This window comes from Zootoca vivipara, chromosome 7, assembly GCF_963506605.1.
Source record: "Zootoca vivipara chromosome 7, rZooViv1.1, whole genome shotgun sequence".
Taxonomy (NCBI): domain Eukaryota; kingdom Metazoa; phylum Chordata; class Lepidosauria; order Squamata; family Lacertidae; genus Zootoca; species Zootoca vivipara.
The window spans coordinates 15,221,030-15,487,014 of record NC_083282.1 but is presented as its reverse complement, the minus strand read 5'-3'; the positions used below and the strand labels follow the sequence as shown (position 1 = coordinate 15,487,014).

At 42.4% G+C, this 265,985-nt stretch overlaps 2 protein-coding genes across 4 annotated transcripts; one reads left to right on the top strand and one right to left on the bottom strand.

Moving 5' to 3' along the window:
- Window positions 1–18,333: 18,333 nt before the first annotated feature.
- Window positions 18,334–25,124, bottom strand: C7H1orf53 (chromosome 7 C1orf53 homolog). Its single transcript, XM_035123556.2, has 3 exons — window positions 24,815–25,124; window positions 21,913–22,014; window positions 18,334–18,952 (listed from the first exon to the last, which is right to left on the bottom strand). Exons 1-3 carry the CDS (start codon window positions 25,055–25,057, stop codon window positions 18,881–18,883), a joined length of 417 nt encoding a protein of 138 aa, XP_034979447.2. The 5' UTR covers window positions 25,058–25,124; the 3' UTR covers window positions 18,334–18,880.
- A 31,511-nt stretch (window positions 25,125–56,635) lies between these two features.
- On the top strand, window positions 56,636–247,361 carry DENND1B (DENN domain containing 1B). 3 transcript variants are annotated; one of them, XM_035123795.2, is made up of 23 exons: window positions 56,636–57,342; window positions 62,945–63,009; window positions 103,738–103,781; window positions 124,083–124,132; window positions 134,675–134,788; window positions 146,536–146,605; window positions 148,631–148,711; window positions 151,369–151,428; window positions 154,246–154,299; window positions 154,876–154,986; window positions 190,061–190,161; window positions 195,266–195,311; window positions 197,519–197,620; window positions 205,661–205,786; window positions 212,366–212,467; window positions 218,786–218,876; window positions 220,540–220,580; window positions 221,063–221,131; window positions 226,482–226,538; window positions 227,495–227,605; window positions 241,260–241,348; window positions 243,106–243,322; window positions 243,847–247,361. In XM_035123795.2, the coding sequence occupies exons 1-23, from the start codon at window positions 57,326–57,328 to the stop codon at window positions 244,387–244,389; spliced, it is 2,361 nt and encodes a 786-aa protein (XP_034979686.1). In that variant the 5' UTR covers window positions 56,636–57,325; the 3' UTR covers window positions 244,390–247,361. The 3 variants fall into 3 exon arrangements, with proteins under 3 accessions (XP_034979686.1, XP_034979688.1, XP_034979687.1); XM_035123796.2 differs by lacking the exon at window positions 151,369–151,428 and having other exon boundaries at window positions 56,638–57,342; XM_035123797.2 differs by lacking the exons at window positions 151,369–151,428; window positions 154,246–154,299; window positions 154,876–154,986.
- The last annotated feature ends 18,624 nt before the right edge of the window (window positions 247,362–265,985 follow it).

The following is a 265,985-nucleotide window of genomic DNA, read 5'->3' as shown; positions in this document are numbered from 1 at the left end:
CCCACTGTTTGTTAGTGGTTCTTTAGTCTGGGGTGCGAGGGTGGGATGGAAAGGGGCGCCCTTTGCGCCTGGATAGGTCTCTCCCTCTGCATTAGCCGGTCGAAAGGCAGAAAGCAACTCAGAAAACACATTGGAACCGAAAAGAGAAAGCCAATCAAGTGAAATAAGCTTGGATTATAATTTTTTGAAACACACACACAAAGAATTCCTCTCTTTCTGTTGGCACGCCATAACCTAGAACAGCAGGGCTGTCTATTTACTGTAAGTAATGCAATTAGGAGAGAAATCTCCCATTGAAAGGGAAATCTAAGACAGACGCAGAAACCGGTGGAAGAGAGAGAGAGAGAGAGAGAGAGAGAGAGAGAGAGAGAGAGAGAGAGAGAGAGAGAGAGAGAAAGAGAAAGAGAGATTGGATGGCCGGAAAAGGTTACTTTCCTTTGGGCGCAATGCCGCGCCCCTCTGGAATCCTAGAGGAGAATTGCGATGGCTTTGGATGGAGCAGAACCTGCAGCCCTATGAGCTCGTTCCGGTGGATCCCTCGGAAGTCCCACTGTGGGAAGACCCACAGTAGGAAGTCCCACAAGTGTGGCTGCGGCCTCCGCTCTCAGTGGTAGTCAGGCAGGTCTCTTCAGAAACATGTCCACTTGAACGCCATGACCAGGCTCTTCCGTGGGCGTAGGATTGCAGCCTAAACGCGCAACCTCAAGTGCGTTTTTTGAAAAAGCCCCACTGCATTCGATGGGGCTGGCTTCCAGGGAAGCGTGTATAGGATTGCAGCCTACGACTGGAAGCATGGGACTTCGTAGAGCTGTCTTCTGAGCAGACACGGATAGGGTTAAGCTGATCTACAGGAATGTGAGGCTAGGAGTGAAAGGGGGGCAGTTTACGATTTGCTCGTTGACAGGACGGATCAGATTTTGTTGGCAGGAAAAGTGTGGGTCGCTCTGTCGTTTGGGTGTTACCTGTACCGCCAGGTCTAAAACCGTTTAGTAGGTGATAAAAACCACACTTGTTCTCGTTGTTTTAAACACCTTTACAGATCCAGGGTCAAAAGAGGGTACAGTACAGTATATGGATATTTAAGAGATCGGAGCTGTGGAGTCAAGAGGAGCTTCGATCTAAAGCTCCATAAGGTTTTACTGTCAACCGCCTTTGGCACTCCAGCTGAAAGGCGATATGCACTAAAAACAACAGCAACCGTGAAATTCATTTCCATATGATGTAATGGAAGAGCGGAATAATACTGGCAACTGACAAGCAAGAAGGCAAGTTTGACTCTCCCTAGGAAAGCCACTTTCACAGAGTCAGGATGCCGAATGCTTCAGAGTCACATGATGCCCATTGGTGGGATAAATGGTTTTTACATATACTGTATATATTATCTTCACCGTCATTTGTTTGTTTGTTGGTTGGTTGTTATTTGCTAAAATTAAAGCCGGCTAGGCGCAACAGCAAAATGGGAGCAGGCTGCCGTCTCCCTCGCGCTTGTTGAGCGCGCAGAGACACTTGGCCGAGCGCAGTTGGAGACGGAATGCTGGGCTCCAATAATGGGCCGGGACCTAAAGCCATTCTTCGGTTCCTCTCTGGGGCGCTGGGCTAGGCCTCGTCCTCGCCGCCCTCTCCAGCCACCCTCCTCTTGTGACACGAACCATACTTTGCATTCTCTCCAGAGAGAGAGACTCCTAGGCTGCTTCTGCGCATAAGGGTCGGTGACTCGAAACCCTGCTGCAACTAGGCAACCCCCTGGCCCTCCGGTGAAGTCAGGGCGCCGAGGGCTCAACCAGGTCTTGCTTGCCGGCTTCCCAGAAGCATCTAGATAGCCATTGTGAGAACAGGCTGCTGGCTTTGGGTGGTCGCAGTAGAACTCTCTTCTTAGGTCTCCAAGCACACTTACAGGGTTGCTTTTAAGTAAACATGTTTAGGGTGCAACACTAAGCCCAGGTTGCAGCCCGGGACGGTACCTGCAATTTAAACCATAAACGCGCAGTTGATCTCCTGGTTCCCAAATGATGACGGTCTATGCTGCCTGTCTGCCTATCTTTGCTTTCGCCTTTTCATCTTTCTGACTTGGAACTGGAAATTCCGATGGAAAAAGTGATCTCTGGAAAGGTGATCTCTCCAGGTGAGCGCTCTGGAAAGGATTTGAAGGCTCCCTCTTCTCTCCTGGAAGCGGGTCAGAAGAACCCCAGAAAAACCATTTCCGGACTGAAGCTCTTTTCCTTCCTGGGTCTGGAATCGAAAGCGAGAGCATTGCTCTCTTCTTGGGAAGTTGCTTGCTTCCCTTCCCTTCCCCCTCCAGACTCCTTTGCTTGTTCTCGGCGAGGAAGGCAAAGCCGGAACGGCGGCAGGAGCAGAACAAAAAATGCGGGGTCCTTCCTAGACGCTGCAGCCGCTAGGAGCTTACAGTCTTACCGCGCAAAACTGAAAAGCCCAGGGAGAGTTCTCCCCTTGAAACCAATTAGGATTTTGACAGAGCTTCACTTTGCCTGGATCGTGTCCTAAATTTAGACGGGAGGGGAAGCGAAATAATAATGTAACCAAAACCCCGCCTCCTTTTCTCTAGTGTTGGGCACGCACGCTTCTTTCATGAAAACCAACCCTAAAGTTGTTCTGGGTCAAGTTTTGATAGTTTTGAGACGACTCCCTTCGGTGCCTGATCCTTCACACAAAACCTACCTCGCAGTGTTGTTACCGGGGGGGGGGGAATAAACACCTACAGAAATGACAACAATGTGTTTCCTTTTCTGCAAGAACTCAGCCAAGGAGACCCGAGTGTCCCCACCTTATCTAAACACACTCATCCAAAACCCACCGTTCTCGGAAGCAACCCCAAACAATGCTGCTGCTCTTGCGCAAGGGCGCAACCCGATCCTATGCTTCTCTACCCAAAAACGAACCCCATGCCGACTTTAATGGGGGTTTCCTCACAGGTCAAGGGTGCAAAGGACTGTCCCCATAAGGCGTGTTGTGTTGGACAGCAGCACCTTCCGGGTCTTCCCCCGGAGAAGGGATGTTGAGGAGTTTCCTGCGAAGAACCGGCGAGTTTCCGAATGCCTTTCTTTCAGCCCGTCAAGGTCAATCTCCTTCAATTTCTTCTTACCAGATCTCCCTTTTTTTCCTCGGGAAGCTGGAAAGGGCTGCCGCTTGCAGGAAGGCTGGAGGGGGCGAAGGAGGCGTCTCGGAGGAAGAGCTGGCAAAATACCCCCCCGGGTATGTGAGCAATTGAGGGCAGGAGGAGACAAGTTGCTGGTGGGAGAGACGGAGAAATACAACCCGCGCTCGGGAAATCCTAGAGGACGCGCAAGGTGAAAGCCAGCGGCTAAACGAGGTTTGCCCTGTTTGTTGGCATATACTTTGGGTTTGGAAGAGAAGGCCCTTTCCCTGTTTGGGGCCTGCAGGGAAACAGAGCTTGTAGACGCCCCAAATTAGGGAAAAAGTTTTTTGGGGGGTGTCAAGCATTGTGGAACCACTGGGCGCAGAAGCTCTCGGACGCTCTGTATAAACGCAGATTTATTTATTATAATTATTGCCACCATCATAATGAATAACAAATAGAGTCGATTGCTATCGTTGTTGCTTTTGTTATCATAATCATCATTTCGTATAGATGAAGCGCCAAAGGGGAGGGAAACAAGCCTGTTCTTACAACAGAATCTGAATATAACAGATAATCGGAGCTCCTTGTCGGAGCGTTAAATGGTAGATAGTGACAAGCGTCGTTTACACACGGCCATCATGTTTGTCCATTGTCGTAGGAGGAGAAAGGGGTTTTTTTTGGGGGGGGAGCGGAATACGGGGGTGTAGTGAAACACAAAGCTCCAGATTTTGCACTCCGCGCTTCAAGGCGCGTGGAGGATGGATGGGGGCGATTTGTTCGGCTCGGGCTAATCCCCCGGTAAACGGCTCCCCCAGCCTCGTCAACAAAACCGTTGGCGGCGAGCCTGCGAAGCGCCGGGCTTTGGCTCAGACAAGGAACATGCTCCGGCGAGGGGGTTTAAAGAAATAAAATAGAAATCCAAGCGATTATGAAGAGAAGAGAGGAGATGGGGAGGGGAGCCACTGGAACCCTCTGTCCGGCCCCTGTTCCGCCACAGGCGAGGGTCTAAAGCCTATTACAGCGTGAAGGGGGCTTGTATTTGGCTCTAGGACAAAGTATCCACGTGCGGATTAATAACTGACCAACAAATAATTAGACAGAGGAAGGATAAGGAAACCCGAAAGCGGAGACGGCTAATCATTTTGCTATACGCACTGGCTCCCTCTGAACGGAAAGTGGCCTGGCTCCGTTTTAATGGAGCAGTAGGGACCTGAAAGTGTGTCTGTGTCTGTGTGTGTGTGTGTGTGTGTGTGTGTGAGAGAGAGAGAGAGAGAGAGAGAGAGAGAGAGAGAGAGAGACTCAGAAGGGTGACCGATTCTATCCACATCATCGCGTAAAGGGACAAGGCGAGTCATTCTTCATCGTGTGAGTGACTGTGGACCAAAAGTCACCAACAGATTCCTCCTTTCAGGGGAATCTTGGATCTTAGACGTCCCCCAGCCCTTCAAAAGACACCGCTTCCTGATCTTCTCTTCTGCCAGAGGGAGCTAACGATAGATCTAACTATGTTTGGAGCGTTATAATCCCTGTTCGGGGCCTCCAGAGCTGGCTGGCGATGAAACATAACTGTCTCCAGGTTGGCTCCAGAGTGTGATGATGGCATTGAGAAAGCAAAAGGTCCCAGGGTGTCTTCAGTGGGGCTTACTCTCATCTGAGTTGGCAAAGGATTGCACTCTTAATCATAGATGTATAGGCTGAAGGGACCATTAATATTATGATTAAGGGTGCAAGCCTACGCACACTTCCTTGGGAGTAAGCTCCACTGAAGATGCATCTCACAGGCACCAAGTGAGCACAAGGCTGCCAAAAGTTCAGGGCTTCCTTGGATTCAACGAAGCACGTGCTCAGATCCTTTCCTTGACATCAGTGGGACTTGCTTAAGTGAGTCTGGTTCAAGCCCATTGTATTGAAGAGCGCAGCACATCTATATTTTAGAAAAACAAAGGAAGCGCCCAGAAGGAGCAGAATTATTTTGGTAATCGCCTCCTGAATCTCACACGCACATCAAGCGCCGGAACGGAATAAAAATGGCAAACAAGGCAAAAGTCCCTCCAAGATAAGTCTCCCCTTCTTATAAGTCTTTATTGAGGACTCCGTTTCAGGGATGTTTTTTTTCCCCAATTTCAGGTTCCAGAGGTACCAAGCGTCGGCTTCCCTTCCTTCCCCTGTCTGTTTCCTCCGGCTGTCTCAAGAACCACTTTTATTCTGTTTACTGAGGTTCCATCATCTTTTTCTTTCTTTTTAAACTATTACTCATTTGTGACGGGGCCAACAGGCAAGAAGCAAAAGAAACCTTCCAAGGATGCCCGTATTCAGATGAGAAAGAGAAATAAAAGTTTTCTCCTACCAGATTAAACTGAAAGAAATAAAAAAGATGATTTGGAGTAAAGCAACGAGGAGCTTTTAAGAAGCGGACAGAAAAGCCCCTGGCGCCGGATTGCAGGTCTCCAGCCCCCAGCCAGAGAAAGAGAACCGTAAAAAGGGGGGAGGTGGCAGCTGGGTCTGTAACGCGAAGGGGGTTTTAAGAGAAGGGCTTCTGGAGCTAATAATGGAAGCTCTCCATTACTTGTATACCTCGCCCGCCTGCGACTCAAGCCAGTTTGCCGGCGAGGCGAGGCGAGCGTGTAAAAATTCACATTGCAAAAAGAGGGCTGGTTTTATTTCTGGCGAGCCCAGATGCAAAAACCCCGCGCTCAAAAGAAACCCCTTCTTCCCTTGAAGCAGCCCCCAAACCTGCCAACATGACTTCCAAGCTCCACAATCGACCGGATCCTGTCCAGATAAGGCACCCACACACCCACACAAAGCACTCAAAACACGTCTCCATGCCTCAAATGAGAACACACCTGAGGAAATGCAGGTTGCTGTTGTAAAAGTTATTGTTCTTATTTTTATCGCCATCATCATCACCATCATCAGCATTATTAGCAGCAACAACCCTGAGATCTGTAGCAAACGTTCAAGGCAGCGTCTTACCTGAAGAGGTCTAGAAAGGGGTGTTTATTTGGGGCCCCCCCAAAGTGGTTCCTCCTTAAGGAGTAAGAAAGGGGGGTGGGTTTGGGGATGGAGGAACGGAAGGGAGAGACGCGGTGATGTAACCAAGAGTAGGAGGTTGGTCCTTCTCGCAAAGGATTCCTGCGTTAATTAAAATAAACAAGCTAATTGGGGGTGGGGGTGGGGAATGAGAGTTCCGCTCTTTCTCTTTCCTTTCTCTCTCTTCCCGCCCCCTCCCCCCCAATCTCCACCGCACCTCTATGGAGAACTGGCGCAAATGTCTAACCTCTGGCATCTTACCACAGCGCCTTGCTTTTGAGGGAATCTATAATCCCATGTAGAAATGCGGCTAGTAGTAATACTAATAGATAGACATTCCCCTTCCCAGCAAATGAAAAGCGATAATAAATAAATAAATAAATAAATAAATAAATAATAATAATAATAATAATGAAATCGGACCCTACCTGCCAGTATTCGCAAAGCTGCGAGGTCTGCCTGCTTAGCACTCCATCAATGATCAGGTGAGGGAGACCTTGCGGTAAAGAAAAACGAGGGAGCCAAGAGCGTGATTGGAAACGAGGGATGAAGGGAGCTGCCAAGCGTCTCCTCCCCACCCCACCCCCACCCCCCGCTCCCCAATAGACGCATCAAGGAGGGGGGGGGAGACGCTGTTTGGCGCACAATGCAGCCTCCCTTCGCTTTGCCAGGATTGAGGTCTAGGTGGATTGATTTACAAGAGCGCCTCAGCCTCGATTCCTGCGCGCTTCTCTTCTTGTCTGAAAGTGTGCGCTCACTGTGTGTTTGTGTATATTGAAACACACACACACACATATTTTAAAAGAAAAAAAGACCACTGTTGCTAGCCTACGGGATGTCTGATGCCTTCCCATTAAAGATAGCTCTCTCTCTCTCTCTATCGTTAACTTGATGTGATCTGATCTGATCCGCGGATGCGGAGAGAAGACCTGGCTTGGCCAGCTAAAAAGGAACTTGAAACACACAGGATTATTCTAAGGAAAGCAGGGAGGATTGCAGAAGCACGGGCCCATCTTAACTCAATTAAATAAAGAATCAGGTGCTTGTAGGAACGGGATTCACTCTTGCTGCTCTTTCCTTCCTTCCTCAGGATGACAGCAATGCCCCTGAAAGAGCGATCCACCGAGGCCAAAGAAACAGGGGAGACAAGGAGAGGGTTGGAAATCACCTTGTAAAGATTTGGGGAGAATCACTGCACAGACTTTATTCCCAGAGTTGAAACGGACAAGGACGCAATCGACGCGGGGGAAAGTCTCCTGCGCAAGCCCCCGCCCTTGCGCCAAGAAATGAATGAGGTTAGTGGTTTTGCTCGGTTGATGGCGCACATTTCAACCGAGCTGCCTCCGCAGGTGAAGTTCCCAGTCTATTGTCTTGCTAAGAACATCTTCCTCTTCCACAGGAATGCCAACGTGAATAAAATATTTGAATGGCAAAGCCCATCAACTTGGGGGGGGGTGTTAAATATTTTATGGGGAGGCGAAGGGACCTCGGCCCTTAGGAATGGGCTCCTTTGCTCCTGCAGCTGGTTATTTGCAGCCCGACCCTAAGAACGCCTTACTTGGAATTTCGATGCTATTCAGTCAAAAACAGGAACTAGAAGTGGAATAAAAATTATTCCCCAAAGTTACATGTTTACGACCAACCACAAAAAAAATCGCGGTTTCTGCCCACAATCGGGGGGGGGGGGTCGGAACTGATCGCTGGTCAATAATGAGAAACCGTGGTCGCTCTCCTCTCGTCTGCTTTTAGCTCTTGTGCAACCTTTCTCAGTTCAGTTCCACCTCATAATTCTCTGTGATCAGCTCCTTCATCGACTGATCTGGGAGGAATGGCTTTTAAGCATCAACACAAAACGTGAATATATTTAATCAGAGTTGGGTGGGAAAGAAATCTGTCTCACGCGAGTGGGTGAGACAGCGCATAAACTTCTTCACAGCACGTAAAATTCTTGTTTATTTTTCTCTTTTTCAAAAAACAAAAACAAAATATCCTGTATTTTAGACACTAAATAAATCGTGCCACGGAGCCACCGTAACTTTCCAGTTGTCAAAAATACTGGGCAAGATCCCGCCCTTCTAAGACCCATCGATTTCAGTGAGTGGAGAGTATATGGGTTTGTGTGAGAGAGGGGAAAGTATTTGTGCCGAGGCACAGAAGAGAGTGGCATATGGCCACCTTTCCAAAGGGTGGGGGGTAAGGTGGGATGTGGCGAGACGAGCGTGGTCCCTCTTTAGTTGGGGGAACTAAGTTGGTTTGGCTTTAAAATCACCCCACAAAAGTGTTTTACCTACTGCTGAATAAGAGCTTCAAGTAGCCCTCGAGGTCTCAATTTACGCTCCAAAGACAAGTAGCAAACCTCCAAGCAGAGATCTCCTCCGCCCTACTAAGCGCCGTCCTATATGCCTCAGAGCAGCAAAAGAGTAGGGTACCCCCCTCGGCTCCATCTCTTTACGCACGATAAATTCGACGCATTAGGCAGAACGAGGTGCTTGGATTGTGGACTGTACCACTTCAGGTGTGTGTATCGGGAGCGGTATTGTGGACATAGCCTCCGATGTTTACACAACCCCCCTAAAAAAAAACTTCCTTAACCTCTTCTCCATTGTGTACTAATGTGCTCCGCGCAGAGTCCTTTGTAAGGGGGAGGGGCGGATTTCTTCTCAAATCCGATTCCGCCCCCCTCACCAGCAATCTGAAGTGGTCCTTCCCCAGAAGGAACCACCTTAAGTCTGCCACTTCATCTTGCCTAATGGCAGGATGGATGCAGTGTGTTACTCACGTGGCCTTTTTAATAATAATAATAATAATAATAATAATAATAATAATAATAAATTTAGTAGTGGGGAGGAGCCTTGCAGCGGATCTGTGGAGGTTATAGCGCTTGGAGTCTCTCTCTCTCTTTCCCCACCCCACCCGGCCTTCTGTTTGTGGGATGACCAGATGCTCCTGGTTTTCTTCTGGCGTCAGAGGTTCCTGAAAGTTAAATCGGGGCGGGGAGGTAGAGAATAGGAAGAACCGGGAGAGAAAGAGTGCAGAACCTTATGAGCCGAATCCTCATTGCTCTGTTTTGTTTTTGAAGAGAGCAGGGAGGCTTTTCAGCATGCAGAAAAATACAAAAGGCAAAAGCGCCTGACGTTAAACAAATCCTACACAATCTAAAGGTTAACAAGATAAGACCAGTTCTCGGATTACTCGTTCTTACTTGTTGTAGTGCCCCCTTTCACCCCACCCCATCCTTCGCTACTGTTTGGGGAAGGCAATGATTTGGCTAAAATTGAAGACAGCCACGGAGGAGCGGGGCTTGTGGATTTCATTAGGGGCTCCTCGACCTTTCCCACTCGCCCTTCCCGCTACGCGCCCCCGATAATTGAAGCATTGGGAAGAACCGTAAAACAAGCTATTTAGAGGGGGGGGCAGCGGCACCATCACGAGATGTCCTGTCTCAGTGAAAAGCAGGACAGTCTCTACAAGCTGCGGAATAGCCAACATTCAAATCTTGCTCTCAAAGAGGCTTCAGCAGCTGTCTAAAAAAGTAAACGTGTGGAATTTCCGCAGCAAGGGCTTCCAAAGATTGAGCAGCGGCGGCGCTACCACCACCAAAGAGGCCCAGTTTTGTGTTGGGGCGTCTGTTTCTCAGTCCTACTTAGCATGGGAGCCAATTTCAGAGGGCTGTGGGTGCTTGGGCAGCCACAATAATATAATTGTGGGGGCCAGGCACCCACAAAGTCAATGAAAAAAGCCAGCAGGGAGAGAAGCAGTTCAGCTCTGTCCTTCGCAGCCAGCCAGCGAGGCATTTTTTTCTGGGTGGTGGGGCTGGGGAGGGGAAGCAGAGTCTTTCTGCCTCCAAGTCCGAGTCCCTCACCGCATACAAGGGTGCCTCGTTGGCTGTTGGCTGCATGACATCACAGCACTAGGTGCATGACATCACACGCACTAGGTGTGTCCGTGTGATGTTGCACATCCATGTGCGGCAGCGGGCACCCACAATCCTGAGGGCAAGATGGCGCCCCTGCTACTTGGAGATGCCGGGAATTGAACATGGGACCTTCTTAATACAAAGCAGACGCTCTGCCACTGACCTAGAGCCCTTCCCCGCTTGCATTCTCCAGGCAATGTGGGGGTTAGGGAGGGAGAGGAGGACCTCCGTGCGCCGGCTCTCTCACTGTTCCAAACCCTTGCAAATTGTTGCGTTCATTTCACTCGCCCGGGGGCGCAGTCTATGCAAAGCTACGACAGAGGCCGCAGCTGCCCACCTGCAAGGCAAGGAAGCGAGCAGGTGACCAGGGCAGCAGACGCTGATCGAAGCCCTGCGTCTAGCTTAAAGCATCTCTTTGAGGAAAGGCTGGCAGATGGTTTTGCGCAAGGAGAATATAATGGGAAACGAAGAGAGCTGCTCTCCCGACTGTGGACGGCGTCAGAAATTGGGTGCCACGGGCTGCAAACCTGATGCCAAGCTAAATCTGCTGATGTTTAGGGTGTCTGGAGACTCATTGCTGCAGCAGGTTGGAGGGGCTCCGTGTCTGGGAAGGCCATGCACACCGTTTCCTAGGATCGAGTCCCACACGGGCATCGGTGGGGCTTGCTTGCGCGGGATTGGGCAACCTTGCGTTCCCTCCCTAAAAGTTCCCTTTGAACTCATTTTGACACGAAGGGGAAATGTGTGTGTAGCAGCCACCCAGCTACAAGACAGCTCCTTCTGTGCTTACTTTACTGGGGAAGTGGGTCTTACTTTTTGAATAAACAGCAACAGGACTACGCTGCATCCGTGCGATGTGCAGATCCACGGGAGCGACTGCCTCCTGCGGGGCTTACAGAAAAGGAACCTCGGAGCCAGAGAGAACGCGGCCCTTCAATGCATTACCGTAGATGTGGCCCTCAACCTGCTTCCCAGGCTAAGCGCCCTTCTTATGCCACGCACCCTCACGGACCCTGCTCTTGATCCTCCTGGGGCGCTTCTGCCTGGCGCTAAAGTCTCCTTGAACTGTCATCATGCATTTTGCGTGGAGGGCAGGTGATGGAGAAATGTTTTTCCGTGTTGACGGAGCTAACTCCGACTTCTGGCCGGTTGCAATGGGGAATGATCCCTTCCCTTCCCTTCCTTGCCCCGCCCATCGCCCACTTGTTGCTTCTGGCCCCAGCCACCATTGATTGCCATGTGGCCCCCTGGACTAAGAAAAGCCGGGGGACCCTCTGCTTTCTAAGCAAACCATCTACCAACCACATAGCCAAATTGAAGCGGGGTTCGCTCCGAAGTTAGTCTCACGGTGTCATTTTCTATGTGAAGATGGCAGTCCAGGTCAGGCAGGAAACGGAACCCTTTGCAGTGATCTGGCGGAGCTGAACTTGCTGGATCCTTTGCTTGCGCAAAGCAAGTCCGAACCCTCCCTCCGCACAGAAACGTCTTTCCTTTGACCTAAAGGTGGATAGAACGATCATTAAACTTACCGCAGTGCCCACACAGCCAAAGGTGCATACATTCATACGTGCAAGGGATGCTTGCAGCACCAGTCCCGAACTCTACAGAAAAGCTTCCTGATTATTACGCTCAATCTAAAACGCCGTCCTTTCCCATAGAGAGCGTTTACACGCTTGTTTAGCGAACAGTCTCCAAACGTTGAGACCTGTATGTGTGGATCGGGGCTCTTTAACGTCCTGCCAGACGGTAGGAAGAATGGTTTAAACCAGTGGATACAGATCCATTAGGTATGGCGAAATGCTCGTTGTTATCGAACCACCCATAAAAGTGCTTAGGGAAACACAGTCAGGTCACTTTAACTCTTCGGAGTTGCTTCTTGCAATACACGCGCGGCGCATTTCCTTCTTTAAAAATGGCACCGATTTCCAAGGCAGCCTTGGGCAAGCCACTTCTTTTCCTAGATGTCAAACGCCGCTCATAGCGCCCTGGGCTTGCGGAGAGGCCGAGCAAGAGAAGTTGTTCTCCATGGGAACAGATGCAGCGCGAGCAAGGCTCCGATCCAAAGCTCATCTTTTCCCTTCATCTGAAGGCACCCAGTTCAGGGAAGTTTTTAGTGCGTTGTGTTGTATTGTGCTTTTACTATTTTTTGTTGGGAGCCGCCCAGAATGGCTGGGACAATCCAGTCAGATGACGGCATCGCCATCATCATCGGAAGAATTTAGCACAGGCTGGGATTTCCTATTAAAATAAAGGTAACTGAAGTCTGCTGCAATCCTATACAGTATACACACTTCACTTACTTCTGAGTAAACACTCTTAAAAGGCTTTCTCTGTATACGGTATTTCTTCTTCTTTTCCTTAAAAAGAGCTTCCCCGTTTTAATTAATTGCCCAGAAGGGAGACAGGAAACGCGGCCTGCCGCCAAAGCCACCTGCTGCGACAGGGCTCAATAATGGACTGCTCCTCCTTGTTTGTCCCTGGAAGCTGAGGAAGTGATCTCAGTAAGACTCGTGCAGGGGATCCATCCTTCAGCTGTGAAGATAACCAAGGAAGGGAGATTTCCTGGGCTGGAATCCGGGAGGGAGAGACGTTGCTGCTGTTATACGTAGAGAGAGAGCCAGTGTGGTGTAGTGGTTGAGTGGTGGACTCGTAATCTGGTGAACTGGGTTCGCATCTCCGCTCCTCCACATGCAGCTGCTGGGTGACCTTGGGCTAGTCACATTTCTCTGAAGACTCTCAGCCCCACTCACCTCACAGAGTGTTTGTTGTGGAGGAGGAAGGGAAAGGAGAATGGTAGCCCCTTTGAGACTCCTTCCGGTAGTGATAAAGCGGGATATCAAATCCAAACTCTTCTTCTTCTTATACTAAGCTGGATCATGAATAAGCAGTGCATTTTAAGTATCTATTAACCCATCAAAAATCTTCACTGAATGCAGTGACTTGCTTCTGGTGGTGTTGCTCAAAGAGAGCCAGTGTTGCGCAGTGGTTAGAGCGCTGGACTAGAGCGCGGAGTTCAAATCCGCAAGTGGCCGTGAAGTTCAGGGGATGACCTTGAGCCAGTCACCAGCTCTTAGCCTGACCTACCCAACCGAGTGATGGTGAGGGTCATGCGGAAGTAGAGTGTGAGCTATGTAACCACCTTGAGCTCCCTGGAGGAAAGGGGCGGGTAGGGATGCAATAAGAACGAAAGTTTTCTCTGGAGAGAAAAGTGCTGAGGATGACACCGCCTTACCGAGAGGTAGCTCCCGCAGGCTGCAATGGCGCACGCTTCTCGGATGCACCTCCAACCTAAACACGACTAAAAATGAAAATAAATTTGAAAACCTCGGAAGCGCGCCCCCTGGCGTTCAGTTCCATGGGGAACTGGGCAAGGTATGTTACAGACCCCATGTAGTCCAGCATCCCGTTCTCACAGTGGCCAGCCAAATGTCGGTGGGAAACACGCAAGCAGGACCTGAGCACAACAGCACTCTTCCCCCCACGCCACCTGTGAATCACAGTGACTGGTATTCATAGGATCATAGAGCTGGAAGGGACCATGAGGGTCATCTAGTCCATCCCCCTGCAATGCAGGAATCTTTTGCTCAACATGGGGCTTGAACCCGCAAGCCTGAGATTAAGCGTCCCATCCTCTACCTACGAAGATTCTAAACCAGAGGAGGAGAATCTGTGGCCTGCCAGTTGTTCCTATCATCCCTGACAATCTCTGATTGCTGCAAGGGCAGCTGGGAGTTGTAGTTCATCTGAGACCCTGTGTGCTGCTGTGGGAAGAGTGCTGGACTAGAACCTGGGAAATCAGGGATCACATCCCCTGTAGCCAGTGAAGCTCACTGGGTGGCCTTATTTTCCCCAAAGCCTCCCTCTGCATTTTCAATGGGATACATATGTAGAGAGATGGCAGAATAGACTTATTTAATAATGGGAATGTCACATTTTTTGAATGTTGCAGCAAGTTAACTATTTCCTACTTGCAGGAAGGGAAGTAGATATGCTCTGTAATTAGGAAGGGCATGATGTTAGCTGTAGGGAGGTTGCTGTGTAAGTGGGGGAGCGTGCAAGTGGGACACCGCTGCCCGCCCTATCCTGAAGTGCCACTGTCCATTCTACCACTGCAGGGTTTCACCTGATTCTGCTATGTTTGTTGATCAAACAAATAAGCACAACAAAAGCTAAAATGCATCAAAGGTCACACACACCCTTCCCAGCCTCTTCCCTCTTGAGTTGTGGAGGCAAGAAGTTTGATATTGCAAAATGTGCCCTGCTTTGTATGGCATGTGTGAGTTTGATTGCAGCCATAATCAAATAAAAAATAAGTCAGAAAGATGGACATTTTTTCAGGAAGGTGGAAGCAGTAACCATCCCTTCCATTTTGGGTGCAACAGCAGCTCACGATGAACTATTGTCTCACTTTTCCTTGAATAAGGAGGGAAGGTGTGTACAACTGTTGGAGTTTATTTTTATTTTTATGTGTGTTAGAAATTATAGGTCTCAACTTTTTAAAAAATAAAATCCTGGTTTGTATATTCATCATCCATGGTCTTTTCCAAGGTCTATAAGAGATACTGGCAATTGGATCCATAATTTATTGAAGCCACATTTCACAGTGGCAGCACTAGGGGAAAAAAATTGGGGGTACACAGAAAGGGGGGAAAGTATATTTGTAGATGTGTGTTGTGTTCTGCCCAGAGTGGCTGGGGCAACTGAGACAGATGGGTGGGATATGATGATGATGATGATGTTAAGCTCTCTGAAATAAAAAAAAGTATTTGTTAATGACCAAAGTCTAGCAAACTAATAATAATACCGTAATAATAATAATAACAATAATAATAATAATAAGTGGATGGGTGGAAATGAACTCCTAGTTTGTAGTGGAGGTGCTTGCACCCTGCTCCCTCTCTGACACCACCCATGTTGCAACATACATCCTGCTCATGAGAAGAGTGATTTGGAAGACAGCCTTACTGACTTCCATGAAGCGTCCAAGCCACACAAGTGTGTGTTGAACATTTCCAGCCAGGCATCCCAATCCTGAGGCGGTTGAGCTGATTGACTGAAGCATTAAGACAGGTCTCAACAGTGGAACGGCTTGGGCTTAAATCCAAGAACGTCAACTGAAGACTGGCTTGTGTGTGTGTGTTCATCACTGCAGCATCAAAAGCGCAGGGATGGGGTGTCTGTGGCCTAAATCTGGCCAGCCATGTCTGTCACTCTGCTCCCCACCCCCACACTGCATGGGCCACACACTTTCTTCCTCTGCATCGGTTCCACTTGCCCTCACCAACTAACTGTTACATGCCTTTTGTGGTAATTGTGAAAATCAAATGAAAAAATTCCAAGAGCTCTGGCCAGGTAGTGGATTAATTTTTAGAAAGTTTTAAGTTGAGAATAATACAAATTCCAGTAGCAATCCAGTTTTTAGAAATCCAGGTCAAGGCCCTGTTTCGATTTATTCTTAATCAGCTGGAATGACAAAGAGTCTTACATTAAAAATGTGTCTTAGGGTATTGTATTACATTCTGTCTTCTTTATATATACACAATTATATACAGAAAATTCCAACAGAGAGAGACAGCACATCTTTTGTCATCTTTACATAGGAGATATATAGAAAATTATATATAGACTTATAACAAACAAAGAATGCTTACCTCTAGTTTCATAGTTTCAAGGTCAAAGCGTACCTTTCATGTTTTTCTAACTTACTCAATCTGTTTGCAGTATTTAAATAGAAAACTAGGTGTGGTCTACTATCTAATTAAAGGAACAGTACTACATTTGCAGATGCTGACTATGGCTGCAACAATTTAAAGTTGCAGTGGCATGATTTAAATACAGGCTGTATAAGAACACAATATTGATTATAAGAATGCTGTAAAATCAAAACTGTTATTCAACCCCCATGGATGTAACGTGTTAAAAAGATTTATGAACTTGAATTCTTGTTGAAGGAGAAGTCTGTCGTTGTTCTTCTGGTGAAAGTGGGCTCAGGCCCGGCTCTAGGGGTAGTCTCGGTGGCGCAGGGCGCCGGGCCGGCAGGAGGGCGCTGTGCGACGAAGCCGTGCTGCGCACTGCACCCGTCCACCAGGGCGGGGGCGCTGGAGCAATCTCTGCGCCACGGCGCCCGACTGGCTCGAGACGGCCCTGAGCTGGAGGTAGTTTCCATATTATGAAGAATAAAAAATCATCCTCTGTGTGTTTGTGTTGGGTGTAGTGTTCAACCAATGGTGCCTCCATGATCTGATTTTGAATCCTGGAGCGGTGTTCGCTAATTCTAAGTTTTATGGGTCTGGAACATTAGCCAATGTACATTTTTTGGCATGGACAAATCCATGCATATATGCAATTTTTAGTGTTACACTTACTGAAATGTCTTAAAGTAAACTTGAACTTAGATAAGGCATCGGAAAACTCCCTCACCTGTAGAGAATATTTGCATACATTGCATTCTCCGCATCTGAAGTGGCCCGAAGGAAAATCCTCTCTAGGTAATGTTTTGGGCAACATATCAGATTTCACCAGAAGGTCTTTAAAGGACTGTGTTCTTCTAAGTCCAAAAAGAGGTGGTTTTTCACATCCAGGGATGTTAGCAAGTAAATGCCAGTGTTTATAAACAATGGCTTTAATTGAAGCTGTGCGAGGTGTAATCTGTAGAGTGGATGTGATGCGGTTCGTATTTTCTTTATTCGTGCGTAATTTGAATAGATCCTGTCTATTTATCTTATCCACTCTTTGTAATGCTTCAGATAATGTTTTCTGTGAATATCCACGTCGAATTAGGGAGGTGGTCCTTGTCCTCCCAGAATTGTTATAATCTTGGTAGGATGAAGAGTTTCTCTTAAGTCATAGAAATTGTCCGTATGGGAGGTTTTTGAGTAGGTGAGGTGGATGGAATGAGAGTGCATGAAGCAGGGAGTTGCGATCTGTGGGTTTGTGGAAGCAGCGTACTTTAAGTTGTTGATGGTTGTGGTAATTGTGGCAGTCGCTGCCACTTGCAGGTGAGAGGAAGTGCCGCTGCTGAGAGGGCTGGCTAGACTGGCAAAGGTCACTCTCTTTCTGCAGTACCAGTTCACCTGGCATCCTCCCTGTGCACTGAGAAAGGAGAAACCTTTTCTCAGCATGCAGAGAGGAAACCTGCAGAGTCTTCCTGTTTTTCAAGCTTGCTGTGGTTCCTCTCAACATAGCTGAGAAGGGGGAGGGGGGAATCTTTTTTTCTTAGCAAAGTTTGCAAGTGGAGGTAAATGCCAAACCCACTCCTTTACAGTCTTCCTGTCCGTTTTGCAAATTAAACCTTCTCTCTTTCCCTTGGTACACAAATTCGTTTACCCTAACATGTGTGTGTGTGTTGTGTCCAGTGTGTGTCAGTATGTTTAGCCTCTGCTTGCTGGCCCCAGGACTGCTTTCCCCTGAGGGAACTTGCCCCTCAAGGAGCAAAATAGTTCCCTGCCCTGCCCATGCATGTGCAAATGATCAGGCAGTGATCCAACTTGACAGGCAGAACTTTCCTATCACTTCAGACAAGATGCTTTTCAGTAGAGTTCATACATTCAGTGGCCAGCCAGGAATGGTTGGGTCACCTAGGTGTGCTCTCTCTTTCTCTCTTGGAAGATGCAAGATCTGCTGATGACTTTCATATGGGAGAAGGCACCACCTCTTTCTCACCTTGTCGGCAATTTTTCCCAACTGCGTCACATCCAGCTGCCGCTCATCAAGTGTAGAATAATCTGGTGTAACAAAATCAGGTGATACATACATGCAGGGGAGGTGGTCTACCGTGTTTCTCATATTATAAGACATGTCTTATATTTATTTTTTCCTCAAAAAAACACACTATGGCTTATTTTCAAGGGATGTCTTATTTTTTTCCTCCTCCTCCTGCTGCGGCCAGCATTGCTGCTGCGCCTATCACTATGTCTTATTTTCAGGGTATGGCTTATATTCCTTGAATGCTTAAAAATCCTGCTATGTCTTATTTTATGGGTATGTCTTAAAATATGAGAAACAGGGTATTAGTGCAAGCGCAGTGTCTCACCAAGCTCTGTCTGCCCTCAGCCTGCCTCCACCTGCTTACTACTTTGCTTACAACCAGTCTATGGGGTGACACTGACTGTTAGCTCCTCCTCCTTAGTCTCAGTCTCCCCCTCTTAACACAGCAGGGAGAAGAATGAGAACAAAACCAGAATGACTCTGCCTATCATTGGCTCTGGCTCCCCCTGCTGGTGGCCTCCCCCCTGCTTCTGCCCTACAAGTCCTAATGGGCACCAGCTTCCACCGCTTACACGTCCGAACAAGCCAAGTCTGCAGTTGCTTAAGAATATCTTGTTGAGCTTGCAGCCAAACGAACACACATTTGCAGAGCAAATATAGTAAAAACATTCAGGACAAAGATGTCAATCCAATGATTGTGTTATGGATCAGTTTGGAGACTTCCTTTCAGCCTTGTGCCAGAAGAGAATCTGTCTTTTAAAGTCACCTTTAAATGTTTCTCAAAGAGTAGCTCAGCACCACCAAGCTAAACAAAGCTAGCCTGAGAGTGGCTGGTTTCTCCTCTCCAGCCTGATAACTCTGGAAGGCAAAGCAACCATCTCTTCCCAGCCAGCCACTTATAACACCAGAGAAAGGGAAAGCCTTGTCAATGGCTCAGCGCCACTGGAGCACACATGGGGTTTTTATTTTATTGCAATTGGAAAATATTCAGGATGCAGAACAGCAGAGGTCAAAGGAATGGCATTATGCAAAATATGGAAGCTGTAGGGGGCAGAAAAGAAGGAAGAAGTGGGAGTGATGGCTGACTCCCGCTCAACTTCATGGTATGATGCAAAAGGCTTCGATCGTCAAGCGTAGAAAAAGGAATTGAACCGCTTCTTTTTGGAAGGATCTTTAACATTCATCTGACCATATGGACACTGGAGAAAGAGAGAGAGAGATGGAATAAGTCATTCTTGATGAGGCCTAAACATTGCCCATACTTAAAGACAAAATTAATGATGTCCTATAAATCATTTGTGGCCTCGGGACTTGAAAAGAGAGCGAGCAAGAGGAGAGGAGGAGGAACTGAGCCATGCACCCCCCCTTTCCTTGCCCTCTCCCCAAACAAATGGTCCTAATTATTATCCAAGAAACCTCCTTGCTAGATATGTCCCTACTCATTGTACAGTTTCTGAGACAACCACTACTCCCCCCCACTCTTCATGCAATCCTGTATATTTACCACAGTGGAAGAAAAGAGATCTCATTGAAGTCACTTCCTGAAACCTCACATAAGATGGGGAGACGGGAATAGATTTCTCTAGTCACCAAACACAAAGTGAAAGCCAGAATCTTTTGTAGCCAGATCCTACTTGAAATTTGGCAATAAATCCAACTGTGTTCAATGAGGCTTACTCCCAGGGAAACGTGCACAGGACTGCAGCATTAAAACTCACAATTCAGAGTGTTTTGGAGAGCAATGTGAAGAGGGTGATTCAAGTCCTATATACTACAGATGCAGCGAGGTATTTAATCACTTTCAGATGACTAAATAAGACAGGAAAAAGGCTGCTTGTGAAGAGTCAGGAGGCTCTTCACTTTCTCTCTTCTGAACAGTTAACAACAACAACAACAACAACGTTATACCTCACCCTTCCTCTTCTGAGAGTCCAGGGTTGCTAACAATAAAATTACAGCACAAAAACAAAATTAAAACCACAATACAAAATACCATATAAACAGTCAACGTTAAATTATGGTAGATGCACTGAACTGTTTTTTTGTCAATGAACTGTGCACTATAATTGCTCGGGCCAATGTTGGTTGCTTTGCAGTACTGATCTATGGTTGGACAGGATGCCAGTTGCTTTTTATTCCTCTGCAATCCACCAGGTGTAGAGCTGCAATGCTTAGAGGGTTCACCAGTCACATTAATTCATTGCAACCCTTTTCAGGGATTAAAAAGATGCTTCTGGTGAATTCTGCAGGAGCCTGAATGGTGAAAGTTAAAATATTGAAAATTATTTAATATTAAAAGTTAAAATATTTTGTAGACAAGTGCTTAAACCTGGGGTGGGAAACCTGTGACTCTGCAGATGTTGGACCCCAACTTCTATCCAGCCAATCGTCAGGATACAAGTTGGCTATCCCCGACTTAAACAAACCTCAGTGGTCTGCATCATTTTATAACATAGCTTTCTCCTTTCCTCACACAGAAGAGAATGCCTCTTCCACAATGGGGCCTATCACAATTCTTCCATTCTATACTCTGCTGGAAGGTAGCCCTTTTTCTGCAGAAATATTGATTTATTAATGTGTAAGCTTAACTGATTAATTATTAGCAGTAACCTATAGAACATCCCATCTGCCATCTCTCAAATTATGGAAGCGGAAAATTTGGAATAAGATGGTGATGAATAAAATGAGAGGGAAGAAGTAACTCAGAAGACACATTTCAAAGGAATTGGACACTATTTATCCAATATTGGAACAGATATAGAACTGAGAAGCAAGCGTCAATGGACATTTTGACAATGTGCTAAAATTGATTAGTTGACATTGAAACTGGAAGATGCGCTTCCCCCTCCTTTTCACTCAATATGGTCTTTTTCAATATGATTTTTTTAATATGAAGAAAATAAATGTACTGTATATCAAATAATTTATTTTAAAATAAATAACTCATATGGAGGTAATTAAGATTTCCTTAACGAGATGACAGCCCAGTGTGGATAAATGAATGGATTTAAATGTTTTAATATTTTTTGTATTTTATTTTTTGAACTCTGTTCAAGAGGATTTGTATTGACTGTGCAGGCAACAAAAAAATAATTTATGAAAAACCGGTGTGCTGAGGATTCTGAAATTTGGGTGCAGGGAGAGTGGAGCCATTGACTTATGACATCCCATAAGCTACTCTGTTGTTACCCCTCCTTTCCAGAACAACATTGACATTTGCTATAATGAAATTCACATGGAAAAGTTAAAGCAGTAATAAACAGTTTGAGAAGGACCGTCGGGATGATAAATGCCCCCTCTGAAAATGTTTTACATATCCCAGTGCTGAATGTTTTACTTGGGGTGGGGCCTATTGATTTTAGTGGGCATTACACCCAGGTGGTGGGTTCAAGGTTATAGCGGCAGGATTCAAACCAAGTTATTATGATCTGTTACTGTCAAATGTGGAAGCAATAAACTTGCTAGTGTGTTAAGGAATATTTTTTTAAAAAAATAATGGTTGAAAAAGGGAATTGATGCTACTTAGTAAGGTATTCAAGGCAGTAGCTGGCACTTAAACTGATTAGATCTCTTATTTTATTTGTCTTCTGTAAAAAAAAACACACCACATTTTTAACAGCAACTCAAAAACCAAGGTCATAAAGATCAGAGGCTATACAAAGAGCATGGCTACATCTTAAATCTACATTATGCCCGATCGGTTCACCCTAGCTATTTCTGTTCACCCAAGCACATCTCCCCAGAAGCATCTGTAGGAATTTGGAGGTCGTCTTCAAGGTTAGCTGTGTTTGCAAACCTAATCGCTGGCTGCCTAGAACGTGTTCAGGTTTGTTTCTTGACACCAGCAGAAACAGATAAAACACCCTTCTTAGCCACACTGGTTTATGAGGAAGTTAATTCCACCGAATTAACTGAGCGAACGTGTGCAGGATCATATATACAAACAATATGTACATTTTTTTGAGGGGACAAAAACAACTGCAACTTCTTTCCATCCCTGGCAATTCAACTGCCTTCCCCAGAGAGGCTTTCATATGTATCCTTTTAAGAGAACAGGTGTGTCATTTACCACTTAAATTCATTTTAAAACTGACTGATTTGTTGTTGGAGCACCTTCCTCATGGGAAACTGATAGGAGGCAACAAGGTTTAATACTCACGTGTCTGCAGGAAGTACCACAGCAGTGTCCTCTCTGCAAATGGGCCACTTTGGTGAACACTAGGTATCCAGTGACTGGATCTATGTAGTTATGCTTCCCAGCCTATTTAAAACACACACAGAGAGAGAACAGCAGACCTTACTTCTTGTTCCCCTGTGATTCCCACTTGACAAATGCACATGGAACACCCATTGTTATTGGAGTAGGGGTTGTGGGGGAAGCCAAGCAAGCCAGGAGAACAATGGGATGCCGCCTTTAGTGCAGTTAGATGTTTCTTTGTTTATTTATGCCACACTTCACCCTACCCATTCTTCCAGCTTTATTCTTTTTCTGAGTCTGCATGGCCAGCCCGACAGGCAACTTTTAGGGCGCTTCCAGACTGTCACCATTTTGCGGTGGGGTTCTAGTCACATACGGGCAAATTCAGGTTGTGCAATTATAGCCGAATGGGGAGGTCTTGTGTAACAAACTTGCTTCTGCCAAAAGTTCAGACCTTTTGTGATAAAGAGAGGAATGGTGAAGTGCACTGGCATCTATTCTCCCTGCAAACAAATCAGGATGAGTGCTCAATAGGCAGGTTGTCTGGAAGAGCCCTATAAAAAACAACAGCAGGTGTAGCCCATGGCATCACTCCAGAGACTCCCAGTATACTCCAAGATAGTGACGGAGAGGAGGAGGGATGTGAGGAGAGGTAGAGACAAAGGAAACATTGCAGGGTGTGCGTGAGCGAGTTTGTGTAGAGCCAGGACATTCCGCTTCACTTTTGGAAGATGGCTTCGCACATGTTTGTAAGACGGTTGGCAACATTCATCTGCCCTCTGCAAAATTCTGAAATCCCTTCGTTTCACGATGATTTGCATACAGCAGTGTTTTAGTGTAAGATGGGACGGCAAACAGGAATCTCGCTTGGAGCAACTAACCGTCTTGAGCCAGCCCTGCGCATTTTCCTGCTTTTCAAGGCAATTCAGAACGGTAAAAGGAAAGCCAGCTACCATAATTTTTGTCCAAGTGGCAGATGCCTTTCTAGCTTGGACGCAGCATTGCCAATTGTAAATGGATGCGAAGGAATTTGTGCCTCAGCGGAGAGGTGTTAAGCAAAGTCACAGCTCTCTGGGCTCAGAGAATAGTAATGTTCTGCAGATGAGTTGTTTTCCACCTCTGCAGTGGGGGACTCTGGGGTACCCCAGTGAGAAGGTCTGTGATGGTAGACAAACTTGGTGCAGTTTGTGCACCATTTTTATTTTTTATTTACTCTGCAATGTGTCGACACAGGGAAGTGTTGGGTGTATTTCAGGTAGTGATGAAGAATGAGCTCAGAATGTGAATTTCCCCAGCTCATATTCCAAGGAGAGCATCCTTGCCCTAAAATTATTCCTCTGTTCATAACTGAGACTATAGTCATTTGCTATGTAACCCAAATTTTGCACACGAAGCTGAATGGTGTGACCTGCATAAATTATGCAGATCAAGTATATTTGTGCATGGCTGTTTATTTCATATGATTTATTCTGCCTCTGCTCATTGTGAAAAGTGGTATGGAATGATTGCAGGCTCACCCACCCATGGCCCTCCAAACCTTAGTTAGTCACATTTCTGGCTTCTGCGACTACACACATGCAGCTAGCCCATCTTCTGTTATAACCATAAGTTCTAGAATCTTATGTTAAAGAAAGCAGAGTTCCTCTTAAACAAGCCAAATTCTGCAACCATTACACATCCCTACCACCCACCCTAGTTAAAAACATACAGGTTTCCTTGGTGAATCAGACCCAGGGCTGACAAGCCTAGCATTCTCTTTCAAACAGAAGTCAGCCAGGTGTCTCAGCATTTGCAAGCAGGGTGTGAAAAGCAACAGGCCTCTTGTGTTCTTTGTTTTCCGGAGTGTGGCATGGTATACTGCCTCTCTCCATGCAGGTTCTATCTATCTATATATATATAAATGTAAACTGGGTATGTTCCTTCGCCTCCTATGTTCTACAAAACCGCTTGACCGATTGCGTTCAAATTTTGACACAAAGTCAAATGTGACTGCACGAGTGTCCCCAGACCGTTTTCAAAGACAGATGTCACACCCATGCAATGTAAAAACCCCAAAACCCCGTGTTCAAAATCTCCCCACTCAGATGAAAGTGCATGCTGGGAAATAGACCAGAGAAGCAGCGTCTCCATTGGCTGCAATCAGTGAATCACAAAATTCCATGCCAAACAACTGAAAACAGGCCTTTTGCAGCAACAAGGCCCAGCATTGCCCAGCCGACTGAATAGGCCGCAGCAGAGGTTTGCAGACTAGTCCGAATAGAGGTGGGGGCTCCCCTGGGTGGGGTGGGGTGGGGGAGGAGAGGGTGGGAAAGGTCATGGATGGGACAGCGGGAGGCCAATCACAGGGATGAGCCACAGGGGGGGTTGGGGGAGGAGTCTGAAGGAGGACTCTGAGGGCCCATTTAACAGACTAAGCAACGCATGGCAGGGCCAGCTAGTTTATCTATAACAACTAATTACAACATATAGCTGTCAAGTTTTCCCTTTTCTCGCGAGGAAGTCTATTCAGCATAAGGGAATTTCTCTTTTAAAAAGGGATAACTTGACAACTAAGTAACATCAGTGTTGGTGGGTGGAAATGAGAGGGCATGTGTTTAGGATTATACTGGCCATTACAAACAGTAGTGGCCAAACAGTAGCTAAAGTCACAAAGCATGCAGCAAGCGTGGCAATCTGGTCTTGCTAAACGGATGCCCTTGCGAGTTCCGAAGCTTCCTTAGTGCAGAAAAAGACCACACCTTTGCTAACAGAAAAAGACAAGTCTCAAGTCTGGCACTTGCCCTGGTTTGCAGAGCAGCAGCAGCAAAAACCCGGAGCGCCAAGGCGGCTGCGCCAAGACAAGGCAAAAGCGAAGCGGACTCACCGCGCATGCCTCCTCGTGGAGAGCCACCACCCTCTTCTCCGCTTCGGTTAACCCTTCCCTGCCCTCGCAGGTGCCCGCCTCCCCGGAGCGCTGGGCCGCGGAGCAGCCGCTGCCGCCGCCGTCAGGGAGACTTCCTTCCCCGTCCGCCTGGCCGTGACTCAGCGGCCTTCTGCCCCGCTGCCCCGGGGGCTTGCAGGGGATTGCCCTGCTGCTGCAGCAGCGCGCAAGCGATGTTGCTGCCATGAGCGGGACGGATCCAGCCCCGGTTCTCCCCCTGGGCAGGAGCCGCGGTCACTTCCTTGCCCAAGAAGCCGCGTCGGGCTCCACCCCCCCTCTCTCTCTGTGTGTGTCGCTTTAGGAAACGCTCCGGAAGCCACCCAGGATCGGGGCCCTTTCCTTTAACGCGGCAGGAGAGGGTGCGGCAGGAGAGGATGGCAAGTGTGGCGGGAAGATTCAAGGACAATCAAAGGAGCATTTAAACATTTCAGTTTAGTGCAGTATATAGCATGAAAATAACTCTTTTTTTTTTTTTTGCAGAAGGTGTCTTTTCAATAAGAGAGCAAGGGCACCAAGTGTTTGGTTTGCACACATACTTGAGGTACACACATATGTAAGAGGCTCATTTGGAATTATATTTTGGGGAAGATTTTTAGGAAAGATGCTTTGTTTTATACCTTCTGGATGTCCCGTGAGCTTTTTATAAAGTACTTGTGTTCTACGTTATAAATCCAGCCCTGCTAGTTGTTTACTCTTGTTTCTAATGTATTTCTCATCAATTAAAAAAATGGCATGGCACCAGCAAATTTTTATTCCAAAAGTGTGGCCCAGAGAAAAAAGGTGTAAGAACCACTGCCTTTAACAGATGCCCTGTTCAGCTGCAGTTGGATGCAGGAGAACCTGCACAAGGAATAGATTGTAGAATCATAGATTTGTAGGGTTGGAAGGGGTTCCAAGGGTCATTTAGCCCAACCCTGAGATTCCTGCATTGCAGGGGGTTGGACTAGATGACCCTTGTGGTTGGGGCAGCCATACGTCTGGGATTTCCTGGACATATCCGGGATTCATCCATCGGAAATAGTGTCCAGGCGGAATTTCTGAAAATCGGTATAAATGTCCTGGAGAATCTGGGCGTATGGCAACCCATGTCGGAAATGGGTGGTGGTTTTTTTTTGGGGGGGGGGTTGAATTTCCTTAAAATTAGCTGAACCACTTTGGCCCAAAAAAGCAATATGGCAACCCTACTTGCGGTATTTTCCATCTCTATGATTCTATGTTATTTTAAAATTTACACGTTTGTAAGCTTTTACAAGCAGTATCCATAAGAAATAATACCATCCATTATCAAATAATAAAAGTGCACCTAGCTGGATTACAAGTTTTGATAGGCTTGCAAAAAGAAGCAGCAGCTTTTTAATGGGCATCTGAAACAGTGCAATGAGGGTGCTTGCCTAATACAAATCAGCAGGGAGTAAATTCCCACCATGACACACACAAGCAGCATGAACAGAGCTGGAGGCACACGTTAAACACACCCAACTGAAAAACCAAAGTCCTCTGCTCCCACTTCGGATCTCTAGTGACATAAGATGTCCACAGAGCCCACAGCTTTGCTCCCTGCACCTGTGCATAGTCTGCCTCAAGCTGCAAGATTCGCAAGCAGGAACATTGTATCTCCCTCTGGCCCAGAGGGAAGGGACTGGGAGATCTGGATGAGTCATCTCCATCAGCCATCACCTAGCTTTCTTGGGGAATCTTCATTCCCATGGCACCACACCACCGGGTTATTAACACTCCTTTGTCAAGTCCAGGTATTGCCACATGGAGAACTATACTCAGAAAGCTAATTGGAAACCTCCCCACTCTCATATGTATATATGCATATAGTTTACATACACACACAAACACATATACATGCATAAAGGTAAAGGGACCCCTGACCATTAGGTCCAGTCGTGACCGACTCTGGGGTTGCGGCGCTCATCTCGCATTATTGGCTGAGGGAGCCGGTGTAAGGCTTCCAGGTCATGTGGCCAGCATGACAAAGCCGCTTCTGGCGAACCAGAGCAACACATGGAAACACCGTTTACCTTCCCGCTGTATTTACTTGCACTTTGACATGCTTTCGAACTGCTAGGTTGGCAGGAGCTGGGACTGAGGAACGGGAGCTCACCCCGTTGCGGGGATTCGAACCGCCGACCTTCTGATCGGCAAGCCCTAGGCTCAGTGGTTCAGACCACAGCGCCACCTGCGTCCCGTTCATACATACCTGCAATAAGCTGTGGAATGCCCTCTCCACAGAGTTGTAGCCTTCCTTGGATGCCAAAGACACACCTCTTCTCTTAAGGGCAATTCCTTTCAAGCTGATTTTAATATGTCCCCCCCCCCATTTTTGTAACCTGCCCTGGGACCACATGGTGAAGGACAGGTAACAAATCTTAACAACAACAACAACAACAACAACACATACACATACACACACATTTGCAACCTGTCTTTAAAACACATTATTTTCCCTCAAAGAATTCTGGGCAGTATAGTTTTTATGCCTCACAGAGTTACACTTCCCTTAATGAACTTCAGTGCCCAGAATTCTTTGAGGGGGGAATGTGCTTGAGAAGATACAGTGGTACCTTGGTTCTCGAACTTAATCCATTCTGGGAGTCTGTTCGACTCCCAAAACCGTTCGAAAACCAAGGCGCAGATTCCAATTGGCTGCAGGAGCTTGCTGCACTCAAGTGGAAGCCACGTCAGACGTGTGCCTTCCGAAAAACATTTGCAAACCGGGACACTTCTGGGTTTGCGGCATTCGAGGGTTGATTTGTTTGGGAGCCAAGCCGTTTGAGTACCAAGGTACCACTGTATAGTGGGCAGGGTACACAGCCTAAAGTCATCCACCCAGAGCGATTGTGTCTATTCGCAACAGTTCTCCAGAGTCTCAGGATGTTTCCCAGCAGCTTCTACCACCTGATACTTTTAACTGAAGGTGCCCCTGGGGGGGAATTTGCATGTAACATATATTTTTCCAAAGAAAATAGGGACATTCTACTCCTTAATAAGCTTGCTATTTATACCCTGCTCATCTGACTGGGCTGCCGCAGCAGCTCTAACCATATATAAAAACATAATAAAACATTAAACATTTTAAAACTCCCCTACACATATGTCTTCTAAAGGTTGTAAAGTTATTTCCTTGGCCAGGGGGTCGGATAGCTCCATCCTCTCCAACATTTCTCCAATAAAAATAGGAATGTCCTAAGGAAAAGAGGGGCATTCCAGGATTGAATCAGAAACCGAGATGACTACTATAAATCTGGGATTTTCCTTGGAAATTGTTTTTGTTTAGTCGTTTAGTCGTGTCCGACTCTTCGTGACCCCATGGACCATAGCACGCCAGGCACTCCTGTCTTCCACTGCCTCCTGCAGTTTGGTCAAACTCATGTTCGTAGCTTTGAGAACACTGTCCAACCATCTTGCCCTCTGTCGTCCTTGGAAATTAGGGACACTTGAAGGGTTTGATATATGCACCATCAAATTGTAGCCCTTAAGGAAGGCCTTGCAAAGTGAATCCTTTAGTGCTGTCTATGGTCTTCTCTTCAGAGAATGCCAACTGGGCCCTTTACCCAGTTGTTTTTCCTTAGAAACTAGCCCTGCCTGGTGCTTATGTATCTCTAAGGCTACTACTATATTCCTTTCTGTAAGAGCAACACTGTAAGGTTTTGAGAATAAAACCCAGGCTTCCATAGTCGGAATGCTTCAGAAGTGAAGGGTATAGAAAATTTAAATACGGTACCTCCCTTTCCCCACTCCAGCAACAGATGGGGACATATAGCTTCTCGCCACAAACATTTAAAAGCTGGAAATCTTGGCACCCATTTGAATTCACACAGAAAGGAGGCTAAGAAATGGGAGCAGTTTGAAAACCTAATCAGGTTGTACAGTAGATGATGATCCCCAGGGGAGATTCTATGCATATAAGAGCCTCATTAAGAGCCTCCATTGTGCTAATCACATAGGGAAACTTTGAGTAGGGTGTATTGGCTAGCGTTGGATATGTGTTATTAACAGAGACGGACTACCAGCAAAGTTTGAAGTAAATATGTATGTGATTCTTTTTCTTTTTTTGATAACCAAGTAAGCTTATCTCTGGGTATTTCTCTCTTTTCTTCCATTTATACACGTATCTGTCTAGGTAATCTTAGATTCTAGCTCACAGGTTTGCAATAGGTGTGCACCCCCATTATACATTCTGTGGTCAGAAAAGTCTGTTTCGCTGTAGAAGTTTTATTTGTGGAATAATAAGTTGGTTTGGATTAGAAGGGAGATGAGGGGAGGGATAGTTAAATATTACTTTTAAAGAATAGAAGCGCAGAGTATGCCGCTAGATGTACGATTTAACATACTAAGAACGTCACCTTTGTTTTTGTTTGCTTGTTAAAAGCTGCTGCCTAGCCATTTTTTTCCTGTAAAATGGAAATTGACAATGGGTGGGCAATGCCTGCTGCAATCTCAGAAGCTAGGGCTAGCCAGATAAGAATTGCAATAGTTTAGGGAAGTTTTTAATGTTGGATGTTTTATCGTGTTTTTAATATTCTGTTGGGAGCTGCCCAGAGTGGCTAGGGAAACCCAGCCAGATGGGCAGGGTATAAACAAACAAACAAACAAACAAACAAACCTTATTATTATTATTGACTGGGGTTCCATTGTCGGCATAACTTATTGCCATTTTATGTGCCTAGCAAAACCAGAATAAATTATGCAAAATAGCAATAGAATAAATCAAACAACATAAGATAACATTAGCAAACTTCCCCGTTTTGTATTTGGGCTGCGTGTGCACATTTAAATCACTTCCTCCCCCCAAAATAATCCTGGGAATTGTAGTTTACTCTTCATGAAGCTACTATTCTCAGCACTCTTAACAAACTACAGCTCCCAATATTCTTTTGGAGGGGAACACTCTTTAAATACGCTGTAAGCATATGGTGTGTATATGTGGCCAAGGTAGGCTGATCACCAAAGTCAGCTTTTATTATTGCAGAACTGAAGGAGGTGTCCGTACCTCCTTGGAAAGACAACCCACACATATTCTGGCTTTAAAGCGTTCTTCATCATTACTAATCTTAAAAATTCTGTCAGCTAAAAATAGGCAGGGGGAAGAAAATATATAATACCAAGGAGGTGAAGAAATGCATTAGACAGTCCTGAAAGCAACCCCATAAAGAGGCTATTTTACTACAATAGTCACAGATTGAGAAGATAAATACTATTGAAGTACAACTAGATTTGCACACAGGATGCATGCAGCTACAGGCAGAGCAGAGTGTAAGAAAAAGGGAAACGTACACCCAGGACTGGTTCTCCAAAAGGCAAAACGATCACATCAGAACAGATGGATTCCTGCTGGTGTTGTAACATGATCAACTGTAGTCAAGGAAAAAGAGATGTTATAATACAAGCACAGAGCCATTCTATTGCACCAGTATCCAATATAAAAACGCATCTGTTCAGCTGTAAATTCTTAGTGAAAGAGGCTGGAGGGCTGGAACGATGGATAATTCAAGGTTTAACTTCTCTTCCTGAGCATGTGTAAATCAACCCTTGATTTGTTTGGGAAAGCCATCATAGGGACTTCAGTTCCTCTTAAGGAACTAGGGTCATGGTGAAGAATCTCAGTTGTTTCACTGCAGATCTAGGTCTTCGTTGCATGACTTGTGAACATGCAGAAACTCCAGGGACGTGGTGGTTGCTCTGAATGGAGCTTCTCAGCTTGTGACGAGCTAATGGGAGAGTTAAGAAGTTTCTCCAGAACTTAGACCCGTTCTGAAGATGCATGGCTTCATTCTGACCATGCCCAAGAGCATCACTGGGCTTGCCCATTCCTCTCACTACAATTTAGTTTGTTCTCTGTGAGCAGTTGTGCAGGACTCGCTCTAGAAATGGCATTTTACATAGCAGTAAGGTTGGGTTTGCGTCAGGGCCGGCCCAATGCATTTGGGCACCTGAGGTGTACCACAAAATGGTGTGCCCCTTGCCAGGGAAGAAGGGGTGAGTGAAGATCTACAATGTGAACAAAGTGGGGAGTCAAATAGCTTCCCCGGTGGTTGAAGTGGGAACCAGAGGCCACCATGGAGGGTGAAGGGGCTTGCTCTGAATCGCTCGTACAGCCCAGGAGACCACTGAGAGCAGCCCCGGCCATTTCCTCCCTAGGGGTGGAAAGAGACCACCAGCATCTCCTATTTGCCAAGAGGCTGCTTCAGGGGAGGCACTAGGGTGGCTGCTGAAGAGGCGGCAGATCTTCCTTGGATGTCAAATATGCTGCCCCCATTAATCCTGCTCCTGAAGGCGGTTGCCTAACCTTGTCTCATGGGTGGGCTGGCCCTGGTTTGTGTATTCCCCACCACCACTCTGTCTAAAATTAGCTGGAGGAGGAAGAGGAGAATGCCCGAAACTTGCATACCACAGGGATGGAAAACATAGGTGTTACAGGCAGCAGGAATGCTGCTGGATCTCTTACTGAAAGCAATAGGAAGCAAAAATGATTGCAAAGAAGGAAAACAAATGAATAATGAAACAAATGTGTATTTTAACAAATTACTAAGGCAATGAATGAGGTTTTTTAGTAATGAAAGCTAATGAAATGATGGACCATTTTTTTAATGCATAGCACCCCTAGTTGGTACAAAGTGGCAGTTGTACAAGAGAACTTGTGTCTAGTGCAGGCTTCCTAAAACTCGGCCCTTCAGATGTTTTGAGACTATAATTCCCATCATCCCTGACCACTGGTCCTGCTAGCTAGGGATCATGGGAGTTGTAGGCCAAAAACACCTGGAGGGCCGAGTTTGAGGAAGCCTGCACTAGTGTGTGCCACCCCCAGCCTGAATTTATGCAAGCAGGTCAATTCTGCATGTGGCAATGCTTCCTGTGACTAGTTCAGTGTGAGCTGGGAAGTCCTGCCTGTCTGGGCAGTGTCCATGTATGCAAACTTGTCATGAGGAGTCTTTAGAGGAAGAGATTATGTCCCTAACAGATGCGAGTAAGGTTGACAGCTGCCAAGGTGACTAGTTGTGTTGCTTCAGGCAAGTTGCTGAAATAGCAAGAGGCGCTCATCCATTTTTAAAGCCAAATATCATTGGTTTGATTCTCAGAGCATCCAAAAAACTATTGGACTTGTGCTTCAACCAGGTGCTCAGTTGATCGTCACATGATACAATCAGACCACCTAGAAGAACATCATATGCATACAGTAGAGCTTGGGCATGGTGAGGGGGCTAGGATGGATAAGGGATATAAAAAGTTGGGAGTTCTTGTGAGCTAGGGAATCCTTTGACATCCAGCTGCTGGGATTAAGGCTTCCTGAGGGAAAGCCTCCACAGAAAGGTGAGCTCACAGTTGCATAGGATGGTAGGGAAGACAAAGCGATCTCCAAAGTGTATGTGTCAGTGCTTGCAAAAGGAGTAGTGACTGAAATATGGCGCTTGCTTTGATTAGGGGTAGCATAGAAAGGACAGATTTAGATTCCTTGGGGTGATGACCATGTATACTCCTTGGACAAAGGACAGGATGAATTGTGTAATGGCTTTCAAAAATAATAATTTGAACCTGCTGTTGAAGTTTGCATAGAGCAGGCATTCCCAAACTGCGGCCCTCCAGATGTTTTGGCCTACAACTCCCATGATCCCTAGCTAACAGGACCAGTGGTCAGGGATGATGGGAATTGTAGTCCCAAAACATCTGGAGGCCTGAAGTTTGGGGATGTCTGGCATAGAGTGATGCTGGAAATGCAATAAGGATATAATTAGAAAACTCTGCAAGCATATATGTCACTCCTGGTAATGAAGCAGGGAAACTATGTACTGGGAGATCAGCTGCTACTCTCTAAAGTACACCCTGGTAGAGGAAAGGGTCTTCATAGGATAGGTACCTACCGGTATTACTATAGCCCCCCTGATTGCCCTGTTTTGCAAGTTATCCACTATGAATTCATCCTTCTTGAATATGAACCTGAACCTTGAATATGAACCTTGAACATGAACCTACCTAGACCCTGAGATTGTCTTCTGAGGCTCTTCTTCATGTGCCGCCTCAGTGAGAGGTCTAGAGGGTGGTAACATGAGAATGGGCCTTTTCTGCACTGACTCCCCGTTTGTGGAATGCTCTCCCCAGGGCGGTTCGCCTGGTGCCCTCATTATACACCTTAGGCGTCAGGCGAAAACATTCCTCTTCAACCAGACCTTGGGCTGATTGATATCTGATGCCCTTTTAAATGTGTTGTGGGGGTATTGGTTTGTTTTTGTTTTTATTATGTATTTTGCGTGTTTTTATCTCATATTTCTGTGTTGTGAAATGAAGGTCGGTATTCAAATCTAAATGATAATAATAAAGGAAGATTTTTTGTTTAATTACTATGTAGCCCTCCCTTCCTCCTGAAGGAGCCCAGGGCAGCAAACACACAATTAAAACATCTAAAAACAATTCCAATACGAATACGAATACGAATGCAGACTGGGAAAGATCTCTACAGCAATACCTGGCAGGGAATTCCAAAGGGTAGCTGTAAACAAGACTAAAGACCCAAATCCTACATTGTGTGGAATGGACAACTAGATGAGATTGTATCTGCAGGAGCCCCTGTAGACACACAGTTCTAGACCTGATCTGACCAGTATCTTGTGTAAAAGGTACCATTAATTTATTATCCCGCATTGCAGAAGGGTTGACCCTTTTGTTCCTTTCCAACTTTACAATTCTGTGATTCTATGATTCCAAGCCACTGTGTACTTAAGAAACAATTGAAAATATACTCCACAGTAAGCCCAAGAGTGGGGATGCCACTCTGCAATGTTCTATTTTATTTTATTGCATAATTTATTTCGCACCCGCCACTTTTGGAGAGAGGCACCAAAACCCCCACCCTCTGGTCACTGAAACTCATATTCAACAACTCCTCTGGCTTTTGAGATTTCGCCAAATATTGCCCCTAGACTTTCAAACATATCTTTACAATTTAAGGGTTAGAAAAGTTTGTTGTGGGTTGGGTTTTTTTTAAATGAAAGGTAAGGTCAATTCTTGAAGTCACATCTCCCCCAAGCATTTGCAGTGCCTCCTAGCTTGATGTCATGAGCAGACCTCATCAATACACTTCTATTTCCTTCCCCCTGGTAATGAATGAAATATTGAACAAAGCAGGCCGATGGCTGATCCCGGGGGGGGGAGTTCCACTGGCTACTCCTCTCCAATTTGAAAATGTTGCCTTTTAGCAAGATAGTTCTTACTCAGTTACGTGGCTGAATAACCCCTCCTGTCCAAGTCAATGGGATTTAAGCAGTCTTAACTGTTCATAGGTTGGCAGCGCCTGTCTCTGCTCTTTAACCAGTTCCTTACCTCTCTGACAATACGCAGTGTTGATTCCAAATAGACCAGTTTGAATACTAGCTCTATACTCTATCAACACTGTTACTAAAATACAAATGGTCTAGATTTGCTGCATAGTTGCCTTGAGTTTTCCTTTCCCTTTTTTATAATAAAATGAAAATGTGGTGCATTCGGTTTCTTAAGCAGATATTTTCTCATCTTCCTAATACAGTTGTTTTCTTCACAAGAATGGACACCAGCAGGCCAGCATTATAGAGTTGTAGTGCTCTTACACGCACCCAATCTGCACTACTTCTTCCATGTTACAAATTGTACATTCTTTTAGCCTTCATTTTTAACAGAAGTATTTTTATTGAAAGTTTTCAATGCAAAATACAATGAAAATCAAACTAATCCAAATAACAGAAATAATAAGAAAACAAGAAAACAAGAAATGAAAAGAAAGGAGGGAAAAGAAAAGAAAGAAAGAAAGAGAAAGGAGGGAAAAAATAACTATAAGGTCCCTTTATCACATCTATATCAGATATCAGATATCATATCATTTAGCCACACACAGGAAAATAAACCCTCCCAGCTCCAACCTGGGAACTTACTTTTCCCACTCTCTACCTTTCTGCAGGGACCACCTTTCTCCAACTATCCCCTTCCTATGTGTGTCCTCAATCCAAAATAAAGGGCTTCTAATAGTGAAAACAAAACAAAACAAAACAAAACAAAACAGCAGTTCTTCCCCCTCTCTGTCACTTACATTCTTTTAGCCTTCAGATGATGTTGACATTAAGCAAAGCGTTGTTTTTTTAATGGCCTAGTTTGTATGCAAGAGTAGCTATTTTCCAGTCACAATACTCTCCCTCCTCCTTTCTCCAATGAGTTGATGGATTGAAATTTTTGCTAGTGGGACTACCACGTTCATTTGCCAATGAACTTTAACATAGATTAACACCCTGGATTTAAAGAAGGTTGACTTGGGGGTGTTTCAGATATTACACAATGCCGGGGATACAAGAAGCACAAGCGACTTGTACTTTGTATTCTTCATAACGTCTTAATTGGAAAACGTGCATTATAGAATCATAGAATTGTAGTGTTGGAAGGTACTCTGATGCTCATACCTGAATTCAGCCTGGAATCCATCCACAAAATTCAGCCTGGACACTGAGATCTAGCACCCAGGGGCCTTCTAGCACCCAGGACGGGCGCCACTACCGAGAAGGCCCTCTGCCTGGTTGCCTGTAACCTCACTTCTCGCAGTGAGGGAACCAGCAGAGGACCCTTGGAGGAGAACCTCAATGTCTGGGCTGAACGATGGGGGTGGAGACGCTCCTTCAGGTATACTGGGCCGAGGCCGTTTAGTGCTTTAAAGGTCAGCACCAACACTTTGAATTGTGCTCGGAAACGTACTGGGAGCCAATGTAGGTCTTTCAGGACCGGGGTTATATGGTCTCGGGGGCCGCTCCCAGTCACCAGTCTATCTGCCACATTCTGGATTAGTTGTAGTTTCCGGGTCACCTTCAACAGTAGCCCCATGTAGAATGCATTGCAGTAGTCCAAGCAAGAGGTAACTAAGGGCATGCACCACTCTGGCGAGACAGTCTGAGGACAGGTAAGGTCTCAGCCTGCGTACCAGCTGGAGCTGGTAGGCACCTTCCCTGGACACAGAATTGACGTGCACCTCCATGGACAGCTGTGAGTCCAAAATTATTCCCAGGCTGCACACCTGGTCCTTCAGGGGCACAGTACCCCATTCAGGACCAGGGAGTCCCCCACACCTGCCTGTCCCCACCCAAAGTACTTCTACTTCTTAAACCTCAATCTGTTAGCCACCACCCATCCTCCAACTGCCTCCAGACACCCACACAGGACATTCATTGCCTTCAGTGGTTCTGATTTAAAAGAGAGGTAGAGCTGGGTATCATCCGCTTACTGATGAACACCCAGCCCAAAACAGTTGATGCTTTCTTGTGTTTTTAATATTTTGTCGGGAGCTGCCCAGAGTGGCTGGGGCAACCCTGTCAAATGGGCAGAATATAAATAATAAAATTATTATTATTATTATTATCTAGTCCAACCCCCTGCAATGTAGGGATCCTGCTCACAGCTGACCCTGGTTGGGCTCAAACCACCAACCTTCTGATGAACAGCTAGACGCACTGACCCATTGCTCCGCAGTTATTATGCAATCTTCTTAACTGTACATGCCTGTTAAAATGTGCTGCAAGAACCACACAATCAGATGCTGAGCAGCTGGGTACCAGCCAGTCTTTGTCTGGCTCTCCTCTCTGGGTCTTGATCTCCTGCTGCTTCCCCAGACCTCGTGCTTCCCTGGTGACAGTTCACCTTTCTTGGCTCTTCGTTTGGCTCTTGTTTCTGGCTCGTCATTTGGCATGTCACCTTAGTTTCAAATTCGGGGCTCCGATGTCAGATTCCAGTTAACTTGACGGTTGGCCAGGACATTGTATGTGACTGGAAAGCTCCAGAAATATACTTTGCAGAGTGGCTTCATGCAGTAACAGAGGAATCAAATACATTGGTGCCTTGGTTTAAGAACAGCTTAGTTTATGAACAACTTGGATTAAGAACGCTGCAAACCCAGAAGTAGGTGTTCTGGTTTGTGAATTTTGCCTTGGAAGCACAACATGTTCCGCTTCCTGTTGAGTGCAAATTGAGTCTCCCATTGCTATGGGAAAGCATGCCTTGGTTTAAGAACATTTTGGATTAAGAACGGACTTCTGGAATGGATTAAGTTTGCAAACCAAGGTACCACTGTATTTACATGTATGTGACTATGGCTCTATAGAGTGCTTAGATTTGTGCTAAGCACAAAAATAAAGACACAATCGAAAATATTTGATACAAAAAGAGGGGGGAATTAGAGAGACTCTCAACAAAGGATGGGGGATAAAATCAGTTCAGTTTGCACTTAAAGGTTGACTTGCTGAATTACACTTTCCATAGCAGTTTTCAAACTGAAATGCAGAAAAGGTGGTGAGGGCACTGGATTAGTGTCTATGGGGCTGCTGCTGCACTGATCAAGGAGGCTGGAACATAGGCCACCGGATCCCATATTACACCCTGTTTCTGGACAGATGAGGACGCCTCCCTTTCATAGAAGGGAGAAACTCTGCACATGAACAGAAACCCTTGGACCAAATGTTCCACATTTTTGAAAAAAAAGAAACCAAATAAAGAGAGGGAAAATGGCAGTTGTATTGTGAGCATGGTCTATTATTCAAATATGGGCTGTTACATTTTTAATATCCTACATGGTAGGATAATATATGCTCTTAGTTGAACTAAAGGCTGCAATGTAATCAGATTCAACTAATAGGAGTAGGAGAACGACTAGTCCAAGCGCTAATAATCTGCTTTGGAATCTGCACAGGCACCAGGTTTTGATGCTACATCTGCTGTTTTAATGTAATCAGAGAGGGATGATTAAATGTAAGGGAGCCTTAGTTAAGTGATTAATATAGGTGGCTTTCAGATAGAAAAGACTCCCCCCCCCTTTGCTTATGCCAGTACTTTTAGGTATAAATAAATACAGCCTCCAGACACATATTTCTATATGAATCTTGCCAGATCATAGGGCAGCAAACTAGAATTCTGATAGCCAAAACAGAATTTTATTCACTTGGAAAAGCACAATGTTCAAGCCATACATATTCTAGATTTCAGTCCTGTTTCTGGGACTGGATTTACACACAGTTCGGAACATGAAGTCTCATTCTGAGAAAGAGGGACTGAATTCCTTCAGCCTCTGTGATAATGCCCTGTATCCATACAGCTACCTTGTATAAAAGCTGTGCTACTGTCTTTGCTTAGAACACCATTAATCAAGGGTGGCAACTTGGATAAAATATGGGGGTGGGGTGGGCCAGGTAAGCCCACCCCGCATAATCAATCACATGATGTGTTGCACACACACCATTTGAATGGCAATGCCAATAAACCTGGGGGGTCCAGACCCCTCAAATATTTTATTGGGGGCCCCAAAGACCCTTCGGCCCCTAGGAGTTGGCTCCTATGACCTATGCCATTAATGCTATATGCTCTGAATGCTTTGGTCCTTGCGGAGCAACCAACCAGTTACAAGCTAATTGAAAGCAATATCTGAAAGCTCCACTTTAAACAGCCAACAAGATACTTGTAGCAGCATCCTTGTTCAATAGGACGCCCCTTAAAAACAATCTATATACTTTCTAGATTAAGAAAAGACTAAGATGGATTTTTATTTTTATTTTTTAAAAATATTGTTAATATTACAAAAATGGCCAAAGCACTTTTAATTACAGTACTAGCTTCATCTTTGCAGCTTCTGCCCCTTATTGCTTCCTGTTCAGTGTGGCAACAGCATCCCTCCTTAATAGCTGCTTAATTGTCCTTTAATTAGTTCCTGTTTCCCACAGGGAGTGAGGGGGAGGGGCCTGTTATAACTGTTTCCCTCTCATGTTTTGTTGCAAAATAGTAATATTAAATAATTAAGGGTGCTGTAATTGTGGATTTTTTTTTAAGTAGCCGTGGATCTAGTCTGAAAAAAATGAAGGACAACAGAGAAACACTCAGGAGGGGCTGCTTTGCGGGCGGGAATCCGGGTCCTCGCAGCGACCCTGGAGGGGGTGGAGGAACGGTGCCCACGTCATCAGGATCCCTGGCCGTGTCATGCTCCGGCCAGCCAATCGGGTTTGCCTGGGGGCATGGCTACGCTTGTTTAAATCGTGGCACGGCTGGGAAAGCCGCTTCCTTGTTTGCCTCCATTTTGCAACAAATTGGCAAAAGTGGGATCTAGATCTGAAGGCATCCCTATACAATATTAGGAAGTTATCAATAGGTGATGTTTCATTGTACATATTTACATTCTGTTGGAAGCTGCTCAAATGGTGTGTGTGTGCCTTGTTATGCAATTGATTATGTCGAGTGGGGCTTACGTGAGCCCCCCAATGTTTTATTCAAGTTGGCACCCCTGGATGAATGCCAATCAACCAAACCCAAGTATGAGTAGCCTTCTGCCTGCACAAGCATTTTAGCTTGTCAGAGAGAACAATACAGCCCTCCCCCCCCCTGCACACTGTTCTGGGGATTCTCTTGACTCCTTCCCCACCTGAGGGTGGGTGTAGCATCTGATGTCCCCAATCTTTGTAAAGCTAGGTCTGCCCTGACCCCCTTCTCACTGCCAGCCGTGCCTCTGCTTGTTAGTGCAACCCCGCCCCCTGCCACCTGTCTGCTACTTGCCATGTCTGGGTGGGAGGTCTGCGGGGTGCTTAGGAGGTAGGCACATCTCTGCTGCTATGCTCTCCTCCTCTGCCTGTTTGGGGCTGGGGACTCATTTCTGTCACTCAAACGAATAACTTTCCAAGCACTGTTTTCTCTGGTTCCATGTGGCTCTGCGGTTTGCTGCTGTGTGCATGAAGGGGGCGGCTCAGCCGGCACTGAGGGGTGTGGCCTCCGTGAACATGCAATGCTGTTCCCACCACCGCCATCACATGTGTTTGTTTATGGTGGGTGGAATACATTTGGGTGCCTGGCTGACCATGTGTAGGTGGGCGGATGATATGGCTGTGCATGATGGGAGCTGGGTCCAGATGGGCTGCCCTGTGCAGAACGGCTGTGGACACCACATGCAGATCAGCGCTTCTTTCTCTGCACTCCCCCTTCCCTTTCCCCAGCACTAATGAATCCAGTATTAGACCCGCAAAACAAAAAAGAGCCACATTTTTCTAGATGACACTACGTCAAGATGTTCTTCGATTAAACATCAAGTTTAGGATGTGCAACTTCTCTGCAAGACAGGTGGCTCATCCACCAAGGAGCATGAAGCTGAAAATGCACCTTTATAGACATTTTGTATGAACACCACCACATTTTGTAACTGGGTCATCTGCCCATTAATTCATGCTCTTTGCTGCTGAGTGATATTAATCTACATAGTTTTATATAGGCTTAAGCCTTCATAATGCTTTGTAATTTAACTTAAGGGGAATAAGATCCATTAAATGCTCACTATTTCATATAGTAATACCATAGAAGCTGGTAATGTGATGAAATAAGTTTTAATCTGATAATGGTGCACAATGGATGCTTTTGCTGGGCGCTGCTATTTTGATATACGGGGAAGGTGGTACTATTATTTTATCCTCCAGTCTTCCCTTTTGCAGAACTCCCAAATTCTTGGCACCATTTTTGGCAGCAGATTAGCTGAATCTGTGAGATAGTTTGCATATGCAAATTATACTTGCAATTATTTTTCTGTAGCAGTCACAGCAGACGTAGGTGACAATACAACTGCCTTCAAGTTTTTGCCAAAATGTAAATCCATCCCACTGCATTTGGTGAGGGAATGCATATGTCTTTCGCAACTTGTGCCCAGAAGGAGCTAGTAAAATTAGAATGGCAAAGCAATATGGGACACTGATTGCTGTCTCTTAAGTTCTGACGTATAAATGGGATGCATCAAACCCCCAACCCCCAACTTTAAAAATCAAGCTGGTGATCTTCACTTACCTACCTTCAGCTGTTTACTACTAACATACAGAACTGATGCTGTCACTTAGGCAATATTTCTGGGCAAGAGGTGTGAAAGAGAAGCACAATATAATATCCAATGTCTCTGTTGAAAATAGTTAAAAATAGAAAGTGTAAGAATGACCTTGGCATTTCTAGTGCACTATGCACCTTCCTTAACAAATAGGTGATTTTATTGCCATAGAACTTTTCAGGTTACACTAGAAAACAAGGGCTGTGACGGCCTTGTACATAAATTCACGGACATCCTTTACAAATGCCAGTTTGTAAGCCAGGGAAAAGGCGTTCTGGCCCAGCCACACGCAGGCTCCATTCCAAAAAGATCAGCCGTAAGTAGTGATGTAGCATGCATTGCCAGAGGCTGGGGCAAGGCAAGGATTGCTCCCCGTAACCTCAGTTACGTAGGAAGCAACAGGCGGACTTAGCTCGCTGTGCCCCTGCGGAGGTCACTTGCCAGTCACTGTGTTCACCCTCTCAGGTCAGCAACCTCCTGGAGGGAGTGCTGGCTGGCACTCCTTGGTCAGCTTGGTGATGTCCCAGCAGCCTCTCCTCCTCCTCACCTGCTCTCCATCAGTTGCTGCCCAAGGGAGGAGGCTGGCAGCAGAGGCCATGGAGAGGCCATGTTATATCCTACTGCGTATCATACCGAAGTACAACTTCCACTCCCTGGTATTTTGTGGGCCCTAGAAGTAAGGTTGTAAGTAGCACCTGCAAAGAATACTTAGCACATGCAGTGTGCATGCAGAGAGTTCAAGGTGCTTCACAGATCTTGTGCTGGCAATCCTTGCAAGGAAGGTCCAGATCGGCTAGGGCAATGCAGTCAAATGGGCAGCGTACAAATAATAAAATCGTTGTTGTTTTCATCATACTGCAGATCGGCACGGAGGCTGAGAGGTGGCTGGCTTGCCTAAGGCCACCCAGCAAGTTGGTGGCCAAGGTCACATTTCAGCCAGGATCAGTCATCATTATTTTACACTTATCTGAAATCTTCCCTTCATACTGGTAGTGGAAATGAGTAGCCTTCTCCTTCAATCTGAATGTATTTTCTGCACTCCTATGTTGAAATCCATGCTCGGAACAAAGCTTCCAGTCTTCCAACGTGGTATAATGAGGAGTTGAGAATGAGTGTGCTACATTTGGTACTCATATGCAGGGATTAAATAAAAGATGAATGTCAACTTGCTGCCTATTACCCGTCCGTTTCTACTAATTTTCTTTGCAATCCAGGCATAGCTGAGTTCTAATACTCCAGTATCCCCATTTTCTTTTTCTTAATTAAAAGCGGACTTCTGAATGTCAACTGTACTAGAAATGTTAGGCAAGTTGGGGTTTGCTTACAGTTGTAAAATCTAGTTTTCCAAAGTTGATGGAAATTCAAGGGAAAATGTTTGTGAGTCTCTCTGGGCTGTGGTTTATGATTGCATTATCATTCTCATGCCCCTGGCATGCTTTAAGGGACAGTTGCTTGAATCCCATAAGAACATGAACATTTTAAATGGCCAAAAGACATGTCAAGAAATATATATTCTCTGCTTTTTAATGAAATAATTTGTCCAGGTTTGGGGCATAGTTAGAATAGAGAGTGGGATTGGTGTTGTTTTGTTTTGCCATGAATTAATTTAACAATTGTTCTTAAAACAAAATCTACAGCATTTCAATTGACCTAAGAAGATTTAATTGCATTTGCTAGTGATTTGGTTGCTTATTCTTCTGTATTCCCAGCTCAAACAATGGGTGCTTGGTGAACCTGATTGCTGCCCTTGTCTTTCTCTGTCTTACACAACCCCTTGACACATTAATCATGATGGCAAACATGATCGAGAAGTGCCATTGCTCAGTGCTGGAGGCACATGGTTTGCATGCAAAAGGACTCAGGTTTAAACTTTGCCATCTGGGAATCTGGGTTTTGCAAAGGATTTAAATGTAAGAGTGTTGTTCTCTCTCTCTCTCTCTCTCTCTCTCTCTCTCTCTCTCTCTCTCTCTCTCTCTGTGTGTGTGTGTGTGTGTGTGGTCTGTAGAACATTAACCAAACAAAGGCGGAAAGTTTGGCAGATTTCTTTATTTCTTTCTGTCATATTTCTTTTCTTTCTTGAAAAATAAAATAAAATCAGTTATGGATGCAAAATAATAACCAGTGAAATACAGCTAAACAAGTACATAAGAATCAAACAAAAATCCCACCAGCAAACATCAGGTGTGGAGACCGAAATACAAAATGTGTGACATGAAGACACCTGAGTACAAGCACAAAAGAGAGCCCATGCAATAAAAAATAGATGTTGCAATATCATCAATCTGGAGACAGTACCAACACATTCCATACATGCAGGGAAGCAGAGGGCAGCATTTTATGTAACTGCTTAGTGTTCATTTCACATGATACAAAATTCCACCATATAACTTAAAACTTCTTGACTGTCTTTACTGATCCTTGAATAGCTCTACCTTACCAAGTTAGTTTTTGCACGATTGCTGTGTTCCACACATTATTCCACCAGGATGCAAGTTTAGCAATAGGTAGACCTGCTGCTACCAGCAGGAATATCACAAGGTCTTCAGATTTCACAGTCTTGTTGTTGTCATCAAACATGTTGAACAATGCAGTATTTTATAATTTTGGTAAACTCATTTGTCACATCAGGCCAAAAGGATTTAGCAAATGGGCAGCCCCACCACAGGTGGAAACAGCTGCCATGTGAACCACATCTTCTCCAACAGTCTGGAGTCATTCTAGATGTAATAGGGGAGAGTGGGATGTGAGTTCAATACCATTTGTGGTTGAGTGTGAGAGAGGACAGGCAAAGACAAAGCGCTTTACATGGTAAACTGGGAGCCTCAACAGGGTGTGTGTTGTGATTTCTCAGTCCGGAATGCCTTGTAGTTGGTGCAATTGTAGTTATTATTATTAGGATGGACAGATGCAAAAGAGGACAGGGCTCCTGGACTTCTTATCATTCATTTCATTTCAATTATTATATTTTTATGCCACCTTTCCAAAGTTAAAACCATGCTCACAGTTTACTATCCCACCACTATCTCCAATACATAGGGTTTTAAATATCCTATCACTGTGGCCTCCGCTATGTGGCAACTTGGTTACTTAATTTATTTCTCTCTAGGTCAGGGGTTCCCAACAAAATTTTCTCGAGGACCCCTCATCAAGCCGCTATTGTGACAAGGACCCCCATTAATTCCTAATCCTAAAATTAAAAAGTGAGAGCCAAATTAAGAGTCTTTTTATATTTTATATTTATACGTTTTTTACAGTTACAACAGAGTACTCCATCAGTATACAGTTAGTTTTAGTTTTCAGTTCTTAATGAGATGAGTTAAATCTGTCCTTTGAGTCCATTATTTCTGAAATATTAGGTTCCAAACTTGAAACTTTCACTCTGAAATCTGACCGCATGTCGAGCCGATTCCTATATTTGTTTTTCATGAAACACATGGAAGAAAATGCTTGCTCACACCGATATGTGGTTGCAAATGGAAGGATCTTTTTCATTTCCTTATCTCCAAGTTTCTCGTAGTCCTTGCGGCATACAGCAGAACTACTGCCTCTATCTAATTTTGCGCTAGACTCTGCTCATGCAGGAAGCGGCCAAAACAAAAAATCTGTTATCATACGAAATATATTTAATATATTTTTTATTCTAATAGGATCTTGAGGACCCCTCTGGCATAGCTCACGGACCCCTGGGGGTCCCCGGACCACCTGTTGGGAACCACTGCTCTAGGTGGAAGTTTTCACCCTCTAAGGGCACTTCCAGCAGCTTACAACATATAAAAAATTACAAAATTATAAACATAACAAAAATAGTCGCAAACAATAAATAAAACATCAAAAAGTAGACAACCAAACGGAAACATTTCCAAATAAATCATAATAAGATAAAAAAAAGGAAAATACCAAAAATGAAGACCGATAACAGCAAAAACCCACACAAACAAAACCCCCTAAATAACACCCCAGCCCAAGAGTCTGTTTAGCAGCCTCATCTTTTGTAGCTGGAGTCATTCAGGGCCCAGACCTCCAAGGCCAAGTGGAAAAACACCTACAAGGCTGGGAGCAGGTCTTCCAGGACTCATAGTTGTGTACAAGAGAGAATTTCAGCAGGTGTAGCCTGCATTAAAGGTACAGGATCCCTAGCCTCTATTTGCCTCTGTTCCACCCCCACCCCTAATTATTTTGTTACTTGTTTTGGCTTTGGCTGGGAATTTGGAAGTTAAGCAAGCCAATTCATATTGGGTTTTTTTTGCTGCTGAGCTAAGGAGGGTGAGCTTACCTAGAGACATTAGAGGAGACAAAGAGCTGCTGCTCCCCTGTGCTGCTTTTCCTGTCCCAGCAATGTCTAGTTGTACACAACATGTGTCATGATGTGATCACTCTGTGCATTTTCCCTCCCCCTCCCACCTCAGATCACTTACTGTCAGGGGCAGAAAAACATACAGATAGATGACAGGGCATCATGCAACGCCTTAACAATAGATGTTACTAGAAGGAGAGGGAAAGAGGGAGTGTTTGCAGTTCTGTGCTCTTTTCGTGGCTAATTTGCACCTCTCTGTGTATTGTTGGCGAGCTAATTATTATAGTAGCTTGAGAAGTGGAATGGAATTACAGTACATGGCAATAGGAGAATAGGGTGGGAAGTCAGGAACTTATAAAGCCATTCTTGAGATACTGATGAAGATTTGCTGTGGGAAGCAGAATTTAAGAGGCAGTCCGGTTCCAGGTCTAGCATTGGGTAGCAAATATTTCAAGAGCTGTTTGCCAGAGCAGACCTCAGGCTTATCACAGATTTTGTGGAGCACAAGAACCCCACAGACCCAGCCACATGGACTGTTTTCCAGAGTTGCGAATCATCCTACCTGTCTTTCTGATGGCTCCCCATCTATAAAAGAAAATGCAGCTGCCACAGTTCCCCGCCCTGCTCCCATTTTCCTGCCCCCCCCCTGCCCATTTTACAAAGGGGGAGAATGTGGGTTCTTTATCTAGCAGCCAACAAGATGCAAAGGCATTACATTTCTGTTTCCCCTGGAAGCATCCTTGGAGTTGCCTCTCTCTCTGCTGTAATAGTGAGAGCCTCTGCCATCATCGTAAGACTTGGATCATTGATCGGTTCAAGAGTGAACTCCCTGCTGAATGGGTATGCGGCCGGAATAATGCAGAGCTCAGCTGTAGTACATTAAAACCTTTTGGCAAATTGACTGCATAGCAATATATTACTTCTGATTGTTTAGATAATTGATTTTGGACCATTTCTTGCCAAAAGGAAAACTGACAGCAACAGATGATGCAACTTCCCCCACCCCCAAAGCAATTGAGGGGGGGGGATCATCTTCTGTCCTGGTTCTGCTTAGGTGAAGAGTTGTGGCCAGTGTACACTGAGAGAATAATGGGGAGAAGGAGGGTGAGAGCAGCCAAGGTCCAGCAAGAGGACCAAACAGGACCAAGTCTTAAGTAGAGTTCTTGGAAGGTAGCCAACAAGAAGTTGTTAAGAGTCCAGAGATCTGGAAGGCAAAGGATGAAGTTGAGCAGGTTACAAGGACTGACATGGAAGGCAGAAGCTGAGCAAATGTAAGAAATTGTGCTAGTGATTGTTTCCTTTCTAGAAGCTGTGGCTCTGCCCATTGGCAAGTGAAGCCTCTCATCCTGCACCTGTACTTCAGCCTATACACCAAGGGTGGTTAGCTCATGATCCTTCTCCAGATGTTGCTGAACTACACTTCCCATCATCTCCCGACTGTTGGCCATGTTGGCTGATGCTCAATGGAGCAATATCTGGAAGGAGATGTGAGGGAAGGAGTGTGTGAAATGAAAAAAGAGAATTTTAAAATAACAGTAATAGCAATAACTTTTGTTTTGTTTTGTAAAAACCACATGGGGATTCCACGGCCATTAAGAGGCACATGTGTTTTGTTAAACAAAACAAAACACCTGCAAATAATGAACACGCCCACACCTAAGCAGCTTTTTCTTCTGGTGAGCTGCCATGCCGGCAAGGGGGGTTAAAATGCTTAAAGCGGCAATCCTAATACACTTGCTCAGAAGTAAGCTCATTGAGTTAACTCAATGGGACCTGCTTCTGTGTAGGGCTGTGCACAGGGTGGTTAACATCCACAGTGTTGCAGGCGCATTTGGCCAGTTTCCAGTACAAAACAGAATTGAGTACAAGGCAGAGACACCATCTTTCTAAATTATAAAATAACATTATATCTCCCCCCCCATAACAACAGCTACTCATCACACTATACACTTTGCTTTTGCATTCTATAAATGTGGAATTAAATATATATATATCAGAGGACTTCTGATGCAACCTCAAATTAGTCATAATGGCCAGCGTTTAATTTACAACATGCTGCTGAATCAGAAGGCAGTATGAAAAAGCATTTTCTTAAAGCTTATGGTGACAGTGATTTAAAACCTGGATTGTGGCCATGGATATGGGCTGAAGCAGAAACTTTTTATTACTGAATTCAACATGCTCTTCCTTTCCTTCCTGCCCTGAGGGGGGGGGGATATTCTGTCCCGCAGAAAGGATATTTAGAAGCTAATTCATCAGCCTTGAAAACTTTTTTATAGCTCTACATGTAGCTGTTTAAAGCAGAGATGTCTTTCAATGACACCTCCCGAAACCAGCACTGGATGGAGAAGTCAATGAGCTGGAACTCCAACTTGGAATAGAAGAACATGAAATCAATAGACTAACTGGGATGCCAAGTCCAAGAAATATATAAATTGCTTGGAAAATGACTAAGCCTTTTGGCAATGACTCCTATGCAGTGGAATAGTGGCTGAAATCTAAACATGGGTAAAATCACTGAAAGGTTTCTCTCCTTCTTGTACAGAATTCCCCAGGTGATGATTCCCATGCAGGTACTGGCCTCAGTATTAATAGTAAACTTTCTTTGCTTTTTGGCTTGAGTAAATTTGTGAGGTTTTTTTTTTAAAGAAAAGAATAGCAGGAGTGTAGTTTTAACTAACCTTAGACATCAGTTAATATTGGAAGGGAAAGGGAGCGATATTAGCTGACAGGCTTGAGTGAATGAATTGGAGGCTTGCGAAAGGACTTCTTCCTTGTCTTGACAGTTCCACCCCACCTTTTGTTAAAAGAACTCAGGATGGGATGAACCCTGTGAAGTGGGCCAGGCTGGGAAAGAGCGATTCACTGCCACTCACTGAGGTCTAAACCCCGTGTTACTGGAAGATACAAGGGTGGCACCACACCCCCCCCATCTCTTCCCTCGTGTCAAGCTTGGTAATAGGAAGTTGAAAATAAAGTGTGACTGGACATCATCATATTGGCAGTTCTGTAAGGGGATGGTGTCTCTTTGAAATGTATGTTCCTAGAGTGCCGTATACTCACTAGGTTTTGGGAGAAAGTGCTGAACTATATAAACATGATCACACGGAAAAACCTTAAAAAGTACAGAGGAAAATACACTTTAAAAATTTGTTTTTATTAAATATTTTATTGGGTACATATCGCGCCTCTACTTTCAGTTCATAGAGTCCTTTTTATTGATCAGTTACATTCAATGTGAGACACTAATGTTATAGACAGTGTAGATGGGGGGGAGAAAAGTGGGGAATGGAGCGGGGAAGAGAGAAGGGGGTGGGGAGAGGACACTTTCATTCTTTTACATAGTATATGTGCAAGGTTTTTGCGGCAGCATCACGTGGGTAGGTTCTTTTTCCATTCATTTATTAGAGGAAAATAGACTTTAGAACTATATTCCTATCGTATGGAAGCTGACAACTGGACAACAAAAATGGATTCTGCATGCCCTAACTGTGGCTAAGAGACTGGAATTGATGACTTGGAAGAGTAAAGATATGATCCCCTTTAATCAATGAATTGATGATATGACAACACCTGCAACATATGAACGGATTGCTTACAGATGTAGACTTTGGATAAATATATCGACATTTGGAATGAGTTCATACAAAATATAGTAGGTTATTAATAATCATATATTTGTTTTGACAATAATATTTTATATCTATCTATAAAATGTAACTGGTTATATTTACAGTGTTATACTATATGTTTTTTACCATGGTACTTTCCCACACTTTTTCTTTCTCCCTATTTTTTCTTTGTTCTTTCGTCATTTTTGTAACTGAAACTGTTTCAATAAAATATTAATTTAATAAATAAATAAGGGGCACCCAATGAAGTGGTATCGGGGTGGAGGACCACAAGTGCAATCGCCTATCAGTCCTAGACAGTACTATAGCCAATAATCAGTGATGTTACGCTTGGCCTCTTTCCTGCATTGCAAGGGTGAAACTGTATGCATTCACATGTATACCATCATAACCTTGTGCTCCATAGCTGCCAAGTTCTCCCTTTTTTTAAGGGAAATTCCCTCATGCTGAATTGGCTTCCTCGTGAGAAATGGGAAAACTTGGCAGCTATGTTGTGCTCTGAGTTAATGTATCCAGGATAACTGTAACTCGGAAGTTGACGCATCAGAAGGAACCACTTCATTGGCTCTGTCCACATATTTCCTGTATCCAAACATGACTTAAAACAATGTGGGAAGAAGAAGACAAACACTTCTCACAGTGCCGTGGTAAAGAATGGCTTAGCTCTTAATGTTCCTACAAATGAATAAGAGTACTCTTAGAATGACAGTAGGGGCCGTGTTCAGCGGACAGTGCCTCTCTATTCATGAATATGCATTTTGAAGATCGCAGTTGCAGCCTACTTTTGTCACATCAGAGGCAGAAAAAAGTACTGTAAACACACACAAAAAGGGAACTACGGTTCCATTGATATTTCTGAAGAGTTTCCCATCTGCCCTCCATTGTTTGATTCCTATGTGTGGAAGTAAAACAGACTCACATCTTGAATTTTTTGAAAGGAGAAAGACTCAGTAATGTCAAGCCATGTAATACAAGAATGGATGCATTTATTTAACCTCAGTCGGTGCTTGTGAAATACGCACATTTAAGATGATCTTAGTTAGGCTTTCCATAGGCATCTGGTTGGCCACTATGAGAACAAGCTAGCTTTTGTGGCACACATGGTACATGCACCAGTTGTGTTCAAATTCTGGGCTAAGTTTAGACTACGAACAGAAAAGTAGGCTACAGAAAGGCAGAATAACATATCCTAACTGGAAATGGATACAATAGCTAATCCTGCAAGCATATGATTATTATTATTATTATTTATTAAATGTGAATACAGCCCTTCATCAGTTCACAACATAAAAATACAATATATATATTTAAAAACTTAATAAAAATAATAACAAAAAACCCAATAATCCCCCCTCTCACAACACATTTTAAAAGTTATTGATTAATCAACCAAAGGCCTCGTTGAAGAGGAACATTTTCATCTGGCACCTAAAGGTGTTTAATGAAGGCATCAGCTGAACCTCCCTGGGGAGAGCATTCCACAAACGGGATCCAGTGAAGAAAAGGTCCGTTCTTGTGTGGCCAAATCCAGATCTTGTGGAGGAGGCACATGAAGAAAGGACTGACATCATTGATACTGATTCTCGTTGGTTTTCAAGGTTGACCCTTCCCTGTCAATTTGGTTTATTGGTGGTGGATGGTGAACTGGTCCTTTGGGTGACTCACCATTATAAATCCTTGTGCTTTGCGAGTCCAGTGTAGGGTATGTGACAAGGCTGAAGCTATTTCTAGTTTGCAGTTCCTTATTCCCACAAAAGTTTGAAACAAGGCTGGAGATATTTGCTGATTATATAGTATAGACATATACTATTTAGTTTCATATTGAGGTGGTTCATTTAACCTTGTTTTGCACTTTTTCAGAAATAACTAGTACAGTAATCAACTTCAGCATTGTGGTTTGCTGGCAGTTTGAGATCATATGACCAAAGCATTACATACAAATTCAAGTCAGACTTGGGGTGCTGGTGAAGTGAGATCTTAGAATACTACTCATGGCTTTTTTTGAAAATCCAAAGAAATCCTTCAGATGTGAATTCAGAACCAAACCTTAAACTCCATAATCAGTCTCATTATTTTTTTTGTGGAAGGTAAAAAAAGGTAAAGGATCCCTGACAGTTAAGTCCAGTCGCGAATGACTCTGTGGTTGTGGGCTGCTCTCATCTCGCTTTACTGGCCAAGGGAGCCAACGTTTGTCCGCAGACAGTTTTTCAGGGTCATGTAGCCAGCATGACTAAGCTGCTTCTGGCGAAACCAGAGCAGCACATGGAAACGCCGTTTACCTTCCCGCTGTATTTATCTACTTGGACTTTGACATGCTTTCAAACTGCTAGGTTGGCAGGAGCTGGGACTGAGCAACGGGAGCTCACCCCGTTGCGGGGATTCGAACCGCTGACCTTCTGATCGGCAAGCCCTAGGCTCAGTGGTTTAGACCACAGCGCCACCTGCGTCCCCTCTTTTGTGGAAGAGTGGCATACAAATACAATGAATGAATGAATGTGATATCATTAGGATTCTGTTATAAGTCTCATAAGAAAGGGAGCAAGGTTTTGTTAGCATTGCTAATTTTGAAAAAAAAGTGGACTAATGAACAACCATTAAAAGAATAGGCTTGGCTTTGAATAATTTAATCAAAAGGCATCTCAAATATATTTTCAAGCCTTGGCCTTGTTGCTTAAAGTCAGCACTATGCATTTTTTTAATTTCCTGGAAATCCACTTGGCACTGAGAATACTATGCATTGTATAGTTGATTGACACTAGAGGGCTAGGTCTGGCAATTGTTGGGGAGTTCTGTGGCTGTGACAAAACACAGGCAGAAACAAGTTCATAGAGGTGGCTGATAGGTTTCTGGGAGTATCAGGCAGCAAATCACAGCACGAAACCTAGAATCATGATCAGGTGTTAAGTCAGATAAGAGGGCACTAATAAGTCAAAGTCTCTCTCTGTGTGTGTGTGTGTGTGTGTGTTGGTTCGTGTTCATACAAGCATAGTGCAAATATTCATTGCCTCTACTGAAAGGATATGTAAAGCAGGAACTAATGGTAATAAGGGTGGATAAACAGTTAGCAAAGACGTGGAGAACAGGTTGGCTATCAATTCTGCTGTAAAATAGAACTGTTGACAGGCCTGTATAAGCAACTTGTACCTTTACTTGTATAGTGTATAATATAATAGTGGTTTTTACAGAGAAACCTCACAAAAGAGAACTATAAAATGTGTTTATTTAACACAGTTTGAATGCTAGGACTCCAGAAACTATGAAAATAACACACACACACACACACACACACACACACACACACACACACACACACACAGAAAGAACAATGACTGTGTTAAAGTTAAGGTATCAGGACTCTTGTATAACACACTTCTCTGGCAACTCTCCTCATTGACCATAGTGAGATTCACTTCAGAGCAAGCATGCGTAAGATTGCACTGATAAAACTTTTTAGCCAAGATTTCTATTTACTTTTTGCTATGATTCACAGCCATGCATAAGGCGGGGCGGGAGGAGCTGTTGCAGTCAAGAGCCACATACCAAAAGATTAAACTTTATTAGCAATTAAGTGGAATTGTACAGAAAGATCCTTGCAGTGAGGTGAGAATCCTCACTTCTTGTTGTACATCACTTTCCATGTGTCTAACAATAAATAAGTGCTGAAACATTTGGATCAGATTACAAATGGCTATGATTAGACTGTTTTAGATCTCTCTCCTGCTAAGCATGGTACAAAATTAACTACAGGCTGGATAGGCTGTGTCATGGAAAGGGTTAGAGCAGGGGTTCCCAACAAAATTTTCTCGAGGACCCCTCATCGAGCCGCTATTGTGACAAGGACCCCCATTAATTCCTAATCCTAAAATTAAAAAGTGAGAGCCAAATTAAGAGTCTTTTTATATTTTATATTTATACGTTTTTTACAGTTACAACAGAGTACTCCATCAGTATACAGTTAGTTTTAATTTTCAGTTCTTAATGAGATGAACCACTTTTTAACCAACAGTCCATTTTTAACTACGCGAACTGTAGCTTCCGCGAAAAACAATGCTTTGTTTACAAACACTACTGTTTTGCAAAGAGGCAGCGCGCGCCAGGGAGGAGGGAGGGGAATGGAGAAGACAGGGTACCTGCGCAGTAGCGCACAAATGAAGCCGACGCGCGCAAAGCATCTTGGGGAGGTGAGCGTTAGTAGAATGTGCGCGCTGCCTCTTTGCAAAACAGTAGTGTTTGTAAAGCGCCACCTAACAGCATACAGCAGAACTACTGCCTCTATCTAATTCTAGTTTTGCGCTAGACTCTGCTCATGCAGGAAGCGGCCAAAACAAAAAATCTGTTATCATACGAAATATATTTAATATATTTTTTATTCTAATAGCATCTTGCGGACCCCTCTGGCATAGCTCGCGGACCCCTGGGGGTCCTCGGACCACCTGTTAGGAACCACTGGGTTAGAGGACAAGGCAATAGAGTGACCAGGTGAAAGAGCAGAAAGCTTAACAGCTACCGTATTTGGAAGAGAGGATTTAATCAGCAGGTATTGCTTGTATTAAATTTCCTCTGCAACTATTAAGATGCATGAGCCTTGTTCTCTTTTTCACCTGGCCACTCTACATACCAAGTCAGGAAACCACACAATAACTTTATGGTCTGTCTGAAACAAGAACAGGGAACAGCAACAGGAAACTTCTGGCTCCATCAAGACACAACTAAGTCCAGTTTCCCTTGCTAGGGACACTGTCCATTGCAGGTTACTATCAGAATGCTACATATAATTTACAGTGGCAAGATGCAACCAAGCAACCAGAAATAAACAGAACAAACAATGTGAAGCAGAAATAAAATGTGTAAATATTTGAGACAGTTTTGTTAGTAACACTGACTACACATTTCTACGCCTCCATCTAGTAAACTCATTTGTGCACACACCGGAGACTGCGTGTCTAACAGGCTTTTTGTAACATTTCTTTCTTTTTTTAAAAAAGAAGCTATCCCAGAAACTGCTTTTGAAATTCCCTACTTAAAAGCCAAAACAAAACCAAAGCTGAATGTATTTGATTAAAAAACAATCAAAACTCAACCACAAAGTTTGTCAAAATGGAAAATCAGAGTGCTTCTCTGAAATACATTGTGATACTTAGGCATTTCAGCTGGCTGACTAAAGCTTCATTCCTCCCTCCCCCATCCCTTTTTAATTTGGTGAGGAGATGGGGAGGGGGCTTTGTGTATGATTCACATTCATTCAGTGCTTGCAGCATTGCTTTGTAACCAATGTTTCAGTGACAAGAAATTGGAATAAAACTGTTCCCTTCTTTCCTCTTTGTAAACTTTTTTTTTTTAAAAGAATATTTTGTCCAAAACAGGGAAGCACTATTTATAATGAAAGGAGAAGTATATAGAGGAAATATAAATGACTGGTTCTTTTAAACAATAACCCACAAGCCAGTGCAAAGCAAGAAAGACAGGACTAAAACCTTAATGTCAATTGTAGGACAATACCACCCCTAGTTCATGAGTGAGTAATCTGTGGCCCACCAGATGCTGCTGGACAACAGCTTCCATCATCCATGACCACTGACTGTTGGCACGGGCTGATGGGACAAGTCTAACACCTGGAAATTTAGGTTTCTCCACCCTTGGCCCAGATAACTCAATCACATCAGTGGTGCCTTAAGCTGCAGGAGTCCCAGAAATTGTAGCAGAATAGACATGCATACGCAGGATTACTTTTGCCCTCTTGCATTGTTTGATCCTAATTAACCACCGCCCACTGGCTCTACTCAAAATCCCAAACACGGGGTAGAATCCTGAAGTTCACCCATAAGCATATACTGTACTGAAAGAGTAAGGAAGAGCTGCTGTTTAATCACCCTAATTAGAAGTATGACAAGGCGGCAAAACAGTAATTAATCTGTGTTAAGTGGCCCTGCGAATGTCCCCAGATTGTTTGTACAGCAGGGTAGTTATAGCTCATTTAAGGAAAGCTAATATGTATCAAGAGATTCTGAGACAGCAGTTATGGAAGTATAGGTGGCAGAAGATCTAATATATACTCTTGCCCAATTTCCAGTTTTCTGTACCCTATAAATGATTTTTTTAAAAGGAGATGGTAGGTGCCCTTTTGGATCTGCTATGGTTGAGGCAAGTTTGTATTGTTTGAAAGGTAGCAAATAGTTAAGTTTTTATTGTTCAAAAGACAATCTCTGGACTCCACTACTGCAACATATGTTATCAACAAGATTGAAAACAACGCACTGCAGAGTCAAACTGACAGAAATGAAGCATTGTTGGGGTAGACGGATAGGCAGACAAACCAGAAAGGAAGGGTTATAAAGTGTCTTCAGGCATGTTAAAACACACATATACAAATACTTTCATATCATGTGAAACAATAGCATTGCAGAATGTGAACCTATGCAGCATGGTGTTCAACAGAGCTGTCTTCTGGGTAAGTGTGCAACAGGAATGAAACCATAGCCAAGTTTATATCTGAAAGGACTGCATTTTAATTATGGTGGAAGTTTTAAAATTGTGAGTAATTGGGCCATGGGAAAAAAGTGGGATGACATTGGGAAAGACAGTGGAATGCAATGGTTTGGAATGAGCAGTATCTGGATTCTCTAGTCTAGGACCAATGGGTGGTTAGTAAACACCAAAAAGATTAGTGTGGAAGCACCATGTTATTATTTCCTGAGAAATTATTACCTCCATGTCCTGCACTTACAAATGGGTTAGAATTGTAAGAGTTGGAAGGGACCTTGAGGATCACTGAGTCCAACGCACTGCGATGCAGCTGTCATTTACAGGGATCAAATCTGCAACCTACCAGTTTCCATTGTAAAGACTGTAGAAGTCCAACTTTCACCCTTGAAAGTGTATGTTGACTCTTAATCTCAGTGTCATGGGTTCAAGCCCCACGTTGGGCAGAAGATTCCTGCATTTGTAGGGGCTGGACTGGATTGGCCCCTGATGTCCCTTCCAACTCCACTATTCTATGATTTTAAGATAGTTGCTCAACTGCTTGGAAATAAACTCCTTTGATTTACTTCTGAACACAAGAGAAGCAACTAATGTGCATTACTGAGAATATGCTTGCGCGTACGTTCATAGGCTGTGGGGGCTGAAAACTGAACGGAAGTTTTCCATCCTGGAAGTGGGGGCCAGGTTGCCATATGTCCTCTTTTTCCAGGACACACCCTCTTTTCCATGAGTCGTCATAGCGATTCATAGTTTAAAAGTAAAGGTTAGGTCCAGTCGCGCAGCAAATGTGTCCTCTTTTTCGCTCCTCAAAATACGGCAACCCCTTCCTCCCCTTGCAGACTGCTTGTATGTTTAACGGCTACAACAAGAGGCAAAATTCAACAGGCAAAATTAGACTCCTCCACATCAGCTGCGCCTGTTAAATGTATTTCATCAAAGTAGCTGTGAAAAGCACAGGAGCCCTGCCAGGGGCAGAAATACAGCAACTTGTCTAAGAAGGAAGGGAGAGGTGGACAGAGTGAAGAGGCTTTCTAACTTGCCGGATATCTAAACAGCAAACAATTTTTTTTTTTGGGAGAATCATTTTTCAAATCATAGAAGTGTTGGAAGGGGCCACCAGGATCATAGTCCAACTCCCTGCCATGCAAGAATCTTTGACCAAGGTGGGGTTCACAACCCTGAGACTGAGTTAGCCAACAAGAAATACTGGGGAGAAGCTGCAACCACGAACAATAGGTTCTTAGCACACACTTCCTATTTATTGTATGTTTGTATATACATTATATTAAAAAACTCACACCCAGCCCTCCCTGCCAGTTTCAGACTGGGTGGCTCCCACGGGGACAGGTGGAGCCTCTCCCACCCTTCCAGAGGGAAATTATCAGGCCCAGGGAAACAAGGCCGGGCGCAAGCAGCGATTCGAACCCAGATCTCGAGCGCCGTGGACGGTGTCCCTTGACGTGGACGGTTGCCAACTTCCCTCCACCTCCCTCCAAAAAAGGGGCTGTTCAGTAGAGTCGGCGGCGAGTCCTCCCGCTCCTGCGCTAAAAAAAGTGCAACTTTCTGGTTCCCGCGGGCCGGGCAGCCGGTGGTCGAAAAAGGCCCGCAGGAGCGCGCCCGCCCCGCGTCAGTTGGCAATCTCCCTCAGTCGCTGCACTACTACTACCGGTACTACCGGTACTACCACAGCAAGAAGCGTCGGCTCCTTCGGCTCCTTCTCCCCTCACGCCAGGCCAGGCCAGGCCAGGCCAGGGCAGCCTCAGCCTCGGCCCTGGGAAGCGTCTCTCGTCCGGCGGCCGCCGCCGGGCTTCCTGCTTCCCGCCAGGTGCCGGCGAAGCCGCGACAGGAACTGGGAGAGAGACTCCTCTGAGGGGAGAGAGAGGGAGGCGCTGCTGCTGCCGCCGCCGCCACCACCACCACCGCCGCTGCTGCTCTGGCTGCCGACGAAGCGAGCGAGAGGCCGCCGGCGGCCACCTTCGGCCCGGACGCCCCCGGGAGCCTCGCCGGGCCTCCGCCCCGGGGCCTAGAGCGAGCGAGAGAGCTCCGAGCAGGGAGGAGGGCCGAGGAGACCCTCGCGCCCTTTTTCCCGCCTCCTCCTCCGCCCAGGCCGGGCCGGCGCCCGCCTCGCGTCTCCTCCGCGCCGGGGGTGGTGGCGGTGGTGGTGCTGCCGCCCTCCTCCGAGGCGCCCCCGAGATGCGACCATGGACTGCCGGATCAAGTGAGTGGACGCGGCGGCGGCGGGGAGGGCGAGGCGCCGAGGCCGGGAGGGAGGAGGAGGAGGGAGGAGGAGGAAGGGGGGTCGCTGCTACTGGAGCCACTGCTGAGGGGGCGCCAGGGGGGCTAGGCCGCGAAGCCTTTCCCCCTCGCTCGCCCCACGCCCCAGCCCCACTGCGAGCAGGAGAGAGAGACGCCCCGGAGGAAAGACCTTCGCCCCCACCCGCTTCCGCGGGTCAGGGTCATTGTCAGCAGGCACCCGCGCAAGCTCCCTTACCTGGATGGCGCAAAGACCACCTGCACGCCCTCCATCTCCCCCCACCCCGTCTTATTTATTCGTATATTTATGTTTGCATCGATATACCTACCATCACCTGGTTCTACCGCCCCTCCCCCCCACCTACAGTTCATCCTCACAACGACCCTGCGAGGGAGGTTAGAGGCAAGTTTAAGAGATGGTGACCGGCCCAAGGTCACCCAAATGAGCTGCTGATTTGGGGGGATTCGAACCCGGATCCCCCCGCCTCCCCCCTGGCCATTTCAGCAGGCTTGGGAGTGTGTCCCACCCTTCAGCTGTAGATCACTGGGTGATTTGCAGCATAAAAATGCAAGGTAAAAATGCAAAGTACGTAATAAAAACGAGAACGAAACAAACAAATACCCCCCCCCCCCAATATTATCCTTCCCTTTATGTATACCCTCTTGATAAACACTTCACAAACATCATAGGTAACTGAAGATTTCCACTGTCCTTTACACATCTGACAGCTTTAACTTAATTAAAATGTCTCCTCCTCCTCCTGGGTCCTTTTAAACAGCGGCTTGAGCTGTGCACAGTTCACCAGGTGACAGTGCTGTGAAAAGCTTCTCCCCTAGTCTTTCAGGAACTAAGCAGTTGCTAAAGGTACAAGAGCAGGCTAGGGTGGAAGCTGTTTTGAAGTTGGCAGCCGGCATGGGGAACCCCTCCCTCAGCATCTTCAGTTCACATTTTCAGCCTCCTTATGAACATCTGGCACTCGGGCTCCTATACCTTACAGAAGGAGTACTCTCTACTACCTCCCTCCCCTACTGTCAGCCATATATTTGACAGCAACTGGGTGCTGCTTTAATTTCTGCGAAGATCACCCTGAAGTCTGCATGTGGTTGGGTGAATATGCATGGCATATCATGGGGACTCTGCAGCCTGTCAAAACACTCATACTAGAGTCTATGAAATAGTGGTTTGGCATGGGCCCCCCTGCAGTGGTATGGGGACCCCTCCTCAATTGCAATAGAGGACATTTTAGGGTTGTGGGCTGTTAGTTTGTTAAAGAAATTCTGGTGACTAGTCCAGATGTGAACAGAAGATACCAAAGAATTCCTAGATTGGTCTTTGTTTACTGTTTTGACATTGAATTGTATGCCAATTTTGACTGCATTAGCCATTCTAAAGCAGATATATTTGCAAAGTGAATGATTGGGTTTCCCCCTCATATTTGTAGTTAAAGCCTTGACCCTGTGAGTCTTGCTGAACTTAAGGTTCCGAGTAGTTTTAAAGTGATAAGAAGTTTAACCTCCACTTTAACAAAGTGACAGTAATCTATTTATGATGAACCATTTGGAATAGACCTGAAAGCCTGTCTGACATTTATTGCTCTGGGTTGAAACTTTAAAATATGGTGTGAAGGACAAATAAACTTGAAAGGCCTTCTTGTGGAAGCAAATTTGTAGATATGCACAGCAGGAAGCACAAAATTTTGCTACTATCATTTCAGAGACCGAATTGATGAGATGCTTATCTAGTTCCTGAGACAAGAAGTTGTGGTTACAGTTAGAGGACCTGTTATCATATAAAGTTTCTTTTTTAGACATTGTGGGTACCTCTGCTGTTAGAAGCAGACTGATCTGCCCAAGTTTTATTGCAACTGTTTTAGGAGGGATCCAAATTGGACACTCAAATAAGGCTACAGTCCTATTCACACTTACCTGGGAGCAAGCTCCACTGAATGCAGAGGATTGTATGGCAAATCTTATTTTGTGTGTGGATAGGCATGATAGTATTAATTCACACACCCCGTCCCCCAGATTGAAGTTAGGTATGTGTGTGTGTGAATTTTCAGGGGATTAAGGACTAAGGAGGTGGGCGCTTTTACCTTTTGTGAATTTTGGTTCAGGATGTACGGTATAATATTGTAGTAAAAAGGAGGTGTGTGAGAGAAATGGCTCACAGTCACAACCATATTGTTCAATTTAGTTTGCATTTTACATCACACAAATTAAAATGATCTCTATGCATCCTTTTGGGTGACTTGTCCCACTCTCTAATTGACCTTGAGTGCAGCATGTACATCTTCAGTTGCTTCTAGTATATCTGCTTTGACTTATGTACTTACTATTCAGTCACATGATCAAGAGAAGATGACTTCTTACTCTGTATTTACCTGTTTTGTTCATCAGGGGCTACAAGGGCATGGTAACATGTTATTTGAGAATCTATTATTACTTTTTTTTAAAAAAATATCTTTTTATTTCTGACAATTTAAATTACAAATACAGAAAGAACATAAACATAAAACAAAATTAGTACATTCTTTAATATGAGCTTCTAGTTTGCACATAGCTCCTCAGGTGTCATTCTGGCATTTTTACCATTATCACTTAAAAGGTAAAGGGACCCCTGACCATTAGGTCCAGTCGTGACCGACTCTGGGGTTGCAGCGCTCATCTCGCATTATTGGCCGAGGGAGCCGGCGTACAGCTTCCAGGTCATGTGGCCAGCATGACAAAGCCGCTTCTGGTGAACCAGAGCAGCACACGGAAACACCGTTTACCTTCCTGCTATACCTATTTATCTACTTGCACTTTGATGTGCTTTCGAACTGCTGGGTTGGCAGGAGCTGGGACTGAGCAACGTGAGCTCACCCCGTCGCAGGGATTCAAACCGCTGACCTTCTGATCGGCAAGCCCTAGGCTCTGTGGTTTAACCCACAGCACCACCCGCATCTAGCACAATTACATCATAATTGGTATGTGTGTTAATATTTCAATTTCAGTTCAAATTTCCTACTGATACCTAATTACCCCAAAAAAATTAATTACAAAAAACAAAACAGAGAAAAGGAAAAAACCCCAAAGGGTTTCAAAGACAAACCTTATTAAAACTATAAAGTTCCAAGGGATACCCTGTTTCTCCGAAAATAAGACGTAGCCATAAAATAAGCCGTAGCAGGATTTTTAAGCATTCAAGGAATAAAAGCCATACTCTGAAAATAAGACATAGTGATAAGCGCAGCAGCAATGTCGGCCGTGGCAGGAGGAGGAGGAGGAAAAAAATAAGACAGTCCCTGAAAATAAGCCATAGTGTTGTTGTTTTTTGAGGAAAAATAAATATAAGATGGTGTCTTATTTTTGGAGAAACATGGTACCTCTGCTCTATATATTGGAGTCCAATAAGGAAGCAGATCAGCACAAGATTACATGACTCAGTTCTTGTTATGATGAATTAAAGAGTTCCTCTGTCTGATCCAAGAGGGCAAACAAATCTTCCATTTCTCTATGGAAACTTGCTTGAGAAGGTTCTTGTTTGAATTTTTTAAAAAAAGTGGTTCAGAAAAGGCAGCGGTGAAATGGACAAAATTCTTCCTACCTGAAGAGTGACTCTCCTTCCTTCAGTCTAACCCTTAGGTTCTGGATTCTGGTCTCTTGGTTTAAACAAACATTTCTTCATTAGTGAAGCTGCAGTGTAACTCTATTTTGTTCTTTTACATTGGTTATTTTGGGTGGTGGTTTTGTGCTAATCTCCCCTCCAATGCACATCCCTCTAGTGACTTTTATTCCTCTTGTAACTTCAGAGGAAACTTCTTTTTCTCTCTTCATCTACATGCTGTTCCTGTACCTGAAATAATTACTGCTTGCCTGAATACTGGTTTCTCTGCTGTTATTAGTCGTGCTGAGCCCAGCATTCTTCAAGAAGAAGGTTACATGCATATGAAGTAAACTGCATTTGATAAGCACTTTTTAGCCAATAATCTCTGAAGTCATCATTTAGAATCCTGGCATTATCCCAACTTTGCAAATAGCACATAGTTTATTCCCGGACGAATAAACTGGTTTGCCTTACTAGGATTGTTAAGTGAACACCAGACTGGCCCAAGGTCATGCAGTGAGATTGGCTTCATGGCTGAGTGAGGATTTAAACCCAGCTTTCTCTAGTCCAGGTCTGTCTGCTTGGTATATTACACCGACTCCCAAAACATTTACATGGCATTAGAAGGAAATACTGGTACTGTCATAAGAACTTGGGACGGAGTTTGCATGGGAAACAATCGCTCCATGCTATTTTTCCAGAGCCATATTCACAACATGAAACCAACTCTGAAGCAGTTTAATCTTGAATGCTTTATTTATTTATACGGTTTCATTTATTTATAGCCCACCCTTCCACAAATGGCCCCAGGGTGGGCTACCTAAAATATCACCATTTCAAAACAATATGCAATTAATGAAAGTTTAAAACCACAAAACTAAACAAAGTTACAAGAGCAGCAAAAATAGCAGTGCAACAATGTAGCAGGAGGAAAACCATCTACTCATCCAAAAAAACTGGCTAAAGATACACTGATGGCTCTTATGTGGGAGAATAGTCCACAATCTGATGGCTTTAAATAGGGAGTGGTTTTCAGCCACTGAGCTCTATCAGTTCTTTTTTCAAAAATGACATTCTTTGACTTTAAAAGTTTGGTTTTTATTTCAGCATTTTAATATGAAATGAACGAAGAGCTGGCTGATGTACAGGACTGTAAGGAAACATGCTAACAAGTTAGATAGATAACACAGTTTTGTATATGTTGCCCCCCTGAAATAAGTAATCTCGTATTTGTAGTTGGTGTTTTTTGCTCGCTATTGGGGAGAAAAGTAATCATTTTTCTCAGAACATAAAAGCAAATAAAAAAATTCCTTCAGTAGCACCTTAAAGACCAACTAAGTTTTTATTTTGGTATGAGCTTTCGTGTGCATGCACACTTCTTCAGATACAGTGAAATGGAAGTTTCCAGGCACTTATGTAGAGAAGTGCCTGGAAACTTCCATTTCACTGTATCTGAAGAAGTGTGCATGCACACGAAAGCTCATACCAAAATAAAAACTTAGTTGGTCTTTAAGGTGCTACTGAAGGAATTTTTTTATTTTACTTCGATCCAGACCAACACGGCTACCTACCTGTAACCATAAAAGCAAATGTTACTTATGATTTGTGTCAGGGTATCTGAGTCATTGCATGTCATTGCCTCCATGTGGATTCACATGACTCCCCCCCCCAACATGAGCCCTCCTCCCATCATCCAGTGGTCAGATCCACGTGGAAACAGATTGTGTATTACGGTACTTGAACACCACCTATCCTGCAAGATTGAAAATTGTTTTTTGGACATGAATCTTGATGCAGTTATGTGTGTATCTCATCATGGATTGATAGAAAAGAATATCTTTGTGATATGAGAAGGATAACAATTTTAAGTCAACATGCAGTTGAATGTTAACCAAAAGCAGCGATAATACCCTTGTAATCAGATAGTTTGCATTCTTGTGATGCATGTATAACTAATTAAATGTTTTGTTTTTACTTCCAGGGAAAATCCAGAGAGTACTTTTGATTTGGTGCTACAGGTAAAATGCCAGGCTTCTGAAAATGAAGGTAATATACTTTAGCCATTTGTATTCATCCATATAAATTAAATGTGCAAAATATATGTTCAGGTTATTTATTTCACATATCTTTTTAAATGTAGGCAATATATCGAAAGACATATGCTTAATTATTGCTTAAATTGGTTTTTTATGACACTAGATTTTTAATAATAGGAAAATTAATTACAGTTTACTATGTTACATGTGTTTTATTTACCCCTATTATTGTTAGTTGCGACAAACATAATATTTAATTGGAGACATGAGCTTACTTTAAGTTCATGCTTTAGCTTTTCTGACCTTTTTCAATTTGCACATTCTAATGAATTTAATAAGTTGTGTTTAGCAGTATGTATAATTATAATGTTTTAAGCAGGTGATTTTCTCTGTAAGTAGCCATGCTATTTCAGGACTGTACAATTTAAGGATATAGGTAGGGAGCCATGTCTTAGTTTCTGGCACGCAGAATCATTTAATTTGCTTGTGGAGAGTTAGCGTGCTAGGGAGAGGCTGCTGGCCAGTGCTAATTTTCTACTTGAATGGAATTTTTCTTGAAAGAAAGTCCTCACATTTGCTGTCTTCCCTGCATCTTGAAATGGTACCATCCTGAGAGTGCTGTGTTCCTAAATGTGTAAATCAGTTCTTTTTATTTGTTTGGCTGTTTCATTAGGCTTGGGGCACTTAATGACACCTCTTCAACTTGGGTTGTGAACAAACCTGTTAGGACTAAATTACTTGAGGCAGCAGATACTAGTCTTTTTAGATAATACAAACATGAGGAAAAATATACACAATATCCTGCATGTCTGTGACAAATAAAATGAGGTGAAATGAAGATGCATGTTTCAAAAAGGAAACAGCATCTCTTCTACTGTTGATTGTTGGTGGCTACGTCTGTGGTGGTCCACTCTGTATGAAAGGTACAGGAAAGCTTAAACAACCTCTTCAGAAATATGCTATGTGGTTTGCCTTCATTTATGCGACCACAGACTTTGAAAGTTTTTCTAGTGTTGTAGGAAGAAAATCAGCATGCCAAAGCAGAAGTGTTTTTGTGCCTTTATGCAGAGCTTTTGAAATGGTATGAACAGCACTGAGGTCTCTAGTCATTGAGCAATAGCAATGATCAGTTGTTGAAAATACTGCCATGTAGGACATTGCCAAGATTTGTCATTTCCAACATTTGTTATTTGCAATATTTGTTATGGGCTGCTTCTATACCGAATCTCAGCTGGTTTGTCTATGCTGGGGATCTGTTTTGCCAGTTTCACCAAGGTATTGTTGCTCTGTGGGTTGTTTGGTCTTTGGACTGCATCATTGTTCAGGTTATCATAGGCTGAACTTATTCATGTTATCGACTTGTCCCACTCCCTGATCTGCTGTGTGCAACACAATTTCATGGTTCCTGTTGGATTGCATGTCTTTCCAACACTGCATGTTGCTTTTGTTCTTTGCTTGTGTTTCTGTTTCCTTACTTAAAGTTCACTCTTTGGTCCTCCATTCAGTTCCTCCTATACTTGACTATTCTCACTCTTGGTTAAAACAAACAATTTTCTGATTATGAGACTTTTTGTGCGCAGTCCAGTACTTTGTACTTCTCATATTAGATCTCTTATAAAGCATCTAGGTATGTCTCAGCTTTTCTTTGTTTTTGTGTAGTCACTTTTTTTTTGACAATTCAGTTCTTCTTTTCTAGGATAATCACACTTGGCACTATGTGTATTCTATTTTTGTCCTCCATGCTTCTTGGATGAATAGGGCTGCTCTTGAAAACAGTCTGGAAACTTCAGTTGATCCAAAATGCTGCAGTAGGATTATTAACAGGCACTTTGCTTGGACTGTATCATGCAAGAGTTGCTATGCTTTTGCTGGTTGGTTGGCCTGTCATCTGTGTGTGTGGTTTTGTGGTGGACTCCATGTGCATATGTGTGTAAAGCTGCTGAACTCTGCTGGATCCAGAATGTATTGTTTGAGTTGGCAACCCTATATTATTCTGCTGGTTGCCAGTTAATTTCCAAGCAAAATTCAAAGGGCCAGAGCTGACCTTTTAGATTCCTCAATGGCTTGGGCCTTGATAAAAGGCCTTCTATATAAACTCCTACCACACTGGGCTGCTTTGACTGCAGTGCTAAGCAATAGTTTAATGGAATGAGTCTGAATGAACTGTGGGTTTGTTTGTTTGCTCCTCTGATATGGCCATGAAGAGCAGATTGAAAGCTTCTGCTTCTGCTTTTAAACTAATCAGAGTTCCCTGTTAGCCTGAACTTGTGAAACTCTGATTACTTCAAACTCTTGTTAGTGAACAAGCCACAATAGATGCTGGCCTGTTTGGGTTAACCACAGTGTAAATTAACCACAGTTCCTTTGGCTTTGGAAGAAATAGTGACATTGTATTTTGTCAAAAATGGAAGCAAAAGCTTTTGTTCTTCTTGTGTCCACACTAGAAGGGGGAGTGTGTAAACCAGAGGCTTCTGCAGACGTAGTCACAGGGGCGTACCCAGGATCAAAACGGGTGTGTGTGTCCAGCCATGGGCAGGGCCATGAAGTGGGAACGTGGGCGGGGCTACAGGGCCAGCGGGCCCGATGACATCGCGGCGGCGGCGGCGGCGGCCACCTTGTGCTTCTGGGGCTGGCAGCGTCGGCGGCTACCCTGCTTGGCTGGAGAGGACGGGAGGGTCGGGCAGGTGAGAGGGGGTGGCAGGGCGGGCGAGGGCGAGGCAAGGCACGGCCGCATTCACGGCGGCTCCGAGGCGTTGCTGCATATCAGCATAATATTTCAACCATGTCGTGGGTTCAAGCCCCACCTTGGGGGAAAATTCCTACACTTCTTCATGAAGACTGGAGGGTGACTTCTATAAAGGTTGTTGGGAAGGACACCCAAGGCCTGCTTTGGCAGGGTAAAATTATTGTTTGGTTTTTATTCAGTCCTGTTGTTTATCGTTTTAGTGACTTTCATTGGGATAGATCCAAAGTTTTCCTTCCTCTGATGGAATAAGGAAATCATTGGATCAAACTCATTCTGGTTTTGGGACTAATAGTTCAGACCTCTTGGTAATTCATTGTTGCAAGCTCTCTTTCAGGGCACTATGACTGGAAAGTGGGCTGTAACTGGGTGGGGAGGGGAGGGTGGAAAGTATTCTTGAGCCAAGCCAAGCGATATCCTTGTCTTTTTTCTTTGAATTGCATACCTGCCTTAGCTTCTGATCTGGTTACTATTTTTTAATTTTTTTTAAGGTTTAACTTCCCTCACATGCTCCTGCAGCTGCCACCTTAGTTATGATTTGGGTCAGAGAGACTGATGCTTTTAGATGTCTCTTTTGTATGTGTTCCTCTGCCTTCCCCTTTTCATTTTGCCCTTTGTGTCTAGGTTGCTCTTTCATATGGTGAGAGTTGGGTAGTTACACTCTGCACTTTGGAAATAATCACTGTATGAGTTAGATTTTCAGACCAGCCTTCCAGGCCACATCCTAGTTATAATACCTCAATGTATTTTTAAATGAGAGGATTTTCTGGCAATAACAAGTAAACACTTTTTGAAAAATCTTAATTATTTTCTTACAGGTGTAAGGTTCCACCCTGTATTACTTATTATCACTTCTGTCTGTGTTATATTTAATTTAGTTTGGTCTCAGGGCAGAGTCCTATCATAGTCTGTCAATTGTTGGTAGCACAGTATAATGAGCACACAGCATTATACTGGGAATACTATGAATTCATCTGACTGTTAAGGCACAGTATGTGTAAATAATATTTTCAGCTTTGCAAGAGATTAGTTTGGTCATTTTTCTATCTTGAATTCACAAATTCAGCACATGCTTATTTCCTAAATAGGACCCTTTCAAGGTCAATATCACAGAATTGTAGGATTTGAAGAAACTTAATGATCATCTGGGGCCATAGAGGCAATTGGCAAATTCACTTCCAAATAATTTTGATCTTCATCTTGTGTCCCAGGTCTTCAGCTGCATCCGTTTTACTACCATTCCCTCCCATCTTTGGATTTAATTCTGAACCAAATAAATTTTTTAAAGGACCTGGTCTTTTTCAAATGACAAAACAGTGCCCTGCCTAGGGCTTTATCCATATGATGGACTAATTTATTAAACTTTATTCCAGGATCACAGGAAACAACTCTTAAAAATGTAGTTCCAGTGCCACATATCAATGGTGGGTAGGGTCAGAGGCAAAAGTGGGCAGAGCACCTAAGGTGAATTCTTCTTTTGTACGGTAGGCTGCTTTCTGCATGCACTCACACATTCTTATCTGTGTTCCACCAAGGCAAGGAAGAAGCATGGTCACAGTTAAAGAACACAGGACTGGTGGGAGATGTGGCCTGGGAAGAGTCTCAAGGGCCAGACAGACAGGCCTGGAGGGTACATTTGGCCTCCAGGACTGGTGTTCCCCATCCCTCCACTAATAGGGTCCTTAATGTTGTATAGGAAGGCATAGCTACTGGTATGTACATTTGGTGAAGGTGGGGGACTTTCTGTCTGAGCTGAATGAGCAGAGTTTGAGGTTGTGTGTTTAAAACCATAACTCTTTTATTCCCCCCCTTTCTAAACATTTTTTCCTACTCTATCTTGATACTGATAACAGTCCTTCCTCCTCTGACTAGCATTTTCAACCTCTAACTGATAAGCACTTTTTGATCTTCAACTTAAATTAATAAATTTAACATAAAATGTAGTGAATTATACAGTTACTTGGTCTGTTGCAGGTCTAGCCTTAAATAGATTTTCATGCTAGGATAATCTTTTGAATATGTCATACTTAGAAATGAGACCCATTCACCCTCTGTGCCTGCACCCTTTTCTTCTTTATGAAAGAGATTTGTATTTTAAATGGGCTTTCTTCTTTGCATCCCATCTGCTCGCTGTGCTTGATCTTGCTGTGAAGTTGGGGTTGAGTTTATGACATCACAGTCATAAATGTTGCTGTAGAAATATCAGAAGCAGAAAATTATGGTCTCCCTGCAAAGACTGAGCAGCAGGAAAGACTGGGCTAGGAGGCAAAAAGACCTTAATATGACCTATATAGTTATTGGATTTTTGTTGAAAAATGTCCATTGGTGGAAATTTTCTAATTCTTTCTGTATTTCTTAAAAACCCTTTTGCCGAAGTATTTTTTTTAAATAGTGTAATGCTGGCTTCTTATCTTATAATCAATATGTGTCTTCTAGGAGTCAGTTTATTCACATTAACACTTCTCTAGTTTGCAGTTGATGGAAAGGTGGTGTCGTGTTACTTCTTATATGTAATATTTGGACATCAATGACAATTTCTCCCCATCATTGCTCAGATTTCCCTCCCACCTCTGATAACTGATGCCTTACCTCATCTAAAACCTTGCTTTGTGACTTCCTTCTCCCCTCCTCATACCTGGCTGTCTGGTATGAGGCAGGTGTTCACATATGATAGGGCCTTTTTAGTAACTGAATCCGGGGTCTGGAACTCTAGTTCCCAGGAAGCCTGTTTAGCTTTGTTGCTCCTTGGTTTTTTGGCATATTGTGATTATGCTGTAATTTTTTTTTGGGGGGGGGGGCTTTGGGGATTAAGCCAAGCTTGCCTTGATGCTGAAAAATAAAATATCTTTTCTGAGCTTCCTAGGAACTTTTGTATCAGCTTTTTAATATTATAAGCTGCCTTGGATCTTGAAGTGAGATAAAATAGACTGGAAGGAAACACGAATTGCAGCTCACCAACTGTGTGTTGTAGGTGGCCAGTTGTTTGGCACGCCGCCCCTCCTTTCAAAGAAATTTTCATTTTCAGTTGGTGGGCTGTTGTATATGGCTGTATATGGCTGCTGAGGTTGGTAGAAACAGGTTGAAAAATATAATTTGAGCAGACAACATTACATTTATATATATATATATATATATATAGTAAAATCAGGTGGAGGCCTCAAGAAAGCAGAAATCCTAGTGTGTTATCACTAATATTATTAAGATTTGTCAGTTTCACATTGACAGCTTCTTCCACTTTTGTTGTGTGATTGAGGAAGAAAGATGCCTTTCTATGTAACAAAATGACACTAGTCTTTGCTGGACCAGAAAGGAACCTGACGCTTACTGTTTAGGCCCACAGTGGGCATCACTTTTGGGTGGAGAGCCACTTCCCTGGTGGTTTGGTTGCTAACCAAAACATTTGTTTCCTTCTCAGTCAGGTTTTCCAGCTCATATTGCAATTCAGTCTAATATTAGGAACATAGGAAGCTGTCTTATACAGAGTCAGACCGTTTGTCAATCTAGCTCAGGATTTGCCAAACATGGATCTCCAGCTGGTTTTGGACTACAACTCCCATCATCCCTAGCTGTCAGGGAATTGTAGTCCAAAAACAGCTGGAGACCCACATTTGGGAAACCCTGATCTAACACATTATTATCTACTCTCCATAGTCTCAGGCTTTTCTACTCTTGGTGTGCAAAAGATCTTGGATCTTTTGCACACCAAGCATATGCTCTGCCACTGAGCTACAACCCTTCCCCAGAACTGGAAATATTGCTGGACCAAACTTACTTTGCAAGGTATACTGCTGGTTACATTTCAATTTGTGTTGAGTCTTCACAGACATTCTGGCCAAAGCATTTCAGGCCACACCTGCAGGATGCTGCTGATAACTGCTTGCAAGTTGACAGCCCTTGGCTTTGTGGCTAGTGCAGGTGAACATACAAAGGCATCAAGCAGATGGTTCTGCCCTATATATCTTGCTGATGTGGTATCTAAGAACAAGTAAAAGGAGACAAGTGCTTGGCAATTACTGCTGAATGACTGCTGGCTTCTTGTTAAGTTCAAGCTTTTGATTCAAACATGCCTGAACCTTCATTTGAACTTTACTATTATTTAGTGGACTGTACTTTGTAAGGGATGAATGGATGTGTTCAAAGCAAAATTCAGTGGAAACCTGGCCATATATGTCTGCTTCAGCACCAGGGACCCGAGCTCCAGGAGTGTGCATTGCCCTGGCACAAGTGCCGTCTTGAGTCTGGCAAGTGGGGAAGACTGTTTGACTCTGTTCCACTTGCTAGGCAGCCTTCTGTCCCAGTCTATATGAGAACAGATGCCATAAAAGAATGACTGACATCCTATATAGCAGCCCTTTCTCTTTGGCGCAGTGCCAATCACCACCCCTGCACTGACATGGTAGGAACGGCTTCCTGACCACCAGCTGTTGAGTGGGGTAGCGCAGCAGCAGAGAGAACTCATACAGTCCTTTTAAAGCATTTTAAGACTTTTCTTCTGGACCTTTACCTTGAACCTTCTTCATTTGGTGGCTATAGAAGGGATTCTACCCAGGGGAGTCCCTCCTCCTCAGAGCACCACAAGGCCAGAGAGGCTGGGAAAAGCCATACAGGGAAGACCTGCTGAAAAGCAGCTTTCCTGCCTCTCACCTCTGAGCACCGTAGCACAGCAGCAGCAGGAGCCCCACCCGCCTTTTTCAAGCCAGCAAGCACTAGGGTCCTGTTCCTTCATAATCTGCAGGGAAAATTCCCTTTGGGCTCCAGGAAGGGTCTCCTCACGAGCCATGAGGACTTTTCAGTATTGTGATGCTGAAGTTTGTAAGCAGATGGGAAAACTAAAAAAGGCTTTATGATGGCTTAAAAAGTATCCAGGATTCAGGAATGGAAGTCACATTTGGGTTTGTGCTGCTAAGTTGCATCAAACAGAGATAGGCAGTGAGCAGTCAATGGGTCACCTTTTGCAATCTGCAGCCCTCTGTTGAAATACTGGGAATTGTGCTCCTGTTTGGAGGCTGTTTTATTAGCAGGAATAACAACTGTGTTAATCAGTTAACCTTCTAACTTCCTAAGATGTAGAGGCCTCTGTAATCAGTTATATATCTGAAAATTAATTCTTAGGCATCCAGGCCTGAAAATGAGGGAGATGTGTGTCAAGTGATTTGCATGTTGTTGTATGTGGCCAGCTAATTTCATATAATAGGCTTGAATTTAGTAACTTTGGTGGGCTTCTTTTGAAAAATCATCTTATGCTCTTAGAATTTTCCATTAAGTCTCAGAACAATAGTGTTAGCATGTTATTCTCCCTAAATAGTAACATTATGTTTCAAGTAGAATTTAGGTTGTTTGCATGCCGATAACTGGATGTACATTGTGGTTGTACGTATGTTAATCTGTTCATTAGATAAACTTTTAATATCCTTGTAGGAGGTAGTCAACTTAAGTTTTACTCAGAGTAGACCTGTTGAAAATAATGGCCGTAACTTGGTCATGTTCATTAATTTCAGTGGGTCTGATTAAAACTTAGTTGAACACCACCCTATATCTGTAGTATAGGCAACTTAATGCTAAATTAGGGATCATGTATATGGATTTGGTTCTCAGAATAGAAATGACAGAGGGATGGTATAAATAATGAAGGAAATTTGATTCTCCCCCTTTGTGTTTTAAATTTAGGTATACATCTTTGTTCTCCTTTGAGCAAACAGGAAGTTGTATGTGATCATCTCAACCACGTTTGCCTTAAATAGACAAATAGTGCTACAGTGTTGTCATAACAGTTGTGTGCTAAAGGCTCACTGAAACCACATTTCAGTTACAGAAGCTGATGTTTTAAATTTGTACATCTGATTCTGGACAATTACACCAGCTGTTGGTACAGTTAATTAAAAGGAGATAACTTTATTTATTTATTTAAAGAATTTATAAACTGCCCACCACTCAAGAATATTGTGGTGGTATACCTAATAGAAACAGAAATAAAATACAAAATTAGACAAATCAAAATATGTTAATTCATTTTTTAAAAACCAGCATAAACATTATCAAATTATGCTACCATGTAAAAGCCTGGTTGAATAAAAAAGCCTGAAGGAGATGCCTAAAATAACAAATTGTTGATTTGATTACAAGTTCCAGGGGGGAGTGCATTGCAAAGTGTGGGTACCACACTAAAAGTTCTGGGTCTAGTACTTGTTAAAATAACGTTTTGGGCATGTAGCAGAAGAGTTCAAGCAGGGTCAAGAGGTGAACTTCTATGCAAACAGCTTAGGGCTTTGTAAATCAACAGTAAAAACCTCAAACTCCTTCCAGTAGGTAATTGGCAGTAAGATTCTGTTACGGTACATACTGGTGGTAGATTGCTCTAACAGCAGCTTAGCCACAGCATTCTGGACCAGCTACAGCTTCTAGACCGGCCTTAATGGCAACCCCACATAGAGCACATTGCAGTACAGTGGTACCTCAGGTTACTAACTTAATTTGTTCCGGAGATCCGTTCTTAACCTGAAACCGTTCTTAACCCAAGGCACACTTTTGCTAATGGGGCCTCCCACTGCCACTGCACCACAACTGCATAATTTCCATTCTCATCCTGGGGCATATTAATTGTAACCCAAAGTGTTTGTAACCCAAAGTGTCTTTAACCCAAGGTTACCAAAACCCTTGAGGTTACCAGTGCATGGATCACCGTGGCCAAGCTGTTCCTATCCAAGAATTATTATAGTTGCCAACACAGGTGCTCCAAGCCACTGAGGCTATTTGGGCTAGTGACAAAGATGAATCCGGGAATATCTCCAACCAACACATGATCGTGTGTGTGTGTCCATCCAACCCTGTTTAGAACAGGCAATCAACTTATCTACCAGATCTAGGAACCACTCACCCACAGGGCCTCCATCTTGCCAGAATTCAGCTTCAATCTACTGGCCCTAATCCAGTCCACCACTGCATATAGGGACTGGTTTAAGACTTACACAGCCTTTATGACTGACACACATACATACAGATGCAGAACACAAGGCAACAGCCTACAAATTTGTTTTCAGACGGCAACCCCCTTTCTTTTTCCAAAGCCGTATAATCAGAAAAAAGTTTTGAAGTATCTATTTTTAACAAGTAAAATACTGTCCATTCCAGTTATTCTGAAATAAGGTAGAAAGAGGGATAAAAGCCAGAAAAAATAGGTGGAAATGAAGGAACAAACTCTGATGGGATGAAAGAATGAGACAGTTTTCAGATGCTTTGGGAGCCACATAAAATGAGGTTGGGGGGTGCATGCAGACTACCTGCGCTCTGTCCAGCCATCACACTCTCTATTTCTGGGTCAAGCATTTATGTCTTCACCTTACTACTTGGCCCTTTGGGAAAACCCACCTCACACTTTAAGAACATTGATTTTAGCCACAGATGCATTTTCTTTGTAAAAAAATGTGTGTTTTAAATGTTGTCTTCTTTTTAAAAGTGTTTGATCACATTACAAACATGATAAATGACAAAAGCCAGCTTTTTATAATGTTACAACACTATAGTATTGTGGTGTAGTTTAACAGAGTCTTTGTTGAAAACTAATTATGGTATATCATATTTAGAGGATGTCTTGAACCAGTGGTTTTCAAGAGACATGCTCTCTTCAAATATTTGGGCAGCGATTATAATGGGACTTAGAAACACAGGAATAGAAAAGATTAGATATTTTATGTTCCTATGGGGGTTTGAAGAGGAGGAGAGTTATTAGGGTCTTCACAGTATAACTTGGAAATTGTGTGCTCAGTGACTATGATTACTACTGTGTAATCTGTCGGTGGGTGGGTGGGTGAAGTAGAGAGATTGCTACTGTCTTGTTCCCTTATCTCCTGTCTGCAAAGAATTTTCTGCAGCACTCTTCACTACTGCTGGCAAGATATTTGGTATGCATATCATGAAAGAGATAGGAGAAGCAGGTCAAGGAAACTTTATTATTGTGACCCTCCCCCATTCCTAACCTTTTAGAAGTAGGGAGGGCTGACCCAGTTCTTAAAGACCTGGGAGATGCAGGGTGGAAGGGAGTGTGGGGAGTTTGGTATCACCTTGCCAGTTCAGACCAAAAAATGTAGAGCAGGCTGTCTGATAGGATGTTGATGAAGATGAATTTAGTGTGGTCTGGTATCTGTTTCTGTAGAATTCCTCATGCTAGTGAAAACAGAAAGAAAAGAGGTCAGCTATAAACAACATACAGAAGGCTCTGTAAACCACGATTCCCAAATGTTACAAGTTTAGATTGTTCTCTTTTGCACACATCATTTCTGCAGAAAAAGAGTCTCTAAAACAAAAGCTATACACAATGGAAGTACCCAGCAATCTGTGCTGGAACGTAAACAGACATGTGACATGTAACAATCTCACACGTCTGCTCCTTAAGATTGAATGGAATATCCCAACAGTGACCACCTCCGATGATTTTGCTTTACATGTTGTTTTTTAAACTACAGTATTCAGAACTAGAACTGGCATACTTCTGGCGTCCTACATTATAATGGCAAAAGTGTGTGGGGTTGGAGTGAAGCCCATGTTTGTGTTAAGCTAGGCAGAGTCATTGATACCAGAGAGCTGAATTGAAGCTAGTGCACTGCATTTCTTCAAATGAAATATGTTGGTCAGGATTCAAAGTGCTCTTCCAGAGAACTTCTCATGACATTCTGTCCTGTGATGCTTATGAATCAGGGATGGCTTGTTGGATCATGGGGTGAGGAGAAGGGCACCCAGGACTCTTCTTGCATGTGAAGTCTGGGCACAGACTTTGGTTCATAGCTATCAACTTTGATGCATATTCTACAACACATTGTTTTCATAAGAGGATATTTTTCCTAATTGCTTTCAAGTTTGCATGCTCTGTATTTTGCTAAAGAGCAATATATGTCTTGCTCTGCCTGTATTGTGACCTCCCACACTTTGAAGAGGATGGAATGCTGTGTTTCCCCTCTGATTCACTGCAACATTAATTTAATTCTATGGTAAGGATCTGGTTTTAAAGGGATGCGGGTGGCGCTGTGGGTTAAACCACAGAGTCTAGGGCTTGCTGATCAGAATGACGGCGGTTTGAATCCCCACGATGGGGTGAGCTCCCGTTGCTCGGACCCTGCTCCTGCCACCCTAGCAGTTCGAAAGCACGTCAAAGTGCAAGTAGATAAATAGGTACCACTCGAATGAATAATTTATTACGGTCAGAGACCAGCTTTTAGAACACATTTGAGGGAACGCTCCCAAAGGACAAAACATACATATAAAACTTTATACAATGGTAAAAAATAATGTTTAAAAATACAGTGAACGTAAAGGTACTAAAACTTTAAAATAAGCTGCCGCAGAGATCTGGCCCTGGGTCACTTGGGGAGCCGGGTTTAAGGACTTCCAAACGAACTAGTTTGGCTCAGGAGAAGGTCTATGTCTGCAGATCTGAACACAGAATCTGGCGACCGTCCGGATTGTCTTCTGATCTTTGCCTAACAGGAGCAGGATGTATATTTGCTTCTCTGTGAGGTCAGCTAGCCTAACCAGCATGGAATCAAGGATCTCCCTACGGGCCTCTTCAAAGAAGGGACATCTAAAAAAATAGATCGGCTGAAAAAGTTTGCTGACCCCTGACATAGGAGAATCAGAAAGATACATACGGTAGCCGCCCCGGCAGCTTACCTCTCCTTTCTCTTAGCCAAAAACGCAAGAAGGGCTTTCACACTCACCAGAAGCTCGGCCCTGCCCTCACCGGTCCTGGAAGGATCCTACAAAAAAGTTCCATACGCCCAAAGATTCTGTGCCTGTTCATTGGGGGAAATAGGAAGCCCAGAGCATCTATTCAGGGGTCAGCAAACTTTTTCAGCAGGGGGCCGGTCCACTGACCCTCAGCCCTTGTGGGGGGCCACACTATATTTTGAAAAATATATATGAATGAATTCCTATGCCCCACAAATAACCCAGAGATGCATTTTAAATAAAAGGACACATTCTACTCATGTAAAAACATGCTGATTCCTGGACCGCCCGCGGGCCTGAGTTAGATGGCGATTGGGCCGCATCCGGCCCTCGGGCCTTAGTTTGGGGACCCTGTCCTATGTTATAGTTGGGGCATCTTGAGCAGTCCTGTTGTCTTTCAATATCTGTGGTTCTTTGTTTGACCATGGCTTTTGCTTGGCCCAACCCCAGTCTTAAGAGGGCTTGGGGAGCAAAACCCATTTTCTGGAGGGTGTTCAGGACTGCTGTCAGCCAGCCTGACTGGAACTGGTCGCAGAGGATCAATGGAGCTAATCCTCTAGGGAACAGATTTAATGTCAGCCATTTGTAAATTGATATTAGGCAGATGTGAGCCTCCACTCTCATCGTCTCCGTTTCTAGTCTGACCCATGTGTTTGGCACGCATCTGGGGACTTGTAGAAGCACTCTAAGAAATTTGGATTGCACACGCTCCAGGGGGGAGAAGGTAGAGGAAGGCGGACCCAGAAAGGTTCCATAAATGAGCTGTGCCAGTGATTTGGCCTTGAATAGTTTAATGGCCGCGGGGACAAAAAAATCCCCCTTGGGTTCTAAAGAATTTGAGAATGCAATTTGCGGTTTTTTCCATGGAGCTCCCCGTAGAATTTGTGTGAAATGTGTTGGATCCCGAGGCCTGTACCACCATTCCAAGATATTTATAGTTTGTGACTTGTTCTAATTTGTGGCCTTGAAGTTCCCAGCTTCTAATCTTTGGTTTTTCCCCAAAGGCTAGTATCTTGGCTTTTTGATAGTTGATTTTGAAACGTTCGGATTCACAGTATGTAGCGAGCTTTCTTAGCGCCCTTTTGAGTCCGATAGGGGTTCTGGATAAAATTACCGGGTCATCGACATATAACAAGACTGAGATGTGCCGGTTTGCGAGCTTCGGTGGATGGAGTTCTAAGTCATTAAGTGCGGCTACTAAGTTATTTAAATAAAAGTTAAATAGTAGAGGGGCCAAAAGGCACCCTTTCCTGACTCCCTTGTAGGTTTTAATGGGTCTGTTAGGTGTCCTATGCGGCTGCACCTGACTCTGAGAGCCGTGTTTGCATGCAGTGCCTAAATTAGTACCAGAAGCCGTCTATCAATTGTGGTGCCCTGTAGTCTTCCCAGAGTCTGGTTCTGGAAACTGTATCGAAGGCTGCTTTTAGGCCTACGAAGGCGGTGAATGGTGAGGCCTATCCTCTTGTTTTGTACTTGTCTATGAGGTGTTGTAACGTTAGGCAGTGGTCTGTCGTGGACCTACCAGGTCTGAAGCCCGTTTGTTCAATTGCCAGAATATCCTCCTTCTCTAGCCATTCTGTGAACTTGTTAAGGAGGTGCTTTGCATAGAGCTTACTTATCACACTTTGTAAGCTAATTGGCCTATAATTCGCTGGGTCCCTTCTGTTGCCTTTTTGTAGAATGGAACTATTATGGCTGTTCCCCAGTCCTTGGGGATGCGGCCAGTGTCAACTATATGAGTGAAGAGGCTGGCTAAGAATGGTGCCCACCAGTCCTCCTGAGCTTTTATTATTTCTGGCGTGATGCCGCCTAGGTCCGGGACTTTGGCCGTTTTCAGTTGGTTGATGTATGTTTTCACTTCTGTTATTGAAACTGGCGGCCATTTTGCCAGTTGTTCTATTTTGTAGATCTGGGGTGTGGATTTGGTGTCCTCATACAGAGATTGAAAAAATGATACCCAGAGGTTTGGTGGAATTTGTAAGGTTAGGGGGGAATTAGTCTTAAGGGTGCTAGAAGCCACCAGTTTCCAGAATAATGTCTGATCTTTTGATTTTGCTGCACTGATTAATTCCGCCCAACATTTTCTGCTATAAGCGTTCTTTTGGTGGATTATTAGATCTTTGTATTCTTTTTTTAGGGCATGGACAGCATGGTAAGCTTGGTGTCCGCATTTTCAGCTGTCAAGGCGGCTTTGTAGGCATTTTGTAGGGCTCTCTTGGCTTCCAAGCAGGTGTGGTCAAACCAGGATTTATTTGATGCTTATGGTTTATTTGGCCTTTTCTTTGAGGTGTTGAAAAGATGGGGTTTTAGTTGCTGGAGCAGGCTCTCGTACACGGAGATTGGGTCCTCGGGCCTGGGATTGTCCCCGGAACCAGCTAAGATTGTACGAAGCTTTTCGGGGGTTAGAATCTCCTTCAGTTTGGAGTCAAGTGCGCAAGTCCATTTGACTTGGCAGCCCGGTCGCTCCAGAGCGATAATCTCTGCAGCGTACATTGTTCTGAGGAAGGGTGACTCGATTTTAGGAGACACCTGCAGGTGCAAAGGGAAGTGGTCCCCCTCGATGTATGGAAGTACTTTTAGGTTCACTATTTTTGTTAGTAGTTCTGTATCTGCCAACATATAGTCGATTGTACTGGTTTTTGCCCCAGACATGAATGTAAATTCCCCGGGGATATCTCCTCTGGTTCAACCATTTAGGATGTGGAAACTTAGCTGCCGAGCGAATTTGAAGAGACAGGCTGCAGCAAAATTTGAATGTTGGTCCTTTGACTGCCTTGCTAGATGGAAAGCTTCCAAGCCAGAGGCGTCAGGTAGGTACCACTCTGGCGGGAAGGTAAACGGCATTTCCGTACACTGCTCTGGTTCGCCAGAAGTGGCTTAGTCATGCTAGCCACATGACCCGTAAGCTGTATGCCGGCTCCCTCGGCCAATAAAGCAGTGTTTCTCAACCAGTGTACCTCCAGATGTTTTGGGACTACAACTCCCATCATCCCTAGCTAGCAAGACCAGTGGTCAGGAATGATGGGAGTTGTAGTCCCAAAACATCTGGAGGCACACTGGTTGAGAAACACTGCAATAAAGTGAGATGAGCGCCGCAACCCCAGTGTCATCCGCAACTGGACCTAACCGTCAGGGGTCACTTTACCTAAGGATCTGGTTGGGACAGGTGTTTTGGTTATGTAAATCCAGTAAACCCAATTGTAATTTATTGTAAAATAAAGGAATTGGACAGGTTTTTTCCTCCATTGTTCCGTTGTCCACTACTAGCACTGTGAATGCCAATAGCATGCCCATAATGCTTTAGAGCACATCCCTCCCACTGAGGAATTCAAATGTAAGGCTTTGTTTTTTGGACAGATACTTCTTATGACTGGATAACCCATCACAAGCCCTGACCTTACTCTGGTGTTGCAGGAATGTCAACAGGAATGCAAGCAGATATGCTGCTGCAGACGTTGTAAGATCAGACTGCAGTAAGACCACAATTTATGCAGGGTGGATTGCACCTAAAGCCAGAATTGTGTATAGTCAAAACCTGTTGGGTTCAATGGCGAGTGTGATTGCCAATGCCATTTTTCCCGGACTCCCACTACCTTTCTAACTTTTCTTTTAAAAATGTCATGCAGTTAAATCTAAATGTGCATAAGTTGCAGACTTCCTTTGTAGTTCATTGAATACAATGAAGTTAATGTTTGCCAGTCTATAGCCATTTTTTATGGGGTGCAACGCAAGTTGACGAAGCATGTATAAGCATGCCCTGCCCCATCACACCCCGCCCCGCCCTCATTCTGTTCCACCCTACCCCATTCCACCCTTTTTATTATGTGTTTTGTGACTTTTTCAGTCACTTCCTAGTTCAGCACATGTGTGTAATTGTCTGTCTTTCGGACACATGTTAATTGGTCGTTGCCTTTATTAGCTGAAATGCTGTGAGCTTAAACCTAAAAAAAGAGTACTGGTAATAATAAAACTAGGTACTGATAGTATGGCAAATATGTAGGGTGGTATTCAAGTAAGTTTTACTCAGAGTAGGCCCATTGAAATTAATGAACATAGCTGAGGTAGGACGACTAATTTCAGTGGGTCTAATATTGAGTAATACGTAGTTGAATTCTACCTGAAATCTGCTGTAGTTCCTGTATTTTTCTCACTTTTTTGCTTTTTAAGTTAGAACACTAAATCCTCTACTAAATAGGTGAGATACTTGTTTTCAAAGGTACTATCTGGAGGCTATTCTGATAGTTACGTGATTATTAATTTGCTAACAGTGTGGATCCAGATTTATTTTTATTGACTTGCTTAATTCCAGTGAACATGTTTGAGTGAAGAGGACCAAAAGTGATGAGCAATGCTCAAAATAATTTATAGAAAAATCCAGCACTGTGTAACATGGTAGCCAGAAAATTTCCCTGTGTAGCAGTGCTAGAATTAATTAAACAACTGTAGGACTTACTCAGAAGAGAAGGGAGGAGGGAATCCAGCAGTTATTTCTGAATGGAACACAAACTACTTCCCACAGTGAATGCAGTTTTTGAGAAACAAGGATATGCTTTGAGCTGTCTTTATTTAGACTACTGATGAGGGCAGTTTTCCTTTCCATAGAATGTTTGTGTCTTGATGGTGTTCAAGGAAATTATTTTTACAAGCTAGGAAATCACTTTGTATCTTGCAGTGTTGTTTGGCGGCAGCATCTTTAAAGGAAATCCAGTGTTTTTCCCTTGACTATAAAAGGTAACATAGGAAGGCTTAAAATGGTAGCTCTTAAGATGTTGTGGCTAGTGCTTGGGGGGCATGGTCAGGATTTCACCAGCTGATTTGCTAGCAGAGGCAGGGGCCCTATCAGAGCTGATCCCTATGCAGTGGCCCAAAATGTGGTAGGAGTTGAGCCAGGAGGCCAAAGTCAGGGAACAAGTCAGGTGTTGGAGCCATGAGCAAAGCAGGAATTGGCACAGACAAGCCATTCAGAAATTGTGTCCAAGGCCAGAAATGAAGACAGAAGAGCAGTTCCAATGACCATCTAAGGTGGATGTGGCTAGTCCAAGGCCTGAGGGCATTTAGCCACATGTGAGAGCTCTTGGTCACACCTACAAGCCTACTTGTGTAATGTTTGTATATGTGTAGTAGGGCTTACTTCAGACTGTAGGCTGAACACATGTATGTTGGGGGAGAGCCAAGGTGTGTCATCCCAACCCATGCATGTGTGCTGAGTATACATACCGTGTCATGTGGAAAGAGCTAAAGTTAAAAACTACCGGCACCCAAATAATGAAAAGTTCTATAGAATTGCAATGAGGAGGAATGCTGGAGATAAAGCAAGAAACCTGTGGAGAGTTTCTGGAGCCTCTTGTGGGGGCCAATCTACTGGCTTTAATTCTAGTGCCTGCGATCCTTGCCTTTTAGGCCCAGAGTAAGGCTTTGCCACATGTTTGTTTCCATGATGACCCGCAGCTCCTCATATTTCTGTTGGATGGTGGCAGCTGCTTCTCTTCTTGTTCTCTACCAACAGTTATTTTACTTCTTTTCTTTAATTGTTCCTCACAATTGCTTGGGCAGGGGAATTATGACCCTCAGCCTAGTTTACATGTGATCTTTTGCTAAAGTCCCACAGAAACCTACTGTACTTTTGTTCTGTGGATAGCAGTACTCTGTAAATGTAGCTTTCAGATAGTTCATGAGAACTTCAGGGATCTTGTTCCCACAAGTGATTTTTCTTAGTATTGTGTGTGCATGTGTTTGTGGTTTTTATTTCTTACTATGTTACATATTTTTGTGTTTTTATATTGTAAACAGATGAAAGACACCTTAGAAAAATGAATGAATGAATGTGTGGTTTGTTCAACATAAGTTTGTCAATACAAATCTTAATATAGATTGAGTTATCTCTACTGACTTTGCCACTCATCATTAGAACTTACTTCCAAAACCAATGAAGTTTCCTAAGCATGTTATAGTTGCTCATTTACTTGCCTTGTAAAGGGGTCAACAAGGAATTTAAGTGTGTTATTGCATTAGAAACTCATTTCAGCAAAGAAGAAGTTACAGAGGATACAGGTGAGTAAGCTTTTAAAAATAGAAACTTAGATCCTTCCGATTTAATAACGCTCTGTGCAATTAAATGCAGAATGTTGTTATTAATGTTTAGGTGCCTTGCCCTCCCATAGAGATGCATGAGCAACACTGTGCTGAAGTGTTAATCTTATATTTCCTTCCTGAGTCATTCATTTCCACGAAAGGGCTGTTCAGCTTGGGGATGAGAAGATAGTAAAAAAAAAAAAAGCCTCTTGCAGGAGGTAATGACTACTTCTTTCAGCCACACATGGTTGGGGGCTGTGGTTTAAGTGTAGGATTGTGTGCTTGGCCAGTGATAAAGCTCAGAGATTCAGCTCAAGAGAAACTTAGGTTGCAATCCTCTGGTGCATTTACCTGGCAGTAAACTCCTCTGAATGTATTAGTAGAACTGACTTGGTAGAGGATTGTGTTGCTTGTCACAGTTCTGATTGTGCCCACTTCGTGAACAGTATACCCAACTCTCAGAGTTGCTGGGGTTTTTTTTTCCTTTCAGGCCAGCTAAAGAAAGGGAGTCCCCTCCCCCCATCTTGTTAAGCTCTTACTTCCTTGCTTCCTGCTTGATGTGCATGGGAATGTGGCTGCTGCCACATGCCCTGCCCTAGTGGGATGGAGACCACTGCCACTGAACACATATGCCAGGAGGGGCACGGAGGGTGAAGAGCATGTCCCCGCCCAAGCACCAGTGGGGCATGGAGGGTCCTCTTTATACTCCATTCCCACACCCACTTAGTGCCTGCCTGCTGACGGGCGAGTGCTTGGGTGCCAGGTGCATTGGGGGGGGGGCTGGTTTGTTCCCCCCCAAGATTCTGCACCCAGGGCCACCTTCCTGTCCTCCCCATGCTATACCCCTGGTCCAAGCAGTCTTCCCCTTGCTCAGCTCCTTTCCCAGGGACAACCTGCTCTTCAGAGCTAAATCAGAGTAAACGTAAATTGCCTTTTGCTCCAATTTAGCACTAAATAGTGCTAAACCTCCTGACAAAATCAGTGCAAACAAACCAGAATGCTCAAGATCACCTGTAAGCAACCAATGTTTTGTCAAACCTGAAAATAGCAAAAACCTGGGAGGAGGAAGTTGAGGTAATAGCAAACAATTTTAGACTAGTAACTAGGACTGGAAATAGGATGTGTGACTTTGGGATAGGTTTCTGTATTTTAATTACTCACCTACCCTGTTTCAAATAATTTGATATGTTTAGCTTTTTAATCTTTGAAATCCTAACCTGGATATTTTTAGTGCTACATGGAAATGCCATTCTATGCTTTTTCTTGGTAGTTTGGTTTGCACTGAAATCTAACATAGCCTTCTGAACTGTTGCCCATATGGGTTGGAAGGTCGCTCTAATGACAAACCCTATCAAGAGTCTTGCTGCTTCTAGCCATGGTGGGGTAGGAGACTTTTAAGGCCACAAGAGAAGTAGTGAGTCATTCATGTGGCCTACATTTGAAATGGCAGCACTGAGCAGGCTATCCATGCATCTTTTCATTAAATGTTAGTCTTGCATCCTCCTTCTGTGGAAATTGTAGTCCCTTCCCACCTGCAATAGATGAGCAGGTAGGTGGGACCACTATTCCTAACTCTTCAGTTCATCTTCTTCATGCTGCAGCTAACAGAATATTCTCTTCTCACTTTATGTTAAACTATTTATGTTCTCTTTTAGCTAGGCTATCTCTCTCGGAGGGGTTGCAGTTGGCGCATCAGCCATACTTGGTATTTGGTGGTTACATAACACTGTGTGTGCCATGGGGCTCCAGTGACAAAGCTAGATTAGTCAGTGTCTCAACACTACAGACTGGATCCTTCATGGGAAGTGCAATCCCATCCCATCCCATCCAGGCTAAACATCACCATCCTGGTTAGACAAATGACCAGCTGTTTGCCTTGCCTGGACTGAGTTTGAATTTGTTTATCCCAATCCAGTTCATTACTGATCCTAAGCATCAAATTTAGCACAGATTTGAAGCATGTGCCTCATGACCAGTGCTCATGAGAAGGAAGTCAGAATACAGCCTAGGTGTGTGTGGTGCTCTCTGCTCAACCAGGAACCCAATGCATGTAAAGTAGTTGTGTATACACAGGCTTTATCTGGCCTTCAGCTAAATATGTGAGGGTTGGGAGCAAGGCCAGTGTGCACAGCTCTGTCCTTTCACTCTCTCTCTCCCTCTCCCGCCCTCTACACACACACACTCACTCACTCAGTGACCAGCTCTCTACAGGTGATCAGTTGAGAACTGTGGCAATAGTGATCTTTTTCTCCCACCATGCTAAGTGAGGAGAGACAGGGGAAAAAAAACCTCAGAGAAGGACAGGTTTCAGTTCCACCTGCAATTGGCATGCAGCCCTGACAGAAAACTCCCAAGATAATGTTACCTTTGACAGAGAAAAGTTTCCTAGCTCCCTCTGGGTAACGTGTTTCTTAAATATTTGTTAAGGTGTTGGGAATGGAATGGTAGATTGAACGGAAAGGGTGCTATGATGTGTTGTGCCTCTTCCAAAAGTGTGGGAGGAGTGTTTAAGGACAATATCAAACATGTTGAAGACTAGGCATGCAGTAAGAATGGCCAAATATTTTTGACACACATTGTATAATGAAGCTGATAACTAGCTCTCATAAAATTATCTTTTGATAGTAGTGTGGTAAATGTGTGAACATAAATCTCAAGTTGATTTAAGGTTTGTAAGATGAGCTAATTCTAGAACATTTAAACACTTGAAACCTGGAAATGCCTGAATCAAATTTCTTTTTAAGTAACTTTCTTACATATTTGCCTTCCTGTTCTCCATCCAAGTTTGCTTGTCTTCCTATCCTGTGTTTGTTTTTGCTATTTACTGCTTCTGCTAGTAAGTCCATAAACTTGCTGGAATGCTAGAATATGGCATGACTGTAGTCCCTGCAGCAGAACAGTTGCCTATAGACAAAGAAGCACCAAGGTGTCTTGATTCAGAGCCCCTGAGCTCTTTAAATTCTAGCAAGCTGGATACTGATTGAATTTCTTTGCTCAGCCTGAGTAATCGTAAACTAGGCAGAAATATAAGCATATTTGTGCACAATGTCATTAGTGTGTCTTGGTGCAAGACCTACAATATATGTGGCTATCAGTTGATGAAATGCTTTCATTTTCTTTTTAAAGCATCAATGATATTAAAATCCCAAGCCTATAAAACTGCATCCTCAGTACCAAGGCACACCATGGCCTGTGCGTTGCTCCATTGCTATATGCCTCACCATAGGAATCTTTTTTTGTTGCCACACAAAAAACTTTTAATGTTTTTTAAATATATATATGGCATGCTTTAGCCTAAATAAAGTAAGGGCAAATATATTTTCCAATAACAAGCAGTTTGAATGTCATCTTGTATTCTGTGCACTTTAAAGGAGCAGAGAGGGCTGGTAGCTGCATCCCAATAAAATGCACGTACTGACCCATAAGGGAATTAGTGCCAATGATTGTTTAAAGCTCAGGCCTCTTAAAGTTTTCTCCTATCTCTCTATTAAACAATGGAAAGTTTTACCGTATGTTCAAATAACATCTTCATCAGGTTCACAACAGGGTACCTTAGTTAATTTTCAGTTGAGTGCTTGATAGGATTTTCTTTTTCTGGCTGGTTGGGTGAAAGTCTAGACATTGAGAGACGAGGCTTTAGTGGGGCCTCACAATACAGTTATTGTGAATGTTAAGTAGGAGCAGCTTCCTCTGATGTACAGACTCCATGCCCAAACCAGCGATACAAAGACGTGGCTTTTGTTCCAAAGGAGAGGGGCTAATCTAAATGCTCACAGTGTGAAAAACTTTTTTTTTATGCAAGAGAGGAGAAAAACTTGCCTTAAAGGTGAGAGGTCAGGAGTTTAACCTCTGACCGTAAAATAAGAGACCAGCAAAGAGTGGGATAAAACAAGTACCCTGCGTATTGTTTACTCAGAATGGGTCAAGCAAATGATTGTCAGGTGTGGTTACATGAATTCTCGTAAGACGGCATGATTTCTGCGGATTTCAGTTTCTTGTAACTTGCGCAGGTTCTCCCCCTCCCTCCCTCCCTCCCTCCCCCTCACTTAGTTTGAAGTATGAGGAGTGCTAAAGTAGGGTTGGTTTTTTTTTTAAGAGGATACATTCAAACACCCCATGGGATTTCATATACGGACACCTCAGTTTGCAACATATGTACAGACAACTAAATTTATTCCCTGGAATCTCCATATATATATATTTTGTTTCTCAGTAAGAAATTTTATCCTTCCTTAGGGCAGTTATAAAGGACAACCTACATCGTGGGTTTTCCTCATGCCCGTTTTGCAGGCAGTGGGAAGAGTGTCCATAGTTAATGCAGAGGTCTTTGGGTGGTCACTGCTATTGTGCAACACCAGGGGAGAGCTGTTCCCAGTTGTATTGCAAAAGAAATCAGGACATTTCTCTCTCTGATCTTGTTTTGGCATTATAAGTGCTGTGGAACTAAGTCACAATCCAATTATAAATGATGGAGGTGGATGCTGATAGTTAATAGACAGATATTCCACTTGCTCAGATTTACTGGTCTAAGCCTAACTGGTTACCCTCCTCCGCCCCCCCCCCCCCCCGTAAGTCAAGCATCAATAATCAAGAGTATGCAATGTAGTGCTGGGATTTTGAGCTTGTTGTCTAGGTCTGCTGTATAGTATAATTTGCAATGGGAAATGAACAGTAACTTGAAGTTTTTGTCTTCATTTATCACCTTAAAAATACTGTAATCCTAATGACTTGGAAATAAAGCCAATATTTATTTGAATAGAAGTGCATGTGTTATAGATTTATATACAGTGGTACCTCGATTTATGAACTTAATCCTTTCTGTATGTCCGTTCTTAAATTGAAACCGTTCTTAAACCGAGGCGCGCTTTCCCTAATGAGGCCATCAGCCGCCGGTGCCGTTTCACTGTTTGGATTCCGTGCTTAGACCGAGGTAAAGTTCGCAAACCGGGACTCTACTTCCGGTTTTGCAGAGTTCGTAAACCGAATAGTTCGTAAACAGGGCTGTTCTTAAACCGAGGTACCAGTGTATAGTATACTCTAGGCTCAGTGGTTTAGACCACAGTACCATCCGCGTCACAAGTTACTAGGTACTAGTCCGATGCAAATGAAATTTGCTTGTTAAATGAAGAAATCTGCGTAAAGCATCCCTTTTGGGCTATCTTCTTATTCATCTCCTCTTGCCATATATTGGTTATTTTAAATCTTTTGCAAGTGGAATAGGGCTCTTCAGATGGAAATACTCCATGTAGTGTTCTTGGAAAGTTACCGGTAGTTGTTGTTTGATGCTTTCTGTCTTGATGCTTTTCTTTGCTTTTGTGAGCAAAGAAAATAGTTTCCTGCCCTAAGGAGCTTACAATCAGTGTGGAGATCATCAAGAGAAAAAGGCAAGGGTAAGAGAAGAAATGTGCAAATGCAGATTTGTTTCCTACAAAAAAAAGGGGGGATATTTTAGGTTCTACAAAAAACAATTCAAAGTGTGTTTGTGTGTGCATCCTATAAAGTTTTGAGGTTTGTAAGAACTTTTATTTGTACATTAATTCAGTTGATTGATACAAATCTAATTTTGTGTGCAAGAATAATTTTTAAAAAGGAAGCATTATGATCCCATTCTGCATGTCAAAATTAAGCAGATGACTTGTAGCAAATTTTACAGTTTTCAAATATGTAATCCTTTGCCACAATTTTTGGCAGGCATTTAAAAGCCAAACACCACAGCCCAGCTTTCTTCAAGCTAAGTAGTGACATTTGCTTTGGTTGATTGTGATCATTTTAGACATAATTTTCTGATCAAAGGTTCTAAGTGGAGAAAGCTTCCTCCCCTTCCTACACTCATATGCCTCTGAAAGTACGGTAATTTTAATCCATGCCCCATAATTTCTTATCCCATACTCCTTTCACACTTAGCTTGTACTCTATTACACAACTCCCAACTGCCAGTTTATTTTTCCTCCTATAACAGCTTTTCATCTCTTAGTTAATTCCTTTATATTCCCAGTTCGTTTACTACTACTACTACTACTACCACTACTACCACTTTCCAGTTTTCTTCAACACCACCTCTTACCCTTCCTCCTCATAGAAGGGAGACCCCCCCCAAACACTTCTCAGTCCCTTTACTCTATGGGAGGAAAAGTGTACGTGAATCCCTGTGGAGCTATGTGTGTCGGTGAACAAAAGGAAATGGCTGAGTGCCTGGATTCAAATTGTAGGGCTTGCACACAAAGAGCCTCAGTAGCAGAGTATTAAACTCACATAAATAAGCAGCTCAGTAAAGCATTAGGAATATACTGTATGTTGTTAGATCTTTCTTATCTTGTTCAATTGCACACAGCAATTGGTCTCTTTCTAAACTTGCAATCAGCAGACCACACACTATTAAGGAAGTTTAAAATGGTTTACTTACAGATTTAAGGTCTAAATCATGCATGGTTCCATGCAGCAGCAAGGGCAATACAGGCAAAATACTCTTGGGTATAAAGTACCGAATATCATTCTAGACATGTGTTCTAAGCTTGGGAAGCAAGTTTACATATGGCCTCCTTGACGGTTTACATCAGGCATGGCCAAACCTAGCCCTCCAGATGTTTTGGGACTACAATTCCCATCATCCCTGACCACTGGTCCTGTTAACTAGAGATGATGGGAGTTGTGGTCCCAAAACACCTGGAGGGCCAAGTTTGGCCATGCCTGGTTTACATGATGCAGAGGGGGGCGGAGTAGAAAGGCTTCACTTTCTCTCTGGAGGAGATGGGGCCTGACCAAGCTGAATCTATGTAGCAATACAACTCTGTGGTCCTTTACATCTTCATGCACTAATTAGCTCATACCACATACTCTGGCGTTGCATTGATTCAATTGAAAGTGATTCTATGCCTAGGGGGCATAGGGGTGGGGCAGGCAAATGATGAGGCACTGGGCAGAATGTAAAACTGAGGCCCACCTGAAAACAGCCCAAGGCCCAGTCGTGGATTCTGGCCTGCTGTTTGAGAAGCACTGAATTAGAGGATTGTGTGGAAGATTTGTTTTATTCAAATAATAATTACAAAGTACCTTGAGAGGGCTGTGCTTTCAATGATGGGTTTGTGTTTTTAATACGTATCATCTAATTGAAAATCCTGTACCTTGCTATGGTAGGAACGAGGTAGAACAAATAATCTTTCAGAGAAACATGGATGATATTTTGGGTCATCTCATCTCCCTGCATCCTCGAGTTTGAAGAATCTGTGTGAGACAAATTACTGTAGTCTTCCTTTGTCACTTCCAGATTAAAGGACACTTTGAAGGTTTCCTAGAACAGATAGCTATTTTAGTTGAGGCTACTTTGAAGTTCAGAAGATTTATCAGGGACTTTCCCCCGACACGCTAAATATTTTCCATACTTTGCTCACAATGCTTTGAAACATTGTGATACTCCTTGGATCACAGAAGTGGGGTACCTGTGCCCCCCCTCCCCAGAAGTTGCTGTGCTACAGCTGATATCATAACTATTGACCCTTCTGCCTGTGGTTTGGAATTGGAGACCAATAAGATCTGGAAGTGCCCAAGTCCCTCACATCTACTGTACAGTAAATAAATACTTTGAAAAGCAGCATTTCCAGTTAACAGGAATAACCAGCCAAGAGGGCCATCCAGCTTAATATTCAGTATGCCTGGTGAGTGATGTGGGCTGAAGCGTGCCAATATTACTGAGAGTTCTTTCAAATATCCATGAGTTTCTAGTGCAGAATTCAGTTTACCTGCCTTCTATAGATATCCAGTGAGACAGTAATTCAGCATTCATGTGGATTATTGAATTTTGTGATTCTCCAGCCACTTAGTGCTGTTTTGACGGCCTTGGGCATTCTGCATCATTGTTCTATCTATGTGTTTTGTTTTGTTTTTGATCTCGCTCAATCCTGTATGTACAAATATCACATAAATATAGGTACAAGTGTAACAATGGATAGAAGCGATGTGTGAACTGAATCTCTGCATAAGGCAGAAGGCCTGTAATTTAGCCTAGTGATATAATTCCATTAAAAGGTTTCTTAGCTGTTGGAGTAACACTGATTTTTCTCTGAGCAGTTCTATTAACCTGCCTTCTTGCTTTGTTCTTATCAGAAGTTTGGTGTTGACTTTAAAGACTGGTATGTGAAGTACGTCAAAACATAGATTTTCAGCTACATGTTGCCTGTCATAGATAAATCAATGCTTGCTTGTATGCAGAGCAGCATTTAATCCCCCCCTTGTGTTCATGTGGAAGGCCCTTGGGACAGATGGCCCCTCACTGTTGATGGTTCGATTTCAGTGATCACCCACAGCTTCAGAGGAGTGCGAATAAAAGAAATTGCTTTCTTTGTCAAGGTGTTTTCAATTCAATTCTCACCCATTAGCCCTGTTTCGTTAAGTTTTGAATTACTCCGTCAGGTGACTGATGAGTGTATTTCCCCCTCTTAGGTTATTGAAACAGGCCTGGTATAAAATGGAAAAGGAAAATAAAAAAGGTTTATAGTTATTGATTAATAAAATGTCTTTAAACCATGACACTGCTTGATATACAGTATTTGAACAGTCAAACAATATTGAGCATGAATAGTACGACAAAAGATGAAGTTTACGGGTAGAGTAGTAAACTTGGCCTTTGAAGTACACTCTTTATATTTACAAGCAGTAATGGTCACAGTTTTAAATTTGATTGTGATTTTCAGTTTAAATCTGGAAGAGCTTTTAAAGACTTCTTTGTGCAAGTAAGAAAGGTTAGGTTCTCAAGTTAAATTCCTAGTGGAATCACCAAGCTGCAAAATATAATCTGATACAGTTGGCAATGTCACAATCAGAGTGGTTTGAATTATGGTATCCTGGATACTCCCCAGAATGGGAATTGATCTATCAGGTCAGGTTTGGCTTCTTAGTGTCAGTGAAGCTCCCTTGTGTGTCCCTGCATTACCTGTGTTAAAAACTGAGGGTTTACATTTCCTTAGTGGGGAAAGGAAAATAAAAAAGAAATGGTTTTTGGGAACTATTTTTTAAAAAAGGATTTCCATTTTGTTTTTTGTTTTAAAAAAACCTGCAGCTCAGTTTGCATTCTAGGTTTTTATTATGGAAACACTACTGAGATAACAACTTACAGTTCTCTGATATTTGAATAAAAAAATTTATTCAAGAAGTGTGCATGCACATGAAAGCTCATACCAATGACAGACTTAGTTGGTCTCCAAGGTGCTACTGGAAGGAATTTTTTTATTTTGTTTCGACTACAGCTGATCAACATGGCTACCTACCTGTAACTAGAACTATGATATTTGAATGTCATTCCAAGGCATTTGTATATGCTTTAATAAGCATGATTAGATTTCCCTTTGTAAAAAGGCTTGACATTTCCAAGTTATGGATATACCAACCAACACAGTATTGTTACAGCCCAGTGTCTGCTGAGACGTAGCAAGATTCCAGGGGGTTCCAGGTTGTGTTTCCATTAGGAAATCAAGGCACGTGGTCTCTTGGTGCAGCTTCCTCCAGCCAGTGCTGCATGGAGTTCTGCCTACTTGCTGCTTCTTCTTCCTGGCAGCCTTTGCAGAAAACAACTCCTTTCCTTCCTCTTCCAGTATCCCCCCTGTCACATTGGGAACCTGCGATTCAAAAGCCTCCTGAAAAATGCACCTCCTTCTGTCGTGACATCATGTTCGCTGTAATCCTAGTAGTCTCCTGCTTTCTTGTCTGATGCTGAACTTCTCACCTATTTTCAGGTTAATGACTCTGTCACCACCTGTCTTTGTTCTTTGATGGCACCTCTCTAAGCTCCTGAGAAAGCTGTCTTGGCTTGACAAAACCCCACATTTACTGTTTTCAGAGGTTATGGGGAGAACCTAGCACCCAGGTTTTGGTCCCCTTGCAAACCCATTAATAGTATTGTGCAAGTTGAAGGGCACGATCCTGTACTGAAGACCTGTCTGCTGGGGCATTCTGGGATTTGGTAGAAGCTCTGCTGTGTTGGCAGAATGCCAGATATGCTGCTGTTAGGATTTATATGCTGGCAAAATAGCTCACATGCCTTCGTGGAACACTCCCTTGCTGGTACTGTTCCACGGGAAGGGATGAGAGTGGAGTCACAGGCACGGGGATGAGCTGTTCACGACCTACCCCGATTGACAGTGCAACTTTACACCAGCCGCAGACATGGTGCAGTGAATTGCAGGGGACTCCCCACCCCCCCCAAAATGGTTGCCACAAAACAGCATAAGTTAGGGTATAACTCAGTACCCAGTCACAGCATATACCACCTTTATCCAAAGCCCACATTCTAGCTCAGATGACAGAGCACGCGTTGGTCTCATGCTGTGCATATTTAAGAACTTTGTTGATTAGAAACTATTGAAAAAGGGCATTTTCCACAGAAAGGGAGCATTTTGCACAAAGCAACCTAGATTAACAATTACACAGGAACATGAACATATTGTTAACACCTCTTTGGAATTAAGTGCATGGATGCTGATTTCCCTCCACTGTTGTATTTCTATGCTCTTGTTTAGCACGCAGTAGATATGCTGACTATCCTAGCATACCAGTATTTTTACTGGATTTTTGCCCTTGTTTTTTATAGTAACTGTCTTGGTTTTGGTCTTGTGTTGAGTTAAAGACGTCAGAGGTGAGAATTACGTGCTTTTTCCTGAAGTTCTGGTCTTGCTGCATTCTGGACTTCATGAGCAACAAACAACCACTATAACTGGATTTCTTATCCACCCTTTACAATCAAGCCTCAGTTCAGGTTACAACAATATAAAAATACAGTGTTGAAATCAGTTAAAGCAAATTTATCTTCTTTGAGTGGTGGAAATAGAATATATGTCCAGCTGTTAGGTGCATATTATTTTATGCTTGCTTTGTCATGTTTATCTTTTGTAAAAGACATGCAACAGCTCCACAGCTTTTTTCTATTACGTGCCAAATGATAAGTGCCATCACCAGCCAATGTGCTGTAGGCTATTAGCAGTGATAATTCTATTTTATTTTATTATTATTATTATTATTATTGTTGCTGTTGTTGTTGTTATTATTATTATTAAAAATATTTCTTGCATCACTGCTGAAGCAATCCCAGAGCAGATTACATTAAAAGCCAGATATACGATGCTTATTAAAACAGGAGCAAGAACTAGATAAAATCCCCATGAAACCAGAAACACAGCAGTTTAGTGGGGTCCACAAAAGTCTGAATGAATAAATGAGTCTTCCACCAGCACTGAAAACTCACCAGAATTGGAGCCAACCATATCTGAGAGGAGATGAAATTCCATTACTGAGAGTACTCTCTCCTGCTTTGCCGCATACCACATTTTAACTATCTGTGTCTTTGTGTGTAATCTATTGTTCTTTAAAATGAACTCCATAGTGGGCTACATCATTAAATATATAATACATATAAATTATATAATAAACTATCTGAGAAATGAAATCACAAAAACAATAAATCAAATGCACATCATCAGAGTGACCAAACATCTCAGCTAACCAAATGCCTGTTTTCATAAAAAGGTCTTTACAGCACATCAGGAGAATCTGTCCGGGAAGGATCTTTCAAGAACTTGCTCTCACCTTGATAGTATTCAGGCAGCCAGTGCAGTTGTGTATATACAGTATATGAGCTACCATTTAACCCAGTGTAGCTGCAGCTTCTGAACCAACTTCAAATGCAGGCTGACATAGTGTGCATTACAGCAGTCTATCTGAGGTTACCAGCCTGTGGCCAGGCAGTCCCTGTCCAGTAATGACTGTAGCTTTTTGCCAAATGTTAGGTGTTATGAGGACAGTTGTACAGTGTTTGCCTGCCTTTTTTAAAAATGTACAATTTTCACTTTAGGTTTTTAAATTCAAGGTTTTAAATTAAAAGTGTTAATTTAATTTAAAATGCAGTTAATTTTACATCTGCTTGTTGAAGTTTTAAAAGGTGGCATGTCTTTCTAGCCTACTCGTTAACCCAGGAGATAAGCTGGGGAATTTGTTTCTTGAAATCCCTTAGTTTGTAGAAAGCCAAGCTAAAAGCTTGGCAGGTTCAATTTCATCTTTGTACTTTCTGTGCAATGAACCTTCACCTGATTAAGGTTTTCATTTTGTAGCATAACTAATGCCATTGTCGCAAAACAGGCTTTCCTTTATGCTCCCAGTGACTTTCCATTCTGTTTTTAAATGGTATAGCACAATATTGGGCAAAGAGGATTGACCTTCCATTAAAGTAGCTCAAAGTTGGATCTGTCTTGTTAGTACCGAAAAAAAGGGGGGGCAGGGGAGAGACACATGCTCACAGTTATTAGGAAGTTGGCTATTAGTGATCAGCTGATTCTGAAGGGGCTTCCCTTATTATGTGACAGATTTCCAACTGGAGTGGGAATGCTGATTGACTAGGATTCCTGTCCTTGAGTTGGAAACCTTCCATGCAATGAAGTGGGTCTCTTCAGACTCTGCCAATCATGTGTCTGCTTGCGCACAGGGCATTATCAAGGTGATAGAGCCAGTCTCACACATTCCTGAAGGCTCCTTCAAATGTCCAACAGTGAATGCCTGGAGACAGCTACCCTATCTAGTCTTTTCTGATATATTTGTAGGAATATTATGGACCTTAGTGTGAGTAAAGTCTCCTTAAATGGATGCTGTTAATTTCAGAATTGGGTTTAAAAAGGTGTAGGCAAGATTTCATATTCCCTTCTTACTCCATGGGTGTGCGGGGGGTGGGGTAGGGAGAGCTATCTTTCCCTAAATCAAGTAAATAAAGAAAAATACTTAACTAAAAGTAGAAATTGTAGAAAGATATTGACAGATTTTTTTGAGCACTTGGGGTCAAAAGAAAGTAATTTAAAACAACTGTTGTTGAGACATTTCATTCTGAATATGCTAGACAGAGCCAGACAGAGGATGATGACAGGCGGGTGCTCTGTCCTCCCAACAGAAATCCTGTCTACCTGCTCCCCCCAACATAAGTCCTGGCTACACCCATGTCTTACTCTGTTCCTACTGGTAAGTCTTAAGCATGCTTAGGTTCATGCTGGCAGTATCTTTAGCAGTGGTTCCTAATTTGCTGACCAGCATCATGCTTCTGATTCATGACTAGAGTCCTGTGGTTAAGAGCAGATCAGTCTGGGATTAAGAGAAGATCATTGCCCAGATAAGGTAAATGCTGAAATACATCTTTAATCTTGGATGAGGGTGGAGAGAGAACATATAATTTGAGAATTTGCTCTCAGGCCCTTAGCTATGCATAAGAGATTGGAAGCATTACATGTGCACCAGCCCTTCATTATTTTTATTATTTCATTATTAGGTCTTTAAGCAGAGGCTTGACAGCCATCTGTCAGGAATGCTTTGATGGTGTTTCCTGCTTGGCAGGGGGTTGGACTGGATGGCCCTTGTGGTCTCTTCCAACTCTATGATTCTATGATTCTATGATTTGTTTCCATAGATGCTAGGCGGGAGGAACCCTTTAAATAGGTGAAATATGTGCACATTACATTGAGGTCTTTGGGTAAAAAATGTCATTAATGAATCTAGATTATTGGTACTGTAAAGTTTGGCAAATAGTTGTATTGGTAAGATTGTCTCACAGACCTCAAGTAATGAGAGGTCAAAGAAAGTCACTCAAGTTTTTGGCAGGTTGGTATTTGTTTATTGATTTTATAAATAGCCAGGAATTTGGTAATTACAACTGTATATAAAATAGCTTGGGAAGATAGGATCAATTGAAGAAAGATTAGATGAATTAAGAAAAATGAAATGTGGATCTAATTAACACCATGATTTGTTTTGATTTTAGTCAATGGAAAACAAGGGTGCTGTATATGAAAAATTAATATTATACATTATAGTAGATCAAATATTATGCTAAATAGAATATTTTTAATATATCTCTCTCTCTCTCTCTCTCTCTCTCTCTCTCTGTGTGTGTGTATATATATATATATACACACACACACAACGGTAAACTGGGCATGTGGGTTATTATCCACTTTTCTCCGAAACTGCTTCACTGATTGTGTTCAAATTTGGACACAATGTCCCAAGCGAATGTCCGAAGGCTCTTATAAAGTTTGCTAAGACAGATGTCACACCTGTGCCAGGTAAAAACTCCCAAACCCCGTGTTTCAAAACACACCACTCAGACGAAAATGTATGCTGGGAAAAGAACCAGGTTGCCTACCAGCGCCCTCTAGCGGCGGCTACACTGGTACTGTACCTATAAAACCTTCCCTTTCAACAGCACCTTGGTTCCCGTTTACATACTAGTCCGAAGCCTTTACAGACTAGGCCGAATGGAGGTACTGACTCATCTGGGTGGGGGTTGGGGGGAGGAGGGGACGGGATAGGTCAGGACCATACCTTCCAACTCCCGGTTAGAAAAATCCGGGATCAGCAGCGCCGGCACCAGAAGTCGCTTCCAGACATACGTAGAAGCAACTTCCGGTGCCGGCGCTGCCCGATTTCTGGTGCCCAGACATGGGCAGAGCGGCACAGGAAGTCGCTTCTATGCATGTCCAGACATGCTCAGAAGCGACTTCCGGTGCCACTCTGCTCGATTTCCGATGCCCAGACACGGGCAGAGCACCCGAAATCGGTTCTGCGCATGTCCAGACATGCACAGAAGGAGCCTCCCTGGCAGGTACTGAAATCCGGGGGATTTACAGGATTTTTTCCAATCTGGGCTGCCAGCGGGAAACGGTTTAAAATACAGGGGTTTCCCACGAAAAACGGGAGACTTGGCAGCTATGGTCAGGACACGGTGGGGCCAGCCACAGGGATGAGCCAAGGGGTGGGAGAAAGAGGGGGCAGGATACGTCATGGATCGGCACAGGGTGAGGGGAATCACATGGATGAGCCACAGCAACGCGTGGCAGGGCCAGCTAGTTATTTATAGAATATCTTGTTTATTAACGAAATGCCCTTTAAAGAATATCAACAACCTCAGATATGCTGATGACACAACCTTGATGGCAGAAAGTGAGGAGGAATTAAAGATACTTATTGTTAAATATAAAGTTCCTTGGTAGATGGGGAAAATAATTAAAAAATATAATATGTATGATGGTTAACTATTCCAATTGCCAGATGTGTTTCAACATCTTGGATGTCTTCAATATCACTGATGTTGCAGATAACAGATTATCCACTGTAGAGTATAATGAGACAGCTCATGCTTGAGTTGATCAAAGGTCATGTTCATGTACTGTATTTCTATATACCGGTATATAAATTTGTTTTGATGGGCAACCCTCCACTTTTCTCTGAATCTGGATCAGGGCTTCTTTCCTACCCTGCTGCAGGCTAAGGACATTGTGACAGACAACTTCAAAATAAATTTCAGTCCCTCATGATCTCCTCTACCATCCCATACTCCTTGGATCAGGTCAGAAGCCACCAGAGAAGGCAGTCATTTCTGCATTTTAGTAACCATAGTAGTGCATTCCACTGACTTGCCGTTATATTGCACCATACAAGAATTACATTTACATTTCAAAGGAAGCATTTTCATTTTAACAACAGCAGCTACAAGAGACTTTCTCGAAAGCAAGCTGAGGACTCAAGGTACATGATGATAGTGTTGTTTTCAGTGTTGCTCTAAACTCTGATAATACTATGAAAAATCAGCTTTTTAAAAGTTGTCCACAAAACTGAATAGAAGTTCCCCCCCAAAAAGTTTGTCTTTCCTAGATTGTCCACACACAACTAATATAACCAGAATAACTTTAGTTCAATCCATTCTTTAAAACTGGAGTAATTGGATTCACACATGCACACACACCTCTTTTGGCCAAATATTCCTTGTAACAGATTGCCTGATTTTTCAAGGTACGGCTGCTATAGTAAAGAGTGGACTGATAACATCAGCAAAATTCTTTTCATGAGCATAAATCCACCAAGTCTATGATTTGCATTAAAGAGTGGTTTCAAGTATGTCTTAAAGTGGCACTGTCATTTGCATATTGCCTTTAATCTAACATATTTTAAGTGCCAGACAAGATAGCAAGTGTTCTTTAAGGTTCTCTGCCCCCCTCTTTTTTTTATTAAGTTCCTCTACTCTGTTTTGTCCTTGTTCTTTCTTTTCATTACTGTTCCTTGGCAAATACTGACTGCTTTCTTCCTTACTTGCCCATGCAGCTTTTCATTCAGCTACTAAAACATCTTCCACTTTTATCCTCCTGAGTTAAGATTCTGAGACCCTCATCCAAACTCTTCTTCTTCTCACCTAAAGTCGGATGTGCCTGACAGTAATATTTCTGGTTTATGATGTGTATCCCTTATATGAAATCTGTTAAAAAAATTAATCTGATATGCTTTCCTAGCCACTAGAAGCCAATTCTTTTTAATGTGTGTATATATAATAACCTAATAACTCCAACTTTAAAAAGTTCAGTGCTGCACACCAGAACTATCCCTTTTGAGGTTGCCGGAAGAGTATAAACACAGTAAATTCTTCCAGTTGTAGAATGTGTGTGTGTGTGTGTGTGTGTGTGTGTGTGTTTTAAATAAAAAAATTAAAAGCCATCTTTTTGTGCTAAAAACTGGTCTGAATACAGACTGCTTACACCAGGGGTCAGCAGACTTTTTCAGTAGGGGGCCGGTCCTTCAGACCTTGTGGGAGGGCCAGACTATATTTTGAAGAAGAAAAAAGAACAAATTCCTAAGCCCCACAAATAACCCACAGATGCATTTTTAATAAAAGGACACTTCCTGTTCATGTAAAAACACGCTGATTCCTGAACCATCCGCAGGCCAGATTTAGAAGGCGATTGGGCCTGATCCAGCCCCCAGGCCTTAGTTTGCCTACCCATGGCTTACACTGTTCCTTCAGTAGGAATCACTGTAACCAATATAATTTGCTGTCCTGAAACCACAAACAAAAGCAGTTATTTCTAACTTTTCTAATTTGCTCATTAGTATTTAGAGTGCTGGAGTACTCTATTTGGTATTTTTGTAACTAATTAACTGCAAATGGTAGTGAATGGATAGATACACTTTGTGAAACTTCTCACTGAAGTCCTTTGGTACACCTATATTCCTCCCATAATCAGTGGGCAAATACTGTGCATTTTGCAACCCTCTTACAGATGCCAACCAGGCACTGAAGCCTCACAGGCCGACAATTTGTTCCAGGTGAAGGACTGTGCATGGTACATTCAGTGGCAGTGATTGCACATTACAGAAAATCAATAGCTAGTGGGTTACTGTGAATGTGCAGAAGGCTTCCATTCCAGTCGTACCTCCTAGGCAGTTGGAAACACAACCCTGATATCCTTTACTTAGCATTATGGCCAGACCAAGAATAGTGATTGGTTTCACTCCAAACCAACCATAGTGTCAAGCCAAGGTTTGTTTGAGTTAAACAAACCATGCTTCCTAGTTTGGATGTACAGCAAAATTAGAAATCTTAATTTGTTGCTCATGCTAGTGGGGGAGGAAAACAGAAGCAATCTCTACATTCATGGTCTACAATTAAGTACATTTTACCTTAATATGTGTGATAGTAATGCGCTAACCACTTAAGCCAGATAATGGTCTTTTAGCCATTTTTGAACAAGTAACTTACAGTGAGAGGATTTGGACCATTGATGAGGAACTAATTGATTGTTTCACTATCAATCAGTTTTTATTGCATATAGCCAAAGGCCTTTACAATGGACGACAGAGAATAAAAGGAATATTTCATCTAAAACCATGCACGTAACCTGTAGCAGTTTACAACATAAAAATAAATTTACAACATTAAGACTTAAGATTGGAGTGCATTTACATAGCTGGAAGAAGCTTCTTGGCTGCCAGTGCAAATTTGGTTACTTGGTGTGATTGTTTAACTAAGTGATGTTTGAGCTTTTCTTCTTCTCCTTTCTTTGTCTCTGAAAGCAACTCCTCTTTTTTAGCCTTTTCTCTTCTACTTTGTTCAAATCACTCCTAAAAACCCACCTTTTCCCATGAAGCCTTTGAGTTAATAGGGATGCGGGTGGCGCTGTGGGTTAAACCACAGAGCCTAGGGCTTGCCGATCAGAAGGTCAGCGGTTTGAATCCCTGCGACGGGGTGAGCTCCCGTTGCTCGGTCCCAGCTCCTACCAACCCAGCAGTTCGAAAGCACGTCAAAGTGCAGCTTAGCCATGCTGGCCACATGACCTGGAAGCTGTATGCCGGCTCCCTCAGCCAATAACGCGAGATGAGCACCCCAACCCCAGAGTCGGTCATGACTGGATCTAATGGTCAGGGGTCCCTTTACCTTTGAGTTAACCCCCAAGCTCCCATGCCCTCTAAGCTCAAGTAAGGTAAAGGAACCCCTGACCATTAGGTACAGTCGTGACCGACTCTGGGGTTGCGGCGTTCATCTTGCGTTATTGACCGAGGGAGCCGGCATACAGCTTCCAGGTCATGTGGCCAGCATGACAAAGCCGCTTCTGGCAAACCAGAGCAGCACACGGAAACACCGTTTACCTTCCCGCTGTAGTGGTACCTATTTATCTACTTGCACTAAGCTCAAGTACATTTAATGTAACCAATTGCATTTTCTTTCCCTGCTTACTTTTGCCTCCACTTCCTTCTCTTTTCTCTTATGTTTCTCGTGGCTCAAATTTTAGAGTGTAAGCTCTTCTGGATGGGAACCTTTCCTCTTGTGCTCAGGAAAGTGCCATATATGCTGATGGTGTGCAATTTATTGTACTGCATTCCTTGAATTTTGTGTTTGTATTAAGCTATGTGAGCCACCTTTCTTGGACAAAGGGTGGTGTATAAATTATACGTCATTTTCCAGCCACCTAACTTTGGAATTGAAGCTGTGCACAGAGGCTTCTGTTACAACCCTGCATCTGCTCCCAGTGCAGATCAGAGATATTTTACCAGTTGGATTTCTGCCAACCTCTCTAAAACTGATGGTCAGTGAGAAGGCAGTTCTCCACCAGTCTCCCAACTCAGTGTCTGCCTCGGGGAGAGTAGTCTGTCTTGGAAAAGCTGGTGGCTAGAAAGTGAGCTGTGTGCCATGCCAGCTGCTCTGAAGCCAAAGCTCAGCTTGAGAGAGTTGTATTGCTTCCCAGCTTGACGGGGAGCCTAGCTGCACAGCATCCCAACTGAGCATCTGCTTTGGGAATGTTGGGGTTTGTGTGTGTGTGTGTGTGTGTGTGTGAGAGAGAGAGAGAGAGAGAGAGAGAGAGAGAGAGAGAGAGAGAGAGAGAGAGAGAACTGTATTAAAAATACTTTTTTTTAAAATAGAAAAATACCTGAGATGCTCGTGCAGATGTTATTAATCTGCATGCATCTTAATAAAATAATGTGTGCACTCCTGTTTCCTAAAACTAATGTGACTAAGTGACCAAGCCTGCACAACATCTTGGTTTTTTTTTTGCTTGCTATGCCACTTTCAGAGCCTTAGGGAAAAGTTGAAGTAAACCTATTTGTTTCCCTCTAACTGGTTTCTAGTTCTAAAACCTATGGAGTTTATCAACTGATCCAATGAAAACAATATGGTGCAAGATTAATTTTTATACAAAATAGTAAAGTTACCAGTAAAAAAATTAACTTGCATTTTTATTAGAATTGTTATATATTGACCTCGTGTTGTTTGTATTTCTCTTTTTGGAAACATTTCACTCGACAATGATATTGGCCCAAAATAAGATATTTTGAATATTAGTTAATTAAAATGCAGAAAACTGATTTCAAAATGGGATCAAAGCTTAACTAACCATTAACTTCAGTTCTTGTAGGGTATATTTTCTAATGCAGAGAAAACTGTTGGGAAAGCTTAGAATGGTAGAGCATGAGGCTCTTGTTTTCAGGGTTATGGGTTTGGGCTCCACCTTGGGCAAGATTCCTGCATAGCAGGGGCTTGGACTAGATGAGCCTTGTGGTCCCTTCCAACTCTACAATTCTGTGATTCTGTGTTTCCTTTAAATATCTAAAATTAATTGACAGTAACAAACTTACCACTATGTCTTAAAATAGGGGAAACAGGGTATATGAAATGTAAATTTTCCTTTGTTTAGATCAGGAATCCCCAAACTGTGGCCCTCCAGATGTTTTGGCCCACAACTCCCATGATCCCTAGCTAACAGGACCAGTGGTCAGGGATGATGGGAATTGTGGTCTAAAACATCTGGAGGGCCGAAGTTTGGGGATGTCTGGTTTAGATAATTGCTGTGGCTTGTTTTAGCAGGTTTCCTTCATAAACTCTTTGTCTTAATATTGATATCCTGCAATTGTTATTGGAGGACATCTGTGACACAATGTTAACTTTACTTCTAGTTTTTATTATGTTTTGATTTTCGCGGTTTGCTTTAATATTGTATTGGTATTTGAATTTTTCAAATGTGCACCACCCTATAATCCATGTTTGGACACAGGTTTAGACATTTACAAAATTAAAAAATAACTTTTAAATACGGAGGAAGGGGTTGGATTTAATTTTTAAGCACCATTTGTCCATCTAAAATTTGCTATAATTAAGATAAGTGTATTGTGGTTTCAATAAATATGAAGTAACTTGTTCATAGTGAAAGTAGGATAGATTATTGAACCATATGATAACCCCAGGGGCTTGGATCCAAACCTCTCTATTTACATGAGTGGAAAGGGATTATTTGCACATAGTGGGGGGGGGAGGTTCATGTGGTGACACTTGCTTGTGTCTTATGGAATGCCTTTCCTGGAGGAGGACCTGAAGCAATATCTTGCACATGTGGAAGCAACTTTGTGCAAATTTGTAACCAATATAATGTTCATAATATCTACATTTGTTGCAAATACTTGGTGAGTCTTACGGTCACTTCAAAATATAAATGAAAAGTGTTTAATCTAGCACTAATATATTTTGAGTTGTTATGAGGCATATGTTGATCTAAGCTGTGTAGTGAGTTACAAGTCATCTGTGGTGACAGTGTTTTCTTCTAGCTATTACTGTTCTCTCATCCATAAAATCAGCATAAAATTGACTTAACGTTGTTGGGTGTCTAGAAATCAGGCTTCCCAGGAAAAGTAAATTTGGTCTCAGTAGTTCTGAAGAGGAAGTACATAACTGCAGAATAGGATTATGCTTGCTCCTTCTTGTCAAGATGTAGCCTCTTGCTCCTTGTCAACACCCTCACATTCAGGATTGTGGTGCTGGGTACACCAAAATACCCATCTCTTTTTTGTGATGAAACCCTCCCCTTCTCCTTACTGTACCTTTAAATGGAAATGATGTGAGCACTTCAGAAAGGAAGTGTGAAAATTAATTGATCCTTTGAATATTTGTTAGTGGCCAGTAAGACCTTTGAAGGGATGCAAAGTTAATATCATAATACCAAGTAACATGACAATATTTACTGGTTTTTATTTTGTGGAATGGATTAGAGCAAATGTGGACAGATTTCAGGCTTGTGGGATCTTTTGTGTTTTAAACATTCATATGGCAATTAACTGCTGCATGTGTGTTTTATTACTACTTAATAACATACCATAATTGCATATAACAAAGACTAAAGTAGTAGCAAATTTCAAAACAACAGTATCAGACAGAATTATTTAAGTGTTGTGCAGACTGAAGCTTTATTTACTTGACAACTTTTTTTATCACACAGAACACCCCTCAGAATGTAGTATTTGGGGGTTCTGCCAGATAAGCGTTCCAGGTACATATCCTACATGGTGTTAGGATTGAAAGAAAACTTTTAAAAATGCCTCCCTTAAGCTAGCAAATTCGTTTCTTTAGCCAGGGCTAGTTTGCATAAAACCAAATGATTTTTGGACGTAGCAGGTCCCAAACCTCAACTGGTGAATGTGTAGTATTCTGTTATATTCTTAACCTGTAATTTTAAATTGTAAGTGTGGAACAAAGCTTGGTGAACTGCTTTAAAAAACAGTGATATAGGCTTAAATTGTGACATTTGAAAAACATTTTGCATTTTTCTACTTTTAATTCCCTTTTGCAAAAATGAATATTGGAACAACATCTTTAAAAGGCATTAAAACAGCCACAGAGTAAAAGGCTATGGAAAAAACACACACACCACAAAATAACCTTCTGTTATTGTGTTAACAAATATGCATGGAGTTTCATAAATATGAATTTTTTTAAAAAATATTTTGAATAATCCCATATCTGAGTTTTGAGACACATTTTTTGTACCTGTCTGTGAGCCTGAAGCTACGTTGACCCTCTTTAATATTAATGTACTCTACTCTAAGACTCTGTTCTTTTGTCTCTGATTAATGCTGTCTGTCAATTATTTACAGATCCTGTGGTTTTGTGGAAGTTCCCGGAGGACTTTGGAGACAAGGTTAGAAACATGAGATTGATCCCTTTAAAATAATGGAATGATAATGATGATAATGATAATAATGATAATAATGATAATAATAATAATAATAATAATAATAATAATAATAATATCAGAATAACCTGCCTTTCTACAGCTTTTTATAGCTTTCCCATTCAACTGTAGGAAGGCAGATGGCTGATGATAACAATAAAAGACTCTTCACCAGCTGATTTGATCATTAGAATGTGTTTGTGGCAGGAAGTATTGCAGCATGATAGTTGCTTTCATGGATTTATCACATTATTATTTTTAATCTGTGTGGATATTATGACCAAATGCCAGTGGTGGTATTTCTTCTTCTTCTGAAGTCATGAATATAGTTCCAGTGGAATAAATTTGGGAAATTATGATTGACACACATCTCTGAAATTGCCACCAGGTGCGCATCACCAATGATAATCTAAGAGGCTGCACAACTGTTAGTATCAGCACTGAAGTTAACACGTTGGTTGTGTATATACTGTTGGTGGTACTTCAGTATTTATGAAAGTCTTCTCTCATTCACCAGAGCTACTTTGACACTTGGGCATGTTAGCAGTTTTCAACAGAAGCTTAATGCTTGCAACAAACAGGTGGTTGTCTAACCGAGTCCTCTAAAAATTATGGGTTTTTTTTTTTGATAGGCTTCTTCATTGAATGTATTTGGCTCTTTTCATTTTGATTTTATTGAATAATATACTTTCTTCTTTCTGTGGCTCAGACCGATTTCTCAGTTTTGCTTTAAATAGTCCCAGATCCTTGGAGAAAAACACCATAAACAACAGTTTGAATTCTATTTTGAATATAGGAACCTATATAAAAAGTATGTTGCCAAAGCAGTTTGCAGTTCAGCGTTTGTCAGAAAAATACTGGCCCTGAAATTCCAAACAAAATTGTCAGTTGTGCATGTGTGAAACTCATTCAGATCAATGATACTTCTTCATGACAACACAGAGAACCCCAGTTTATGTGTGTTGTTACTTGGCAACATGTTGCTCACACATTAATATGAACAGTTGCAATCTATTCCAGTACTCAAGAGTTTTAGGTAGACTGCAAATGCCATTTGCATGAATGAGACTTTTTTTGCCTGGAAGCAGCTGTGTTTTTGATTTCACACTCTCTCTCTTATTCAAATGTTACTATCAAAGGTGCACTTGAGGTTGATTGTATTCAAGGCTTGTGTCCATACAAAAGCAAGTTTTATTAAGTCTGTCAGTTGCAAATGTTTGTATTTTTATATGTGTGTGTTCCGTTAAATCCAGTTACAAATGTACAGAGTTGAACGGAATAGTAAAGGGTCAATGGCAAGGGGAACTGTCCTTGTGACTGGGCTGAATGCCATAGTAGCAGGTGTAAACCTGTGTCCCTTTTCAGCTGTAAATCTTACTGGATAAATTATTAGAAGCTAACCTAGGTAGGTAGCTGTGTTGGTCTGATGTAGTCAAAACAAAACAAAATAAAAAAAATCATCCCAATAGCACTTTAGAGACCAACTAAGTTCCCCCAATAGCACCTGGGGACCCAGGTGGCGCTGTGGTTAAACCACTGAGCCTAGGGCTTGCTGATCAGAAGGTCGGCGGTTCGAATCCCTGTGACGGGGTGAGCTCCCGTTGCTCGGTCCCAGCTCCTGCCAACCTAGCAGTTCGAAAGCACGTCAAAATGCAAGTAGATAAATAGGAACCGCTACAGCGGGAAGGTAAACGGCGTTTCCATGTGCTGCTCAGGTTTGCCAGAAGCGGCTTTGTCATGCTGGCCACATGACCTGGAAGCTATACGCCGGCTCCCTCGGCCAATAATGCGAGATGAGCGTGCAACCCCAGAGTCGGTCACGACTGGACCTAATGGTCAGGGGTCCCTTTACCTTTACCTTAAGTTTGTCATAGGTATGAGCTTTCATGTGCTCATACCTATCACACTGAAGAAGTGTGCATGCACACAAAAGCTCATACCTATGACAAACTTAGTTGGTCTCTAAGGTGCTACTGGAAGGATTTTCTTAATTTTGTAATGAACATTATGGTGCTGTTAAACCAAGGAAAAGGCACATAAGTATTGTGTTCTGTTCCTTTGCGTAGAATAGGTGAGAAATCTAAACAAATGTGAAAAAGCATTACCTTGATAAACTAGAGAAATGGGCTTTATGTAGCTTGCCACATAAAGATGTTCCTGAGAAAAAGATGCAGAATATGATGCTCTGGTTAAGCATTTACCAAGATAACTGTCAATGGCTTAGTTTGTTTGTCACTTTAAACCATGGTTAAACTAACATATGCTTTAAAGGTGAATTTACATCATACTGGTGCCAAAATTTCGAGTGCTTCACTCTTCCCCTGCTGCTGCTACAAGATAAGTTCTGTTCTAGTTTAGAGTTACATCCCAATCTGAGTTTATGGTTTGTTTCTCCCCAAACAAACTGTAAGCTCTTTGACACTAACAAGTATAGTTAAAAAAATGTGTACAATTCATATATTCATTCATAATAACAAATCATGAGCCTAGCTTTGAATGTCACTCTTAAGGTGATTCCTTAGCTTGTGGCAGCATGGCATCAGCAGGAGGTGAGCAGGTTCCCCTTTAAACCAAAGTTTGGCTTGATGATGGTTTGGCATATAAATCAGGCCAAAGTATAAGTGAATATTATGAATGAACTTTATGCAACTTCTTTTAATTATACTTGCTGAAATCAAAGACTTCCAGACCCCTCTGAAGACAAGTGTACCACAATGGCAACTCGTGTTTTAAGATTGCAGGAGGGTAGAATGATGCTACCTTCGGGAAGAGGTAGACTCCACCGTGGGCGCAGGGGGGGGGGGAGTGCTGGAGGTCTGTCTAGTCCAGTTGCATGGGATCAATTCCAATCTGTTATCTCCGAGGATGTGGACAGGCTGCTTGGACGAGTGAAACCAACCACCTGTCTCCTTGATCCTTGTCCATCCTGGCTTATTAAAGTTAACCGGGAAGGGCTGGGCGATGGGCTTTGTGGGTTGGTGAATGCTTTTCTCCATGAGGGAGCCTTCCCAGACCCGATGAAAGAGGCGGTTATTAAACCGCTTCACAAAAAACCATCTTTAGATGCGGCTAATATGGCCAACTATCACCCAGTCTCAAATCTTCCATTCATGGGCAAGGTGATTGAGCGAGTGGTTGCTGAACAACTCCAGATACGCCTGGAAGAAGCGGACCATTTGGATCCCTTCTAGTCGGGATTCAGGCCTCATTATGGGACTGAAACTGCCTTGGTCGCATTGGTTGATGATCTTCAGCAGGCTGGGGACAAAGGTGTGAGTTGTTTCCTAGTTCTGCTGGATCTCTCAGCGGCTTTTGACACCATCGACCATAACATCCTTCTGGACCGTCTAGAGGGGTTGGGAGCTGGGGGCACTGTTATACAGTGGTTCCGCTCCTTCCTCCTGGGCCATGTTCAGAAAGTGGTGGTGGGGGGATGAGTGTTCAGACCCCTGGGCTCTCACTTGTGGGGTGCTTCAGGGTTCTGTACTCTCCCCCATGCTTTTTAACATCTATATGCAGCCGCTGGGAGAGATCATCAGGGGGTTTGGGCTGGGTGTTCATCAGTATGCGGATGACACCCAGCTCTACCTCTCTTTCAAATCAGAACCAGTGAAGGCGGTGAAGGTTCTGTGTGAGTGCCTGGAGGCGGTTGGAGGATGGATGGCGGCTAACAGATTGTGGTTGAATCCTGACCAGACAGAAGTACTGTTTGTGGGGGACAGGAGGCGGGCAGGTGTGGAGGACTCCCTGGTCCTGAATGGGGTAACTGTGCCCCTGAAGGATCAGGTGCGCAGCCTGGGAGTCATTTTGGACTCACAGCTGTCCATGGAGGCGCAGGTCAATTCTGTGTTATGGGCAGCTGTCTCTCAGCTCCATCTGGTACGCAGGCTGAGACCCTACCTGCCTGCCAGAGTGGTGCATGCTCTAGTTATCTCTCGCTTGGACTACTGCAATGCGCTCTACGTGGGGCTAACTTTGAAGGTGACCCGGAAACTACAACTAATCCAGAATGCGGCAGCTAGACTGGTGACTGGGAGTGGCCGCCGTGACCACATAACACCGGTCTTGAAAGATCTACATTGGCTCCCAGTACATTTCCGAGCACAGTTCAAAGTGTTGGTGCTGACCTTTAAAGCCCTAAATGGCCTCGATCCAGTATACCTGAAGGAGCGTTTTCACCTCCATCGTTCTGCCCGGACACTGAGGTCCAGCACCGAGGGCCTTCTGGCAGTTCCCTCATTGCGAGAAGCCAAGTTGCAGGGAACTAGACAGAGGGCCTTCTCGGTAGTGGTGCCCGCCCTGTGGAACGCCCTCCCATCAGATGTCAAAGAGAAAAACAACTACCAGATTTTTAGAAGACATCTGAAGGCAGCCCTGTTTAAGGAGGCTTTTAATGTTTAATATTTTATTTCATTTTTCTGTTGGAAGCAGCCCAGAGTGGCTGGGGAAACCCAGCCAGATGGGCGGGGTATAAATAATAAATTATTATTATTATAATTTATTATTACCTGTTAAACAGAATAAAGAAAGACTGTTACTGTCTCTCATGCCAGCTTTGGTTTTGTGTGTGTTTGTATGTATTTTGGCTTACTATGGAACTTAAAAACCAAATAGAGACAATTAAAAAGTTCAGAATTTTTGAAAGTATTAGCCCGTATAATTATATTTTGAAATAAGGTACATGTTTAGTAATTCTGATGATATAGGTTTTTGTGCTGAATATCTATAACCAAACTGGTGTGGTGACCTTTGGGATATCTGCAACATACACCGAAGAGCACAATTAAACTATTTTTGCTTCATCCTTTGAAAAGAATACATATAGACAATCCTGTATGCACAAAATCTTCAATATAATTACGTGTGTGCACAGACACACTCACTTTTCCTTTCAACATTTGACATGACACTAGAACCATAAAGAGATATGCCTGGACAGCATTAGCACCTTCTTAACCACAGTTTCACTGTTTAGTTCACTACTGAACATACTGGATTCTAAAATTTCTCTTTAAGAGCGGCTTCTTTCTTTCCTCCCCAGCTTGATTTAAAAAAAAAAAAGATTTGCTCTTACAGTCCCGCAGCAGTTGCTTTTTCTGGGTTGGTACTTTAAAGCTTGCCAGAAGACACAGCACAGTCACCACCTCCCTTTCTTCCTCCCTTCTTCCTCTCCTGTGTGAAGGAAGAGAACTATAGGCATTTTGAATCATTGTCTTTCAAGGCTCTGCATATTTTCTTAGTGCTTTCAGGTACCTGTATGTGCAAGGCTGTTCCCTTGTGTATTCTGCATCATTTTGTTTCCACCCCTCTATTTGCTCTTGCTCCTTGTTGCCTGAACTGATGTTGCCCAACAAGTGAAGGCAGAACTTTGGCAATTGAGGAGCCAAGAAGCACCTTTAGTAGGATGGCATTTGGCTCAAGAGTTGTCAGCTCCTATTTCGTAATTGCAGTTTTATGACACAATAGGGTAAATGTAGACAGCAATGTTGCAGGCTGCCCTGGAATCAGTATGAAGGGTGGCTCAGAACAACTAGGAAAAAATAGTACTAGTTACAGGTAGGTAGCCGTGTTGGTCTGACGCAGTCAAAACAAAACAAAATAATCCTTCCAGTAGCACCTTAGAGACCAACTAAGTTTGTCATAGGTATGAGCTTTCGTGTGCATGCACACTTCTTCAGGAAAAAATAGGTTTCATAAATAAGATGGCCATTCAGGGTAAAAGGAGATGAGAACTGGAGTGATTTTATTTTGGGCCTAGGGTCAGGTCCAGAAACAGTGCCAAATTGTCTGCTGCTTCCCTTTGCCTTCCTCCTCAAGTTCTAGACATTCACAGTGTAAGTGAATTGTGTCTCCTTAAATAATGCTTCCAATGTAATGTATGAAAAAGATTGGCCTGAAGTTGTGTGTTCTTTTAGGTGGGCTTATTTTTTTTGAGGCTAACCGGAGTAGACATAAAGACATAAGGAACATAGGTGCCTTATGCTGAGTTTGACCAATGACCCATTTAGGTCAGTATTGTCTATGCTGACTGGCAGTGACTTTCCAGAGTTTCAGAGAGGAAGTTTCTCTCAGTCTTACCTGGAGATGTCAGGGATTGGACCTGGGACCTTCTAATGCAAAGCAAGATGTTCCATCACTCAGCTGCGCACCTTCATTCTACGAATGCGAAAGTCTGCATGTGTTGAGACTGCAGACCATTCAGACACACGAGCACCCTTGAAGGCCCAAGTCAGCTTGTCCCAACCTGATGTCCCAAGCCTCATCGGCCCCAGTCTATGTGATCAGTTGTTAGGGATAATAAGAGTTGTAGCCCAGCAACATCTGAAGGGCACCACTCTGGAGAAGCCTAAACTAAGTGGAAAGGTAGGGTATAAATAAATTTAATAATATATAACTCTGAGACTTTGGAGGGGAAAGTTCAGAGGGGGAGAATCATCAAACCAGTTCATAAACAAACATTTTTATCACAATTACTTTGCTTGCCTGAATAATTTTAGTGCTTTATTAAATAAATAAAGGATGACAAAAATAGATAGCTTTGATTTGGCAGATTGTTTATGATGTCTACACTGGACTTCAGCCTTTGCTGTGGCAGAGCTGCCTCACCCTTAGCTGGAGTGAGGTGACAGCAGATGTTGGTACAGGTAGGTAGCAGTGGCAGATCCCTAGCCAATGCTCTCAAGCCCATTGGGCACTCTCCTAGGTTGGAGGACAGAGCTGTGTATGCCACACGACCTGTCCTGCAGCCCCCAAGCTAGTCTGTTTCTTTCAGGTATAGGCCACTGCCCCATTGCCAGTGTTGAAGTAAGAGTCAATTGCCTGTCCAATTGGCTTCAGTACATGGCATGGGGGGCGGGGGGCGGCATCTTGTCCTTTGCCTCAGGCCCCAAAATTTCTTGGTCCAGCCACATGTGTATAAAGGAATAAAGAAAGAAAGAGGTGGGAGTGAAGGGGAAATGTTGCTTCCTGAAAACTGGGGTAATTGGAAAATGGGTTCTTTTCCTAGGGCATAACTCTAAACAGCACAGCTTTCCTGGCTAAAACAGGACCACTGGAGGCTATAATATGCACATACAACTATGATATGCACACAGAACTACACATTATGTATTGTGGTTTCGTCTGGGGACTGGTATGGATTCCTGTATCTTTTCCATTGCTGGGATATAAGCGGTTTTAGAGGGTGATTTTCAGTGGGAAATGGTGCAAGGGGGAACTGGTTACATGCTGTTCTTTTGCTTCAAGGGCTGCCTGTAAACTGAATGTGGTCCCTCCCCCCCCCCTCCAGAAAAAAAGAATAATGGAACTGCACGTAATGTTTCCCCTCAGCAACTAATACAATTTATTTGATGCTTGCTATAATTTTATAGATGCACATAGAAAAAAATGTTAATTAAAAAGCTTTCATTTAAAAAACAAACAAATGCAAGTAGGAAAAGTTACGTTTAATGATGGGAGTCAACGGCACTGCACATGCTCAACACTGTTGCAAGACTAACAGACTATACACCTTTTAACTGTGAAAATGTTAGGAACATGCACATGCAACTTTAAATGTAAACCATTTCACGTTTTTCACCATGAAATTGCAGCTAATGGATTGGTTGATCCAAACCATTTTATGCACATGGTGAGTTTGGGCTCCTATTTTGGGAAGAAAACAGACATTTTGAAGACACAAGGGAGATCCCCTGACAATTGTGGTCTAAAGACTTGGAAGGACCTATAATCTTCATCTTTCACATAAAAAATGTTCTGAGTAGACATTAATATCACTTGTACATGAAGGCTCTGTGGGCTTGCAAATAAATGTTTGATGATTTAAAAAGTTGACTTTCCTTGCATTTGGAAGGACAAGTGGCAAGCCCAATATATGTATCATGGTTTTGTTTTATAGATTTTTTCCACTAGTTCAAAATTTTGCACTTGATCAGCATATGGTATAGCCAAGCCTCATCTCGACCAACTCTTTTGTTATCTTGTTATTGTTATAGGTCTTAATGACAGTTGTAAGCCACAGCTCTGGATGTAGGGGTTAGTCTACCCTGGGGAGAAGAGGGAGAAACAGCAGTGTGGATTATGGAAATATGAATTGATCTAAGAAGCAGCTCTCTTGTAATAGAATAGGGCTCAAAGAAAGACAGAGGAGAAGCTGGTGAAAAGACGATGGAATATGATGTGAAAATGATCATTTGAATGCTTTCCTTTTCATTCCCAGCTGCTGTGTTCTGGTGAAAAGGCATGCATTTGTATATCTTAAGGCTGGGTGAAAAAGGGCCAGATGAATAGAATTACTTGTTAGATATGTTTTCATTTTGAGCTGGATAAATTATGTGCATTTTAATAGACTGTATGCATATGTTACCCATTTTATCGTACGGCTGTAATATTAGAGATTACTTTGTTAAAAATGTTCTCGTTTTTATCAAGTGTAACATTTAATTTAATATTGGACAGTCTTTCAGATATTGCATATTAACCAACAAAGAGTGAATGCTGAATTTGGCCTCTATCCATTGCCTTAAGCAGCAGTGTAATAAAAGCGCAAACATTTCATTGACGGTTATGTGTTCATCATTCCATGAATTGAACAAAATAATTATTGTTCAGCATTAAAGCAGTATCTTTAGCAGAAACTCTTGCAGTATCTTTGTGAGTGGTGTGTCCAATAATGTTTGCTCTAATAAGCATATGAAGACGGTTTGACTTATTCTCCTATTCCTGTCCAGTGCAGAAGGCAGCTCAATTACTTGCCCGCTACCACACTGCCAGTCTTTAGTGACCATTGTCAAACTCCTGCTCTTCCTTCCTTTCCTTTCTAAAGTTTTGACCATGTGCATTGCCATTTTCTTGCATGCTTCTCTTGGTCAAGTTGCCTTCATTACACAGAGAACGTTTTTCACAAACCTGCACCTTGCTTACATGATTTATGGTGAAGATTCAGTTTTGCCACTGGAATTAGATCCAGTAGAAATTATTGAGGTTATTGCAGAGTTTTCCTGTAACTATTTGCAATTTTAAAGGAAGCGACTACCAGATTAACTTCCCGAAGAATAGGTTTTCTTTGGGGTAAATACAGCGAGAGGCTACCAAATCATGCTGCTAATAACTTGCTCATTTTGGATGTGATGTGAAAGAACCTTGGGCTCATGCACGTTCCCCTGCTCTTTCCTTCTCAGGCAGGGCCAGGATGAGGAGATTGAAAGCTTTCACTTCTATTTTTACTTTACTATGCTTAGCCTTAGCTATAGTTTAGGGCAGGCATCCCCAAACTTCGGCCCTCCAGATGTTTTGGACTACAGTTCCCATCTTCCCCAACCACTGGTCCTGTTAGCTAGGGATCATGGGAGTTGTAGGCCAAAACATCTGGAGGGCCGCAGTTTGGGGATGCCTGGTTTAGGGAAACAAGCTGATTTCAAACCATGGTTTATGATTTTGACTTGTTTCCTTAAACTACGGTATAATTATGATTACAGTGGAACCTCGGTTTATGAACACCTCGGTTTATGAATTTTCGGTTTATGAACGCCGCGGACCCATCTGGAACGGATTAATTCACTTTCCATTACTTTTAATGGGAAAGTTCGCTTCAGTTTATGAACGCTTCAGTTTATGAACAGACTTCCGGAACCAATTACACCCATGTTTCAGTTTATGAACGCTTCAGTTTAAGTACTCCGCAGACCCGTCTGGAACGGATTAATCCACTTTCCATTACTTTCAATGGGAAAGTTCGCTTCAGTTTATGAACGGTTACTCCGCGGACCGTCTGGAACGGATTAATCCACTTTCCATTACTTTCAATGGGAAAGTTCGCTTCAGTTTATGAACGCTTCAGTTTATGAACAGACTTCCGGAACCAATTGTGTTCATAAACCGAGGTACCACTGTACAGTAAGTGCAATTTTGGGTTCAGATGTAACAAAGTGAGTTAAAAATGAAAGTGAACACTTCCATTGTCCTCCTTGTGACCACATTAAAGGAGGAGAGCAGAAAGGAAAGTTCACAAGCACTGGTTCTGAAAAGGGAAAAGGAATGATCATGGTTCACAGCCAAGAAAAGGCAGTTGAGGACACAGAGCAGGTCCATTGATGGATATAGTCTAAGAATAGGGGATGTGGACTGGGAGAATGTGTGGTCTAGGAAGATTTCCAAGAGCCAAATAGAGTGGCTTAGAGGACTGTATTTTGTTCCCAAGGTTCCCCACCCCTGACTTAGCTTGAATACAGAGGCAGTGGACATGATTATGTTTCTTCCTATACCATTTTCAACCAGTATCTGAAAATAGCTCTTGCCTTGGAGAATTTAGGATTCTGTCTTCACATTGCAGTTTTTGTAATTACTGCCACAATCCCTTTGAACAACTCATGGCAACTGCACTTTGGCAATATTCATGCCAAGTGTGGTGTAATGGTTAGAGTGTTGGACTATGACCTGGGAGACCAGGGTACAAATCCCCATTCAGCCATGAAACTCCCTGGGTGACCTTGGGCCAATCACCATCTCTCAGCCTAACCTACCTCACTGGGTTGCTACAAGGACAAAATTGGGAGGAGGAAGACACCATCGTGAGCTCCTTGGGATAAAGAGGTGGTATATAAATGTAATAAACACAGACACAGAGATAAATGTTTGTGGAAGTAATGTGCTAATTATATTATGCATTTCAAATGATCAGACGTCATCCTCATGTTATGTTTCTGATGTGGTTCTCAGAACTTAATACACCAAACCCCGGCGCAGTTCATAGATGATAAAGTAGTGGATGTGCACAGCTAAAATTATCATTTTGGGGGATCTGAACACAGTATTCAAAAGTATTGTTGTTCCACCTTCCTAGCACCTGTCTTGTGATTTCTATTCTATGTTTCACACATTGAACAGATTATGTTTAAAACAAACAGGCCTGATAGCTGTGGTTATTCCTTACGCTGATCATATAAGTTCGGAGTGGATTTGGAATGAAAATTCAGAAGGGCTGGGATTCCAAAGCTGAATCCACTAAAACACTAATTTGTAGTATTCACAACCTCCATATGGTGTTTCTAAAGCCCTGCAAAATGCATGCATTTGTATATCTTAAGGCTGGGTAGAAAAGGGTGTTAGATCCCCTTCTGTCTCCCTTCTCCGATTTTCATTGTAAAGAAATGATGGTGTCATTGGATAAATTATTCATTTTTCTTGCTGTAGCACCCAGAGCCCAACTAATTAGATACTGCACAAATATGACTCACACAAGAGTGGTTTTGAGTCTCGCTATGTTTGCCAACCACAGGGTATAATGGAATCTCTGACTATAACAGCTCTAGAATCAGGTGTGTGCTCACTTTCTAGAGACTCTTTTTGCTCTGGATGTCTGTGGTGTAGCTCAGCAAATATTTCCGTTGAGGCATATTTCCTTGGAAGCAGGTTGAGCTACCATGTCTAGAATTCCGCCTTATTTTCATCTTAATTGTGTGATCAGAAAACTTAGATCTGGCACTGGAGAGCAGCATTAAGCAGATTTGCAAACAGTAGAACTACAGTGCTACATAATTACTCTCTGACATTTGTAAATAAATGGAATAAGAGGCAGCAGATTGTTGGTTACAACTTTTGCTTTCGGTTTATCAGGAATATTTACCTTAAAATGTTTGCTTCTGTCCTGCATGCAGTTATTGTTTTGGTTTCTGAGGAACCTGTGGAATTGTAACTGCACAGCACCATAGCCAATGTGGTATTAGGGGTTGAAGAATGGCTTTCATCTCAATACTTTTTGATTTTAACAATGATAAAATCTTATTTTAATAGATTTCATCCCAATATTCTAATCATACATTGGATAAACATTAGTTGCACATTATTTTGGTACAATTTACCCTAACCCAATGTAGAGATAATATGATTCAATTTCACATTTCTGTCTAGTTCTAAATGCTTGTTATTCAAGGTTATCTAGGTACCTGGGGAAAACAGACTCTGATAAACAGATTCAGACTAATCAGGATTTTATCACTTAGGGCCAAACTACACATTATGATAGGCATGCTCTATTTACTTATTTATTTTAAAAAGCATGGTGAACATTGGCCACTAATAATTTTTATAAAAATCAGTTGCATAGAGCAAGAAGGAGGGAGTTCACTCCTTTTCTCCTGCATTGTTTTCCCACAGGAAACAGCCCCCTCAGCTACTGTTTAGTCCTCAAAGTGCTATTTTTGATAATATAGGTCATAGTTAAGCAAAAAGCTATGAGGTGGGATTGTGTATGTGTGTGTGTGTGAGAGAGAGAGAGAGAGTGAGAAAAAAAATGGTGCTGAGAGGAAAGGCTTCACCCTTCCTGCGCAACATGATTCTGATCTGGATTGTAGGAAAATTTAAGCAGTCAGCATGCTTGTTAATGACTGTGCTTAACATAGCATGCAATTTTACCCTCAGTATCTCCCAGTCCTTGCTTTATAGATTCTTCATTGCTTTAAGCAAAAATATTAAAACAAATCCTTACTTGGGTCTCTGGCTCCAATTACAAAGTTGTTCTGATTATATCTGTATTCCTGCTGGTCTACAGTTCATGTAGGCCACTTCCCGATGGGAATGGATGGATCTATTCAAGTCTGTCCCATTCCTCTTCTGCATGAGGATAGGACTGAGGTCTTCTTGTTCCATGATATGTGGATTTCCAACAGAAAATCCTTTAAAACCCACAGGCACAAAACTTTTTTTATAGTACTTGTGAGGCACTTTGAATGCTGTATCTGTTCCTGTTAAATATTTGTTTGCCTTTGAAACTTTAAAAAATTCATAATACAGCTGCTCATAGCCTGAAGTGATTAGCACGTCCCTAGGAGTGATGGGACTTGATGATATTCTGTGGGACTCCATGGGAACTATATGGAAAAGATATGGCTGCTCACATGTGAACAGTAGTGTTCATTCCGATTGGTTTGCAGAGAGGTTATATGGTATCATATCAAGCAATTGTTATTTCACACACTGAAGTTCATTTTCTTGTCATTTTTCATTAATTGTGCAAGAGCCAAATGCACATTAATATCACAGCCTCTTAAGTTTTCTTAATTTCAGTGGGACTTACTCAAGATAAGTGGGTATAGCATTGCAGCCTAAAGCTTTGGAGTCCCTTTATGAAGCCATTGGGAGAGGTCCTTAGGAAGAAGAAGAGGAGGAGGAGGAGGAGGAGGAGGAGGAGGAGGAAGAAGAAGAAGAAGAAGAAGAAGAAGAAGAAGAAGAAGAAGAAGAAGAAGAAGAAGAAGAAGAACAACAACAACAACAAGAGGAGGAGGAGGAGGAGGAGGAGGAGGAGGAGGAGTTTGAATTTGATATCCTGCTTTATCACTACCCTAAGGAGTCTCAAAGCGGCTAACAATCTCTTTTCCCTTCCTCCCCCACAACAAACACTCTGTGAGGTGAGTGGGGCGGAGAGACTTCAGAGAAGTGTGACTAGCCCAAGGTCACCCAGCAGCTGCATGTGGAGGAGCGGGGAATTGAACCCGGTTCACCAGATTACGAATCCACCGCTCTTAACCACTATACCACACTGGAATGTTGGAGCATGACGCCATCAGTAAGCTGATGAAACATAACTATTTCTCCATATTATCTGAACCAGGAGAGGTTGTGCAAGCACTGGACTGGTGCTATAATGCTGTGGTAGACTGGATGTGGTCAACTGAATTTGAACTCTGGGAAGACTGAGGCTCTGTTGGCAGGTGGTTCTTGTGTCCAGAAATCTAGCCAGTTGCCTATTCTGGACAGGGTTGTACTCCCTCTAAAGAAGAAGTTATGTAGCTTAGTGGCACTCCTGAATACATTTAAGGCTTAAGGGACCTCTGTGACTAGAAGTGCCCTTTACCAGATTTATTTGGTATGCCCGGTATGGACATACCTGAATTGGGATCACTTGGCCACTATAGTCTGTGCACTGGTAATCTTGAGGCTACATTAATGCAATGCACTCTATGTGAAGCTGCCCTTGGGCCTGGTTCAGAGGCTCCAATGGCTAGATTGCTGATTGGGGCAGACAGTTGATAGCATGTGATACCTCTGAGCTGAAACATCTGCAATGGCTATCCATATGCTACCAGGTCAGGTTCAACATTCTTGTATTGCTATACAAAGCCTTGAACAAATTGGACACAGGATAACTCAAGAATCGCCCGAGTCCTTATATCCCAGCTTATTCACTGAGATCATCTGGAGGAGTGCTGCTAGTCTCTCATGTTACAGAGGCCTGGTCCAACTGTAAGTTAAGCATTTAGTGTTGTAGGTTCCATGCTGTGCCACATTCTTTCAGGAGAGATTTGGCAGCCATCTTCCCTTCCGACTTCTTTTGAAGACCTTTTTATGCTGACAGGCCTTTGTAGCTGTTTAATGTTCAATTTTTTGATTAGCCATTTCAGTGATTTATCTGTATTGTTTTTACGGTTGTCTTATATTTTAATGTAGTACACCACCCAGGTATTTTATGATACAGCAGCATAGAAATACTTCTATAAACATACATGCATACATGCATAGAGTTTTCAAGGAACTGAAAAGTGGAATGGTGCAACCACATTTGGAGTACAGGCAACTCTCCATTTGCGTGTGCCTGCATGCACACACTGTGCCGGGAACCCAGAAATGGGGAGCACCCCAGAGAGGACATCTTTGGGCTCTGGGGAGGATCTCCTCACAAACCAGAGGTGCAGTAGGGCCTTTTGAGGCAGATCAGCTTTCCTGCCCCACAGCTGACATGAGAGTTAGTGCAGCAGCCACCACTGCTTCCCCAGGCGTCAGCTGAGCAATCCCTGTTGTCTCCTCCCACTCCCCAGATTCTTCTATTCCGGGCATGCCTTTAAAAAAAAGGGGGGGGAGTGCCATGCTCCATAATATGTCCTGATAATATGGGGATTGGCATAAATTATAAATATTTAGAGTTATTTAAAATATGGTATTAGAGACTCTCAGTTTAATAATGGCAAATAAAATGGTTTCTGATATTTTAATATTTTAATTAAAGTTTTCTTGGTTTACAAAGGTATGCGCAATGTCTCTTTTTTCAAGTTACATTTTCCATAGGTCAGTTTCGTTTGTTGAGACATTAGGGTTACATTAGGAGGAAAAAGGGGGGAAGAGGAGGAGGGGGCCGTGGTAGGTAGGGGTGGGGTCGGAAGGTGATGTTTCTATTTTGCTTAATGTATGTGTGGGGTTTTGTGTCAGCATCGTTTGTGCAGGTTCTCTTTGCTATTCGCTTGTGTTCCTTTGGTGGTGAGAGAAATTGGGGTTGACCTAGGGTGCGGTTGCTTACTTGTGATTGGCTGTGGTGAACTTTGTATTCGTGTGTGAGTGGGGTGGGTGGATATTTTTGAATCAGGTTAGCCATATTGATTCGTATGATGTTGGTGGATTCTTGTCGTTATCTTGTTGGGCTGTGTATGTGATAAAGGGGAGCCATACCGGGGTGAAGGTATCTTCTTCTATTTGTCCCTGTATCAGTTTCAGTCTATTGGTTATTTTTTTCTAGTAGGGCTGTTTCCCATACTATTTGGTACCATTGGTCCATGCTTACTCCTGACAGATCTCTCCAGTGTCTGGCTATGATGTTTCTGGTTGCTGATAGTAGGTGGGTTATGAGTGCTTTGTGATGTGAGTGGGCATTATTGTCTTGGAAGATGCTTAGTAGGGCCAGTTCTGGGGTGATTTCTCTTACTTGCTTAGTTATTTTACATATTTCTTGTATGGCTGTTGTCCAGAATAGTTGGATTTTGGGGCATTCCCACCACATGTGTAGGTATGTGCCTGTGGAGGTGCATCCTCTCCAGCATTTTGGTGAGGTCCTGGGCGTATTAGCACTAATTTCCTAGGTGTTAGGTACCACCTGTAGGTGAGTTTCAGAGTGACTTCTCTCCTTCTCGTTGATGTGGATTTAAAGGGGGGTTTAGACCACATTCTGGTCCACTGAGTGGGGTTAATCTCTTAGCCTATGTCTTCTTCCCATTGTTTTTTTGATTACGTCTAGTGGGTTCGTGGGGTTTTGGAGTAGTATTTAATATATTGCAGATACCATCCCTTTGCCATGAAATAAAATGGTTTCTAATTCTTGACAGAACTGTAATGATAACAAGATTCCTCAATGTTTACTGTGATATTATACAGATACTAAAAGTAAAAAAAAGAGCTATGTTGGTCCATGAGAAAAAATCAAAAACCATGATAGAGCTATACCATTATTAAGCCAACCAAAATAAATCAAAACAGTATGCAAGCTTTTGTATACTCCAGAATTCTTCATCATGAGTCTATATATAGACTCACGCCATGAGTCTATATATAGTGAGAGTCTTGAGACAGAATTTGAGAGGAGGTAGCAGGCATTCAAATGAGCCCTTTAGGTGCTGTGAAGGTATCAGGTTGCTTCAAGGCCTATTGGGAACCAGAAGCATAGCAGTGGTTGACGCCCCATCCCTAGGAACTGAAAAACTGGCTCTTACCCAAGCCAATCTTCATCCTTAGGTGAAACACAAGTTAAAGAGATCTTGTTTCCATCCTCTGGATACTTTTTTGGGGTGTGTGGAAGGTTTAAAGAGGAAGGAATTCTAGTTCTGGTTTTTATTCTTGGCAGATGAAGGTTTAGTGGCATTGTCTCCTTTCCAGCACAACAAATGCTCTTAAATGGGAAACAGCAATTTACCTTTAAATATCTCACCACCCATTAATTAATTAATTAATTAATTAAATTAATAAATTAATACCTGCACTTTATAATTGGCTAAATTTTTATTTCCTGTGGCCTCCACTAAGCCATTGACTGTGTGATTGTTGATGCCAATGCATGTTTTACTACTGAGGAGGGAACGCTAAGAAATGAAATGTTGCCAAACTTGGCACTTCCGTCACTGAGGCCTATGGGCAGGAGGCCTTGTATTGTGCTGACAAAAAGTAGGAGACAGAGGCACTGGCAGGCAACATTGCTGGAAAGCTCAGTGAAAAGGTCCAGGAGATGAAGAACCCGAGGGACAAAGAGAACAAGAAGGAAAGGCTGAAGGAAAAGAGATGAACTAGTAGAGTGCCAAAGTAGCATAGGTCTCTGAGGATTGGAAGTGATGGTCTTCATACAAGATGTCTCCCTTTTTATATCCCTTATCCAGGCCTGCCCCTTGATGACACTCCAAACCTACTTGGCATGATACTTCTAAGTCAACTGTTCAGTCATCCTCTGGTGGCACCTCTCTTGTCTGTGCTAAAGAGAGTTTACTTTAACTTGACATTTCCCAGTTTAGTGGCATGTCAGGTTGAAGTGAATTCAGACTGAGAACAGGAGGAGAACTGGATCCCCCCCCCAGAGTATTTTCAATCAGTATGGTCTTTGGGCTGCTTGAGTACTCTAGAGCATCATATTCTAGATTACTAAAATTATTCCCTTTCCCTTAACAAAGGATGTTGTTTTAGTTTTGTGCCTTGGAGCTTATGCCATTCATCTGAGAACAAACAGAAATTCAATAAAATACATATTATGTTGTTGCAAGGGCATTTGTTTGATAACTAATTAAATTGTGGACCATTTCTAACAACTGTTTCTAAATTTAAACCATTTCTAATGAGCAGAGTGGTAACGGGTTGATCTGATAGCTTTGTTGTTGATGCGTAACAGTAAGATTCCCAGTTGCTTGCACTATATACAGAGAGGCATTTATTTCTCTGATTTACTGAACTGTACATATGACTCCTAGAACATCCAGATGTGTCCAGGACATAGCCAAAAGGCATTATCCAGTAGACATCTTCCTTGTATACAGATATCTATATAATATTTTTTCATTAGCAGAGAATGAACACTTCAGTCCATCTTTGCAGCAAGAGTGGCAGCAATTCTTTACAAATCTGTCAATTTGGTCTGTCTACCAGCCAAGGCACGCCTTAAGTGCAAGTTTAATGGCTTTTTATTCTTCGTAGAACAATGGCCTGTCATAGAAATAGTGTCAGTGCTATGCAAAATCAGCTTTAAGATGCATAGTAATACTTTCTAAATATATCATTATTTTTACATTGTGTAATGAATATTTTAAACCAACTGCACAGTAGACATTTAGAAGGCTTCTGGACAGCATGTTATTTTCATTCATTTAAAAATCTGAATAACACCTGTAATTAAGGGAGAAAACTGAGCCCTGCAAGCTAGGTAGGTTTCCATCTATTGATCTGTGTAAACCTGGCTTACACTGTCAGGGGAGAAACAGTCAACTGCTGAGCTGCTTTGTCACTGACATAAGCTGAGAGGATTTTTTCCTCCCTATACTGTTTATACACCAGTCTATAGACCTGCTGGCTGGTTGAATTTTAAAGAGTGCGGAGGTTTAAAGACTTGTCCCCTGAGGGATGATCCTGCCAGTTGGGAAGCGAGCTGAGGCTGTGCTTTGCAGACGTTTGTGTGTGTGTGTCTTTGTATACGCATGCGCGCCCATTGAGGATAGGGGGAGGGATGGAAAACAGCAGTGGGAAAGTCTTGTAGTTCATCTGCCTCGTACAATGTTGCACAGGAGACTGATCCGTTTATCTATATCTATCTATTTTCCTTCTCTGTGTGCTCATTTTGGATTGAGGAGCAGAAATATCACAGGAATGTAATGAATTTTTGCAAATACAGATCCCCAGCAATGCCATCATCTGTGCTTACTAATCAATGTTGTTAAGAAATGAGGGCTAAGTATAGTTTCAGGTGCTCTGTTAACAGGAAACTATATTTAGCACTGTGAAAGCCCAGCATATAAAAAGCATACCCTACAGAACACAGAAATGCTGATTTCTCTACTGTGATAGTCCAAATAATCTGAGTAATTATTCAACACTGATTGCTGTTGTTTTTAAAGGACCTGGGCATTAATTTGTATATCTGTACAGTATTTAGAGAGGAGCGCACAACCCCAGAGTTGTCCGTGACTGGACCTAATGGTCAGGGGTACCTTTACCTTTTTATTTAGATAGTTTCCTACCCATATTGACCTGGTCCTAGGAGTGTCTTTAAAAGATGTCCTCATTGTATTCCAAGCTTCCATCCACACTTGGACCACATGTTACATGGGAATGCCTATTAACCAAACTGTCTCAAAATACTGCCTTTCATTCATGTCAGAAGTCTCTTGAGCAGGCAGTATGACATTCACTGATTTGTCATGTATGTGAAGTTGATATCTGAAATAAGGTGCATCTGTTCTGATGTGTAATTCTCTGACCTAGCCACTCCTTTCCTTAAAAAAGCATTTTACTCACAAGTTTCTTATCTCCAGATGTACTAAGGCCTAGATAAATTTTATTTAGCACTTGCTCATATTCATCCTTCCTATGTGTACGTCTCCCCTTCTCTCTCTCAAAATTTAGATTGTAAGTTCTTAATGGCAGAATCCAGTTTCATTGTTTTATTACTCTGCACAACACAGTGCACACTGCTGGCATTGCTGGCATTGCTACGGTGTGCTACTAATGTTTGTGTGATTTTCATTTTCTAGACTATTTGGGATAATAGTTTCCATTATTACTCTACTAATTTTTCCAGGCAGCATGTAGTTTTTAAAACTAGCATTATTTCTATATTAACACACATTACTTGCTGCAAAACAACATCTTAAATAGAAAAGCAAAAAAATAAGTTACAATTCTTGTAAGATTATGGAGACATTAGGTTTATTTTCTTTTAAAATTAAGAGTGAATTGCGCTTGTGACCTTGTGCTGCTGCTGCTGCCCTAAAGGGTTAACTGTACAATTTATGCTTTGTACCCAGTGAAGAGTTCCAGCTTTTTAAAGCATTAGCTTATGAAACGCATATAGAGTTGTTTAGCTCTCAGTAAATTCAGTTTGCTGCCAACTTGGTTCCCCTTTCTCTGCTTGCATTTTAATTGAAACAACATTTGTATTTTTGAGCCAGGATCTGTCAGAAGTCCCTGTGGCTAGTCTGTAGTACAAGTAGCAGCAGACGTGGCCTACCCATATGGTACTGTGCTTCTTGTAAAATCCATATGGCCTTGTTGAAGGGAATCCCAGCGGGGATGTGAAGGGTGTTAATACCCTTCAGGCCAGGCCTTTTCCTCCTGGGGTTTCCATGGCATTGTCTTTGCAATCTGCCAAAGCACAAACTTAATTCCTTTTTAATAATCAATTATTTCAGTCCAGGAACGTGTGCTATAGTTATATTCTCCCCCAAGCCAAATATTGTTTATTTATTTATTATCTTAAAAACCCAAACAGTATTACTAGTAATTTTTAAGCACCTAACATTCTTTCTTCTGCATTTACAGGAATTACTCCAGAGTGTACCCAAATTCTGCTTTCCTTTTGACATTGCAAGGTATGTCTGTCTTTGCTTTTTTAAATAAGCAAAATTAATACTACCTGTACACAAATCTGTTTGTTTTGGAAAGTATGGTTCATTTATTTTTGGGAGACTAAAGTGATGTGTAGTAGCAATGTTTCAGAGAAATTAAGAAGCAAAGTGCTTTTCCAACTGCAGTCTTCAGTTTATAATCTTGTCAGTGTCTTAGATTTTCATATATGCCTTTAGGCTTTTAATGGAAAAATGTATACTTTTGCTACTAATATATTGTATATGAGAATAGACTTCTTATAACAACATGTGGTCTTTCAGTTTGCGCCAATTGAACTGGAAATGCATTGTTATAAAAGAGATAACAATATGCTTTCTTGATAAAGGTGGCATTGTAGCCTAGTTCAATACTTGGATATAATATTTTGTTCTGAGTAGGTATTAGAGAATCTTCAGAATAATTTCAGCACCCTTTACCAGAAATCTTTCCTGCTTAAGCACTGTTGAACTGGAGTTGTATAAACATACAAGTCATCTGGGCTGTTGTGCCATGTCTATTCATTTCAGTGGCAGTAGTGTAGAAGAACTTATTGGAATGTGTCTTGAAAGTGTGCAAGCCCAGATGTGCTCTGAGAGTTAGTTTTAAGAATATTGCATGGTTATAAATTTATAATACCCTTACATTTGCTTAAAATATCCACTGTAGGGCTGCAACATTTAATCTCTTGGCTAGAATAATTGATCGCAAAGTGTCCTCACTTTATAGATTTTATAAAAACATGAATTATTTTGAATACAGGTAGTTACAAAAACCAGATGTGGCAGGTGCTATATTAGAAGTGTCATTGCTCCTTTAGTCTCATGCCTCTTCTATAATGGTGCCTGCTGTGATGTGTGCTTACTTATTCAAAAACAAAGCACCCCCCCCCCCCACTTAAAAACACTTGTTTTTTTCACATGGAAATCTGGAAATCTCTGTAATTATAGTTGATTAAATTTCATGTGATTAGCAAGCTATGATTTCTTTAATCAGGTAAGAGCCTTCCTGTATAGTATCATTCAATGGGCAGAATGCTCCACAATTCTTTAATCCAATTGAAAGAAACCGTTATTTCTTTCTAATGGTGAATGCCCCTAACCCACACGTTGAGCTTCAGTGCCAAGCAGAAATTTTAATTAGAATCGTTCATATTTAAACCTAACATGCTCTCAACTGCAGTACACTGTTCTGCCACACATATTGTAGCCCAAATTGAATTTTGGGTCAGTTCACAGGTCTTATCCCCCACCCCTAGTGCAAGCAGCCAGCATAACTTATTTTGGATAGATTTGCATATTTGGTTACCTTGAGAATGATTCCAGATGTGTACAGATAGGAGATTTGGAAGGCTTCCAGACATATATTGTTTTGTGACTTCAACATACTTGACTGATGCAGGCTTAAAATCTACATAGTTTAACTGTGCTTAAACTACATGTCCTGGCTCCCACCCAAAACATGCAAGACAGTGGCTCTTACTTGTAAGAAGAAAGAAAGAAAAATGTTTAATCAGACAAGTAATGGCCCAGGATCGACAGCAGATACAAACAGGTAGTTGAAGCCAGGGTCTGAAGTGGTTTGGAAACTCATAAGCAACAGGGAAATGGTTAGAGATAGCCATGGTTAAGGTTGGTGCAGAAAGGCTGTCATGGGAAGGGCTGGAAAAAGTTGAGTGTGAGAAGAGAGAAGAGTGGCGAGGGCAGGCCCAGTTCTGTGATCCTCTTCTGATCTGTGAAATATGGTTAAGTGTCTGGAAGATACACCTATATTGGCCCATTCATATATAAACTCTGACTGAAGTTGATTGACAGTATCAAACTATGCTTAAAAAACAGGTAAATCAAGATTCAAGAAATGGAAAAACTGGAATGTTCAGAAAAGTAGGGCAGAGTGAGAACACACAAAAAAAGGATCATTGCAATATCTTGCCTAAAATGATAGTGGCACGTTAAAACACTTTTCTGTTTTCTTGAGGCATCCGCTTTCATAGAGTACAGTCCACTTCATTAGATGAGCTACCTGAATTGAGGATGCCATCATTCATCTGATAAAGTATGCTCTGGATCATGAGAGCAGATGCCACAAAGTAAGCCAGTTAGTGTTTGAGGTGTTACAAGAAAGACTCTGGCGCAGCCTGGATGTAATGGGAAACCATGGTTTCCTGTTATTTGACAAAGCTTCAGAGAGCCTCAGGCTCATGTGCTCCCCCTCTCCTTTCCTCCTCTTTCATACATTTGTGGAAGAGATCAGAAGCTCTCACTTCTGATTTAAAACAAACCACAGATCTCCATGATGTCCATATTTGGAGAATTGAGTAACTGTGGCTTTTGAGAATGAGCCAGGATCAAACTGTGATTTCAGATTCTGGCTTGTTGTAAAAGGATAGTTTAAACAAATCACATTAAAAATAATGTAATGTTTGCCTGCATGCCATTGAATCTAAAACTGGTAACGAAGGTAAAACAAATGAAAATTAGGGACATTAAAAGCACATGAGGCTCTCTTGCTGCCATCCAGTGGTTAGGATTTCGGTAAATAGCATGATTATACGAAGTATTAAATTAAAGAAGCTGAGAACAGCTCGATTGTAGGGATTTGTGTGAGAATAAATACATAGCGACATTTTAGAGGCATGTAGCATATGTATTATTATAAGTATAGACAGTATCTTTGTTGATGTGTGATTTCCATTAGAACACATTTTATTTTACACTTTTTTATGCTACCAAACTTCTGCATCATTTTCTATTACAATCCAAGAAGAAATGAATATTCTAAATTGTACATCATGCATATATGGTGTACTGTAGCGTAACATCCATAAAAATGCAATACCTCAACAGGCAATTTACCTAAATTCCTATTTGAACTAAATGGAATTTTTCACTGAATAGTGGAAGATGCATTAACTGCAATATGGAATAGAATTTCAGCTTGTAGAATACAATGTTGTGTTTTCCCCAAAGGCATGGAAAGGTGGTTAAAGATATAAAGAAATCTTGATGTACAAATGGATAAGTGAAATTAGGTGAAGTGTCCTATACCATTGAATTCATATATTTTATTAAGAGTTAATCAGATGGAGTTACACCACATTATTCACCTAACATAGCATTCAAGGACAGAAGACTACAAGGACTATAAGAAGGCTGTTATATAGTGATTTTTTAGGAATATGATTCCACTGTTTCATCTCCAATGAATTACTACTTGCACATGCAGTGAACTGAAGTGGGTTTGAACAACAATTTTAGCTTCTTTGAGAATATGGAATCATCAAGGTTTTCAGAGTCTCCCTGAGAGTTAGGAACTTGGAGCTGAAGGTTTTTTCTTCTAATAAACGAAAGACAAATGGTCATCCTTGATATAAAAGTATTTAAAGGTCTGTTTGTTGCTTTTTCTTAACTTGCAATACATTTTGTTTGCATGCTGATTAGTTAAGCAAATCAATATAACACAGCACTTCTTAAACAGTTTTTTTTGCATGAACCATTTGGAAATTGTGGAAGTTTGGATTACTTAATTTCTTCTTAATTTCAAAGCATGCATATAACATATTTTAATAACCATAGCTTTGCCTTTCTAATGCAATGAATATGTCTAATTAGTGAGGAAAGTTCTTTGAAGTCTATTTCCATCATCAGTAAAAAAATTAATCAAGTTCAGGTCCAAGAATGTATATTCTCCATTGTTTTATCAACTTTTCCATATAGGTTTTATGGTATGTGCTGATTTGATTCTCTTTATGAAGTGGGTGGTGACAATACAGTTTAGCTTCCAAATATTCTGGAGTAGTATTTCCATGTTGGTGGGCTAAAAATAATTGATACTATTAGCTTTTTTCAGACTATGTTCTATTGACAGCTGTAGTTGAGAAGCAATGTTTCGTATGGTTCATATCTCCACCACCACCACCACCACCACCACCATTTATACCCGGTCCACCTGGCTGGGTTTCCCCAGCCACTCTGGGTGACTTCCAACAAAACATCCATCATTAAAAACTTCCCTAAACAGGGCTGCCTTCAGATGTCTTCTAAAAGTCAGATAGTTGTTTATTTCCTTGACATCTGATAGAAAGGCATTCCACAGGGTGGGCGCCACAACCGAGAAGGCTCTCTGCCTGGTTCCCTGTAACCTCACTTCTCGCAATGAGGGAACCGGCAGAAGGCCCTTGGAGCTGGACCTCAGTGTCTGGGCTGAACGATGGGGGTAGAGATGCTCCTTCAGGTATACTGGCCTCAGGCTGTTTAGGGCTTTAAAGGTCAGCACTAACACTTTGAATTATGCCTGGAAACGTACTGGGAGCCAGTGTAGGTCTTTCAAGACTGGTGTTATGTGGTCTCTGCAACCTCTCCCAGTCTCCAGTCTAGCTGCTGCATTCTGGATTATTTGTAGTTTCTGGGTCACCTTCAGAGGTAGCCCCACGTAGAGCACATTGCAGTACGTGTCCATGACCTGTTGCAGCTTTTTTGATAGTATTCTAAGCTTTCAATCTAGGCAGGGCTCTGCTGCATTTTTCTTCTAATCCATTCAAATTTGGAGCCTGACCTATGGAAGATAGATGCCAGAAGTCAACGTTAAAAGTATGCTCAATCCAAGGATGGAGGTGCATTCCCAGTAAATGTTTGAAGTATTAAGAAAGTGAAAAAGTTGTATGGAACTATTTTTGTTCTGTTTGCTCTTCATAACGTGAGTTGGGGGGTCGGGGTCAGTCTTCCAATTCTTGGAGTCTTTTACCCAGTAAAGGTTAAAATCTAGTACCAAAGTAGGCAATTGTAAGGCAGTGGCCTTAGCTGCGACTTAAGCATCATACTTAGCATAACCAAATAAATTGCTCTGTGTCATAGGGCAAATGGGTGGGCCTTTCCTCTTCCCCTGTGGCTGATAGATAGAAGTACAACGGGAGTGTAGTTGTGTGTGAATCGTAAGAATCTGGATACAGAGACATTGCTTGAGTTGTGCTGAATTCAAACTTGTGATGAATGATGGAGCAAGATCTTTTGGGGTGTTAATGCTATGAGTATCTCCATTTTGTGCTCAGGTTGTATATATGTGTAAATAAAACCATATACAGTGGTACCTCTACTTACGAATTTAATGCGTTCCGAACACACATTCGTGAGTAGAAAATATTTGTTAGTCGAATCCCATAGGAATGCATTGGGAGAAAAAATCCGTAAGTAGAAGCAACCCTATCTAAAAATTCGTAAGTAGAAGCAACCCTATCTAAAAAATTGTAAGTAGAAAAAATCCTATCTAAACCGCATCCAAGATGGCGGACGGAGCTCCATTCGTAAGTAGAAACATTCGTAAGTAGAGTTATTCGTAAGTAGAGGTACCACTGTATCTTAAAAGACCCCACAGGCTCCACTAACCTTCATTCCAAGGAAGCCAAATCCTGGTAAGAGCTGAAACCCCTGGATTCTCTCACCACTAGGATATTGGGGTGGCGTGCAATAATAATGTTGCTTTTGTTGACATGCCTTTATTAATTAATTTTTGGAGAAAAATGTTTGCCATGCATAACAAACATTGGAGAGATACGTGGCACCTTACTTGTATTGTAAATCATTTAATTTTAATTTTAATTTAATTTATTATTTATACCCCGCCCATCTGGCTGGGTTTCCCCAGCCACTCTGGGCGGCTTCCAACAGAAAAATAAAATAAAATAATTGATTAAACATTAAAAGCCTCCCTAAACAGGGCTGCCTTCAGATGTCCTCTAAAAGTCTGGTAGTTATTTTTCTTTTTGATATCTGGTGGGAGGGCGTTCCACAGGGCGGGCGCCACTACCGAGAAGGCCCTCTGCCTGGTTCCCTGTAACTTGGCTTCTTGCAGCGAGGGAACTGCCAGAAGGCCCTCGGCACTGGACCGCAGAGCGATGGAGGTGGAGACGCTCCTTCAGGTATAATGGACTGAGGCTGTTTAGGGCTTTAAAGGTCAGCACCAACACTTTCAATTGTGCTCGTAAACGTACTGGGAGCCAGTGCAGGTCTTTCAAGACCGGTGTTATGTGCTGCTCCCAGTCACCAGTCTAGCTGCTACATTCTGGATTAATTGTAGTTTCCGGGTCACCTTCAAAGGTAGCCCCACATAGAGCGCATTGCAGTAGTCCAAGCGAGAGATAAGAAGTATTTTAGGTATGCAAAATACATTTTTCTTTCAGCAGGGAGATCAAAATGTAGCATGAAACCTAAAGCTTCATGTTGTTGCCAGATTGCACAGTGTCACTGTACTTTTCTCATCCCTGCATAATGGAACTGAAGAATAAATATAACAACAGAACTGCCTTTTGTGGATCACATGAAGAATCTTATGTAGTCAGGATTTCTGCTCCCAACATTAGCAGATTCTCCTAGGGAACCTTTCAAGCTTATCCCTATTGTTTCTCATCAGAATCCTGTACTGACATATATGCTGCAGTTTTCATTTAGCACTTATAGCTAATAACCTATTCATAGACCTTCTAACCAGAAGCTTAGAAGCATTAAAAATTGTTTAAAGTTGTCTAAACTTCTGGTTAGTGAGATTCACAATTTAGTTATGAACAATAAGTAGAATTTTATTTTATGTATCCCAGATCCATTGCCAAATACTTTCCTTGGATGATCCCATGTTCAAGTATACCATTATGAAATCTCTTGTTTACTCTCTTCATACAAATCATAATTTTATGAACGTCTGTCCTGTTCATTTACAAATACTAACTGAACCACTGTTTTACTACACAACTTTAATTCTTATTTTAAAGCCAGCTTGTATGACAATTTACTAAATATAACATAATAATTTCCAGAGGAATAGCTTATCTTAGTTGGTTGCAACAAAAGAGCAGTCTTGTGGCACCATAAACTTTAACAATTTTACAATGGCTTAAGCTTTCATGGACCAGAGTCCACTATTCATTAGATAAATGTGTCTATGAGCTATACATAACTTTTGTGCAAAAACATTCTCTCATATGAATGACTCCACATTCCTAAATGATTGCACAGACCCATAAATCTAGAAGAAAATGCATTCTTCCTCCAAGGCCAAACAACTTATATTTGATGCTGATAATGCGAATTTTCATACCTAAAGAGAGGTAATTCTTAATTGGTCCTCAAAGAAAGATTTAAATCATGCCTTGATAATGAACATAACAATATAAATACTCCCTATCAGTTTCGTTCACTGAATAACATGTATATTGGTTTTAAAACTTTATTTATATAGTAGAGACATTGAAAGAATGTAGGTTTGATGTTTATATACATTAAACATTATTTTTGAACAAAGAAGCAAGGAGAGGAACATGTGCTAGAATATACGTTTGTGGGTTGATTTGGGTTTTTGCCTTTGGCTCATTTATTCATGATAGTAAGGCAATTCTGATGAACAATTTTGAGTTTGCAGTATTGTTATAAATAATTTATTTAACCATTTGTATTTGTGCTCCAGTTCAAGGACTGGTGGCAATGCCAACAGCTTCTAAGAAGATTTTTTTTTTAAAAAAAAAAGCAGTTTCCTTTATTAATTTGTTGTCTTTGGAGTGGCCTGCCTCCTGTTTATTACAGGTTGTGTTTTCATCTTTGGTTTGTGGAGTCAGGAATTCTTATCATCCTACAAAGGGTGGAATGGCCAGTGTAAGGCTGGCCTCTGTGTCTCAAGAGTGGGGAAGCTTTTTCAGCCTGTGGGCTACATTCCCATATGTTTAACCTTCTAGGGGCAGCATGCCAGTGGTGGATGTGGCCAGATTCACAAAACGCCTGCCCGCACACTCTTTCTTCCATACTCATACAACCATGGGGTGTATAGGGTGCTAGGAGAGGGGTAGTAACGCTTGTGGGGGAAACGTGCTGTAGAGGGAAGTGAGGGGCAGATGGGGCTCATCAACCTGGGAAGGTAGCCCATCTAGGAGAAGAAATACAGTACTCTGATCCTAGACCTCTACTGTCTTGTGGGATATCTTTGAGAGAAGAAAAGGCTAAGGACAAAATGGTGACATGAGAAAACAATAATATCCCCAAAATAAATAACAATGCTTACCTGAAGGAGCATCTCCACCCCCATCGTTCCGCCTGGACACTGAGGTCCAGAGCCGAGGGCCTTCTCGCAGTTCCCTCGCTGCGAGAAGCCAAGTTACAGGGAACCAGGCAGAGGGCCTTCTCGGTAGTGGCACCCGCCCTGTGGAATGCCCTCCCACCAGATGTCAAAGAGAAAAATATCTGCCAGACTTTTAGAAGACATCTGAAGGCAGCCCTGTTTAGGGAAGCTTTTAATGTTTGATGGACTATTTTATTTTAATATTTTGTTGGAAGCCGCCCAGATTGGCTGGGGAAACCCAGCCAGATGGGAGGGGTATAAATAATAAATTCTTCTTCTTCTTCTTCTTCTTCTTCTTCTTCTTCTTCTTCTTCTTCTTCTTCTTCTTCTTCTTCTTCTTCTTCTTCTTCTTCTTCTTCTTCTCCTCCTCCTCCTCCTCCTCCTCCTCCTCCTCCTCCTCCTCCTCCTCCTCCTCCTCCTCCTCCTCCTCCTCCTCCTCCTCCTCCTCCTCCTCCTCCTCCTCCTCCTCCTCCTCCTCCTCCTCCTCCTCCTCCTTCTTCTTCTTCTTCTTCTTCTTCTTCTTCTTCTTCTTCTTCTTCTTCTTCTTCCTGTCTTTATCATGACACTGGATTAGAACAGAAGATGATGAAGGCACACAAGCAGAAATAAAGCACAAAGAACTCTGTTACATCACTCAGCTCTAGGTCACACTGTTACTTTTTAAGTGTCTCTCCTTCAGATCTTTGCAAGTTGTTCCATCTGGTATTTTAATCATGCTCTTATGAAGCATGGAGAGCTGGTGTGGTGTGTGGTTAGAATGCCAGGCTCTGACTGGGAAGCCCCATTTCAGGTTCCTACTCAGCCAGGAAATTCACTGGCATTGGACCAGTTACTTTCTCTCAACCTAGCCTAGCCTGGCCCCCAGGGTTGTTCAGAGGGATAATGGGAGGTGGGGATGGAGCAGACTTTGTATAGCATTGTGTAGCAACTAGAATATGTGCTGGTATAAGGCAGCTTCCTGGTTGTATGAAGGGCTGTAAAGCAGGTTGCTTTTAAAATTCAAATAGTGATAAATAACGATAAAAACTACTGGGGTCAAGTTGGAAATAGAATTCCGTGCTGAACCTTTCCATTTCCTCATATAGTCTGTGAATCTTAGCTAGAGGGAGCAGCAGGCTATCAGCACTGAGGCAGCCAAGAGCCCTGGGTTCCAGAGGCCAAGCCCTACTGGGATGAGACCAGAATTTCTAAGGAACTGCACTGGCAGAAATTGCAGGAGGTCTGAATAAGTTGGGCAAACCAGACTGAGGTTGAGGACAGGATCTTTCAAAGTTGCCTGGGCAGCCAAATGAACGAAGCCAGAATGAAAGAACATTAATAGCCAAGCCAGGGGGAACTGATGGGGAGCCTGGGCAGGTGGAGCTATGCTAGAGCCGGGGAGTATAATAAACATTATTTCCGTCTGCTTTCTTCAGCCTTGAGTTACTCCTGGTAAAAGACCTTCAAAACTGATCACTTGGCACCTGGTTTTGATCCTGGATGCTCCTGATGGGAGCAATATAATTTGGAAAACTGCTATTGTAATAATATCTGAGCACTTTTTAATAAACCTTGAAATGTGGTCAATTTTAAAAAATTTCAAATAGAATAAAGACTGAAGAATTCTTTCTGCTATTCAGTCTTTAATGTGGCAGGCCCTGGCAGGGGCAAAATGTGTGTGTGTGTGGGGGGGGAAGGCAGGGGGACTGTAGCCCTGGGTGCATAATTTTGAGGGGACACGAACCAGGCGTCCTCATGCAGGGAACTCTGTCCTGCTCTGCCTGCTGCCAGGATCTCTGGGCCCAGGAGCCTGGCCTGGTCTTGCTACGGCATCCCGGGCCCCCCTCACTGAATGGCTGCCCACCCATTGGGGGGGTTTGTCCAAGGGCTGTGTCAGCCAGCTGGGCTCCTCCCTGCATGGTGGCAGGTGGTACAGCACAGCTCCGCTTGGCTCTAGCGGCGAGGCGAGGCTGGGCAGGCAAGGCAAGCTCTGTGAACCCTCCACGCCTCACTCCCACCCGGTGACAAGTTCTGTTCACACTCCACCCCCACCTGGTGTAACGCCACTGAGCCCTGTTTCCCTTGTCATAGTTCAGTGTTAGAGCACATGCTTTGAATGTAAAAGTTCCCAGCTTCGTCCCCTGCTATCACAAGGTGAGGATGGGACAGTCTGAAACCCCGGAGAAATTCTGCTAGTCAGTGCAGATGCTACTTGTGCCATGGAGACATAGGCAAATTACCAAACAATTGCCTTTAGTAGTGAATCTAGGGTGAATCAAGTTGCCAGCCCCTCCCCCCCCGATGACTATTTATAAAGCTTTAACCTGTTTGATTTTATTAGATCTGTGGAGAAAAAAAATAATTTCCCCCCCGGTTAGTGTCAGTGTACATAAATGAATTCTAAGCTCATCTTTCTGGAGGAGAACAGCCTAATATATTTCGTGTTCTTCTAGGGTGACCCAGGTTGGACAGCACTTTACCTTTGTGCTTACTGACATTGAAAGCAAACAAAGATTTGGATTTTGCCGGTTAACATCAGGAGGCAAAGTCTGCCTATGCATTCTAAGGTAAGTAGCTATATACAGCAAATTAGTAATTTCCTTATCCTGTCCAGCCACTCTTTCTTAGATAATTATTAATCATTGGCTGAAAATTGTAGATTCCCTGCATATCTGAAAAACCTTTGTGTCCTAGCCTGCTACCATCACAATAGCACTTCTTGACAGTTATAAATGATTTTATTTCCTTATTTTTTTCCATAAGGTAAGATGCTTTAATGAGGTGTTTTGAAAATGTACCATAGCTGACCTGGCTTGGCAGGATATGCAGGAACTTGTGTAACTTTTTTTCTAAAGGAGAAAAATTTGACGCATGAGTTGCAATTGAAATTGTCCTAGCACAATGAAGAGAAGTAGTTCTAGTGCGAATAAGTAGAAAAACATCTCTTCCTTACTGACTCAAAAGAAAGAAAATAAGTTGCATCGTAAGAAAATGTATATGTGAATTTTTCATTCTAACCTTAGTCACAAGACTGCGTTATACCCTTACTTTGAATCCATCTTCTTGAATCAAAATGGGGTAGTTTTTATTTGTGTTACAGCATCCTTGCAGTGCTTCTGGAAGCAATGCATTTTTGCAAAACATTCTCAGAAAGGACTGGGTGTTGGGCTGCTTCAGACAGTTATTGATAGGTCTGATTTCATCCAGCCCTGCCTCTGTCATCCTGGACTTTTTGTGCCAGGGGCAGCCCATCCAAATTCAGCCTTTGTGTGTAAAATACTATGCATATAAGGCCAAATCCAACCTTTTAAGGATTGTCTGAAGTGACCTTTTGCAGTTGTCTCTTGTGGATGGATTATTGTTTTGTGTCTTGTTTTGCCTAGTTCATGCTATGTTCTTTTGCACATTTGTTAACGTGATTCTGTTCTAGTATTTCACAAATGCAAAGAAGTGATATTTTTGCATCTTCTACAGTAAAAGCAGTGGTACTGTTTATTGTGGGGTATTTAGATGGGCTGATGCAGATGTAACACTGGCTCCACATGAGCCCATTGAAATACTAAAACTGGTGTTGGATGAATGTCAAACATATGACCACAACTTGAAGTGATATTCTGGGCTGGTGCAGATGTAATAATGGTTTTTGTTCCCTGCTTAAGAGATTTGAAACCAGCATCAAACATGTGTTCTCTTTCTCCCATTTCCTCCTGTCTTAGGAACATATTCACCCCTCATGCTAAGCAGAATTTGATTTTAAACAGGATTTGAACCCAATAATAAATCACAATTTCAAATCCTTATTAAATGGGAATCCTGGTTAATATTTGCTGTGACAAAGCTGGCATTCGTCATAACTATGCAGGAGGATGCAACTTACTCCTAAGCGTCAAGTGAGCAGGAAAGGGTTGCTTATGTTATTATCGGGGCCATTAATTTTTTGACCAGTTGCTTTTTCATTGCCACACCATTTATACTGTTATGTCTAAACCACAGAGCCTAGGGCTTGCTGATCAGAAGGTTGGCGGTTCGAATCCCCGTGACGGGGTGAGCTCCCATTGCTCGGTCCCAGCTCCTGTCAACCTAGCAGTTTGAAAGCATGTCAAAGTGCAAGTAGATGAATAGGTACCGCTCCAACAGGAAGGTAAACGGCGTTTCCGTGCGCTGCTCTGGTTCGCCAGAAGTGGCTTTGTCATGCTAGCCACATGACCTGGAAGCTGTACACTGGCTCCCTTGGCCAATAAAGCGAGATGCAACCCCAGAGTCATCTGCGACTAGACCTAATCTTTTTGGTTTCTTTTAAACCAGAAATGCGGTAGCTGTGGCTCTCTAGATGTTACTGGCCTGAACTATCTGTGGCCATTATGCTGAGTGGGAGTGATGGGAGTCGGAGGGTGGCAGCTTCCGTAACCCTGTTTTAAGCTGTCGTTTTCAAATTCCCTCTCTGTGTGTCCTATGTATTTAATTCAGGGGTGGCTAATCTTTTTTTGATTGAGGGCTACATTAACCCATGGTGAATAAAGGGCATGAATATCAAAGTGGGAGTGACTATACTGTAAAAGTGAGTGTGGCCCTTTTGGGGGGAGGGGGTCTTAGCACATATTAAGGGGGCTGGACACAGCCTGTGGGCCAGCTACTCCTGGCTTAATTCAATTTATTGCTCTGGTTGGTGAATTTTCAGGACGTTATCCCACCATCCAACTATTTCCACATTATAGGGCTTTAGAAAGTTATGATAGGGGCTATCCCAGTGACTGGAATGACCTGCTGTCCTACCCTGACATACTTGCTTCCAAACAACGTCCACTAGGGCACTTCATATGAAGGGAACAAGGGAACCAGAAAGGAGAAGATAGTAGCCTACTGAAGTCAAATGTGTCAAAACAGGCAAGTTATTGAGCCAAAAAATAAACCTGGGTATGGATGACACACTTAGCTAAACCATGGCTTAGCTCAGTGCAGCAGCGGAATGACTTGCACGAGCAAAGGGGCTGTGATCTCCTATCCAGAAGCCCACATGTTTGCCCTTTTGTACTAAGCCATAGTCTGGCTAGTGTTCTATGTGAGTTGATCTATGTGAGTTGATTGCTTGTATTGGGTCAGTGTTTCATCTGTACCAGACCATTGAGAGAAGATGTCTAGAATGTTCATAATAAATAGGTAAAATAGCAGAATGCTTACTGTACACAAAAGAGGGAATGCCTTTCGTGGGCCATTTTTTTTTGCCATTCAACAAGAATTACATACTGAAGCACTGATGTATTTTTTTTTTTTATGAGCATGGAACTGCAGGAAGTGACTCATTTGCTAGTATGGTTCAACCATAGCAGAATTAGGAGAACACTTAATGGTAAACAGAAGTGCTATAAACAACAAAACACCACAGGCCAAGGTGATTAAAAATGTTATTACAACTGTGGATTTTCACAGTGAATGTTACCTTGTCATCAGTTTGCTCCAAAATAGATATTAAAACATAAACAGCACGACCACAATAAACTGCTTAATTAAAAGCCAAATGAAAGAAACATTTTGCCTCTTTAAAGGAGAGCCTGGGTGCCTGTAAACGCAGCTGAAAACAAATGTTCAAGCAACCTGCCATGCATATGAGCAGCAAAGGAAATGGAGAAACTGCTTGGAGACTTGAGCTATCAGTGGTTGTACTAAAGCAAGAAGTGACAAAGGAAGATGGCAGGCCAACCAGTGGCACTGTGATACATGTGGGAAGAAGGGGACAGACGTACAAAGATGAACTATGAAGCAGAGGACCAGTGATACCCTGGCGAAACCAAGTCAGGGCAGCTAGCCAGAAGTGTAAGGCTGATGTACTTGGAAGCAGCAAAGCTTATAGAGTGATTATTTCATGGAAATTAGTTTACTGGGGTTATTGTTTATTGTCTAGGTTATATATAATCACTGCATGTAGTTTTACAAGGGTAGCTTAAAGAAGGCTAAGAGTAATACTTTATTTTTTTTATCCAAATAAAATAAAATTATTTACACTACCAAATATGTGGTTTCAATTTTATCCTATACTAGCTGGCCCGGCCACACGTTGCTGTGGGTCATCCCTGTAATTCCCCCCACCCTGTCCCGATCCATGACGTATCCTGCCCCTCCTCCCTCCAACCCCCTGGCACATCCCTATGTTTCGGTAGGATACCCTTCCCTCTGTTTTCCCCGGGGAGTGTTGTCCCCTCCCCCCTGTATCTCCCCCTGCATGCGCATCGTGAACATTTATATATATTTAGATTAATTTTTTTTGAAATAACATGAGAAGTTATTATTGTTTAATTTTATTTTTGGGGTTGTCATTTATTTTGGTGGGTATTGTATGATTTGGGCGTTGTTGTGTGTTTTGGTTTTGTGTGTGTGTGTGTGTGTTTTGTAATTTCGATTTTCTAATTTTGGAGTAGGTGACCCAGAGAACCCAGAGAACTACTTTAATAATCCTGACCGGGGGGGGGGGGTATCAAATAGCGAAGACCCACAGCCCCGTAGCAACAGAAGGCGAGTTCTGAAGCGCCCGAGCTGTTCGGTTCCATAAAAAACTCAGGAAGTGGCAAGGGGAAGGTAGGAGATTGTAAATCGGGGGGGGGGGGGATTGACCACTGCAAATATTTGAAGACTTAAACTGGGGAGAGAAAGTTTTTTTTAGGCGCAGAGGCTTGCAATCAGTCATAGTATAAAGCCTACCGGTAGGTTAAAAGGGGCACAATTGCCCTTGCTTAAAATGGCCACCGGAGCCTCGCATGTGACACAACGCCTGCTAAATTTTAAAGTAAAAACCCCTTGCTGTGCCCCCAAGTGCGTTGCTGTGGGTTATCCCCCCCGGGCCTAGTGGGAGCCTGGCAGGGGCCTACATAAAACAAAGGCCGTGCTGTGGCTTGTGATCCGGGCGCTCGCCCTCCCCCCCGGGCCTAGCAGCCTGGCAGGGGCCTACATAAAACGAAGGCCATGCTGCGGCCTGTGATCCGGGCGCTCGCCCTTCCCCCCCGGGCCAAGTGGGGGCCTAGCAGCCTGGCAGGGGCCTAGTGGTCTGGTAAGGCCCCCTTGGTGGTTTCAGTTGCTTGGTTGATGATGTCATTATTTGGCGCCGCCCTTCAGAGCTTTTGCTGGTGACAGCGTGCAATCTGCCTGATGGGCAAGATACGCTTTGTTCTAATTTGATGCAATTTGGTTCAGTGGTTACGGGGAAAGGCTGTGACCTCTGCACGCGCAATGCCTATATATATATATATATATATATATATATATATATATATATATATATACATATACATATACATATACATATACATATACATATACATATACATACACACACCTCTTTAATTATTACTACTGCTACTTAACACAGAAGTGGCAGTTTTATACCACAGCAGGACTGCTGAGAGGGGACATGGAGTACTACTGTACTAGGCCCAGGTTCAACAGGGGCCCACGATTCTGAGCTTCCTTTCCTTTCTTGTTAAAAAAGTAGAATCTCTGGCCCCAATCAGCCTATTTTGTCTGCAGCTTCCCCACTAACACTCCCTTGGGTTAGCCCTGTTGCTTGGAGTGGTGTTGAAATATTTTTCCTCATACCTGATTGGCACATGGTATGAGGTTTTTGCCTTTCCCTCCCCAAGAAATGGTTATTCTGTTAGGTATTTTACATTTCCTGTTACAACTTGGGTTGGATAAGACATACAGGACCAGTCATGTAGCAGGGAACCTCCCTGGGGGAAATCTTACAGGCCTCGGACTTGATTCAGGATGAAGGGGTGACCTTTCACCACTCACCCCAGTTTGCCAGCTAGAACTGAGGTGCTTGGCTGGCTCCACATTGGGACTGCAATGTAAACAACTCTTTGGGGAGGCCCCAGCATTTGAGCAGTGGATGGGGCCATCAGATCGTCCTTGCCCTATGCTTTGCTAGCCCCGCATCCTCTGTATTCAGTAAATGAAACTTCCAGTAGAGCAGAGGAAGGAACACCAGAAGGGATTCTACACAAGCTGCAAAGCACAGGATACTGAAGCAGAATCCCTTCTGCTGTTCCTTCCTCTGCTCAGCTATTCTCACTAAGCAGAAACATGGACACCCAACCCAAAGGGCTGCATGCATTAAACCTGCAACTCCTAATACTTACCTTGTTGCTTCTACTGCAACTGCAACTACTATTTAACATATAATATGTTGCATGCATAGGGCTGCATGCATTAAACCTGCAACTCCTAATACTTACCTTGTTGCTTCTACTGCAACTGCAACTACTATTTAACATATAATAATGGTTGTAAATGCCCGTTGCATTTGGACAAAGCTCATACTAATCCATTTACTTTGGTTTTGGGTAGATCACAGGAAATTAAGCACCTCACTTTACATTTCATTTTCTGGTGTGCAGCTTTGCTGAAAGTTAAGGGAAGCCACTCTTCCTATTTTGTTTGTGCATTTCCTTCTCAAATCAGATTACAGAATGGTATTTTGCATGTTGATTCTCACATTGGCTACTTCCAGACAGAGAGTGCTTTCAAATGTCAAGGCCGTGTTGATTCAGTATGCCTGTGAAGCATTGCGCCAGTCTCCATGCTACTGAGCCCAGTTAATCTGAGCTGGTAAATTAGCAGGAGTACTCTAGGTTTCCCTCCCTCAATAACATATTCCCCCCCCCCCACACACACACTTCTGGTTTAGTGTCTAACTATGCAAACATAGTGTAGAAATTTGTCATATAGTGGATGTAATCTAACCTTCTTAGGTGAGGTTATCAATGTTGATTAATCTCCATGTTAAGAGGCAATGTATTTCTGAATGCAAGATTCTGTGGACAAACAGCAACACAAAGCAGTTGTCTCCATGTGTCCTTGCCAGCTTTCTAGAAGCATCTTTCCAGACCTAATTATGCTGATGTAGCTAGATCCTTCTTATATTCTTAAGGCACCACATTTGCCCACTTTAATTGAATACTTTAGTTTTGGTCTGTTATTTTGTAGAAGTAACTGCTCAAATAAAAAGTGGCAAGCTATAATTTTTCAGCAAGCTTTAATAAGAATACTGCCATTATTCCTTCCATTGTGACAATTTCAAATTTACAATGCAATGCTAAATGCTTACCAGGCCAGCTTTTTTGGGGGGGGGTGGGGGTGGGGAATACTCTGTATGTATAGTTTGGAAACACATCCATCTTTTACTTTTGAGGGCAGTGGGGGGGAAATAATTTGAGTGTAAGGAATATATTTAAAGTGAACAGGTCTCTTCTCTGGTTTTAAAAAAATATCAGATATTACAACCTTAACTGTGTTATCGATGGGCTCTGAAGAGATGCAGATTGCACAAAGGAAAAGACAAAAGCAGATAATAGTGAACTGAAACATGACTGAACCCATTTGGATAGTCATGTAAGATAGCATATATCTTTATTTATATTTAAACATAGAATGTCTATTTTCTGCCATAAAAGGCACCAAAAGGAACGGAGCACAGATCCATAACAGCAATAAAATTGAACACTGTACAATCTGCCTCTAGAAAGAGGCATAGCTCACAGATCAAACAAAGATGAAAAAGTGCACTCCTGGCTTGGGTGCCTTAAAGCAACATCAGGAGTGCTATCAAATCTTCTGCTTATAAGGGACTGTGACCCACAACAAACACACAGCGCAGACCAGTGCCCCCTGCGCCAATGTGATATAGATTTAGTGCACCCTTCCATCTGAGGGTTGGACCTAGAGATGCACTAGCGAAAGATTTTCTGGCAGCGGCTCAGTTCCATGAATCATTGTGCAAGAACTAGTACAAGATGGGGTGCAGTCCCTTTTTCTAACATGCATTTTGAGAGGGGGAAGGCAGTGGGGATCTTAGCCTGGTGCTGCCTTCCCTCTTGGTAACTGGCAACGATGCAGTGCAGAGGGAAGCCAGGTGAGCAATGTCATGCTGCCTCACCAGCCACAACTGTATATGCCAGGGGTCAGCCAACTTTTTTTTTCAGGGGGCTGGTCCACTGTCCCTCAGACCTTGTGGGGGACCGGACTATATTTTGGAGGGGGGTAAAAAGAACAAATTCCTATGCCTCACAAATAACCCAGAGATGCATTTTAAATAAAAGGACACATTCCACTCATGTAAAAACACGCTGATTCCTGGACCGTCCGCGGGCTGGATTTAGAAGGTGATTAGGCCGGATCCGGACCCTGGGCCTTAGTTTGCCTACCCATGGTATATGCTCTTGATTGCTTTTATTAACATAATAATTAAATTCTGTCCTGGGGATTTGTTGGGGGGGGTATAAATCCCTAACAAATATTTAAGAATCTACACCATTTTTTATTTTATTGGGTTTTACAAACAAGAATAATGTTGTACAAATAAGTATACCAAGTTTTCTCATGTCATTTGTATATCACAAAAATAGCATAATAAATGTGGAAATATATCTACAACATATGTTTCTTTGTTAGTGGTCAATGTATAAGTTCTTGGTTCATGAATTGGTTTAAACAATTAGGAAGAAAAGAGGGGGAGGGAGGGGGGAATGGTGAGCGGAGTGGGGTCGGGTGATCTACACTGTTTTGAGGAAGAAAAGTGTATTATTATTTTTTGGAAGGGTAAAGAAAAATCACAACATGTTGCAAATTTACCGCACCAGGTTCACTTTATTGGTTACTCTTTTCATAGACCACTATAACTCGCATGGGACTCTGTCACTTAACAATGGCTGCTGTGTGTCGCTTTGGTCTTTATCAGTATCTGTGCTCGATACCTTCGATACCTTTATAGTTGGAAAATAGGAAGAAAGATGAATCATTTTGCTCTCCCCCCATTGCAGCTACTAAAATGGAAGCAAAACTGCAAATGGATACGCAATGGCAATATAAACAGCTTAAACAGCACAAGAGGTGGCTAGAACTTTCTGCAGGCTTTCTGTGTGTTGCTTTGCAGCATACTATTTTCCATTTGTCTGCCTCTTCTGTGGTGCTCAGAGTCTGGATTCCTGCTGTTGCCCAGGCTTCTACAGAACCTTTAATCTGCCTTTCACTGTTTAGACTGAAAAAGATGTCTCAAGTCCTGTTTAACACACATTTTGCTATGCTAAATTTGCTGTCTAAATTTAATTTTTCACGTTAATGATGGTGCAGACTTGAGAGTTCGAGTGTAAATTACTGTGTTAACTTTGATGTGTCATTGTTAAAGAACAGTATGCTTTGGGGGATTTTTAGTTTTGTTTTGTTAATACTCCCTCCCGTAAGAAACCAGGTATATATCTTCCTAAATGCATGAAAATAATTTGACTGGGTTCATTTTGTTAAACTACTGTCTGTGTCTCTAGCTGACCTTATGCATCCTGTGAAATGCAGACGGCATCATTAAAATTTTCAGCCTTGGATTTGATTAATGAAATTTTATGACTGTAAAATTGTCACCTAGATTTCTAAACGAAATGTTCTAATAAGGTAGACAGGTTTTTTTTGGGAAGCCTTTGTAGTTCTTCATCTCAGACTGTGCTTGAAGCTCTCCCCCCCTTCTTCCTTAGGCAAATCCCTCAGAAGCAGAATGTTTCAATTTTACACATTTTGTGTCAATTTTCCAGACAGAAAGTAGCCCCTAGACATTAGACATTTAGCTACGGAAAGGCGGTTTCCTTAGTTTTATTTGATTACTAGAAGTTAGATTCCTGCTGATAGTTCAGGACTGTTAGTGGTTACCTGACTGTTTGACAGAAAACATTTCCTTTCCTTTATTTAACCTTTGACTTGCGAATATAAAAGCTTTATCAGAACTGTAGTGGAAGCGCAAGCGAGGTGGAAGTCTACTTAGTGCAACAAAGCTGAAGAATGACTTTGAATGAAAGCTTGAGCGCCTGCCTTGTGGCTTCTTGGATTAAAAGAATATGCTAAGTACGTTTTTAATTAGCAATGAAATATATGCTGCCGTTGTTTATGTGACAGGTAAGGGCCACTCTTTAGGTCGGACTGAATGCATTTTAAAAGCATAACACTTCCACATCCGTGATTGATTCTGCAGATGTCATTTTAAAGATTTTGTGCTTTACATGGCAGGCAGGAAATTTGTTGAAGCACTCTCTGAATTATTGAAATTAGGAGATACTGATTAAGCCAGTTTTGTGATCCAGCTTTTTCGTGGTTTCTCTGTGTTATGCACTGGACAGGGGTGACCAAATCCTAATTGGCTTCCTCTCCTCAGCTGTATTATTGTGTAGCATAATCATTATTCCTGCCTTAACTGTGGCATATGCTGAAGTGAGTAAGAAAGTTCCTAAGTTTAGGTTCAGAGGATAAACATCACCCTCTTCCACAATAGTTGTTATGCTTAATTTAGGAAGAAGAAAAGGTTAAGGAGGATCTATGGGAGCTTCAGTAGGAAGGGGGAGACAGGAAAGTCCTCTTGCATGAACAGAATTTCATTCACAATAGTTTGTATTGAAGTCGATATGTATAGGGTAAGAAAGACAGAGCCGAGGTGTTCCTGGCTGGGCAGCATCATACTTATATGTGCATAAACACATTGCTTCTTGCATGTCTCCTTCTGGCAGCTCCTGCAGCCAAATGTATTGCTCTGCTTTCCATTGGACCACATCAGGGAAGCCAATGTTGTCATCTGGGCAGCCCAGGACCTCCGTACACACTGCCCAGGCTTGTGCCCCAGAGAGGTCACTTCAGTGTGGCTAAAGCAACAAAAACAATGTGGGAGGCAGCAGTAATGAGTTACTGGGTCTTGGCAGCCACAGCAGGCGCTGTGATTCTCCAGTGGTTTGACTTCAACCCCAGAGAAACACTCCATTGTTTCTCAAGATAGATGGATGCCAACCATATTATTTATACTGGTAGAATGTAATCTGGGCACAAGGAGAAGGGGATGACAGAGGACGAGATGGTTGGACAGTGTTCTCGAAGCTATGAACATGAGTTTGACCAAACTGTGGGAAGCAGTGGAAGACAAGAGTGCCTGGCGTGCTCTGGTCCATGGGGTCACGAAGAGTCGGACACGACTAAACGACTGAACAACAGCAGCAGCAGCAGCAGCAGCAACAACAACAGCAGCAACAAATCTGGAAGCAGGGCTGTACACTTGCCCCCCTGTAGTAGTGCTCCTTAATGAGAAATGAGGAATGGTTGTGTGTATCTGGGTACGCATAGCTATGACAGTACATTGTTATGATGACTATGCTCTTCTTCCACAGGCGGAGGTCGTAATGCAGGCATCCCCAAACTGTGGCCCTCCAGATGTTTTGGCCTACAACTCCCATGATTCCTAGCTAAGAGGACCAGTGGTCAGGAATGATGGGAATTGTAGTCCAAAACATCTGGAGGGCCGAAGTCTGGGGATGTATGTCGTAATGCTTCTGAATACCAGTTGTTGGAAACCAATTGGGAGGGGGAGTGCCCTTGTGCTTGGGCCCTGCTGTGGGTTTCCCACAGGCATCTGGTTGGCCACTGTGAGCGCAGGATGCTGGACTACATTGGCCTTTGGCCTGATCCAGCAGACCCTTCTTATGTTACAAAAGAGTGACATCATTCTGCACATGGTGGAGATGGTTATACCAGTCATATATATGGTTAAGCTGGTGAAAATGTCTAAAGTAGGTTGCCAGAGGCTCCGTTATAATTGTGATAGGTATATTCCTCTCTGAGTGCTAGTGTATGGTTCAATTTGATTTTTTGATTTTAAATAATGGATCTATATTATCTGCATCTAGCATTTTTGTCATTTTAACAGTTGTAGGTTCATGATAGCTGTTGTTTTGTTTTTTAAACATTATTTTTTCAGTTTCTGAAAATAGGGGTAGTTGTTGTTAGTCTTCCCAGATTTGAAAGGAAAATAATTCTAGTATCTAGTATTTCAATATGCAATTAGCTGGACTCTTTCATTCTTCATACTTTAGTGTGTATGTGTATAAAACATATTATCTCTGTGTGCTTGTTTTTCATAATGTATCAAGCTTGCCCCTTTGCATCCAAGCTTTGTGGACTTCCTGTGATATGTTTTTAATGAGTGGTAAGTATCAAATGCCCTCTTGAGGATTTAAGGAAAAGCTAAACAAACCAAGAATAGTTAAAAAACTAAAAAAACAACCCACAGCCATCACCGTGTACTGTCTATTAAGTATTTTCTTACAAATGAGAAAAAAGTTAGATACATTTTGTTTTGTTTTGCAGGATCAAGACAATATACTTTTTTCTTATGAACTACTTAGATCTAAAACATTATTGTTCAATCTTGCTTGAATGCTTTCAAAAAGTGCATCGCAATGAAATCATTTTCATATTGTGTTTGTCCCTTTTTTAATAAAAGCTTTTATGTCTCTCTTTTCAGCTACTTGCCATGGTTCGAGGTGTACTACAAACTTTTAAATACGCTGGCAGACTATTTGTCTAAAGGACAGGTAATTCTATGTTAGTTTTCTTTATTAATTAAATATATGCTTGTTAGAAGAAAAGTCGGAAGTCTTGTCGCCTATCTTCATAGCTGAGCTGCACGGCCTGTGCCTGGCCACAGCTCTGCTCCTAGGTCAAGCCTGACCCAGGGGGGGAAGTGGCAGGTGAGCTTGCACCCCACTCTGAGTGAGTGGCGACCATGGGATGCTACACCCATGCTTGCAACAAAATGTTATAGTATGTGTACTCAAGATGAAGATCATGCAGCCTATTTTTGCTATTTGTGCCTCCCCCCATTAGTTCCTTATGCGTTGTGGATTTCTTCTCCTATGATGTGTGAAGCTCTACTTGGGTGTGACTGCAAGCTTCATCCCTTTCTCTTGACACGACAACTGCTTTGAAGGGCTATGGGTTTTTTGTTTTTTTAACAATCAAGCGAGATATAAATTTTATTATAAATTTAATAATAATAATAATAATAATAATAATAATAATAATATCTGTACTCCATCTTTTGACTGGGTAGCATTTAAAAAAAGAAATAACGTACTTGTCAAAGTGGATGGAACTGGACCAAAATGATGGCTTTATCAGTCATCTAAGAAGCATGTTTGTGGAATGGAAAATGGGCCAACCCAGGCATCCCCAAACTTCGGCCCTCCAGATGTTTTGGATTACAATTCCCACCATCCCTGACCACTGGTCCTGTTAGCTAGGGATCATGGGAGTTGTAGGCCAAAACATCTGGAGGGTCACAGTTTGGGGATGCCTGGGCCAACCAGTTATAATGGTGATGTTTACTATTTTGTACAAGCAAATACTGGAGTGGGTTTACTGCTATGCTGAAAACGCACCAATGTGTTGACTGTTAGACACATGAACTCTTTTCACACATTCACCAAATGCAGCCTATGTACATACAAGCTATATCTGTGCAGCTTTCTCTCTGCACTAAAGCTCAGTTCATACCAATGGCTGGTCACTTGAAGGTCAGGAGGTTGGGGCATTGAGCATGATATCATTCTCTCTTCATGCACTCAGTTGTTAACACAAGAAGAGCCTGCTCAGGGCCGTCTCAAGCATGTCGGGCGCCCCCTGCCACCCAGCCTACCCCTAGAGCCGGCCCTGAGCCTGCTAGAACAGGCCAATGGCCCATCTAGTCCAGCATCCTGTTCTCACAGTGGCCGACCAGTTGCCTGTGGAAACCAGCAAGCCCATGAGCCCTCTTCCCTCCTGTGGTTTCTAGCAATTGGTATTCAGAAGCGCTGCTGGAAGCAGATCACAGCCATCATGGCTAGTAGCCATTGATAGCCTTCTCCTGCATGAGTTTGTCTAATCCTCTTTTAAAGCTATCCAAGTTGGAGAGATGATGGATTTCTGGCATGCGTTCACAGAATATAAATGCAAACATTCAAGATGCTAGCAAGCTTTGTTGTCCGAGTTCTAACTAGGACTCTGTCTCTTATAATATTGACATTGTAATTTGTTTGCTTATCTGTTTTTTACTGTTATATACCAATTTTCATTAGATTTTAGAATAAGTGTTTTATTGGAATGTTATAGAATAGATATTATAGAAAGAAATGATAGGACAACTGGGGTCATTTTAACCTGCTGCCCAGATAATGGGATAAAAGTAGAACAATATGTGATTTGTTTTATAGATACTTTCAATGTGATTCCTAGGAATAAGTGGGGCAGAAATAAAGGCCTGGGAAAGGAGGAGGTAGAAGAAGCATGGCCTTTGGAAAGCAGGACAAGAGAAGTAGGAAGGTTCAGGTGTGGGAGAAGAAATGATTCAGAAAATTGAGGGGGAGAGTAGACCAGAGGGGACAGAGTTAGAAAAGCAGTAAAACCAGAGAGTGAGCAGGGCGTCAATTAGGATTTGCAGAGGTGAGAAATCAGATATTGGTTTAAATTACTAGGGGTTTTAGAATTCATTTGTTACTGTGTACATATATGAAGTACTGGATTATGGTGACCATGGTTTATATAGCTACTGAATAAAGATTTTAAAATCTTATTTTTTATAGGAAGATGACTTGAATGACTTGTTAGAAACTTGGTATACTCATTCTGTGCCAAAGGCAAATACTCCAATCAGCTTAAATTTGGTAAGTATTGTCTTCATTACAGAGCCTCATACCAATTAATAATAATCAGCAACAAAAACGGCCCTTTTTATTTACTCTGTATAAATTGGGGAGCTTGATGCCATGATTAAGTATCCAAATTATATTCTCACATCTCTCAAAATGAGAGGCAGATCTCCCCAAGTAGGCACAGGAACTTACTGAGGGAATTGTTAAGGTGGCTTTTGACATCCCCCAAACTCAATAACTGGGCATGTTTTCCCCTTTCCCCCTTTCTTAATGCCACACATGAGCTAATATTGTACCCCATTTTTTGTGCCTACGTGCTTGGGGCTATTGTCACAACCTACCTGTGTTTGAGCCATGTGTGGATCCCCTGTCTAGACACTAGACTAATTGTCACAAGTTTCTTAGGTTCCATTTCGAATCTTTGACTTGGAGGTCCAGATGCAGGTAGCTACAAAAGGTTGTGCTATGGACATGGCTAGGAGAACAGCATTCTTCAGTTGTTGTACCACAGAAAGGAGCTCTGTTTTTCTAGGAGCTGTGGACAAACATACAGTCTTGCACAGTGGATACTTTATATGACTTAGGGCAGGCATCCCCAAACTGCGGCCCTCCAGATGTTTTGGCCTACAACTCCCATGATCCCTAGCTAACAGGTCCAGTGGTCAGCGATGATGGGAATTGTAGTCCAAAACATCTGGAGGGCCGAAGTTTGGGGATGCCTGACTTAGGGGTTGCACATGCTAACTGCTGGTAGTTGTTGTTCAAAACATCTGGAGGGCAGATTGGGGAAGGCATGAGTAATAGCCACAGCCTTCACTTGAAAACAACCTCCCAGAAGTCTAGTCCTTGTCACCAAGCTGGATAGATGACACAGATTCAGTATCTCTATGGTTCTTTGCCTGATTTTCCAGATTTTCTTGTTCCTATTTTAATTATTGTTTTTAATGTTTGTGTTTGTTCTTTATATGATATTTTATGAGAAGGCAATATATTAATCAAAAAGCCAGTGCCTGTTTGTTTGGGTTGTATTTTGACATCCACTGTGTGATGACAAGGGGCTAGCTAGACCTGTTTTAAAATACTTCTTGATGTTTTTTCACTGGCATATCTCCCTTAGAAACCTTAACAGACATACTTGTTATCGCACCCTGTATGTACAACTTCCTCCTGTTGGAGAAACTGTTGTCGCCCCCATTACTTGTTTTCAATATGTCACTCTTTCTTCAAGACTTATGGAGATGACTGGCTTAATTAATTTGCTTCTTCTGCTTGTGAACTGTTATGATGTTGGTTTCATGGTTGTTATGTGATGTTGCTGTGTTGCATTTTAATGAATTGTTTGTGGATCGCCCCAGGAGCCTTAAGGTTGAAGAGTGGGTTAGAAATAAGAAAGTTGTATCTAGACTTAACTCATGTGAATTAATAAACCCATGTGAGTAAGGTCTATTGACCTTAGTGGGCCTACTCTGAGTAGGACTAGCATTGGACACAATCCAGAATAAAAATAATATTAATATCAGTAGGCTTTTGTTCTACACACATAATCACATGGTGCACAATATTAGCAAGCACTATGTTGCAAGCCACCAATCTTTATTTTCCTCTGGGATGCAGGTAGGGCATGGAGACTAGCTTTGTTGATGCACAAACTCTTCAGACAAAAAAATATCATCTGCACAATTCTAATAGACGTTGCATAATTAGGTTTTGAAAAGTGCTTGAAAAGCTGGCAGTCTGGAATGCCATGTTTGACAGCACTCACTCAGTCCAATAAATTAGCTTGGTGCTGTAGTAAAAACATTTTCCCCTTCTAATTGTCTCTGCCATATACTCCTCTGGGGATCTGGATGCCAAGCTGTGTTCTCTGAGGCTCACACATCAACACCAGTTTTACATAAAATACTCTGAAAATGGAACCTTCTGTAACCAGCCTTTTGGCCGGATGAACTAGAACCAGCATGGAAGCAAAGTTGGATATTCATTAAGAAAATTTGCACCTATCAGGAACTGAGAAGCACAGAGCTCATGATGTGGAGTACAATTGTTTCGGAACAAACTCAAAACCCATGTTACACACAGCTAATAAGAGTATACATGCAAAGATATGGACATTTACGAACACAAAAGTTTAAACTTAACAGTGCAACCGGGTATCATACTTTGCTACCTATTAGTTGCTACCTACGGTATTAGTTGCTAATCACCTTTCTGTTCCTAGAATATCATCACTGGTTGTTTGAAAAAACAAAACTGATCCTGATTGCTAGGCACAGCTTTAATTTATATGTGCAGTTCTGCATGTAATGAAAGGATTTCAGATATTTGCCTGAATACATGCCCAATTACTTTAGTACATAGCTCAGTCCTTTGCCATTCCATCTGTTGCTGTGATAATTCCTCATTCATCTTTGGTATTCCCATTTCTGTTTCTTCTGCAAAGAAAAACAGCAAATGACCTCACACCTTACAAACCAAAAACCCTATATTGTAAAGTTTGAAAACAACAAGGTAGATTGATTGAGCTGTTTGTTTTTGCCTTTGAAACATTACATGATGTTAAAGAGAATGGAGTCAAGTTATTTCAGAAAAGTGCAGCCTTGCAAGTTAAACTCAGTTCTTTGGTTTCAAAACATGAATTTGTTCAATTTTCTCTCTCATATTGGAAAAAGAACAACGAGATCTTTTTTGCAAGTGAGCAAGTTTTGAAAAATCAACCATGTTTAATGGCGGTGAGTTTAAACTGCTCTGGCTACTCACAGCCCCTCTTGAAAGAAATAATTGCCTGCCAAATGATGTCTCTGTTGATTGCAAGTGATTCATAAATGTCCCCTGAGAAATTACTGTGTTGGGGCTCTGGTATAAAAGAAAAAAAATCTTGAATGTATTTTCTGTTTAGACTAAACCAGAATTGGAAGTATATGTGCAAATTGTATGCTAAATATCCTCTTTACATTTAATAGAGTGACAATAGTTTATTCTTACTGACTTTTTTGTTTTGTTTTTTAAATGTTTATGCCTTTCAACTGTTTACAAATTCTGAGAAGGCCTCTTTGTAGAACAGGAATAAAAAATGTATTATTTTCACTGAATATATTTACACTTGGCACTGTTGGCAGCATGTGAGCAATGCCTTAACATCATATCTCTACTGATATTTCAGTGGTACATGCCGTTTTTATCATAATTTCTTAGCAGAGGTTGAATATTTCATTTTTTTAATGACTGACTCTAGCTCCTTGGAAGAAATAAGTTGAATAATTAGCCATCAAAATGAAAAAGAAGGGCTGCACCCCACCAAAAAGTGAGAAAGGTGGTGGTGATAGGAAAGAATCCTATATTTCACCTCCCCCCACAAAAAACCCTAAAAGGGTTTAAGTTAACTAGTGAAAGATCATATAAAAGTATAATTATTTTTTGCTAGTGATGACTATCTGAAGATCATCTGACATTTTTTTTAATGTCCTGCTTTGTAAATATCCCTGAAGAAGAATTTCAGGTTGAAATTTAAATACATTTAAGGGTTTGGCACCCTTGGGATTCCCCCCTTCATCTTCAAATAAGCATTTTCAATCTAAAAATAGTATAAACAGAAAATATTTTTCAGGATTTGGGATGCTTTCTTGGTTTCATAATATCTGAATTTATCCTTTTTGTATGTTACATGAATTCTGTCATTCTGTACATGTACTGGATTAAAAAACACATTCCTAATGTAATTGGGTTTTTTGTGCTAATTCCTTCTTTTTCTACCATTGCTTGTGTTTTATTTAGCTATCAACTAATTCTGAATGTGAAAAACGTGTTGGTTGTCACATTTGCCCAATAAGGCTATAATTGGACAGGGATAATAAAGTCCTAGTGGCATAAACACCTTACTTTAACAAGTAGCTATAAATGAACTTACACAGGTCCTTTCCTTAGTACAAAATTCTAGATCCCATTAATACGGTCTTAGTCTAGTAACATTTTCCCCATTCACAATTATGAGGCTAGCTAAGAGCTTCTGTGATGCTCGGTCTCTCATAGATCCTAAGTTTAATTTGGAGACAGAGGCTGTAATCCTTTACCTACTCACCTGGGAGTAAGCCCCATTGATCTCAATGAGACTTCAGAGTAGATGTGTGGGATTGTGCTGAGGATGTACCTGCAGCAGTGCTACAATTAAAAATGCAACTTCCACATCCCCCATCATCAGAAGCAGAGCAGGCCAGCTGTTCACAATAATTGGCGGTTGTTGAATGAGAGTAGGGAAGAGGCAGACCTTATACACCTATGTTTCCTATGGTTTCCGGATCCTCAAATTGGACCAACCCTCACTTTAGTCAAACCTCTCCTGCTAATCTCTCCCATTGTCTTGATAAGAACAGACTAGCGGTGATTTCTGCCCATATTGGTAATCCCATAATGTTTTTCCTTAGAATAGGAATTGCTTTCCCAACATACAATGGTGGTTCACTTCTCCTTGACCTTCATGGTGATCGTGACTAGTTTCAGAAATAGAGATGATGTATTTCTGTAACCCAGGAAAACCTTTAATAAAAGACAATTTTTTTATTTAAAAAAAGCCAGTTAATCAGCTGGAGGCCTTATACCCTCATACACTGTGTTTATCGTCCATGCTTGTGGACTAGTGAAGCTTTTGACACCTCCTGTGGATCACATTAAAATATGCATGCAGAACCTTGTTAAGTTACATTTCTCATAAACTATTGGGGGGGGGACTTGGGTTGTTTTGCAACCTGCTTGTAAATATTTAACAGAATGAACCCAGTTCTGTAACAATCAGCAACTGGAAGCCCAGGGCTATATTCAACCTGGTGAGGAGTACAGGCTCCTCCCCCCCCCCGACCAGCTGCCAGTCTACGAACAAGGGAGATACAAGAAGAAAACCGTGGCTAGGAATGCAGGATTTGTTAGTCCACTTTATGAATATGAGGCCACACCCTTCCATCTCCTTATGATTGTTAAACTACTCTGGGAATTGTAGCTTTATGAGTAGAACAGGGGTCTCCTATCAATACTTGGCACCAGTAACAAACAACAACTCCCAGGGTTCTTTGGGGGAAAACATGTTTAAAGTGGTATTTAAACTGCTTTAAATGTATAGTGCAGGTGGGGACCTGGTGACTGCCATCTAGGGCAGTAGCAGCTACAGAAGCAACTGAATGTATAGAGTCCCTTTCTTCTATTTTTCTTCCTGTTCTCCTGATTTTTTTCCTCCTCCTTCAGCTCCAAGGTTTGAAAAGAGCCTTGTCACATACTCTTTAACACTGATGATGTTCTACATATAAGCTGTTGTGTTTTTTTTTAACTCCTGGAATTAGCAAAACTGTGATTTCAGTAGAAGACAAACACTTTTCTGAAAAGGGTTTTTCATGCCTGTGGTCTATTGAATCAAACTATCTGGTGCTCTTGATTACTTTACTAATCATGTCATTCTGCCACAAGAACAAAAGCTAACTAGCCTACATAAACATACTGCTATCTGTTTGAGGACCAATAACTCTGTGTTTTTTGTTTTGTTTTCCTTTCCTTTCCTTGAGCAGCAATCGTATTTCATTACTCCGGATCTAACTGGATTACCAACAGTACCTGAAAGTGTAAGTTTTGTAAGATTTATATGGGATATTTAGCACATATCCACTGAATTATAAGGCTGGATAGGACCTGGAAATAAACTGGTTCATCTCTCTCCTCAATGGCTTTATTTTCCTTTAATTCATTTACACATCCCAACACCCGCCACTCTCTCCCTTCACAGACTGTTTCAATTCCATAGTGCTGGGGATTTGCATACACTAGTGTATATGCATTTATGCAATTTAAAACAATCAATTGCCCATAGTGGATGCAAGGATCGCTCTCATTCTCTGTGTGTGTGTTTGCAAGCATGAATGTTTGAGAAGTTGTTATGCTTAATAAGCTAAACTAAAAAACTGGTGAGGGAGGACAACCTTGCTCAAAAAATAAAAACTGAATATTTTGAAGCACAGTTTTTAATATTGAAAATGATAACAAGGTGACAAATTTCAGTTAAAGATGCTTATTGTGCAGACATATTTCTTTAACGAGATAAAAAAAATCCCCCTTCAGCAGGGAAATTGGTAGTTATAAGTTTATGCTCCACTCAATTACCACTATTAATGTGTTAACAGTGCTTATTCTTTATTAAACAGAGAAATCTTACTGAATATTTTGTTGCTGTGGATGTGAACAACATGCTGCAACTTTATGCCAGCATGTTGCACGAGAGACGCATCATTATTACCTCCAGCAAACTAAGCACTGTAAGTACTTCACACATCTTTCGAGCAGAATACATTGAGCATCTCAAAAAGACTCATGCAGATTTAAATATGTTCGGTAGGTACTTATGAGACAATATCTACATACTTTTAAAAATATATGGTTTTAATCTGACTCTTGAAGCACAAAAGTCTGATTTATATAAAGCCTTCTCAGATACATTAAGTCAGGTTAATTATTTTTTGTTATCCAGAGATGAGAGTTCTCTAACTCGCTAGAGTTCATTTCTGTGCCTTCCACCCTATAAAGAATTCTTAAGGGCTATTATAAGATCTTTATTATTCACTTGTGGCTTATTCCATTGGAGCTACTTGAAAGAAATCAAGGGGGCATGATAATAGCTAGTACCCTAAACCTGGTAATAGGTAAATTCATCTTGGTTGCAGAGTAGTGTTTGGGGAGCATATACTGTAATAGCTCTGATTTTGGAGCAGCTCTTCAGGCTGATAATAACTTACTATTCCAAATAGCCTTTTTTATTACAGGTTTTATGCTTCTGCCTATGCTGAAATGGCTTTCTTATGTCATTGCAGATGTCACAGAGATAAAGAGAGCCATGTTTTAACTCTACAGCCATGCCTAAATTTTTTGATAGCCCATTTTTGTTCTATCCTTTCCCATGTGGTGTAATATTCAGGTCTACACCCATCTCAATTAAGTTGCAAGCAACATTGCTTTCAAGCCAATGGGCCTCATTGTGTATGCAGATTGTTGTCTGTTAAGTATAGAAATATATTACTTAGGATTCACTCAAATCTATTGCATGGCATACTTTCTAGTCTGGTAATAGGTGTGTTCAAATGATTCACTGAATGCAAAACCACTTACTGTACAGTATGTTCAGTATAATCAGAAATAGTACAACAAATAGTTTTGCACTGTTAGTTAATCTGGATGTATACTAGGTTTGCAAGCTAATTTTAATTTCCTTTAATTTAATGGAATTTATGAGGTAAAACTCACTTGAGCTGCTTAACTCTGCAGGATTACTATCTGAGTCTTTATAGATAGCAAGAGCAGGGCTTTAAAAGCATGAACAAATAAAATTTTGCATTGAGTGATCAAAATACAGTCAACAACTTTATCAGTGCTTAGCTCTCATTCAAATGTGCTGAAAGCTTTGAAATTTGAGATACTCTGAAGTTTTGTTATGCAGGTATGAGGGGGTGCTGAATAAATAGCATTCTTCGTTTCAAGAGATAAAAAGAAGTCCAACATCCATTTGTTGACTCTAGTTGTCATTCACTTGTTAAGCTTGTATGCCAGTTGTTAATCCATGGGCTTTCCATGGATTTGTGTTGGTTCTGATTCCACGGGAAAGAGTGTGTTTTCCAGCGGAAAGCGGTGAGTCAAACAAAAACAAAAAAACTGTTCGGAGCTGTGTCGAGGGACAACCAGAAGTGCCCCTCTTGAACTTGTAACTATGCTTTACATGGTGAAGGGTGCCTGTACCAGTCAGTCTTGCAGTTCAGATTTGGCTTAAGTTTTTTAAAGTGCAATTTGAGCAACAGCTCCTTTTTCAGCAGGAACAACTTAATGCAGGGCAACTGTCATGTAGACGCTGCCCACTGTACTGAAATGGATTGCATCAGTCGGCAGTGTGACCAGAGCAGAGTAAACGTAGAGTTGGTGCACATTATTATTATTATTATTATTATTATTATTATTATTATTATTATTACTACTAATTGAAGGTCTCGGGCGGTTCACAGAAAAGATCAACATAAAAACCACAATATACGGTATATAATCAAAATAAAAACAACAACCCAATAACCCCCCCCCCAAAAAAGAGAGAGCCACATTTTAAAAAGGTATAGGATGTCAATCATGGCAATCAGATTTCCATTAGAGTAGAACCACCCTCTCGGTGGTATCTGATGTTGTACAAGCACAGTTCTGGTTTTGCAATTGGACTTTTCCTCCCTCTGCTCTCCCTGCCTCTGCCCAATCTGCTTCCGAAGGCCTCCCAATCCCTGGGAGCAGATTTTGACAGTGCATGTGTGGGATGGCGGGGAGGGGGGGAGGAACTGCAGATGAGAGGAGGGGAGGTTTCATTGTGTGAGTGAAAATCTGCAGCTTGATTGGATGCAACCCTCTCAATATGCATCAAGTTGGGAATTTCCAAAGGTTCAAGGTTTGTTTTGTGGCTCCTTTCTTTAAGCCTGGTGGTGTCCTCCATATGCTGTTGCACTATAACTCCCATCCTCACTGAATATTGGCTGTGCTGACTGGAGCTAATGGGAAGTAAAGTCTGACAACAACTTTGTAGCTACATTTAAGGAATTTCAGGTAGTAGGGCTCTGTATTCAAATTGTACTTCTACTTGTGGTTGAAATTATTGACCATTGTAGAAATATTGTAGTGGCATTTTTTTGCAATGGAATTTTTTTAGCACCAGTCACTTAACCGTCCAGGAGTCCTTTACCTGTACAGTGGTACCTCTGGTTACAAACTTAATTCATTTCGGAGGTCTGTTCTTAACCTGAAACCGTTCTTAAGCTCAGGTACCACTTTAGCTAACGGGGCCTCCCGCTGCCGCTGCGTGATTTCTGTTCTCATCCTGAGGTAAAGTTCTTAACCCGGGGTACTATTTCCGGGTTAGCGGAGTCTGTAACCCGAAGTGTTTGTAACCCGAGGTCCTACTGTATCATAGTACATGGACTGCATGCATGACCTTCCAGGTTTATCTCCGCTTCAGAGGGAAAAAAAATATATATTAGTCCCCTGATATCTTGGAGATCCTTTCAGTAAGGGTAGGAAACACTGAGCTGGATGGAACTGTTGTCTGCATCAATGTAGGGTAATATCAAATGTTCATGTATCCCACCTAGGACCCATTAAGAGTTACCACTTAAAGTAGTAACTGGATTATATCCAATTTTGCACTCTTCTACACAGAAGACTGAAAGTGTGTGTAGCATGCCGATTATCTATTTTGCATTTCTGCACTTCCACCAGGTGTCTGTCAGAGAATTTACTAAACTAAGTTTAGAAACTCATGAGGAGTATCTTGGCTAAGTCTGGAGGAAGAAATATTGACTTATTGAGCTGGGATATTGTGAGGGACAGGGGATATCGCGAAGTCCCTCCCCTCCTGAGTTCAAGCCCGTCCCCGAGCAAAGGGGAAAGCAGGGAGAGTTCCGATTCCAGTGGGGAAGCAGGAAGTCGTGTCCGAGGCTCAGGCAAGGTAGAGGAGCCAGGGTCCCAGGTGGGACAGGAAGGGGCAAGTAAGGGGGGAAGACCCATCCCCCAACTCCAGAATTACGCAGGAAGAGGAGGGGCAAGAGGATGGGTCTGCCAAAGCTTTTGTGTTGGAGAAAGACGCGCCAAAAGCCATTAGGAGGTTCTGAAACCGACTGACAACATCACTCCGTGTAAATAGCAATGACTTGAGCACTGTAAATACGCAGCACCAATAAAAGAATAAAATGCAGAGCTGCGTAGCGTCGTTACTCTGAAGTAGTCCACTCCGGCCACTGTGACAGCAACCTCCTAAACATTTTTGGGCTACTTTGGAGTTGCCGGGATGAGCGTGTCAGAGGCGGAGAAGTGGCGGCAGATCGCTGAGCAAGCCCAGCTAGAACTGCAACAGCTGTCGCTGCAGGCGCAGGGAGAATTGAAGGCAGCTAAAGAGGAGACTAAGAAGGTCCAGGACGACCGGCTACAACTTGCGGAACAGGTGAGAGAGCTCCAGGAAAAAGAGCAGCATTTAAGGGCGGTGGCGGTAGACCTCCAAAACAAGCTGGATGCAGAGAAAAACAAGGCGGGAGGGGCACCCCAAGTCCAAGTGCTGCCAGGAAGGAGAGCCGGGACCCTAGTAAGCAAGTTCAATGGAGACCCGAAGGAGTTCCAGGGCTTTGAGACTGAGATTGTGTATGCTCTTGAGCTGCACCACGATGAGTTCCCTGATGATGAGCACAGAGTAGCGTTTATTGTGGAGCACCTTACAGGGGCGGCCAGGGAGTGGCTAAGACCGTTAATTGCAACAAGGAATCCTTGCATGAAGAATGTCAAACTATTTCTAGAAGGTTTGAAAACGATGTATTCGTCCGATAGTCATATGGACCAGACTAAGGAGGAACTTCATAATTTACGCCAAGGAAATATGACAGTTCGCGCGTATTGGGCGAAATTCACCATGCTGGTGCACAGATTGGGGTGGGATCTGCAGTCGGCCCCAATGCAAGCGGCGTTTTACTTGGGGTTGCATGAGGAGGTGAAGGATGAGCTCTCGAGAGGTCCAAAGCCCAGTAATATGGATCAACTGAGCAAAGCGGCTCTGGCGGTGGGGGTGAGGCAGGAATCCAGATGGAGCGACAAGCAAGCAACGCGCGCAAAGCGGGCTTGGTTCCCACGGTCGCAGGAGAAGCCACTCCCTCAACAACCCTTTCAAGCCACGCCTGGGGCCAGTCAGGACCAGGAACCCATGCAGATTGATAGAGCGCGCGCGCGGGCTTTTCAAACCCCAGCGGCGCCAAGACGCAAGGAGGGAAGGGGTGGGAATTGCTTTCTCTGCAACTCCCCCCAGCATCTCGTCAGAGACTGCCCACATCGCAGGGAGTGGCAAGGAAAGGCGGGAACGGTTGTGCCCTCCCCCACTGACGCAGCACCACAGCAGGGAAACGGGAAAGCCTGGCTGCAGGAGACAAGGGGCGGCAGCCAGGCACAGTCAGCAGACAACAGCCCCAGCCCACCCACCCGCACAGAGAGGAGCAGAGCCAGCCCACCCCTCCCAGAGCAGGAGTGGTTCTAGAAGTGACGCTCACGCTCCCTAATGGCTATCCCCTGACAGTCCTCGCCTTAATTGACAGTGGGGCGTCAGCGAACTTCTTCTCGAGGAACTTTGCAGAAGAGCACCAGATCCAGCTTCTGCAGCTGGATTTTCCTCTGCACGTGGCAACCATTGACGGCAGAGAGCTGCTGGGAGGGGCCATCACTCATCAAACCCCCCCCATGAGAATGACGGTTGGAAGGCACTCAGAGACACTGGCATTCAACGTCACCACCATCTCAGACCCCCCAATCGTTTTGGGCATGAGCTGGCTGGCGCGCCACGACCCCTCCATAAGTTGGCATCAGAGATGCATCACTTTTGGATCGGACTTTTGCCTGGAACATTGCATGCAGCACCAACCAGGGGAGGGGCCTCCGATAGCCACGGTGGCCACCATGCACGTCAAAGGGGGTGAGGCGATACCCAAACCATACTGGGACCTGCAGGAGGTCTTCAGTGAAGCGGAGTCCGACCACCTGCCCCCACACAGGCCTTTTGACTGCCAGATCAACCTGGTGCCTGGGGCAACTATACCCCCAGCCAAGCTGTACGCCATGTCAGACCAGGAACTGGAGGATCTGCGCGCTTTTATCGACAAGAACCTCAAGCGGGGGTTCATCAGAGAAAGCAAGGCAGCAGGGGGCAGCCCGGTCTTCTGGGTGGACAAGAAAGACACGCAACAGCGCCGTCTTGTGGTGGATTTTAGACGGCTGAATTCGGTGACAGAGCCAGTGGCTTTCCCCATGCCAAGAGTGGATGATCTCCTGACAGCGGCACGCAGGGGCAAGATTTTCACCAAGCTAGACCTGAGGGGGGCGTACAACTTGATCAGGATCCGGGAAGGCGATGAGTGGAAAACCACGATGTTCACGCCTCTGGGCTCTTTTGAATATCTGGTGATGCCCTTCGGGTTGCAAGGGGGCTCAGCATGCTTCCAGGCCTTCATGCACCACGTCCTGGGGTCCCTACTCTTCAGGAAATGCTTGGTCTTTCTGGATGACATCCTTATTTACTCCAACGACCCAGTGCAGCACGTGAAGGACGTCAGGGAGGTGTTACAGCGCCTGAAGGAGAACCACCTGTATGTGAAGCTGGAGAAGTGCAAGTTTCACACCAAGGAGGTGGACTTCCTGGGCTACAAGCTATCAGACAAGGGGCTAGCGATGGACAAGGACAAGGTGCAGACCATCCTGGACTGGCACAGCCCCAGGACGCGCAAAGATGCCCAACGCCTACTAGGCTTTGCCAACTTCTACAGGAAGTTCATCAAGAACTTCTCTCGAGTTACGGCTCCCATCACTGACTGCCTGAGAGGCAAGCAGAAGTTCAGGTGGACACCAGAGGCGCAAGCAGCGTTCGAAAGCCTCAAGAGGGTGTTCGCCTCAGACCAGAACCTGTTCCACGTGGTTCAGGACGCGCCCCTACGCATTGAAACAGATGCTTCTGATAAGGCTGTGGGCGCCATTTTGTTGCAACTGGACGCCAACAGAGAGTGGAGACCCTGTGCCTTCTTCTCCAGGAAGTTGACCCAGCCCGAGCGAAACTACACAGTTTTTGATCGGGAACTTCTTGCGATCCACGCGGCGTTCCAGCACTGGAGACACTTCCTGGTGGGCGCCAAGCACCCCATCCAGGTGTGCACAGACCACAAGAACCTGGAGTTCTGGAGAACTGCCAGGGTGCTCAACCAGCGGCAGATACGGTGGGCGGAGTTCTTCTCGAACTTCAACTTCTCCATACACTACATCCCAGGAGAGCAGAATGTCAGGGCGGATGCCCTCTCCCGCAAGCCAGAGTACATGGAGGAGGAGGCGCCACCAGCCCCAAGGCACATTTTCCCCCCGTCGGCATGGTCCTGCGGAGCAGCAGTGGTGAGCGAGGCAGAACTCACAGCACTGACGGCAGCGGATGAATTTGCCAACCGCATCTTCAGAGAACTGAGAGGGGGGAGGGAGCAGGCAAAAGACTTTGCAGAACGCAGAGGGCTGCTTTTCTACAAGGGTGCGCTGTACCTACCCACCACCCAGCTTCGACGTACGGTCCTCAAGCAGATGCACGACAACCCTACAGCGGGGCATTTTGGAAGGGACAAGACCACTCACCTAGTCATGAGACACTTCTGGTGGCCAGGGGTGAGGGAAGATGTTCGAGACTATGTAAGGGGCTGTACCACCTGCCAGCGGGCGAAGGTGGTCAGAGCAGCGCCACCAGGGTTGCTGGAGCCCTTAGCCACACCACACAGGCCGTGGGAAGTGGTGTCCATGGACTTCATCACAGATCTGCCTTCGTCCAGGGGTAAGACTGCAGTGTTGGTGGTGGTGGACCTCATGTCCAAAATGTGTCACTTTATACCGTGTGCCAGGGCAGTCTCGGCAGAAGAGACAGCCAAACTGTTTGTTGCTCACGTTTTCAGACTGCATGGATTACCTTTAAGGGTTATTTCGGATCGTGGCCGCCAATTTGTTTCCAGGTTCTGGCGGCGGCTCATGAACCTCCTGCAGGTGGAGGTCAGCTTGTCGACGGCTAGACACCCGCAGACCAACGGACAAGCGGAGAGGGTCAACGCCATTCTGCAGCAGTACCTGAGATGCTACGTCAGCCAGCGGCAAACGGACTGGGTGGATCGCTTGCCACTAGCAGAATTTGCCTACAACAATGCAGTGCACGTCTCCACAGGGGTGTCGCCCTTTAAGGCCAATTACGGGCGCGACCTCAGATCTTTCCCAGAGAGGGAGAGGGAGGAGGAGGAGGAGGGCCCACAGGCTGAGGATTGGGCAGAGGAACTGGAGACGGTGCACCAGCAGCTCAGAGAACACTTGGAGAGGGCCAAGGAAGCGTACAAAAAGGGGGCAGATCGCCACAGGCGACAAGGGGAGGTCATCAGGGTGGGGGACAAGGTGTGGTTGTCCTCGGAGGGCCTTCCCACCAGAGGGAGGTGCAAAAAGCTGGCACCCAAATGGCTGGGCCCCTTCACGGTCACGCAACAGGTCAACCCGGTGGCATACAGGCTGGCACTGCCAGAGGACATGAGGGTGCATCCAGTGTTTCATAGATCGCTGCTGTCGCCGTACAGGGAAAGCAGCAGGCTTCGAGACAGCGAACAAACCCCCGAGGGAGGGGGGGAGAGGGAAAGCAGGGAGCAACTCAATGAGGCCACAGCCATCCTGGATTCAAGGTGGGGGGTGGGGGGCCTGGAGTACCTCATGGCATGGGAGGATGCTCCACCGTCCCAGAATGAATGGGTTCCCGCCACTCAGATACAGGAGGAATTCTTGGTGGAAGAATTTCACGCCCTCTTTCCCCACAGACCCAAGCCCTGGCACATGGAAAGGGAGGGGGAGGAGGAGGAGGCACGGGAGAACAGCTCACCATGGCGCTGGGAAGCGGAGTTTGAGGAACCAGAGGATGAGGTATGGGTGTCGCCAAGATCCACCCAGTCAGAGGAAGGAGCAGATTGGCAAAACATTTTTACCCCCACCAGCTCTGACGCCACGGACTTTTTGGGATTCCCGTCCTCCCAGGCGGAAGGGGGGGGCTCGCAGGACTGGGGGGAGGTGTTCACACCAACGGGCTCGGAGAGCACCGAGTTTTTAGGCTTCCAGTCGTCACCGACACATGGGGGGGGCCTGGGGAGGGGTGAAGGAGAGCTTGGGAGGGGGGTGGATGTGAGGGACAGGGGATATCGCGAAGTCCCTCCCCTCCTGAGTTCAAGCCCGTCCCCGAGCAAAGGGGAAAGCAGGGAGAGTTCCGATTCCAGTGGGGAAGCAGGAAGTCGTGTCCGAGGCTCAGGCAAGGTAGAGGAGCCAGGGTCCCAGGTGGGACAGGAAGGGGCAAGTAAGGGGGGAAGACCCATCCCCCCAACTCCAGAATTACGCAGGAAGAGGAGGGGCAAGAGGATGGGTCTGCCAAAGCTTTTGTGTTGGAGAAAGACGCGCCAAAAGCCATTAGGAGGTTCTGAAACCGACTGACAACATCACTCCGTGTAAATAGCAATGACTTGAGCACTGTAAATACGCAGCACCAATAAAAGAATAAAATGCAGAGCTGCGTAGCGTCGTTACTCTGAAGTAGTCCACTCCGGCCACTGTGACAGATATGAATGAACCTTTTGCCCACACATAGCTTTTACCCTTTATGACATGAGGAATGAAACCAAGAAGTTTGTAATTAACTGTGCTTTAGTTTCTTTTGAAGGTGGTAATCATATTATCTTCTGATCCACTTTTTATATTTCTGTATTAAACATTATGTTTCATGTTTGCATTAACAGCTAAGCCACCTCAATTAGTATTTTGTATTGAATATTCTCTTATTCTAATGGGTTGTAGCCAACATGAGTCATACTTTGTGTAGATCCATGTAATGAATGGACATGACTAACTTAGATCCATTAATTTCAATGGCTCTATCTTGAGTAGACTTTAGTTGGATACCAACCTTTGTTTTTATGGTTACCACTTGCATAAAATAAAGCAAATTTTGACTATATATCCCCAGTGAAAATGTAACTCCTGCATTAGACTTTTGCTTTCTGAATAAACCCCTTTCCTTTGAAAATAGTGTTATCAAATCCATTCTATTGTTAGGGGAGTTGTCCTTTTATCTTTGAGGTTAACTTAATACCAAGTGTTTATGACAGTTCATGCAGACTGAGTTGTGATGTCACCTCCAAGTTATCAGCTCTGTTTCGGTTCACTATCTAAGGGCAGTTGCACCAATAACAAAAGACATAATTCAAGCTCTCTCTCAAGCCCCCCTTACTCTTGTTTTGTGGAGGATAGAAAATTCTCTGAATCTCTAAACCACTATTTTTTGAAAAAAGATTTAGCCCTTTGCCATTTCATTCTACCCTGTGGTTTTAAAGGACTAATCCTGATATGTATGGAAATGAAAAAGGGGGTTCAGTTTTTGGAATGTGCAGCATATAGTGATCAACATATTTTAATGGGGAAAGTGTAACAAAATAATGATCGGTTCTTTATTTACATATATGCATTTTTACATAAATACACGATTGCCTTTTGCATAGGTAAAACGTTTACTTTGTATCTATTTTTCTGACTTGCAATTCTCTTATTTCCATCTTCCTGTAAATGAACATATGCATACAAACGGGCATTCTGCATGCACTCAGTGCTTTAAAAAGGCATGAGAATATAACAGCTTGAATGCAGCTTTTTGTATTGCAGTTGCTATGTGAATTAAGCTAGCGTGGAAACCTTTTTCAGGAAGCCAGTGCTAGAACATTGATTTTATGCCTGCTGTAGGCAGGCAAGCCCTGGATGTTTGGGCCCCAAGTGAACCTGCAGTGGTAGTCTACCAGAACATTGTGCTGTAGTCTTGTGTATTCAAAGCAAAGGAATAAATCATGATTTTACAACGGTGCATCAGTTGACTTATTGCTGTTTTGTGACCGCTGGGTAGGAAGGATTGCTGTTTAATGCCATGTCATCGGTTCTCAAGTCAGTCAAGCATGAAGGCTTGTCATATGCCTCTATAATTGTACCTCTCCAGACTTTCTCTAACTAGTCAGCTGGGGCTGTGCATTTTGTCTCCAACACCCGGCTGGCCCGTGCCTGACAGGAGCTTTCTCATCATTCTGTCAGTAATATGTTAAGTAGTGTGTGCCTGTTTTGTGGCCTCTGCTATAGAAGCAGGTGGAAATACTTTAATGCAGATGTTGAAATGAGTGTCTCTCTTCCCTCCTTTTTTTAAATTAAAAAAAACCAATATATACAGTATATTTGTTTCAACTAATGCTGGACTGATAATTTTGTAAGAGCTGTACTTGCATTCTAGCTGCATAATCCAGGAGAGTTTTTCATTTCTGCAAAATAGGAATCTGGAGGTGAGCTAAAAACAATTTCAAAATTGTTTTGGAGGAACCCCAGTTATTGAAATGTTCTCTGTCTTTACCTTCCATGAAGAACAAACACCCCCTTATTCCCAGTGGATCTGTGATGATTGCACATTTGGTTAGGCTAAATCATGGTGCATCATAACTCTTAACTAGCCCATATGTGTAAATAATATATATTTCTTCCAATTCCCTTCCAAAACTTAGGGTTTTATTTATAGCTGCCAAGGGACTTTAAAACACTTGAAGGCAGCAGAACAACTGACCAGATGCTTGGGCACGCAAAGCGCTCTCGGTTTCCCTTAATTGCATTGTACTTCATCATGCTTGTCTTCCAGCTGATTCTAAGGATCCCCTAATGTCCTAGTGATTCATAGAGTATCCTCATGCTGATTATTACCACCCTTGTTTTGAATGATTCTTTGTGAGGAGTCATTGAAACTCACTTGCATCTGATTTTTTTCCAGCAAAATGCTGACTTTTCATGCTTTAAAAACTCAACTGAATGCTAAAAAACAAGGATAAGTGACTTTTGTTCCCCACAACTCCCAGTGCCCAACTACCAAATAGGTAGAGTAGGCATCAGCCTATGGGCCCCATGCTTTTCAGCGCCCCCGCTACAACGCATCAAAATACAATTTATTTGAACTTGAAGGGAAATTACAATCAAGCTTTTTTAGTTCAATGTGAGGGCGGCCCCCAAGATTTCGACTGCCGGGGGACCTCCACAGGGTTTAATCCAGCACTGCCAACTCTTAGGGGCTGCGGTCCCTTCACCCTCCCTAAAATATTTGAGGGGATTGACCCCCCCAGTTAATGGGCATTACCATTCAAATGGGCGTTACCATTCAAATGGCATATGTGTGCCAGATCTTGTAATCAATCGTGTGGGACAGGGCTTACCTGCTCCCCCCAATGTTTTATTCAAGTTGGCACCCCTGGTGAGCCATCTTTCCTTTCTAAACGCTAGATACCCCAGACTTTGTGCCCAGTCCAGTTTGTGTGATGCCAGTAGAGGAGAGGCCTGGGTAGAAGACTAAATGTAGGGGCAGTCAGTACATGGGAAGGGGCAGAATAGGATTGTGCCTGTCCGTTCCGTTCTGGCCACACATTGCTTGGCTCTTCTATGCAGGGTTGACTGATGTGTAGAGTTCGAGGGTGGGGCCATTGGGTATGTGAATGTGTCTCACACATTCATTGACCCCATATTTGTACATAGCTTCTTCATAGAGTGAAGATTTTTTTTTGCTAGTGTAGCCTGAGTTGTTAAAAATAAATACTACCAGGTCATGCGCAATAAAAATGGAATACATACTGAGATCAAAATATAAGGGCCCGCAGGCCGCATGCACTTCATCATCCACAAATTGCCCATTTCACTGATGGATAAAGGACCAGGGTTTGATTTACGCTTACTTCCTCAGTATAAACAATTCCTATTTTAACTGTAAACACATTTTAAATACCCCATGCTCAGTCACCAATACACTGCTATTGCCAAGATGATACAATGGATTTCTAAGGGACTGTGTACTGTGCATGAAATGTCTCTCGCCCTGCCAGGGACATGCGGCAGTGATGAATGGACATTCTACATGGGCAGGTTGCACATTATATAACAATAAAAATTGTAAAATAAAAAAACCCCACCGTACACAGAAAGGATTACAATATTTAGCATCATTGTTTTGAATCGTTTAGACTTCCTTTATATGTGCCTCAGTGTCATAGGATTGTGGTGTTCTGAATTTCATTGAGTGCTACCCAAGCGTTTGCTTGTGTCATTCAAAAGTAATTTCTGAAGATGGGGTCCTGCGAAAAGGTGCTTCCTGGTCCACAGCCCGGCTTAACTACGATTTCATCTTTTTCAAGGAAATCTGTTCTAAAGCCCCTAAAGTGTATTTTGAGTCTTACCTGCTGAGGTAATTTAAAATATTTATGCACTTATTCAAATATGTTGTTGTTTGCTTTATAGATGGTTGCCACCTTATTTTGCAGCATTTTTTGTTTTAAAAAAGTGAGCATAAATTAAATATTTAGGCTTTGAACAGATGGTTTGCTTCTGTTGCTTTCAAAAGGAACACTACCATTTTCTTTTAGAATGTGTTGCATTGTACTCTGCAGCAGTTTATGGTTTATAGTTGCCAAGGTGTTTATTTTCTTCACCTGAAAAGTAGCTGGAGTAGCTTGCTGATAACTAAGTAAAAGCAGATAAAAGGAACTCTTGGTTCTCATAATATATATTACTGGCCTATATACAGGACAAGGCTCATGTAGGCATTTTACTCTCAGGCCCGAAAAGGCTATGAGTAAAAGAACTCCTAGTCCTTTTTTTGGTTTAAAAAAAATGAAGTTCCAGTACTCATATCTTCATAAAAGTGCGGTGGGTAAAAAAAAAAGACTCCGTCAGTACTCCGTACCGGTGAATACAGTCACAAAAAAGGCCTAGTAAGCCCTATTTCATCTATCCCTGGAAATGCATCATTGGGGATAAGTTAACCTTTGACCCAGCTTGTTCACAATTACAGTGATCTTTCTATCAGCGTTCCTACGAATTGGATGGCTTGAAAAATTGCAAGAGCCATTGTAGGAATCCCTTCTAAGTCATCATAGAGCTAGATTGCACATTGCATCCTCATGTAAGAGCCAGGAAGTACACATCTCCACCATCCTTTCATTTGCATGCCACTTTTCGATAGCTAAAACCATGCTTTAGGCGGCTTACAACATGACAAGATCTACACAATTGCAAACGTAGCAAAAGTCATAAACAATAAATAACACATATCACAAAGTACCCAACCAAATGGAAGAATTGCTTTATAAATCAAGATATTAAAAATAAAGATACATAAAATTAACATCAGTAACAACACCTAAACAATACTACAACCCAAGAGCCAGCAGCTTTTGTAGTTGGAGTCTATCAGGGTGCTGCCCTCCCTGGCCAGGTGGGAAAAGGCCATCAAGGCAGGGAACAGGTCTTCTAGGACTCATAGCAAGCTGGATACACAGTTGAAGACGGTTTGGTGTAAGCATCATGAGTAAGAGATTACTGATGAGCAAACTAGTTTGTGCCATTTTGCATATTTCTGCACCAATATAAAGAAAACCCACTACTTTCCCTTTTTTGGTATTTTTAATAACTTGTTTCTTACATCAGTATTCTTTGTTAATGGGAATGGAAGCCTTAAAAAAAACTTCCAAGCTTGACTTATTGTCTGGCTGTGGACCAGGCTGCAAGGAGTATTATTGTTCATATTCCATTTCAAATCACAAATTCTTGGAAAAGTTCCTTGTACTTTAATGACTCTGCTGGATCACATCAGCTTTTGAACTGAACCTGCAATACAACGTTTTTGCAGTAAGTCAACCAGTCATTTAGCTGCATTGCATCATTTATTTATTTGATTTTTAATTTGATTTTATTTATTATGGTTTCTTCCTGCTGTGTATTTTCCCTTTCTTGAAATCTACTGTTTAATAAGATGAATTCCATCATAGTTACCCCTGTGTTCCAACTAATAAGAGGTGGGTGTGCCTTGCCAAGAGTTCATTCATCTTGAGTCTCAAAATCATTATGAGGTGCAGTCTTCAGAGGACTGCATATACGGTATTATGAAATATTTCAGATCTAGAACCTGCTGTTCTGACTGTTGGAGATCTAAAAATGTGTTTCAGATCCACCCTCCCACTTCAGAAGTAGTGTGTAACACACACAGAGAGAGACTTAAAAAGCATTCTGTGCAGAGGGTGTGGAAGAGAAATAATGGGGAGGAAGAGGGCAGGTTCTGAACTTTGCGTTATTGTACTCCTGTCTTAAGACAAGAATCCAATGCAAAAATCCAATACAAATCTGCAATTTATTAGAATTGTCTTCACATTATAAGGTCAGATGAGAGTATGATCTAAACAGCTTTACTGAATCACAAACTCCCCAGAGTACCGTAGTTCCACTCAGTTGTGTGTGGGATATGCATCTTACTTTTCCAACACAGCAGAATTCAAATTTTGCTCGTGGTTCCATAAGTTATTCACAGCACACTTGTCATTTATTTTTCCACTATAGTACAGAAGCTAGAAATGTTATGTGTGCAAATTTTAACTGTCCTCTTTCTCCTCATCCCATTGAATTGTTCATTCCATTTGTTTCAATTTGTCATGAATCTTTGATCAGAAATTCTGTATGTAAGAGTTTAAGATTTAGTGTCAGAGACACAAGAAAGCCACAGCACTGGAAGATCTGGACAGATGTCCAACTTATTCCCTCAGTAAAAGATCAGAAAAGATAATTCTTCTTCTTTGGCAATTATTCATAGGCAAGTAAGATTGTCTTCCATGAAACGGTCTCAACAGTGAGTCCATAAGTGACTTGGAGGTCAATTCTGGATCCACACGTCCTTCCACAGTGGGGACATAGGTTTCTGGGCAGGAGTTGATCATGGTGAGGGTTTCCCAAATGTGCCTTCCTCTTAGCACATTTCTCCCTTTTATCCTGAGTTTGAGCATCTTCAAAGTCCATGACCCCTTTGGTAAAGGCTGTTCTCCAATTGGAGCGCTCGCAGGCCAGTGTTTCCCAGTTGTTGGTGTTTATACTACTTTTTAAAAAAATTTTGCCTTGAGAAAGTCTTTAAATCTATTTTGTTGACCACCAGCATTACGCTTTCCATTTTTAAGTCGGGAATAGAGTACACTGGTGCCTCGCTAGATGAAATTAATTCGTTCCACGGGTCTTTTCTTATAGCGAAAAATTCGTCTAGCGAATCCCATAGGAATGCATTGAATTTTTTTTATTTTCTTTTGCCCATAGGAACGCATTAATTGAATTTCAATGCATTCCTATGGGAAACCGCGATTCGCTAGACGAATTTTTCGTAAAACGCATTCGTCTAGCAAGGTAACCTCCGCTCGAAAAATCCTTTCGTTAAGCAGAAATTTCGTTAAGCAGGGCATTCGTTAAGCGAGGCACCACTGTAGTTGGTTTGGAAGATGGTAATCGAGCTTCTGCACAACATGACCAGTCCAAAGAAGCTGATGTTGAAGAATCTGCCTAGCCACACCGGCCACTACGGTTACTAACTGAACTATAAGCAAATAAGTTCATGTCTTCAGTTTGCTTCTAACTGAGATGCTTCTTCCTAGGGTCCCGGGAGCAATTTTTTAAAGTGTTCCTCTCTCCTGCAAAAGAGTTTAAATGATGTCATTGCCGCAACCCCTCAGATATGTAAATATTCAGTGTTGTTAAAGAAGTGGGAGAAGAATAACATATCAATTAAGGGGAGGATATAGTTGGAGAACAGATAGCTTAAGCAAGAAACAATGATTTTTATATTAAATTTGCTTTTATTTATATTCTAGAACTATTTATGTTCATATATCTATGCAAGGAATACATTTTTGGACACTACTATAAAAATACAGGATGGGCGTATAGACACCACCTTATACCGTAAACCAACTGACTGACAAACATATAGTTACATGCTTCTAGCTACCATCCCAAACATACCAAACAATCCATTGTATATACCGTGTTTCCCCTATTTTAAGACGTAGTCATTATATAAGCCATAGCAGGATTTTAAGCGTTCAGGAAATACAAGCCATACCCCGAAAATAAGCCATACCTCCGAGGAGCGAGACCGCTGAGGGAAGAGGAGGCGAAGGAGGCGCGCTCAGTGCTGTGGGGGCTGAGGCATGGTGCAGTGCCCCGAGCCTCTGGGAGCCGGCAAGAGCAGGAGGCGGCTTGCCAGGTCGGCATCCAGCAGTGTGCGCGGAGCACCCCGAGCCTCTGAGAGCCAGCAGAACGAGGAGGAGGCTTGCCGGGTCGTCGCCCAGCAGCGCGCGCGGAGCGCCCCGAGCCTCTGGGATTGTTGTTGCTGCTGCTGGCTGCCGGAGGCTCGGGGCGCTCCGCGCGCGCTGCTGGGCGACGACCCGGCAAGCCTCCTCCTCGTCCTGCTGGCTCTCAGAGGCTCGGGGTGCTCCGCGCGCCCGAGCCAGCAGCCTAGCTTCTCTTTTTTTCCCTGCCCGAGGCAGCCTGCCGCCCCGCTACCGGAACTGGCGGCTGCAGAGCGGAGCGCTCCGCAGCGCCAGGCGGAGCGCAGCGGCCTGGCCTCTTTTTTTTCTTTTTTGCCTGCCGCCCCGCCACCGGAACCGGCAGCTGCAAAGAGGAGCGCTCCGCAGCGCCAAGCGCTCGGAGCGCCCTGCAGCGCTGGGCGGAGCGCAGCAGCCTGGCCTCTTTTTTTTTTTTGGTCTGCCGCCCGCCACCGCAACCGGCAGCTGCAAAGAGGAGCGCTCCGCAGCGCCAAGCGCTCGGAGCGCCCTGCAGCGCTGGGCGGAGCGCAGCAGCCTGGCCTCTTTTTTTTTTGTCTGCCGCCCGCCACCGCAACCGGCAGCTGCAGAGAGGAGCGCTCCGCGATCGCTCCTCTAGACCACCTTGCCGAGAGCCTCCAGCCTTTCAAGCGGCAATGCTCAGGCGCCCGAATGGGAAGAGAGACCCCCCCTTGCCAGATTCTGAGCGCTCCCTGCTCCCCGATGGATTGGGCAAAATCCGGCGCGCAGCGCAGGCGCGGGATGAAAGGCACAATCCAGCCTCGGCAGCCCTAGCGACGGCGAGGGGGGCGTTGCGAGCCATTTAAAGCTGTGGCCGTTGCTTCACTGCTTTTTAGCCCCCTGTCCGGCAGCTTTCTGTGTCCTTTTTGTGGTGCGTGAGGAGCGCTGCTATCGGGCTGCGCTCCGGCTGCCTTTCTACCCCCCCCCAGTTGTTTAGTGGCTTTTGCGGCACATGAGGAGCACTGCCATTAGGTGAGGAGGAGCACTGCCATTGGGACGCGCTCCGGACGTTTTTTCTAAACCCCCCAGCGGTCTGGCTGGCTTCTCCTGACTTCGCAGGGTGCTGCCAGCCCAGCAGCAGCAACGCCGGCCGCGGCAGGAGGAGGCAGGAACCACTAAGACACCCCCCGAAAATAAGCCATAGGCTTATTTTCTTGAGTAAAATCATTATAAGACGGTGTCTTAAAATGTGGGAAACACGGTAGGCAGGCCCTATGTTACAGCTGCAGCTGTTCCAACTCTACAGACAGAGACTCTCACCTAATAGATCTACAGCAAACCTTTTTAGAACTAAAATATCCGCCTGATGAAGTTAAACAACAGATCAACAGAGCCAGACTGATACCCAGTGAGAACTTGCTGCAAGACACACCCCAAAAAAGAGAATAACAGAACACCACTAGTAATCACATACAGCTCCCAAGTTAAAACAGTACAGCGCATCATCAGAGACCTACAACCTCTCCTAGACAATGACAGTTCTCTGTCTCAAGCTCTGGGAGGAAAAACTTTCATTGCCTACAGACAGCCACCCAATTTTAAACAACTCCTCACCCACAATAATGCAACTACCAGACTTAGCATTGGTACCAGAGCCTGCAGTAAACCCAGATGCCAACTTTGCTGCCGCATACACCCAGACAACACCATTACTGGCCCCAACAACATCAAACATACCATCTCAGGACTATTTAATTACTCATCTTCTAACATTATGCATGCCATCAAATGCCAGCAGTGCCCATCAGCTCTCTATATAGGACAAACAGGCCAAAACCTACGCCAAGTGATAAATGGACATAAATCTGACATCAGGAATCACAAGACAGAGAAACCAGTAGGAGAACACTTCAATCTCCCTGGACATTCTATACACGATCTCAAAGTAGCTGTCTTCTTACAAAAGAATTTCAGAAATAGACTGGAAAGAGAAGTTGCTGAATTGCAACTTATTACCAAACTTATTGGTGCTACATATTGGTGCTACACCCAATATGCCAGCAAGTTTGGAAAACTCAGCAATGGCCAGAGGATTGGAGAAGATCAGTCTACATCCCAATTCCAAAGAAGGGCAGTGCCAAAGAATGCTCCAACTACCGCACAATTGCGCTCATTTCACACGCTAGCAAGGTTATGCTTAAAATTCTACAAGGCAGGCTTAGGCAGTATGTGGACCGAGAACTCCCAGAAGTGCAAGCTGGATTTCGAAAGGGCAGAGGAACCAGAGACCAAATAGCAAACATGCGCTGGATTATGGAGAAAGCTAGAGAGTTCCAGAAAAACGTCTACTTCTGCTTCATTGACTATGCAAAAGCCTTTGACTGTGTCGACCACAGCAAACTTTGGCAAGTTCTTAAAGAAATGGGAGTGCCTGATCACCTCATCTGTCTCCTGAGAAATCTCTATGTGGGACAAGAAGCTACAGTTAGAACTGGATATGGAACAACTGATTGGTTCAAAATTGGGAAAGGAGTACGACAAGGCTGTATATTGTCTTCCTGCTTATTTAACTTATATGCAGAATTCATCATGCGAAAGGCTGGACTAGATGAATCCCAAGCCGGAATTAAGATTGCCGGAAGAAATATCAACAACCTCAGATATGCAGATGACACAACCTTGATGGCAGAAAGCGAGGAGGAATTAAAGAACCTTTTAATGAGGGTGAAAGAGGAGAGCGCAAAATATGGTCTGAAGCTCAACATCAAAAAAACCAAGATCATGGCCACTGGTCCCATCACCTCCTGGCAAATAGAAGGGGAAGAAATGGAGGCAGTGAGAGATTTTACTTTCTTGGGCTCCTTGATCACTGCAGATGGTGACAGCAGTCACGAAATTAAAAGACGCCTGCTTCTTGGGAGAAAAGCAATGACAAACCTAGACAGCATCTTAAAAAGCAGAGACATCACCTTGCCGACAAAGGTCCATATAGTTAAAGCTATGGTTTTCCCAGTAGTGATGTATGGAAGTGAGAGCTGGACCATAAAGAAGGCTGATTGCCGAAGAATTGATGCTTTTGAATTATGGTGCTGGAGGAGACTCTTGAGAGACCCATGGACTGCAAGAAGATCAAACCTATCCATTCTTAAGGAAATCAGCCCTGAGTGCTCCCTGGAAGGACAGATCGTGAAGCTGAGGCTCCAATACTTTGGCCACCTCATGAGAAGAGAAGAATCCTTGGAAAAGACCCTGATTTTGGGAAAGATTGAGGGCACTAGGAGAAGGGGACGACAGAGGACAAGATGGTTGGACAGTGTTCTCGAAGCTACGAACATGAGTTTGACCAAACTGCGGGAGGCAGTGCAAGACAGGAGTGCCTGGCGTGCTATGGTCCATGGGGTCACGAAGAGTCGGACACGACTAAACGACTAAACAACAACAACAACCAAACTTAAAACCATGGAGAGACCTGGTCTGAATAGAGACATTGGATTCTTATCTCATTATACATGATAAAGCTATTTTTAGCCATCTCACCCCTTGCTTTTTCCTGTAAGACCAATTGCAGTCATTAACAGTTGTCAACAGGTTTACCACAGCTATCAGCCAATCACCCATTCCCACCACCCTTCTGAGTAATACCCCTCCCCACCCTCCCACTATATATAAGGGTCTGGTGACTTCTGTTTCAGTGTATCTGAAGAAGTATGCATGCACACGAAAGCTCATACCAATGACAAACTTAGTTGGTCTCTAAGGTGCTACTGGAAGGATTTTTTTTTAAAAAAAAAAATCATGTTCACTTTACAATGAACAGGTATGCCATTCCCCAATTCAAGGGACATGCAATCTAATATATACATCAGGGATAGTCAGCTCAAGAAAGACAAATCGTAGTGAAGAACATAATATGAACAAAATGGTTAGGGTGGGAATATAAAGTGATAAAATTGTTCAGGCATCTGTGAGCAAAATGAGGTAGTGAGAATGTCACAGTAGCAATTATTTCAGAAATCAGATACTAAAAGTCACCAAAACAGTAGGCCATATCCAACTCTACAATTTTGCTTGCACAATGGATTTCAGTGCTCACAGCAGAATTTCGTTTCCCATCCCTTCTAGCACCCTGCACACCCTCAAAATGGGTTTACCCCTGGAAGTGATTTTCAGCACACATTGGGGTGGGATGGGGGGTGGGGGTGAGGAAGGGAAACCCTGATGTGCCAATACAACCCCCGCAAAACAAAGTTAAGAAAGTCAATAAAGAGTATTTGGAGACTGTGTGGTGTATTAGTAGTTCAGTCAAATACAAATGTTACATTATAAATGTCACACATTTTTGAAATTGTTAAATATATTCAGGAAGGATAACCTTGTCTAGTCATGATATTAGCATGGAACCTATTTACTAGCTAAGGAATTAAGCCATTCCTCTGGTCACTTCATTAATTAGAAAGAGTTATTTTTGAGCATTCTCATAAGCTTCATAATCCAGCCGGCGGTGTTTTGACAGTTTCCAGAATTAGGCAGAGACAATTACTTTGCTTTAAAAGCAACTTTGTCAAAGTTTCCTGAATTAAGCAAAGGTGTGAACATTTTGTTTTAGGTAGAATAATTGGTGTTTTGCAAATCAAGTAGATGGATTTGCATGAATAAGGAAGCGGTACAGTTGATTTTGAGCAATACAGTAAGTAGTCTGTCAAATACAAGAAATATATTTAAGTGCTTGCAGATTACTTTATCATCAGGATATTTCTCTAAGGGCATGTGGATATCACACAAAACTATGGTAAAGCACAACCCCCGTTCCAAGGCATCATTCTCCCTCCTACCCCCACAGGGTGACAGGAACAGGCCTGTCCTAGCCATAGAGGCTAGTGGTGCGGAGAACCACGGCGCCAGGTGCTGGAGGGCGCTGGAAGGGCGCCAAGTGAGCGCAGGGTTCCGGCGATCTGGCCAGGAGGACTGTGCTCCACGGGCTGAGAGGCTGCGCTGCGTCTCTCTCCTTCTCCGAGGACTCCGCGCTGCGCCTCCTTCTCGTTTCCCCAGCGCTGGGTTCTGCTCAGTCAAGCTTCACCACCAGCGCGCGCACAGCGCCCAAGCAGCTCCTGCTGGTCCCGCGGTGCGCGCGCTGTTGGCGAAGCTTGACTGAGCGGAACCCAGCGCTAGGGAAACGAGAAGGAGGCGCAGCGCGGAGTCCTCAGAGGTGGCCTCCCACTGCTGCCGCGGTCCGCTTGGCACTCAGGGGTCCTTGGAGAGGCTCTGGAGGGGGGCGCTGGAGGGACCTTAGCACCAGGGCGCTGGATGGGCTTAAGACGGCCCTGGACAGGAATTTGGAAGCTTCTGCTTTTAGTGAAAATTTGTTATATTGTCTGGACTAACTAACAGTCGTTAACATGACAAAGTTTCTGCTTGTAGCTTGCATGGCTTGCCATGTCACCTGAACTGTGATCTGTGATTATTGCTAGATTAAACTAAACCAATGTCAAACTGTGGTTTCTGAAGCCAACCTGCTTAAAATATGAATAGTTAATGTTAACCACAGTTCGCAGTTCAGATGACATGTGAAACTTGAGAAATCCTCTTAATGACACAGTAGGAAAAGGAGGGAGCAGGACAGACAAGCCTGGGAGGAGCTTAGGCCTTTTCACATCTAGCAAAATTATAGTTTATCATTTCTGGACATGATCTCAGAGTTGCTTAGATGTCAGGTGATTTTCTTGAATTTAGTTTTTGAAATCCTGGACTTCATGTATCGACATGATAAATCTTCCCCATATTCTGTATTGGGGTGGGAAACCTTTTCTAGCTTGTGGGCTGAACCCTTCTCTCCTCACCCCTAGAGAGCTTGCCCACCTTTCAATATCCTAGCGACATCAACTGTGCTTTAAAATTCCCACTGGAGGCACTTCAAAGTGCAGTGCGAAGTTGTTCGAAAGCCCTTATGCAAACTGTTATGCATTGCTGTTTGAATCTCCAGTTTTCAGAGGTTTGAAGATCAGTACTCAGCTGCTTGCAAAAGTGCTTTCAAATAGCCTTGTGCTTTTCTGTGGACCTCTGGCTAATGAGTGTGGTTAAATCATGCTCAGTTTGACTGCATGCGCCAGTTCCCAGCAGAATCAACCCCCACCCATCAGGTGGCATCACCTCCATCAGAGTGACATCAGTTGATTGGCAGGTGGGCGTGGTTTTAAAAAATGGCCTCAGGGGCCAAATTTGAGCCCTCTGGCAGACTAAGACTGGGCAAGGGAGTCCCCACACCTGTTCTATATGATTGTACAAAATTGCTGAGAGTACTTGAGCATAATAATTTATATTGTTTGGAACTGCTGAGGACTATAGAGAGATATTCTTGAATGATACACTGTTTTAAGATTGCTCACTTGGATTGTATGAATTTGAAGACTAAGTAGTCTTGGATGAAACCCAAATAGCAATGTGATTTGCAATAGCTTCTTTCACTTGAACAAACACAATAGCAGTATCAGCATTGAAGCTGGAAGCAATAGTACTGGAGGCAATAGTGTTTGGTAGTCACATTAAGAATTAAAACTTTAGGCTACCTTTTTAATCCATGAATTTGCTAGCGCTGTCTAGATAAATGCTAGGTGATTGTACAACTAATGAGTATGTAAACATGTTGCAGTAAATGTTAACTGGTATTAGAATCGGTATTTCTTAAGTATTTTGAAATCAGGACCATTTCCCCTAAACATTTTTGTACGTACCCCCAACCTAAAGTATTGTTATATTACTTGGATCTCAAATCGGCGTTTCTCAAACTTTGTGAAATTCTATTCCTTCTCATCTGCACCTCCAAACTAAAATCTCTTGGGAAGATCAGGTATCTGCACCGGTCCCACATTCACCAACCCATCACGTTGGCTCCCTACACATCATCTTTCTATGCACTGCTTCATCTCTGCCAGAAATGAGAATTCTCTTCCTCCTCAGGTTTCCCTTTAGGGTTGCAGCTCGGTGAAACTGCTTTGGTGGTAACCCACTGTGAGTGCAACATCAAACCACACATATCTCTAGCATTAGACTGCAGTATAATGTCTTGTCAGGTAACGGTGGAATCAGACGAAAACATTCCCAGTCAAAACCTGACAGCGTTGCAGAATGCACTGAACAATGACATCAAATGCTTTAGACAACTATAATAATATCAGCAGCGGCAGCCCTTGTGCTTTGCGATAAGATTGGTTCCCAAAGGTCTGTTTTTCTCAGTAACATCCCCCCCCCCGCCCCATTTGATATCTAGCAGGCAGTCATTTCCAGGCATGCTTGTTCTTAGGGTGCCCCCCCAACATTGTAGATCTCAACTCAGTTCCAGAAAGTTTCAAAACAATTGCTTTTGCCAAGGAAATGGTCCATTTTCAACTCTGTTAAACTCATTCAGTGTGTGTGTTCCTGGTTCTTTAAAGAGAATAAGGTGGTTGTTGCTTTTTGTCCACACACATAAACTTAAATATTTTATATTAGGAATGAAGATGATGCGCAGGATGTATTACACTGAGCACTGAAATCTTTTCAGAAATATGATGATACCTTTGAGAGTGTATTTGTTTTGCAGGATGGATCTCAAAATCTCACGTGTCTAAAGCAGCTGTAGAAATATAAAAAAAATAATTTGGAGCAATGTGAAGTTTTTTATTCAGTGCTTGAATCTTGAACATTAATCTTTCTTTAAGCAAAAGTAGTAACTGGAATCAGATTTCTAAAAACATGCATCTGACTCAGTAGGTTCTTGTGATAGGTCACAATAGTCACAAAAAATAGTTAGCCTTTAGGGTGACTCTTAAGTCATGTACACACCATACATTTAAACCACATTGCTTCTGCCCTAGTTCTTCTAGGAACTATACATTTATATTTTGCATACGTCAGAGTATGTGCATATATATTGTATTATATGTAGCATAGCACAAATCACTTATTTTTGCCACCAATACAGAGAACCTAATAAATAATAATAATAATAATAATTTATTTATTTATTTATTTATTTATTTATTTATTTATTTATTTATACCCCGCCCAGCCACTCTGGGTGGCTTCCAACAAAATATTAAAATACACTAATCCATCAAACATTAAAAGCTTCCCTAAACAGGGCTGCCTTCAGATGTCTTCTAAAAGTCTGGTAGTAGTTGTTCTCTGGTGGGAGGGCGTTCCACAGGGCGGGTGCCACTACTGAGAAGGCCCTCTGCCTGGTTCCCTGTAACTTGGCTTATCGCAGCGAGGGAACCGCCAGAAGGCCCTCGGTGCTGGATCTCAGTGTCTGGGTAGAATGATGGGGGTGGAGATACTTCTTCAGATATACTGGACCGAGGCTGTTTAGGGCTTTAAAGGTCAGCACCAACCCTTTGAATTATGCTCCAAAACGTACTGGGAGCCAATGTAGGTCTTTCAAGACTGGTGTTATGTGGTCTTGGCGGCCGCTCCCAGTCACCAGTATGTATGGACCAGGGAGCTGAACATGGATGCTTGGATAGTCTCAACATTATGAGTTTCGTGTCACAAAAAGATGTAGCATCATGTTGTTGTTGTTGTTTAGTCGTTTAGTACACCCTGCTAAAGCCTTGAAGAAACTTCAGAATAATCTCTTGAAGGGTATTCTTTATGTACGCCTGTAAGCCACTACAGCCATACCTGCCAAGTTCCTTCTTGAAAAATAAGGGATCGGGCCGGAAGTAGTAGACCGGAAGTAGCGCTGCCGCCATTTTGGAACTGGGCGGAGCATGCTCAGAAGTGACTTTTGGTGCTGCTTTGCCCAGTTCCAAAATGGCCGCCGCACCAGAAGTCGCGCTGCAGCCATTGTGGAACTGGGCAGAGCAGCATCAAAAGTCGCTTCTGATCATGCTCCGCCCAGTTTCAAAATGGCCGCTGCGCCAGAATAAACCGGGCAAAAACAAAAAAATCAGTTTTTTCGGCTGGGAACAGCTGGAAAAACGGGGGTTTCCCGGGGAATACGGGAGACTTGGCAGCTATGCACTACAGTGTACAGCCTGGCTTCATGATTCTCCTGATGGCTCTGTTCTGCTCTTTGCCATGTTGCAGCAAATCCACAGCTTTGGTATAGTTGAGTTTTACCATCTCTCCTGCTAAATGCACACTGACCTTTGGGAATCTGGACTCTCTCCAATGCTGCCAACCTCCTACACAATGGAGTGTGTTTCCAGCTCTTACGGCGGATACCAAAGATCAAAAAATTGGTTAATTCTCTGTGACTAGGCAATTTTGACAATATTTGTCAGTAGTATTGGCTCCCAGTCTGTTTCTGGGCCCAATTCAAAGTGCTGACTACCCAAACTTAAGATCTTCTTTAAGAGGCCGTGCTCCAAGTACCCCTGGAGAAATAAAGTGAGAAAGAAGGCCTTTTCAGTAGATCCTTAGCCATCTTATGTAACCGAATTCCCAGGGTGGCTTGCCTGACACCATCTTTGTTTCCTCCACTCTACCCAGTGGCAGCTGAACACCTTCCTATTAAATAACTAAAATAACCTAGGCTTCTGTTTTTAATTTGGGAGCAGCAGCAAATTGTATTTTTGTTCATGTGGGTTTCTTCTTCTTCTTATTGAATTTATATACCGCGCTATAACCGGGGGTCTCAGGGCGGTTCACAGAATAAAATCAAGATATAAAACCACAAAATACATAATAAAAATAAAAAGAACAACCCTATAGCCCCCACCATACAAAAAAGCACATTTTAAAAGAGCATAGGATGTCCCCCTTTCTTCCCCCTTAAGTGTTTTTATGTTTTACTTTGTCTTTCACTTCTTTTTTATTTAATTTATTTTAGTGCATCAAAAGAACTTTCGGGTGGCATAAAAATGTCTTAAATAAATGTCATAAAAAAGCCAACCTCCTAGTGGTGCAGCAATAAAACTGCTAGGACATTTGCAAAGCTAAACAGGGTGTGATATGGTTTTAAATTGGATGGGGGATGGCGTGTTGAGATTCCTGCATTGTAGGTGGTTGGACTAGATGACCCTCAGGGTCCCCTCCAACTCTACAATTCTAGGATTCTATGAAAATGTTTAGTTGTTAGTTGTTTTTCCTATAACAGACTAACAGACTAACAGAGCTAATCCTCTGGAAAATGAAAGATGAAAAAAATTAATAAAGATAATGTTTTCAGAAAATTAGGTCAGCATGACTCCTTTTAAATATAATCTAGCAATAAACAATCCACCTAATGGATAATGTTTCAAACAGTGCATTCCATAAATTGATAAATAATTGCAGTTTTCATAGTAAGTTTTAATATTACTTATCTGTTCTTTTTCGATATCTTATTAACTGTGTAACCTTTATCCATAAACAAAACACCTCAAATAATAATAGGTAAAGGTAAAGGGACCCCTGACCATTAGGTCCAGTCGCGGACGACTCTGGGGTTGCGGCGCTCATCTCTATGGGCCAAGGGAGCCTGTGTACAGCTTCCAGGTCATGTGGCCAGCATGACTAAGCTGCTTCTGGCGAACCAGAGCAGTGCGTGGAAATGCCATTTATCTTCCCGCCGGAGTGGTACCTATTTATCTACTTGCACTTTGACGTGTTTTTGAACTGCTAGGTTGGCAGGAGCTGGGACCGAGCAACGGGAGCTCACCCCGCCGCAGGGAATCGAACCGCCAACCTTCTGATCGGCAAGCCCTAGGCTCTGTGGTTTAACCCACAGCGACACCCGCATCCGCCAAATAATAATAAGAAATATTATCATTATTTCAAATAATAATAAGAAATAATAAAAACATTCCAACTAGTCGACTATGCTTGGTTTTGCAGCATTTCCCCACCAACTGGTCACGTCAGGTCTTGCAGCTGCTGCTAGATTAACCATTGTTATTTGAGCTACATGGTCTATGGCAGTGTTTCCCAACCTTGTGCCTCCAGCTGTTTTCGGACTACAATTCCCATCATTCCTGACCACTGGTCTTGCTAGCTAGGGATGATGGGAGTTGTAGTCCCAAAACATCTGGAGGCACAAGGTTGGGAAACACTGGTCTATGGAGTTAAGAGAAACTTAAGTAGTTTTAGTGTTGTTCTGAATGATAATTTGCTTCTAATAATAGCAAGAACATCATTCCAATAATCCTTAATGCTATCACAATTCCATCATATATTATTATCATTTGCATTTGGTGCAGAACCCCATCAACATTTCCTGAAATGTTTTTATTACATTGGCTTAGTCATATTCACCCCATCCCCATGTCTTCTACTACCTCCTTTTGGCATCCACTCCTTTGGACTCCTCCATTTTCACATTAACCCTCTCTTTTTTTGCTCCTTTTCTCAACTACCACTTGCACACAGTCCACCCCGTTTCCATGCCTCCTCCTCTCTTCTATTCTGCAGCCCTCCTCTTCAAAGGATCTGTTAACTAGATATTTAAGATGAATCAAATCTTAAGAGCAAACCTGACACCTTGGTCAATTATAGAGGCTTAAGTGATGGATGTTGTACATACATAGGTGTTTGCTTGTTAATAAAACACCTGCTTTAATTTACTATATAGAATCTGAAACTTCATGTAGAAGACAGCACACGATACCAAGAGTGAAATACAGTAATATTTGGGGACATATTTATTTCTCACACATGATGTAGCTGAGGAATGGGAGAGATTTGAATAAAGGAGGTATGGAATAACACTGAGAGGAAAAAAGTGGCAGTGTTAAACAACAGCAGAGGTTTGAGTAGAGTGGGCGGGGAAAACATTGAGAATGAAAAAGTGGTGGTTTAAAATAAGGTTTGAGTACAGCGTTAAGGGAATTGAGAAAGGCTTGGTTGTGTTAGCCTTTTGTTTTAGCTTCTCTGTTGTACACTTCTCCACTATTTCTACTTTTAAAAAAACTTTTTTTAAGACAACAACCCTTTAGTCTTCTTCTCCTCCCAGTCTATTCTGTCCTTTTCTCTTTCTCTTTTTTGTTTTTATTTAGATTAGTTTCTTTTATTTATTGTATTATGAAAAAGCTGTAAAAAAATCTTCCAGTAAAAAACCCCTCTCCCATTGTTTTTAAACACCAAATTTTCCTATCTCAGCGTCCTTCCCTTTCTGCTCCCATGTTACTTGCTGTTCTGCAACCTGTCTTCTCTTAGGCTCCTCTACCCCACCCGACATCCATGCAAATCCAGGCTCACGATGCAGTGCTACAAATTCTTCAGTGGGAGCTGCATGGTGATGGACTGGTGCAAATATAGTATTGAGAGATAAATTGAGTTGGAGAATGTTGTTTGTTGAAGAAAAGAAAAGTTGTGAAGTTACCCAGTTGAGAAGTTGAGGAGCTGGAGTTGAACAGCTGCAAGAAAGAAAGAAAAGGCTGAAACACTTTTAAGCAAGCTGGAACACTGAAAAGAGAGAGTAGTTGAGTACTGAAGCAGAAAATGGCCAGGAGAAGGCCAGGAAGGGAAACAGAAGCTGAACTCAGAGATACATATTGATAAGTATTGGCTTCCTTATGGAAACAGTCCAGAAATATTGAGTGTGAAGACTTATGCCACATGCTTGGTTCTTTGGATTATAGTTAGTGAAAGTTTTAATATTTAAATTCCCAATTTGTTTCTTTTAAAGATTATCTGAAAAAAGCATGTCTTAATGATGATAGAGCATCATGAGGATTACAGAAATTATTTAGGAAGGTAATTGGAAATGCAGCCAGCGGAATAAACATTAAGGAGGAAGGCAAGCTATTCATTTGCTGAAACATTAAATTATCTCTAGCAAGAAAACAGTAATTAAAATGGCACTTATCTTAAGTAACAAAGGGGGAAGAAACACAACTGTAAAATTGCAGCTGTTTGGCTTAGAAGTAGGAAGCAAAATTTAATCAGAAATGGGCAGCTTAACAGTGGAATTATGACATCTTTGGCTGCCTGTAGTATAGCTGTCAAGCTTGGGCAGTTCGGTGGTCAATAGTGACATTCTATGTGTCAGTGAACAGAGTCTGTAACCCGCAGTTCACACATTACTGAAGCTCCAACTGTCGAACATTCAAGTCCCTTGGTATTACTGCATCTTCCAGCCTCCCCTGGCTGGCTCATGTTTCATTCTTTGGCAATTTGCCCTAATGATATCCCTCAGGAGCTTTCAGGCCCCTCTTCTTTTCCATATTTAATCCTGTTAGATTAATCTGAGCGAAGAGCAAACAGGGCTGCACAAAACAGTTGTCTCGTGGTTTTTTGTGTGGCTTTTTTTTTAATAAAAAAAGCTGGTATCTCCCCCCCTTTTTAAATTTATAACTCAGATGGTAGAATGATTCTGAAATGCAAGCATCCTTCTCTGAAATACACTAGGTTTGCTCAGTCTGTTCATAGAGGATCTCTGTGCAAAAGCCCCGTAGAGCATGAGGTATGAACAGCTGTCAGAAGCATTTGAGCTCCCCTGACCACTCCTAGGCAGTGCAGTCCAGGTGGCTGGTGCCCCACCCCTTTTCCAGGACCCATAGGAGAGCCGAGCCTAGATTTCCACCAGCCATTTTCCTTTGTGGGCATAGATGGCTCTGTTTCTTTTCCTTTTACAGTGGTACCTCGCAAGACAAATTTAATTCGTTCCGCGAGTCAATTCGTTTTGCGAAAAATTCATCTTGCGAATCGCGATTTCCCATAGGAATGCATTGAAATTTCTTTTTTGCCCATAGGAACGCATTAATTAAATTTCAATGCATTCCTATGGGAAACCGCGATTTGCAAGACGAATTTTCCCCCCAAACAAATTTGTCTTGCGAGTCACCATCAGATCACAAGACGCATTCGTCTTGTGAAAAATTCGTCTTGCAGGGCATTCGTCTTGCGAGGTACCGTACCACTGTATTTAACTGGATGGCTGTGTCCCAATCATCTCCCTCAACAACCCTTCAATATTCTATTCTTTACTTTGGGGGAGCCTAATTTAAGCCCTATTCTCAAGTTAGCAATGTAGGAGACGCCAAAGCATGGCTCTTCCTTGCTGTCTTTACTTTGCAAGATTTGGTGTGGCAAAATTGGAAAAAGTGCTTTCCAATTAAAACGAGCACACACTAATGTCCAGAGCTGCATATGGTGGCCTCCCCAGTTTGGCATGTAGTGTTTAGTAAGCAAAGGGACAGGCATTTCCCTTAACACATCACCTTTCTATGTGTTCCATAGTCCATGTTGGAAAAGCATACATGCAAACAAATACTAAATAAAATCATGGAATAAGAGCTTCCACATTGGTGTCAAGACGAAATTCCTCCCTTTCCAGTGAAAATATGGCTCAGGCGCCAGTTTTGGACAAGGTGTCTAGTAGATTGGCAGAGTCTAAAAATAACGGAGCAATGCAATGGGTTATATTCAGCTTGCTGTATCTGCCCTTGCCGTATCTGCTGGAAAGGAATATCTCATTCATATGAAATCGCTCTAGCTCTCTTTAACAATGGAAAGGGCTTGTCCAAAGAAGCATATTCGTGTTAATCCCTCTCGTATTTCAAATGGTGCTAACAATATGAGAAGGCCCCAAACTCGATACTATGCAGAAGAAGGATTGTTTGTACCCTTTGTGAATTGTACAGCAGACTGGGCTCTTGAGACAATTGTTAGCAGAGATTAACACCTCATTACAGAGAAGCATGATCCCGGCTTTCATCAAACAAGATGCTGTTTGGGCGTTTATTCAGAAAGTTGTTCCGTAAATGGTGCCAGCTTTGTTCTGTCTTCTTGCCATTTTAGTGCCGCCACCCCCCACCCCCACCCCGTCTCATGTTGCTGTAGCGAAGCATATTAGGATTGCCTCACCCTTGGCACACCAAGCTTTTATTCAGGTCTCCTGCGCTGCTCTTCCATTTTCCATTATATTGAGTCAGACCACTGATCCATCTAGTCTGGCATTTTCAACACTGGCAGCTGCTCTCCAGGGTTTCAGAGGGAGGTCTTCTTTCCCAGCCCTACCCAGAAATGCCAAGGATTGAACAATGGGGCTTTTGCATGAAGAACATGCTTCCTTTTCTCTTGGTTTGAGCCACCTCAATGTCACTTGTTGTCTTTACTTTGCAAGATTTGGTGTGGCAAAATTGGAAAAAGTGCTTTCCAATTAAAACGAGCACACACTAATGTCCAGAGCTGCATATGGTGGCCTCCCCAGTTTGGCATGTAGTGTTTAGTAAGCAAAGGGACAGGCATTTCCCTTAACACATCACCTTTCTATGTGTTCCATAGTCCATGTTGGAAAAGCATACATGCAAACAAATACTAAATAAAATCATGGAATAAGAGCTTCCACATTGGTGTCAAGACGAAATTCCTCCCTTTCCAGTGAAAATATGGCTCAGGCGCCAGTTTTGGACAAGGTGTCATCTGGGGAGGGGAGGGTGAATTCTTCCTCTCTGTGCAATAAGTTCCCTCCACCCCCCCTTCCCCCTGCATCACAGTTAGACTCTCACTCTAACCTCTGTCACCCCCCAGAACTGGACTCAGGAAAAACTTAGACTTGGCTTCCATAGGAGACTTTACTAAAGCCAAATTAGAGCCCAGGGAGGGCTTGAGTTAGAGTGAAAGCCAGATGTGTGTGTATGTGAAAGAGAACAAATGTACGTGGCATGAAAGACTGTCGGATGGCCCACCCACTTTCAACTTATCCATGCCCACTTTCAGTTTGGCCACACCCACTATGGTGGCATGTGGCTCCTGGAAAGTTAGCCACAAGGGAATGCTGCAAAAGTTCCCTAAATAGATTTAGACTGTCATCCTATGCACAGCTGCCTGAGAGTAACCCCCGGAATAAACTGCTCTCTAAACAGTTGTTTTCAGCTCACTGCAATACAGTGGTACCTTGGTTCTCAAATGCCTTGGTACTCAAACAACTTGGAACCCAAACACCACAAATCCAGTACAGTGGTGCCTCGATTTACGAATTTAATCCATTCTGAAGGCACCTTCGTAAGTCGAAAAATTCGTAAGTCGAAAAACGCCATTGGAAACGCGATTTCCCATAGGAATGCATTGGAAAGGGAAAAATGCGTAAGTCAAAGCAACCCTATCTAAAACGTAAGTCGAAAAATCCCTATCTAAAACCGCCGCAGTTTCCCCCCGGATGTCGAGACATTACCCCCATTCGTAAGTCGAAACATTTGGTTGTCGAGTCGTTCGTAAGTGGAGGTACCACTGTAAGTGTTTCAGTTTGTGAACTTTTTTCGGAAGCTGAATGTGCTCTGTTTTGAGTGTTACACTTCCATTTTGAGTGCCACACTTCGGTTTTGAGTGTTACGCAGAGGTCTGTCTGTTTTTGCTATTTATTTCGAGTTTTTGTTTTTGTGGCTTTTTGTTTTTGTGACTGTGTGGAATGCAGTTCAGCACTGATTGATTGATTGTGTAACTGCAGTACATTGTTTATTACTTTCATTTTATGGATCAATGGTTTTGTTAGACAGTAAAATTCATATTAAATCGCTGTTTTAGGGGTTGTTTCTAAAAGTTTGGAATGGATTATCCATTTTGCATTACTTTCTATGGGAAAGCGCGTCTTGGTTTTGGAATGCTTTGGTTTTGGAACGGACTTCCAGAACGGATTAAGTTTGAAAACCAAGGTACCACTGTATGAAGTAGGGAAAACAAAACATTAGTCTCTCTCTCTCTCTCTCTCTCTCTCTCTCTCTCTCTCTCTCTCTCTCTCTCTAATACTTTCTATTACCAGTATATTTGCCCGTAGCAGTTGAGTTTTTCAGGGGCCTTTTTCTGTTTAGTCCAATTACAGGTGTCACCTTTAATTTTCATGGGGGTGGGGTGGGGTGGGGAGGGAGTTTATTCCGTTATGTGTTCCTGAAAGAGTCAGTCTTCTACTTTTGTGCACATCAGAGTTTTTGGAAATAATAATAATAATAATAATAATAATAATAATAATAATAATAATTTATTATTTATACCCCACCCATCTGACTCGGTTTCCCCAGCCACTCTGGGCAGCTTCCAACAGAAGAATAAAATAATCGATTAAAGATTAAAAGCCTCCCTAAACAGGGCTGCCTTCAGATGTCTCCTAAAAGTCTGGTAGTTGTTTTCCTTTTTGACATCTGTTGGGAGGGCGTTCCACAGGGCGGGCACCACTACCAAGAAGGCCCTCTGCCTGGTTCCCTGCAACTTGGCCTCTCGCAACGAGGGAACTGCCAGAAGGCCCTCGGCACTGGACCTCAGTGTCTGGGCAGAATGATGGGGGTGGAGATGCTCCTTTAGGTATACAGGACCGAGGCCGTTTAGGGCTTTGAAGGTCAGCACCAACACTTTGAATTGTGCTCGGAAACATACTGGGAGCCAATGTAGATCTTTCAAGACCGGTGTTATGTGGTCTCGGTGGCCGCTCCCAGTCACCAGTCTAGCTGCCGCATTCTGGATTAGTTGTAGTTTCCAGGTCACCTTCAAAGGTAGCCCCACATAGAGCACATTGCAGTAGTCCAAGCGAGAGATAACTAGAGCATGCACCACTCTGGCGAGACAGTCCACAGGCAGGTAGGGTCTCAGCCTGCGTACCAGATGGAGCTGAGAGACAGCTGCCCTGGGCACAGAATTGACCTGCGCCTCCATGGACAGCTGTGAGTCCAAAATGACTCCCAGGCTACGCACCTGGTCCTTCGGTGGCACAGTTACCCCATTCAGGACCAGGGAGTCCTCCATACCTGCCCACCTCCTGTCTCCCATAAACAGTACTTCTGTCTTGTCAGGATTCAACCTCAATCTGTTAGCTGCCATCCAACCTCCAACCGCCTCCAGACACTCACACAGGACTTTCACTGCTTTCACTGGTTCTGATTTAAAAGAGAGGTAGAGCTGGGTATCATCTGCATACTGATGAACACCCAACCCAAACCCCCTGATGATCTCTCCCAGCGGCTGCATGTAGATGTTAAAAAGCATGGGGGAGAGTACAGAACCCTGAGGCACCCCACAAGTGAGAGCCCAGGGGTCTGAACACTCACCCCCCACCACCACTTTCTGAACACGACCCAGGAGGAAGGAGCGGAACCACTGTATGACAGTGCCCCCAGCTCCCAACTTCTCTAGACGGTCCAGAAGGATGTTATGGTCGATGGTGTCAAAAGCCGCTGAGAGATCCAGCAGAACTAGGAAACAGCTCTCACCTTTGTCCCTAGCCCCCCGGAGATCATCAACCAGTGCAACCAAGGCAGTTTCAGTCCCATGATGAGGCCTGAATCCCGATTGGAAGGGATCCAAATGGTCCGCATCCTCCAGGCGTGCTTGGAGTTGTCTAATAATCCTGGGCAATGATAGCAGCCCAAGGAGGAAATTACATCCTCTGCTGTGATCATAGTCTGAATAGTACCTGAGTATGGGAGGGCGACAGAACTAGTTGCCTTTGTCACTTTCTGTGGCAGTATTGTTCCTGTAGATTCATGTCTGAAGAAAAATAATTGTTTGAGAAAGGCTTGCAAATCTGAATCTGCTCATTTTGAAATGAGAACACAACTGTTTCTCTATGCCTTTCTATATGAGAATGTGATTAATTGTGGTGTTGCCTTTATATTGTTTATATTCATATGACATTCATTCAGATGTTTTAGATACATCTCAGTTCTTGGTAAAATGTATTCGGTGTTGTAAACTTCTTTTCTTGGTGTTAAAATCAGGAATTTGTTACTTTGTTTTCAGCTCTGTGTTTTGTTTTTACTTGTAGTTAACTGCTTGCATTCATGGGTCATCTGCATTGCTATATCCAATGTACTGGCAACACATATACATCCCAGTGCTCCCTCCACACCTGCTGGACTACTGCTGGTAAGATAGAAAAAATATATTATTTCCCACTATGGTGACAATCCTTTGCATGCTTTACTAGAAGGCAGCCCCACTGAACACAGTGGGACTTCCTTCTGATTAAACATGCATCAAATTGCATTGTGTGATAATTATAAAGCATTATAAAATGCACTCCTATAGATTGCTTGTTATTATTTCCAACTTATAGATCGGAACCGACTTGCCTAATGCTGCCCAGTTACAAAGCAGCAGGACTTGGATTCAAACCCAGATTTAAATTCAACATTGATCATTGGTTCGCTGACTAAAACGTGACCACATTCAACAATGAATTCTCTTTTAAGCCAGCAAAACTGAATGTCATATGCAGCAGTTTCTGCATATACAAAGTGGCATTCCGCCAGCCCAAGTAATCTATTCACATTCGCAAGGTGTGCCATTACAAAGATATCCTTGACATTTCTGATGTTTGTGAGCAGTATGGAAGTCATAAGTGACTTTTTCAGCCACTGTTTCTTTCTGTCATATTTACCCAAGAAGGAGCGAGTACTAAGGTGGTTTGTAGGTAGTTTGCTGCCAGAATTATCTACATTCTGGGAAAATATTGTTGCAGTTCAGCTCATTCTAGCTTCCCCTGCTTTATCCAACACCCCCTACTGGTTCGTGATACAGTATCATTGTGTCTCAGGTGAACCTGGTGTTAGGTCATCTGTGCCTACGATGCATGTCATGAATGAGGGACATAAATTGGTCCCAGCACACATTCCCTATGTTGCAAGTCATTCCCCTGCTGAATCCCTTCTGTGACCCTTGTATTTTGCTGGCCACGTGCATCTGAGCACAAAAGACTATGCTATGACAGATAATCAATACCATCAAAATGGGCACCTGTTTGGGAAAATGCAGGGCAAGCTGCATGCAATATGAACTTATATATAAGTATGTAAAAACAATATTGGGGGAGCTCCCGACTTCGGTTTCAGATCACTTTGATTGTTCTATTTATGTGCAGTGGCTGTTGAAAATCCATAAATGCAGAAAGGAGTGGGTTGTGTTCTCTCATAAGGGAGAAAGCCTATCAAGGGATGCTGAAGGACTTGTGTTAGATAACCAATAGAGCAATGCAACTATTGTGGATATTCTGCAAATAATGGCTACCCAAAAATTATTTGCAGAATATGCACAATAGTTGCATATATTAGGATTATCAGATCCTTGAGCTTCCAAGTGGTGAATGGGCTTTTGTCATTTGATTAAGAGAGTTTTGCTCGGAGACCACTTGTGACAACTTTGCGAGGCACTTCAGGGACAAAATCTCTTGGATTTGGACAGAGTTGGATGCCACGGTTAGATCAAGTCTAATGGAGGCATCCAGAGTGGTGCCGAGTTCCTTTAAAGAAGTACAGCCTCAGGCATGCTTGGGAGACAGTGATTACTTGTATCCAGTATAGTCCGTCTTCAGGTCTAGCCATGGTACTGAAGTTGCCCTGGTTGCTTTCCCTGATTGATTACATTTGTCAGAAAAGGGGGGAGGAGTGTGACTCTGCTTTTTCTCCTTGATCTCTTGGTGGTTTTTGATACTGCTGGGTGTCTCAGAGAACTGGGGGCTTGGCAGCATTGTACTTTGGTGGTACCTCCTGGGTCATGTCCAGAAAGTAGTTATGGGAGGCTATTGTTCAGCACCATGGGAGTGGTCCTGTTGTTTCCTGCAGGGTTCCATCTTGTTTCCCATGCTATTTAATATAAATATATGTATATGAAGCTGGTAGCTGTCACCAGGAGATTTGGAGTATAATGTCATCCATATGTGGGTGAAACCCATCTCTATTTCCCTGCTCCATCTGAATCAAGAGAGGCAGCTGATATGTTAGACCAGTGTCTGGAGATGGCGATGAACTAGATGTGAGCCAGTAAATTGAAGCTGAATCCTGAAAAGACAGAGGTGTTAGGTGTCACGAGTTCTCAAGTCCAGGAGGTGGGGAGATAGCCTGTCCTAGATGGGGTTGCACATCCCTGGAAGGATCAGGCCCATAACTTGGGTGTGATTCTTGATTCAGCCTTGTAACCTGAGGCTCAGGTGGCCTTGGAATGCTCCCCCCCCCAAGCTCCTGCTGGTTCACCAGTTCTGACCCCTTTTGAACAGATATGACTTGGCCCAGGGTACTCCATGCCTTGGTAACTTCCAGATGGGATTATTGCAATGCACCCGATGTGGAGCTGGCCCATGCTCATCCCTGATGCAGTGACCAGATTACTGGCTGGGTTTCCTTTAAAACTCACATAATCCCTGTTTTAAAACAGCTGTTCTGGCTGCCAGTTTGATTCTGGGCCCAATTCAAGGTGCTAACTCTAGTGTTTAAAGTCCTAAATCAGGGGTAGGCAACCTAAGGCCCGTGGGCCGGATGCGGCCCAATTGCCTTCTCAATCCGGCCCGCAGATGGTCCAGGAATCAGTGTGCTTTTACATGAGTAGAATGTGTCCTTTTATTTAAAATGCATCTCTGGGTTATATGTGGGGCATAGGAATTCATTCATTATTTCCCCCCCAAAATATAGTCCGGCCCACCAAATGGTCTGAGGAACGGTAGACCGGACCATGGCTGAAAAAGGTTGCTGACCCATGCCCTAAATGATTTAGGCCTCAAGTGTCTGAAAGACTGCCTCCTTCCCTACATACTCTTTTGGGTGTTAAGATTAGCATAAGTGGCCTTCTTGGTAGTTCCTCTACCCTCAGCTGTTTTGAAGGGATGGATGATAAATATTTTTTATTTATTTATGCCCTGCCCATCCGGCTGGGTTTCCCCAAACACTCTGGGCGGCTTACAGAAGTAGGCTCTGCCTGCAAAAGTGTGTCTGGATCCTTCATTGTACAGCTACCATCATATGCCAAAGATGTACCTTTTTACCCTGGCCTTTGACATTTAAGGTATATATTTTTAGGACCCACTCTGGTTATGATTCCAAGTTGTTTTAAACTGCTTTTAATACTGTGTATACTGTTATTTTATACTGTATTTAATACTGTTATTGCTGTCACCTCCCATGGATGGTTAATAAAGCTAATCATAATAATTACTTTGGAGGTGGCCAAGAGGAGGGAGGAGCTCAAATAATTGATGTAGTAGAGCACTTCTGGAAACAATAAGAGCTACCAGCATTTTGAGACTTCAGATACAGTATGTGAAATTAGACTTCCAGTACTGAAGAAAAGAAACAATGTATAACCAAAACTCTTCGTAGCAGTTCAGCAGGGCATAACATTGTCGTGGAGATTTGATCTATTTTAAAGTGCAATAATTTCAAATACACACTGTGACACAAGTGAAAGAGAATTTTCCTGCATATATTCAATATCATTTCTATTAATTTCCTGTAGTTTTATCATATAGGTTGTAATAACTGATCGTGAAAAGGGACGCGGGTGGTGCTGTGGTCTAAACCACAGAGCCTAGGGCTTGCCAATCAGAAGGTCAGTGGTTCAAATCCCCGCGACGGGGTGAGCTCCCATTGTTTGGTCCCAGCTCCTGCCAACCTAGCAGTTTGAAAGCATGTCAAAGTGCAAATAGATGAATAGGTACCACTCCAGCGAGAAGGTAAACGGTGTTTCTGTGTGCTGCTCTGGTTTGCCAGAAGCGGCTTAGTCATGCTGGCCACATGACCCGGAAGCTGTATACGGACAAACGCTGGCTCCCCCGGCCTATAGAGCGAAATGAGTGCCGCAACCCCAGAGTCATCCGCGACTGGACCTAATGGTCAGGGGTCCCTTTATCTTTACTAACTGATAGTGAAGTGACAAGATTACTCATAACAACAGTTACATATATCTAATCACCAAAGAGAATGATTGTGTCATCATATGTCACATTATGTCATTTTCTTTGGGCACAGTCCCGCCTTCCCCATGGGGAGTTTTTCAGTGAAATTTTCAGTTGGATGTTAGATGCCATGACTTTCTGATCAATTAGCAAGGAGCAAAGGAGAATGAGTCAGACTAGACCCCAGGTTTAGCCACTCCATACATGGATTGTCTTGGTTAATTCCCTCGATTCCTCACCATGAAGCACTCAGTGTGAGTGGGTAATGTGTGGAGTCTTTGGATAGCCTAGTGCAGCTTTCCTCTAACCTTGTGTGCTCCAGGTCTTTTGAAATAGAAAACCCATCAGCTCTAGTCAATGTGACCCAAAGCTGATGGAAAATGTATTCCAAAATATCAGAAGAGCACCAGATTGGGGGAGACTAGTCTGGTGGTATGAATGGAGGTTTGCTATGTCATCACACTCTGCCCCTGCACACAGAGGGCAGGATTACTCCATACTATAGTGACACTTCACATGGCAAGCTTAACCTAAGAAAATATCCTTCTGTAATAGCTGAACTCTGATTTTAAATTTTTTACTGTATGGTTTTATTATTGTAAGCTGCTCTGATTCTTTAAAAAACAAATAGTCCTTCCTATATAAATACTTTTTATAACAGGTAGGTAGCCGTGTTGGTCTGAGTCGAAGCAAAATAAAAAAACTCCTTCAGTAGCACCTTAAAGATCAACTAAGTTTATATTTTGGTATGAGCTTTCGTGTGCATGCACACGAAAGCTCATACCAAAATATAAACTTAGTTGGTCTTTAAGGTGCTACTGAAGGAGTTTTTTTATTTTACTTTTTATAAATTGTGTTGAAATGAATAATTAGGAAATCAACTTGAATATGCTGGGCTGAAACTGGGAGGGGGGAAAGTGCTATAATAAATGAAAGCTTGTGTATACCGGAGTATCCTCTGGACCAGATATCTCCAGCCTTTTGAGACCCGAGACCCACTTTTAAACCAAACATGCATTTAGGGACCCATTTCTTAATTTCTACCATATATTTTCATGGTGGCAATTCTCCTGTTGTGACTCACCTTGGATCACGGCACAACCCACTTGTGGATCCTGACCTGCAATTGAAGATGAGATCTCTAGACCAATTGCCATTCTTAAATATTCACTGGCACACTACCATTGACAGTTGCAAACTACCATCTTACAGTAGCTTTGCAGGCAAATACGGCAAAGTGATTAGAGATGCTAGTATTTTAGGTTTTCTAACTGTAGTTCACTTTGTTTCATTTTCTTTTAATTTCAGTGCACCCATGCCATACCTGATTGGAGTTCACTTCAGTTTAATGGAGGTGAGTCAGGCTGCCTTTTCATTTCTCTATGCATTTGGCGCATGAGCATATATATGAGGTTTGTTCTCCTACAACTTCCTCCTTTGTCCTGAAAAGTATTCAGAGTGAAAAAAAGTGAAGCTGTCTTCAGCAGAAATTTGAAAAGTAACCCTGGCATTATTGCAGGAGATGAACTGGAAACGACTGTACGGAAAGTGGGTCCCTTCAGCCACATGTCTTTTATTTGGTATCCTGTGTTGCTGGAAAATGGAATTAGATGGGGGGGATTCACATTTTCAGTAGCTGCAGTGTACGAGTACATTTCTTCGGGTGAACCACTGAACCTATCCTGAATATTCCTCAGCCTGTTTTTGTCCTTCATTTGTGGTCCTCTTCAGCATGGGCTTTTGCTAGCACTGCAACAGTCACTTTGTGCTCCGCTCTTTTAGCAGCATCTAGGCCTCTAATGGGACGCGGGTGGCGCTGTGGGTTAAACCACAGAGCCTAGGGCTTGCCGATCAGAAGGTCGGCGGTTCGAATCACCGCAACGGGGTGAGATCCCGTTGCTCGGTCCCTGCTTCTGCCAACCTAGCAGTTTGAAAGCATATCAGAATGCAAGTAGATAAATAGGTACCGCTCCGGCGGGAAGGTAAAGAGTATTTCCGTGCGCTGCTCTGGTTCGCCAGAAGCGGCTTAGTCATGGTGGCCACATGACCCGGAAGCTGTATACCGGCTCCCTTGGCCAGTAAAGCGAGATGAGCGCCGCAACCCCAGAGTCGTCCGCGACTGGACCTAATGGTTAGGGGTCCCTTTACCTAGGCCTCTAATATGGAAGGAGGGGGTAACTGGAAAGGAAAGAGAACCAGCTCCTTGTGATATGCTAGTGTTATTATTTATTATATATTGCTTCTTAAAATATGTAGCTCGTGAGTGAATACTGATTTTTTTAAGCTAGCTAGTGTTTGTGTGTGTACAACTGGTTGCTTGGTAACAAGTAAGTTACATGTGTGATTTTTTTTCTGATATTTCTTATTCAGATATTATATAGCATGTTGTCAAGTAGAGAAGTATATATATATATATATTTTAGGAAGTAATCTATGTCTTGGCAAGTTTGAAGAATTACACCTATCATACAGCTGCCTTGGAAGGACTGGTGCTTATTTTGTTGTTTTAGCTGGAATATGATAGAACTTTTTCCTAAGGAATTTGAAAGCATCAGTCAGTTGCATGAACTTGAGTGAGATTCATCACAGGTGATTCATAACTGCAGATTTATTTGGCTCTCTTAATTTAATTTATGGTACCTACTTTTGATAGCCCCCCTCTTACCCCAATTTGTCAGAAGGCAAAGAAAGTGCTCCAAGATGGCACCATGGAAACTTCTTTGCTTGTAGTTCAGTTAGTAACTGTAGTGGCCTGTGGGCCTGAGCAGATTCTTCAACCTCAACTTCTTTGGACTGGTCATGTTGTGCAGATGCCTGATTATCGTCTCCCAAAGCAACTACTCTATTCCAAACTTAAAAATGGAAAGCGTAATGCTGGTAGTCAACCAAAGAGGTTTAAAGACTCTCTCAAGGCAAATCTAAAAAAATGTAGTATAAACACAGACAGCTGGGAAACACTGGCCTGCGAGCGCTCCAATTGCAGAACAGCCTTTACCAAAGTTATCATGGACTTTGAAGACGCTTGAACTCAGGAAGAAAGGGAGAAATGTGCTAAGAGGACGGCATGCTTGGCAAACCCTCACTGTGATCGACTCCCGCCCGGAAACCTATGTCCTCACTGTGGTAAGGAGGTGTGGATCCAGAATTGGCCTCCACAGTCACTTACGGACTTACTATTAAAACCCTGTTCTGGAAGACAATCTTACTCAGCTACGAGTGATCGCCAAAGCAGAAAGAAGAAGAATTCAGTGGCATACTGTATCTGATCCTAGAGAACTATACAACCCCCATGATAGTGGGATTTGTTTAATCCCACTTAAAGCCATGTAAGATAGCAGACATTGCCATATCTTCTAGTGATTAATTCCATAAATTAATTTTGTGTTGTGTAAAGATTCTCTGCTGGCCCTTAGTACAAGAAAAAGCAGGCTAGGAAAATATTGCCATATTTCTTTATGTTCCTACTTTGCTGAATCCCCAGTTACCAGAAGCATTTTACCTTATTAAAATAAGCAAATGATGCATTAAGATGCTTGTAACCCATTTTGTTTCCTTGTACAGAGAGTGAAAAGTAAATCACTGGAGGATGTGGTGATGCTAAACGTTGACACAAACACTTTGGAAACTCCTTTTAATGACCTGAGCAACCTACCAAGTGAAGTGGTAAGCCTGAGAGGTTTCATTCGTTGGTTTTATCCTCTTAGCTGCTTGAATCGCTGTCGTTTTTGCCTGCTTTTACTAGCTGAAATGAAAAGAATGCCCCTTCCCCCACAAAAATAACATTATGCCACCAGCTGTATATTTCCTATTTAAGAGTGTTTGGTGTTTTTTTTTTTACCTGTTTTTGACAGTTGAGGACACGTTGAGTGGAGCATCATGCTTCGTATTGTAAAAAAAGAAAGAGAAAAAAAGATAATTATAAAGCTAGCTGCATTCATTAGGCATAGCTGCTTTAAACGCAAGAGTCTCTTCATCTCATTTTAATCATTATATTACAAAGTAGGCATTTCTGTCTGCCTAGTGGCATATCTTGCAAAAGAAGAAGAAGAAGAAGAAGAGTTTTTGAAGGCAAAAAGAAGAAGGGGGCCAATTATCGGCTTCTGGTTCCCTGCCACCTGCCAGCACATCTCCTTTTAATTAATGATCTGATGACACTGGTCAATATAATAAGAAATGCTTGTACAGTTGGGGTCAGAAAATGCACACTTTGATCTCATTCAACTTTCTGAAACATTTATTTGTTTTCTCTAAATTATTTCAGTTTTATTTTAATCTCTTCTATCCTGCTGAGGGCTGCATGAACTGAAAATCCCACTCTGTTTGTCATTTGCTTTGGCAGAGCAAAGACTGCTTACTTATAATTCTATTTGTAAATTAAACTGCAAACCCAGTTTGTCATAAAAGACATTGGATCCTTTTGAAAATGACGAAAACTGTCTTTTGTCTGTAAAGGAAGATAAATTAAATGCCAGTTCCTCCTGGACTTTGATCTTATAGAGATTTTCCCCTCCTGCTGCTTATAATGGAACATATTCTACATTTCATGTTAAATAAGATCTCTCCCCCCAAAATAGCATTTTACTTTCCCTTGCTATCCTGCATCATGGTTTTGAAAAAAAAAATGCTCAACTTATCATATTGTGTGCATTTTTGAGGCAGAATTTAGTAAAAGCTGTTGTTACATATCTAGATGTTGGTAAATGTTCCATAATGAGAATGAAATAATAATCTATTATTCATAAAATGAGTGTTAGGTTTTATGTGCTTTTTAAGAAATATACCACAGTTCAAGGCAATAGGACACTGAAGGCATTTTAATGTTTTTTATTTTCATTGTAAATTAATTTGAGACCACAAGATATTTAGTTCCTGTATTAAATTATCATATACTTTTTGGAGTAATTAATCTTGACCAGAAGCAGATTAAATATTCAGCTGAATACATTTGTTCTTTGCTGTTGGGTGGGAGTGGGGGCAGAGAAAAGAAACAAAAATGGGTGTTTTCTCGACTGATTGTGGCGCTCAAATTATTTTTAGATGTATAACCCACCTTATCCACAAGTCTACTTATTCTCATAAATTTGAATCTATTTTATTGTGCCAAAACAAGCCATTCATTCCTTAAATATAATACATATATGTTGATCTTGCCGTCTGAATCACCAAAATGAAATTAGCTTATTAGACCCTGAAGCTAGAGTAGTTTCAAAGCGCATGCAGAGTTCTGAACACACAGGGGACTCTCAGTTCTCTTTTGTGAACAGCAGAATGCACTTTGCACCCAGTGGGGATTTCCCATTACATAGGGTTTTTTTTTTGTGTGTGTGTCTATAGGCTACAACCCAGCTTTCCTTATGCTCACTAGTCAAAACTGGCTAGAAGGATTGTGTAAACTTATGCAAAATGATGGGCGAGTCACAACTTCATCATGCGAATTTTATAGTTTCCTTAATGACAATATCTTGGCTTGGAAAATGTTGCCCAGCACTTTTCCATGGGAGGAAACAACATTTCTTCGGCCCATTTTACACACACCATAGTTAACAACTAACATAGTACTAATAGCAACTAAGTACAATTTCTGCATCCCTGTATGCCTTTTTTTCCTAACTGAAAAAATATATACACAGAGATTTCCTAAAACAAGTACATCCAGTGGGGAGATGTCTGAGGCTTTTGAATAATCTCACCAAGATACCCTGGATTAAATATGGTACCTTAAGGCCCTAGGTACTTCAAATGCCATATTTACTCAAGTTGAATGAAACATCAAATCGAATGCGCACCTCAATTCCCAGAACCTTGAAACCCCAATTTTTTTTTTTTGCTGGCAAATGTAAATGTGCCGTCTGATCTAATGCACACCTTAATTTTCACAATGCAATTTGGACAAAAAAGTGAGTGTTATATTCAAGTAAATACGGGAACTCACCAAGCTCTTACATGAGCAGACTAACTTTTTCACACGGTATGTGGATTGGATTCTTGTACTTCTCTGAATGGGGACAAATAGTAAGTGAAAACACTTCAACCTTTTTGGATCAGTGTCTGCAACTACATGCAAGCCTACAAGCTACTAATATTAATTAGGTTTTCTTGTATTCACTCAGTAAACAACAGGCATTTTACAAAGGTGCATCATTGTATAAAATATATAGCAAAATAAGGAAATACCTTATGTATATTCCATAATTCAATCCGCCCCCCTCTGCTAAAACAAGGTTTGTTTTGTTATTTGATATTTTTACTGTCCTGATCCCTTTCATTCCAACTCTACCATAAAAACCTTCCTCATGCTAATTTGTTAATTAAAAACACATACAGGCGTAGGCTATGTGCACTGTGCAGCTATGCAGCCTCTACAGACTTTTTACTTGATAAAGGGCAACACTGTATTATTCAACAGTAAGAGTAAGTATTCATATGCCTGTATCAGTGTTGACAGTAAATTGCAACAATATTGTTGACATTCTATTGAGTAACCAAAAAAATTGATGCCAAATTTTATAAGTATTTACACAATTATTTAACATACGTAGATGTAAATATATACCTGCATATATGACATAAGGCTCATAATTTTATATCTTTAATCTCTCATTGCCGACCTTTATATTCAAAAAGATAAAAAAGAGTAGCAGTGAAGGCAACTGAAAAATGAAGGATACACCTATGAAGTTTAACTGCCATCGTCTAAAGACTAATTTAATTTTCTTTTTTTAAAAAAGGTTTCCTTAAACAGTAATGATCTCAAATTAGAATGGCTTTTTAATCTTTTCAGTGACTTCTGATTCCCCCCCCCCCCGCCCCGCATGAAGGCTAAAGCTTATATCATTATATAAAGTTTATATCTACTGTTCAGCCTACAGTAGTTTTAACAGCATATGTTCTCAGTGCTGTTTAATATGGAAATGTCTCACTTATTGTGGACGGTTTTTCATTCTAAAGAAAAAGTTATCAGTTGAAATCTGAAAAACATTACTGTTCGGCATTGTGCCTAATCAACTCTTTAATAAATTACCTGAGACTTAACGGGCCTTTTTAAATCATTCGCCAAAGCATCTAAATTATACTTACAGGCTAGATGACTTTCTATGCATGTGAACTCTATTAGTTTGTCAGATTGACCAGTGGTCTCGACTGTTCAGAGGTCAGCGGTCACAGTTGTCCTGAATTACCCGTCCTTTTTTTCATGTGGACCCTCTGCTGTGTTGTGTGCTGTAATCTTCTTAATGGCTTCATTCCAATATTCACACATAATATTTTAGATTTATTGACTGTTAGTAATACTACCATGCCAGTAGCAGTTCCGCTACTCCTAAGGTATTCAAAATTGGAAAAATAAATCAAAGTAAGGCTTTTCGGGAATCCTTTGTTTCTCTTTCAGGAGGAAAAAGCCCTATTCCTGTCTTCTGCCAAACATACTTGGCTTTTGCAATACATCATTTCACTGTGCATTTGTCTCACACTTGAGAGATATAGCCTCCTCCCCTAAATGAATAGTGGCTTCATTAAGAACAGAAGTTTACTTTTGATACAGTAGTTTAATAATTCTCATTAGTTTTTCTTGTATGCCAGTTAGATTGGAGTGTGGTGGAAATCAGTAGGGATGAGAATCAAGCAACCTGATTCATGATTCTAAGGTTTTTATGTCAACAGAGTGTAGTAAATGTGTGAGAGTGAATCTATGTGTATGTCTTTGTAGTGTGTGTGTGTATGTTTAATCTGAAGTACCAACATAGTGTTCATCTCTTAATACGTAGTGTTGAATTCATTTTATTTCTTTATTTAAAGTATTTGTATACTGTGTTTGGAGGCAAAGTCCTCCTGAAGTGGCTTACAAATGATTAAAATCCGAACTGCACAGGTAAAACAATAGCAAGTGAAAGCCATGTTTGTAACATACATAACAGATGCAAATGGAAACAGTTCATTTATTGGACCATATTGTATCTGTTTTGCAGAGATATAATAATAATAATAATAATAATAATAATAATAATAATAATAATAATAATAATAAACACCCTGCCCATCTCGCTGGGTTTTCCCAGCCACTCTGGGCAGCTTCCAACAGAAAAATAAAATAAATAATCTACAGTATTAAACATTAAAAGCATCCCTAAACAGGGCTGCCTTCAGATGTCTTCTGAAAATCTGGTAACTGTTTTTCTCTTTGACATCTGCTGGGAGGGCGTTCCACAGGGCGGGCGCCACTACCGAGAAGGCCCTCTGCCCGGTTCCCTGCAACTTAGCTTCTCGCAATGAGGGAACCCCCCGAAGGCCCTCAGTACAGGATCTCAGTGTCCCGGCAGAATGATGGGGGTGGAGACGCTCCTTCAGGTATATTGGACCGAGACCATTTAGGGCTTTAAAGGTCAGCACCAACACTTTGAATTGTGCTCGGAAACGTACTGGGAGCCAATGTAGATCTTTCAAGACCGGTGTTATGTGGTCTCGGCGGCCGCTCCCAGTCACCAGTCTAGCTGCTGCATTCTGGATTAGTTGTAGTTTCCGAGTCACCTTCAAAGGTAGCCCCACGTAGAGTGCATTGCAGTAGTCCAAGCGGGAGATAACTAGAGCATGCACCACTCTGGAGAGACAGTCTGTGGGCAGGTAGGGTCTCAGCCTGCGTACCAGATGGAGCTGAGAGACAGCTGCCCTGGACACAGAACTGACCTGCGCCTCCATGGACAGCTGTGAGTCCAAAATGACTCCCAGGCTGCTCACCTGGTCCTTCAGTGGCACAGTTACCCCATTCAGGACCAGGGAGTCCTCCACACCTGCCCGCCTCCTGTCCCCCACAAACAGTCTTGTCAGGATTCAACCTCAGTCTGTTAGCTGCCATCCATCTCCCAACCGCCTCCAGACACTCACACAGGACCTTCACCGCCTTCACTGGTTCTGATTTGAAAGAGAGGTAGAGCTGGGTATCATCTGCATACTGATGAACACCCAGCCCAAACCCCCTGATGATCTCTCCCAGCGGCTGCATGTAGATGTTAAAAAGCATGGGGGAGAGGACAGAACCCTGAGGCACCCCACAAGTGAGAGCCCACAAGTGAGAGACATTTTCAAAGGTGAAGCACTAGCACCAAAAAGGCTAACTCGAGTGACTGCTAATCTGATGGAACTCGGCCCATGAACTTAAGGTGTAGACAGGTTCATAGGAGATACTTTAAATAACATGATACCAAGCTATTTAGGACTTTAAAGGTTATCAGCAGCACTTTGAAGTGAACCTAGGAAGCCAATGCAACCGGTACAACATTGTTGTTCTATGCTTTGAATGCCTGGCCTCCACAAATGTCCTAGCAGCTGCACTCTGTCACAGTTCTTTACGTCAAAGAGGGAAAGCTAGGATATTCTCAGGAACGTCTTTTAATATAACACCTTATCACATGTTTATTCTACGTAGCAGCTGAAATTTGCTCCTCAATCTGCTTATCATTTAAGCCCCTTAATAAATAGCTATTAGAATATAATTACAACAAATTCTTTACACTAAAGAGCGTCCCACAGCAGGAGGACAGCAGCCACTAGTAAATTCAAGTCGATCATTCGTAGTGGGACCACTCAGCTTTTCTGAAAATGCATATCTTGTCATCTTTCTCTAAAAACTTGACATGAACTAACCTGACACAAGATTCCCTCCAGAACAAGTTCCACAGGGAGGAAAGTGCTTCAAATAGGTGGCCTTAAACCTGGTAACCACTTGCCAAGTTTCAGATGGACTTGTAACCTACAACAGGGTCTTTCTGGCTGACCTTGATGCTCACACAGAGGTTTTTTTTGGGGGGGGGGAGACACCTGTACCATAGCTGCCAACCCTCGGATTTGAAGAAAAGGAATCCTATGGGGCTTTCAACTCCCGGATATGAAAGTAAGGGAGCTGAATAAGGGAATTTCCCACAAAAAAGGGAAAGTTGACAGCACTGACCTGTACAAAGAGATGCATCTTCAGGTAACCACAGGCCAAAACCATTCAGGACTTTATAAATCAAAACCAGCACACAGAATTCAACTTGCAAGTTAATTGGTAGCTAGTGCAATTCCTTTTGGATTACGGTCAGACTGTATGGTTCCGCAGGTTATATTACCTCTTAACATGGCACTTGCATTCTGTAGCATTTTTTTGAACATACTGAAAATGTCCAATTAAAGGGGGAAAAACATTTTTGGCCATACTTCAAAGCCAGTCCCACACTGCAGTGATTGAGAAATTTACACCATATTGAGATCCTTGGAAGATAAAAAGTGGTATATAAATGTATAAATAAATAAATATAACTGCAGTTGTTATTGCACCTTGTCTTTTCAAAGGTTATATATGACATATGTATACTTTAATTTAAAAAAAAACAGCTCAGTGTAATAGTAAACTAACTATTGCATAAATTTATTTTGCAACCTTGAACTCTGTAACTTTAAAAATTGTAGATTGTAATTTTTTGTAGTTTTAAAAGACGTTTTAGTGAACATTGGTGTAGGCTCTCCATGGACTAAATGAATCAGACTCTAAACTTTTATCTGGATCTATGGAGTTTGGATATAAATTGAAAAGATCACAGCTATAGGGAAAAGACCTATACTGTAAAGGCCTTTCTGCATAGATTATGAACATCATAACTCAATATTTTCCCCCACAAAACTATAGTTATAATTGGACCCAATGGGGGTCTGTTTCTTTGATCAGATCACAGTAACCATGACTTTACACTGGAAAATGTCACTACTGTGAAGGTTTATCACCTGTAGAGCTGGTCTTTTCTCTGATGCCGTGTTCAGCTCTCATTAGCATTATTCAGAGTTTAGTTGTTAATTAGATTGATGCTTCAATTACAATCATCACTGACAAGAATAGCCGTGACTGCTTGCATGAAGAAGAAACAAAAGGATATTCATTTGTGCAGGCGTTTTTCCCCTTCAAAGTATGACATCTGCATTGCCATCTTCATATATGCATAAAGGCAGTGGCTGTAATCTCAAAATTTTGCATATGCTGCACACCGAGGCCTGATTTGCCCATCACATTAAACCACAGTTAAATGTTTAATTGTGAGTTACTGCGAACACGTTTGTCCCTCCCTGGCTTCTGCAGTCGCCTTGTGATGCAACAATTTTTTAAAAAAGCTATAGTTATCAGGGCCTGTTCAGTATCACAGTGAGACTTTTGTGAGGTCTGTTCTTGTGCGCTTGTGAGTTGGTCTCCAATAGCCATCAGTAAGAGTCCTGGGACTATATAGGGCTGCCCTGGGACTACGTAGGGCTGCCCTAAGTGACAAGCTGAGCTTCAACTGAGCCTCCCAGAAAAAAACCTTTGTAACAAAGACAAATGAAAGAAACCCGGTCGGTGCCGCCTTAGACATGTAGGCACGTGTTATGATGGAGGCAAGAAATCTGCAGTAGGAGAGGCTCACAAGCCATTTACTGTAAAATAATTAAAGCTTATTTATGTCAAGAGGCCTTGGAGAAAAAAAGAGAGCATAAACCAATTTGCATTAGCCGTTTACTATCCCCCCCTGCTTTCATTTCAATTAACAGACCAGCAGGTGTTCTTTGCAGTTAAAAAGATAAGCTATCAAGGAAGAGGATGACTTTTTGGCTGACCTGCAGACACCATGGTTTGCCTGCTGATTGGGTTCGTGTCTCTCTGTACCAATTTCTGAGGTGTTAATTTAACTGCTCCTCTCTGTCACGCAGGTCTCGGCCTTGAAAAATAAACTGAAGAAGCAGTCCACAGCTACCGGTGATGGAGTAGCCAGGGCCTTCCTGAGGGCACAAGCAGCGTTATTTGGATCCTACAGAGATGCTCTAAGATACAAACCAGTAAGCGATGCAGTTCAAGTATCCCTTTCCCATTGACTCTTAAGATTGCAAATGTTCTTAACGTCTGTGAGGAGGAATGCTAAACATCTCACCAGAGTTAGAAAAACAACAACCCTCCAGGTAAACAAGTCCGAAGGTTGGTTGTGGAAAGGCAAAGTGCAGTGAACACAAACCACAGCAGCTGTTGGTAAAAGCCTTTGTGAGCTCATGGGCCAAAACACCCAACAAATACCCCAGCATTTATGTGTCACTTTAGAGACCCAGTGTGGTTGGTATATGGAAAATGTCTGGGTGCGAGTGGCAGTTGTTTTCGGCTGTGGGCTCCCAGTTTGCAAATTAAGTTTTGATTTGCAAGCAGCCAGAACTAGCCCAGGTTCAGTTTTCCCCAACTTGCTGAATGCCAGGGGTGCCAACTTAAATAAAATATTGGGGGTTGGGGCCAGGTAAGCCCCGTCTGACACAATCAATCACATGACACAGTTCATGCTCGCCATTGGAATAGCAGTTCCCATCAACTTGGGGGAGGAGCTAGCCCCCTCAACTATTTAATCGGGGAACCAAAGACCCTAGGAGTTGGCTCCTATGCTGAATGCTGTGGCATCGATTGCTGTGAATCAACTCCTTTGCATCCTAGTATTTTGCTTAAAAGCTGGTACATTTGTAGGTTAGGTTAATATCTGTTCCTCTAGAGCAGGTGGCCAACTGTGGCCCTCCAGATGTGGTCGGACTGCAGCTTCCATCAGCCCCAGCCAGCATGACCAAAAGTTGGGGTTAGTGGGAACATCTGGCCAGCCATTGGTTAGCCACCTCTGTTCTAAAGCTAATATTTTTATAGCCCTGAAGTTCTTTACTTGGAATGTTGCGTTCCAGCCAACAGCTTGTCCATTTTTTAAAAAACCTAATGCTTTGTAACTATTTAATAATTTTAAATATTCTTTCTAGCATCACATCACTGGTGAGATAGGCCAGAAGCACTGCTTTTGTTTTTGCACGGGGGCAACTGATGCACAGATAAAATAAGTTACTATAGTTCTAAAATTGGTAATTGTGAAGCATGTGGGGTAAAAAATAGTACTAACCCAGTACTATCATACTCAAACTTACTGTGATTTTCCAAGGCTCCAAGCAAAGGTCTTTCCCAGCCTTGCTATCCGAGTTTCTCTGAACTGAAGATTAAACTTGGCACCTGAAGTATCCAAAACATTAGCTCTGCTCTTCTCCCTAACCTTGTTAGGAGGAGTAGATTTAGAAGGGTCCAGCTAAATGATATCTAGTTCAGCTATATTTAGACAAAAATAGGATAAATGTCCAAAACTATGAAAGTAGTTCAAGGGACATAATCATCTTTGCACCAAGATCAATAGTGGTTGTGCAGTAAAATGTGGCATTAACAGAACAATTGAAAAAAGATTTTTGTTCTCAAATATTTTTTCCAGTAGTAAATAGTAATTCCGATATCTTGAAAGCTTTGGATTTTGTTCTTTACCAGTACTGCAGAACTCGTCGTGATTTTGAAGTGAAAGTATAAATTCATTTTCTATGTATAAATATTTCAGCACTTTACTGAACATCCCATTTCCATTTTCTAGTGTATGCCAACATTTTGGTTCATGAAGTACTCTTGAAGTTTTTTCTCCCCCTCCTCACTATAGACCTGGTTGAGTTTTACAGTACGTTAATTGTGTGTATAAAAAAATTCTAACTAAAATCGCAGCAGACTGCTGTATAGTCTGTCCACACCCAGTAATTTTGTTCCTCTAGTTTGAAACTAAAGGCTTCTAAGACCTGCTTAGGGCAAATCTCAGTACTGCAATCCCAAATATTTAATTTGCCTCTTCTTGCACTGTTCTCTGCTTGCATTTATCAACATGAGAGGATGCTGCAGGATGTTTAATAGTTAAGAGTAAGAGACAAACAGACCTTAAGCCTTTCTCTAATTTTTCAAATCAGTAAGCCTTAGTGTTTAAACAAAGTTATGGGGGTAAATTTCTGTTTAAAATGTTAACATATGCCCCCCCCCTCTCTCTGTGTGGTTGCCTTTATTCTTGCAGAGGTACCACTATCTTTTTTCACAGCGTTATCTTTTTCTTAGCTAGCTTTCTGAAACAATGCCAGCTTTTTAAAAGTGCAATATAAATCAGGTTAGCTGTTTATGTTCCTTATAATCTTTTAAAGATGCATGTTTTTAAGAGTGGTGATTTCTTTCAGGTATTTTTCCCCTTCATGCTTTATCATGAAGACGTACACATTTATCATGCATAATGTTCCCTCCCGCTCTCCCGAGCCGTTTCACAAATTATCAAGTAGTTTTTCTGTTCTCTTTTTCTTAATAAGCTTTGTTCATAATAAATGTGGTCAAACTTCTGCCGTGGTCTCTTGTCCACTTCTTTTGACCTAGACAGCAAGATTTTCATTGACTTAATCGTTTTTGGCATAGCCTGCTACAACAGAGAAACAAAGAAAAGAAAATTAAGAATGGGAAGGATGACATACTCTCCTATTCTTATCTTTTACATAGAGTTCAGAAAAGAGCTCTGATTCTAAAATCCTCCTCCCCTATCCCACAGGACTCTACCCTCAGCTTCCCCTACTCCCCAATCTAACTTTTCCTTCTCCCTTCAGAGTAGGAGTGAAAGAAAAAGCAGAAAATTAGTTTGTGACCTACTAGTGGAAGAAGCACAATGGACAGCTTTCCCATCACACGGGTCACAACTTCACTCTGTTTTTCTTTGCCTCTAGATCAGCCTAAGAAGCACTGCTGCAGGAAAGCAGTAGCAACAGCTCTTTCCAGGGGGGTGCAGTTTAAAATAATTTGACTCCCGGTGCCTCTCTGCTTATATCCAAAATGGTTTTGAAATGAGCCTGGCTATTAAAAGAAAAAGAAAAAAAATCAGGAAATAACTTGACACATTTTTAACCTAGTCCAAGTCCTGACACTGACCCCTTCCCCCTCTGCTCCCTAGTCTCAGTCCCCCAGCTAGGAATTTCCCAGGAATTTTGGGGAGTGTGCCTTCCTTGTTTGCTGTCTCCTCTGATAGAGTCTAATTTATTTTTTATTTGTTTGTTAAATTTCTAGACTGCTTTATCTGAGGATCACAGGGCAGTTTACAATATAAACCCCCCCACAAAAATGCAAAACATAGTAACAAACAAAAACAATACCTGCTCCCTCACAGTTTAAAAGGCCACAATTCACTGAAGGTCTGAGAGAAGAAGAATGTTTTTGCATATAGGGCAACCAAAGCAGTTTCTGTGGCAAAGCCAAGCCTAAACCCCGATTGAAGTGGATCTAGAAAAAGTGAGGAGAAATTAAATAACCTTTTAATGAAAGTGAAAGAGGAAAGCGCAAAATATGGTCTGAAGCTCAACATCAAAAAAACCAAGATCATGAACCCCGTCACCTCCTGGCAAATAGAAGGGGAAGAAATGGAGGCAGTGAGAGATTTTACTTTCTTGGGCTCCTTGATCACTGCAGATGGTGACAGCAGTCACAAAATTAAAAGACACCTGCTTCTTGGGAGAAAAGCAATGACAAACCTAGACATCATCTTAAAAAGCAGAGACATCACCTTGCTGACAAAGGTCCGTATAGTTAAAGCTATGGTTTTCCCAGTAGTGATGTATGGAAGTGAGAGCTGGACCATAAAGAAGGCTGATCACCGAAGAATCGATGCTTTTGAATTATGGTGCTGGAGGAGACTCTTGAGAGTCCCATGGACTGCAAGAAGATCAAACCTATCCATTCTGAAGGAAATCAGCCCTGAGTGCTCACTGGAAGGACAGATCGTGAAGCTGAGGCTCCAATACTTTGGCCACCTCATGAGAAGAGAAGACTCCCTGGAAAAGACCCTGATGTTGGGAAAGATGGAGGGCACAAGGAGAACGGGACCACAGAGGATGAGATGGTTGGACAGTGTTCTCGAAGCTACCAACATGAGTTTGACCAAACTGTGGGAGGCAGTGGAAGACAGGAATGCCTGGCGTATATGGTCCTTGGGGTCACGAAGAGTTGGACACGACTAAACGACTAAACAACAACAGAAAATATCTATTCAAGAACCTTAGTCAGAGGTCTTTCCCAGCGATGGAACCTGGAAATGCTGCTTATTGGACCCGGTCTTTTCTCTGCACAAAGCATTGTCTCTACCCCTGTGCTTTTACATAGCTACCACATTACTGCTAGGTTTCTAAATCCATCCTGTGTGGTAAAAGGTAAAGGGACCCCTAACCGTTAAGTCCAGTCACAGACAACTCTGGGGTTGCAGCGCTCATCTTGCTTTACTGGCCAAGGGAGCCAGCGTTTGTCCGCAGACAGCTTCTAGGTCATGTGGCCAGCATGACTAAACTTCTTCTGGCGAACCAGAGCAGCGCACGGAAACACAGTTTTCCTTCCCGCCAGAGCAGCACCTATTTATCTACTTGCACTTTGACGTGCTTTTGAACTGCTAGGTTGGCAGGGGCAGGGACCAAACAACGAGAGCTCACCCCGTCACGGGGATTTGAACCGCTGACCTTCTGTTCGGCAAGCCCTAGGCCAGGCACCCCCAAACTGCGGCCCTCCAGATGTTTAGGCCTACAACTTCCATGATCCCTAGCTAACAGGACCAGTGGTCAGGGATGATGGGAATTGTAGTCCAAAACATCTGGAGGGCCGAAGTTTGGGGATGCCTGCCCTAGGCTGTGTGGTTTCTAAATCCGTCCTGTGTGAACCATGGTTAAAGAGTGACAAATAAGCGACCCTATTAGTTAAACAACAGAAACACCCAAATTGGTTTACAGAATCTCAGGCAAAAAACCAGCAATAAATGTATTACAAACTGAGCAAGTGCCTTGTTTTGCATGGAAAGAATTCTGGTTCATATTGCTTATCATATTTAGAAGCAAGAATATCTCCTCTGCTAGGCCAGATTTCCCTTTCCTTCTAATAAAATTGGATAGGTTAAGCTTTGTGCTCAAGATGATTATTCTATTTAAGTCAATGCATCAGAGTTATTTACAATGATATTAAGGCACTTACTTAAAATGTGAATGCAGCTTAAATGGAATCAGTCCTGCTGTGCCCAGCAGTCCATGAAGATGAGTTGGGGAGGGATGGAATTCTACAACAAGTGTTGTTAAAGAGGACAGATATCTTGTTTGGCGTAGATTTTTCTGGGTCCAAGTATTAGCAGTCTACTCTTCTGTATACAATCCCTACTAGGCTTTGATCGAACAACTTTGAAAGTATGTTGTAAATCAATACTAAAAGGACCATTAGAGCATGCGTCCGCTAAGTATCAGCACAGCATTCCTCCAAAGGCTACGTTCTAGACTGAAACATCACAAGGAACAAACAAGTCAATGGCAGAAATTTATTGCATTAGAAAAACTCTAGGGAATTGCATTAGCAATAGTTGCTAATTTTTGTTTCTGAAGCCTCTTCCACAAAATCTCAGGAAGAGATCTGAATCAATGGCAAACGGACAAAAAAGAAGGTGGCTACAATCTGAAGAGTTCAGTGCACAAAACACTTCCATGTGCATGTGGAATTGTAGACTGCTGACTGCTGGGTCGCATAAGCACTTAGTGGCTCATGACAAACCTCTTTTGAGACTCCCACAACTCTCACAGAATCTTTTCAGGAAGATCCAAGTGTAAGCATGGTCCCATTGATTTCAGAGGGAAATGTAAATCTCTGATTTAAGTCAACGGGGCTAAAACACACACAATTTGGACTGGATTGTGCAGCAAGAATTCAATGCAATATTGTTCATGTAAATATCTCGGAGCCTATTCGGATCTTTGGATAAACAGACTCGGATAAATGCAGGTGCACCCAGTAGAGAACTAAGCAGCCCCTGGAACCTTGTGGGAAATCCACAATGAATCTGCAGGACTGAAGGATTTGAATAATTCAGATTTGGATGATTGGGGGAATAGAGCTCACTGTAGTTCATTATAGAATTGCAGGAAAGTAAAGGTTTCAAAGTCACCCCACGGGTCATACTTGGCAAATCTTATAACCATCGAGGTCTCGTTCATTCTGCTCTTATATATCTCTTTACCACATTTCAAGGTGGTAAAGAGGCCAACAAAATACATAGATATTGCTTTTAACAAACTGCTTGCCTTTCAGAAGAGAGGGGTTAAAAAAAAAGTTGCATGGGGACTTGTGGTGGGGGGAAATAAATATAGTTTCAGTTGTGTGGTAAAGGGGGCATAAAATTATTAGATTTTTTTTTTACTGTTACATGCATAATAAGATTATGATAAGAATAGCAGTGGCTTAGCGGCCATGCCAAGATCCCTTTGGAAGTTTCAGTTTTTCATGAAGTTAAAACTTTGCAGTCTTGCATAGGTAAGAATGGTCTCGAATCTTGTTCTCTGTGTAAAACGTAAATTAATATTTGTTACATGTGAACTTCAGGTTTTTGTTACTTCTGTCTCCTGCATTTGTTTGGGAGTCAGCAAATGCCCACATGCTTGAAGGATATGCAATTCTTCAGTGCTGAAAATTAGTGAGTGATATATTTTTTTTAATAGCACTGCACTGACTGTTCCCCAATAACTATCTTGCTAATTTCCTTTCTTGTAATTTAGGGCGAGCCTGTCAGTTTCTGTGAAGAAAGTTTTGTGAAGCACCGTTCCAGCACTTTTAAGCAGTTTTTGGAAACTGCAGTGAACCTTCAACTTTTTAAACAGGTACAGAGTGAGTAGATTCTCAGTTTGGTTCTCTTCTATTGTACATGTACGAAAACTGAAGAATAGATGCAATCTGTGCAATATTTTCCCCACATTTAATACCTATTGACCATTTCTATCAGCAACTCCAGAGATTATGCAAGGAAAATTCAAGAGGTCTAACTAATCAATCTACTACAGTTCCGAAACTATTCTTTGTTCAAACAAGCCAGGATCAAACTGTAGCTTCTGTTTGCAAATTGTGTTTTAAACTAATCAGAGTTTCCTGCGTTCTGACATAATAAGGAACTCTGGTTAGGTTATAAGTAGATGCTTCTGATCTATTCTTCACAGCTACAACAGATTCAGTTGTTCCCCACTGAATCCTAAATTATAGGTTTGAAGCTAGATGTTCAGAAGTGGGGGCTTAATAGAAGCAGTCTAGAAGTACTCTTAACTTGCTGGACTTAGGGAGATGCTTCAATTCTGCCCTGGACATATCCTTGCCAGTGCTGGCTGCTATTTTCTATCCATTTCTTTTGAGCCTGTAAACGTCTAATTAAATATTAAGAAAGGTGTCATAAGACTTGTTCCTCCCTTGTTGGAAGAAAATGATCCTTAAATGGCTGCCATGAAGATGTCCACTGCTTGGATGGGGAGAGGAAAATAGAATATAAATATGGCCAAGGGGTCAGTCCAAAAAGGTTATTTTTATAGTGCTGGATACACTGTGGCACAAGCTACAGGTCAAAGCAGAAAACGTCATCTCTGATTAAAACATCAGGAATCTTAGGTGGGGAGGCCGTGTTTAACTAATCTGCTAGCTCTCTTTGAAGATATACTACCATGATAGATAAGTGAAATTCAGAGGGTGGTAGCCAACTTTCATTATAAAAAAATGGTAAGTTTGTGTCTGAGATTCAATGGCTGAGGTAGAGATTTACGACTATATAAGTGAAATATGTGCAGCTTTTAATTGGCTAGAACAGAAATAATATTATCTTCCAAGAGGCAAAGGAAGATGTTATAAAACTATTTCATTTTTATAGCCAATGTATTGCCTCTTCTTCAGTTTATTTTGGATATCATCCCTCCTCCTTATCCTTCATCCAGCTGCCTCTTATCCAAGAGTTCTTGTTTGTAATTGGGTCTCTTTCAAGGTTATTTGAGTTATAAGAAGGCTCAATTTAAAACTTTGCTCTATCCAATGCAAAGCATTCTTCCTTTGCAACAGGAAATAAATCTTTTAAACAGTCCGAAGGCCTATAGTGGAATAATATGTAGATAGGAGAAAGCAGTTTTATTACAGTAGTTTTGGGAGACACATCCATGTGTTAACTCTGGCTCTTTGGGGAAAGTTGAATCATAATATATTTATAGGCTAGATTATAAGGGCTGTGAACACACAGTGTTATATAGCACCGATAAAACGAATAGGTCATAGAAGACTTTGGACTAGATTGGTGGCTCTGCAAAGGGGCAACTACTGGTATGCCTCCCCTTCACTGCCTTCTAATCCTCTTCAAAACCCACCTACTTAGAAATGGAAATCAACAGGGAAGATAGGCAATTGGGAGAGAACGAAAAGGGTATCTTATGTGGCTACAGAGCAAAGCTATGTTATAACAACGATGGTATATTACTGCTAATGCTCTATAGCTCCACATACACAATACTAAGCAACATTTGTGATGCTTATTGCACCAATATTATTTGGTTGTGCAAATAAGAGGCCACAGATGGGATTATTTCAATCTGATGATGATTGGTATGGGACTGCTGGAATCAGCACACTTGAACGAATGAACCCACAATTGCTCCACCCTTGACTATATCTCATATTTGGTGTTAACTCCTGCACTGTTGCTTACAGCTGCTTTGGAAAGCCGTGGCTGCTACAGCTGATGGCAGCTAGCTGTACGAAGGGAATCATGAGTAAGAATCAAAGGCCAAGAAGGAAAGATCAAAGCGTGTCTTCATAATGTTAAATCTTAGCACAAAAAAGGTCCCTTAGGGGGAGAAAAAGGACAGCATCTTGATGTAATTTGGAATCGGGAAGTCAGGCTTGCATGTAATTTGGCAAATAAATAACTGGGAGGTCTCTTTCCATGATGGTAAATACTGTAAGAAACAGAACATTATTTTTTGCATTTCTTTGTGTGTACTTACTGCAGCATTCAGAAGTGCATTCAGCATTTCTAGCCCTTCTGAAATTTTTGTACAAATGTGCTCTTGGTTCAACAACTACTTATTTAATCTTAGAGGCCACTACGTTCTTCAGGGCCAGAGGTGGTCAGCTCCATAGTAAAGTTGATACCTACTGGTACCTAGCAGAAAAATGTCATGGCTAATGGAGCATAGTTCCCTGTTGCACCAATCTTTAGGATTTTGTGCGTGCAGCGTTAAATCATGACAGTGTGAGACTTTCGTTCCTAAACCAGGGCTGTTGTTGTTTAGTTGTTTAGTCGCGTCTGACTCTTTGTGACCCCATGGACCAGAGCATGCCAGGCTCTCCTGTCTTCCACTGCATACCGCAGTTTTGTCAAACTCATGTTGGTAGCTTCGAGAACACTGTCCAACCATCTCGTCCTCTGCAGTAACCAGGGCTACTAGGGGCTAAATGAAGGGTGAGATCCAGTGCTAGTCATACTCAAAGCAACCCATTGAAATAAATGGACAGAGTATGACTAACATTGGGTATCACCCAAAATTTCTTTGGGAGCCACATCCAGCCCAATCACTAGTTGTCCATCACTGTTTTATGGTATACTGTTAATTTCGTAGGTGAAATAAAATCCAGTCCACCTAACACTGCTCTGTGGAACCACTGTTCATTTCAGTGCAATTCCCATTTGTATTAAAATGGTCTCCTATGCAAGGTTTCAGCTCCCCACTGCCCCCCCCATCCTAAAGCTTAGCAGCTCAGTTTGTGTCTGTGTAACTTTACCTAATGATTAGACTATCCATAAATCATGTGTTGGTTTTATAGCGAGGGATGAATTCTTAGCTTTTCCCTGAATAGATAATGTCTTGTGTTTCAAAGGATGTTTTCTGCACGCTGGTAGCTAAAGGTGCTTTATCTCATTCTTGCTGTGAAACAATCCAGCGATCCCATACTGTGGTCTGACCATGAACCAAACCCATTTGGGAAAAAGCCAGCTTAAGTGGGGTGGGTGAAAAAAGTTCGCTGAGGAGAAGAGGAAATAATCACCAGTGATAGTGTGTACTTTGCTACTGCTGTGTCTGCGGTTATCTTCTTCTCTTTTTTAAAGTACTTGTGGAACAGTTTGTTTCATGTCATCAGTCTATCCATTGACAAGCATCAGATTGTCACTGACGGGTCTGTTTGGATAATCTGTGATAGTGTATGACAGTCAGCCAAATAATTAATTTCTATTGGCTCCTGTGTACTGTTTCGGTTAACAGCAATTCGGTAGTAATTCATGTTGAAAAATGCGCAATCAGTCAAATGCTTTCTCCGTTTATCTCATACTTGGGCTACCACCTAACCCTGACCAAAATAGATTACTGCTTGAAAGCATTCTAAAAATGTCAGTGCTTTTGAAGAGTGGGGGAAGACACTGTGTTTTTATTAATCCTTTAAGGCAAATTAAAGCTTTTTAACAAAACATTGTAGTTTCTTTGGGGAGTTTTATTAAGTTGTTTACCATTGTGAACAATTCTTGATTTTGTGTTCTTAATCTGGTTTTACTTCACACCATGCATCTGTGTGTAGGCAGACTCTAAATTTCTCTATGGCTCAGATTAGCATTTTCCATGGCTTGGTGAATTACGGGCATGTCTTAGTCTCACATGCTGATTTCTTATTCTGTTTCCTAGTTTGTTCTAATCCGATAGAGCTTTGAGGTCCAAATGGGATTAAAGGGCAACTGTCTCCAAAGCGTGATTTGAAAACAAGTGGGTTAGCATGGTTAGCATTAACCATAGTTTATCTGATTTTAACATTGGGAAAAATATAGTTAGGCAAACCAGGAAAGAGAAGGGAGAATACATGTGAAGGAAAGGACGGTATAAACCTCTGGCATGTTCCCAGTCCTTCAAACTATGGTGTAAAATGAGCCAATGTATGTACCTAAATAATAAACTTTACAAAGGTAAGTCACAAAGTCTTTGTGGCTATAATTAAATTTGGACCATGTGTGGGTATATATACAACTGAATATGAAGAAATTAATAAAGAGAAAGTGCTATGGAAGGTTCAGCTCTTTGGCCCTGTTCTATAATAATACAAAGGAAATGAATAGACTCTTCCTTGAGTTATCGTGTAAAACTGACTGGAGCATAGTTCTATTCTTCAGTTGAGTAAATCATGAACTTTGCTTCATGAAACAATATGAAATATAAATGCTCAGGTACAATACGGTACAGTACAATTCATAGCATTATTTAATGACTATGGAGGGTACCCTGGGAAAGAATCAAAATTTGCAAATTAGGCCCAGTAGAATATTACTCCCACTGTCCTCTTGTGCATATTACTCTCACTGCCCTCTTGTGTAACACATGCAAATGTCTCCCACATCTGTACATTCCAGATGTGTGTGTGGAACTCTCACATTTCTTTACAGGGAGATGAGAGTCCAAGTCTGAGAGGGGGGCATTACTCGTTTGTTTTTGTTTTATTATGTATTTTATATTATTATTTTGCATTTTTTTCCTTTAAGAACTGCCCCGAAATCTTCAGATGAAGGGCAATATACTAATGATGATGATAATGAATAATAATAATAATAATAATAATAATAATAATAATGTCACTCAATATCTCCATGTCCTCCTCCTGCTGCTACTTTGTTAACATGTTAAGCCACACTCAATTTGTTTGGTTTCTCAACTACATTAATCAAACATCAGCACTGGCACCAACCATGCATCAAGCGGGAAGGTGTTCCATAATTGGGTGCCACAACAGAGTAAGTCCTTTCTCTGGTTGTTGCAAAGCAGATTCATCATTATTTCATTATTGATGTCAACAATTTGTTTGCTGCTTAATCAAAGTTATCTCTGGGCTGTGTACAAGAAAACCAATACAATAAAACTAAAAATGAGTTAAAACAACAACAACAACGACAACAATTTTATTATTTGTACCCCAACCATCTGACTGGATTGCCCCAGCCACTCTGGGCGGCTTCCAACATATAAAAAATAATAATAAAACCTTAAACCTTAAAGGGCAGCCTTCAGATGTCTTCTAAAGGTTATATAGTTACTCATCTCCTTGACATCTGATGGGAGGGTGTTCCACAGGGTGGGTGCCACTACCAAGAAGGCCCTCTGCCTGGTTCCCTGTGGATTCACTTCTCACAGTGTGAGAACTGCCAGAAGGTCCTTGGTGCTGGATTTCAGTGTCCGGTCTGAACGATGGGAGTGGAGATGCTCCTTCAGGTATACAGGGCCAAGTCTCTTTAGGGCTTTAAAGGTTAGCACCAACACTTCAAATTGTGCTCAGAGACGTACTGGGAGCCAATGTAGGTCTTTCAGGACCGATGTTATAAAATCAGAATTCAATTAAAAGGCTGCCTGGAACAAAAAAAACACCCTTTAGTAAGCCCAACCTAGCAGTTCGAAAGCACGTCAAAGTGCAAGTAGATAAATAGGTATCACTACAGCGGGAAGGTAAATGCCATTTCTGTGTGCTGCTCTGGTTCGCCAGAAGCACCTTTGTCATGCTGGCCACATGACCTGGAAGCTATATGCCGGCTCCCTCGGCCAATAATGCGAGATGAGCGCTGCAACCCCAGAGTTGGTCACGACTGGACCTAATGGTCAGGGGTCCGTTTACCTTTACCTAAGCGCCAGACATTCAGCAGGAAGGGGGCGTGTCTGACCTCACCTGGTAGGGCGTTTCACAAAGCTGGGCCCTTGATACTGAATGCAATGGCTTCTTATGGATGTATGCCATACATCTGAGCCATGGAGGGACACTAGCAGTGACTCTCCCAAAGGTGCCAGTGATCAAGCAGGGATCAGGCAGTGCCTCTTGGATGCAGGACAGCCAAGAGGATTCCAGCAGCCAATCTTAACACATGGGTAGATTCATATGGGCGGAGATGCTAATTCAAACATTTAGGGTCCAGGTTGCTTTGAACTTTTTAATATAATTGCTAGCACCTTAGATATGGCCCATTAGCAGATTGGCAGCCTGTGGAATCCTCTCAGGAGCACCATCAGAGAATTATCTGACAATAATGGGGCTCCTTCTGTAACTGACACTTTCTGTAGGGCTGTGAACAAATAAGAATTAAACAGAAGATTTGAAACGTGAACCTTCAACAAAGACATAATTGCTTTCATCCACTTTTTTTCTTTTTGCAGTTCATTGAAGGTCGACTTGCAAAGCTAAATGCAGGAAAAGGGTTTTCTGATGTGTTTGAAGAAGAAATCTCTTCGGCTGGCTTTGGTGGAGGTATAGATTTTTGTCCATACTGCTTGGGTCTTTTCATTCTTGCTGCGTTGAAATTATTGTTGTTGTTGTTAAAATTTCTATACCACCCTTCATCCAAGAATCACAAGGCGGTTTACAATGTAAAAAACACAGAAATACATACCATAGTAACAAACAAAAACAACAACACCCCCCTTCCCCATTTAAAAAGGGCATAGATGGTTATGAAAGAAACAATGTTGGTTGACAATAGTGTTTCAAATTGGTTTTCAACATGATGTTGACCTTCACCAATGTGGTGCCCAGTGGCCACGACTGAGGTTATGGGAGGTGTAGTCAGAAACAGCTGGATGGCATCAGGCAGCTGTAGAGAGTTCTCATTATTTCACTAAACAGATAAATTGATATACAAAATTAATGCCATGTTATTCAAAATTTAAAACGGTAAAATGACTTCTTCCAAAGCTGGAAGGGAGAGGAGGTGCCCATCGCTCTTCCTCATGCATCCCATGTATCCTAGCCATTTTTGTCCCACCTGAGCTCTGAGAACAGAAAGGGAAAAACAACCTGGATTTTGCAACCACCTGCCATGCAGAAAACCTAGGAAGCTGCCTTATATACCAGTATTGTCTATTCTGCCTGACTGCAGCTCTCCATGCTGTAATGGCGGAGCTCTTTCTCCCTACCTGCTACCTCATCCTTTAAACCAGGGCTTGAGCCCGAGACCTTTTTTCATTGTCAGGCATGCACTCTCATCATTGAGAGTCCCTTCCCATTTCTTTGCTAGAATTGGCTGCCGCCTGCTATACAGGCGTGCGTTCGGCAGCAACATGCATTTTGGAAGACATGGTTCTGTCACCATCGTGTGTAGTTTGCAGAAGTGGTTTATAAGAGGTGAGGGTTTTTTGGCTTTACCCCAATGTGCAAAGTAAACAGAATTTCACTCCACCTCTAGCTGTTAGGTTTATTATTGAGTTTAAGAGGCTTTTGAAGCACTGTTGTAAAACCCATATGTAGCTTGGGAAACCCTTCACATTCTCTTTCTTTTTAGCTCCATTTATTGGATTGGAAGTTTCCATTGCAGCAATTGTCATTGTCTCTCACATTGTCTCAAAATCAACAATCCGTTTACTCTTAATATTCTCTAAAAACCAAACCCACCAGTCTTGCTTGTGCTGCTAAGTACTTTAAGAAGGAAAGCTTCCTTTTTCAAGCAATCAAATTTTAACTTGACCGTTGTGAGCAATTTAATAGAGTAATAGTGCCCAGTAAACGTGTATCTGTTTGTAGTTCTCCCATTTGCCTAATTTTCCTCACCTACAAGGCAGTAGCTACTGTAGACAGCAAAGAAAGAGAAAGAAAAATGTCATTTAATACTCTAATAAATTACCCCTTATTTCCACTGTATGAAACTAATATTTTAGTACAAATTCCTGCAATTTTTTCAGTTTTTTCATATTTGGTATGGGCATTCTCGGGAAAACCAACACATCTTTTTGTTTTGTTTTGTAATAAAGGAGAATACTTCATGTTGATGTTCAGTGAGGTTTCAGTCTTTTATATTCCATAGAAAGTTGGGACTGCATGTAAATATGTAAATATGTAAAGAATATTATGTGTTTTTGAACAAACAAAATTTTAAAGGAATCCTACCTTTCTGGTTTCTCTCTCACTTGTGTTTTAGGAAATTCAAGATCATATCACCAGTGGATGTATACAGTTAAGGTAAGGAAGTGTGTCAATGGTATTTAAAATGTGCCCATGGCTTCCATCTATTGCTGCAATGCTGTAGCATTCTCATTTAGCAAATTACAGGAAGATGTCTAGGAATTTGTACAACAGATATGGGAGCATATGCACAATGAACTTCTGTGCAAGCCTCTCTTACACAACTTCTGTTTATACAATCAGAGCTTATGAAGGAGAGCTTCCTGGTAGATTGTGCCCTATATGGTTACATTAAAAAGCATTGATAAATGTGTCAGCCATAGGGATGAAATATTATAATGCTTGGGCCGCAGCAGACAAAGGCTGACAGAATGCAGCTGTATAAATCTTCTGAGAGGGATATCGGGGAGTGACAATGGCAGTGGTGAGGCCATTGCATTTTATTTTTGTTTTGCAAAACCTTAACATTTAATTATGCTGGGAAAGTGATCAATGTGTGTTTTGTATATTTCAGAATATTTATGCATTGTATATTTCAGAAAGGAGGAGCCCTGATCAACACAGCTATGACCAGAGCCAGCCCAGCTATGAAAACAGCATACCAATATGTGAGCTCTAGCCCTGTTCTGTTTTATTTTTCTGCAAACTGCATGTCCTATTTTAATCTAAGATACTGCAAAAAAAATAAAAATAAAAAATGAATTTATTTCCAGAACAGCTATTACAGCTTCCAGGAACTAGGGTTGGCAAGAACAGGACCATAACTCCCCCAGTCCTCCTGTTCTTCTTGCCAAGCTTAACTCCAGGATGCAGATAGTTTTTTTCTTGTTTTCACTGTGATGCAGGACCCAACCTAGTTCCTTGCTTAGAAAGGGAACGGAATAATAGAGTAGGCTGCAAGCAGAGAAGAGGACTAATTTTGAGTTCCACCAATTTCCTGGCTTCTGAGTATGCTAGAGTTTGCATACACATCATACTCACTATCCAAACTGAAGGTCATTTTTGCTAGGTATACACTGGTACCTTGGCTCTCAAATTTAATCCGTTCTGGAAGTCCGTTCCAAAACCAAAGCATTCCAAAACCAAGGTGCACTTTCCCATAGAAAGCAATGCAAAACGGATCAATCCGTTCCAGGCTTTTAAAAACAACCCCTAAAACAGAAATTTAACATGAATTTTACTTTCTAACGAGACCATTGATCCATAAAATGAAAGCACAGTTTTGTAGATGCTAAAAATTAAAATTATTATTTTTTCCTTACCTGCACTGATGATAGTAATTGTTTGGATGGGGGGCTTTTATCCATTTCCACAGTCACACAATCAATCAATCAGTCACAAAAACAAATTAGCCAAAAAAGCCTCAAAAACAAAAGCGCAAAATAAATAGCAAAAACAAAAGTGCCAAACTTAATCCGTTCCGGAAGACTGTTTGACTTCTGAAATGTTCAAAAACCAAGGCTCAGCTTCTGATTGGTGCAGGCGCCCCGGAAACAATAGCCGACAGCTGCATTGGCTTCCGAAAAAACATTTGAAAACCAGAACACTTACTTTTGGGGTTTCGGCATTTGCGAACCAAAGCGTTTGAACACCAAGGTACCACTGTAGAGGGGAAATTCATTTCACTCAAACACAACACAATTTCAGCTTGGCAACACAGCAGGGAAACTCAACCCTTTCTTCCATGTACCCAGTGTTTTGGTCTAAAATTCCAACCTCTCCCCCTATCCTTGTGAGTGATTTTCTCCATATAGTACTAATTTGATTTCTCCAACACCACCTTTCTGGCTATGAACTTCCTTTACACAGGCCTTCGTCTCTGTCTAAGTACTGCACCCCAGCACTGACTTTTGGAGGAGCATTATCTTTGTCTCTTACTAATAATATTTTTTCTTCGGCACTGCAGCGAATTCCACATCATCACATTTCTAGATAAAGATTGAATGGGAAGTCAGTTCCACCCTCATTTTTTAAAATTAGTTTTTATTAAGATTTTCTTGTGTTACAAAACAAGCAGACAAACAAGTACATATAGTGTCTCCGCTTTCAAGTCATAGTCTTTTTCACAGTTTGTTTACATTCGTGATGAGACACTACTGTCATAGACATTGTGCGGTTGGGGGGAAAGGCCATAGGGATTATGATATTCCATCTATTGCATAATGTTTGTGCAGTGCTTTGTGTCAGCGTCACGAGGGTTGCCATTGCAAGAGATTGGAGGGCCCAGAGCTTGGTTGGTTGTGTTCAGTTGGTTGCAGTATGGTTGTTTTGTGTGTATGTATGGGGGCCAGGGTTGTTGCATCAGTTTAGCCATATTGATTTGTATGCTGTTGCAGGGGATAGGTCATTGTCTTGTTGTGCTGTATATGTGATTATGGGGAGCCACAATATGTTGACACCATCCTCCTTTGCTTCTCTCCTTTGCTAGTTTAAGTTGGTTGGTTAACTTTTCCAGTAGGGCGACTTCCCATACATTTTGGTACCAGTGGTCTATGTTCACTCCTGAAAGGTCCTTCCAGTGTCTAGTTACGATACCGTATTTTTCGCTCCATAAGGCGCACGTCCCCCCCTCCTAAAACAAAGGGAAAATGTTGGTGCGTCTTATGGAGCGAAGGCTCCCTGTCAAGCAAGCAGCGAGAAGTGGGGGGGGGAGGAGATGCTGCTGGTTCTTCCCTGCCACCTCTGTTAGCAAAAACAAGCCTGCTTTTGTGAATGGAGGCAGTGGGGAGGAGCCAGCAGCATCTCCTCCGCCTCCCCCACGTTCAGCAAGAAGCGGGGTCAGCGGAGGAGATGCTGCTGGCTCTTCCCCGCTGCCTCTGTTCGCAAAGACAAGCCTGCTTTTGTGAACAGAGCTGGAGGGGAGGAGCCAGCAGCATCTCCTCTGCTGCCTGCCGCCCCCACCTCTCACTGAACACAGCGAGAGGCAGGGGGGCAGGACCTAGTGGCCCGGAAGGGGAGAGCTGCGCGGCACTAGTGGTTCTCTCCCCTCCTGCTTGCTTTAAAGCCAGCTGGGGAGAAGGAAAGGAGGTCATGGTCCGTCCCTTCTCCCCAGCTGCCTTTAAAGTAAGCAGGGGGAGAAGCGCTAGCTTCGGGCACAGCATCAGGGCGATTCTCCCCACACTTGCTTTAAAGCCAGCTGGGGAGAAAGGACGGACCATAGGGTCCTCCCCTTCTCCCCAGCTGGCTTTAAAGCCAGCGGCAAAGGGGCGGGGGAGGAAGGAGGAATGTTCCCCCCCACCCCTTTGTCACTGGCGGCTGAGGCGGCGGTGGAGGAATGTGCAGCCCAAAAGCTGCTTTCTCCTCTGCAGCCGCCACCACCAGGTTTGAGGCAGAAATATTTTTTTCTTGTTTTCCTCCTTTTAAAAATAGGTACGTCTTATGGTCCGGTGTGTGTTATGGACTGAAAAATGCAGCATTTCTAGAGTTCCTTCATCAATTTGTGGATTGTTAAAATATTGGGGTAATATGTCATTGGCTTAGAGCTCATCCACACTTCTACTTGTTTTCCACTTGTCCTGTGCTTTCTAGGGATGGGCCTGAGCAGTTTTGCCTTTGTCCCACCACTTTCCTCCAGAAAAACCACTCTTTAGCACTAAATTGGAACAAACAGCAATCTGCAGAAACCCAGATTGCTGTTTGTTCCGATTCAGGTTTTGCTAGGGGAAAGAAGCAGGGCAAATGGATGTGTGAATAAAACAAGAGTTTCAGGGCACCAGTTTTTAGAGCTTCTCTGCAAAATTTTCCAGAGCCTTTGCTGATGTTACTTGTTACTCTGTCATAACAACTTCAGCCATTTTACTGGCAACCACCCTTTCCCCAAGCAAAACTATCATTACCTTTTGGCATTTGTACCTACAGCATAAGTCCAGTTTAATTATATATCATGTGAAGCTTAACTCAGTTGGTCAGAAAAATGGAGGTATAATCCCATAAGGTCTTAATGGCTTTTCTTTACTGAGACTCAATTGGAATGAGTGGTTTGAGAATTACCTCTTCTTGACTAGCTGGCCTGCTACAAGTATTCATGCCACAGCATCTGACATTTTGCCACAAGTACACACACTTGGCTTTATAGCAACATTGCAAGTTTAGTAACCCTTCCCTCTACATGGAGATTATATTCATGTTGGGAACTATCTGCGTGTGAAGGAACAGCAAGGTTAAATGCCAAACACAGAGGCAAAGGAGAGCCTTCCTTGCCTGAAAACTATTATTCCAAATCACAGCCTTCCTTTGAGGCTCCAGTCATCAATAAATAAATCAGTTCCTTAATCTCTTTTTTAAAAGAGAATTTTTAATTGTACATCAATTCAAAATCATACCGAACATATGAAGAAAAATAATCCAGGTAAATACATTAAAAGCACTGTGGATTCATGTGCTCATTTATAATTTACATGCAGCTCATTAACAGGTTGTCAGAAAATTACCCTTCTCTTTTTTTCCACTAGATTTTCCTCCCTCTATTTTGCCAATTATATCTCTTCATCTGTTAGTGCTGAATGTGCCCACTGCTGGGTCGCTCCTATGTTGTTGTGGCCCCCTTGGTGCTTAGCTGATGGTGGCTGTGGCAGTGACCATCTGAATTTCCCACAATGCCCTGACCTAGCATCACTCTGTAGCATTGAGGGAAATTAAAATGGCAGCTCACCATATATTGCCACTGGGAAACCCAGGCATCACTGCTGTGTTGCAGCAAAGCGTTGGTGACCTATTGCTACCCCAAGCTGCCATGTCATGATGCTACTCCTTCCTATACCCAAACTAAACTTTTCAGACTTGTCTAGATCAGTCTGAAAAGATCGCCCAAAGGTACATCAGAGTATGGATACTGCTTTTCTGTGTTGCAGTGCTTTCAAATAGGCATATGGAGACAGATCTGAGTGTGTTGTCACTAGCAAGCAGAGCAGTGCAGAGGGACCGTCCAAATGCATATACAGTGTGTGTGTGTGTGTGTGTGTGTGTGTGTGTTTTATTTTGTGTGTTGCGAGGCCCATTTTTCTCCCCAGGTCCTTGAAATTGTGAGTGACAGTCCCCATTATAATTTAGAGTTAGTTGCCCCCGGTTGACTTCTGTTTTGCCCGACAGCTATATCTGTGTGGAAAACCGCTAATCATTGTAGGAATTCCAATAGCTGAGCTGCATCCAAATGGATGGTTGTTGGAGCTTCCCTTGCTCTCTTAAAACTTAACCTTTTCTTTAAGAAAACATCCGCTACCTTTTATGCAATGGGTGTGTGTGGTTTGAAGTTATTCAGACAACGCTGGATTTTGTAGTGTTAATTATGAATCCTGGTTTGATGTATTAATTACTTAGTTCATGGGGCGCTGCAAAACACAGAGGTTTCACCAGAAAATGCTGCAAAACAATGGCAAAACTTTGGCACCAGTTTGGAGGGGATCACAAATTTTGGGGTTCATAGTTAATGAAGCTGTGTGAGGTTACTGCATCTCTAAATTAAGGGAAGTTCTAAGATTCATTTTTATGCAAGCTGATATCATATAGTGGAATGAAACTTGACTGATATTTTTGGTGCAACAAAATGTAAACCTAATAATGGTGTCAACTCAAAGATTCCACAGTTAGCAACATCACTGCAAAAATGACACAATTGGAACTCCATTGCTATAACTTTTTCACTATCCAACAAGTGGTTGAACTAAGTCTTTCTCCAAATATACCATTATGCAAAAAAAGAACTATTAAAGAAATACCATTTAATTAGTGGCAGTTGTTTTTTCTTTTTGGTAACCCAGATATATATATGCTGAGGTACAGTTTTTAATACACTCAAAGCTTATTAACAATCATGTGTGAAATTAGCAAGGAAGTAATTTCCTTTCATTATACCACATAATGTGAGAGATTTAATTTTTAATTAAATTTCACCTCATATACAGCACTCTTCAAACCATTGTTTTGCAAAGCCATTTAGTTTCCCCCCCTTTTTTTTCCTAGGCAAAAAATCATGCAAAACAGGGGATAAAGGAGGTGAGAAGTAAGTTAAAACACAAGGTATGTAACAGAATTTGTACTTTCTTACCTTGTTTCTTGCTTCAGTTTGAAGTACATACCTTACAAATCCCACAAGATTTGTGTTTTTAATGACTTTTGAAATATGCTTAGCCCTTTGTTCAACAATACATTTTTTATAACAAGCCCTCTGGCAACTATCTGTCATTCTATGCATCCACTCGAATAATCTCTTTATTGTTTGCATATTTATCATGGAAAAACAGAGGTCTTCAAAGATACGTTAACAGGATGTATGTTTTCATAAAGCTGATTTCTTTGATATCACAATTGAAGCTTTTGCTTCAAGCTGAGAATTTAAGGCAAGCCAGTTTTACCAAGGAAATGTAATTCAGAAGGTGTAGTTGTCTAAGTTTCATGAGATCTGTAAATGGTGGCAGTATTTTAGCATGCTGAAATCCCTTAACTTTCAAGAGCAGCAATATAAACATATTGGAGGCATGTCGTCAAGGCATTGTTTGTTTGATTTAATTTTTTATTTGTTTGCCTGCAATATTTAATAGTATAGGGAGTACTTTTAATATTATTTCTCTTCTCCTTCAAATGTGAAGGCTGATTACATGAATTGGTTGTTAAATGTTCTTCATGAAAGCTTCACTCTATTTAAAAGTTATTTGGCACCTTAAACATCTTGCTATGAAGTTTAAGTTAATTTTGGTGACAGTTTTTATGACATCTTTCCCCCCATCTGTTTTAGCAAAAGTGATTTACTGTAGTACCATATATGTGTGTGTATGCAGTGACTAACAAAACAGAGATATTAAACTCTTAAAGAAATATCTCTGTTTGTTAGTCTCTGCAATAAATAAATGGTTTTAGTGATTAACTGCGTCCTTCTGGAATACAAAGTAAAACTGTCTGAAATTCTGTTTGACACTTTAAATGTTGCACATATAGTAAACGCGTAAAGGTTTTTCAATCTTAATTTTATTCTATAGGAAACAGAAGATGAGTATGGAATTTGTAGCTCGGGTTTTGTGCAATATACTCCAGTCTACACATTGCACAATCCACAAAGACTTAGCGCAGAGAAAAGAAGACTTGGGCAGGTAAGGTAATTTCAGGAAGAAAAACCCTCTTGAAGGATATTGAAGAAATATGATTTATTCTCTTTGTCTGATGGGTAGCATAAAAATGTATAAATTTGCCTTATACCGAGTCAGACCACTTTTCCATCTCTTTCAATGATGTCTGCTCTCTGGCTAGTAGAGGCTTTCCAGTCTCTCCCACCTTCAAATTGGAGATACTTGGAATTGAAAGTGGGGCCTTCTTCACCCAGAGCATTTGGACTACCACTGAACTGTGGTCTGGCCCTGTATAAAGCGTGTAGGTTTGCATGCTTTGGTTGAAATAGAAAAGAATGCTACTAGTGTGTGTTGAAATTTGCTTTAAAGGGACACAAAAATTTGGATGAGCATGGTTTTCAAACATCAACTCATCTCCATGCATGCCTGTGATTTTGTTATTTCAAAAATATGTCAAACCAAAACACTGAGAAGCATAAGTAAATATCATTTATCTTCATGCCAATGTTGAACATTAACTGCCACATTAAAAGTATTTGTGCAGAATTATTAATGGAACAAGGTACCATACTCGAAGGTTCAAGAACTGTAAGACACATATACATTTTAGATTCATGCTGCCTGGACTTATTATCTAGTAAAGCATTTTCTTGTTCTCATTTTCATACTTTGTACAAGTATTAAGCAGAAAGGATAAACAAAAATATATTAATAATTGATATATTTGTAGATACTCTACTTACTCTGTAATTTTTACTATCTTACATAGAGTCAAATTATAGATTTGACTTGGTCTAGAAGCTAGATAGCATTTTAAAGAGCACCATTAATAGTTATCATTGGTAATGTTGCCAGGTTTTGGAACTGGGAGAGCTGTTTGGAAACAACAAGCTTTCTATGATGCGAGACAAAACCTCCTTAAATTTTGGCTCAGCTCATAAATAAGATCGGGCTTATTTCGAGCTACTGCTTTTGTAGAGACCCTGAAATCCTAGCAAACTGCAATTCCAAAATTCCCCATTGCATTGGCAACTTCCTGTTACTATGGGTTTTGGGCCAAATGGAGTCTAGAGGAGCAGTCCCCTTCTTTGCACCCTCCCTCCAATCAACGCTGTTGGAAGGTAGGTTTAGGGGAAAGGAAATGGAACCAAGGTTGCAAGGGAATTCCTTGGGGAGGGTAACTGCTGAAGAGAAGGCTGGAGATGGTGGATGCCTTGCGGGTAAACATTTGGAATGAGAAAGGTCTCTTTGCACTCTGAAAAGAATGATTCCCTTCAAATCAAGATAGGGACAGTTTGTCCCTCTTTTGTCATGTTTAGTTGCAATCAGTAATGTATGCAAGCGGGTGGAATAGTGCCAAGCCAGAACACTTGAACTCCAGGATCTATTTAAGCAATGGCTTATCTAACTGCAATTGCCAGCATTCATATGCCAGTGTTGGTACTCAGTATGATCTATGCAAGTAGGCAGTCTTGACACAACCTCCAAAAAACTGGGAAGTAAATTATATGGAATACTATTTAAATGTATATAAAATGAGATAAATCATTTATTTAAATTTCCCCAATGTTGAGAAATAGATATTTTGCACTGTTTGGTCATGCACATAGCAATACTGACAATTCCATTTAGGTGACTGCTGACATGCACTTGTATATCAGTTTAGTTGTTCACAAAATTCCTGTGGGATTGCCCTCATAGGATGTACGTGTTGTCTGGCATGTTCCCTAGTCCCCCTACACAGTGTGTTCAAGCATACCCGTACCCATCCACCTCTTGAAGTTGGATATATATGAAGATTAAACCCTACTTCTCACTGATGTTCCCCTTCCGGCTGCAGATTGGAGCTCATCTGACTGAATATTCCATGTAAACATATTTCCTGCACAGAGAAAAATAGCATCTCAGGCGAGAACTCTTCTTCCTGACATCTAATATGCACATATATGAATGGAGCATCCTATCATGCGAGCCCCCCACCTGTCATCTGATGTGGCACAGTCCAGACACAGGTTTACATATCTCAGTGAGAGCTAGGTGTGAAAAAGGTACCTGGGCTCTTTGAGAGCGGGAGTTCTAACCCCAAGTCTCCAAATTTGAGGCATATGCTTTATTACTTTGGTTACTAGTGCCAGAAAACTAGGAAGATGGTTATTTTTCTAAGCAAAATACATACACATGTTTTCAGATTTTAACTTCCATGTTATAAGAATATTGAAAAGTATGCTTGTAGTCAAAGAATATCACTCATGAAATGAAATGTGCTCAGGACACTTTTTTTTAACATTCAAATTTCTAAATTAATATCAACTTCCTCTTTACTAATGCTTTGGGTGCACATTGGTTCACAGAGTTATGATGACAAAAAGTCAATCTCTGCTCTTGACAGTAAGTGCTGCAAATAAAGCTATATATCCAGACCTATGCATCATGCCTTGAGCTTTGATGTAAAACATGCCACAAAATGTTTGTTAAACTTTTAAGGTGCTGACTCTGTTGTAGCTGAAACAACAAGCACAGCTACCCCTCTGAAAATTGTTCATGTTTATACATATTTAGAGATCCCATATGCTACACTAGTCAGAGTATTTTTGTTGACCTGGGAAGTCCTTACAACTCAAGGACTGTAAGCTCCCTTGGTGGACTTTGAGCCTCGGCTCCAAAGTGGAAGGAGATTGCTTCTCAGTTGTTTTGTAAGATAAGATTTGTTGTTCACTTTGCTTGGCTAAACTGTAAATTATAGCAGATGATAATAATGATTAGTAATTAGTAATGATGATGATGATGAATTAGTTGGCATGAATTAATGTTAGCATAATGCTTCTTGCTTTCCCACCATGTGCAGATAAACATTAAATAAGCTTTGTGTTTCTACCCACCTTGAAAATTACTTTATATAAAAGGGTCTTCTTCTTCTTTGGCGATCACTCGTAGCCGAGTAAGATTGTCTTCCATAAACACGGTTTTAACAATGGGTCTGTAAGTGACTGTGGAGGCCAATTCTGGATCCACACGTCCTTCCACAGTGAGGACATTGGTTTCCAGGCAGGAGCTGATCACGGTGTGGTTTTTCCAAGCGTGCCTTCCTCTTAGCATGTTTCTCCCTTGCATCCTGAGATCGAGTTTCTTCAAAGCCCATGACACCTTTGGTAAAGGCTATTCTCCAATTGGAGCGCTCGCAGGCCAGTGTTTCCCAGTTGTCAGTGTTTATACTACATTTTAAAAGATTTGCCTTGAGACAGTCTTTAAACCTCTTTTGTTGACCACCAGCATTACGCTTTCCATTTTAAAGTTCGGAATAGAGTAGTTGCTTTGGAAGACGATCATCAGGCATCCACACAACATGACCAGTCCAATGAAGTTGATGTTGAAGAATCATTGCTTCAACACTGGTGATCTTTGCTTCTTCCAGTACACTGATATTAGTTCGCCTGTCTTCCCAAGTGATGTGTAACCTGGTTTTGTTCATGACTGCTGTGCCATAGGCTGTGCAAGGCAATGGGCACAGATTTTCACATCTGCCATGCTTGCTTGCTTCATAATCTAGACAGGTTAAAGAATTTAGCTGATACTGTATTGTGCAACTATGTTGGAGTTTGGTGTGTGTACAAAGAGAATGCAAGATAGATCATTCATCTTTGGTGTGTATCCATTCATTTCCCAACCCCCTGTCCTGCATAAATCATTTCCCCCATGCCAACATAACAATGTCTATGGCAGCAGAACATAGGAACAAGAGTTGTGCTTAAGAATTGGTGCCGAAATCTTGATCTGGGGTGTGTGTGTGGCAGCAAAAGGGTGTAGGAAGTGATTCAATTGTGTGAGTAGCAATTTTAGACTTACTGCTGAATCCCTTACTCTTCAAATTATTAGAAGTAATTTATGCATATTTGTGTTTTAATTAGGCAAGAAGGCTATATTAAGTTTTAAAGAGATTCATTTTGGGTACATGGTGGTAAACGACTATATCTGTAGCTTCTCAGTGTATGTTCCATATAGACACCAAGTGCATCAATTTTTTTAGCAACCCACTTCTGTAAATATTTAATATATTGACAACTGAGAAAGCAAATAGTACATGTGAAAAAATCTGAACTGCAAATGTATAGTTAACACGTTGAAGCATCATGACAGCTAGTGTGTCATCTTCTACCACAAGTTCAGTATGTTCTGTAAACTGATATGGCAAGATCTGTGTTTTCTTTGTTTTCAATATATAGGTATCTTTTAAATGTAAAAGACATTGGCAATTTGTAGTTTTAATTTGAATTTTTACACAGATCTATTTTTATCCATTTGTTACATTCATGAAAATTAGAAATCTCCTGATATATTGCCCAGTTTGTTCTATCTGCTGTTCCACATTAATTGTTCAGTAATGGAACTAATCTTAATAAATCATAAATGTGTTGCATCATTATTGAGAGCTGCATGCTGGCAGAACACAATTTATTATCTATTTTACATATTTTGTACAAGTTTTGAGAACAGTATATTCTATGTTCTATGCATAAACTAGGTAATTAAAACACCTAAGGCTTCTAGAATTATATTGTTAAATGAATGATTTTTACTATTAGATCCCAAACATTTTTGTCTATGCCAGGTTTTTTAAAAAATCTGTTTTGTACTGTAAGATAAAGCTTAGCAGTCTTTAATTATTACCAATGTGTGTGTCTTAATTACGATTTATTTATACTGTATTTAATTTCAAATGAATGTGGTCTTTGCTGCACTTATCCTAATTTTGGTTTCTGTTCAGCAACCTTTAAAAGAGTGCCAGTGCAAATTTTACAACTACAGATTGCTTATCCTGTGCTACCTTGGGAAATATAATGTGGTCTTTTAAATAAAGATGAGCCCTAAAATATATAATATTTTCTGTTCAATCCTAGCTCTGGGAGGGAGTTTAAAGGTGTTTTCTATTGCTTTCTCCTGAGAGATAAATATTAAACTCGTCATTTGCAAATTTATTTAAAAGGCAGGAATTATTTGGGGCCGAGGAGTTTGACGAATTGGCATTATGAAACAGTATATAAAACCAAAGTCATCTTCCTTCTTGAAGATCACGTTAATGCCATTGTTTCTGACATCATCATTAGTAGCATTGTCATTTTCTAGAGCAGAATATGAATATGCTTTTCTACCCCAACAAATAGTAGTTTGTATGCCAGTCCACTAATTAGTTCAGTTATTTCCTGTTTTTTTGATGAGGTTTAAATAAATGTCAGGGGTACAGCCATGAAGATCTCCCAATTAGGCTTTGCGTTTGTAAAACCCAGCCCCTTTGCTTTTGTGTGAAGATGACAGTTCCAACTGCCGCGTCAGTCTAACAGGGCTCAAGGGAAAGGCTACTTCTCTGCTTTTATTGAAAACAAGGCCAGTTTGCCCATTGAGAATAACCGCATTGGTCACAGTGCAGATCAGTTGTTAACAATGAATATTTACTAATCTCTATCACAGCCAGCATAGACTTCTTCTTCTTTTGCGTTGTCCAATCGGGAAGGCACTTTTAGAAATCCAGGGAATTAAAATGCACCAAAAGGAAACGAGACGGAGAAGTAAATAATTTTCATCGCAAACTATTTTATCTTTAGTAGGCCCTGCACCGTTTGTGTATTAATCCTGCAAGTCGGTGGAGGGGGAGACCCCGAAACGAAACACAAATGAGAAATGCGCAATTGATCTTTGCCTAAGATGTTCTGAAAAGAATTGTTCTATTTCTGTAAGGTGTGTGTGTCAGCCTCCTCATAGCTATTCTGGGCTGTTTGGTTGTGGGTGTGCAGGGGTGGGGGTGGAAGAAGAGAGCGCTTAACTGCACTGCAAGTCAAAATTAACAGATGGATTGCCCTAAGCAAGGGAAAAACCACCACAACAACATCTAGTGAAAGTGGAGGACTGAAGCTTTTTATTGTAAAGCCTTATTAAAACCTTGGCATGTATTTTACTGTTAACTCTTTCGTGCCTTCATGCCTAACTGATAATTCCTGTCTCCTGTATAAATTAGATCGAACATAGCTTTTCTGATAAATATCAGAATAGATCCTAAAAAGGAAAGTGAAAGCAGATTATGATATTTTTCAGCATTCACAATTTGATCGCAGCTACATGTCTTTCTTCCTTCTTTCCTTCCTTCAAAAGCAGGCATCATAAACTATTGAGCTCTTACTTCTACAGATTCTGCTGGTTGGGTTTTTTTTTGGGGGGGAGACATTGTTTAGTGTCCATATATGTCACTTTTCAGCTGAATGGTAAAAATAAATAAATTCTGTTTCCGCAGCATTGCTTAAAAATAGGGATTTCAGACAGAACAAAGGCAAATATACTGGCAGATCTCTTTGCTATCGTGAATTTGATTTTCCTAGTATTCCTCTTCACACAAGCATCTTCTCAGCTGATGGGATAGGCCTTGGTCCATTTAAAATGAAACATTTGAGAGCTTTAAATAGTTACTGGTTTATAAAATATTGTTGCACTGTTGGCAGAGTCCTGTGTAGCAGAGCCATGAGAACATTTTATAATTAATAAGTTAGCAGTGCTTCCTTGTCTCCAATGAAATATATATAAGATTTGTACCTTGAGGCATGTGGTAACTTGTAGCTGCAGTTTAAAAAAAGAAATTTGGGTACAAAGTGTGGATTTTTCAGTAATCCCAACAAGCCCAGCGCATCTCGTATCAATATGCATGTATCAAAAGAGCAAATGAATTACTTCTCCTAAAGATACTGTATTTAAAATACCATGTGCTTTATTGTTGAAACTTTGTTTTAACAAACCAGCAACAAAATAGCAATGAAATGTTTGGATTTTGTTAGCTGGACTTTCTGTTGCATCCTGTCCCAAAGGTTCCGGGGGGTAGATTACAGCATGTGAAATACCATCAGTAATATCAAATAGAATTAACGAAGCCCTGAGAAAAGCACCTCAATATTTGTTGTATGTTGCTTCGTGGAGGGGAGAAAAAAAAACCCGGAGTGACGCAATTGATATTTTGAAGTTTTGTCCTTGAATAAGAAAAACCAAAGGCCATATTAAACGATGCAGTTTCCTAAGTGAATGCATGCCTTCCATGTTGCAGTGTGTGTTCATTTGTAGATTCTGTTTTGCACATGGCAAATCTCCTGCAGGCTGGCATGTTGATCGTTTTCAGAAAGGAGCATGTTGCTATACATCAGGAGACTCCCTTCCACTCTCCACCCCCCCCCCCCCCGCCTACCCGCCCGACCAGCAGAGAAATGGCATACTCAATAGTTCGCTGCCCTCCTGTCCTGTCAGTAAGGAGTGGGTAGGGATGGATAAAGTGAGCGAATAAAACTCAATCCTGGCAGGACGAAAATCTCATACTGTGATCTGAAGATTGCATGCAACAAATTCAAAGTCACACTTTCACATAATAATTTCAGAAACTGGAAGAGGAATACCTGTATGTTTTCATTCAGAATTAGATCAGCCGAAAGCTTTGGAGAATCGTATTGTGGTTTATGCCCACGTAACTCCAGTCCTTCCACTGTGTAGTCCTCTGCTGGAAATTCCGCACAATTCTGGGGCAGCATTAAGCCCTATCTGGCAATTTAAGTAATGTGAATAAAATATTATATGTGACAGATGTCATATACAGTAACAGAGAGCAGTATTGAATGTGTGGTTTGGTAGTACGCTTCGTTTTAAAGAGAAGGTTTCCAATGGAAAAATGGTTAATTCAGTCAATTAGGAAAATATTTTGGACAAGAGAAATCATAATCTATATATTCACTTGGTAATGGCAGTTTTTGTTTTAAAAGAGGATCTTTTGTCTTTTGCATGTCAATTATGATCCCTCTGTATTGCAAAACACTCAACATATCTTTTAATTAAAAATGAAAAACCTATACTGCTAAAAATTTACATTGTAGATTACAAGACTGCCCTCTGGTGGTGTAAATGCTTTCACTGTATGGAGACAGTGAATGCTGCATGCTGAGCCATAATTATTTACAGCTGATCACCTTTAAGAAACAAAATATTCTTGTCATAGATTTTTTTAAATAGCAATAGTTCCTTCAGTGTTTCACCTGATAAAATCTTTTGACGCTTATACCAGTCTAGACCTGCCTTCACTGTGACTTCCGCATAAAGCCATTTCCCCACGTTTATCATAGCTGTTTGAGGCACACAAACACAATGTTCTCCTGGGCTTGCCCAACAAGTGTGGGCTTTTGGCCCCTAATCGTCTGAATGTGCTGTGAAAACCCAAATGGAACAATAAATGGCAATGGCGCATTTCCTGAGCACTTTTGCATGTTCCACCCCCTTAATTCACTTTTCTACGTTTAACAGGCTTAATATGCAATGTGTTCTTCCCACTAAAAACAAAGCCTGCACCAACACAGCTTTCTCTGTTTTGATCAGCCTTTTCTCCTCAGACTAGCTTAAGCAGACCTATAAACATGAAATGTAAGGGTTCGGCCAGATTCGTGGTGTTTTATGGTGAACACAAATTCCTGAAAGTTAGTGGAGGCTGGCTAAATGCAACCAAAGTCCATTTTCTCCAGGATCCTGCTTCTAACTGTTGCCAGCCAGATGATCTGGGAAACACACAAGTTTGAGATCTTGAATATCGCTATATCACAACATTTCCTATGATTATGGAAATGGAGACACTAAGCATTTAAAAATATACTGAATTGCATAGAATCAGTTCCATAGAATTGATTATTGAAATAATAATAATAATAATAATAATAATAATAATAATAATAATTAACAGGTCCAATAAAAAGTGGCATTTCATCTGTTCTGCATCTCTTGATTATTATTATTTAACTGACAATGTTCAGAGATAGTTTGTATCCATGATTTTTCTGTATGTTGGCATACAACATGGCTATTTATTATGGCTGTGTTTCTGCCATTCACAGCTACTAGTTTTAATTTTTGTAAAATCTCACAAATGAACTTGTGAAGTACATCTCTTCATTTTGGCCTATTTTTATTTCTTTTCTTTTTTTCAAATTTAATTCCCTTCCAGGACACTTTTCCATACAGCTCCAAAGGAAAATTGCTAGTTGTTCAGTGTGAAGGTACCAGTAAGGCATTAGTAAACACACTGTTTTATTATACAGATATCACCAGCAACACCTAGTGGATTCTGCAGCCCTTTTCCTTCCCTTGTTATATTACAGCAATAGATTCATCCTTGAATACCAAATGTAACCACGGGTGTTTCTTGTATCATGACGTTCTTGGTCTTGGCCTTCTTTTTTGGCAGTGTGCCCACTATTTTGAAACACACCACAAGAATTTGTGATTCACTCTGGGTCTCCACAGTATGGGAAAAGGCACCTTTGCACAATGCACATTTTTTAAAAAAACAACAACTGTGGGTAGTTCATATCCTTTCTCTCTTCAAGGGTAACAACAGTTGAAAATAAAACTCACAACAAAATCCTCAGTTAAATTAAAATTTAACCCCAGCTCTTGAATAGGAGCCCAAGGGGTTTTTTGTTTTTTGTTTTTTTACAGTTTTTCTCAGACATCTGCTGCCTTCTGGGTGGGGTGGGGGGAGAGCTTCATAATCATAGGACAGCCACATAGGACACCTATCTGCTCGCCTTTGCTGTTCTAACGTAACATAAAAATAGTCCTAAAGTTTTAATAAGGTTTCTATGAAAGGCGTTTCATAGGGATGGGGAAAAAACTCATCCTGGTTAAATGGAACAAGCAAGAACATGGCTGTTTTTCAGCACAAAGATAAGAAATTGCACTGATACAGCATTCATTTTACAAAGGGGAAGAACGGTATTTCCATAAACAGAAATCACACCAAAAAATGTAAGTTGGTTTCTAACTTCGTGCAAGTGCTCTCTAAATTAAACCTTTATAAACTTCCCTAGAACTTGAAACCAGTTCTGTTTCCCCCCCTTCTGTTTTAGCAAATGGAAGAGGTCTGGTAGGTTATTAGAATACTGATCAGAAAAGAAGTCCCCCACTCTCAACCCCCCCCCCCAAAAAAACGTGCACAGTGGAAAATACAGAAAAGACAGAAATTAAAATCTTAAGTAACTGTGAACAGCAGGGGGACATCAGTAAAGGAAAGTTATCCTAAATGACTTTGACAGTTTTTGCAGGTGTGCATTCTATGCTGCTTCATCTAGTAGAGCTTTGAAAAGGATTTACTGCTCTCCTTTTGGGATTTATTAAGGGTTTCTTTTCTCTCCCCCCCTCCCCCCTTTTCTTTACACTGGTGTTTCTTGCCATTTTATAAGCAGGTTGTTTTGCAAGTTATTTGCCACTGGTACCTATTGGGTACTGTCCGTTACTTCACAGACGATGAGTGAGAGAAATGTTCTCTCCTCCCCCATCTACACACTTCAACCCACGAACTCGGGGCACTGAAAACAGAGCGGATCCAACAGAGTTTACTTGGTTTCATTTCACTTTTATTATTGTTAAAAAGCACCTCAGGTTTTCTGTGCGCCTTTGACTGCCCCCTTGAAAGTTTGCCTATTTTTCACCTGAATTCTGGATTGTGGAAGAAAGTGTGCAAAAAAAAGCCTAAAGGGGGATTTTAAGGGTTCAGGGAACTGTGTAGTTACTCACCTGCCCCCTAACAAGGCACAGCTCAAGGAGGTTCCCAAACCTTGAAAGTGAAAGAACTGCAATGCCCCTGAGCTAGCTGGACTGACCTCAAAGGAAATCCCTGACCAGCTGAGCCAAAGATTTTCCCTCCCCAGCTTATGTGACTGGTAACAGTCCGGTCACAACACTGACCGTGCTCTGCCTGTAGTCACAGGGGCTAGGAGTGCTTTGGAGGAGAACAGAAAGGTTGCTCCTAACTTTTAGCTCAATCTTGAAAGAGTCCTGCAAACTCAGGAAAATTCCAGTAAACAAGTGCTCAAGTCTGCAAATGAGAGTTGGACTAGAACATACAAGAACTAGTCTCATAGTGAAATGTAAAAAGTCTCTTATCAGTTTCACTCCCAACCCCTATGTGTAAGACTCAGAGCATCCTTTACCAAACTTATTTGGTGCACCAGCGATTACCATTTCCAGTAGGGATGCGGGTGGCGCTGTGGTCTAAATCACTGAGCCTCTTGGGCCTGCCAATCAGAAGGTCGGCGGTTTGAATCCCCACAATGGGGTGAGCTCCTGTTGCTTTGTCCCAGCTCCTGCAAACCTAGCAGTTTGAAAGCATGCAAGTGCAAGTAGATAAATAGGTACCTCTGTGTCGGGAAGGTAAATGGCATTTCCGTGCGTTCTGGTTTCTGTCACGGTGTCCCATTGTGCCAGATGTGGTTTAGTCATGCTGGCTGCATGACCCGGAAAGCTGTCTGTGGACAAACGCCGGCTCCCTCGTCCTGAAAGCGAGATGAGTGCCACAACCCCATAGTCGCCTTCGACTAGACTTAACCATCCAGGGGTCCTTTACCTTTACCATTTCCAGACAAGAGGAGCCTTACCACAATAGTCTGTATATTGGTAATTTCATGATCGGACTACTGTGTAATTTGCTGTATGTAGGGCTCTCTTGACCCTTTTTTGGGAAGCTGCAGCTGGCTGCCTACTGGCTAATGAGCCAAGTTCATGGTTTTGCTGTTGACATTTAAAGCCCTGGAGAACATGGGGCCAGTTTGTGTGGCATGCCACCTCCCCTGGTACTGACGAGGTTGATCTTCCATGATTAGCAGATGGTCACTTTGTGACAAGGTGGAAGCAGCCTTCTGGGTGACAGCACCCTCTGCATTGGCCTTCCTCAGGTAATTCACAAGGCTGAGACACTATTAGCTTTAAATGCCTCTTTAAAATTCAGCATTCTCTGAATTTTTATTTTATGTACTGCTCTGTTTTACTTGTGACTTACTGTTGTTGTTTTATCTCTAGTTTTTAGGAAATTTTTATTTAATATTGTTGTGTTTTTATGTAAACAGCATCATTATATTTAAATGTTTTATAAATAAAAAATGGTATAGAAAGAAAGAAAATAATAAATGATAAGCCCTGGGTTGTCGTAGAGAAGGCACTCCCATCTCCCTTTTACTGTATTTAAAGGGGGAACAGTGGTGACCTTTCTCATAGGACTGTTTCAAAAATTAGCAGGATAAAGATTGTAAAACAAGTTTTCTCATTAGAAGAGCTTTTAAGGGACAGGTGATAATATTAAACCTTTAGAAGGTTTGGAGGCAGTGACATTTCTCCCCTAATTTTATGCAAGGATTGTTCTGTATATAGCTATCTCTTTAAATAAAAACACACACAACTAAATGTCAGCATCTTTATAGCATATATCTAGGTATAAGGGAAAACAGAAAGGTGGCCCCACCCTTCTACAATTAGAATTGAGAAAGTACCTATTAATTTTTATTTTCCCATTGGAATATGATCTGCCCCATCTTAATACAAAATGTTGGCAGAACCACAGTTTTCTGTGGACCTTTTTGAGGAAATGAAGATGAGTGTAACAGTACCAGTGGAATTTTGCCAATTTTAATTGGAGAATTCATTTTTCATTCCCCAAAGGCATCCTTTCCTTTCCTTTTCCTTTCCTTTTAACCCTGCCATATTTACAAACTGAATATTCATTGTTTTCAGAAGCTATTCTGTGGACCTTCACAGTAATCCCATGAGGTTTTATTCTGCTGTAAAAAAACAAAAAACAAAACCCATCCGTGTTTTCTTTAAAAGAAGAATACTACCATCTTATCTTTATATTAGATAAGCTCAGGAGTATGGGGCAAGAATGAAATAACACAAATTCATGCTGTATCCCATCTGTAGGATTTATTTTTAAAATAATAAAGAGGCAGGATGGAAATTATTTAATAAATATTGGAATCTGTAGAGCTGCCTAAGACCCCAGCAGAGACTTCATTTGTGTATGAGAGTAGATATGTGTTTATTGGCACTCAAATGTCCAAGTACCTTGTGACATTACGTTTGAGTCATGTTCCTCTTGTACCCTGCCATTCTGTAATATGTCTTGGCTCTCCCCTTATTTTTTATTCAACCTGTTAATGCTTCTCCATGGTAGCACACTTACCTTTTACATTTGTTAAGTGAGGACTAATAATGATGATGATGATGATGATGATGATGATGATGATGATGATGGCTGCCATATCCAAAAGCTTAAATGTATTGTTTATTTTTAGCTATGTCTTTATATTTCTGATGGTGACTTCTTCAATAGTAATATATTAATTTCTATTTTGTACATGTCTTCAGTGCTAGTCTAGAAATTTCTGCTGCACTTTAGCTAGTGTATTTTTATTTGTTTTTAGCTTTGATTTCATTTCTGCTTCAGGTTTAATATGTCATTCTGAATTGAGAGAGAGAGAGAGAGAGAGAGAGAGAGAGAGAGAGAGAGAGAGAGAGAGAGAGAGAGGAGAGAGAGAGTTTACTGGTAACTTTATATATATGAACTATATATATATATGAACAAAATAGTTCGTGCTTCATTTGTGATTCCAACCTAAAACAAACTGTGCTCTGTCCATGGCCTGTCAATTCACCCTTAATTTTTCATCTGAACGGCTTTGGATAAGCAGTGAATCCATTTGAATACTTCACATATGACTATAACTGATTCTGTGGACACTTCAATTGAAATTATTAGGCAGTATTGCTTATGAATACTTCTGTCCCTCAGCAGCCTATGTGAAAATCAGCAAGAAGCTCTGAAGTGTAACTTTTGCCTTTGCAGACACGGTTTGGGCATCTCCATGCCAATACATTTAACCATGATCCTGCCTTGGACGGTGATGCGGACGATGAGATGGATGGAGGAAGCAAGTAAGACGAGTTGTTAAGAAGCTCAGCTTGCATTCAGTTCTTCATCAGAGCAGCTTTAAATGCAGGATGAATGTTCCATTTTGCTGTGTGGAGAGAGTTCTGAGCTGCTGCTAAACTCTGAATATAACCCTGGTGGTGTGGGGAGACATGGGTCGGAAACGCACCCAAGATATTAAGATATTACTAAACAGCATTCAAAAGCATGTGTAGGAGAGAAGAAGCAGTATCTTGATCCAGGGAAGAGCAGAAGCAAAGGTTAGAGGCAGGCATGCAGGACATTGCTCCACCAGCCTCAGCCAACCCCCACCTGCCTGCCTTCTTACTTGCCACCAGCCATGGGATGTCACTGACTCTGGCTTCACTTCCTGTTGGACTCCCTGCCTCCCAATGTACCATTCCCAATGGGTGCCAGCCACCACTGGAAAGGGGATTACAGGGAACCCCTCAAGTAGGAATTCCAAACCTGTGCTCTAAGCCACCCTAGTCCATCATGACTCAACTGGTAATGTGCTACAAAAATGGATTGATTGGTGCCTTTAAGTACCCACCCAGAAGAGAGGCTTTCTACTGCGCCTTTGCACAGTTTCATACTCTCTGCTGGTTTCATTCAAAGCAGTCTCTGCATTCGAGTATAATTAGATTATGCAGGGTAGAATCCAATACACACTGGGAATAAATCCATTGAATTCATTGGAGCTTGTTTCTGAGTAGTTGTGTCTGAAATTGCACTGCCAGTTGTTCCTGATGCAGAAATGTAGCAGAGTTTTTCACCCTTAGAGGAGACTGTCCATTGTGTCTCTGCACGAGTCACTGCTTGCCTCTTCACAATTTCAAGGACAGATCAGCAACTTGTAAAGCAACTTACATGATACAGACTCTTCTGAGAGCCAGTACTTCTTACTTGCTGTACTAAAAACTAGTCTTTTCATCTATAATAGTGCAATGTACAAAATCGACAAAGAAGTGTGCCTTAGCTGTACATACATACATAATTTTATTTGTGTGCAGCCTTTCTACTATTGAAACCATGTTCAACATGAAAAAATACATAACCACAACATACCGAAAGCGTTGTTGTTGTTGTTTAGTCGTTTAGTTGTGTCCGACTCTTTGTGACCAAACAATAAATATAACATGAAAAAATACAAAACCAAACCGAGCAATTCCCACATAAATCACAACAAAATCTAAAATAAAGATAGAAACAAACCAACAACCCAGAAACAACACCCTAGCTCAATTGTGTGCTCAGCGCTCAGCTTTTGTTGTTGGAGTCAGTCTGGGCTGTGCTCTCCCAGGCCACCTGAAAAAAAGGCAAACATAAAGTTTTGAAAGAGGTGAGTCTGAGTCTATCCTTTTGCAAAGTTAGATTTTCACACACCAAAAGTATATGCATCAAGGCATTGTCAGAATGCATTATAGGTGTACATTTTTTTTTTTGCCTGCAGCAATAAACCATTTCCCAGCCTGCCATTTGAAGCAAAGGACATGGAGGGCCATTCACACACACACACACATTACATTTTAAATACACACTAAAAAGTTATTTATTATATCTGAATAGGCTACAAGATAAAATGGTTTAAAAGAATGCTATGCTGAATCCTTTTTGGTTTCTTATGATGAATACAAAGGGTTCAGAAGTTACTTGTTTTATTGAAATTTATCTTTATAATAATTCTCCTGTAAAAAGCTCATTCATTTTCAGATTCATTGTTGCGGTCATAGCTATGAAGTGGTTTTCTGTTTTTCTTTAGATTGTCTTCTGAAGATAGTGAGGAAACATCTTGTTGTTTGTACGACAGTGATGACTCTGGGGAAATGGCCAAAACATCTGTTCCTCCTGGGGAAATGGACTTGCTGGGAGAGATTTTGGATAGTCTGAGTACACACAGTTCTGATCAAGGGAAGCTCTCAGGAGCAAAAAGCCTGGACTTCTTTCGATCAATGGATGATATTGATTACAAGGCAACGGTTAGTTATCCCACCCCTTGCGTTTCCAGTGTTAAAACTTCTTTGCATCCACATAATCTTCTGTTGGTGATAGGTGCTGCCTGGATGTCAGGGTGTTTTAGGGTCTCTCATACATCCTAATGCTTCTGTGATAACCAGGTATTGCTCCGCAATGTCTGACTGTGGTGTAAAAGTGATGTGTACCCCTGACATCTAAAGCAGAGAAAGTGTGCTTTGGCTGCACAACACATTGAGAAACACTTCTTTTTACCTTGAAATGGAGTTATCTTGGTTTCAATTTAGCTGCTTAATGTTGGAAGGAGAAGAGGAATTTAAATTTGAATCCTATTAAGAGGTCGTTAGCAAAAGATAAATTGTGATTCAGTTTAGCACATCATCAGCACAATGAAGAACAAGTAGTTCAGTCATTTTTTAAAAAAAAATAGTTTAATATTTACACCCCACTTTTCTGTAAAAACAAAGTGGCTGTTTTGGAGACCCCAGTGTCAAGAATCCTCATGTGTTGCCTGTTCTTCTTATTTCAGAATAAATCCAACACGCCAAGTGAGAGCAACCTGGCTCTGCTTTGCAGCGGTCGAACGTCTGACGCAGCTGACTGGAATCTTGGGCAAGATGACAGCATCCTCAGTGGGAAGCAGCTTCCCCCGTCTCCAAGGAAACGTGTTCCTTCGACTGGATACAGAGAAAATATCTTTGTGCCAAAAACAGGAAGTCCCACCCATACCCCTAGTGCCGATGATGTGAACTTCCTCAAAACTCATGCAGAATCTCGAAGCCCATCTCAAGAAACTATGCAGTTGTGTTCTCCAGGAGTCTTTCAAGCAAAAAAGACTAAGTGGAGCGAAACACTAAGCAGTACCTCAGCAGATGAGATACCACCAAACTTGAGCCAAAATCCATCCTCTCAGGTTCCTTGGGAGAGAGAAGCCAGAACAGGAAACGAAATCCTAGAAGAGGGTGGTCTTCTTCACGAAGTGGTGTCTTTGTGTAAAATGACTTCTGCATTCAACCATGGTTTAAACATTTCAGGGGACAGGTTTTCCAGTAGCAGCGGGAATAAAGCGTAATTTTTTAAAAACAAACAAACAATTTGAGTGGAGAAATAACGCTCCTGACAAAAGACTTAAGGAAGACAACTCAGGATTCCATATCGCATAGCAAACCAAAACATCACACAGGAAACGACAAACCTTCCATTTTGCTAACCTTAATTGTGGTTTGCCTTACACGCCCACTTTCTCCCTCTTGCTTTGAGCATATCTTTGGAACACATTTCTTTGCTGCATAATTTCACAGCTTGGGCCTGGATTGGGGTGGGTGGGGCCATAGCTGGGTGTCAGAGGACATGCTCTGCCTGCCGAGCGGCCCATGTTCAACCCCTGACATGTCCAGGTAGGTCTAAGAAATGTCTGAAACCCCAGAAAGCTGTTTTCCATCAGTCTGGACCACAGGTGGGGAACCTGTGACCTCGGGCACATTTCATGTGGGTGGGTGAGCCTGGAGGGAAGAGAAGGGTGCTTTGCCCACTGCCAAAATGCACCCTCCCCTATAGATTACTCACAAGGGAATGTGGTGGTCCTTGGAAGTATTTAGGGGCCGCCATCTTGGTGTAGACAGCACTGAGCTAGATGGACCCATAGTTTGGCTCAGTATAAGGCAGCTTCTTGTTCAGCTACTGCATTCTCAAGTCAAGGTAATAGCTTGACTCCATATTTAAGCTTCAGCTGGTATTTGGCACCTGCTAGTTTTTACCATCTCCCCCTTTCCCTTTCCAGAAAGTAACATATCTTCCCGGGTAGGCGTTGACTTTTATCTTGCCGAGCACAAAGTGAACAAATGCAACGTTGTTCGTCTGGAACTTAAGTCCTGTCAATCCATGATCCAATTGCCTTAAAGTTTTAGGGACTCGCTTAAATATTGTACAGGATGAAATGCAAATTGTTGGAAAAGAGATGCCATGATTTCACAGCAGTGAAGCGCATGAACAAAGGGAAATATGGGTCGTTTCCAAACCACAGGAACTCATACGACCAACGGGGGTCACTCATGTGACCCTGTGTTATGTAGCAATGTAGTTACCACATGAGAGCCTGGTTCAAATGGGAGCCTCTCCCACATGTTTGTCTTCCTTGGTGAGAACTGTTTTCACCTAGTCAAGCAATAGCCATCAGTGAGAGGAAAGGTCTCTTGATGTATTTATCACCATATGAATTAACTGTTAATGGTTTGTCTGAATTTACCCCAAAATTGGGTCCTTTACCGAGTAGGCACTGTGGCTCTGTCTTCCAAATCCTGAAAAAATGGTACTGTGTGTTTTTAATCTTTTTTTGAAGTGCTGAAATACAATGTGAAGTTTACAACTTTTAAAAGGTTTTACTCACTGTCATCATTCTTGCATCTTCAGTTTTCTCAAAAGGAAAAAGCTTGAGCAGAACAGGTAGATTTTTATTGGCATAGAATTTCCACTGTTTTAATATTTCTGTGTTACAATTGATCTGCCCTACTGGGGTTCATGCCAATTTAACCTTCAGAGGTAGTGTTTTAAAGTGATGTTTAGGACTTGGATCATTATTAGATGTGCCCCTTGAACAAATTCTAATGTTTTCTTTTTTAAAACAAAAATTATATCAGCAGCTGAAAAATAATAATAATAATAATATAAAGTAATTTGACAGTGTGAATCTGGAAATCTCTTTCCAGGGCTAAGCAAAGGAATGAAGGGCCACACACAGTTTCTGAAGCTTAATCATAACCTTTAAAAAGATGCATCGAAAACAATGTCCCTGCCATCCAGTGGCTCAAGATTGGCCTGCTATGGGGTGCACCACAATGCTCATAAATGGCAACTTTTAAAAGTTGTCTTCCGAAAAGTCTTCTCTTAAAAGCAAACCTTTGGTGCGTAACATCAGTGTCCAAAGGTGCCTTTCAAATGAAACATTTTGAATGGAATGTTTTGTTAAACCATTTGGAAGTGGTATTCCACATAGTTATAAAGTGGGTAGTAAACTTTTAGGCACTATACAAGTAACAATTTAGTGTGAGAGCCCATGGTAGTGTCCTTTTTCCAGGACCTATCTGCTTAGATAGAAGGACCTATTTCCCCTGTGTTTGTGCTGTTCTCTCCTTCCCCCTCCCGATGTCTGTGTTTGTCCTTTCAATTGTCACTGGTGGTGGTCTAGATTGCTTGAGTCAAGAGAGTAGTGATTAGGTGAGGGTATATTTATGTCTCTGTGTACACGTGTGGATGGAAGTGCATGTTCCATAGCCCAGCTTCCAATTCTTCACGAGAAGAAAAACTCTATGCATATGGAAACTTCCTATTACAGCCATAACGGGTTTCTTTCAGTAAACGAGAGTGACAAAATCCTGCATGGATGGTTTCTGAATCATAGGGGGTGGGAGGCTGGAGGAGAGAAAGCTAAGAAATGTCTGGCAAAACATGCAGGTTTTCAGTGACTCACATTGTCAGTGAATGTGTTTAGAGTTGCCACGCTAATGTAAAATACCATTTTATGTAATTCTTACAGTAACATGAGTAATGTGTAGTCCTGTTGATGAACCTTTGAAATGCACCTTTATTTTGACCCCACTTAAACTGCAACTTATGTAGATATGCTAGAACTATTAGCATTCACGCGTCGTTTATCACTGATAAGATTTTTAGAAGGCTAATAGTTGTGCCTTACATTTTTGCCCTGAATAGTTGCCAGTTAGCTTTCTTACTGTCAAAAGAACATTAGAGTTGCCAAATGAATCAATTCATCAAATATTTACTCAGTGTCTCCCCTGTTCTCCACTGATTATGATGTAAAATTCTCAATCACTTGCATCTGTAGCATTTCGATGTTTACTATAGTGTCATAGGAAAACAAATCGTTCAATTTCTGCTTCATTGTCACCTTTCCCCCACCATATTCAATGTTCGTAGGAACTTATAAAATAAAAATAAAATAGAAAAATTCCTTCCAGTAGCATCTTAGAGACCAACTAAGTTTGTTATTGGTATGAGCTTTTGTGTGCATACCTTCTTCAGATACACTCACATCTGAAGTGTGCATGCACACGAAAGCTCATACCAGTGACAAACTTAGTTGGTCTCTAAGGTGCTACTGGAAGGAATTTTTCTATTTTTTATTTTGTTTCAACGGCAGACCAACACGGCTACCTACCCGTAACTTAGGAACTTATAAAATCACAGATTTTAATATAGTGCTCACAGACTTCAGGTAATCCTTAAAGTTTCTCAGGAATCCCAATTACTGTAAGTAAAACTGCTTTGGATCATTAGATTCCTTTCTCCACCTACAAAATTTCATTAAAAGTTAACCTAGTTATTTAAGACAATTCAGTACTAACAGTGTTCTAGACTCTTTTTTAGTTGCAAACAAAGGTCACATTTTATTTTAGTATATTAAATTCACCAGATTTCTATATATTATTGGAGCTTCCCATTGTGTTCCTCAGATGTTTGGGGTCATTAAGCCCTTTGTTTTAAAACCCCAAATTTGTAAGATTCTGACAGCATCTACATATTAGGGGATCTAGCCACCAAGGACTTTCCTTGACATTATCTATACTCCAAAATTGGAAAAGGCTATCACAGTAGCTGATGGAGCTAATGGATCTGCCATCTCCTTTCCAAACCCTTCAATAGTTCATGGAAAGGCCTTTGCCAAGTTTCGGAAACGAAAGTTGCTTAAACTAGCAGGATACCTTACATGTTCACCTAGAATTCTGTGCACTGAGAATGAGCTAGAATGTTGGTCACAGATTGTAAACATTATGCAAAGAAATGAAAACCCCGAAATGACCCAATATTTTGCATGGTGTGCTGTTAGAAATAGTGAAAGAAGTCACTTTTTTACAGAAACTTGTACTGTTCCCTAGCATTTCAAAGAGTGATATTGCTGCTTTTTGATCGCTAAGAGTTGGGTTATCAAAAGCTGTCAGTACTGGCTAACTCTGCTCCCAAAGATGTCAACAGTAGTTTTCCAATTGATTGAATGTGCAGCCTGCACTGATGAGCACCTTTGAAAATGTTAATTTTCATTGTTAGAATAGATAAAACAATACAATCTACCAGAAGATTCTCCTGCAGATGTCCCACTGATGTGAATTCTTTGGGGCTTTCACAAGAGGACTTTATGGTGGATTGTGCCCCAAATTATATTAGACAGATTATCTCAAGCAGAATGAAAATCTCTTTTTCTTTTCTCTTTTACATTGTGTCCTTGCAAAAGGAGGGTTTTAAATAGCTTGCTTTGTGCAGAAAAGGAAAAATAGTAACTAGCTAGTTACCAAATTGAAGCCATTCATTTTCATCATCTGCTAAAACTTTTGTTCATCTGACCAGAGATAATTCAGGATCCTGTGAAGCTACAAAACTAGAAAAGTAGTTCTGTTATCCTAGGCTTTTCTTCAGATATTTTTGCTCATAACAGGGCAAGACTGGAGCCGAAGTTATTGCTAACAATACCATCTACTTCTCAATGTAATGCAAGGAGGATAGGTACAGGAGAAAGTCACCTCTCTCCCTAATCTGTGTGGCCAGAGAGGAAAGATTAAATTCCTGCATAGGATATCAGCTGCCTTTGACTCCTAAATCTTTTAAGTTCTTAAAAGAAAGATCACAGGTAGAAATGTAAGAAGGCATCATTTTATATTCCACAGTATACTCACATGCAGAACTGTTTCCATTCTGCTGCAATTCATCTTCACCCAAAACCATGTTACTCATTTTGCTGTCTGGTGCAGTGAAATTACATAATTTACATAATTACATAAATTACGTTGTAGCATTATTTCATCCCATTCATTTCAATGCAAAAGAAACATAATGAAAATGGGAGGTGGGGGTGGAACATAATTATGTATTGTTTGTGGATTGAGAGCAACATCAGCAGTGAATACTTAAATTCACTGGATTGATTTCTATTCTGGACATGGGAAAAATCAACAAAAATGGCCATTTCCATTTCCATTGGAATTCTCCAACGTGCCTAGTCACGGGATCACTGCATGCTCATCCGCTTATTTTAGCTCTGAAGACCATTGACATCACTCATAAACCAAACTCCTTAATCTTGCTCACAGGAAGGCAGCAAATCACCCTAGATTTATTTATATGTATATATTTGCCAGATCCGAGGCAGGAAGAGGGTGCTTAGGGAGCCTGTTTCCTTTTAGTTTAACTTGCCTAGGGGCTGCTTTGATAGCTTCCAGGCAGTTAGGACTGGTTCCTTTTCCACTTCAAGGACACCATGACACTGTCTGTGTGCCATTCTGGACGTTATGACTTATTAGATGCATTGGACTTTAGACGAGTCTAAGATGTTTGCCACCCGTGGTGGAAAATAATGGTGCCTCTCACATTAAAATGGGTCAGAGTAGAGTTCTGCGGTGTGCTGTTATGTAGATCCCATGTGTTTCAATTGTGTTTGTGTATGGAGACTTGTGTCTTGGGGCCCCCTTTAGTCAGATCTGCCTTTGGCACCCAAACGTTGCCTTGATATGAGGCATGGGCATAGGCAGGGGGCAGGAGGGGCAGTTGCCCCCCCTAGAAGCAGGGCCGCTGACCAGCCTGCCCCGCTGCCCGCCGCCGCCCGGTGCTGTCTCCCTGGCTGGCTGTGGGGCAGGTGGAGGGAAAGCCACAGAGCCGCGCAAAGCATTTGGCTGGCTTTCCCTCCACCCACCCCACAGCCAGCCGGCTAGAAGGGACGTGTCCCTTCTCCCTTGCTGGCTGTGGGGCGGATGGAGGGAAAGCCAGCTTTCCCTCCACCTGCCCCGGCGATCGCGGAGGGGGAGGAGGGGATCGGAACAGCCCGATTTCGGGCTGATCCTGGCGCCCCCTCGCCACTGCCGATCGCAGAGGGGGAGGAGGGGGTCGGAGCAGCCCGATTTCGGGCTGGTCCTGGCGCCCCCTCGCCCCTGCCGGTCACGGAGGGGGAGGAGGGGGTCGGAGCAGCCCGATTTTGGGCTGATCCTGGCGCCCCCTCACCCCTGCCGATCATGGAGGGGGTTGGAGCAGCCCGATTTTGGGCTAATCCTGGCTCCCCCTCACCCCTGCTGGTCGAGGAGGGGGTCAGAGCAGCCCGATTTCGGGCTGATCCTGGCGCCCCCTCGCCCCTGAACGACCATGGCTTTCCTTGCCCCACTGTGGCCCCCCCTTGCCTTGGCCCCGCCCCTTGCCCCCTAATTTTGATCCTGGCTACGCCCCTGATATGAGGGACCCAAACAAGGGATGCTCCATTATGAAGTCCTCTGAGTGCTAAGCATTTTAAAAAAGGAACTCATTGTTGCATTATGTCCCATCAGCTTTTCACACAGAGCAATCGCCTCTCTCCTTGGATACACTGTACTGTGGGTTCTCCTGACCCCTTCACCCCACCAATTTTTGGGGGAGCCCTCTTGTGCAGATCGGCATCCTTTCACAGGGCTTCCTCTGATGGGGTCCGTCAAGAAAATCCCACCAAAAGAATTTGTGGACAGCACACCCATCTCCCTCCCCCTGCAAATCTTCTTTGATGAAAAGGTATTCATAGTTTGGATGGATTCAGTACACTTCTGAGTCCTTCCCTAGCTTCAGGCGTAAATAATATTGTATGTATAGTAATAAGCTTTTTAATTTAGATTCTAGGATCAGTATTAATATGGGTGGGTTGAGGAGGAAAGGAACAAGAAAAAAATTGAGTTGGAAAATTGATTCTTGGTGAACCTTTTCTCCCCTTCGCCAATCCCAGATATCATGATAACAGCTGCAATCCTATGCACATCTACCTGGAAATAAGTCTCATTGAACTCAATGGTACTTAACTCTGGAGTAGATCTGTATTGAATTGCACTGCAAGGGAGATTCCAGGATGTGAGGGAAAGTACTGGATTTCAACAAAAGATGGATTTTGTGCAATATCTTTGCTTGCTTTTATTGTGTGTATATGTGTTTTAAATACAATTTATTTTGACAACTAAAAACATCTGCTTTCCCAGTAGATCTTTGAGATTAATTTTTCTGGGGTGTTTGTTTTGTTTTGCTTTGTTTCAGGATTGTGTAGAGTTACATGTAGCATTTAATTACAGTTGTCTTGTGGATGAAAGTACTGTACATTGTCAGTAGACAAATGGTATTTCTGTTGACTGAAGATGACTAGGGACGCCACATTGTTGTGCTATACAGTAATGATAAGCATAAGTGTTGCCAATTGCATAGTAGGCAACAGACTCACAGCTAATGACGTCTATATTCCACACAGTACTTTGTAAGTACACAGCAGGGTAGTTTTTGTGTTTAATTCACCTGGAAATTCTGCTGCTTACTTCGTCTGTCCTTTGAGCAAGCAAAATAATGTTTGTTCCATATGATGGATGGTAGGTGGCAACTTACGGTAGACATGTGCAGTTTCATCATCCAGCATGTGGCATCCTTAATTGATATAAATGATTGCTCAGATCAATAGATGTTGCAAGTATCTTTTAAATTGTTTGTTAATGATGTTAATCCATGTATTTGATGTACATTTTCTTCTCATGGCCAAGCATTTTATCAGGAGCTATTTAAAATTAACTTACTTGAATGAGTTAACTGAAGCACTGTGTAATTTATCTAGCTCTAGACGCAACTTGCAAACAAGGTTTGTGGTAAATTTCTTTTTCTGTACACACCCATGCTACCCCTGAAACTATTTCAGGGAGGTAGTGAAAATCTAGCATGTTTCAATTTATGTCTCAGAGAAGAGAGGGGAAAATGTCTCTTTCTGTGAACAGAAGAACCTACCTTTGTAACGGGCCTTATCTCTAAACAGTTTCATAGCTGCCTTTTACCCAGTTTTGAAGAAATCATTTGATACAGGCATTGTAGGATAAATAATTGTTTGCACGGAAACACGTTTCTTTATCTCTTCTGACAATGCTAAGCTATGTAAATGAACCGAAACTGTGTTACAAATAAAGCCAACAATGGTTGTTCCATTAAAAAACCAATTAGGGCTTCGATCTGTAGTGTTGCACACCTTAGCTTAGATAATAGGAGATTTTCCTTTAGAGCACCAGTTTTAGCTGAAGGCACCAGGACCCACAGGTGGAACATATTCTTATGAAAGCAGTGTCATGCCAGCACCATTTAAAACAGTAATTTGAGAGAGAGACAGAAGGAGACCAAGTAAAGGGAGTATGAAGCTTCTTGAACATTAATGAATCTGTGACGAGGAGAAATTCAGCACGTGCAGCTTCTCAGTTCTCCTTTCCCTTGCTTGACAAGCTGCATCTGCCAACATCTCTTTTGTACAGGATTCGCATCCTCCTTGCACTTCAAGGAGACGAATGGAGAGAAGATGTGGAGGGGAGGACCCTGCCTCAAAGGTAGGACCATCTCCAGGGATGGTTGGGAAGGCTGCTTTCTTGGAACCCAGGAGACCACACAGCCAGTCAGTCTACTGAGCTAGCGGAACCAATGGCCTAATTCAGCTTGAGGAAGCTTCCTGCGTTCCTATGAACATATAGCAGTTGCAGGGGGTTAAAAGCCAGTCCCTCTGGTTAGGGTTAGGGATGGGTCCTGGGCCTGAAAGTGTTGGGACTACTGCCCTAGAGTTTGAAGACTGTGGAACTGGAACTCCTGTCAGTAGCTCCTCTGTATGCACTTTAAATCGACTGTTTTGCTAATGTTGGTACAAAATATTTGGTAAACTCCACGTTGCCATAAAGTGCCCCACGGTGTAATATAAAATAAAAATTACTGAACTCAGAAATATATATTGGGTCTGGTTTTTGGCTTGATTGTTCATTTGGATTACATTTGGCTAAAAGCTACATTTGAGAATCGAAGTGTTGGGTTTTACCAAGGCGGTTTGGAAGCAGGATCGTTGCTCTGCAACCTTTTTTTTTTTTTTACATATTTCACAGCTTTCCAGAAGTTAGGGAAGTGGGGAGCCTTTAAAGTTGGACATGGAACCATAGAATTGTAGAATTGGAAGGGACCCCAAGGGTCATCTACTCCAATCTCCCACAATGCAGGAATCTCAGCTAAAGCATCTATGACAGATGGCCACCCAACCTCTGCTTATAGACCTCCAAGGAAGCAGAGTCCACAGTCTCCCAAGGAAGATGGTTCCATGGTCAAACAGCTCTGCTGATGTTTAGTTGGAATCTCCTGTAACTTGAAGCCATTGGTTTGAGTCCTACCCTACGTGTTTGCGCTTGAGATATTTGAAGATGGCTATCCTATCTTCTCTCAGTCGCCTCTTTCCCAGGTTTAATGCACACTTTTCACAGGTAAACTGTTTTAATTTGTTTATTTCTTTGAGCATTGCAGGGCATTGATCTCTCTCAAAGCCGTGGGATTTTCATTCAGCTCCAACTCTGACCTGATATTTTAGCAAGCATTGCCAACCATTTCCAAGCATGTCTTTGCAGTCATAAGACCGAGAAGGTTGTTTACAAAACCCAGACGGTAAATGGTGCATCCAGTGTAACATTCTATGCTTTTTTTCTGTGCTCCCGTGATATAATGACCTGGTTAACACATCATGCTAAGCCAAATCATGGCTTGCAGAGGTGCTTCATGCATCCCTGGATGTTATGCAGCTGTGCTGCAGGGAGCCCAAGCCATAGTTCAGCATTGTTTGCTGTTGGAACCCATGCTCCTCAAACTTGTGACCAAGATTTGCCCTATGATTTTGTTACTGACTTTTATTCATTTTTTAAAGAACAGTTTAATTGTACAAAATAAAATCAAAAAGGAGGGAGAGAAAAAGAAAAACAGTATACTATATCATTATAAGAGTTAATTACAATTCCATATATACTTATCTAATGTACAGGTATTATTATTATCCAAAAACATATATGTTTATATTTAACCTACTATATTTTGAATAAATGTGTTTCAGATGTCATTATGCTTGGCCATGCAAAGTCTACATCTATAAGCAATCCGTTCATCAGTTGCAAGTGTAGTTGTATCTTCAATTCATTGATTAAATGGAGCCACACGCTTACCTTTCCAGTGCACCTATATCAGTCTTTTGGCCGTATCAAGGAATCCATTTACATTGTCCTGTTGTCAAATTCCATAAAGTAGGTATGTAGTTCTAAATAATATTTTCTTCTGAAAACTTTAACTCCCCCCCCCCACAAACATAGTTAGATAATCCACTGCTTTCTCCCAAGATGTAATAAGTGTAAGGCATTGTAAAAACGTGTGCTTTAAAGAAGCATTATCCCTACTACATCTCCAACCTTTCCACCTGGTGGTCTATCCTCAAGTCCCATTGTTACTATTGCCGCTTCCTCTTTTGGTTCTGGTTTAGCAATTGTGGCATGATTTGGCAGAGGGGCTGCTACTCGCTAACTCCTGCGTTAACACCAACTGTGGAAGAATGCAAAGGAAGATAGATCCGCCAGCATATTCTTGGCCTCACTTAGGATGGAAGCATCTCATGGTTGGCATTTTTCACTTTGGGGCCCTGATGTATCACTTCTGGAGAAACATGCCTTGTGCTTTCTTGAAACATGTTCTTTTGTGCATTACATGAGAACATGAGATTCTGAAAAGCTGGAAAGCCAGCACTCGCAGGCATGTCAGCAAGAGGGACACAGCAGCTCGGCAGCTGAACAAAAATGCCCGTCCAGCCTGCAAAATGACATCTACAAACTGACTTTGACATGAGGTGGGCACGGCACACAATCTGGCTGGCACGAAATTCAAGCCGTTCCTTGGAAACAAATGGCAGGTGCAGTTAGCTGCCCTCTCTGAACAACAGCATCCCGGCTGCCAGATCAGTGTTGGCAGCTTTGATCCCCAGTCAATCTTTTAAGAAAAAAGAGAGAGGATCCCATCTACTGAGTCATCTCTCAAGCCTGACAGCTACAATAGCAAGCAAGCTTGTCGCATGTCCAGCTAACAAAACAACAACAGGGGATGCTACAAAGATGGAAACCCCTTTGAGTTATTCCTGACAGAACCACAGTAATATTGTCAACCTTGAGCAGACCATTCCTCCTTGGATGCGCTGTGAATTCTTCTCATGGTTCTACACTGTCCTCTAAAGATATTTTATTTGTTTAACATTTAGCATCTGTCCCATTCTTCCAAGCTTGGGGTTGCATGGAAATACGTATTCACAAAGGGTTCAAATGCAAGTAAAAAGTCTAAAATCTCCCTCTTGCAGCTACTTGATTCCTGGCCACTGAATGCTGGCGTGCCACAAATCTATTTGAAAAAAGAAAATGGTTCAGGTAGTACTTGTGGGCACAGATAAGGGGTGGAGAGTACCATTTCGCTGAATTTCTTCAGGAGGAGGTGAAATTCTCCAAACCGTTTATCAGGGACGCAACTCACCACTAGCAGCAGGTCCCTCACCCTCACCTCGCCAAGATTTTGTGTTGCAGTTGCTGCAAATGGCAGCTTCTTGCTTGCCTGGAAGCAAGGAGTGAGAGTATCTCTCTGTGTTGTTGTTACAGGTAGGTAGCCGTGTTGGTCTGACGTAGTTGAAAAAAGATTTTAAAAAATCCTTCCAGCAGCACCTTAAAGACCAACTAAGTTTTTTATTTTGGTATGAGCTTTCGTGTGCATGCACACTTCTTCAGATACTTCCTAACAATACTAACTTCAGATACTTCAGATTCTTCCTAACAATACTATACTAGCCACTATGGATGTGGAATCTCTGTGTGTGTTACTCTACTGTAAAAAATGTCCAGTTTACATTTCTTGCCCCATCCACATTTGCCTCTGGCCCCATTCGCCCTTGGCATATGGCCTCCTGGAGCTTGCCTAGAGGCAATGTGGCCCTCTTGCTGAAAAAGCTTCCCCACCCCTGATTTGGAGGGACCTGACACGATCATTGATGACAACACTTCAACAGAGGCTAGTAGAAGAGGGTTCAATCCTGACAAAGCTGCTTTGATTTCGGAGGGACAGATTTACAGACACCCTTAACCCTCTCATTGAAATCCCTTTGGCCTTTGCTTAGCCTGGGACTTGCCCATGGCAGTGTATGCTTAACAGCAACTTTAGTTAAATGATCTTTCAAAAAGTAAAACTGGAGTGGGAAACGTGTTAAAGCATAAATCTGTATATGTCTAATCAGAAGTAAGCCCCACAGAGTACAGTGAGGCTTACACGCAGGTAAGCATGCACAGGATCGCAGCCTTTGTTGCTCTTTGTGGCTGTTTCTCACGCTGCCTGCAATTCAGCATTCTGCTCTTGCCAGGTATTTTTGCGTGGCTCCCAAAAGGAAGACGGAAGAATTCCAACTCCCTCTCGGGGATTCCCCCTGCTTTTATCGCCGCGATGATCATCACAGGGAAAGTAACGATATCAGATCCAGGGACTTGGATTTTTATCAAGTCTGACAAGGAACAACAACAACAACAAAAAAAAAAGCTTCAGCGATGCCTCCAGTTATGATGTGGGTTTGCTGGTATGCAGCTAAAGCAAAGGAGAGACTTTGTGGTTTTTCATCAGCCAAGGAGGGGGGAAATGGCTGGCAGCAGCTTTAAATCCCTGGAGGTTGTCAGTCTGGTTGCAAATTCCGCATGAAATCCATCAAGGAGGACGAGGTTTGTGCCTTTAAAAATGCCTGCGTGGAGCTTGAAGTTTGTGCTAATTTCTGCAGCTCTGTTTCTTTTCCAAGCCACCTTCTGTGCTTCTGAGCTGACGAATGGATTTGAGGATGGTTCACAAGTGTGTAAAGAACACTTGATTACTCAGCTCTCAACAATCCCAAAGCCCAATGTGTGGGTGGACAGGTATGGTGTGGCTTATCAGGTGATGGGCCGTGACAGGAAAGCTCTGCCTCGGGTTTGGATCTGGGATGGCTCATCCACACATGCAAGTTGAGTCAACCTGGAGTGAACATGCACGTGTGAATCAGGCCACACATACATGCAATTTATTTATTAGCAACTGACTTAAATGAGGTCAAAGGAAGTGTTTGCTTTTAAAGCAATAAAACAGCAATAAAATCTATGGCCCTTTGGATGTTATTGGACTATTGGCTCCTACCATGCCTGGCTATATTGGTCCTGCTTGCTGAGGCTGCCCATCCCTGTGGCAACAGTGAAGTTTAGGCTGCTGTGTGCATAGCCTCTTTAAACTTGCTCAGCATTTAAATACACTCATACTTTGGAAGCCAAACACCTTGGCTCCTGAACAAATTGATTGAAACCTTGAAGTGTGTGTTCCGGTTTCCAAGTGATTTTCGGAAGCCAGATGTCTGGCATGGCTTCCGCAGCTTCCGATTGGCAGCCAATCAGAAGCCGGGATTTGGTTTTCGAATGGTTCCAGGTGTCGAACGGACTCCCAGAATGCATTCTGATCAAAAACCAAGGTACCACTGTATTGGGCACATGATCTTACGGGATCACATTTTACATGTTCGCTGAAGTCTGCAAACATTTATGCCCCAATAAACTCTGTTAGCCTTTTGCAATGTCCCAGAGCGCTCTGCTTATTTTGCTGTGTGGCAAAAGGCCAACATAGTTAGCCCTCTGAAAAATGGGAACGTGGTAGACATAGAAAGAGACGGTGAAATCGTCTCCTGCCTTCCAGCTGCCCATCTCCTTCTGAACCTATGTGGTGGCATTCTCCAAAGCCAGCTCCTTCCTTTGATGAATGAGGACGATAGGGGATGCCCACACTCAGTTTGCTACAGGGTAGGAGAGCTGCCAAATGCAAGATTTTGTCATGGGTTGCATGAGTAAGCCACTGTTGTGTGCATGAATTGCTCTGCATTCTTAAAAGTTTTGCATATGCAATTCCAATATGGTGCAGGGATCAACATTCCCATTCCATGCAATGTATTGAAGGATGCCTATGATTGTAAGCAGGGGAAATGTGGAGAGGATGTAGCTTCCTGTATGCTTGGATCCTTTGGCAATCACTCGTAGCTGAGTAAGATTGTCTTCCATAAACACTGTTTTAAAAGTGAATCCATAAGTGACTGTGGAGGCCAATTCTGGATCTACACCTCCTTCTACAGTGGGGACATTGGTTTCCGGGTAGGAGTTGATCACGGTGAGGGTTTGCCAAGCATGTCTTCCTCTTGGCACGTTTCTTCCTTTTATCCTGAGTTTGAGTGTCTTCAAAGTCCATGACACCTTTGGTAAAGGCTGTGTTCTCCAATTGGAGCACTACAGGCCAGTGTTTCCCAGTTGTCAGTGTTTATACTACATTTTCTTAGATTTGCCTTGAGAGAGTCTTTAAACCTCTTTGGTTGACCTCCAGCATTATGCTTTCCATTTTTAAGTTTGGAAGAGAGTAGTTGCTTTGGAAGACGATAATCAGGCATCCGCACAACATGACCAGTCCAACGAAGTTGATGTTGAAGAATCATTGCTTCAACACTGGTGATCTTTGCTTCTTCCAGTACCCTGGTGTTAGTTCGGCTGTCTTCCCAAGTGATGTGTAAAATTCTTCAGAGACACCGTTGATGGAATCTTTCACGGAGTCGGAGATGGCATTTATAAGTGGTTCATGTTTCACAACCATACAGTAAGGTTGGTAGTACAATAGCTTTGTAAATAAGCATTTTGGTTTCCCTGCGAATGTCCTGGTCCTCAAACACTCTGTACTTCATTCAGGAGAAGATATATGCTTGGATATGCTTTTAAACCAAAGCCTGAAAATCCCATTTATTTCCAGTACCTGGTGCTCTCTTGGCTTATGTAGAACTTCACTAGTACAGTCAGCCAGAGAACCACCTCTGTGAATCATTACTTTCCTTCCTGCTCTTCACATCTGGTGGGCATTGATGGTTGTGTGTGAAAAGGCGAGAGGAAGCCTTCCTGGTGTTTTGCTTTTTTAAAAGAAATGCAATACCAGATTAGTGTTCCTGCATTGGTCTGGCAAAAAAAGAGAGAGTAAAGAATAACCTATAAACTGCAAAGAATTTTCTTTGAAAACAAGCTTAGCAACTAACGGCAATTCAAAATAAAAGATCACAAGATCATGCCAGAGTTTGCTGAAGGAAGAACAACTTTTTCCTAGTGGCAAACTATTGCAGCCTTGATTGTCGGGGGTGAAATAAGCTTGCCCCAGTGCAGAAATAATGTGGTTAGATAATGTGTTTGCATCTGAAACAAAAGGTAGGTGCAAAGTGTTCATTGAGTGTGTAAAAAAAGCAAGAAACACTACCACCCTGCTTGCATGGTGATCTCTCTTGAGAGAAAGGCCACAAACCAAATTACTTTTCTACATATGTAACCTTTTATTGAATCAGGTCATTGATGAATCTAGACCAATATGGTCCACTTTAACTTGCAGAACTCTCCAAAACCTCAGCAGAAGTTTCTGCTCTAGCCTCCTAATATCTTTCGCCATATTCAGTGGATTTTGCTTCTCTGTCAGGGTTTAACATAGGGCCAAACCATCTGTGATTCCCCTTCCCCTTTTAAACTTTAAAACATTTCACATGCTATTTGAGCTGGGAGAGGGGTGTTTAACCATTCCCCGCATGATGTTTCCCCTTACTGTTAACTGCAGTCCTGCATGCAAGATGGTATTTGTGTATGTTTCCCCCAGAGATCTGAGATGGGGTGTGACTTAAATTGGGAAATGGCCAGTTGTCCTCTAAGCCTTGATCCTGTAAGGACTTTTGGGGGCTTGCCCCTGCTGGACTCTGTGAGCTTCTGTGTGTAAGATATGCTATCTATTTTTCCTCTCTGATATTCCAAGACTCCACCAGAACCTGTGCAGGTAAAATGCTATGCATGTATCATTAAGTTACACACATAAAACATCTGACATTTTTATCTATTCCAAGGCTAGATGATATGCTTCTCCTATTTGAAATATATATTAAAGCAGCTTGCTGGGAATTAAAATGTCACTTACAAATATTTGTATTTGACTTCTCGAGTCAGTGCTTGCTCCAGATCCCCCTGGCATATTTAAACCGCAGGGTCAGGATTAGCACTGACAGTTAGGATACTTTGAACAGTGTTGGCATTTCAACCTAATTAGTTAGGATTTATTTTATTTTATTTTTTGACTTTTGGACCTTTTGGTTACTGGCCAGAGGTTTCCCCGCCCCTTGCCTGTCCCTTCTTAGTGTGCTTGTCTCATTTGTTGCTTTTTAAAATGTCAAACAGCCTGTCTTTGTTTATTCCACCCCACTGTGTTTCTCCTTCCCATCAAAAAATATGACTTAGCATTTTCCTGATGCAGATTGGCTAGGACTGTGCCGAATATTCTCTCGTTTCATTATTCACTTCGAAGGCAGCACATTTGCCAATGACCACCACAACCACCACTTTGGAACCTCCTGTTCCAACACTGCTCTGTTGTGCTCATTGCTCTTGCTGCCGTTTCCCAGCCTGCATCTATCCTTTGCCCAAACCGCCACTGAACATTATTGGTGGAGCAACCCACCTGACCTCGTCAATGAGCAGACATGGCATCATTGCATTGTTGGCATTAGTCAGTCTCGAGAGACAATGGAGTGTGCCTCTGGGGGTGAAGTCAAACTGCTGCATTAGCAGCACTGAAGTGACCTCACTGGGGTGCAAGCCTGGACAGTGTGTACAGAGGTCCTGGGCTGCCCAGATGACAAGACCCCATTCTTGGCATCGCTGATGTGGCCCACAGAAAAGCAGAGCAATGTGTTTGGCACCAGCTGGGCTACAGGAGGCACACAAGGTGCCATCCAACCACCTTAGATACTCTTGATTTTTGTAGCATTTACTCCAGGGGTCAGCAAACTTTTTCAGCAGGTCCCTCAGACCTTGTGGGGGGCTGGACCATGCATATTTGGGGGGGGGGATGAACGAATTCCTATGCCCCACAAATAACCCTTAGATGCATTTTAAATAAAAGCACACATTCTACTCATGTAAAAACACCAGGCAGGCCCCACAAATAATCCAGATCAGTTGAAGTTTAGTTTATTGCGGCCATTGGCCCATATCAAAAACAAAACAGAAACAGAAACAAACAATTCATCATACATTAATTACAGCAAAACAGTTTTTCAATTTGGGAGTGCCATATTTAAAATAACCCATTAGTAACATTTGTAACCCAAAGATGCATTTTAAATAAAATCACACATTATACTCATGCAAAAACATGCTGATTCCCAGACTGTCTGTGGGCTGGATTTAGAAGGCGATTGGGCCGGATGTGGCCCCTGGGCCTTAGTTTGCCTACCCATGATTTACTCCTTAGCTTTTTTTTTCTCCTGATGATATCCCACAAGGATCAGAGTTTTCCTTCTCCTAGATAGGCAAGGGCCCACAGCCCAGCTCCTTGGCTGGCCAGGTGGGGCTCGCTAGCTCTGGGAGGTGTGTGATTCTTCAGCTGGAACAGGTGAGGGTTCCTTGCCTCATCAAGCCCAGATGCTGCAATCAGCAGGCATTGTGTAAAAGGGCAGCAGAGTTGAGAGGCTGTTGCTTGGATGCTCCAGAATCTCTGTGGGAGTGTGCTTTGGTTTGGGCTTCGGACACGCGTCTTGACCCTGTACTGGGGATTTGACTTGCTGCCAGGTAGGCCACACGTTTAGGACAACTGTTTTGGTACTTAGAAATTTCACAGATCCAAATTCAGAGTTCTTCTTTTGTTCTGTTTGTGCTTCAGTTCTGCATCTAAAGAATTTCATGGGAGTTTTATGGGGGGGGGAGGATTGTGGCCATAGGGGCAGTCATCTTCCCACCACCACCAAATGCATTTGGGCATGATGTTGCAGGTTCCACAGCAGGTTCCAATCAAGCAGAATAATTTTTTGCACCAAATTCAGTTTTGCACAGACCTTGGAAGTGCATGGAAAGAAATCTATGAATAACTCATTTGCAAAGTCTCTGCTCTTAAAGACTGCATTTTCCTCTTTGTGTCTGACAGTGTACGTTTTGCCTTTGTATAGCAAAGGAGAAACAAAATCAGCACAGGTGTGAAGGGAGCTGAAGGGGCTTTAGACAAGAACCCCAGACTCCTGCTAATCTGTATTTTATAGCTATACATGCCAATGTAAATTACACTTGTGAGGAACTACAGGTGACATCTGAAAGGTCGCCTACAATATTGAGGAAAAGAAAATGATGGACTTTGACTTCTACCACCAAGAGCATAAAAACCAGATGAAGGCTCAGGTAGATTTGGTATGATCAAAAGGATGATTTAAAGTCACAATTTTGGACCCGTCAGCCTTGCTGCCATTTGACAATATTGGATGAATTAGTGGCGTGTGGAATTGCTTTGCCAAACAAGTTGAAGATGGGGATGGAAATTACGGTCTAATAAAAGCATAAAGGAAGAACAACAGTGGTGGAAAAAAAGTCAAAGTGTTGCCCCAACCTTTTCAACGATGATTGCTTTACAGTATTTGGTTTGCAATCCTAAGCATAGTGGTTTTGAAGTAAATCCCCCTGAAATAAAAAGAGCTTATGAGAAAAAGTTGCCTGAGAGCAAGAAGGGTTTGGTCAACTGACACTACTGAAAAGCAATGAGATGATGTGGAAGGGCTGGTCAACCCTTGAAGTTGTAGCCAGGGGGTGAGCATCTGCCATGTGTGTACCAGCCTTTAGTCTTATCCCATTCATAAAAAGGAGTGATGGGATGCATTGCAGTAGAAATGGGACTCTTCCCCCATTGAAGCCAGACTTCTCAGGCAGAAGTAAGGTATTATAGAATATTTTCATGACAGCTTTCATTCTGAAATTTGTCTGGTGCTTTCTGCCCCCCTCACCATTCAGTGTCTACAAAGCATGAACAGTTTGCAATATGCACTGAGGGGGATGGTAAGGTACAACATACTTTTATTTCAGGACAAGGGTTAGGGTTAGGTTCCCTGATTTATTTCTGCCAAATTGACATGTGTAGGGTACAATCCAATACGCTGTGCATGAAAGCTAAACTTGAAAAGTCTCAAGGCCCTTATGAGAAAGGAAAGAACATGCGTTTATTGAATGCAATCAAATGAATCAAATAACTCTCTCACACCCACAAGAAATGTAGGGATATAATAATAATAATAATAATAATAATAATAATAATAATAATAATAATATTATTATTATTTGTTATTTATACCCCGCCCATCTGGCTGGGCTTCCCCTGCCACTCTGGGTGGCTTCCAACAAACATTAAAATACATCAAATATCACAGATTAAAAGCTTCCCTAAACAAGGCTGCCATTAGGTATTTTCTAAATGTCAGGTTTATCTCTCTGACCTCTGATGGGAGGGCATTCCACAGGGCGGGTGCCACTACCGAGAAGGCCCTCTGCCTGGTTCCCTGTAGCTTTGCTTTTCGCAGTGAGGGAACCGCCAGAAGGCCCTCGGCGCTGGACCTCAGTGTCCGGGCAGAACGATGAGGGTGGAGACGCTCCTTCAGTTACTGACAGGGCTCTCCCACATGAGGCAAGGTGAAGCAACTGCCTCAGCCAGCAAGATCCACAGGGGCATCAGATCCAGATGTAGATCTGTATTGCCCCCTTGTTCCTGATGTGGATCTTCACTCCCCCCTTCTTTGCTGGCAGGGAAGGAAGTGCCATTTTGCGGTTTGCCTCAAGCTCCAAAATGTCTTGTGCAGGCCCTGGTTTCTGAGAATTGACACTCTGGCTTGCATTAGGTGGCCATCCAAGGAGCTCAGATATGATGATGCTCTTCACCCAAAGATGATATCTTTCACCCAGGCTCTTAAACCCTTTCCTTCCAGTTAACAAGGGGGGCACTTCATCAGACACCAACTAGATGCATTTCTTAGAAGTGTGACATGGTGCCGGCCTTTTGACATGTACCAGTAGGCAACAGAAGAGATCCATTCAGTGAGCTGTGGTGTTTGGAATACAGAAGGGAGTGGTGAGTGCTGCCAATTATTATGTTTGTCATACACGATTGCCTTGTAGTCGTCTTCTCTGGGTGCTAGCTTTGACTTGCATACAAAGAGTTATTAGAGCAGTCCAGAGGAGCTTCACTTACCTGGATTGTAATGTCTGTCAGGGAACGTTGAGCTCTTACAAGGCATGCCTCTGTTTCCACTGAGGGGTGCATTGGGATCTCTAGGAAGGGGACAGGGGGCTTGCAGGTTACATAAGATGCTTTCTGTTTCCTTTATATTCACCATCACATCAACTAAAACAGCAGGAGCAGAAGCCTCTGTGGCCCCCAGCTGCCACTCAGCGGTTCACAGCCCTGCCCATGCAAGGCTTTGTATGTAGTCTGTCGCTTTGCCCCACACCACAATACGTTTTGCATAACAACTGACACACTGTTTTCTGTTGATTTCATTGTGTTTTGTTCTGGCGGGAAGGTCAAATTTGCCCATTGGTTTAGTAACAAGCACTTGATGTCTCTCACCAGATCTTAAATTTGTCCAGTGGGGGAACTGTCAATTTAGGCATGTGGTACATAGGCGTTTGTTAGAATTGCTCTGAAGTTGTGTGGAACTAGGTTTAACTTCTGGGTTGTTTTTCATCTCTGATAAGCCTGTTAACTTCAGGGACATAAGGCTTGTTTTTGAAACTTGAGGATGCACCCCACCTGCATCAGGCATGGGGGGGGAACCTGGTTACCCACCCCACCCCCAATATATTGCTGGACTGCAACTCCCATAATCTCCAGTCATTAGCCATGTTAGCGGGAGATGATGAGCAGTAGAGTCTTATGACCAGGCACCCCCAAACTGCGGCCCTCCAGATGTTTTGGACTACAATTCCCATCTTCCCTGACCACTGGTCCTATTAGCTAGGGATCATGGGAGTTGTAGGCCAAAACATCTGGAGGGCTGCAGTTTGGGGATGCCTGCTTATGACATCTGAAAGGCCACAGATTCCCTCATTGCTGCCCCATATCCCTCTCCAAATAAGGGAGGCTCTACTCCATGGGTAGGCAAACTAAGGCCTGGGGGCCGGATCTGGCCCAATCACCTTCTAAATCCGGCCCGCAGACAGTCCAGGAATCAGTGTGTTTTTACATGAGTAGAATGTGTGCTTTTATATAAAATGCATCTCTGGGTTATTTGTGCGGCATAGGAATTTGTTCATTCCCACTCCCCCTCATAAAATATAGTCTGGTCTGAGGGACAGAGGACCGGCCCCCTGCTGAAAAAGTTTGCTGACCCCTGCTCTACTGCACGGAGACTAATCACATCTATTGGAATGAAGAGTGAGGCACTGTTTTTCTGTGTGTCTGTTTGGAACCCTGATCCCGGTAACTCTCACTCAACTGCATTAGACTTCAGAAATAAAGTTATGACACCCCCACCCAGAATTCTGAAAGCTTTCCACATTTCATTTAACACAGGGAAGATTTTCACTTTAAACCTAAGACTTGTTCAATGATGTATGAGGGTTGGCCCTGCCAGGAGACACACCCTTCTGGGCTGGATATAGTGGCTGCTAGGCCTCTGATTATGTGAAGGTAACTAAGCTTCATGACCTTATAACATTTCTCCAACTCTTGGATAAGAGAAGGGTGAGTTGACTAGATGTCTGGAACTGCAACGCCACTCCCCTCTTGGCTCTGCCTTTCTATATAGGCAATACCATTCATAGATTCCCACCCCCCTTCTCTCACTGCAGACCACAGTAATCCCAGCTCTGAGTCATTTACACAGCTGTCCTGACTGAAGACCTGAAGCTGTCTCCCTCCAAATATTGTGGGATTGCACTTCCATCAGCTTCAGCCAACACGGCCAATGGTTTGGGGTGTTGAGAATTGTAGTCCAACAATATC

Coding starts and splice junctions, on each gene's coding strand:
- C7H1orf53 (XM_035123556.2), bottom strand. CDS start 25,057: ATGGCAGCAACATCGCTTGCGCGCTGCTGCAGCAGCAGGGCAATCCCC. Junction 22,015..24,814: donor TCCACGAGGAGGCATGCGCG/GTGAGTCCGCTT, acceptor TGTTTTAAATAG/GCTGGGAAGCATAACTACAT. Junction 18,953..21,912: donor GTGGTACTTCCTGCAGACAC/GTGAGTATTAAA, acceptor CTCTTTCTCCAG/TGTCCATATGGTCAGATGAA.
- DENND1B (XM_035123795.2), top strand. Junction 226,539..227,494: donor GAAGTAAGTTAAAACACAAG/GTATGTAACAGA, acceptor TTTATTCTATAG/GAAACAGAAGATGAGTATGG. Junction 227,606..241,259: donor AGAAAAGAAGACTTGGGCAG/GTAAGGTAATTT, acceptor TTGCCTTTGCAG/ACACGGTTTGGGCATCTCCA.